Source organism: Sebastes umbrosus, chromosome 7, assembly GCF_015220745.1.
Source record: "Sebastes umbrosus isolate fSebUmb1 chromosome 7, fSebUmb1.pri, whole genome shotgun sequence".
Classification (NCBI taxonomy): Eukaryota; Metazoa; Chordata; class Actinopteri; order Perciformes; family Sebastidae; genus Sebastes; species Sebastes umbrosus.
Window position 1 is genome coordinate 3,512,458 of NC_051275.1, and position 288,358 is coordinate 3,800,815.

Below are 288,358 nucleotides of genomic sequence, written 5' to 3' on the forward strand. Positions count from 1 at the left end.
TGTATTTCTGTGTAATGTGGCCTACCTTTTGCACAGTATTTTCATTTTGAACAAGCAGTAGGTCTATAAAATCTAGTCCCTGAATGTTTTGAGTCAGAGACCGACTGCTGGTCTACAGAAACTGTCTCAAACTCTCCGAAACTAACAGCAGGAGTCACACCACCACTGTTTTTAGGATAGGTAGCCGAAAAAAAAGGAGAAAACCAAAGCGGAAGTGAGGGGCTGAGCGGAGCCGACGAGCGGAGCAGGACAACTTTTTCGGGGGAAGTTGGAGAGTGGAGACGGCTCTATCACACACAGCGGCGCAACGGGATGCAAACTAAACTCAACACTGCTGTATGCACAGTTAAAGTTGAAAGACTACTTTTTGTCGTTGGTAGCTCTAACGTACAATGGACTCCCCACTTTTGGAGTTCAGTGACTCTTTCCTGGACAGTCCGGACTTCCAGAGAGCGTCTCCAAATGCCATGAAATCGAGCTGGAGCGGACGAATAAGTTCATCAAGGAGCTCATCAAGGATGGCAACATGCTGATCACTGCGCTCAAGAGTAAGTAGTCCTCTCCCTCTCCCTCCATGGTCCACACACAGCTCTTTATAACTGTAACTACCTGAAAGCCACAGGCCACTTGTAATTAAGGGATGCTTTCATTACACTTTATTTAAGTCGTCTGTGTTACTGTCTGAATGGTTCTTTGAAGCTATAAGCCACCGGGAGCTGGATACCTCTGTGGTGTCTTCATTGGGAAACATTAATATTGCTGGTGAAAAGGTTTTTAAATATGTATAAAACCACACACACATAATTCATATTAGGAGGCTGTTGTAATTCCAGGACATCTGTTTGCCCCTTTTGTCTGCCTTACATGCCTGCACAGGTAAATAGCAGAGTTCACAGCTCTCTCTATGGTGAGAATCCTCTGCTCTGATAGCTAATCACAAGGCCACAGACAGACAGTGGAGATCATTAGTGCTGAAGGTGGAATTTGCTTCTGTCCATTAATGAAAGATGCTTTCACCCCTCAGAGGCTTTCCAGTCACCTGTGGGAAGTGAGTGACTGTGTGACTGAGAGCTGGTATGACTGTCTGGATGAGGATGTAAGCACTTTGTCATCATGGGGGTCATTGTCCTCTCAAATTCCACCACGCTGATAAAGGTGGACTTCCTGTTCTGCTGTATCCCCGAGGGGATGGGAGTTTTGGTCTGTTCACGTCACTAAGTGCGTCTGTGAAATGGGGAAAGATTAGAAATATAGGCCTAATAAATATGGAAAATAGCTGGGCTTGGAGGAGGATGGGAAGGCCACAGCAGTGTGTTGTAGTGCACTCACTCACCCCAATCACATCAGCGCAATAATAACTTCTGTTTTTTTTTCACGGTTCCACCTAGAATGGTCCTGTCAACCTTTACTGTGAGAAAGCATCATCCTTTTAATGCTTTCATCACCATTCCTACACAGTACGTATGTGCTGAACATGTTTTGGCTTTTTGCTGCTCTTGTGGACAACAGAGTCACTCAGCCATTGATGCTAAAATACCACCTAGGAGTGGACATACTGACAGGGGTTAAAGCTGCAATAGCTACCTTTTTTCACATTAAAGGAACAGTGTGTTGCATCTCAGGGAATCTGTAAGCAGAAATGGAATATAATATTCATAACTATGTTTTCACTTGTGTATATTCACCTGAAACTAAGAATCGTGCTTTTGTTAGCTTACAATGAGCCCTTCATATCTACATAGGGAGCGGGTCCTCTTCACAACACTCGCCTCTTCTCGCCGTGTTTCTGCAGTAGCCTATAACAGACAAACCAAACACTGGCTCTAGAGAGAGCCTTTCGTGTTTTTAAGTTACCTGAAGGCCACCGTAGTTCTCCGACACGCTTGTGAAACTGCGGTAACGTGAATCCACCCTCAAGTTCCCATCCAGGTTAAGGCTGTTATCTCTGTCAGCATCACTGCCATCGTTTCCACTGTCAGCGTTGTTAGCACCGTTAGCTACGAGCCGCCTGCTCAGCTGTCGCTATTTGGAGAGCCGTGCGGAGGCAATAGATATGCTCCCAATCTCACATTTAGCAGCTTTAAGAATGGGACAATGATGTGCAAAAATATAGCTAATACATATTATTTTACTTCTAAAGCACGATGAAGAGACGGATGGTCAAATGAACTCAGAGACAACTAGAGCGTAAAGCAGTTCCTTTACTTTTCTTTACCCACATTGGTTAACCAAAGTGACATTTAAGATGGCGATAGCTTGTTTTAGTGAGGTACTGGGTTTTGTTCACACTGTGTCAGTTCCATGTCTCTATGGGTCCATTAGATGTCAACAAAAACAGTGAGGAGGAGCACTTGGATCATCGTGCCTTACCGCTATAACAATCGACTATTTCTAAAGGCAGCTGAAAGCCAAACCCATTTCATACTTTTTCTGCAGGAAAGCTGTTCTGTAAGTGGGCAGGGCACCACAGGTGGACAGGAATGCCCTGCTGAATGGTTTATTCATAGCAGATACTCAGTAGCAGGATGTCAAAGGACCAATACTAAATAAGCCCTTAACGCTCCAGGTTGTACGATGCATATATGATGGTGGGAAGTGAATTGAGACTTTGATTGCTTATGATTGGTTTATTGATGCTGAAAACTGTATAGTTAAGGCCCTATTGGATCCCACCATATATGTCCCAGCTCTCCGGTCTCTTGAAAAATGAAAAGTAAAAATAGAGGAATGTAAATCAACTGGGGATGAACCTCAATGTGTAAACTATTACAGTAAATTACCCCAAAACTTGGCATTAGTTCAACCAGTTAAAGGAAGGAATTTGGGGTCATATTTGTCTTGTGTCTAGTGATGAGTGGAACAGTCCTTTAAACTGGAAAGCCCAGTTTCAGTCGGGGGCGAAGTGAGAGCGCAGGAAGCGAGCAGACGGAAGTAAATTATTGATGGTCTTAAACTTAGGACGCCACAGAGGTTTATGACCCTTTATGACCTGCCATCAGTGGTGACATTACCGGAAGACCTTTAATGGACCCTTTTTTTAATAGTAATCATCTCATGTTTCAAAATTGAATAGTATACCATAATTCATCCATCTCCACATGTGCTGTCTGTGTGAATGAGGCCCGTTGAGCCAAGGTTGACTTTCATGTTAATACATTACCTGTAAAATGTTTCTACACATTACTGAGACTGCTTTTACTGTTGTAGTTTCTAATACGTGTGTTAACTACAGTACTTTGTGTGTGTGAAGCAGGCCTATACATTCAGGATGTATTGGATGTGCATGGGAAGTCAGTCATATGTTTAAAGACAATTTGGTATGGATAGAAATGGTGCTTTGTCTTTTAGTTACTTCTTTGTAGGATTAAACAGTTAAACCAGTAGTAATGACAAAGGTAATGAAATAATGAAGTAGTAAAGAAGCATCACAGGTAGCATCAAGTCAATTGGCATCAATCATCTTGACATGTCCTTTTCTTAATCGAAATTAGCGCTGTCAATCGATTTAAAATATTGAATTGATTGTCCATAGTTAATCACATTTAATCACAAATTAATCACGCACACATTTTTTATCTGTTCAAAATGTACCTTTAAGGTAGATTTGTCAAGTATTTACTGTAATATTGTTATCAACATGGGAGTGGGCAAATATGCTGCTTTATGCAAATGTGTGTATATATATATTTTTTATTGGAAATCAATCAACACAAATCAATGACAAACATTGTCCAGAAACCCTCACAGTACTGCATTTAGCATAAAAAATATGCTCAAATCATAACATGGCAAACTGCAGCCCAACAGGCAACAACAGCTGTCAGTGTGTCAGTGTGCTGACTTGACTATGACTTGCCCCAAACTGCATGTGATTATCATAAAGTGGGCATGTCTGTAAAGAGGAGACTCGTGGGTACCCATAGAACCTATTTACATTCACATATCTTGAGGTCAGATGTCAACGGATTCCTTTGAAAATGGCCATGCCCGTTTTTTCCTCGCCAAAATTTAGCGCAAGTTTGGAGCGTTATTTAGCCTCCATCCCGACACACTAGTATGACATAGTTGGTACCGATGGATTCATTACGTTCACTCTAGCTTTAAAACTGAGCTGGCTACAACCTTCAAAAGATCGGTGGCCCGTCAGATTTTTAAGATGTTAATTTAAAATTGTAAGTTGCGTTAATGCGTTCAAGAAAATATTGGCATTAAAACAAATTTTGCGTTAACTCGTTATTATGGCGTCAACTTTGACAGCCCTAATTTAAATATATACAATTCACAGATATTTCTTACATTTCTGCCTCCTCTATATGTAAACATACTGATAGAAAACATTGCAGACTTAGTCATATCTCTGTTATAATGAATGTATTAATGCTCATGATGAGGACTGTGGTCTAAACATTCCCAAATCCCACATTACATTTAGAATGTAATTATTTGTTGGTGTGGATTATCTGTTCCAGGTGCGAATAACATCCATCTGCAGATGCTGTAAATAGCTTTACCACTATCTGTTGCTGGCACTGACTCTTCACACCTGGTGTAAATAACAACTGCTGACTTTTATTAATCCCACTGCTTGACTGCAGTAATTGAATACACTAAAGGTGCTAATTATCCCTCAGTGAGTGGGGTGGGAGAAACCACACATATGAGGCACATAATGATACATTTTAGATGTGAAAGCTAAGTTTGTCTTTACAAAGCACTTGGGCAGGTAGCCAGACATCCTTGGAGGCTAATGTTTGTATACTTGAAATCTATCAGGTAACATTGAAATGGTGAGAGCATGTGGGTAACATGGGATGCCCAAAATGTCAGTTGACACACCTGTGTTTAATTAACTGACCTGTGTGCACTCTGATTTGCAGTTTTGGGTAAAAACTAACCATAATGTCAAGTTTAGTGTAGTTTTTTTTCAAGAGTTAGATGTAGAAGATCGGTACTAGAGATGCACCGATTGCAATTTTCTCGGCTGATTTCGATTTTTATAAAAGTCTGACCTGCCGGTTCCGATTTTTTTCTGATTTTCTTTCTTTCGAAGAATTGACAGCATTTCTGTAACTTTTCTTTCATTGAAATTCAATTGTACGTTCATATTAAATCAGTTAATGTTTTCACGGTTGTTCCTCCACGGCTTATTTTGGACTTTTATGTGTTACATGTTGAGAGCTTTATGTCTTCTTCACTCACACTGAAGAACTTCCACACCGTCAGTGATGTGCGTGTTTCTAGCTGTACTGTACTGCGTGCCACAGCAGCCGCCGTGTGAGCGAGACGTAAAACCATCACGTGGCACACGTGTGTGTAAATTTGACCGGCAAAAAATATATACGAGACTAATCGGCAGATTATCTGACAACCGGCTGGATTCGACCGGTCAGTGCATCTCTAATCGATACCATTCTCGTGTCAATACGATCAATATGAAGCTACAGCCAGCAACTGGTTAAATGATATTCACGGTTCGTGCGAGCGAATAATTGCATACATAACCATGGAATAAACTGAAAAGGACAATTTGAACAAACAAGATTTATATATACAAAATAATGGACATGGCAGAGGAATCGTTTTCCCTCTGCACCTCATCCATCATGGTATATCAGAACACCTCATCATGTTTATCACTCACATCAAACACACGCAGAGCACCACGGGCATCCCATTTACAGTCTTCGTTCTCACCACCTGTCATGTGCTGTAAATCCAATATTCATTAGCATTTTAAACGTGGATCGACTGGCCAGCTCCCAAGAAAAATATTTGAGACTGTTTAGCTCGCTAGATTTCTTTTTTTTTCAACAACCACTTGTTTACTTGGCTTTTGTCATTTCACACTGAGCCTGCAGCATACAGTTAGCTGGCTTGTGTATGAGCTCGGGTCCCGACTGAGAGCGGCTGCTGTACAGCAGGCCAATTGATTTAGAGGACAAGCTTTACAACATCCTTTCAGAGGGATACGGGTGATGTCACAGTAGCTCCATCCATATTTTCTACAGACTGGTTTAAACTGAGTTGCTGGCAAAAAAGATTGAGCTGTTCCAAGTGGCACTGCCAAGCCACACGCTATTATTGTGTGGCATATTACATTATAGCTATAGAACATATGCAGTATGGATCACATTTTAATGTCATTGATAAATGTGTATGCAAAACACCTTGCACTAAAGGCCCGCAGCTGGTCCCAGTGCAGTGATGGAGTCCTCAGAGACCCCCTCAGACTCGGGCAGCCTTTGGGGGGCGATGGCTTGTGTCCTTCACACATAATTTGTACAATTTGTAAAATAACCAGCCAACTGCTTGTTCCTCGCTCATAGCGGTAGCAGGTAGGGCATGTACTTTGTGCATCACTGCCCTTCCTCCAGATATCCGCTGTTTAGGCCCGCAGCTTACATTTTCTGCAAAACTGAAATAATCGTCAAATTTAAAGTGTATTGCACATTTAAAGGGACTCTCTGTAAGCTGAGCTCTGCTCGCGCTCGCAATACCGACACACAAGACTGAACGTGATTGACAGGCGTCATGTTGATTGACGTTAAAGACTATAGCCAGCTAAAACCACAATATATTGCACATGCTTTGCAGTAATGTTAGCTTACCAAACGAAGGTCCCTCCATTAATCAAAGGCCCGGCCGATGTTGATTCTAGTGTTAACTTCTCCTGCTTCAGCCTCCCGACCGCGGTCGGAAGGCACAGGGGAGACACCGTAGTTTTGGTCTCCTGAGCCGGAGTCGATAACGTTACTTGCTCTGGAGTTAACCCCCGTCACTTCTCTCAGCAGTTGGGAAACAAGACACAGGAAACGTCTGTTGGTCTTGAGGAGCTGCAGCATTTATTTCTGCACAAACGGCAACTTCCACTGTACGTTCACTTGATATTCTCAAAGCTAAACTAACTCTCTTTTGCTCCGCTGCTCACTCGTTTTCTCACACACTCGCCGCCGCTTTCTCTCTCTTGCTTCATCACTCACTTCCCACGTACACACACAGTCTTCGCACTGGCTGTACTATTCTCCCACAACACTAGTTTTCGCCCGACGTCTGTCACATTCCTGTTTTGCGAAACGGGCTTCTCTACATATAACTTAGAGCTTCTGTGGAGTTTGTGTTGGAGTCTGAGCTGTGGTGGGGGGGCTGGTTGTTTGTTGGCGTCAGTGGACTCCATTTCGAACCGAACGTTAGCTACGGCTAAGGCGCTTGCGAGCGCGCATGACGTAACATCCGTTGGATTTTCCCGGAAATATAACAGGCCCGAGTTCTACACATTAAAAGCGGGCTGATAGAGAAAACCCAGAAAGTCACGGAAGGTCTCATATTTTAGGTTACAACCTGTTCACACATTGGCAATAAAAATTGATTTATACGTGTAAAAAGTGATATACAGTCCCTTTTAAAAGTTGTTCTTTTTCTCTTCACAGTTATTATTAAAAGCTTTTTTTAAATGAAGGTTTGTTCTTTAAGAAGATTCATGAAATCCAAGCAAGCATTTAATTTCCACGAGCTTTTAAAGAACGCAGCCAGATTAGCTCAGTCTAAACTAGAAGACAGCCCATTATTATGTTTGCTGTCTGTGAGTCTCTGCCACAAACCCATGCCCACGCCTGTTCACCAGCGAGAGTGATGCTTCCTCCCTGGGATACATGCAGTAATGAATGGCTGACACGCATGGGTGTCATTACAAAAAAGAACACTGCACTATTTAGCAAGTCTGTAAACAGCATCTTTACGTGTTCCAACTGTGCCTGCATAATCTTGAGGTATTTAATGTAACTTAGCTATAATTGGTGACTGTTCTTTTTATTAAATGAAGACATGACGTGTAGGCTTTAGTGATTTCACAATAGCTTTCAGCTTTGGGAACTCTGAGTGTTTGTTTGTCTGAGGACAGATGATGCTCCCAAGGCTCAGCCACAGGAAGTGTCCTGTAAACATGCTTGTATAACCATCCCCCATCCTCCCTCAGATAGCATTTGGCCGGACATCATTCTGCTTCGGTGTGTGTGTGTGTGTGTGTTTTCTGTGTGTGTCAGTCAGACTGTGACTGCAAAGCAGGCTGCGCGTCGCAGGATTATACAATTTATAATGTATTGCTGCCGCTTTGACTACTTTGATGAATTTGAACTCATGTAATGGAAATGAAATACAGGAGTACATTATGTGACTTGTTTAGCAATAAAGCTGAGCGAAGCGGTAAGCAGCAGCAGCGCCGGCTCACGCAGCACTGCGAGGGAACTCGGGTGTTTTTGTGGACAGATTTTGATAAAAGGATTAGACGTTGTATTCCTAAAAGCTGCTTCCCCTCAGACTGTGCAGGGAAATGTGTTAGACTCCAGATTTGAGGTCTGTTCTGAAGTGCTCTGTTGTTACTCTGTCAGTCAAAGTGATTGTCACACCGAGCACGCCATTCTCCTGCTCGCAGTAGCCTGGCATTGAAACGCTGGTGCTTTTTTTGTTGCTTCTTCACACTGAAAAAAGGATAAGGTGATGCATTTCTGTTTCTCCTCCACAGCATTCATTTTTCACTATTAAGAAGTGTTCCTTTCATTTGAGCTTAAGTGCTGTGTTTTCCCAAAAATGCAGTGTTAGTATATTAAGATGAAATATAGTCACATTGTCTTGCAGTAATTTTGCTTTGGTAAATAACACATGATTTGTGTAGGCTACCTGCTAAAAAACAACTCTTGCCGACTTGGCTGGGAAACAGCATGAGTGTGCTATACATTCTCAGATTGTGTGGTAAAAGATGGTGAATTTGCATGTAGCCTACGCAGATGCTAAACTCAGACTTTGGATGGCACCTTAGAAAGTCTCCAGTGCCTGGCCCCATGGGTTGCCAAGTTTTATCAGGAAGTGTTGGACAGTGGGGGTGGGGGGAGTTTAAATTAGTTTTGCACACCTCTTTTTTGTTTTTAATTGTCTCACTTCGAAGCGTGTTCTCTGCTAATTATACCTGATAGGAGCTGTCAGAATGTTTTGTAAAATTGTATTTGTGAAAAGCCCAATGCCAACCACTACAAATGTGAAATTCTGCTTATTTCTTTCTGAGTGCTTTTTCTTTTCAGAGGCAAGTTCATCTCTGTCAGATGTGTTGTCTGTGTGTCCTCTGAAAGAAAATCTTTCAACTCAGTCTAAAGGCTGTAGACTTGGTGATGAATGGTGGAGGCTGGCCTGGCCGGCTTTTTTTTTTCATTTCAGCTGAATCGCAGGGCTAATAACTCTGATCTTTTTCTTTGGAGCTTAAGAATAGGCTGTAGCATTGCATCAGCATCATATCAAAGACCCGGTGTCAGGTTCTTCCATTTCTTTCAGTAGTTTTAAACATAGATGAAAACAATGCAGAAGTGTATTCTGCCCAACACATTCTCACTCCCAACTTGTCAAATACCACGGCTTGGTCAGTGCCCCTCGGCATCGGAGACCGACGCACGGGGTACCCCTCCTGCGTTACTTTTGGACGGACCAAGGGCGGTACGTGAATATACGCTTGTGTGTCCTTTCAAAATAAACTTCAGTTTTCACAGGAAGTTTTGTTTAGGCAACACAACCATTTAGGTAGGGTTAGGTTGACGTTAACTTTACTGACTAACGACTCACGTCACTCACAGAACTGACGATACTAACGACTCACTTGACTAGCGACTGGCGTTACTCACAGGACTGACGATACTAACGACTCACGTGACTCACAGGACTGACGATACTAACGACTCACGTGACTCACAGGACTGACGATACTAACGACTCACGTGACTAGCAACTTGTGTGACTCACGGTACTGGCGATACTAACAACTCACTTGACTCACTTGACTCACATGACTGACGATACTAATGACTCACTTGACTCAGAGGACTGACGATACTAACGACTCACGTGACTCACAGGACTGACGATACTAACGACTAACGTGACTAGCGACTCGTGTGACTCACAGGACTGACGATACTAATGCCTCACGGGACTGTTGATACTAACGACTCATGTGACTCACAGGACTGACGATACTAACGCCTCACCGGACTGTTGATACTAACGACTCATGGGACTCATGGGACTGACGATACTAACGACTCATGTGACTCACGGGACGACGATACTAAACGACTCACGTTGCTCAGAGGACTGATGATACTAACGACTCACGTTGCTCACAGGACTGATGATACTAACAACTCACATGAAAAGCGACTCACTGAGCTGACGATACTAACGACTCATGTGAATCAGGGTACTGACGATACTAACGATTCACGGGACTAATGACGAACGTCACAAAATAAGTTAATGTTACTTTTAGTTTCACACGGAACATGAACAACGGTCTCCTGGTTGAAAGTGTTGTGTTTGTTTGATTGATTTAAGTTTCCAATAGTCAACACATACACATGAGATTGCTGTTAACAAGTCATTATAGTTTATTCCATCAAAATACCAGAGATAAAGTTGTTTGATTTACTCAGTCTTAATCCCAAACATGTCATTACATCACCCCAAACTTCCTGTCTTGATATTTCAATGGCATCACCAACAGACTTTTTAATAGTAACATATATTCCAAATTTCGTTGTACCATGTACAATGACAATAAAGCTTTCTATACTGTATATATAGGCTGTATCACTGCTCTCCAGAGACTATGTTCTCTAATCTCTGCCTTTCATGTTTTATTCAGCCATTAAGAGCTTCCTGTCACTTAAGAATTAGTTCGCTAGTTGACCAACTGCTGCTAAAAGTTACTGCCTGCTTCTACAGCAGTGAGTGTGCAGTTATTAGATAAGGCTTTGTTTCAGGCAACGGTTGGTGGTGGGAAACATTGGGTATGCTGCGGGAGTGCCAGGGAACCGTCTGGTTGGTCCTCCTCACACAGCTATCCACCCTCTCCTGCTGGGCAACTGACAGGCGAATGTAAGAGTAAGCAGGTGGAAGAGCCCTTACCTGAAGGGCCGCTCCCCCGTCACAATCCCTCCGAATGGAATCAAAGCGGCACAATGCACCCTACTGTTGCATCAAAGAGATCGCTGCGTCTCTCATTAAGCCGGGCGCATAGAGGCGTTCCCCTTTGAAGACCTTCTCATCTGAAATCAGCAGCGTCTCACTGACAAGATAAAGTGTCTCTCAACACCATGTTGATGTACAGTGAGCTGTCTGTACAAAAGAAGTGCATTGTTACAGCTATGCCTTTGTGTTGGTTTGTTTGACTCAATAAAATACAAATATGTATAGTTAAGTCTGGGCACGTGCCCTGTTAATATTAAACAGAAAAAAACCTTGAGTACATTCTTAGTGTAAATGCGTATCTATTTAGCGGAAGCCGAAGATGACTTGTTTATTGTGCAGAATGTTGCTTTTTAACGGAACACATTTATGCCAGGGACATGAGGTTTTAAAAGCTTTACTGCTCTAATTTGTGTTTAAGCACTTCATTAAAACCCCAAAGAATATTCGTAGGTGGGAAAACACAACAGGGATGCTGCTCCGTAATTAGTGTTGTGATGGAGTGTGTCAGTCACATAACACAGAGTGTTGGAAGTGCAATACACTGATGTCCTAGCATGCCTCAACATGTGCCAGTCAACAGGACATTTTTGAAATACTCTATATTTTAAATACTTGCAGCCAAAGTGTCTGTCTGTAGTCTAAATTACATGAGAACTTTGTGAAAAAGAAGTTGGAGTTACTTGTCATGTTTCCATGCACATTTTTATGCACATTTTGAAGCATTAGAAAAGCTGTATAGAAACTAGGTCTGCGCAATATGGCTTATAAATAATCTCAATATTTTTAGGTCATATCGCGATATATATGTTTTTTTATTTTCTCTAAAATGACATAACTGTTTGATTTAACCTTTTGATGCATGTGATCATACCAGAGTGATTGGAAACACGATAACTGTTTCTGCATTTTGTCATATCACTATTGGTTTATTTCAAGCTTTTTGCCTGCTCTTTCTTAGCGCAGTTTGTCTCTGTTTGGTGGTGTGATTTTTGAGACTATTTATATTAGTTGTTTAGCTGTTTTTATAAGCAATGCCCTTGCAATTTAGGTCCAAATGCTTTGGTGTCCTTGGAGGCATTTTCTCACTGAATCATGATGCAATTAAAAGACAAATGCTGCTAATTGGACCAGCTTTGCGTTTTTGAGATTTCATTTCGGAGATATTGAAGTTTCTAAGAATAATACCACACAAACATAAAGTAAAATACCGCATTATGGGGTTAAGGAAGTTTCGGGTTAGGCAGTGTTCTGTGATGCCACTGATGTTTTTGCAAAACCATTGCATTTTTATATGAAATACCAAATTTTAATAATTTAGATGTATTAATTTGTTACAGGATTATACATTGAGGCAAGAGTAAAGACATTGTGTAGTAAAGCAGTAGTTTATTTTTAGCTAAAATAGCCAAATATCTAAAAAAAAAAGAAGAAAAATCTTAACATTTTGCCTGTAATACACAGATACTTATACTATACAAATGTTATACAAATTACATAAAATCTCAGAACTGCACAGACATGGTTTGTGGAAGTCAAACTGTGAAAATCTAAATTTAAAAGAATTTATGCATGTCCTGAAATCATGATTATTGTCCTAATAGATGAAAGCATGCACATCAGCTGTTAGAGAGAAAACTGCAGACTTTCCTGCAGTGTTGTCTGTGTTTTGTCGGGGGTTGTCAGCAGATGGAATTTGGTAGTATGTGGTTGCCCTGGAGACGAGATAAAGGGTGCACCCAGGGGGCTCTGCTGTGTGGTGACTGACAGCCATAGTCCTCTCTCCCATCACACACACACTGGGCACTAACTGGAATAGCCGCTCTATCCAGTCATGTGACGTTTTGGCTGGGTGGTCAGCACTCTACTCTTTGATTAAAACCTGCATAGGAGGACGGTACACCACAACTATTGTTCTCTCTGGTACCCCTTTGTGCATGCCCGCTGTGTGAAGCACCATTAGCGCAGGTCAAATATGTGTTTTGTTGAAAATTGCATGCAGGGTAAGATAAAATGTTTGCTAAGCCTGAGTGTAATAAAATTAGAAGGCACTATTTTAAGGGGGTGGTATAAATAATATTTCTAAAATAGGTCGTTTTTCTTTTCTTTCTTTTACCTCAGTGACTCGTGCTGCAGTAGCTCTTTCTTCTATTATTTCAGAGTTACACTTCATGTGGCAAATAACATCTTCAGATTCAGACCTCATCAAAGTTGCACTTCTTTCCTTTTATTACTCAGCTCCACAGAAGAGCTCTTTTTCACCACACAAGCTCAAAGTGGAATGCACCAAATTCCTGCTTCTGTCAGAAGAGATGAAATATCTGTGAAGTCTCTACTTCCTGCACACCCAATGAAGGTGCCTCTTTTTTTTCTGTCTTTTATTCCTTATTTTCTTCACGAATGAAACCTTATCTGGTCTGCTGCTGTAAGTCCCTGTGTTGCATCATATATATCAGCTGTGAGGTGTTATTTACTCTAATCATTGCAATATGGCCAGTAATGGCATGACAAGCCTGCACAGAGCATGAGGGACATGGAAATTGGAGTACTTCATGGAGTATTTGAGTATTTAATGCACTTTCCTTGTCATTTAGTTTTACTATAATTTGATTTGCTCAGTTAAAAAGCTGATGAACAAAAACTTAATTCATCAGTACACTTGGATGCAGAATACCAGCAGTTAGCATCGACATTTAAACTGATAAAACAGCCTGAGAGCAGAGGATCTTTGCCTGCATTGTTTCCACAACCCCCACAGCATGTCACACTGATCATTCCTTTACTGCTTGCCTAAGGTTAAAAAAAATTAAGCTGTTCATTTATCTTCCTTTATACTGATCCCTTTTCCATTTATCTTTGCTATCGGTGTTGTGATCACTTCAAGTGAGTTGCTTTCTTTATAACTGCATGAGCAATATTTTCTGCAGTCGGCTACCCACTAATGAGCAGAGGGCCAAAATCAGTTGTGCTGGTTCCCAAACTTCGTAAATAATGCATAAAAAAAAAAAAAAAACAACTAGTAAATTGTTGTGCCAGGTCTTTTTTGAGCATTGCCCTAATTAAGATATGGCAAATATTTATTCAGGCATATGTTCATCTTGAGGTATAGCGCCAACAGAGTCTCCTTAAGCTCTGCTAATGTTTGCTGTGTCTGATATCATACATTGTGCTTAGACTAGTGAGGTGCATTACTTAAGAGTGGAGATGCAAAACTAAATCAACATTTGGATACTTATAAAGGTATTAAGCTGTTACCGTAGGAAACAGAACTTTTAACCTATTACTGTATTTATTCAAGAGGCACAACTTATCCAAAATGTTGTTTATTACATGCCCATATTTTTGCTCTTAAAGTTGTTTTCTCTCTTTTCCTACAAAAAAACACAATTTAAAGCCAGCAAAAGCAAGCAGCACGCATGCATAGTTGCATGCACAGGACACAGCTGCAAAGAATGAGCAGCGAGTTAGACTGCAGGTGATGATAATGTTTATTATTTTAGATGGCGTTAACTGATCGTCATCAGTTCCATTGCTACTCCGAGCGAGGTGAGTGAGTAACTAGCAAACGGTTGTGGGTAGTGTAGTATTTTGTTACACAGGAATAGAGAACCAGCGTACTACTGTCCCACTTCTGGGCTAGCTTCTGCTCCAGCAGCTGTCTCAACCATATCTCCCATGAGCCCTTGATGCATAAGTGCTGTCAAAGCCCAATGGGAGCTGTAGCTGTGAAATGCTAATGAATGATGAATCTAAAATAATGATCATTTTTCCTTTGTTAAAATGATATGGTGCTCAGAATGTACCACCAAGTACAGTAGCAGATACCATATGACTGTTTTTCTGCAATAAAATGTTTTTCATTTAACAAAAGGAGCAACCATACAAGAACATTGCCTAAATTACAATTTTTAAGTTATTTTTATTAATTTATTATTTTACTACGAGAAACTTTCATTTTGTATTGATTTTGGCCAATAAACAGGGACCTGTGGACAAAAGCGGTAGTGTTTCTGAGCACCACAGTCCCTTTAGAAAATCTCTCATTTTACTGCAGCAGGGCCCGACAATCTTCCCCGCTTAGTCCTGGTTCTGGTTCTCCTGTGCCTCCCTTCAGCGGGCCCAGCAATACGGCCTGGTCCTCCGTCAGCGTGGTGTCGGTGTTGGCTTCCAGCAGGCAGCGAGCCACTGCTGCCAGGCGCACAGCTCTCCACCTCCTGCCGCTGAAGAGCTCTGTGGTCGAAGGCGGCAGCGAAGCCAGATCGGGGTCTATCCGCGATGGGCTGTTCGCTGCCGGAGGCCAAGCTGGAGTCTGAGCTAGGGGAGTTTTTTGGTGAACCTGCGTGCCGTAAATCGTTTCGTCTGATTTTGCGGGGAATCGGACCCGATGACAGGCATTAGGAATAACTATATAGAAATAGCCAATATTCTCACTGATGGACTTATCTAGGTCATATAGAGGCATCAGTATTAAATCAAGCCTGTTGCATAACAAGTTAAATGTTCCTTGTAGTAACTTTAAATCAGGAACTATTTGATTAAAGTAAGTAAGATTAAAGTAAACATGACTAATCTGACCTCTACATATGAGGGCTGGGCAATATGATGATATATATATTCTGTCAAAACAATATGAAAATGTCTATCGTATACATTTTTCTATATTTATTCTATGGCGATATCAGCTAAGCTTATTATTATTTCATTTTTCTCTATAATTTCACTTGTATTCATTTCATATAGACTATTTATTTGTTGAATTACCAAAAAACATGCTATATCGTGATATATATCTTTACCGAGATATGAAATGACTTACATCGTGATAGAAGATTTTGGCCATATCGGCCAGCCCTGCTACATATGATCTTCTGGTAATCAACACTTTGAGAAACTCCTTTACTCATGTCCTTAGTTTTGGCGGCTGTAAAGAATTCAGTTGACGGTAACAAAAGCTTTGTTTTTTTTTTGAGGTTGGGGCCTGAGCGTCAGAGCTAAAAGATCATCCATTATTGATGGCCCTGTGAGCATATCCAGACAACTGCAGCAAGCTATTGATTTCAAATCAGCAGCTTTTGAGTCAAAGCAGGAATGATAGGACCACACCACTGGCACAATACATCTTGTGGAAAAGTTCCACTCAGTGGCACTCAGGGCAGACTCAGCAACATTTACAAGTGGTCAGACATACTCATTCAATAGAGTGTAGACGTCTTTAAGAGCCTTTCAATCTGCGGTCTCATTGAGTAAAAGTCTTGTTATGTTATTGTGTTCCAACCAATAACTAAAATACACTGAAATACAATATAACAGTGCTTGCTCTTAGGTAAAGAAAAAAGATACTCATTGACAATTCTCTCATGATTCTTTTTTATCAGGCTTTCCAAGCAATTTATGTTCCTGTGGAGATGAGAGCATTGATTTTTGTGGGCTTTTAAGGCTGGTTTGTACTTTGGGATGCCTGTTAGATAAACCATTGTTGTCACAGTAGGAGCCGTATGGGTTTCAACACAATATCCATTATGGACTTTCAAACATTACCTCAAACAGACAGGTTGTAGAAAACTCTGAAGGTTAGTCATTTTATTGCTTTTAACTTTCAGTCGTCACTTTTATAGTTGATAAAGATAATCAATTAAAATATCAATTCAATCATAGTTTTTATTCATTAGAAGGTGTTATGTTTGGTTGGGTATACTGCCAATAACATTACTGCTTTTATTTTGACAGAATGTTTTACTTCATACTTTTCTTTGTGCTGTTGCTGTAGTAAATATGGTTATGTATGGGATTCTTAAACCTGCTGTAGGCGGAATGTTTTTGGCATCATTGGACAAGAAAATCCATAATAGCCCTTCAGCATATTGTAATTCAAGTGTTCTGAGAGATAACTAAACTTCTGCAACTCCTCATGGCTCTGTTTTCAGACTTTAAAAAATCTAGCCCGTGACGGGAGACTTTGGCCAGTCACAGGTCGTTTCAGAGAGATCCTATTGGCTGTGCTCCGGCTGGTGGGCGGTGCTTTGTATTTCTTCAACTGATCTCAACCTGGCTGCCGGGTCACAAACTTTCTCATTTCACAGCCAAACAGTGCACGACAAGATCATTCTGAAAACATTTGAGGAGATATTGGCATTACAGTAACAGAATATTGATTCATATTTGATCAGTGCCGCCTAGTTTGACCGTTTGGTCGGAGTTTGCTAGTGATTGACAGCTGCTCAGAGACGGCAAGGCTCCCGCTCGGCTCTGATTGGTTGTTTTACTCCGGTCTGTGAAATCTTGCAGATACCATTAGGAGCACCGGAGGACACTGAGGAACATGATTTTTTTTCAGATTACCTGTCTCATGCTTTACTGTCAGGATATAGTGACTGTTCAATAAAAAAAAAAACTTTTGCTTTAAGGAACTCAAGCATAGGGGGAGATACCTTAGGTGAATAGGGTAAAAAATGTAACCGATAGATATCACCATGAAACTTCCCCATTTGATTACTTCCATTAAACCAATTATTTTTTTGGATTACAAGTTTTCTGAAAATGTATATTATTTAAATGTGCAAATTAGTCATTATCTTATCAAATATGTGCATACATTTTCAGAACAGAAATCTGAACATTGGATAAAGCCAGGTTAAAAATGATCGTTTCATTTTGTTGACATATTAGAGTCAAAGGTTTTTACAGAGGGAATTTTGGAATTATTTTTATCAATTGCCATAAAAATTACATTTTCGCCATGTTTTTAGGAATAAAAGGATATATAAATCAGGCTATAAATGATATATGAACAAACCCTTCAGTAAAAACCTTCAAAATATCGATAGGAATGAAACTGGAAAGTTTGGTGGATGTAAGTGAAGTGGAGAGTTCTGCCTCGGGAGTCTGAGAAAAACCTGATTTTAAGAAAACAGCCTTTAAAGATTTGTATTGTAAAATTCCATATATTTAATAAGACATTGCAGATGAATAGGGTAAAACACTTGCATTAGGACAATTATGTTTCGAATTATACATTTTCTGAAATGTTACATTTAAATATGAAAATGAGGCATTATCTAATGCTAACTTCTTGTGGATTTAAGAGAAATCTACAGCCGCAAATAGACAAAATGTCGTAAAATAGACACCTAAATGTGTATTTTGGATTTTTTCTTTCCACTATTCTGAAAGAAGACATGTTATGGAAGCAAAATAGCCCAAAATGCATGGAAAAACAATGCTTTAAATGTATCATACCAAGATATGAAGCACATACAGAGTATGAAAGCATAACTGTACATATCCATACAGTAATTAACGTTCCAAACCCTGTGAAGCTTTAAAACTGAGTTACTGTAGTACAATTTATAACAACCTCAACCTCCTTTTTTCAGTATATCACAAGTCTTCTATCACATGAACACATAAGTTTGAGTGTCTCCGGTATGCAGTGTATATTACTCTGTGGATTTTCTTACTTTCCAGGCAAGATTCTTTTAAGTTCACAGTTCTTTGAAGTGAAGACATGACTGTCGGTGAGAGAAGAAAGAAGGAGAGAAGCAATTAGTGAGTCATTGGATATGAGAAAAGTGTGTACATTTCAAACTGTGTGGGCTGACGACTAAAATGTCAGAGTATTTTAGAATCTCCATCTTTGCCTTTAATTATAAATTCAGCTGAATTATGAAATGTTAAAAGCCTCTATTATACGCTGAAGCTTCATCCCACTCTTTAAAGTACTTGTAAACATAGGTTACCTTCACCTGCAGCAAGAATATACTCTATGCTAACACAGCAGACCCACACACTAACCTTTATGTAACTGAGGTATGAAACAAATTGAAATCGGTTGCCTGATAAAAAAATCAAATCAGAAGTGATTCATGCACTCGGTCAGCGCTGCAGTTACTCTGCCTCTTCTGTTAAAAAGCAGCTTAAATGCTTCGATTTCCTCCCAACATCTTTGAGTTTCTTGTAAATCCAACAGAAATCCGATTCTCTCACCACACATGCCTGATTTCTAGCATGCAGATCATTGGATACTTTTATAAAAGGGATGCTAATTTTGAAACAAAAAATGAACCGATAACCGACCCTCGTTAACCGATTATTAACCGTTAATTGACAAGATTTGTGCCTCGCACGGTGCGCCAGCTGCAGTGTATGAGCACAACAGACAACTGAGTCCCCAGTTCAGCCGTCCGGGAGAGTTACTGTAGCAGCCATGATGCTGCGTGTAGTGTCGCGGACACATGCAGCCACTTTCCCGGTAACTATCCACCGCACATTTAGTTTAGTTTAGCAGGTTGTCAGCTGTGTGTCTGCCCGGCGTAACGATAGCGAGTGTCCGACAAACAGTGTGTGTGTTTGTGCTACATTAGCAGCTCTAGCGTTGCCGGTGGCTCCGTGCCCGCTGTAGCCACACACATACGTTCTGTCAGCGCGGCGTAACTTTAGCGAGTTTCCGACAGACCGTGTGTGTGTGTGTGTGTGGCGGCGGTGAGTGTGGGGCTGTTGGTGGAGTTATAGCTGTGAACGTAGGTGTAGCAGTGTGTGCACAGTTTATTTGTCGTGATTAAATGCTACGAGGCTAAAACCCCTCAAGACCGGAGCCAACTTTCTGTATCTGCAACTCCGGCTCAGACTCTCTTAAGGTGGACCACCTTAAAGTGACGAGCCGCTCCTCTGAGTTTTGCTCAGCTTTTTAATGAATTATTAATATTTCTTTTAACCGTTTAACCGATAGTGTTAATCGGTTAAAATTCTTGATGTCGGTTAAGGGTTAAACGGTTAAACCGTTAATTATTAACAACCTTATTTTATAGGTCTATGTTTTCACTCATTTATGAGTCATATTTTAAGTTGCAATCCATATTTTATTTTTCTCTAACAGCAGTGTTTATTCTCGTCTCGTCTTGTATAGTAGTTGTTAAAACTTATTTCCCCGTTATAACTCAAAATTCATGCCATTATACAAACGTGTTCAATAATTTACAAAGACAATCAGCTCCTCTGAGGTTTTTGTTGAACATGCTGTTATTTCAGAGAGGAGAACTCCTAAACCCTAAAAAGCAGTTGTCAAGCAGTTCAGCAGTTATGCCTTTTTAGTGGCTAATTGGGGAGTTGAAGTTTTCGATAACACATAAACTTTTGAAAAATGTTCAGAGTCTGAGATAATTAGGGCTCCAACTCTGCAATATAAAAAACAGTTATCACAATAACTAAAATGTTTAAGCTGAGAGATGAGGTAAATACTGGTAAATACAGGTCATGTGAGGTACCTGACATTTATTTGTCCATTTTGTTGTTGATTGTTTTTCTTTAGTCCCTGAGTAATAGAGAAGTGAAGTGGGAGGTTTTATGTTGGGTGGGCAGAGTTCAGGAAATGAAAACCTAGTCATTAGTTTTAGTTTTTTTCAGTATTAGCTGAGAGGCTGTGGAAGCTTCTCTAACTCTTGAATGAACTTGTAACACTCTGGTTGACTCATCACTACAAACACAACAAATATTCTTGGTAATTTCTGACTCATTGCTAATTAGTCAGACTGTGTACATATAAACTTTACAGTAGAAGCCGACTACAACTCCCAAAGACCTAGAGTGACAGCAGAATACAAGCAGAGGTTGAAGTTTGTATAAAACTTGTTATCAACAGGTTAAATTAATTCTCTTTCTGATGTTGGATCGTATTTGGATCAATTCAACAACTACGGTGCGGTGATTTGTTCCAGTTGGCCTCATGGTGCTACAGGAATGAGTCCTAAAACCCGGAAATGATTTAGCATTTTAGCACTTCTGGTTCCTTCGTCTGGAAGTCAATGGGTTTTTGAATGTTTTTTTAGTTGGATGCCTGAAATAAGGTCTGTGGTTAACACAAGCTTAAGAGATTTTAACGTTTTGTTCTACGATATAAAATGTCAGTCAATATTGTGAATATTGAAGCTTTTACGTGTCTTGAAAAAGGCGGTTGCTAGCAAGTGGCTTAATGAGACTACTAAACATCATCACACTGACTTGTCCACCTTTACGGCCTTGTCGTGTATATTCACGCTCATGCGACCGTGGCGTAGTTCGTTTATAGCCTAACGTTAGCTTTTTGCTTCTGGCGCTTGCATTTACGCTTCAAAAATCATAAAAGTGGTGTTCATTTGTGGAGATTATCTTGCTGAACAAAACGTATAAGTATCATAAACGTGTTTTAGCCACAGAGCTTATTTTCTGCAATATCCAAAATCCAATGGAAAAATCCCATTGAATTTTTGTCGAGGTAACCCAGAGCGATGCTAACTTCTTGGTTGGCCTACAAAAATACTTCATCCCTGCAGCTCTCTATTGAAGCTTTGTGAATCTGCTTGGACTGATTTACACCTTTAGTTGGCTTCTTCTCCACAACAATGATTGCTAAGACTCATGGGTTTCTTTATTTTAGGATATTTGGAGTCGTTCAACATACCAAACTAATGGACCAAAAATAAAATCTCCCGAAAGTAGGAATGCACCAATCGGACTTTTTCAGTCCCAACAGTGATTTCGACACCGGCTTTGAGTATCAGCTGATACCGAGTACCGATCCAATACCAGTGTTTGATTAATAAGCTCTATGCCTCACTGTGTGGAAGTGACTGGGATCATTCTTTTATGTGTAAGGCAACATCAGGTTTGACTTTAACATTGCTTTCCTAACATTATAAAACAAATTGTCTCAAATAAATACATAGATATAAATTTGCTGAATTGTTATTTGTTATTAAAATAATAAATCGTACACCAGCAACTTGATAAAAAATCTTCAGAATTAACAGGAATTACAATTCAAGTGTAAACTTTTTTAATGCAGCAAATTAGTCAAAACTTAGACAGCAATCAAATTCAAGTATATAGTATATATAAAAATGTAAAATATAAATAGAATTGAATTGAATAGATCACCCCCATTGTCACAATACCCGATTCAACTATTTGAGTCAGTATCGGCCCGATATCGGAATTGGTATATTCCTAGTTGAAATTCCTGTACTATTTTTGAAGTAGCTCTAATGTTATTTAAAGTCATTGAACGTTAACTGTCAAATGCAAATTTACAATTGGAGAAATACTGAGACCATAAAGATACAGATGTTTCCACTGACATCACCAGGGAATGTTTGAATAAAAGGCAGCTGGAAAGCTGGAAAACAAAAAGTCAAATGTCACTGAAAAAAAATAGGACAGCACTTTATCACAACTAAACTCCTGGAATTCAATAAACATCATAAATTCATATCTAGCAGTGAGAGTAGCCAAAGGTGGGATTTTTTTAAAGATTTTAACTCTCTGTACTATATCATTTTTGACACAAAGGTTAGGCAGCTCAGCTGGCCTTAATTTTTCTGGACAGATCTCGGTATTATGATCAATGGACAAGCGGTAAAGTAAATTTAACAGATATTGCAGTCACTCACAGAACTGCTATTGTATGAATGTCAGTGGGCATGGAATTGGGCAGTCAGCAGATCATGCAAGTGCATTATTTCGCTCTGCTGCTCCCTGAAGTTGTCAAGCAATAGTCTTCATAAGTTCCACTATTTTGTTGCTGTAGTTGTAATATTGAGCTTTTTATTTTCTCTTTCTCATCACCCTGCTGCCAATTTTGATAATTGTGTTCAATGATTTGTTTATGCAATGTTTTATTCTGATGTTAAGACATTCTGATTTTCCAGATCTTTCTGCTGCCGTCCAGAAGTTCTCCCAGTCCCTGCAGGAGTTCCAGTTTGAATGCATTGGTGATGCAGAGACTGATGACGAGGTGAACATTGGTAAGTTCAGTTTGGCCATTAAATTCTCACTCCCAACTCGTCAAATACCGCCGCTTGGTCAGTGCCCCTCGGCATCGGAGACCGATGCACGGAGTACCCCTCTTGCGTTACTTTTGGACGGGCAGGGGACGGCGTGTTAATACTGTATATGCTCATTACATGCATAGTGTCCTTTCAAAATAAACTTCTGTTTTCACAGGAAGTTAGGATTAGGCGACACAACCACTTAGGTAGGGTTAGGAAACGGTTGTGGTTGACGTTAACATCACTGACTCTACTCACGTGACTCACGGGATTGACGATAACAACTCACGTGACTAACGACATACGTGACCAAAAAAAAGTCAATGTTCCTTATAGTTTCACATGGACATTATCACCGGTCTCCGGGTTGAAAGTCTTGTGTTTGTTTGACCCATCCATCAACCCTCCCGCCCGCCCTGAGCCAACTTTGACACTGTTAATACATCGTCACTTGCTCCGAACGTCGAATAACGCCACGGGTGGGTTTCCATTGGAGTTAGCTGAAAGCCTAAGTTGGTTTCCGATATCAAGGGGCACTGCTATCTTCTTTCCTCCTTGCTCTTCCCAATTAGTCAAATTGTCACCTCAATCAGAAGCTTGACTTACATTTCCGTTCGGATTCTCTTGAGAGATACTAAAACCCTTGGCTTAGGGATGTGACGGTGAGGAAATTTTCCCACCGGTTAATAAACTTGTGAAAACACCGGTGTTACCGATTACACCGGACATTTTACAAGAAAAGATGGTCAATATGTGTAGCGCTCTTACTTTGATCTTTACTGTTGGGTAGCTGTGTGTCTGGCCTCTCCGGTCGAGCTTTTTGCTGCGGAGCCGCAGGGGTCTAACTGGTGCCACTGGGCCACGCACACTGGCTGTTACCTCTCCGTCCTCCTCGCGGAGATTGCTTCATTAATATTTTGGATCTGTGATAGCATTGGGTTTAAATCTGAAATATTGCCAAATAGGCCCGTTTGCTTTTCGCTTCGACACCGAATCCTCTGCCATCTCTCTGTCTGTCAACTCTCTTTCTTCCAGTCTGTGTGAAATCGGACACCTGCTACTCTGAGCTGAGACTCCGGATGGAGCATTCACTGTCAGTTTGTAGTGTCCGTCGTCCGACTATCGATTGATAACACGCCGCTGATACGCCAAAATGAACTAAATGGGTTTTATTTTTGTTAAAAAAGCAAAACAACAGTGCGGGCGTAATGTAATCGGTGTTTGCCCGACCACCGTGTAACACCGGTAACACCGACTACCGCGACAAGCCTACATTGGCTGTAGTGCAGACACGTATCATATGAGCTATTGTCCTCTTGTAAGGACCAAGTGCTCAAAACATGATGTTATTATATCGGAACCATTTTACTCCAGTGAAAAAGAATAGAAAAAGGGAAAGCTTTATCAGAGTCATTGGGAGCTGTTTCCAGACAATATTAAGCATACTCTGCAACTTCTTGGAATGGGATTTGGCTTTGAGTATAGATCTGAAAGTTGTCTGTGGTGCATGTATAATTAATGCTATTGATTTGCTTATGATGCTTCCCCTGTATCTTTTCAAGCCTATAAAAGATCAAAGAGACTAATTGTGATCAGTGTCAGAGATTAATGGAGGTGCGAACCTCCTAGCCTCCAACAGGAATATGAAAGCAGCTGTGCAGAGGGCCTCTGTGGCTCTAATGGGCAGGACTCCCAGTCTGGCCTCTACTCCCTTTCTCTTTTTTTTGTACTGCTCATTATCCCCAGCTTGAGTCCTTCGCTCGTGGCGCTGGAGAATGCTGAATTACTGTCCATCTGTGAGGGCTAGACGGGATATCGACCTCCTCTCCATGAGGCTGTAATGTCCATCTGAATGCGTAATGAATAGTCCTGCTTTCCTTTTTCTCCCAAAGCTGGAGAGGCTGTATGATAGGCAGTGGTGCAGCAGCAGACCAATTATACTTATTGGAAAAATCCACAGCCAAATCCGAGCCTCATTAGAATCAAGCACACTTTAATTTGAGACAATGTACCCCCTTCCCTGGCCTTCTATCAAGAACACTGTTGATCCCAGTTTGAACAATGGATATTTTAGCTGCCCACCTGTTACGGAGCTGGACCTACTCAGTATTAACAGTGTAAACCACTGACACAATAGAAGCCAGTAGTTTGGCCGTGCCTGTGGCTCAGATGACAGAGCCATGGGCATCTGTTTGGAAGCATTTTATTGACTGTGTAATGCAGACAAGAGTAAATTCACTTGGGAGGACTTAAATAAAGACCACTGTGGAGGCAACATTGGCACAAATAACATTGAAATAACATGACATTAAACAATGAAATTGAAATAACCGTAGATATAAAACAGTAGATATGACGTGTTCTAATGACTCACCATTCCAGGATAGAAACATGTGGCGGCCATCTTAGCTGGGTCCAGTATTAAACTTGCTGTAATTGGAACCTATGGTGAAAGAGGCTTGTGTTGTCCTTATAATCCTTATATTTTTCGACCAATACACCAATACTGTTTTTATTCTGAGTGTAAGACAACTGTTTGTCTAAAATGAACCGAAAAAACTAAGATTTTGGTAGAATTTTGATTATTATAGCTCCAAGAGAACAAATCATGCTTTCAGTCATGAAGATAATCTCGTAATTGTGCATTTATATTGCAGAAAATTATTTAATTTTTTCAATTTTGCCTGAACTTAATATGTAAGAACTGTCTTTGGTAATCTGAATGACTAATATACTACATTAAGCAATATTTTTTTATGTAGAAATCCTAAATAGATTCAGTATTATGGCCTATAGGCAGGCAATTACAATCAGTCACTATAATATATATTGACTGATTGCGGGATTCAAGACGGCTAATTTTGGGTTAGATGTAGCTCGCTGGATTTGACATGAAATATTATGAAATGGGTAACATGTTTTTTACATTCAACATGTTTTTTACACGCGGTTAAATGTTAGGATAATATTAATAATTTTGTTATAACGTTAACGTTACTAAACATTACCTTTGAGCTAAGTTAGCATAGCTAACATTAAAACAACATCTGTTTGGCTAAAAGATCAATGTTCATCATGTTGAGCCAGCAATCAGTAATAACTTTGACTTAGAACTCAGCTGGTTCGTTGCTTGGAAGCTAACAATAAAGTTAGCTAGTTCACTAACTTTTTGTAGTTTTAGTTGACCCATAAATAAAAAAATAAAAAAATCTCTCATCTACTCTATACTGACGTGTGGAAAGTGTTACCAGCCTCCCTGGTCTCTTTGGTCCTTTTGGTAAAGCAGTTCTGTGCTGAACAACTGATGATCAGTTGCTGCCCATCGGTGGCAATTGATACCCAGGTAAGATGGTGGACACTTGTCCAATTAGTTATGATGTAATGTCGCATCTACTGTTTTATATCTATGGCAATAACACTAAACACCATGTAATAATCTGCAAAATGTAAAATTCCTTGCATCCACAAACTCAAATTGCTTACATGCAAATAAACACACTTAGATAAATTATGGGGCAAAAGCTTAAGTGTTGAATATCTTCTTAAATAGAACTGATTTCCTCATACTCTATACCACCGTGTTCACTCACCATCTCAGAGAGAAAAGACCACGATTACTATTTGAGGAAAAAAAATGAAACCGCCTGTTGAAATCAATCTAGTCATCAATGAAACTGAGCTTCCTGACTGACACAGCTGAACCCTCGCCTGAATGCCAGCCGTGATCTTGATGCAGTATTGGTATAGTTCACTTTGATGCTCCCAACTTCCCCACATAGCATCGAGATCCTGTATGTGCTGCCAGACGTGTTCACCATGACCTTTTATTGATTTCTCTCTATGACTTCCTGCAGTGACATTCACATTCCACGCCAGTTATCCAGGAATCAATGGGGCCAAAAGATTGATGTAGCTATAGAAATTTAGATTTTTAGAAAAGTTACATGCCCTTCTCTCAGAAGGTCAATCCTTTCCCTTCTCCAAGAGCTCCTTCGACGAGAACCTTCGGGGGTGGAACAAGTCAGAAAAGATATAGATCTAGGTCTAGAAAGTTAAATATCGAGCAGAAAGGCGCAATTTAAACCCATCAAATTATAAGAAAATCTTCTTATAATGTGCAGAAAACACTGTACATGTGCAGTAAATGTCTCTTTATTTTCATATAAGCTTCCTTATCCGTCCACTCTTGAGGAAGTAAATTTGATTTCATTCAGTGATTCATCAGGTCTATTGCCTTTCCTCCATTTACCAGTGAATGATATGCAAGCTGTAACCCCACTTTGACTCCCATTTCCTTTCTTTCGGAGTCTAATCTTGTCCCATCAACGGCTCCAGCTGTGCCCTTTACCCCCTGAGAGGTTTGTGCCGTTGATAAAGGAGCTGGTGGCGTTAATAGGAGGCCAGCCCGCCTGCAGGATCACTGGCACAAAATCATTGCTCCCTGGTCTTTAAAAGCTTTGGTGTGTAAATGGACCAAAATGTCTAAGATGATGCATGGCTCCCTGTGCCAGGCCGTCGCGGCTGATAATGATGTTACTGTGTTGGCAAGCAGCGCAGCTCGACCGCTGCTAAATGGCTGGACCCAGGCGGGGTGACACAGGGGCTGACCAACAGAGGCCACGCTGTATCAGGCCCTCTATTTAATGAAGGTGTGAAGCCATCAAGGCACAATTCACTGGCAGATAAGATTCGATGTATTGTATGCTGAATTCATCTCGCCCCGCAGAATGTAATATAAGCTACCGAGGTATAGCCCAGATGGCGTGAACATATCTCGACCACATCAGTCACTGCATTACATTGTGACAGTATATTGCGGGAGAACAAAATAAAGGGAAGCAATCAGTGGGGTTCCATTCAATTGAAGTATTGTTTTTTACTGCAAGTCTTGGTTTTAAATTGGACAGCTGCATGATTTTATTAGGTTCTAAAAATGTGCTGCACCGAAAGCTCCGAAGCTGCAGCGCAAATAAACATTTTAGCACCGCGCTACAGTGCTTGTGGGGTGCCAGGAACATCTGATGCTTTAACAACTGAGCCACTGTGTTAGAATATATATTTTTTATCATCTGAATACAACAACACAGTGCATCACTGTGTACTTGGTCGACGGTGAACATATTGTGCAAGATGTGTTATACGTGCTGATGCATTTATCGACCAAACATGCAGTATTTCTCTTTTAATACGCTATTGTAGGAATGACGTTTCTTTGTATTTCAGCCCAGTCATTCAAAGAGTTCTCCCAGCTGCTGACCACTGTTGAAGAGGAAAGAAGACGCTTGGTAAGAATGCAATCTTTTTTTTTTTATTATTTTGTGGATGATTTTGTAAATGTATAAAACAAAAGAGAGGAAGAACACATGCCTGTCTTGCTTTAACACTGAGGATTAACACTTTGACAGAAATTGTTTTTTAGCTGTCATATTTGTATTAATGTGGACTGGTGTGAAGTAGAGACATCTGGTGAAAAGAATAGATTCTGCAGATTTCCTACCTACTGTTTTCCCCCTAAACTGAATTAGGACCCGTGGATTCTTCCACTTTCTCTGTACACAAGTCTGTCACTGGTGAATTTGTGGCTACATTTTTATACAAATAGTCAGTGGTCATGTCTATAATTTTGAATCCAGCGGTACATGTCCACCAGGTCCGGTGAGGACACTATGGGACGTGCTGCTCCACTCAACTGGCCGTTCAAGCGGTAACATACCATATCGTGGAATGCACCTGATTGGTCCCTGGTTTATCTGCTTACCATTTCAATCAGGAAACAACATGGCGGCCTGCTCGTAAAACTTCTGTTATTCCGTCTAAATAAATCCACCAAAACCTGCTTCTGAAAAACTTTTTAGGTGAGAAATATGCTAAGCTACCGGCTGAGTCTCGTTTCATTTTAGAACTAGATAGCCAAGTTTGACAGCGTGGTCCAAGTTTCGTGACCCGGACGCTTCGCCCTGGACGGGCTCATTTGTATAAAGGACTGTTCCCCGCCTTTTCATTTTGAAAGAGCAACGGCAAATGAGGACACTCCAACACTCGGCCGACCAATCGTGTAACTTCATCACTCAGTCAGTCAGTCAGTGACAGACTTTTGCGTTTTTAGGGCTTGACCTCTGCGGTCCAGTCAAAAACTATATGCGTGGTTACACTGAGAGTTTCCACCGCGTTTTGGGATCATTTACGGACGCGCTGCTTCTGTCTCCTGCTCTCTGTGTCGGAGTTTGACACACACGCACCTTGTGCCTAACGTTAGCAAATGTGCAGTGTATCAAGTTAGGAGTAACGTTATAGCTGTGAATGTAGCAGTGCAATGTGTGAACAGTTTATAGGTGAATTAATGCTACAACTCTTAAAGACTCAAGCCAAGTTCCCATGTCTTGCTTGTCTGCTGATTTAAAGTGAAGGGGGTTAGCCCAGAAGCTAGCAACAACAACGGCCCAGGCTCACTTAAGGTGGTCTGACCTTTAAGGTGGACCAGCTATTCTTATTTTAGTGATGAGCCGCTCCTCTGAGTTTTGCTCAGCTTTTCTTTTTTTTTCTTCTTTTTTTTTTACACAAATACCGTCATATACCTATAGTAGCCTATCTATATGGTGAAATGTCAGAAAGGTGTTTAAAAAATAGATATGCTTGAATTGTTCGTTGACCAATATATTTACATTATTTTCCTTAAAATTTTGCTCTGGTCTCTTCTCTAAGTTTGTATTTAACATAATAAACCTATTATTCCATTGAAATGTACTGAAACAAATGTATATATGAAACAAAAAGGCAATTTATTATTTTGGCTGGTAAAAAATAATAATAAATAATAATAAAATGTACCAGTCCCCTTGGCCAGTGAGTCAAAGAGTTAATATTGGACACTGGTCGCAGTGGTAGGAACTGAAAGGAAAAACAGGAACAGAATATTCACAGTACAGCAGAGCATGGAATGCCTTGTACTTTGTTGATATGTTTGCACGTTGTGATAAATTACGTATTCATTTCCCTATGTTTACTTCTTTCGGTGTAATTTTGGCTTACCAGCTTTCGAGTTCACTGCACGACTTTCTCAGCTTTATCACTGTGTTGCTCTACTTGTGCATAGAAAAACCCTGGGCCTGCACTTAGCATTTATTTTGTAAAAGTAGACATTTCAGAGGGTGGTACTGAGCGGTGCCTCAAGGCAGGAATTACCTTAGTCCACACATACTTCAGCTGTGCATCAGATTTGCCAAGTCTGATATGCAAATGAGATCAGCTGCAGGTTTGCAGTCGTAGGTTTTATAACTACCCAAGACATTTTCATTAGGACTCGGTTCTCCGTGAAGGAGCAGACTTTTAACAGCCTCTCTTTTTCAGTCTGAGGGGGTGAGTGTTTGATACTGAAAAGTTTGGAATAACACTTTAAATGGGGATAACAGATGGGGCTTTTTTAGGACAAACACTCTAAAGTTTAAGGTAATTCTAAAAAAATATGAGAAACTACTAAAGCTCTCACACTGTGCATCATTTCCATATGGATGCACGGATATACTGTACCTCTGCCTGACTGTGCAATGTATAGGTTTCATAGTAGTAGCTGCTAAAATACAGGCTCATCCCATAGATGTTAATATAAAGACTCAAATCTATGTGACTAAATGTGAACATTTTCCTCCTGACATTCAAAGTGCAGCTACATTTTATGATGGACAGAGTTGCCCTTTGAAGATGTGGGTCACCTCTGTGCAGGCCATGTAGCTTTATGGAATATCGTGTCATCCTAATCAATTTGACAAGCGTAAAAGACACCGTTCATAAATTCGTATGACCTTTTTTTTTTCTCGAAAGTGTGATTTAATTGCTGTAAATGATGCATAGCCCGTGTCACCCGTGTTAGTCTGAACTAGTAATATCTGGCTAATTTAGCAATTATGCAGAGCTTGAAAATATTTTCTCCAGAAATGAGGAAAAAACAGGAAGTGACATACTCAACAAATTCAGTGTGACACAGGGCTGGTTGGCTCTCACATGGTGCCTCAAACTAGGCTCTGATATACGGCTGTGACTCTGTCTTTCTGGCGTAGCGGTGGTCATTTGATGGCTGTCGAGGATGATCAGGGCAGATATGGGCACAACGAGTTGCGTTGTTATTTAAAACGGCCTCTGTTATTTGAGCGCATGTCACAAAGGCAAAGGTATATATTTTGGGGTCAGAAATCTATATGGTACAAAGAGGAAACACTGCTTTACAGCTTGATGTGTTTACGGCATTTGTATGCACAAGTTATAGATGGAAGTTTTTAGGGTTGGGGGAAAAAATCGATTCAACTATGTATCACAATTTTTAAATAGATTTTTTTAATGCCAGAATCGATATATTTGCTTCATTAGAGTCTATGCGGAGGTAGAAGGAAGTTACCGCTTTTATTGTTGTCATCTGAGTAACGTGACGTCATATCCGTTCCGTATCCTTCAACCAAAACAAACGGCAATCGACCACAGCAAGTCGATACAAGAAAGTAGAAAATGGCAGAGGGTCTGCATGGATACGATCAGCACCCTCACATTTTAAAATCCAAAGTGGTAAACGCTACACATCCAGTAAAGTACAGAAACACTTTGGGTTTCACACATTGCCAGGAATAGTAGAGCTAGCCATCACGGCTAAAGCTACATGCTAACTCTGTCACAGACAGGAAACGTTATCGTATCGCGGTAAGTGCGGTCAAGCCGGCTGTCACTCTCATCTCCGTGGTCAAATGGGCCGACGCTACAACTGTAGAGCACCCATATACTGACATTTATGTTCTCTGCATTCAAACGACCCTGGTGGAGCTGACCATGGATGGATAAAGAGAACGGAGCTGACGGGAGAGCTAGCGATGGACTTGGAGAAGTTAGAGGAAGTATACACGTGTGACTACGTCCGGTTTTCAAAATAAGGTGTTAAAAAAGGAAACTGTATACACAAAATACAAATGTGGAAATAAGATTAATTGGATTACATTCACCAGAAGTATAAAACGTTATGTCCCTTATAAATTAAAAAGAAAATACAACTAATTTGTGAGTGGTCTTTATTCTTTGATTTTTGGGTTGCTGGATAATAAATAATTCCTTACAATGACTGATATATTGACTTCAGGACATCTCTGACTACATACATGCTGAAAATCAAGCATTTTCACTGTATTAATTTAGATATTTTCCATAATAAAAGTCCTAGGAAGTGTATGATTCAACTTTCTCCCATGGTCAAGTGTTAAAAAAGTTTACAAGAATCGCAATAAGTCGAAATATCGAATCACAATACTTGTAGAATCGCAATACATATCGAATTGGCACCCGAGTATCGTGATAGTATCGAATCCGGAGATGAGAGGTGTATCGTCCCAGCCCTAATAGTTTGCAGGTTTTTTTTTTTTTTTAAAGCAACTAATTTCAAAGGGTGCAAAGAAACAATCAAGATGACAAGCAGAGATACAGCTTAACCGATAAACGAAACGACACTACAGCTGAGGAAGATGCATGATTATAAAGTAATGGAAATAAGTTATTAATCAGAGCAGCTATGACTAGTCAGAGAGGCTGTGGGATGCAGCACTTCATTCAGCTGTGATAGATTTAATGAGTAAAAACCTATTCATAGCACACACACCCTCTCCCTCGTATACTGTATCCCTCTCTACTTGCTTGAAAGGCACCCTCTTTGCATCATCTCCTCTTCACCTAGCAGTCTTCTGTCCCATCAGATCACAGGAATACGTAAGAAACACGGCTCTGATCCCTGCACTTTGAGCCGCTGGTTGATTGTAACGTTGGTGATGCAGGAAGTAAAGCTTATTCTCCACTTGCAAGTGGTTTAAATCTCTGGGGATACAAGTGTCAGCAATGTAACTAAAGTCATATGTAAACATAGTATTTTTAAAATCCCTGTGATATGAAATAACAACTTTTTGATATAGTTTTCCAAGATTTATACTGAAGTGGTGCATGCTTTGAAGTGAAAGCAACCTTTTTTTTTTCTTTGCTGCTCGTGCGTATGAACTATAAAGTGCTAATGACTCACCTCAATTGGTGGTGTAAAACTGTGATAGACACCACAGTCTTAGATACTGTGCTCATTTTCCAGCTCATTTGTTATAGAAACGTTGTTACAGGCAAGTTTCCAGGACCATGACTTACATCAGCATGTTTTCTGTCTCATTCCATTCACAGTTTTCACAACTGGTGTCAACCTTGGCGTAAATTGAGATCCATCATAAATAATTAAAAAACGTTCATTTATGTAGTCTAGCTCAAATAAGATAGACTCAGCACTGAAACTGCATTAACTGTCCTTATACCCCTACATAGCGTTAAACTTCCATCAAACTGGCACCAGAAACCAGATGCCCAGCTCTATCCTGCTGTCGTGAATCAAGATGAAAGTTAGACGACTTAGAAATTGGACAAACCGTTATCATTCACAGATTCACCAGTGAAAAAACAAAGATGAAATCATTTTCCAGAAGTGTGCATGTGGTCCCATGTGCTACAGCTGATTTAGCTAAGGTATCTAGACTAGCTAAAAAGCGTTCCTAACCTCCTTTTGTCCTGTGGTCTTCTTTCCATTATGAAGTTTGTTTCCCAGGTCTGATAGTATTCCTTTTGAATTTCTCACCCCATGTATGACGTTAGCTGTAATGAGAATAAGCTCAGTTAATGGTTTTGAAATACTGTAATAGCTTCTTGGAATTTTATTAGGTAATATAGTTGTAATATTTGAAACACAGCTCCTCATATGACTCCAGATTGATCCACATTTTGAGCATTTACTTAAAGTTTCTCTGTACAGTATCTAGAGCATTAATATAGCAGCAACAACTATTTGCTATGTAAAGATATAGAGGAGTAATATCTACCTGAGCAGAGACTGAAGTCACTCTCCCGCTGTGTATGTTGTAATCCAAGCTTTTCTGTGCTTTGTTGACATAGCGGGCCGGCCGTGTGTGTATTTAGTGCAAGGTTAATGCATGCGAGCGTGCGCCCAGTAGCTAGCTCACACGGCCGCCTCTCTGCACTGCTTTGTTTTTACTGTTGGCACCGTTAGCTAAGAGCTTCCGGCTCAGCTGTCACCATGTTGAGAGCCGTGCAGAGGCAATCGCAATGCTCCCAATCTCATCATTTAGCACTTTTAACAGGAACATTGCTAAAGTAAGAATTCCAATATGTTGTTTCCATGGCCTAGGAAAGTTCATCAATAATCTGTGAACATGAGCTACTCTCTCTCAAAGCAGAAACCAAAGAAAGAAGTCGCAAACTTGTGATGTCATCAGGTAAAAGTCCTGGAGCTGGTCCATAGATAATGAATCGAAAGTGAATGTTTGTTGTCTTTTTTATACCCAAATGAGCTTTATTCTATTGTAGTGTTGTCAGTTGTGAAACAGAAAATGAACCCGTACACTCAGACATTCCCCTGGGTGCTCTCAGTGTCATCTGGAACATCTTTCACAATTCATTGTCTATGGCAGCGGTTTCCACACTTTATAGCCTTATGACATCACAAATTTAGTTTTAACACACAGTTTTGGATTTGGGAGAGAGTTGTTCATGTTAACTAATATTTTTGGCCTGTCTTAGACCATAGGATAACATGTATGAATTTTGGAAAATGGGTGTAGTTCCCCTTTAATTCATATTCTATACTTACATGTTGCCTATTGCGGTTTCACTATGTGCCGTTAGATTACAAATACATCACTGAGCTCTGCAAACACTCATCAAACTCCCTAACTACAGTCTACTATACCCTATAATTTCCAGATATGCAAGAACTATGATAAACAGCATGTATAAGCATGTTTATTGAGTTGCGATCCAGTATGTCAGGTCTTCAAAATATTTTTTCTTTTTCTCTATGCAAAATATCCATGAATCCATCATAAAGCTGAAATGGCCCAGTTGGTGCGATCAGCTGCAATTCAGGAGAGATGCAGATGTTCCGATAAAGTAATACTCTCAGATTTGTCTTTTAAATCGTGCCCTTTTGTAGAATAAATGCAAAGGGAATGCGTAGTTCTCATTAAGTGTCATGAGCATATTTTATTCTGCTCCCCTGTCATTAATTGCTGTTGCACCAAACAAAATTCACTTCATTTAAAAGTGTACATGGCCAGATAATAGCCCACCAAATATATAACTGATGTGTTGTTGTACGCTGTTAAATAATTCATTGTTATACTATAAATACATGTGTACATGAGGAATAAAAGAATATAGAGCAGTCCTTTGGGAGCAACTTTCCCTTTCATACTTGCATTCACAAGCACGAGTCATGGCCACGACAATATTCATTACATTTGATAGCAAATTCAGTTAAGCTCAACAAAGGTCACAACAGAGAAGTTACAAAGGAACATTTATGAAACACTTGTGATATTCATATTTGTACCTGCTTTGTATGCTGGTCTCTGACAGCTGTATCAGTGGCATATTGTGGCATTTCCAAACAGCAGATTGTATATCTACATATTGAGCTACAAAGATACAAAATCAGGGATGACAGCATACAAACTACAATGTAGAGATGGAGGTGTGTGTGATTGTCATGGAGAGAGGTGCCAAGCACCTATATTCAGCTGTCTGTCAGTGGCTCAAGTGCAAGTTATGGAAGACGAAAAGCTTATTTGTCTGACACAGAACACCTTTATTTTATGATAAACTGTTCACTGTGACATGAGAAAGCACACTAGGAAATTCCTTAAATGTTTTCCAGATCAGCGCTGTCATAGTGTGTGCAGTATGGTTTTGGTGAGAGAGGCAGGATGACCAGAAGGTTTCATTCTGGTCTTTATGTATCATGAAAGCAGTTGGTATCTGCAGAACTCAATTAGCGCATCTCAAACTAACACATGTTTCCCCAAATGTATGAAATCTATCTCAACAAGGGAAGTATAGTATATACTGAAAACGTGAAATATTGTGAATTATACTAGATGGGGACTTCACTTTCTGCTATACTTAAACTGTGATGGCTCCCAGATGGAGCTCCTATTTGTAAGGTTTGTAACTGCTAATAGATCATGGCAGACAGATGTGGCAGTTGATAAAAAAAGAAACTTGTCAACACTCACACCAGAGTGGGTGTAAACTTTCAGCAGCAGATCCTGGATAAAACCAGATTCCGCCCCATCCCCCTTACTTCCTTTGACATCTGGACTGCATCTATGAACTAAAAATAGAAGGACACAGACTGATAAGAGTCACTGAAAACATTTCAAAGTAGATGTAGAGGAAACCTGTATGTCCTTTGTGGCATGTTAACTAGCATACTGTAGGTGCCTCTGCTAGCTGCTGCACGGGATAGAGTCCTACCAGTAGCCCAATTTCTGTTGGCCTTGTCAAGCAATAAAGCGTTTATTGTCTGTTGGTTTGGCGGGTGGCCAGGCCTGAAATCTTTTCGCTTGTGCACTTTGCGATTGGCTTACCAACTACACAAGTGTGTTATTCCACAGGAAGACTTCCCAAAGTCTATCTGTTTTAAAAAGATTTCTGCTATAATTCCCCTGCTGATAAGCCTTTCAGCAGCAAAAAAAAGACTGAAAGTGGTTCAAGTTCTGCATGGCTTGAGAAGGTTCAGCACTGCTGAGCTCGGATGGCATTTAGAAGTGGAAGGGCAGTGCCCTGATGTTGTGGCCTTTGGAGTGATGATCATATCCCCCTGGGAGGGAGCCTTTTATGGCTGATGTGGAAAACAGAGAGTGTTTTTCCTGTTGTTGTTTCATTAAAGGGAGGGGGGGAGGGATCAGGTGTAGCTTTTTTTTATATCACAACTCATATAGGCTAATACATATACTGTTATGTAAATCCTTACTTGTGAGTAATTACATTAAATAGTATTTCTTTAAAGCTGAAGTAGGCGAGATTGGAGCAAATATGATTTAAAAAAAAGTTGCTTTTATAGAACAGTCGCTATATGGTGACAGTAGTACATGAAACAGGTAACCTGAAAAATCGTGTTCCTCTGTGTCTTTCTGTGTCCTCCGGTGCTCCTAACGGCATCTGCAAGATTTCACAGTCCGGACGAAAACAACCAGTCAGAGCTGATCTGAGGTCTGCTGTCCAGCTGCCGTCTATGAGAGCCGGCTGTCAATCACTTGCAAACTCCGACCAAGCGGTCAAACTAGGCAGCGCTGATCAAATATGAATCAATATTCTGTTACTGTAATGCCTATTTCTCTCCTCAGATGTTTTCAGAATCATCTTGTAGTGCACGGTTTAGCTGTAAAATTAGAAAGTTTGTGACGCCGCCGCCATTGTAAAATCTGTTGAAGGAACACCAAGTTCTGGTCACATGACTGGAGCACAGCCAATAGGAGCGCTCTCTCTGAAATTACCTGTGATTGGTCAAAGTCTCCCGTCACGGGCTAGATTTTCTAAACATTCCTAAAAATGAACAAGACTTGCTGAATTGCTGGTCATGTATGACAACCTGCTCTTTAATGAATCTGATAAATATGAATGACATGAAGTCACTATTTAGAGTCTAATTTTTCATCATTTAAGTTTTGAATTAGAAAGAAAAGCATGACAAACTCTCTGTTATTTAGAGCTGCTGTATCTCTCACATCTTAGACAATATTCAACAAGCCGCAGCATCTTCATTTTTCTCAGCAATATGTGCAAGAAGATACATCTTGTAATTATGTTCCCCTTTTCCTGCTCTTCTACGAGATAAACAACAAAACCCCTCGCGGTCCCTTAAGTGCTGATTTGCTGCACTGCGTTGCATTTATTTCCCATGTTGAGAGTTTTCCTTTGGTTTACATTTCTTCGACAGCCTTTAAAACACGTTCAATTATACGTAATTTGTCTGAGCCGCAGAACTGAAACCATACTGGTATAAATTGTGTCTCTGCCACTGTTTTCTCAGGATTTAACAGCACAGTAACTCCGCTCTGTGGGTAGCTGGTGTGCTGGTCTGTGAACTGAGGAATGTCCTGTTGACCCTGAGACAACAGTTTGAAAGAAAGGGCTCTCATTGTTCTTAGCAACATCCATGGCGGCTGGTTTAATGAAAGTCTGAAAAGTATTTGGAACGGACAGTATCAAACCTTTGTGCTATCCACCGCACAGCTAAAATCAGCCTCAGTTAGCATGAGCCAAGATATCACTGTGTATATCATTATTCACCTCAAGCACATATACGTATACTGAAAGTCAAAATATTAAAACTTAACCACAATCAGTTTTTTTTTTTTACTTCAACATGTACAGATACAGTATACTGTATATAAACTGTGATTACAGAGAGAAGAAATCTTGGCTGGCATGCGAGATTTAAACTGAAATTCAATCTTACTATACATAAATAAATATAACCTTTATGCTGTTTTACAAACAGAACAGATGTTTTCTTTACATGCCATTCAAGAAATGACGTTGCGCTTTGTTATGCCAATTAGGCCCTGGGTTTCTATTTAACAGCAGCTTAGTGAAGAGTAGAGGAAACTGTTTTATCTATTTATCCTATCTCAGTCTAATTCATGTGTAATTCTCACTTTATTTCAATGTGATGAAAATGACAAGCACCTCAGACAAAGAACAAAACACCTTCTATCAGTGCTTGAAGTGGAAAGTGCCGGTACCCCCGCCCCCCCGCTTATTCACATGTTGGCGTGTATATTGGCAGGCATCAGCAATCACTATTACATTCTGAATATCTACAGTGAATAAAATATATTAGGATGTATTGGGTTTGGAGGTTTTTGACTTAAACTTATGCAATTTCACATTTATTTTGCTCGGACCATTATGGTTACTATAGGAAACGCCCAAAAAAGCCACAATGTGAAATGGCTACTATTGGGACTAACACCATTACACATGAATACAATTGGACTCATTGGATCCACCACAGTCTCAGCTTTACAGTCATACCCAATTTATGCAATTCTAAGACTGTTTAGGGACCCCATTATGCAGAAATATGAAAATACACCGTGTTGCTCACACCCTCCAGCTGGCTGTTAACGAGGGTCTTTTGGCACAGAGAAGTACTCGTATCGGTACTCGGTATCGGCGAGTACCCAAATGTAAGTACTTGTACTTGTACTCGGTCTGGAAAAAGTGTCGGTATCGGTGCATCCGTGGTTTTCTAGTTCCATGCAATGCCAGTACCTTCACTCAAGATTTAAAACTGAGCCCCCTACAACCTACGAAAGACAGAATAGCGGCCGGTTGGATTTTTAAGAGGGTAATTAAAAATCAATACAGCCTTTTAGAGAATCGATACAGTATCGCAAAACATAATATCGCGGTATTCATGTGTATCAATATTTTCTTACACCCCTAAAATGGAAGAGGACAGTAAAGAGCACCGGCAGCTTGTGAGAAGTGCCAGTGCGCAAGAAATAGTCACGGTAGGCCATATGAGTAAGTGCTGGTACTGCGTACCAGTGAGTACCGGCCCACTTCAAGCACTGCCTTCCATCCTACAGATTTTCAGGGCAAACCGAGTTGGTTCAACCAAACGAGCCATATTGACTCGGTGCGTTTCCAGGTGTATCTCCAGATGACATGTTGCAAAACAGGAGAAGAAACCTGACAGGGAGATGATCACTGTTTTAATGCCCGTTCATGCTGCACTGCAGTGATTCCAGTTCCTCTCACTGCTCTCGATGGCTTCATGCTTTCTACCTGTTATGTGTCTCTTCAGTATAGCAGGGTCACAGATTTCTCCGATGGAAAGCCTTTTCTCTTCTGATGTAAACAGTCAGTGTGGAGACAACTGTTTCTTGGAAAGTGTGGAGAGCCAAGAAACCATTTAGACAGTCACTAGAAGAGCTGTTTGCTGACATAATGTATTTCCCCGCCGCTTGTCCCTGCTAAGAGAGAGACTGGATCCCACATAGCCAGGAGCGCTGAAATACCTCTCCTAGGTGATCATTTTTATGTTCCGATACATCAACCTGAAGGTTCACCAGGCATACATTAATTAATACCTGAAATATGGAGCTTAAATATCTACAGTATGTTACTTCGGCAGACAAATTATCTCGCTCGCTCAGGGTTCTCAGTAAACTCCCCCTGCCAGCTTTACTAACTTACTGACAGCTAGCTACATTTTTTAGGATCCAATTGAATTTTTTATGACGACAGTTGGGTTGGTGTTGTAAATGTTTAGTTTCAGTGCACTGGGACTGCAGTGTGGGACAGCTGTACTTTTGCAATGGCTCTCTCTCCACATAATCTGGCCAACTCACACAGCAGCTGACTGACAGCAAGCTTCCTGTTTTTGACACACAGGTATCATGAGTAAATAATAATGCTATTTTTAAGTTGCTGCAATTTCCCCCTGCTGAGTTTGTATTTATGTGTTTCAAGCTTATCTGTTCAGTAGCTACAACAACGTTTCCTTAGTGGATAACAACAATGTATGTTTTTGTACTGTTTTTTTTTGTTGCCAATGTACACATACCGGATGTCACAAGCCTGTGAAATTCCACGATTCCAATACCCAAATCTATACCACAATAAATAACATAAGTAAAACAATAAATCCCATGTACTGCAACATACACTCCTTTATTACCGTTTACTGTGAAAACATCTCGTTCAAACAATTGGATGTTTTCAAGTTTCTCGCCAAAAACTACATTTTACAAGATTCCATTTGAAAACATTCATGATAACGGATTTACCTTCGCCCAATACTCAATTTTACGTAATAGAGCCTGAACGCATCATATTTAGGGCTCTCAAAGTTACGTGATAATAACGCGTTAACGCAAATGCGTTTTAGCGCCACTAATTTCTTTAAAGCAACATGATTTTTCGGTTGTAGCGGGCTACAGATAGTACCATATGAAACTATAAAACCTAAGGAATCCATCGGTACCAACAATGTCATACTGGCTTGTCGCGAAGGAGCTTAAATAACACCCCAAACTTAAGATAATTTTGGTGAGGAAAAAACTGGTATGGCCATTTTCAAAGGGTCCCTTGACCTCTGACCTCCAGATATGTGAATGAAATTGGGTTCTATGGGTACCCACGAGTCTCCCCTTTACAGACATGCCCACTTAATAATAATAATAATAATAATAATAATCACATGTAGTTTGGGGGCAAGTCATAGTCAAGTCAGCACACTGACACACTGACAGCTGTTGTTGCCTGTTGGGCTGCAGTTTGCCCATGTTATGATTGATTTGATATTTTTTATGCTAAATGCAGTACCTGTGAGGGTTTCTGAACAATATCTGTCTTTGTTTTTGTTGTTAATTGATTTCCAATAATAAATATATACATATATTTGCATAAAGCAACATATTTACCCACTCCCATGATGATAAGAGAATTATAATACTTGACAAATCTCCCTTAAAATAGCCTACATTTTGAAAAGAAAAACATGTGCGATTAATCGCGATAAACTATAAACAATAATGCGAGTAAACGTGACTAAATATTTTAATTGATTGACAGCCCTAATTATAATATAAATCAATGACACCACTCGTGTCGTAACGTTAACTAGCTCTCATCCTGCCGATTTCAACACGGATTTGTTGTTCACAATGTAGCATTATCAGAGAAAAAAATAAGATGCATCCTCCTGGACGCGTGGATAGTGAGTTTACTTGCGTCCCAAACACATTCTCTATTGTCGACTGGACGCCGTTGGTCTGGAGCCCTGACGGGACCGTACGGTACCTGAGGTAGTGTAAGAAAAACGCGTATCTTCACTTTGTCAGAATTTTGGCATCATCTTGGTACCGAAGTATCGGTTCTCATGACATCCCTAACATATACACAGGATTACAAACACTGTAGTTAGGATATTCAAAAATGGGTTTTACAAGTGCTATATAAGTGTGGTATTTTGTGATCTAAAGGTTATCAAGGGTCACCCATCACCGAAACCTAAAAAACAGAGGATTGTACTGTAAATGTACCTCTGAAGTAGCTCAGTCCGTGTGGGACTTGGCTTGGACTAAGTACAGTGTGTGGACAGGTAGCCGAGGTGCCCTTGAGCAAGGCGCTGGACCCCCAAACTGCTGCTTGGGCATCTGTAATAGTAGCTGGCCACGTGCTCCTAATGCTAGGATGGGTTAAAAGTGAAGAGGCTAAATTTCACTGTGTGTGCTGTGCTGCTGTTACATGTGTGACAATAAAAAAAAAACTAAAAAAACAACAGTGGATTTAAATCTGTGTTGCAAAAAAAAACTAGCGATTGGTTCTGTGAGTACCACGGTCCTTCATTTGGAGAAAGCAGTTTAATACATGAGGATAAACGCACACAGACAGCTACTCTACAGCAGCCTCAAACTCTGCTATCAGAAAGCATTACAATAACATCACAGGCAACCAAACTGTACTTAAAACAAACAACGTAAAATCCTCACGGGACACACAAAACCAGCTACTGTCTGCATTTCAGGCGGCTGCTTCATATCCTTGCTTAACAGCTCACTCTCCGATGAAATGTGTAGGGCAAACGTGTCACGTCTACACTCCCACTGTTCTGCGACTGTCTGCAAAAGGTTTGTTTTCATTTCATACCTCATAAAAGTTAGGGGAGGAGGACTTTTTTCAGCTGCTGCAGGTGCCGTGCTGTACCAGATAAAGATTTAGCTCTGCAATGAGATTGTCACCCCCTACCACACACAACAACACACACATACACCTCCCTCCCAAACAATCTGCAGGACAGAAAGTGGAGTGAAACCACACAGCTCTTAGCCACTCACCTCTTTCGATAAAGGTCACACACCGTCAGCATGAAATGGGATGTTTTTATTCTATCATGATGGATGAGGGCAATAATGTTTTATTATGCATTTTAACACATTAATTAGGTTGTGGGGGCTTGCTCACACCTACTTTAATGAGATTAGGCTAATTCCTTTTGGTCGCCGCATGCTGTCATTGTGATCATTGTGTGCGAGTTGCTTCTCCATAATTTTATTCGATGCTGCGGGCTATTCCATTAGCTGTAATACAAACTCAAGACAAAGAAGTGCAGATGTCCGGCACTCGTTTTCACGGAAGGAAGGAAAACACAGCCGTGTTATTCCACTCTTAAGCTCTACCAGCAGCACCTATTAACATTCCTCGGCTAAACTCTTACACTTAATAAATTGACACAATTGTACATTCAGAGCAGCTGCATTTCAGTGTCAAAGGCTTTAGTCGATCATTCACACGTGACAGCTAAACTTAGGTGGGGACCTAATGGGGGAAATGTAATCACTTCCAAGAACGAAGGCCACTTTCAGTATGCATAATTAAATCAATAAATAAATATTTATCACCTGGAGATGTCTTCATGGTCTCTCAATATCCTTGATTAATTATAAACAGAGGGACAGAATAACATGACTGGCACTTTTACCCCTAAAGTAAACTTCCGGTATATTTTACTTGTGGTTTTTCTACTGTTACGCGATCAATAGCTTGTTGAACATCTACCGACTTAAGCGGCAGTAGGCAGAATGTTTTTGGCATCATTGGGCAAAAAAATCCATAATAACCTTTCAGCATATTGTAATTCAAGTGTTCTGAGAGACTTTCTGCACCTCCTATGGCTCTGTTTTCAGGCTTTAAAAATATAACCCTGACGGGAGACTTTGACCAATCACAGGTCATTTCAGAGAGAGAGCGTTCCTATTGGCTGTTCATTCAACGAAGGCAGCTGTCAATCACTCGCGAACTCCGATCAAACGGTCAAACTAGGCGGCGCTGATCAACTATTAATCAATATTCTGTTACTGTAATGCCTATTTCCCACGTAAAAATGTTTTCAGAAACATCTTGTATTGTACTGTTTCGCTGTAAAATGAGAAAGCTCCGGCTGGTGGGCGGTGCTTGGTATTTCCTCAACTGATCTCAACATGGCTGCCGGGTCACAAACTTTCTCATTTTACAGCAAAACAGTACAAACATGGCACTGCCCACATTCAACATGAATATCACCTTGGCAGACGATGGTCACTCGCCTGCATTCGCCATGTGTGACCGTGCCTTTATACTAAATATTGGTGTTTTGTCACTCTCTTGGCTCCCTATCACTTCATTTGCTCAGTCTACTTTTACAGACTAACAGACAGTGAAACAAATCAATACACTGCTGTTGATATGGTTATTTCTATTAATGTATGGTTAAACATGGCTGTGCTTAGTAAATAATGGGATATATTGTAAATCAACAGCGTTGGTCCATATCACAGTAAGGTGATTTCTTGATATTTTTCTCTTCTTTTTGACCTGTTTCTGTCAGAGGCTGCTATAAATTGTCACAGTTGGCAGATTTTTAACTGGAAACCGATAAAACACCTCTTGTTCAAAGCACCAGATGCCCTTTTCCAGAACTCTCTTCCTCTGCCTGGATCCACGGTGTGCTTGGATATTGTATGTGAGAAGGGGAAATTGCTGATCAACAATAAAAAAAAAAAGTTGCTTTTTCATTTGAATGCAGCATGGTGACCGAGCAAGCTTTTTATGACGCCTCTTCAACCAGCAAAAAAAAATAGCAGGGCTGGTGTGGTATGTATGTGTGGCGTGGTTCACACACAAAGAGATTCAGTTGATTTGCAGTGAAGCAGCAGGGCTTTAGGTGCAATTAAGCTGGCTTTTCATTGTGAGGACATTGTCAAAACAGAACGGGCAAAAAGCCTATAAAAGTTATTTACTACCCAGTTTACAGACTTACATACTGTAGCCAGTGAGGCAGAGCAATTCACAGTTAAATGCTACGATGATTATAACCTATAGGCGTATAAGAACCGAATTTACACAAACAGATACCCAGAAATGAATGTGACATATACAACCTACAGTGTATGCACTGAAAGCCATTTCAATAGATCTGAAACACAATATACTTTATAATGAGAACAAATAACATGTTTTTGGCTGGACACAGAGTGCCAGCCCTACAAAACACAAAACTCTGTCACTTAGTGACTGACTGAGTGATGAAGTTAAACGATTAGTCGGCCGAGTGGTTGGAGTTTCTGCATGCAAATGAGCCGGAATAACAGAAAGTTTACGAGCAGGCCGCCATGGTTGTTTCCTATTTGAAACGGCAAGTAGAAAACCAGGGACCAATCAGGTTCATTAGATAGGGTACGTCACCGCTTGAACGGCCAGTTGAGTGCCCAAGTGTTCCTTGCCGGACCTGGTGGACATGTACCGCTGGATTTAACATTATAGCAAAGAGTATAGAAGCAAAGAGACAAAACTTATTTTTTTTTGACAACTGCTGCTGCCGCCATTTTGGACTGAAAAGGTTATTATATTCATAACATTTTATTGTTCAGCCAAGGTCATTTCGGTAGAATATGAAAATACAATAGAAAATCATTTTGTTGTTTATTTTTGTACGGCTCTTTTTAAGCGGGACGTTTTTCTGGCATCCGGTAGTCGCTTTCAGTCCAAAATGGCGGAAGCATAGCTCTGCTGCTGGGCGCTGGCATTGCAATGGAACGAACAATTGGACTTTCACTTCTTGGCAATATCCCGTTCTTTCATACAAATTATTTGTATAACAAATTCACACAGTGACTATTAGGGCTGCACAGTTGATCGAATATAAATCATAATCACCATTTTGGCTTCCCACAATTAAATGAATACGATCGCCTGCGGGTATGGAAGTGAAAACTCAGTTTTAATGTGAAAGTGCAATAAAAATATGTTGTTGTTAAAATCAATGAATAATCGTGATAAATAATTGTGATATCAATATTGATCAAAATAATTTCATTTTGGCCGTAATCGTTCAGGCCCTACTGACCATACACGGTCCAGCCATATACTCGGTTTTGACCAAGTCTTGTTTTTCCAAAATGTGTTGTAGCACTGATGAGAGCTATACTCACAAGAGCTGACCTGGGCGATGGTTATCTGTGGGCTTCTCTGTGAGTCATGCTTGTATGCACACTGCGAAGAGAAATTGTTGACAGAATATTCTGTATGTGTTCGGAAAGCTGTGAAAAAAAGGTGTTATATACATTAGGGCATTTTTCTTCTTAGTAGATGGATGAAAGAGGCAGAGAAGACTCGTTGTGTTTCCAAACTATTCATAGTAGATATTCACATTCAAACTAATTATAAAGATATTAAAGGCAAATTTCAATCGGTACACTTTTCACTATTCAATTTGGTCCAGCCTTGGTGGCATTTTGATCTGTCTCTGCAAATTAACCTCGGAGAGCGACACATTTGATCCACTTGATATTTGGACTGGTAAAAGCAGGAAGCAAGGGAAATATAGCACATTGACATTCCTCCCCCTATCTGGTATTGAAATTGCTTAGCGCTATTGCATCCTTTCAAGCATCACACTGTGCTCGCTCATATGGATTAAATCCTGTTTTAGAGAGGCTGTTGCCGAGGGCATTCGGCATAATGCCAGTTTGAAATGATCCATTGAGTCTTAAATAAGTTGGCCTCTTTCAAGTATAAATATCCAAATCGGCTTATCGGAAATTGATAATCAAAAGCGATCTGAAATCTTGAGCGTTTCAAATCTCGACGTGCTGATCTTTTGTCTGCATTGAATACAATTGTGCGTTAATTTACCACTACTAGCACTGTTAATTATTTTGAAATTAACAATTGATAATAGATTCCATGTCAAAGTGTAAATGTAAGCCTGACTGTGGTCCAAAAAAATCCAAATGTTGTACATGCAGGTTTCAGGTTCCGGTAACTCAAACCTGCATGTACAACATTTGGATGAAATAATTTAACTAACTTTCTTTCATTCAATTCTCAATATTAGACCATAATCTCAAAAGCTTATAGTGCTGTATATTTAATTGTCCTGTCTATTTAACTGAAAATGAAAAAAGTATGTATTAGAAATGTACATGTAAAGCATGGTAATACTGCAGGCTCAATTAGACTGAAAGCATGGGAGATAAGTCAGAGGAAATTACATTATCGCACTGGCAGAGCAGTATAATTCTCGCTGTTGACACAGTAGATAACATGATGACTTCGATATGACGGGGGGGATTATAACAGCTAGATTTGATGACCGTCAAATGCCCTCCACGCTCCTAATGGAGTGTCACTTGTAACCAAATTGCCTTGGTTTATCTTACAGAAGCACTCTCTTACTTATACTTTTTCAATGCTTTTAAATTCCATCTAGTAACGGCCCATAGTACAGGTTTGATTGGTTGTGTTGTATGTGAAGTCATTTCTGCAAACATTCCCATTTATAACAAAAAACTGATTGTAAATAAAGGTTAAATATGCTGCCCCTGCGTTGGTACACTTGGTAGCTTCCCTTAAACATAACCCCTAATTATTTCAAATCTATTTCTTCATGATCTTTTGGAAATTCATTCTTCGCATGTAAAATTGTAATTATATAGTGTGAGTGAGTGTGTCAACCTAAATGTCATCGAAGTCACACAGTCTGCAGATTTGAGTTCTAATTAACACTCACCGTAGGGCTGTAACTAACGGTTCCTTATTATCTCCACCAGACGTAAGCCTGTGGGGAGCTCATGCGCTTGGCAGTGTGTGCGTGTGTCCGTCTGTCCACAGCTATTCTTGCATACTACTGGACCCATCAGCCTAATATTTTCTGTGCTCATTTATGACTATATGCTCAAGGACCTCTTGTGGTTGGGGTGATTCACAGTTTTTGAAAAAAATTGGTCTCATTTTGAACCGAAGCATCAGCCGTTTAATTCCATACCCGATATGTTATGATCCACTAAAGTTAGGAAGGATACGAGATTAATAAATCCCAGTTTTTGTTATCTCTGCCACCATCTTGCCTGTAAGGGAGCCGGGAGGGACAATTGAGTGAGATTCAACTCCTTTTTTGTTTGTGAAGAGAGAGAGAGACACACCTGGTGGAGATCTGCACTCTGCTGACGGCGAACTCCGACCAAACGGTCAAACTAGGCAGCGCTGATCAAATATGAATCAATATTATGTCACGTTAATACCTATTTCTCTCCTCAAAATATTTTCAGAATCATCTTGTAGTGCACGGTTTAGCTGTAAAATGAGAAGTTTGTGACGCCGCCATCATTGTGAAATCTGGTGAAGGAACGCCAAGTTCCGGTCACATGACCGGAGCACAGCCAATAGGAACGCTTGTCTCAATGAAATGGGCCTGCGATTCGTCAAAGTCTCCCGTCACAGGCTAGATGTTCTAAAGCCTGAAAACAGAGCCATGATGAGGTGCAGAAGTCTAGTTTTCTCTCAGAACACTTGAATTACAATATGATGAAAGGTTATTATGGAATTTTTGCCCAATGATGCCAAAAATATACTGCTTACTGCCACTTTAACATGATAACAACGCGTTAACGCAAATGTGTTTTTTTTTTCTTTAACGCATTAATGCAATTAATCTGTCAGAGGTTGAAGCAGGTTCAGTTTTAAAGCTAGACTAAAGATACTGGTAGCATATGAAAGTAGAAAACCTAAACCTAATCCATTGGTACCAGCCATGTAATAGCTAGCTTGTCGAGAAGTAAATAGTAACGCTCCAAACCTGTGATAGATTTTGGAGTGACATGGGTTCTATGGGTACCCACGAGTCTCTCCTTTACAGACACCCCCTCTTTATGATAATCACATGCAGTCTAGGGCAAGTCATAGTCAAGTCAGCACACTGACACACTGACAGCTGTTGTTGCCTGTTGGGCTGCAGTTTGCCATGTTATGATTTGAGACTATTTTTTATGCTAAATGCAGTACCTGTGAGGGTTTCTGGACATTGTTTTGTGTTGTTAATTGATTTTCAATAATAAATATATACATACATTTGTATACAATAAGCATATTTGTCCACCCCCATGTTGATAAGAGTGATTAATTTGCAATTAATTGTGATTAATCATGGACAATCATGCGATTAATCGCGATTAAATATTTTAAGGATATATATCTATATCTGTCTATATTTGAAGGACCGCAAATATCACGGTGTAATTAAAGTACATTATTACAACAAAGATACAAGCTTACACTACAAGCTTATATATAAAAGGAGATGGCATCGTTGCAGGCTCAGAGAGATTGCAGCTTCCTTTTGAAGTCACTCGTTCTGGTTGGCTGATGGAGCTGACAGGGTTATTTTGGGACAATGAAAATGCGCCGTGATTAATGGTTCAAAACAAAAACTCTATCCCGAGACGGTGTGTGTTCAGAGGACTGTAGCTCGGGAGCTGATAGTCCATCTGAGGCAACACCTCTAAATTAGTGCTGGTATCATAGATGTATTATAGAGCTCAGCCCCTTAGTTTATCACATACACTCACCACACAGAATAACACCTTAAATCAACCCAAGAGCCAGTGTCATTTGTGACAGCGCCTCCCGTAGAGCAGCCCCACCGGTCTGATGTCATCTGATCTCAGTGGATGAAAGCCCATCTTCGGGAAAATTCAGAAGCACCTTAATGGCACCTTTCCGAAACAGTCATTCGCAAGGATTGGGCGTAGACTGTAATTGGCACAATATATCTTGCCTCAATCTGTTTCTGTCTGGAATGAGAAGGTAGAGGCTCCAGGAGAGACCTTTTTGCTCCAGTCATGACGCAGGAGAGGTCACCAATATGTGGAGACATACCTCAAACATTTAAATGCATTGAAGGGCTGCAGTTGTAAAGCTCCCTCATCTGCCGTTGCTGTGTCATAATTCAGCGAGGTTTGACAATGCTGGTGCTTCACAGCTCACATAAAAAGGCTCCATTTTCTTCTATCGAGCAGAACCATTGTTGAGCACTCTATCTCTCATCTCTGCTGTGCTCATTCCGGGTACCTCACAGGAGCACATTGTTCATTGTCACAGGCTTAAGAGATATTAATGAATGTGATTGCTCTATCCTCCACTTGTGTTTGGACTCAATGCATGCGTATTTGACTTGGGCTGGATAATTCTCGCGGCTATAATTTCCTGTGTGTCGTACACTTTTTCGGCGCATTGACAAAGCAAGACTATTGTAATAAAACTGAATGACTAGTAGATTAAAAGTTTAGTAGTCGTTTTGAATTATTCAGAAGGTTACAGTGAGTCAGATCTTCTCGTTCAGTCTGACATCCGTCTATCTTTTTCTTTTATTTTTCATTTCAGATTCAGAATGCAGATGATGTGTTGATTACCCCCTTGGAAAAATTCCGGAAGGAGCAAATCGGTGCTGCGAAGGTAAGAGACCGCCTACACGGCACGCGCAATTAGCAGCTGAACAGCGGAGGATTTTTCATATGTTCTTGACACCCTCGCCTCTCATCCTCCCCCCCCCTTCATCTCCCCCTAAAGTGTGTAAATCGTTAATTAAAAGTAAAACATGACACTGCCAAGAGAAGTGGCTTAATCAGACTGATGGGGAGTATAAACGAAGCCGTCAGTTCGCGAATGTGATATTGAATGATATTAATTCATTATTTTAAGGTCGCTAGTTATAGTTTAAGGTGGCATCTTGAAATGAACAGTTATCTGACATTGCAGACAGGGTTCACAAAAAGAGCTGTGGGTGTTCTTTTCAAAAAAAGAATTAAACACAAATCATTAGGGTTGTCAATCAATTAAAATATTTAATTGCAATTAATCGCAAATTCTTTTTTTTTATCTGTTCAAAATGTAACTTAAAGGGAGATTTGTCAAGTATTTAATTCTCTTATTAACATGGGAGTGGGCAAATATGCTTGCTTTATGCAAATGTATGTATATAGGTATTATTGGAAATCAATTAACAACACAAAACAATGACAAATATTGTCCAGAAACCCTCACAGGTACTGCATTTAGCATAAAACAATATGCTCAAATCATAACATGGCAAACTGCAGCCCAACAGGCAACAACAGCTGTCAGTGTGTCAGTGTGCTGACTTGACTATGACCTGCCCCCAAACTGCATGTGATTATCATAAAGTGGGCATGTCTGTAAAGGGGAGACTCGTGGGTACCCAGAGAACCCATTTTCATTCACATATCTGAAGGTCAGAGGTCAAGGGATTCCTTTGAAAATGGCCATGCCAGTTTTTCCTCACCAAAATTTAGTGTAAGATTAGAGCGTTATTTAATTTCCTTGCCGACAAGCTAGTATGACATGTTGGTACCAATGGATTCCTGAGGTTTTTTCTAGTTTTATATGATACCAGTATTTTCACTCTGTAGCTGAGCTCTCTGCAAAAATCGCAAGTTGCGTTAATTCGTTAAAGAAATTAGTTATTATTTATTAGTTTATTTATATTTATTAGTTATTGTCGCGTTAATTTTGACAGTCCTATCATATTAATGAGCTGATTACTGCATTCCACACAGTATTTCATTCCATGTATTTCTATGCAAAAGTAAACATGAAGAGTCTTCAGTGCTGTTATCCCTTCAAAGATACTTCTGTATGATCTACTTTATAATATGATTACTCTAAACTTTCAGTATCTATCTAATATATTGCTTTCACCTTTTTTTGTAATCAGATTACTGTAATCCTGTTACATGCAATGCACTCCTCCCTAACCTATTGGACATAGAGGATTGATATCAGTAGGGGTCCTGCAGTGCAGAGTGTTGCTCCAAGGCATCCCGGTTCCACAGTGGCTATGCTGTTGAAGCCGGGGTTGACTGCAGAGAACAGTGTGGGCTTGTTGCTACAAGCCATGCTTTCATTCCTGGCCAACGCAAAGGCATAAAATGAAAGTGCAGCAGCTTGTTTGTGGTCTTTTTTCCCTTGATGAGATCACACATGAAGAAGCTGGCAGAACTCAAGCCCATACACAGATCTCCCACTGAGGTTTCTGAGTCCTCTGCTAACTCCACACTGGCCTCTGTGAATCATTAACACATCTTTACATAACCCTAACCCCTGTGAGGGACATTCCAGCCTCAAAGTCACACTCTCGCCCATCTTCATTTATTTTACATGACTTGACAGCCAGCGCTCTGCAGAAGTAGTCATTTTTTACTGCACCACTTCATCTCAGCCTTCGCGAGCCAAGTTGCAATGTAAAGGAACCATTTCTCTTCTCGGTGCTGAGGTGTGAACATCAATCACTCTTCTTTTTCATCGCCCAGACTAAATAACCATTGTCGCTTCAACCATCCCATGTATCTACCGTAATAAAAAAGGACATTTCGCCGCCATCTCTTCCTCTCACTGTCCCCCCCCCCCCCATCACAGTGCTCAGTGTTATTGCACCGACTCTCTATGTTTATAAAATGGTTTCTTAAAAGCCACAGCCCCCGTCACTCCCACTACCTCTTATTTCCTCCGACCACTTCCTCCTAATGGCTCTCTCCTCCTACGGCCCATCCCCCGCTAAACATTAGCCCAACTAGAGTGAGATAAAAGGCAGGCATCACGAGTGGCTGAGCAACTTTCCACTGTTCCGAGAATCTGGAGAGATCTGCAGGCTGTCTGACCCTTCCAGTTACTGCGCTTCATGTCTGAGAACGTCAGACGGACAAACGAGGAGCTCTTGCCTTATTTGGGCATACTGCGCCGAGTAATCCCGCTGAGGTTACGTACCAGTGTATCGGCTTCAACACTAGCAAGCACAACACTTCCACGGCCATAACACACCAGCAGATTGACTGCAGCACTACAGGACATATTAGGCACAGTCTGCTTCACACAAGGCTGAAACAAATGTTTTGGAATGAAACTTTTGCAACAAATAACACAGAAAGAAAGCCACAAGAATTCAAACAATCATGTATTTTCACTGGAACATGGATTTACTATACTGCCAAACCGGGATGTGGAACTGCAAATGTTTGTAACAAGTTTTTTTTAGTTTCAGATCCATTTTTGTGAGCTGAAAGGTGTTAAATTCCCAGCCAAAGAACAATACTCTGAGAACTGAAATAAGGAAGGGAAATCTGTCCTGGTTTCACATCTGCTGTTTGCAGTCACTGCCTCAACACAGTCTGCTCCTCTGTTCATCCACTAAGGCCCTGTTCACACCTGGCATTAACCTGAATGACCCGATCACAAGTGGACAGCTCTAAATACGTCCGTTCACACCCGGCATTAGAATGCGTCTCCACATGCGTCTCCAGTGACCACTTGTGATCGGCTCTCACTTCCCCGCTCTATATGCAAATAAACACGTAGTAAACACACGGCTAATACGGCAGACGTTGTGAAGTAATATTACATGAATGTCAGTAGTGATATCCTACATATTCGTGAATTAGGGTACATTTTATTAGCATCAAAATATAAGGTTACATCTGTGCCGCTGACACCGCTGCCTTTGCCAGGTGACAGCAGGGTACAGAGTTAACAGAGAACCGGGAATGAGAGAGAGCGAGCGGGCGGTCGGGTGTAGGCTCCGCTCAAAGCACCGGAACGAAAACACCGACACATCTCCGATTGTATGATGATAATGCACTTCCAGTGTCTAGTCTGATATCTGTAGATATGTAGTCTATAGATACGATATATTTTAATAAAATACAGTTGTACCGACAGAATACAGTAGAGCACAGAGGCTGTTTCCAAGCGCTCGTGTCTGCCTGTCTGTTCACCTGGAGAGCGCAGTGAGACCCAACGGATCCAAGCGGGACGTCAGATGAGTAGGCGGTCTTTAATGTGGCCCTGGACACATTCGCGCACACACTGCTAAAACAATGTGGCCATATGTGGCCCAGACCACTTCTGAATGTGCTCTGAAAGATCCGGTCTCAATGCGTCCTCAATGCGTCTTAAGTGCGTTCACACCTATAGTTAGAGCTGGCCTTCTGTGATCCGATCACTCAGGACACATGTTAATACCAGGTCTGAACGGGGACTATATTGCGAACTGATCTCCTACAAGTTAGACCTCAACCTCAGGCCTGAGCTCTTACGTAGTCCTGTTGTTATTGTGTCGATTTTCTTTCGACAAACTCAGAACCATTGGAGGGAAACTGCCTAAAGGTGATTCACACTATTTGTGTGTGTGAGAGAGTTTATTGGTTGTCAGATTCTTTAAGACCTTAAAATTTTAAAAAAGACCCCGGGGACACGTTCTCAAGAAAACACCAGGGTGTCCAACTGGTGGGTGGCATTCCCGCTTTCAGACATTTTGACAATATTATATTCCCTTCAAGGGTGTTCAGCATTAGGGACACCATAGGGGTCCATCACTAGCAGAGTGTGATTAGTGCAAACAGACCCAGATGGGAGTCAGATGGCCATGATAATTTGAGCTGTCCTCATCCTACAAAAGGTGCACTGACATGAGATGATTCTTGGCTCATTATGTTCTCCAGAGGCGTAAATGACATTTGCAGTCATGCTATGAAATCCCAAAATATGCCAACCAAGACGCTGCGGAGTAAAGGGATCGATTTAAGTAGTTTGGAGATATGCTCGCCTGCTGTGGGCTACGCTAAAACTTTTCAATCATACAAATATACACGGTAGATTTTTATACTTCGATTACCCTTGGGATGTTGTGGTAAGACAGTAGAGTTAGGTAAGTACCTATTTTCCTAGTACCTATCTTCAAATACTTCATATCCCTAAAGTCTGTACAAACCTAAGCTGAAAGGGTATGTCCATCAATAAACTATGATAATTGATAAAAGTATTGAAATTGCGTCATTAATAAAAAAATTTAAAAAATACAAAAATGTGTTTTTTTTCATAAAATGTTACAAAAGAAACAGTCAAAATATATTTATTCAAAAGATTTCTAAATGTAGAAACTAGGGCTTTCGCTCGATTAAAATACTTAATTGCGATTAATCACATGATTGTCCATAGTTAATTGAGATTAATCTCAAATGAATCGCACATTTTTTTAGCGGTTCAAAATATACCTTAAAGGGAGATTTGTCAAGTATTTAATACTCTTATCAACATGGGAGTGGACAAATATGCTGCTTTATGCAAATGTGTGTATATATTTATTATTGGAAATCAATTAATAACACAAAACAATGACAAATATTGTCCAGGATCCAGGTACTGCATTTAGCATAAATAAATATGTTCATCATATGTCATAACTCTCCATAAGTTTTCTGGTTTTTGAGAGCTAATTATTACGAGATTGAGTGCAAAAGCGTTTTGATAGTTTTGTTACGTTCATAATGTAACGTTATGACATCATCACGAGCGTACAACATGATGACACAAAAGACAGGAGCCTTAGCTTTCCACAGCAAAAAAAAATGATGATTGGTGATCTAGCTATTTTGTTCTATTATTTGTAGTTGTTGTTGTTGTTGTTTTAGATGAATTTAAAGAGGATCATGCAAACAACAATCTACCGCAGCCGCCTGCGGAAGGTCCATTTTTAAAGGGTTCAATAAATTTCCAGTGGAACTGAATTGTGCTGGTTGTATTGTTTCATCGTTTTACAAAACTCTTGGATATTAATTGCGACAGAATTTGTGGTGATAACACCATCAAAGTAACAAAACCTTAAAATCTTACACATAGTGACTTAAATTAATTATCAAAATTGTCGTTGATTCATGAATCAATAGTTTGAGCACTAAACTGTTCACACTGTTAATGTATCATAAGGTGTAAGCACCATTGCCACTGCACAACACAGCACAGTTAGCCCACCCAAGATCGAAGATGGAATTAATGTCCTGGAGGTGTGCAGAATCATGTAGCATAATAAACTTTGTCAAGATTGTCAGTTAATATATTATTGATTAAGCAAAGAAATGTGCACTGCGATAAGACAAGAAAACTGCACTAGGCTTTGAAAACCCTTCAGTGAGGGAAAAAAATAAATGAAGGTGACAGCACTGCAGACGACTCAAACTTTATGCTGCAAAAACAGCAACATGCATGAATAAACATATTTCTTTCCATTATTCTCATGTCTGTCCCGTCATTTCCCACTGTGCCCTATCCAATAAAGCAGAAACACCATTAAAACAACCTTTCAGAAAGTAATTACTTTTTTTTCCTGATCACTAGGAGGCAAGGCAGTCAAACCTTGAGAGGTCGGTCTTTACCTGTTTGAAGGCAGCAGCCATCCACTGTAATATATCAGCTTCTTGCCTTTTGCAAAAGCAATATGTATTAAATTAGTTTATATACAAACAGCAACATCATACAGCATTGAATTAAATGTAAAGGGCCTGAAAGTATAGTAAGTCAGGAGTATTATGCTTTATTGATATAATGTGTTATTTTGAAATAATTAATGTACAACAAAATCTTATTCTTGTATTCATGGTTATTTTTTATGCTGAGAATTCATGGATTTCTGTTGTTACATACATTTTTTCTAAGGACAGTTTTAATCTAATAACCCTTTAACTAATGGACAGTATCTGCTATGCACTGCCATTGAACAATGACTTCATGGAATCACTTTGATTGATGACATAATTGTTTGTAGACTTATTGTATTTTCTCCCAGTGTATTCACTGTTCTCTGGCGCCAAAAGTGACACTAAACACAGCACTGAGTGCTTGTGTTTCATGTCAATCCCTTTTTGTGGTGAGCCTTTCCTGTCACTCTTCGCTGTCTTTGGGTTTAATAATAAAGCAGAATTGCTGTGAAATTGAGACTCCTGGGACAGTCAGCAGTTAAGGTTCACTAACTAATGTAATCTGTGTTCTTCAAAGATGAACACAGCAACTATTCGTATGGACACTGAAGAGAAATGCATACTGTAACAGAACAACAACAAAAATCTTAATTGACCCTTATTATAGATATCTGGATCTAATAGACCAGTGGTTCCCAAACTTTTTTTCTGGGGATCCACTTTTAACCCTAACCCATAAGTGAATTTATCTATAAATAGGGAGAAGAGCAAATTTGTATGTAAATGAACGTTTCTGACCATTTTAGCTGCTATTTCTGCATCACCTTATAGTATCATGGATATAGGTAAACCAGCCATTTCAAAGATATATACGTTTGATAAATCACAACTTTGCTTTATGCATGTGTTATTAAAAAACATATACACATGTTAAATACTTTATAAATGAGACCAAATAGATGCATTTAGGCGGAGTTAACGGGCCCTCTTTTTTTCCTCTCAGTAAAACAAACATAAAGTACGTTAGCCTTCCATATTAGATTCAATGTTATAAGTAGGCTACAAATATCACAGGCTTGTCTCATACACTGTTCGTAGCTATACCTACCAAAAGTAATACACTGTACTTCGTGTATATCCCACAAAATCTATTCCTGTGTCATTGACATAATCGTGAAACAGGACATATAAATAGCTATAATACCAGACTTTTGCCCAGGAGACTGCCGTCCGTGCCCTGCGTGAAACTAGAAGTCAGCGTTGATTTATTTGTCACGTAAGTTACGTACTAAAATAAAGCCACTTCCGGCGTTATTTTAAGCCAAACCATGATCTTTTCCGAAACCTAACCAAGTCGATCTTTCCCTAAGCCTAGCTAAGTAGTTTTGTTGCCTAATCCTAACCAAATCGATCTGTTCCTAAACCTAACCAAGTAGTTTTGTTGCCTAATCTTAACCAAATCGATCTTGTCCTAAACCTAACTAAGTAGTTTTGTTCCCTAATCCTAACCAAGTCGATCTGTTCCTATGCCTAACTAAGTAGTTTTGTTGCGTAATCCTAAACAAGTCGATCTGTTCCTTAGCCTAACTAAGTAGTTTTCTTGCCTAAACCTAACCAAGTTGATCTGTTCCTAAGCCTAACTAAGTTGTTTTGTTGCATAATCCTAACCAAGTCGATCTGTTCCTAAACCTTACTAAGTAGTTTTGTTGCCTGATCCTAACCAAGTCAGTCGATCTTTTCCAAAGCCTAAGTAGCTTTCTTGTTAAAACTAAGGAAGTTGTTTCCTGTGGAGACGGAAGTTTATTTTGAAAAGACTATGCATGTAACAAGTGGAAATGGACGTGTGTTGCTGGACATGAGTAGGAAAACTAACAAAAAAGGAGTAATAACTTTTTCATAAGATATCTTACAAACCTTTACATGAGAATATGTTGATTATCAGCTCAATACGAACATTCAGGCTCCCTCATGTGGCTCAAAAATGTACTGCAGATACAAATGTTAAATAAAATACAATAGAAGAAATTCTGCGAATTTATTTGACGACCCTAATAAAATCTCCTACGAATGACTATATTAGAAGATAGCTGACATTAAATAGCTTCCTGTTACCTGGAACATAATTAGGGTATAGTGTGAGGGAGCTCCTTAGTCATCACCAACCAGTGATGTAGTCTTAAAGAAGATACTAGCATTTTCCTCCCTGCAGCTTTGCTCAGACTCTGAGTTAGTCTCAGATCAGATAAAAAGGGAATATCTTTGTTCACTGTTCACCAGCAACGTGTGCATAGTATATGCAGCTTTTGTACTTTTATTTTTATTCCTTTATATTTCTTACATCATGTGTCAGAGAGAGCAGAGGGACTGATAAATGTTCATTTTTTTAGACCAAAGCTTTGCAGTTTGCCTCACACACATACACATTCACTAAATCTGGTTATTTTTAGAAGTCTTGGTATTTGTTTTTCAACTCTTCAGAAGCAGATGTTTGTAATTATTCCATGTTAATTGGCCAACTTCTCGCTGCCTGTGATGTCTCCTCGCAAAGTGGGATTTCAGGTGAGGAGGGAGACATTTTTTGGCTTTGCAGCAAAGTAACTGAACTCGAGCCGGAGCCTTGTGTTCTCTCTGCCTCCCCCGTGGAAGCGAGACCAGCTCATGTGTGGTGGAGCATCAAAATAACCCGGCTATTGCTATTTAATCGCCATCCTGGACCCCTGCTCCAATTAGCTTTCTCTAATGAGCTCACAGAGATAGGTTGTGGAGTTCTCCCTTTCATGTCACCGCTCAGAGAATCCATTTCAAATGAAAGTGGCGAAACGCGCCGCACGTGATGCCTCGCTATAGCCATTGATGTTTGTATTATTCCATGGTGTTGGACGGAAGTGCGATGGTGTGTGATATCTGAGGTTCTTTTCTCACACACACACACGGACACATTCAACCCTCCCTTGCTGCTTACATCTGTTACCATGGTGACGAGAGGCTCGGAAATGATGGCCCTGAGGCTCGTTAGGGCCAGTGTCAAAACTGGCGATGTACGGCTAGCGTCCAAATATTCCTCCCGCCTTCTCCGTGTCTGCTCTCAGCAGCCTGCCTGTGGCAAGCTTAGGACACCTGATGACCAGAAGAAAAGCCGCCTGCAGTTTTCTCTTCTTCTTTCTTCATATTAGCAATTAGCAAACTCACCCGTACTACAGCTGGCATCAAAGCGCTCTTAACAGCAACAATTCCACTACAGAGGAATCTGCATCAGAATATTCTTCTTCCTGCATCTGATTTATTCATGAGGGCGAACAAAGCAATCAGATGAGGAAATCTCCCAAGTGGTAGGTTGATGTGTGTTTTGTGCACCACAGACTGTTGGGAAGTGCTTCGGCTTCATCCGTTGCCAGCCACCTGATTACACTGGGGGCGCTGGCATTAGTTTGTGTCAGAAACTCCCTCCTCGTGATCTTCAGGGTATATATCCATCCACATCTGTGTCCTCTGCCGCCACGTGTCGGGGCTTCAAAGCCTCCGCCTGCTCTGCCTCCCTCCTTCTCTAGGAGAGAATTTAAATCGCTCATATTCCACTCTGATTGCACAAGCATATCCGGGGGGTTGGGGGTGGCGGGGGGTGCGTGCACCACATGGACAAACCAACAAACACCTGGTGTTCTGCTGGGGTATCATTAGGGTAGCGCCAGTTTATACACGTCCTGACTGGATCAAAACAAAGCAGGACACTTTGGGTGACTTAATCAGGCTGGCTCTGCCTCACAGATTCACTGCTGCAGCTCTAAGTCACTCCCCTCCTCTTTGGAAGTGTGAAAGAGTTAGTCCAGACGTACGGAGGAGGGTTTGTTTGGTTTTTTTCCGCGAGGAGTTTTCTGACACGCTCCCACTGGTCAGCAGTGCTGGGAGATTCCTGCTGTGACTGCGGGGCTCAGCTAAACCTAAAGCTCTTAATTTAATGTGATCCCCAGTGTGTGTATGTGTGTGTGTGTGTGTGTATGTGTGTGTGTGTGTGTGTGCGTGTGCGTGTGCGTGTGCGTGTGCGTGTGCGTGTGTGTGTGTGTGTGTGTGTGTGTGTGTGTGTGTGCGTGCAGTGCTCATGAGCGTGTTGGTATTTTCCCCAGGGCTTCGGTTGTATGCGTGCTCACAAAATAAAGTCACGTCAACAGCAGTCACAATGCCAGACAGTCAGCTCCCTTTTGTTCTCTAATAACAAACACTCGATCCTTAAGGGAAATTTATTTCCTGTCAGCGTGATATCCTATTTAATCATATGTTTATTTTACTATCCACCTGTTTATTTTCTCTTTGTTTCTGAATAGCGGGTAGAATTGATTTTTTTTTTTTCCCCCACTCCTGGAAAGATCATTCCTGGGCCAGACATGACAAGAAAGATGGAAATAAGATGCTACTACATGAAATTATATATAGATTTTTTCCTGTGCTGTATTGTAATAGTTATGTAGGAGGGTTACAGTGGTGAATTCCTCCAGTGTGTTTAACTGCTCTGGGGGGTTGCTGAGGCAGAACACTGTTCTAGGTCATATCAGTAGCTAGTAGATTAGACTTGCTAAATTTCAGGGCCATGGGAATGAAAACAAACAAGCAGGATCTGGTTACACTGGCCGCGTCCTCACCCCCGCCAGCCCCTTGTTCTGTCTCTCCACCAGCCCCCTCTGTGAATGTTTGCATAGCGAGATGGGCATTAAGTGGGCAAAGCTTGGTTTAGAGGTCAGACATGCAGATGAGACACTTGAATGCCCTCACACAGACAGGTTCTCTCTGCTTGGGCAGAGTTTGATTAAGGCCTGTGAAGTGGATCTTTTTTTTAGGGGGGTGAAATCTCTTAGTCCATATGCTTTTATAGATTGGCATCTGGCATGAAAAGTCCATTTCCTGTCCGTTCCTCAGAGCCTCCTGGGACACCCTGTCTGAATCCTGGGACTATAGAGCTTGACTTGTCTTTGCAGGTGGAGCATTAAAAGGAAGGAAACCGCATCCAGCCAGTCCTGTGTGTGACAGTGCCAAATGCATTAATGCTATTGATGACATACACCGTTATGTATTTTGTCTGTGAACTCATGTCCCCAGCTGAGGCACTGTGCGCGTATATTGCCCTATTGATAATGAATAGTCCTTATTGACCATGCCGACATTGCCCACTCGTCATTACCCAGTCATATGCCCCTTTTATGACCTGTAATAATCCGTTGACAGGAATTTTAAATGACATGTGAGACATGTGCAAACGTAGTTAGACCCCCACCTAGTGGCAGCTCAAACACCCACACCCCACATCAGGAATACATGACACATTTTTTTTCTTTGGTAATGTTTAAGCTTTTTCTTGTGGACCTTTTTAGGAGGGGAAGAAGAAATTCGATAAGGAAACAGAGAAATACTACTCCACGCTTGAGAGACACCTCAACTTATCATCCAAAAAGAAGGAAGCATATCTGCAGGAGGTAAAAACCAAAACACATTTTCTGATCTTACCAACGTGTCTTTGAATAATGCTGTTTGATTGTCTCCTAAAAAGTAAAGCCGTTGTTCGTGCGCTATTCTTTGCACACACCGTTTCCAGGTGGTGACGTATAGGCATCACCTCTCTGTCCACACACACAGGGCTCTCCCAGTTTGACCCCTGTCTTTGTTACGGCACTAACCCCGGTTTGTTTGCTCATTCCCAGGCTGACACGCAGATTGATAAGGAGAGACAACTCTTCTATGATGCGTCCCTTGAGTATGTTTTCAAAATACAAGAAGTGCAAGAAAAGAAGAAATTTGAGTTTGTTGAGCCGGTAAGAGAAGTATCAGTTTTACATATTTATGTGCTGAATGCATATTGGAGATGCAGTAACTGCTTTGCCTTTTTTTTTTTTTTTTTTACTAAATATGTAGTTAAAAGATTAGTTTAATTGAAATAGTTGGGATGTAAAAAGATATCAAAAAAAAAATCAAATACAGCAATGATGTTTTGTGATACTATCGATTCTCAAAAACACTGTATTAATGTTTAATTAATAGTTTACATAAAAAGATTAACCCAGTCAGTACTTTATTTAATTTGCAAAGAGATGCGCCTCTCATGTATGTGCCCTCTCAAAGTAGTGCTATGATGTTGGATGTTACAGGGACTACAATAAATGCAAATGCAGATCCCACTGATCTGATTGCTTAAAAAAAGACAACTTTTTTTACTCAGATTTTATGAATATGGTGGTTTGTTCTTTATACTGACAGTTTTACTAAAATTTGATTTTAAAAAATCGCAATATATCGCCAATATCGCAATATATTGAATCGTTACCCCTGTATCATGATACAGGGGTAACGATTCAATATATTGTATATTGAATATAGATACGTATATTATCGCCAGATTCTTGCCAATACACAGCCCTATGAAATAGCACAGACTCTTTGTACTTACTACTGATGGAAGTGGATTTTTAAATGTCTGGCACAATCATCCATCTCTCACAGGTATATATATCTACGCCTGTATATTCCACACATTTGTCATCTTCATTACAAATTCTCTGTAATATAGTCGATCCATTTGGGGAAGGTAGTGGGTAAAATTAGATAAAGTAGTTGTTTGTCAAATCAAAAACAAGACGAAGTGCAAATGAAAGCCCCCCACCTTACAGATATGTGGAGTCATTCCTAACTTCTTTAGCAGAGAAGTTACCAGGAAACATTAACTTCTCTAGGTGTTAAATGTCTGGAAATGTGAGATGGGAGCAAAGTGAATGTTTAAAAAAACCTCTCCTATTTGTTTACACCCACTGGCAGCTCAGCCACAATCCAGGCCAGAAATGTAAATCTCCAGGCCCCAGGTAGTGGTGGGAAAAATGACAAGGCTCAACCTTGCCAGTGATGAATCTGGGCACAGATAAGATGGTTCATCCTTGAACATTTGATATACCAAGCCTCATACCTCATCCCAGATATAAAATCAGTGGTTGTGTCTGAGGAATTGACTGAGAGCAGCTCTATGTTTGTGGAATCCTCCATGTTAGAGATGGGATCAGCTTTTTTCCTCCAACAATACTGCCGGTGATTTTTTTTCCCACAATGGTCAAAGATGTTTGTGTGTTATACAGAAAACAAGATCAATATCTGTCAGCCACAAAGAACTACAACTTTCTGAAACTTTCTCTTTTTGCCTGCCTCTTATGTGAAATATTCAGTGCATCAAGATGAACATAGTTCATTTTGTCAGATTTGCAAATTTTTCTACAAAGTACAATCCTGTATAAAGGTCCAGTGTGTAGGATTTAATGGCATCTAGTGGTGTGGTTGCAGATTGCAACCAACTGAGCACCCCTCAGCTCACTCCTCCCTTTTGCAAAGCTATGGTAACGCCGTTAGCCTCTCTCAGAGGCCATCCTTGTCATAATAACACTACTTTAGGAGCAACAGAAGGCAGACGGCGGCTGGCGGTACCACGGTTTTGCACTCTGCGGCTCACGTTACCGCAGTTTCACAAGTGTGTTGGAGAACTACGGTGGCCTTCAGGTAACATCAAAACGCGAAACTACTAGAACTAGAGCCAGTGTTTGGTAGGGATGTCCCGGGGAGGGCATTTTCCCACCAGTTAATAAACTCATGACAACACCGGTGTTACTGATGGCACCGGACATTTTGCAGGAAAAGATGACGCTCAATATAATGTAGAGTGCTTACTTTGATCTGTAACATTGGATGGCTGTGTCTCTGGCCTCTCTGGTAGAGCTTTCCAGCCGATTAGACTGTAGTCAGGCTTTTAAATAGGCATTATCAGTCGTTATAAGCCCCATAGATGTTGGTCAATAGGGGCCTACTACACCCACTAGTAGGTTTTATCATCTATTCACATGGTAGATCACGGAAAGAAGGTATAAAAGAACACAATAGTGACCTCTAGCGACCGTGGTAATTATGACAGGAGCAGAAGCGGAAGTCAGGCGCTGTAGTTTTCACCCAGGAAACCGGAGTTTGCATCCCGTGTGAAACCAACAGTGTGTAGTTGTCTTTGTGTTCGTAGCTGTTTTATCCCCGTGTTTTTCCCTAAACTTAGTATTTTATTTTTTTTTGCCTAAACCTAAAGAAGCTGTAGTTTTGTCGCCCAAACCTAAATGTTTTTATAACATGTTAGAACATGTTGCTCGTAAGTTTCCTTTCACTTTTTCAATGTAGTGTAGTAGGCCCCTATTGACCCACATCTATGGTGCTTATATCGATTGATAACGCCTTAATGGCCTGATAACAGTCGTATCGGGTGCAGCTTTCACTGTGGGGCCGCAGGTTTCCAACCTGTGCTACGCAAACCGTATGTGACCGCTCCATCCTCCGTACGCCTCATATTGCCTCATTAACATCGTGATTCCCTTGTAGGATTGAGTTTAAATCCAAAATATTGCTAAATAGGTGCTTTTGCTTTTTTGCTTTGACACCATGTCTGTCTCTCGTCCTGTGTGTGTGAAATCTGACTCCTGCTACTCTGTGTACAGATCGGACACTTTCAAATTGAGTTTGTAGCGTCCGTCGTCCAACTTTGTATCGATAACACGGCGCTGATATGCGAAAATTAACTAAATGGGTTTTATTTCTAAAAGAAAAGTAACCAACTACCGCAGCAAGCCCAGTAGAAACATGGTGGTGCAACATGGCAGATTCCGTGAAGAGGACCCGATTCATTAGTTTCTTAGGTGATTATGCACTAATGAAAACATAGTTATGAATATTATATTCCATTTCTGCTAATAGATTCCCCGAAATGTTACACACTGGCCCTTTAATAAGAAGTTAATCAGTTTTTAACTGAAAATGTAATATGTACATTATAATTAGAGTTAAAGTGGTTGAGTGTGACATTTACTCTTACAAACTGGTTGATAGCACAGAATTAAAGCAAATTGTGTACTTTTCAAGCAACAGTGTTATAATTAAATCCATGGTGGAAAGATAAAAATCACTACAGACTGGATTCCCCATGTTTTAGAGACACTGAATGCTAATTGTGTGATTACGGTCGTGATTATCGTTCTGGGTGTTCAAAATGGAACCTTTTATGTTGCATTGTACCTTTTTAAAATGTGCTCTCTCATGTGAATTAGTAATCAAGCTCCATATTAACTCAGTAAATCACCGTTAAATATTGTTCCTCTCCAGCTCCTGGCCTTTCTGCAGGGCCTGTTTACATTCTACCATGAAGGATACGAGCTGGCTCACGAGTTCGAGCCGTACAAACAGCAGCTCCAGTTCAACCTACAGAACGTAAGTCTCAACACCTCGGGGGCTGTACACAAAGGCAACCAGCCACGTAATCAGATTCTGCAGCTTATCATACCCCGATATAACAAGCAAGAGTTTTCACAAATGGATAGCTGTGTGATTAAATGAGATTCTTTGCTGCACAGAGGATCAATATTTCCAGAGCGCTGTATTGCAGGCAGTTACTGCAGGCCATTTAATGGTAGTGTCAAAAAAAAAGAAAGTTAGAATTGGGAGTAAAAGTACAGCTGCTGCCATGCCCTCTCCTTCCATCACCATGACCTCACCACTTGCAGCTTGAGGGCTCAAATTTCTCTCTGACCCAAAATGTCAGCGCCATTGCCCCGACAATTTCCACTCCGTAACCCTCTCTCCATGTCCTCAGATGCAGAGGGCTCTAATAGGAGCTGGACAAGGTGAAGCTGTCTCAGCATCTCTCTCTAGTCGGGGGATGTGAAACCGCCTCATACTGACCTTTTTGAATCCAAAAAAAGGATTCTGGGGAGCATTAACAATTGAGTCTCTGTCCCAATTTTGGATCATCTCAAGTGTATTCTTTCCAATATAAATGTGGTAAATTTGAATTAGATGCTGCGTCTGTATTTTCCCAAACAGTTTGCCAACGTGTTCTTTCCCCCAGGTGTTCACACGCCGTTGCACAAATGCGAGGCATTTGTCAGACGTTTGACGTTTTTCCTTTATTTGTTTCAGTGTGCTCCTTGATGCATAGGCAATATAACGGTACTTGAGATGAGAAATTGCAGAGAAAAATGCAGTTACACTAGACTTCCTCTGTTAATGCAATTATAATCCAATCCTGCATTTTCTGCGCAGACGCGAAACAACTTTGTGAGCACTAAGCAGGAAGTGGAGAAGCTGATGAAGAGGATAAGGTCTGCAGATCAGGACTATAAACCCCCAGGCCAGTGGACGATGGAAGGCTTCCTGTACGTCCAGGAGAAACGTGAGTCTTTCTAGCCGGGGCTCCCAGCCAAACACCCCCCCCACTCTCTCCCCACCACCACCACCACCACCTCACTTATAAGTGCATGGTTTTACATCCATCACCATAAACATGTCTTGAGTTTTCCCAGGCCTCTGAAGAGGAGATCCTCTCACACAGAGCTCATAATTCATCCTGTTTACCGATTCACTTTGATGTGCTCTCAAACACAAGGGGGGGGGAGATACGCAAATGGTAGATTTCTATCAGCAGTGATAAACAACATTTGATTCATCACGCTTTAATTGCAAATTGATTTTCAGAAGTCTTTCCAGAAGGCTGTGTTTCAGATATGAAATATTTTGTCCAGAGCACTCTTTTCTTCATTTTCCGTCCCAGGTCCCCTGGGATGCACTTGGACGCGTCACTACTGCACATATGAGAAAGGCAGCAAGACCTTCAGCATGAGCAACACTGAAAACAAATCGGCCGGGAAACAGGTAATTTTAGTTCAGTTTAGTAGCACATACAAAATGATACAAAGCTGAGAAAAGACTAAGCAAATATAATCTGTGTGGGTGAAACAAAGAACTCCCTTGAGGCTTATAAGAATGTCTCGACCCAGAGGGGAAAAAAGAAAAAAAAAAAAGATGACAGGACTGCGATTTGGGAACAGAAAACGAAAGACTTGTTAACTCAAGGCGGACAAAAACGGTTCAAAGATAACAAAATCTACAAATAACAAGAAAGGAATGAACTAGGGAATGAAAATAACCTTTTAACAGAGAAAGTTTGGGTGTTTTTGTAGACGATCAACTGAACGGATTTGCTTCATTTGCACTTACAAATGAGTGAAAAACTTCATGAGACCAAATAGTCCAAGTTATGATGATGTCATACTTTGTGTGTTAGATCAACAAGCCACCACCATCATATAAGTATTTTGCATTTACTAATAGGATGATTGTATTAATGTTTTTAGACTTGTATAAACAAAGTTAACGTGATAATAACGGCACTAATTTCTTTAACGCATCAACGCAACTTGCGTTTTTTAGGTTGTAGCAGGCAGTTTTATAGATTAAGTGAAGATACTGGCATCACATGAAACTAGAAAAACCTCAGGAATCCATTGGTACCAACAATGTCATACTGGCTTGTTGAGAAGGAGGCTAAATAACGCTCTAAACTTATGCTAAATTTTAGCGAGGAAAAACTGTCATGGCCATTTTCAAAGGGGTCCCTTGACATCTGACCTCAAGATATGTGAATGTAAATGGGTTCTATGGGTACCCACGAGTCTCCCCTTTACAGACATGCCCACTTTATGATAATCACATGCAGTTTGGGGCAAGTCATAGTCAAGTCAGCACACTGACACACTGACAGCTGTTGTTGCCTGTTGGGCTGCAGTTTGCCATGTTATGATTTGAGCAATTTTCAAAAATATGTACATATACTGAATTTTCATAAAGCAAGCATATTTGCCCACTCCAATGTTGATACGAGTATTAAATACTTGACAAATTTCCCTTTAAGGTACATTTTGAAAAAATAACAAATGTGTGATTAACTTGCGATTAATGGTGATTAAATATTTGAATCGACTGACATCCCTAGTATAAACCTGTGCAAGGGAAGAATTGAAGAGGAAGGCTTCACGCATGCATTCAAATTTATGTCATTTTTTCATTTCAATTTATATTTATTAATGTACAGTATGTTTATTTTTAGAATGGTCTCGTCCTGAACCAGCCGGAGATGTTCAAGCTCAAGTCCTGCATTCGGAGGAAAACGGACTCCATCGACAAGCGTTTCTGCTTCGATATCGAAGTGGTGGAGAGGTCTGTGATTGTCTGAATCATCTACATGTTCCCAAAAATGTCTTACCACTTACATGGACTGAAAACATACTCAAAACATGATAATTATTAACACCATTACCAACGCCTCTAGCATGTTGACATTTGTTTTCCATCACTAATTAGAACTTGTATTATTGGAAATGAGTTAGCTTTTTAGCACTTCTCGTTCCCTCGTCTGGAAGTTAATGGATTTTTAGTTAGATGCCTGAAAGAAGGTCTGTGGTTAACACAAGCTGAAGAGATTTCAGCATTCTACAATATAAAATGCATCAGTAAATATCCCATTCGTGAATTTGAAGTATCATAAACGTTTGTTTGAGTTTATTTTCTGCAATAATCCAAAATCCAATGGAATAATCCCATTGGCTTTTTGTCGAGGGAACCAGGGCGATGTTAAATTCCTGGTTGGCCTACAAAAATACGTCATCCCTAACTCTATATAGCCTACTATATAATGTACTGCCTTCTGGTAAAATGGTGTAAATAATAATAGTTGCTTTATTAATTATACATCTTAAAGTTAACAGTAAGTGGAATTTTAGGCTGAACAGGTTTTTTGCATATTAGTGGCATATTAAATAAAAATATTAAAGCAAAAGTCTCCCCCATAGAAACAGTAATTAATTCATGTAAGACTCACAAATAGTTTTTAAAACTAACCTGTTTAAAGATTTAGGAAGCGCATGTGGGATTTTTTTGTTCTCATGCATTCAGTGTTCTATTGAACCCAATTGATACTGGCAATTAACCTAGATTATCATGGGAGTACTCAGCATCGCAAGAGCCGCTCAGGTTTGATTAACATCTTCAAAGACTCCCCGTGTACCAGATGTTTTCAGCTCTGTTTGTCTCCTGCATGTTCCTCAAGTCCTCTCCCCTCCCCCAGCTCTTTGTTTGTTGTATGTCCACAACATCGATATTTTTCTCTATTGTTTTGAACCCATTCCGTCTCTTCTCTGTGTTCATGTCGATGTAGAAATGACATCTGTCGTGGAACTCTTTTCAGACCGCTTCAGTTTTTCTGTAAAGTCCGGTATGTGAACTGACCAGTGCTGCCCTCTCAGAGCAGAGTTGCATGTGCTGCATGTGTGCTGCTAATTGTTTCATTCACTCCAATTTTCAAAACTTTCTAATGAGATACTGTTTCCTTCTTAGCACTTCACAAAATCACTAGGTCAATACGGGCTTAAGGACGCAGACATATTCTTAAATGATTTCTACTTGTCTGCAATTACTCAAATAACACATTGATTTACGTCACTCGGAGAATCAATTGATAATTTTCTCTCTCTTTATAAATCTTTGAGCTGTATGGGAACATTCATAAGTGATTCGTTTTTAATGTGGTGCTGGGGAATAGGATAGGAGATTGGCCAAAGATCAAACACCTTCACGTCGGCTGCCCGCTGATGAACAGCGGCTGAATTGATGAAGTCAGACGTTACGAGAGCTTGATATGAGCTCATTATCGTAATGTGTACCTCGGAACATAGCGCTAGCTCATCACTGTGCGTTATTGTTGCACAGCACCAGCAGGGCCAGCACACACTGCTCACCCTTGGCGATTGTTGCTGAGCACGGACAATAACTGCAGTTTATTTGCAGGACAACTCATTTATCATAAACGGCGATGCCCCCAAGGTGCTTGTTCCAACCACAAGGACAATGTGGGCCAAGCTCCAGTCGGCTTCAAGCTCATCCATTCATCCTCATTATAATAAACATGCTGTTACACCTATAGCCCCGCCAGACTCAGGCCAACCATCTCAGAACCTCCTTTTTACAGCGTTGGTTCACATAAATTACTTCAGGGGTATTCAGCCATGCAAATAGTTTTATTTTATATACCCAGTTGTACCTAATGAATAGAAGTTAATTTATGGTGCTCATAGCAATGAAAAAATGTTATTAAATAAATTCACCCGCAACGTGTCTTTCTCAAAAGAGTATCCCCACCGTCAACAGTTTTCATAACAGAAAGTTCTTCCAAAGAAAACTGATAACACAGGGTCACTGTTTCAGGAAGGGTGTTGCTGTTGAATCTTTTAAAGGGGACATATCATGAAAAACTCATATTTCCAGAGCTTGAGCTCATACATATGAGTAAGTGGAGTGTCTACCAACCCATAAACTGTGAAACAAGACAACCTGGTCAGATTTTTGTGGGCTGTCTAGATCAGAAAACATGTGATTCAACAGCCATTAGGATTTGACTCCCCCTTCCTATGTCACATGCAGCCTCATTAGAATATATCGCCCACAGCTTGAGAACTACCTTTTGTAAAGGTGCACCATGTTTTTCTCGCAACCCAATCAGAGCAGACTGGGCTTTTTCGGAGAGAGACAGGCGCTAAAACAGAGCGTTTCAGACAGAGGGTGAATACAGGGTATATGTCTGGACCGTGTACGCTCAGTCTGTGAATTTGTGGCTAAATTATTAGACAAATAGTCAGTGGTCATGTTTATAATGTTAAATCCAGCGGTACATGTCCACCAGGTCTGGAGAGGACACTAGGGGACGCGCTGCTCCACTCAACTGGCTGTTCAAGCGGTGACGTACCCTCTCGTGGAATGCACCTGATTGGTTCCTGGTTTTCTGCTCGCCGTTTCAAACAGATTTACCGTTTCAAACATGGCGGCCTGCTCGTAAACTTTCTGTTATTCCGACTAAACAGTCCACCAAAATCTACTTCTGAGAAACATTTTAAAGAGAGAAATGGGCAATGCCACTGCTGAATCTAGTTTCATTTTCGATGATCGGTGAAATCGGTGTAACTTCATCACTCAGTCAGTCAGTCAGTGACTTTACATTAAAGCATGTAAATGTGTTCTAGTAGAAACCCAAAATAAGTAGTATGAGCCTGGAAGTGAGCATGATATGTCCCCTTTAAATGCTGTGTGTTGTGAGCATCACAAATGAAATTCCTTCCAAATATCCACTGTATTGGAGGCATTGATATCAAAACTTCCTCAAATTAATCCAAAAACCATCTGCATGGCGAGAGACCACTAGAGGTAACATTAAAAATGACTAATTACCCGTTAATCGCAACACATGCAACTTGACATGGCTCCATGCTAGTACTAACTATCACTACTGGGTGGGGTATGTTTTTGTTTGCCAGTATCATCAGATCATGTTAGCAGTGCTGTGTATCAACTGCACACAATGCTGAGCAGTTTTTAAGCTATGTAGCACACAGTAAGGCGATACACGAGAGCTGCTGTGCCATATAGAACACATATGATGTGAAGGTGTGTGCATGTTGGGTGCAAAAAACCAAACAAACAAATCACTCTAATATCAAGCACATGTAGCATTTAATTGGGAGCGGAATGTGAAGCACCGAGCCAACCGAGGGGCACAGTTTGAAGTCAAGCATTTGCACATGAGCTATTTTAGTCGCACTAGTCCTTTTATAGTGGTCTCAGCCAATGTAAACAAGGTCTGTCCAGGGGCCCCAAGGCAATGAGATCAGACTGAGAGCAGCTTTTTCTCTGAAACCTTTCCAGGCATGGCGTTATGACACTGCAGGCACTGTCAGAGCCCAACAGAAGATTGTGGCTGGAGGCCATGGATGGCAAGGAGCCGGTAAGGAACTCTGTGCCTGTTTGACTTTGAAATATTCATATTTTTTTTTAGGCTGGCTGCTGTTTTGGCCAGAATGTTTTTTTAAGTTGATTGTTTGACAAGAAAACTGAATTATGTGTCACTGGCACCCTCTTCTGGTGGGTTCAGGTTAACTCTTTTTAAGAAACCATGACCTCACCGTCCACTTGTGCTAATAATAGGACAGTCCACTTGGAAAACTGTGTGACATAATTCTCTTCTTCTGGGATTTTGAGCAATTTTATCCAGAGCGTTCCTTAACTTATTGATGACTTTTGTAATACTTCCTTTAGATATACAACCTGCCAGCCATATTAAGCAAAAAGGAAGAGAGTAAGTGTGATTTTTTTTTTTATCTTTCCAACTTCCCTTTCATCATCGAAATGCATAAATTTAGCTTTAAAGAAACCTTGGAATAAAATCACACACACATATATCAAACACATGCATTGTTATCTATAGCCATCTCTGTTCATTAACACAATTACTTGACATACACCCACGCAGCTGACATCTTATATCTTATCTTATATAACATCTTAGTTCTTATTAGTAAGACACAAGCATAGGGGGGAGAGCTTGTTATTCCTGCGTGATGCGCGGTTAACCCAAGCGGTAATTGATGTGTCAACTCTATTCTCGGGTTGTTTTACAGCATTTCTTAATGAGGCGGGCTTTAACTTCGTAAGGAAATGCATTGACCTGGTGGAGATTAGAGGTGAGCCGTTTAAATCTCTCAGCTTTCATCTGTCCAATGACTCGAGTGCAGCCTGGTTGTTGTGATTATGAATAACAATGCGCTTCATTCATTATGTGGACATGACAACACGTCGCATTTGCACGAGTCTTAACTAAACAGAAAAAATCTTTGTTCCTTCTTTCTTAATTTTCTTTTTCATTACCACACAGGCATAAATACAATGGGACTGTACAGAATTGGAGGGGTGAACTCCAAAGTACAGAAGCTGATGACCACAGTCTTTTGTAAGTAGCCTTAAAATCTGAAAAAAAAAATATATTTTCTCACTCACAACTCAGTAGATAGAAACTAAAATGTTCAAAGGAACTGGAGCCAGAATTTAAAGTATTATCATCAAGCTTTGAATAATGTTTTTTCTGTTTAGAGTAGTTCTTTGTACTGTATATCCAGTATTAAATGACATTTGTATATGCCATGTAGCAAAACTAACACAAATAGATACTTGTGGCATTTCTAAATGCCTGATTTCTCTTTCTATAGCATTTAAAGCTCTAGTACAGTGATTCTCAAAGTGGGGTCCGGAGGGCCCCCGGGGGGTCCGTGGCAATCTGTCAGGGGGCCCACAAAATAATTAGCTATAAATTATAAACTTATGCTGTATCATTAAAAAGTGTATATCTACATACCGGGACCATTTGCACCAATAAAACAAGCATACTGTGTCCATTATTTCCACCCACGTTAGCTTTAGGCCAATAGAAACTCTGATATGATTGTGACACACAGCAATAAGTTCACTATTTTTAAGTTGAAGCACTTACTGAAAGTCTGCTTTAGACTGGTAAGTTTAAATGTCTGGATGTATTAGGACTGTGCCAGTCCTGCTACTGTTCATTTTCTGAACGTTTTTAAGATGAATTACTTGAAATATAGGTTATAAATGCTGTCAAGTTGAGTCCAAATGCAATTTGAATAAAACAACCCACTGTTTAAAAGGTATAAGTGGTATTAACATGATTCAAATTGAAATGTGTTTCTGTTTATCACTATCAATAGGCTGAAAAGCTTTAGAATACAAATAGTTCCAATGACATCTCAGAGTACAAATGGTAGTAAGCATTATGCTTAATCTGTGTTACAATTATGATGGGGGTCTTTGGAAAATTGTCTCTCCTGTAAGGATAACCCCTGCTCTAGTGTATGAACAGCTCATTTTTGACATTCACCTCAAGTTGAATCTAAAGCTTTAGCAAACCCAATGTGAGCCTGCAGAGTGAGGAAAGAGGTCCTCCTTGTGGTGTGACAGTGTAACAGCCATCTGGTCCCATATTACATTGTCATTACCTTTATTAGATGACCCCGAGGTAATCCTGTTTGCATGTATTTCATACATTTGAACAGGAAATGTCTAAATTAAATTCTCGATCTCCATCCGTGAAACACCTCACTTGTATACATTTATTTCCGGTTCTCCTCTTGAGTCTCTCTGAACAAGAAGTCAGACCGTATTTATAATGCTCATTTAAGCAGCCTGTCGCTGTGGTGCTATAAAAAATTTAAAATGTGTTTCCAATAGCATCCAAGGCATCTGTGGATATGGACCTGGATCCGGAGACGTGGGACAACAAAACCATCACCAGCGGCCTGAAGAATTACCTCAGGTCAGCTCGCCCCGCCGGCTGCCTGTCCTGATCTTTCAGGAGCCATCATTATCTCCATAATGCCTCTTTCAAACCTCCCTGGTGTTAGTCATGCATTCTGCACTGCCAGCCACTCACAAAGGAAGGTGGCAGCATTCAAAGGACCCATGTCACTCAGGAAATAAATGCCAACTGTTCTCTTTACTCACCAGGTGCCTCTCTGAGCCGCTAATGACCTTCAAGCTCCACAAAGATTTTATCATGGCTGTCAGTAAGTTCTGAAAAGTTACTATAATAGCTGTAGTTAGTTATTATATAACATATATTTGACCATTTATCATTTTATTATTATACATGAAAGAGAGATTCTTGGTCAGATTGAATACATTCACCACTAATGAAGCATGCACATCTGTTTACTGTAGAAAATTCTGATTTTAACGGGGACCTATTATGCTTATTTTCAGGTTCATATTTGTATTTTTGGTTTCTACTAAATCATGTTTACGAGCTTTAATGTTCAAACCCCCACCCCAGCTGGCCCACTGTTATGATTGGTCAACCAAGCCAAACTTTTCGGACTCCGCTACTGCTCCGCTTGAATTAGCTTTGTTTGAGGGTGTGCTTAACTAGCCACTAGTGTTACTTGGTGACATCCCCACGTTACGGAAGAAGAGGCAGGACTTCAATCAAGGTCTTTCAGGCAGTTCAGGAGCAGCGTTTCTGCGGGGGGAGAGGAACTCCCTTTGGTGTGGACTTTGGGCTTTGTAACTTTGCAGATCTTTTACATGCACAAAAAATATATAACACACTAAAGGAAAGGGGAAAAGCACAAAAGCATAATAGGTACCCTTTAATCAAGGATGGGTTAATTGTATTTGTGCCAGAAGATTTTGAGCAGATTGAATTTGTCTCACATCACTGTCAATTTGCATTTAACCTTTTAAAGGGGAACTGAGTTTGAACTGAGCTGCATGTCAAATTTATTCATTTAAATAATGAGATAGCTTTGTGGGCACTATACACCCAGACCCAAACAGCGGGAAAATCAAATAAGCAAAGACTGAACCAATTAAACAGTTTCCATCTCTGAAAATGGCTACATGCCATGTGCATCACACAGCTCTCGTGTCATTTTAAATTAGTTTAATCGCAACTCAATAGCTTTTTTTTCTATACCTCTGGATATATTGTCTAAAGTTGAATGTGAAGAACTGATTTTCAAGGAGAGGTCAACATGCACGTTCTCCCTCCAACGTGTACTTATCCAAATAAAAAAATGACTTGCTCCCGCACACACTTTTCTCTGCTTTATTAGTCAACGTTTCGGTCACCAAAAACCTTCATCGGGACATTAAGACGATGAAATGGTGGTGTGTGTTCTTTTAAAAACCACCAAAACGATGTGATTGGATGATTGGAAGTGTCTGCCATCCCTATTGGTTGAGGAAATGACATCATCACATATCCATTGCACCATGAAAAATATAGGAAGAGGAGAAAAGAGCTATACATGTCAGACAAAGAACATCAAACATGCATCGCTATTAGTCACCACAATTTTAAGTATAATTTTTCTATTTATATACATGAAACGCAAGTTCAATTTGATATATCTAATGTTAAAAGTTGAGATATATATATATATATATATATATATATATATATATGCATTAACATTGTAACATTGGCCAGACATTACCATGTCCATAGAGAGCTGCAGGGATGACATATTTTTGTTTTTCCAATCAGGAAGTTAGCATCGCCGTGGTTCCCTCGACAAAAAGCCAATGGGATTTTTCCATTGGATTTTGGATTATTGCAGAAAATAAGATCTGCTGCAAAGTGTTTATGATACTTAGATGTTCTGTTCAGCAAGATAATCGCCACAAATGAACACCACTTTTACGATTTTTGAAGCATAAAGGCAATCGTCAGAAGTTAAAATCTAAAGTTAGGCTATAAATGAACACCACACCACGGTTGCATGACTTCTCGTCGCCACCACTAAGCTAAAGGCGGACTAGTGTTTGGCGTGATGACGTTTAGTAGTCTCGTTTAGCCACTTTTTAAGACATATAAAAGCTTCAAAATTCACAAGTTGGATATTTACTGACACATTTCATGTCCTAGATCAAAACGTTAAAATCTCTTCAGGTTGTGTTAACCACACACATTATTTCTAACTAACAACCCGTTGATTTCCACACGAGGGAACCTGCTATAACGCTAACTCATTTCCGGGTTTCAGGACTCATCCCTGCACCACTCTATATAGTAATTACAATAGAATAATCTGTTACTCTGATCACACTCTGATCCAATACTTATTGGACAGATTTAAAATATTATCATTCTTAAAGTCAATAATTGTCACATAATTGACATTTTTCTGTGTTAGTTTATGAGCCTCTTGATCATTTTCTATCCATTTGCCTTTCCTCAGAGTCAGACGACCAGAACTACAGGGTGTGTGCTGTCCACGCTTTGGTTCACAAGCTGCCCGAGAGGAACAAGGAAATGCTAGAGCTACTAATAAAACACCTCGTCACGTACGTATTCCTGTAATGAATCAGTTACACTGCAGCCTTGGAAAAAAAAAGAACAGCACCTATGAGAGAAGATAACAATTGCTGAGATTGATTTAAATTGTCTTCACAGTTCTGGGACACGTTAACGCATTTGTAGGTGTTTTTCTTACACTGTCAGTAGCTGTTAGAGAACAAAACTATCAGTTTTGTTCTCTAACAGCTAGAACAGCATCTTCTCTATACCTGCAGAGTTTCCACACAAAGCCAGCACAACCTGATGACAGTGTCCAACCTGGGTGTCATCTTCGGGCCCACCCTGATGCGCTCACAAGAGGAAACTGTGGCCGCCATGATGAACATCAAGTTTCAGAACATTGTGATGGAAATCCTTATCGAGAACTTCAACAAGGTGAGTCATTGTTTGGCTTTGAGCGTACAGTATGCTTGTAGATTTACCTGCACCATTTAACCAATTCTTTGTACATTGAATTTGTACTTTATAGGTATTGTATTACAAAGTTCACACTACCATTGCTCCTACACAAGCTGTGCCATATTCCTGAGAACCAATTTATGGGCTGATGATGTGCAATTTTTTAAATGTTTGACAAAAAGCATGACACTGCATACAGGTGAGCAATATGGATACAAGTAGCTTTTATTATGCAATTTGATATTGCATTATTGATATACCGTATGTCTTGATATTTTACATTGTCTGGAAATTAAATAGAGAAATGGTTTATAGTTCAAATAATCCAGTTTGAGTGTAGATACATGCATAGTTGTATTATACCTCTCAGCCAGGTGGCCACCACCAGGTCTGAGAAGTGAAGCCAATGCTGAAGTGCCTTAAACTTGCATTCTCGCTAACAGCCAGCAGGGGGCGACTCCTCTGGTTGCAAAAAGAAGTCTGATTGTATAGAAGTCTATGAGAAAATGAGTCTACTTCTCACTTGATTTATTACCTCAGTAAACATGAGTTTATGGTCTCAATCACTAGTTTCAAGTCTTCTTCAATACAGCATGATGTTCATTTAGTAAATTATGGTCCCATTTAGAGTCAAATAGACCATAAAGCAGGGGATGCTTTAGGGCGTGGCTACCTTGTGATTGACAGGTCGCTACCACGGCGTCGTCTGGTCTGGGAGTTGTCCGTGTTTTCATCTTAGAACTTTAACCCTTTCACAGTGTGTTTTCACTTCATGAGAGTTAGTTGTAATATTTTGGCCCCCTAAAAATGTCTTATTTAGTGTTCGGTTGCACTTAGCTCCACCCTCTCGTGTCACTTCTGGTTCCAAAAAAAACAAAAAACAATTGGGCTGTGTATTGGCAAGAATCTGGTGATACGATACGAATAACGACATAGGGGTAATGATTCAATATATTTCGATATATTGTGATACCGTGAGCAAGGTGATATATTGCGATATTTTAAATTTAATTTTAGGAAAACTGTCATAGTATAAAGGAGACACCAGATATAAACCATTTTAGAATAGGCAAAAATAACACATTTATACTGCATGCAAAAAACTGCATTGTTTTTGCCCCAAACTGGATGTGATTTGCATAAAGTGGGCACGTCTGTAAAGGGGAGACCTGTGGGTACCCAAATAATCCATTTTCATTCACATATATTGAGGTCAGAGGTCAAGGGACCCCTTTGAAAATGCTATGCCAGTTTTTCCTCGCCATGATTTTGCGTAATTTTGGAGCGTCATTTAACCTTTTTCGCGACAAGTAGTTAGTATGACATGGTTGGTACCAATGGATTCCTTAGTTTTTTTTTGTTTTATATGATGCCATTATCTTCACTCTAGCTTTAAAACTGCCTCCAAACCTCCAAAAGAACGAATAGCGGCCGAGCCCGACAGCGCTCAGACAGATTTTTAAGAGGTTAATTAAAAATCGATAGTGTTTTGGAGAATCAATACAGTATCGCACAACATAATATCGCAATACTGAAAAAATTCTTGTCTCAAGGTTTGGATCCTCATTTTCATCCAACTCTACACTAGATAGTGAGAATCTTCATCTAAACTTTTTTTAACAAAAACAATTGAAATAGCAGTCTGTATCGGTGAGGAATAACACAGATAGTGTAGTAATCAGTGCTCCTCTCTGGACCTCCAGATCTTCCATCAGCCTCCGGACCCCAATGTGCCCCTGCCCCAACCGCAGAGCCGGCCTGGCTCTCGCAGGAGCAGGGCCATCTGTCTGTCCACAGGGCCCAGGAAGCCCCGCAGCCTCTACACCCCTACACTGTGCCTGGCAGATGCAGAAAGTGAGTACCACAGCAGTGATTCCTGCCACAGGTCATCATAACACAATTGGTGGCCTTTAATATCTCTGAATATTTCGGAAAGATTCACCTCATATTAGCTGTTTTTTCAAATATTTTTAAATGGAAAGCCAGTATAGCTTCCAGATGAATGTTATTTCTTGAGAGAAAAATCATTTTCTGTAAGCCATAAAGTAAGCACTGACTCAGCAGGTTTTAATGAGGGCCTTGTATGCCTCTCCTCTGGTCCCTGCATAGGTGACACTTTCAGCAGCAGTCCAAGCAGCACCCCCATGGGCAGCATGGAGTCTTTGTCCTCCCACTCTTCTGAGCAGAACAGCTCCTCCAAAATTGCTTCCTCCGCTCAGGTCAAGGACAAGTCGCTCCTGGACCTCCGCCGAACGCCATCGCAGCTCTCGAATGGCCCCAGGAGCGCCGTGTGTGTCAGCAGCCCAGAGTCCAGCTCCAGGGAGGACGCAGCGCGTACAGACGGAGAGTCAGAGGACGCCCTCAGCCTGTCCTCGGTCAGCACCGCACCCAGGCTATCTCCTGCCCCCAAAAAAGCCCCGCACTGCCGCATTGACCTCAGGCCAGCACCGCTGAACCGCTCAGCTGGTCCCTCTCTGAAATCACTGCATATATCTGAAGGTAGGATCATCGTCAAGTAGTGCCAGTTTAAGCTCGTCTGATATTGATTTTGTTTCCGTTGCAGTAATGAAGTGAAAAGGAACCACATGTCATTTTCAGGACAGAATTCATAAACTAGGTAGTTATATTGTCATAAGTTATTCCTCCAGGACTTAATACTTCCAAAGACACACAGAACTATCTTGACTTAAGCACAATTTAAACAGCAGTGGTAAAATATCATTTACACGACTCATTCCAGTTACTTGGTGCAGTGTGTGAGCTTTCAGTGTCAAACTTTAATGCCTTTGTGTCATTTACGAGGACACATATTATTTGTACGTCTCCCTCAAGGCCACAGGAGCTGCTCTGGATCTGTCCAAAGTCTGTCAACACTGGAGCCCAATGAGAGTTTAAAGCCTACAGCGCAGCCAGACCTTCCTCCAAAACAAGTGATCCGCTACAGGATGGACACCTCAGTCAGCAACGGCTACCAAAGACCCGGCTCAGTGTAATGGGTTTTTAAAAAGCTAATCATTTTTGCTCATTATAGCCTTCCACCTACTAATGATACTAATGCTGATGATATCAGCTGCAGTGTAATGCCATCTATGACATCTTATCTTGTGAACATTGTATTCATTATTACTCATCTAAAAAAAAAAAAACAGCACTGAAACTGCTCCATTGTCTTGTGAGACAGAAGGAAACGGATGAGTAGTTATCTGTTAAAGGTCCAGTGTGTAGGATCTGGTGGTATCTAGCGGTGAGGTGAGGTGAGGAGATTGCAGCCAACTGAAGCTTCTCCCGTGTGCCAAGCGTGTTGGAGAGCTACGGCGGCCGACATGAATGTCCTTCTCTTGAGCCAGTTGTTGGAAGAGTATAGTGTAGAACATGTGTGTACGTGTAAAGTGAGTGGTGAAGCAAGAGAGAGAGAGCGGCGGCGACGGGAGCGAGTAACGTTATCGACTCCGGCCCAAGCAGGAGAAGTTAACAGTGTTTGGTTTGTCCGTTCTGGGCTACCGTAGAAAAATGGCGGTGCAACATTGCGGACTCCGTGGAGAGGACCCGCTCCCTATGTAGATATAGACGGCTCATTCTAAGGTAACAAAAACACAATGATTCTTATTATCAGGTGATTATACACTAAAGAAAACATACTTATTAATATTATATTCCATTTCTGCCAATAGATCCCCCTGATTGTTTCACACTGGTCTTTTAAAGCTGCAGTCAGGAACTTTGAGCAAATATGATGAAAAAAATATATTTTCATAAAACTGTCACTATATCTTGACAGAAGGAAACGCATGAGACAGATAATCTGTGAAAAAAAACATGTTCCTCTGTGTCCTCCTAGTGCTCTTAATGGTATATGCATGTTTTCACCGCGGCCAAACCAAAACAACCAATGAGAGCCGAGGATTCTCTACTATTCTATGAGAAAGGTTGTGACCCTACCGCCATGTTGAAAACAATCAAGCCAAAACCAAGCACCACGTACCGGCCGGAGCAAACTTTCTCATTTTACAGCTGAACGGTACACTACATGATGTTTCTGAAAACATTTGAGAAGAGAAATAGGCATTAGAGTAACAGAATATTGATTCATGTTTGATCAGCGCTGCCTAGTTTGACCGTTTGATCGGATCTCCACGGCTCTGATTGGTTGTTTTCCTTTGGCGCTCTGAAATCTTGCAAATGCATTAGGAGCACTAGGAAGACAAAGAGGAACTTGATTTTTTTTTTCACAGATTATCTGTTCATGTATTATTGACAGGATAAAGTGACAGTTTTATTTATCATATTTGCTCAGTTACCCACTTCAGCTAAAGCAAAAACACCAAATCAATGGTGCCCAGCTCTCAAATGTGAGGATTTGCTGCGTTTTATATCGTTATAAATCTAATTCATATATTGGGTTTTGAACTGTTGGTCTGAAAAAACAAGTGATTTAAAGCTGTTATCGTGGCTTTAGGAAAACATTTTCACTATTTTCTGATATTTTGTAGGCAAAATGATTAAATGATTATTCAAAAACAACCACAGACAAATCAATTAATAATGAAAATAACCATTGTTTGTTGTCCTCTGGTACCTCTGATGGTTTTGCAGATATACAGTATATATAAGGGCAATTATGTGCATGTCTGCCCCTACAAAATAACTGCAAGTAAATAAGGCTGGAGGACAGTAGTCGAGCAGCCTTTCTGTCTGTCCTCTTCCCTGTCTCTGTCTCTCCCCTCTGAGTCGTCAGCCTCCTCCTCCGTCTGTTTATGAGCGTTGAGCATTGCGAGGTCTCTGAGATCAGATGAGTATGTGTTGGTAGATTTATGTCTTCTCCTCTCTGGTGGGAGAGCTGCCTTTAATTACGCTCTGCCTGCTCCGGGGTTGATGTGACCCAGCAGCAGTCTGCACTCCTTCTCCAGGGACAAATAGGTTGTTCGACTTGTCATGTCTGAGAAGCGAGTCGCACACACGGTCTCTCAAGTAGTTTCCTTGTATAGCACCCACACCAGCTTGCTCTATGGCTCTCCTGTCCCCCTTGACTCTGAGGTTGGTGCGCAGCAGGGTCAAGTGCAGCCTTGTTATATAGTTAAACTCAATTCAGTACCGCGCTGGAGCCGGGTCCGCCCGGAGGAAGGAAACCTCCCGTATTGTGTCGTTACGCTTTTGACCTCATTCTAAACAATGAAGAACGCGGGCAAGAGCCAAGAGAAAGTGGAAAGACTTGTTTTTGTTTAGGTTTCACTCTGAGGCAGCATTGCTGATTGATAGACATATCCAAATAGTATTTTACTTTATTATGTAATCACAGGACATAATTTGTCTTTGGATGACATCATTTACCAAACACATCAGCTGTTTAGTTTATCCTCTATATACAAGTGGACTGAACACTATTGTTTTTTTCATATTGTTTCAGGGTCGCTGCCAGAGCGCTGCTTTTTGAAAATGCCTCTTCCTCACAGTCGGTTCCAGTCGGAAGGTGCTGCACACGACATCATCTGCAACAGTTTTAATTATTCCCACTCCCATCTCTTCACATCTGCCGTGACATTGCCTGTTTTTTTTGTTTGTCTTTATAGAGATGCCAAGGCGATGTATTCCTGCGAGGCAGAGCACAGCCACGAGCTTAGCTTCCCCCAGGGGGCGCACTTCTCAAACGGTAAGCAGTGCCAATGCAAAGCAAACACTATATGCTTCAGTTACTTTGCTGCAGAAGTGCCCCCAACCATAGACACATATATACATAGAAGTCCGTTGCTGCGATAATAAACACGGGCGCCATATTGGACAGGGCAAGACTGGCCTGTAACCCTATACAAGTGAATGGGGGTGCTGCCGTTTTTCTGCTTAAAAAACACTGCAATGTCTACATTTCTCAACCGATTTCAATGAGTCCTTTTTTCATTCAAATGTTTATGATCTATGTGGAGTAGAAAAATAAAGTTCTGTCTCCAGTTACTTAGAATCTCGATAGTTAAGCTATAATCGCTGCTGGACACTCAGGTGATGAGTGTGTACCGTAGGCTTAACATTACATGAATTGAATTACTTACGTGATAGCTTTTTTTACCTGTTTAAGGTTAATACTTGTAAAGATTGTATAATATAAAAACTGTTTAATGTGATATAATATAATATAATGTACAATGAAATGTCTTCCTCCGTTTTAGTGATCTTGCTTGCTTACTGCTTGAGCAAACATCTCTATGAAGTGTAATGGTAGCAAATCATCTGATGTCAAAATCATGTCGGAGAAGAGATGAGGAGTTTTGTTTTGAAACAAAATGTTGATGTTTCAGAATGAAACGGATCACTTTTCAATTCCATTAACCCTAACAATTCTACTGCAACTACTATTATGTACTTTCTAATAAGAGCAATCAGAATAGCAGGCAAATAATAGTACATAAATAAATAATGGTAACAATAACTATTAGTATAATATTAGTTATGATCTGAAGTTATTCAAATAATGGTGATAATACAGCAATTATAAAAAAAATCCTCTAATAGCGTAATTGTTAACCAAGACATGCCATCAGTTTTATTGTTTGCAGTATCAGACACATATCAATTTTAATACATATCGTACATTTCATGTTTTAGACACGATATCATGTTAGACATGAACATCAATAAGCTAACATTACCTCACGTTAACAGTTGATAATGTGAAAAATGCTTAAAGGAAAATGTGATATGATAGTACTAGTTTATAATAATTACCTAATAATTGTTTGAATCCCACCATATTGAATGACAGACCGGTGCTCCATGAACTGGCAGCAGTAACGTATTTAACTTTTTTTCAACAAAATCTTTGGGAAAAGAAAAAACTTAACGTCACTCCTCGTAGATCATAAATGTTTGAATATCAAACGGCTCGTTGAAATCAGTTGAGAAATGTAAACGTTATAGTGCTTTTTATCCAGAAAAATGGCAGCTCCCCCGTTCACTTGTATGTGTTTACGGGTCAGTCTTGCCCTGTCCAATATGGCGCCCACATTGATGTACGATCCAGGAGTCAATGCGGCGTCTCTGTATATATGTCTATGCTCCCGGCAGCACACATGCAGCCTTGTGTAGGCTGATTGGACATTTGGACAGTGTACACCCACACAGTCTGCTGTGTACTGGCAACACACGGCGAGCACTTGGCTAATTCCCCGGCATCAAATCTTTTTTTTTTCTTAGCTTGACACCCCCATGTGCATTGCTAAAGCATAAACAGCCCCAGGATTTTTTATTGCCTCTTGCCTTTTCCATGAGGAAATGACTTGGCCAGCAGCCGGTGCAGGCAGGTCACTGTAACCTAGTGATGGAAGGCACTAGTGCCTGTTCCCTGTTAACACAGGCAGCAGCAGAGCCAGCAGCCAAACGCAAAAACGTCAACAAAAGCTCCCCACCACTTACCGGCAGCACTTTTATTGCTCTCAACGTTAACGGGCCAGTTTTCTCTCTGCATCCATATTCAACATGTCTCTGCTAGATCGTTTTAGCAAATGATCTTTAAAGCTGTTGCTCTTTATTTCGGTGCATCTGAGCGATGATTAAGCTTGATGTTTTCATGGCTTCTACTGTATGCATGTGATTAAGCAAAGGCAATCTTGCTTTTCAATCCTGCTTAAATACCCCGTAGGGACTGAATTCAAAGAGCAGTCTGACCCAGAGTCTTCCCAATCTGCTGGAAATGTTTATTTTTCCGCCTAATAGCATCTATTTTTCTCTAACTCTGGGAAATAGTGTAACCAAATACAGGCTCAGTGATTCTAATCAGGTTATACTAGATCAAGAGTCTGCTTCGCTTCCATTTTAGTATTTTCTCTCTTTTTGTCCTGTAGTCTACGCCTCTGTTGAACCCGGCTGGCTCCAAGCAACATACGAGGGAAGAACAGGTCTAATCCCCGAGAATTATGTCGTCTTCCTCTAACAAGCTGGTAAACATTGCATCTTTTTCATGGTATCCATGGAGAAAAAAAAGCAATACACAATGTTGCTGATTGTTGTAATGTTCCTATTATTGCTGGTAACTGATATTTCTGCATTTTGTGCCTTGTGTCTTAGGAGATATCAAGCATGGCAGTAATGCTTTAACAGTGCTAGAAGTCCAAAATATGTCCCTCATTTTCTGTAATGACTTCGTTGTGAAATGTTTGGGGAATCTGCAGAGATTCACAAGTTAAGAAGTAATAGAGTGCTCCAGGGTTATTTTTACAGGCCAACCAGGAAGTTAGCATCGCCCCGCCCCGGTTCCCTCGACTTGGATTACTGGAGAAAAATAGGCTTGTTTATGTTAATCTTAAAATAATCTCCACAGATCAACACCGCTTTTATCATTTTTGAAGCTTAAATGCAATCACCAGGATTAAAAAAGCTAACGTTAAGGTATAAACAAACTACACCACGGTCACGTAGCACGAGTATACACAACAACGCTGTAACGAAGGACAAATCGGCGTGATGACGTTTAGTAGTCTCATTTAGCAACCGCCTTTTTAAAGATACATAAAGGTTTCAAATACACAAGTGGGGTATTTATTGATATATTTTATATCGTAAAATAAAACGTTAAAATCTCTTAAGCTTGCGTTAACCGCAGATCTTATTTCAGGCTTCTAACTACAAAACGTAGCTATAGGGACGGTCCACATTTCCCATCATGCCTGCCTAGTCCCAAGTGCTGGACTGGGTAGTTTACGTTTGCTGTTTTATGTTCCAAAATGCAAAAGTTACTTTTGTTAGTGTTTGTAATGTAATGTGTCTGTTCAGAACATGGTGGTTCATGTGATTTTTTGGATTATTGTGATTTTTATTCTGGTTTATTTTTTAATTTTTTTGTTCAAACCATGAGTGAGGTGGCTGTTACATTTCTTGAGTGCAGCTGGATTTCCCTTCAAATGTACGTGTGGGCAGAATCGGAGAAAAAAAAAAATCGTCAATCCTGCTTTTGATTTTGATGGTCGAGCTCGAAAGCCAATTTCGATAGATTTCCGAATTAGAATTGTAATTATGACACCCCAACTGAAAACTAGTGATGGGAGTTCCGGCTCTTTTTAGTGAGCCAGATCATTTGGCTCAGCTCACCAGAAGAGCCAACTCTTTCGGCTCCCAAACGGCTCTTCTTTTTACCACTTCTGCCTTTTATAAGTCAGCCAAATGTATCACTGTTTTGACCTATGATTATTATGTGTGCACATATATCACTTAAATTATTCAAAATAATTATACTAAACCTTATAATTTCCAGAATACCATAATTTTACATACTGCTTCGTTTCCGACTCACTCATCTTGTCTGCTATTCGCACACCGCACTCCTCTCTCTCTTTCTCTCCTCCTCTCCCTCCTGCTCTGTACCTGTAGACCGTTAGCGGAGAAGATCATCCTATCATTCTGCCTTGAATTAATAAAAAAAAAATTAAAAAAATTAAAAAAAAATTTAAAAAAAACGTCTCTCGGGCGGGAGCTGGCTCCCATCGTTCACTTAAAAGAGCCGGCTCGTTCACGACCGACACATCACAACTAAAAACCCATTGACTTCCAGACGAGGGAACCGGAAGTGTTAAAATGCTAACTCATTGCCAGGTTGTAGAACTCCTTCCTGTAGCACTCTATAGGTATGACATTATTGTTGGATGTAAATATATTACCCATCAACTGCACTGATGTTTTTAGTCCCAGTATTAACCTCCAGAATCACAAAATATTCACACCCAATTTCACAAGTTTTATTCTCAGAAATATATTATCTTTTAACTTTCCCATTATATCAACATAACAATTTCCTTTCATCAAGCCGTTAGTTTCTTAAACATTCTCTATTCGCTGTAATCGAACAAACTGTGATTTATAATAATGATACTAATCTAATCTATTAGAGTCTAATAGAAAAAAGCATAATGGGTTTTGCACCTTAACTTTCATGTTTATGGCCTGTGATCATTGTTCATCCACTGAACCTGCTCACTGCTGCAGTGCACTTTCTGGTTAGCTACACGGTACTGTACTGTACATTAACGCTCATGAGTCCTTCTGTAGTTGCTAATCAAAAATATTTACCTTGTGTAACTGTTTATTACTTTAAATTATCACATCAAATATATGGCGTATATGTAAAAATGTGTTTTTGTACAATGTCATGAATGCTATGTTCATGAAGTGAACCTTTTTTAATGCCTCTTGTGGTACTTTACTCACTAGTACACTGGTGTACTAGTAATGACAACTAGACATGTATCAGATTATATTATGTTAAAGATACCATTTAATATTTAATTTTTCTATTACTGTCACAACATTTCCAAAGTCCATAATTATCTAAAAAGTTAACTTCAGTGATACTATTTCAGAAAAAAAAAGATAAAAGAAAGAAAATAATCAGCAACACTTTCACTCTTCAGTTATTACAAACTGACTCTAAAGTAAAAAACACTTTCTCCGGTGGCCAAAAAATGGATTCGGAAAGGTATTTGAGATCTCGCCAAGATCAGGATGTTCTTTTCCATTTACATCTTAAAAAATGCGAGGTGGCCTTGAACCCTTCATGCCTGAATAATACTCCCTCACAGTCTGGATTTGCAAGGGGGAAATGATATTCATATCCTGAATATGTATTGTATCATTTGGCATCCTTTTTCTACGGCAAGCTTGTTTCCTTGCAATCATCTACTGTGTCTTGACGGTACATAAACATGTCTATAAATAAACAGCGTGATTTATTAAACCTGTGGTCCAAAGTTTTTGTCACAGTTGGTGAGTTTAGCTTGTGCCCACTGCGGCAAGAAACTCTATATTCAACATGTAAAACAGGTTGAACAGATAGAATGTATTGTAAGTGTATTAAAATACAGTTTTTTCTTTGTGTCCCTACTTTTAGACGGTTGTGTTTTTCATAGGGCTGTCAAAGCTAACTCAATAGTAATGCGTTAATGCAAATTTGTTAACGCATTAACCTGGTATCATCTGAAACTAGAAAACCTCAGGAATCCATTGGTACCAACCATGTCATATTAGCTTGTCGCAAAGGAGGCAATGTGCGATCAATTAATCATGTTTAACTATGGACCATCATGCAATTAATCACGATTAAATATTTGAATCGATTGACAGCCCTAGTTCTATTATAAAAAATCACACATTTCAGGTATCATGCAGCCATGGTGGAGGTGTGCTCTGACTGAAGTATTTCTGGCTCACTGAAGATCACAGTAAGTATTTATTTTTAATCAAATGTTTTACAGATGGTTATCTTGCCAGTTTCTCCTCCCTGAAGTAGGTGCAGTAGATCACTCTGCTACCCTAAAAGAATTTCATTAGTTTAAGTAGTAGCATGTTTCAGTGGCTCCTGCATGTCTGCTGTTATTAAGAATGAAATGTTCATGAGAATGCTGATTATTCAAACTTTTTTTTTTTTCTTTTTTGTAAAAATATCAGTATCTCTAGTGGTTCTCAAAACCTCCTGTACATCGCCTAGTAAGAACCATCTACACACAAGCTTTAAGATGGGGAAGGTTGGATACACCAGAATGATGCAGAGGAGCTTTATTGATTGATGCCTCTGAATTTATAGATAGTCCTGTACTAATAAAACATCTTTTTAGGGAACAAGTTCATTCTGTTTCAACATTAGAGACAGTTAGAGGCTATTTGGAAAAGTGTAGATGACTGACTACAATAGTGAAGGCTATAAAGAATCCAGTAATCGTGGGGTGAATAATCCAGTCACCAGATGTCTCCGCAGATCTGTGGCGTCTATATGCTGGCTTCATCACTTGGTGTGGAATATGAGGGGCCTCACCATGCCTGCCAGGACCTTGGGAAGCTGGGAGGCAATGACCTCCGTCATCATCTCTGGAAACTCCACTTTCATGGCGTCTGCCTGGATGAAGGTGCTCAGACAGAACAGGTTGACCTTTTTCACTATCTGTCGGAAAGAAATAAAAGAGACTTTCAAGTTTGTCTTTTTTACTCATTAAAGTAGCAGTTAGATTAAAGCGATAGTTTCGGTGTTTTGAAGTGGGGTTGTATGAGGTACTTATCTATAGTCAGTGTTACTACCTACAGTAGATCAAGGTCGGCACACGCCCAGTTTGGAGAAACAGACAGGAGTTACCGTATGGAAGCAATTACTGCTGTGGACGGGGGCAGCAGCAACAACGTATTATCACCTAAAGGAAAGGCTCACCTAAAAAAATTGATGTTCGTTAAGTGTATATTTCTAATATTTTTACTGCTTTATTTTACCATCACACAGCCCCTTCCAACAGGGAACTGAACTGAAAGGGAAACTTGTCTATACTCTCTTCAAAGTCACCAGACTCCGTTAACAAAAACAGTATATATCACTTTCAGTTCAGTTCCCCATCGGAAAATAGACTAAATATATTGTACACTTAAAGCAGCAGTGGGTAGAATTGGAGCAAATATGATTTTAAAAAGTTATTTTTATAAAACTATAAATCACTATATCCTGACAGCAGTGCATGAGCAGGTAATCTGAAAAAAACATCATGTGCCTCTGTGTCCTCCGGTGCTCCTTATGACATCAGCAAGATTTCACAGACCGGAGGAAAACAACCAATCAGAGCCGAGCTGGAGCCTTGCAGTCTCTGAGCAGCTGTCAATCACTCGCGAACTCCGATCAAATGGTCAATAGGAGGCGCTGATCAATTATGAATCAATATTCTGTTACTGTAATGCCTATTCCTTGCATAAAATGTTTTCAGAAACATCTTGTAGTGTACTGTTTAGCTGTAAAATGAGAAAGTTTGTGACCCGGCAGCCATGTTGAGATCAGTTGAGGAAATACCAAGCACCGCCCACCAGCCGGAAAAAACTTTCTCATTTTACAGCTAAACAGTACACTACAAGATGTTTCTGAAAACATTTGAGACTAGAAATAGACATTACAGTAACAGAATATTGATTCATATTTGATCAGCGCTGCCCAGTTTGACTGTTTGATCAGAGTTCGCGAGTGATTGACAGCTGCCTCCGTTGAATGAACAGCCAATAGGAACGCTCTCTCTCTCTCTGAAATGACCTGTGATTGGCCAAAGTCTCCTGTCACAGGCTAGATTTTTTAAAGCCTGAGAACAGAGCCATGAGGAGGAGCAGAAGTCTAGTTTTCTCTCGGAACACTTGAATTACAATATGCTGAAAGGTTATTATGCGATTTTTGCCCAATGATGCCAAAAACATTGTGCCTACTGCCGCTTACAAGTGGTATTGACTTCTATTTAGGTGAGCCTTTCTTTTACATGGCTAAAATATGTTTTGCTGCCGGCCCCGTCCACAGCAGTACGCTGCTTTGCTCCTGTCTGCTTCTCCAAACTGGGGCCGAGACGTCCGTCATCTACTGTAGGTTATACACCGACTATGGATACTGTAAGTACCTCACACAACCCCAATTAAAAACACCCAAACCGTCCCTTTAAGATGAAAATCAATGTTGTTGTACTCAGATCTAAAAGGTGAGCGTACATCATGCATGGCGTCCATCAGTTTGGTGAGGTGGTAGAACCGCTGTGAGCTGGACACCAAGCCCTTCTCCCTCATGTGGATCGCCTTGGTCAGCTCCCGGATGTAGTTTTGTCTCATGTCTTCAAATGCTGCCTGACTTTTGAGTCCCTCAAGAGGCACTGAGAACAGACAGGACACTTAGAGATTAAAATGTCTCTAAACAACATTCCGCACTTCCAGATGTAGAACAGTGATTCATTAGACAGTTTTAAAAGCTAAACAAACACTAAGGAAATGTAACAGAAATCCCACGCAACAATGATCGTAAAACTAGAACTTGATAGCATCTGCTACATAAATCTTTAAAAGGTCAAGTTAGCATGTACAACACTCCCTTTACCGCTCTACAGTAGAGGATCATCAGAGCTTCACATCTCTATTTGCAACACTGTAACCACTGAGTGTGGTTCATTCAAACAGGAAGGTTAACAAGAGGTGAAAAGTGTGTCATTTTGATTCAGGAAGTATTGTGGCTTTTTTACCTGTGTTGAGTAATATTATGGCTTTCATGCAGAGAAACTCCTCGCGGCTAACTTGGAGATTGGCAAACTCCTGAGGGATGAACTGTATCGCCAGACACAGGTCATAAATCGGAGATCTCCTCATTTGCTCCCTGAAAGACAAAAACATAAAAATGGTTAATGTTTCGGAACAACCGAGAGCCTCTTTTTCATCCAAAATAAACAAATAAAGTTATGACTCTTAATCATCAGGAAGGAAAAGCCACCTCTGTGATGATGGTTACTTACTGACTAAGAACCAGATCAGGTGCAAAGTATAAATATTCACTGGTGACGTTCTGAAAGGAGCGCCACCCAAGAGAGAACACCATCAGGTTCATCCACGAGTACTGGATGAGGGTCATCTGATCGGAGATCTGAAGGTTACGAAATCCTTAGAAAGAAAACAAAATCCTGTATTTAGTTGGGGTTTTTTTTCATATAGATGCAATCTGTCATAACATCTGTGCACTAATATTAGGGATGCACCAATACCAGATCAGATATCGGGCTGATAACTGACTCAAATAGCTGGATCGGATATCGGTGACAATGGAGCTGATCTATTAAAATTCAATTCTATGTTTATATACATGATATACTGGAATTTTATTTAAGTTTTGAACAATTTGTTTCTGCATTAAAAAGGTTAAATTGTAATTTCTTTTAATTTTGAAGAGTCGAGTTTTGCCAAGTTGTTGGTGTACAATTTATTATTAATTTAATAATAAAGAACAATTCAGTAAATTTATATCTATGTATTTAATTGTTACATTTTGTTTTACAAAGTTAGGAAAGTGATGTTTAAGTCAAGCCTGATGTTGTCTTGCACATAAAAGAATGATCCCAGTCACTTCCACACAGTGAGGCATACAGCTAATTAATTAAACACTGGTATTGGATTGGTACCCAAAGCCCAGGTATCGCTATCAGGACTGAAAAAGTCGGATCGGTGCATCCCTAACTAATATATCATCATACTCAGCACATTGGTTTTCCAGTGCTATATTTCTCAGCTTACAGCTTGATTTCTAAATATTTCAGAAAATGTTAACATTTCCTGTGATAAACTAATTATTATTATTATTTATTTGATACCACTTAGAATCACTTCTCTCATAACTAATATTCATGGCCTTCTATCTCAGTCAGTGTTTAAGGCCGAGACCTTCGGCGAGACCGGCCGGCAGATCCCCATGGCGACAACTATGGTGACCCTGAGCTGCAGAGCGCCGTTACCTGGCAGGGACTTGGACCACTTGACGATCCACAGCAGCTGTTTCTCACACAGCCTGTTGAGGCTGTTGAGCAGAATATGCGGCCCTTCGAGCTGGGTGCTGTCGTAACCGGAGTACACCATCTCCGGTTCGATGTTTTCCAGGATATTGATGATCTGTTGGGAGAGTTGCACCTCACGGATGCCTGGTATGCAAGACATGGAGGTCAAGGCCTGATTGTCGCTGGACATGGCCAAGTGGGACTGGAACATCAGGGACGGGGCCATGCCCAAGGCTTTCAAGGCCCCGAAACGCTTCAGCTTCCTGCCTGTGACACAAGCGCAAGGCCGGGTTAGATATGATGATAACACATCGCTGAGCTGTTTCCATCTATGCCAAGAAAATTCACAATTTTGCAAAAGGATCTTGTTTAATTTGTCTTTTTTGATCTGAGCCCTTTTAACATTCTCTTCGATGCTGATCATGAAGGCTTAGTGCTACATAAACAACCAGTTTTATTTCTGTCATATGGGTGCATTAGCTCCGTGTTAGCGTGCAAAAAAGAAAATTGTACCTCCGAGCATCATTCCCGCTTGATAGCACTTTCGGAGGCGACACGCAGGGCAATTTTTCCGCCGAATTTTGTCCACAATGCAATCATTTCGCCCGGCGCAGAGGTAGCTGTGATGGCCTGTTGAGCAAAAGGGGAACAGACAAAGCAGGCAATTTTAACAAGCACTTGATTTTCAAACATGTAAGGAGGAGGAGAGGCACGTAATGAGGGGGGAAAAGTGTTGAAGGGGCTCTTGACTATTAACATGGCTACTCCATCTGCACCGAGGCGGTGTTCTCAGGAGAGATCTAAAGGAGAAAATTAGATAGAGGCAAGGCTGTGAGGACAGAGTGACATGGCCATGGTGAGACATAGTGGCTCTTATATATCTCACGTTGAAAGATAACAAGGAAAAACAAGTCCGAGACGAAGAACACAGTGAACACTGGTCAATGTGATACTGTTGGTAATGACCTCTAACGACTACCATAGAAGGTCAGTCAAATTTGATGCGTTAACTCCTTTTCAATGCGATACAGCGTTCACTGTACACTTGTAATAGCTGACATAATATTTAATCACAGCCTGTAACATCTCCTTTAATGTTTTTTATTTAATTTTTCTCATCTTTTAGTTTATTTGGTGGGAACACTGATTAACAGAAAGAACTTAATAGGTTGGCACCGGAGACATATTTTTCATTTTCATTTACAGGCACCCTAAAAAATCAAGTTTGTACATTATACAGCATGTTTAATGTAATAAAGTAACAACAGCAGGCATGAAACTACACATGCACCAACAGAACACAGGCAATGGAAAAAGGTTTATCATAGATTGGAGTGGGGAAATGAAAACCAAAGGAGGAGCGCAATTAAAACAGTCATGCACGTTTGATCAGCTGTCACTGGCCAAATGTTTAAAAGCATCTTGAAATAGAATACAATCTGGGAAATAAAGCAGTTAAACTGTCTTCTGTAGCTGATGGCTTTATTCCCTACAGCATATGTGGGAGGCTTGGACAATATTTGACTGAAAGCGTATACAAAAATAAAAGAAAAGGAAACTTTGTGTAAAGAACGCAACATTTCCAGAGGCAGATAACAGTTTGTCTTTGCTCACCTTCGACTGCTCTTTTAAAAAAGACTTTGCAGCTCCCGCAGGTTAAGACTCCGTAGTGGCAACCAGACGCCTCATCCCCACAGATCACACACAGTCTCTGAGGTGGCATACTGGAAAAAGAAAAGAAAAAAAACATACATTGGTGAGCTCATCAAAGAAGCTGAATTCATGAAAAAACTTCAGACAGGTCCGTGCCATCTTAAGCAGAACACCTTGATTTTAAAACGTTTTACAAGTAGGTGAAATGTACAATAGATCAGTGTTTCTCAAAGTGAGGTCCAGGGACACCCAGGGACACGTGGCAATCTCAAGGGGGTCCGCAGAATAATTAGCTATAAATTATTAAATGATGCTGTATCATTTAAAAGTGCATATCTAACAGATGGGGACCATTTGCGCCAATTAAAACAAACATATTGTGTCCATTACTCCCACCCATGTTAACTCAGAAACTCTGTTATGATTTTTAATTTTTAAGTTAATTTTTTAAAATGTTAAGCATTTACTGAAAGTCAGCATTAGACTGGTAAGTTTACATGTTTGGATTTATTAGGACTTTTCCAGTATTACTACTGTTCATTTTCTGAAAGATCACTTGTCTGAAATGTGGGCTGTAAATGCTGTCAAGTTGAGTCCAAATGCAATTAGAATAAAATTGCCCTCTGTTTAATGGTAGGCTATATTAATATTGAATAACATAACATTACATTATAACAATAACATTTCAAATTTCCCCGCTGTGGGACTAATGTAGGATTATTTCATCTTATCTTAACATGATTCAAATTGAAATGTGTTTTCTGTTTATCACTATGAAACATGTCTGAAGTATTTAGGTTGAATTGTTTTAGAATATAAATAGTTCCATCTAAGAGTACAAATGGTAATAAGCAAGACTTAATCGGTGTTACGATTAAGACAATTTTGGAAAATGTTCTCCCCTGTGAGGGGTCCCTAAAAAGTTTGAGAACCTCTGCAGTAGATCAACTGAGTTTGATCCTTGAGAACTAAATGTTGCTTTAATTAAGTCTAAACTCTGATTGGCTTGTTTAACCCTTGAGTGAATTTAAAGCTTATTAAAGATGCCCTTGTGTTTGCAAGGTAAGACTGAGGGACAATTGAGGACCCAGAGTTTAGAGGGAGTAGAGCAAGAGATGGTTACAACTTGTTTTAGGGTCCAAAAGTGACCAAACTGAAAACAGAACAAATGTGATCAGATCTTCTCTCAGCCTTTTGAACTTGTGTTCAATACAAATGAACTTGATTCATAACGTTTCCAAGAGAGACATATGTCAGTTTAGATATAGAGACATGACTCCTTGTCAGATAACAGTTTGTTTTTTCCATTTGCTCTGACTCAGAAATGACCAGACTGACTTACAATAATTACTATCTGATCATCAATGTATGTAGCCTATAGAGGCCTAAGATCTGGCACAACTGTACTGAACTCCAACTGTCACACAGTCATGTAGCATAAACTTACATTCAAAGTTCATGGGTGACCCAGTTTTGATTATTCATATTTCCATCACGGTGAAGGTGTGTAGTAATGAACTAATTACCCGGGGAACATGGAGAAAGGTGATGAGTTCCTCTGAGCCAGGCCTTGGTTCTGGTTCTGGATCCCATCATAGCCGCTGTGAGCGTACGGGTCCTCGGTCCCCCCTGCTGAGGGGCACCAGTACTGGGGCTCAGCCGGAGACGTCTGCATCTGCCAGCGGGGAACCTCGCTCTTGTACATGGACACATGCTGCTGATGATGCTGCTGATGCTGGTTCACCTGCTGATGCTTATGCTGATGCTGGGCTGGGGACAAGCCAGACCTGGAGTCAGTCCTCACCTGGCTGAGAGCCCGTACCTGCTCCGACTGGTTCAGCTCGATCATACAGTTTTGAGATCCGTCCAGGACCGGTCGAGGAGCCGCAGCAGCAGCCGAGGTGAAACTGCTCGACTCCCCGTCACTGAGCTTCGTGTCGCTGTCACAGCAGCTGTCCAGAGCGGCTATCTCCGCTGATGGGTCGAAGCTGGAGCAGGACTGGTCCATAATCACAGAAGGCTCCTTCTCATCTTTGATGAACTTACACGCTCCGGATGTCGGGGACGGGTTCAAACTCGCGCGTGAATGCAAACTTTCGGCTGTGGCCACATTGGTCCTCTGCAATTTGACAAAGTTGCCCCAAGACACCCCGTCACACTTGAGATATTCACCGCTGCGGTCATAAAAGTGTTTGCCATCTAGCATGGTACAGTCTTTCAACACGGCGCTGTCGCTGTTTGTATTTGACCCGTGGAACAGATAGCCGGCGGTGCCGAAATGACGCACGGAGGACGACATGCAGGTTTGGGACGGTGACTCGGTAGAGAATCTGGTATTAATGTACTCGGCTTCAATCAAGTCACTTACTCTTGAGTCGGTGGAATCAGCGATGGAAGTACTGATGGTGCTCATCCTCCCGGTTACTTTACTGTCCATGTTGTGAGCGCGCAGCACACAGTAGACGGGAGTGCGCTCCGAGGTTGGACGGTGTGTGAGGAGTTGGACGCTGTGTGAGGAGTTGGACGCTGTGTGAGGAGTTGGACGCTGTGTGAGGAGTTGCTGCTGCTGCAGAGTCTGTCCACTTATCCTCCTCCCAGTCGACACAAGGCTGTGACTACGTCTTTCTTTCACATACGAGTCTATTCCCTGCAAGTTAACTGCTGTTCAGAACAAAGAGAAACAACTTTTAGCCTGTTGATGGTGAGGGATTAAGGTGCGTAATTATGAGCTCTTTCACAAAATCAAGCCGGCCTGTTTAAGTAGATTCAAGTATGTTCTGGTTGGAGGTGTCATGTTTCACAGAGTTCCAATAGCTTTCCTCATTCAGACCAAACAGCCAATCGTCCAAAGGATGCCAGAGGAAGAATCAATGCAGAGAGCCTGATGGAGAGATGTATGGAGCTACAGCACACCTACAGGAAATGAGCCAGCCATTAGTCTCCACCCTACTGGTCATGAATGAGGGACAACATGACGACATGTTTGGCCAAATTAGAAAATATTGGTGCCTTTTGAAGATGAGACAATGAACTACAATGCTTTCTCTAAGTTACTTACGCTAAATTTTGGCGAGGAAAAACTGGCATGGCCATTTTCAAAGGGGTCCCTTGACCTTTGACCTCAGGATATGAGAATGAAAATAGGTTCCATGGGTACCCACGAGTCTCCCCTTTACAGACATGCCCACTCTATGATAATCACATGCAGTTTGGGGCAAGTCATAGTCAAGTCAGCACACTGACACACTGACAGCTGTTGTTGCCTGTTGGGCTGCAGTTTGCCATGTTATGATTTGAGCATATTTCTTTATGCTAAATGCAGTACCTGTGAGGGTTTCTGGACAATATTTGTCATTGTTTTGTGTTGTTGATTGATTTCCAATAATAAATATATGCATGAAGCAGCATATTTGTCCACTCCCATGTTGATAAGAGTATTAAATACTTGACAAATCTCCCTTTAAGGTACATTTTGAACAGATGAAAATGTGTGATTAATTTGCTATCAATCGCAATTAACTATGGACAATCATGTGATTAATCACAATTAAATATTTGAATCGATTGACAGCCCTTTCTTTGTTATGAGTGAGTTGTATCTCGTGTAGCTATGAGAATAGGGTTTGTTTGTAATGAAGAAGCAGGTTGGAGAATCAGAGGACCAAATTATGTCCGTCCCATTTGTGCTTTGTTTTAATTTTACATCATCCAATCGAAGTGACTGTGAGCTGTTCAAGTAAGTTAACAGAGGGTTATGTAAGGTCTGTAATAATGTCAACGCAATTCATTTCTGTTTAATTTTCAGATGTTTTCCATTTTGCACATTTCAAATTCTCAATTCAAACATTTTTGTTGTTTATTTGACCAAACGCAACAGCCATTGTGATAAAGTCAAGAATATTTACCATGCGTCTTCTGTATGGTGGTCCTCTGTGGCACCCTAACCTCCTTTCTACTTGTCTCATTTCTGTAATCTTGGTGAGATAACAGATAGCGTTTCACTATTCAAGTTAATCAGCTTGTTGATGCATGTGCTTATGATGCACACGTAGTCCTTGGCCCTATCTCAGACCTACGTCATTTTGTCTGACAATATCAGAGGGGGATTCTCATTCTGTGGCCTACATAATACTTGGATAACTGTTTCACATTCAAATCTACATGATGTGTTCGAATGCTGTAATGGCCTACTTTTCAGACAAGGCTTTAATCTGTAAATGTGACGCTCATGGTAAAACAGCCAGTCTTCATTTCTTCTCCAACCCCCTATCTTCTGGTACTTTTAGATAAAATGTCTACTATTGCAGACACTTGCAGACTGATGTTCATCTTATAGGAAATAATAGTGTGGTTATTTTATCAGTGTTACTGTTGTAATGAGTGCCATGTCCGTCCCTTAGATTTCCTTGGTAGAAATGCTTCCCAGTAGCTCTGTTCACGGACTTGACAGCTTTACTTTTCTGGCCTGACTGCAGATGGAGGTGAGCTGTTTGTCTACCTGACAGGTCAGACTGTTCTCAGACATTAGCCTTGCTTCAGAGCCAGCGTGGGAGAGCACAGCAGCCTGTGCTTCGAAAAAAACATAAACCCCCTCTACTCCATGAGGTGAAGATAATCAACACATTTTAATTGTGTGAATTAAATATTATGCTTCATGTTGATCGCTTGATAAAACGCAACATTCAAAAATCTAAAAGTTAATGTCCTGTAAGAAAATTAAAAAAACCTGTTGATTGATTTGAAGTTACCTCGTATAACTTGATATTCACAGAGGTAGTAATTATCAACAAGCTTCATTTATATTTATGTTACGTCTGACTTATGAAGCTGCCACTGACAAATCCAAACATACGCTTCTTTTTTTTTTATCTGAACTGCTTTTTTTCTCCAGATGGAAAAATCACCTCTAAATCAAATCATAGAAACAGCTGGTAGCAGGCAGCACCATCATATGTTAGCAGTCAGTAGTGCATATTAGTGGAGCAGAGCCTGTGCAACAAGAAAAAAGTTCCATTAGAGCCACCATGTGATTAACTGTACAGATACATATGGACGAGATAAATTTACACCGAGGGGGGGGGAATCAAGGATGTTAAAGGGGACATATCATGCTCATTCCCAAGTTCATACTTGTATTTTGGGTTTCTACTAGAACATGTTTACATGCTTTAATGTTCAAAAAACACATTATTTTTCTCATACTGTCAGTCTGCATATACTTGTATTCACCCTCTGTCTGAAACGCCTCGTTTTAGCGCCTGTCTCTTTAAGACTTCCTCCCGAAAAAGGTCTCTGATTGGCTTGTGAGAAAAATATGGTACCTTTGCAAAGGTAGTTCTCATGCTGTTGGTGGAGATACTCAGATGGGGGGCGGGGGGCCGGTATGGACAAACCCGGCTTTCAGCCGAAAGCGTCCATGGTTGCTCGTAGTAACTTAGTTAAATGGTCAGAGTAGATAATAAACACAGATGAGTATGTATTTTAAATGGATTAAAGTCAAATTGAAGGCTTTTATGAGGACAGCTACACGTTCTGTTCCTGTTTTCAGCTGCGGTCACTACGAGCAACCACGACACATTTGGCTGAAAGTCAGTTAACACGGTTAGCAGACACTTTCTACATGTTCTGTTTGTGATGCCGACCAATAAATGATGTTCACTTTGTAAAAGAAAGGGGGAAAAGAGAGAAAAAAGACAAAATTGCCCTTTTCCACCCTGACCTGGAAAAGACGGTGGGGAAGGTGAGGAGATAAATGAGACACACCTGTGAGATGGGTGGAGAGGTAATCAACTAAGAAAAGCAGCATGGAGGAGGACAGAGAGAGGAGTGAGAGTAGAGTTGAAGGAGGAGATAATTTAGGTTGAATTCAGTTTCTAGACATCTTTGTACCTAAAAGAACACAGTGACATATATATATATATATATATATAAAGATATATATATATAATATATTATATATATATATTATATATATATATCTTTATATATATATATATATATATATATAATATATATTATATATTATATATATATCTTTATATATATATAATATATATATATATATATATATATATATTATATATATTATATATACATATATAAAAGTAAACTGAGCAGTAAAGGAGCCAAGAACTGGCTGGATTCAATAAACGCTTGGACAACAAGGCACTGCTGAAGGTGTGCTGATCCCTGGAGCAGGTGGATAACTGGATTCCTGTTCAGCTTGGACCTGTTTGGACTACGGTGGTCTCCTTGTGGCCTTTGTTAGGCCATCAAGATTAGTCTTTTTTTCTGACACTCTCCAGATTTCTCCCTCTCTTTTGTTAAATGACTGACCTTTATCTGTCTATCTATTTATGATTGATGATGATTTGAAGGATATTTGTTTTTCTTATTTGGACTCAGGATTTGAGTTTTGTTTTTCTTGATTTAATGAGCATTTTGTGTGTAAAATTGTTTTGAATGTGAACCGTACTTTTTTGACTTGATTACACTATTTGGGCTAAATAAAGCCAGATTTAACTTGATAAAAAATAATTGATGTTTTGTTTATCTTGTGCCTTTTGTAGCGAGGCTAACAGGCTGTCCGGGCTAGCTCTCAATGATTTCCAGTATTTTTGTTTTTTAAATGACAGGGTAGAAGTAGTGATTATTCTCCTTTCTGGCACCCAACTCTTATTTTGGATATCTTAAGGTTAGAACCTACACTACAACTTTATGGTCATTAGGTTGACCTAGTTAGAGCAACTAATGTTATATTTCACAATAACACCAGAGTTAGTTGATTGAGATAATTTCTTCTGTCGGACCACCGCAGCCCCTAGACAGTGCCTTTAGCCCATTAACATTAGCTACGCTAGCTAAGCAGTGTTAACTTAGCTGATATTACTTGTTTCACCATGTCAGGCTAACGTTAGGCAGCTGAGAACTGCTATATCTTCACGATCTCCTAGACATCGGTGTCAAAAGTAACGTTACATAGAAAGTAGGGCTGTCAAACAATTCAAATATTGAATTGCGATTAAATGCATGATTGTCCATAGTTAATCGGGATTGATTGCAAATTAATCGCACATTTTTTATCTCTTCAAAATGTACCCTAAAGGGTCAAGTATTTAACACTCTTATCAACATGGTAGAGAGCGAATAATGCTTGCTTTATGCACATGTATGTATATATATTTATTATTGGAAATCAATTAACAACACAAACCAATGACAAATATTGTCCAGAAACCCTCACAGGTACTGCATTTAGCATAAAACAATATGCTCAAATCATAACATGGCAAACTGCAGCCCAAAAGGCTACAACAGCTGTCAGTGTGTCAGTGTGCTGACTGCATGTGATTATCATAAAGTGGGCATGTCTGTAAAAAGGAGATATCACATTTCTCAGGTCATATCTCTTCACATATCTTGAGGTCAGAGGTCAAGGGACCCCCTTGAAAATGGCAATGGCAGTTTTTCCTCACCAAAATTTAGCGTAAGTTTGGAGCGTTATTTTACCTCCATTGTGAAAAGCTAGTATGACATTGGTTGGTACCAATGGATTCCTTAAGTTTTCTAGTTTCATATGATGACCAATATCTTCACTCTAGCTTTAAAACTGAGCCCGCTACAACCTAAAAATCGCAAGATGCATTAAATAAATTAGTGTCGTTAAAATGAATTTGCGTTAACGTGCTAACTTTGGCAGCCCCAATAGAAAGTAAAGGTAAAAGCAGACAATTGTACACTTCTTAGTACAGCTTGCATTCAAATGTGTGCATATTGTCAGGAGACGCCACCGCAGTAATGGCGTTTTGGTTACTTCCGGTGTTTCCCTGGATTCATCTATATTCTAATGAGCTTGCATGTGACATAGGAAGGGGAGCAAAATCTGAATGGCTTGTTGAATCACATGTTTTCTGATCTAGACAGCCCACAAAAAACTGACTGGGTTGTCTTATTTCAGTTTGTGGGTTGGTAGGTACTCCAGACACCCAAATGCACAAGCACTGAAAAATAGTTTTTCATGATATGTCCCCTTTAGCTATTTTCATATTTAATATACAGAATATCCATTTTCATCAGTTGTTTGTGTCCATAAATGTGTCTGTGCCTATAAGGACCCTTATTCCTCAATCTTTACATGTTTTAAGACCGTACAGCTCATTCCTCTGCTCTTCTTTCTGCTGAACATGCATGACTTCTCGCAGTTGGCTGATGAGCTTTGCCAGTGTCTCCATGTCGTGGTCGGCCCTTTCAAGCAGCTCAAAGCGGAGACTGGAGATGTCCTGTTTGATCTCCTTCAGTTCACCTGTGGGACAGTAAGAGCGACGGCGTCAAATAGTGTTTCATAATTCGGTGATTTGGACAAGAAAAGCACTGAAAACCTGCTGAACTCACCTTCATTTATTTCATCGTCTTTATCTCTCTGTGCTTTTAAGATGTATCTTTTGATGAGGCGATTCATTGTATCCTGTAATAAATTAGAGGACTTCAGTTTGAAACTGATGAGCTAATTGTTTCTAAACAAGTAGAGTTTGTTAAGGAAAAAAAGAAAGCCAGCTGCGAACTTGTTTAGTGAGCATGTTTGATTATACAGTTTTGACTGACATATACAGTAGGCTATACACCAAGTCTCCTTAATGTGTCCTCTAGATATGAGATACTACAATTTACTAATATTGCATTATCCATGTTCACGTCTATGTGTAAAACTCAACAGCTCAGTTATTAACAGGTTGATCAGCATTAGGAAGTGGAAACTGCTTTACTTGGTGACGGGTTGGACAAGGCGACGCTTCCACACTCAGATCTTCCTGTTGCCTCAACTAAGATTAGAAACAACAACAAAAAAGAGAAGATAATAATAATAAGTTAATCCTCCTTTTAAATAATGGGTTCAAGGGACACTTGTAAAAAACCTGCAACTTATAAATGAGACACAAGAGGGCCCTGTAGACCTGTATCATAGAATATAGGTCAACATTACCAGAAGAATTGCAACTAATTTACATTCACCAAAAACTGAATTTCCTTGCTTGAAATATCCTTTGTGTCAGCAGCTGATGCCTCACCTTGTTAAGCTCCATCTCATCATTTGCATTTTCTTGGTTTTTGCCTTTAGGTACATCCCAGAGGAATTCCCTTATCCCCAGCAAGAGGGAAACGACAGACTTGGGGCTGGGTACAAGGTTGAAGGGCACGGGCAGCGTGCCACCGTGCTCAAAGTACGAGAACCACAGCTTAGACCTGGCAAACTTCCACTCAACATCAGAATCATCCTGCACCAACAGAGAGGACACGGTAAGACGGGGTGAGAGCCGGGGGAAACATTTGATGAGCAACAAGGAAGTTAATCAATTAGCATTTCTAATGTGAAACTTCCATCTACTTATCAACATTTGTTCATTAAAGGTCCAGTGTGTAGGATCTGGCAGTATCTAGCTCGTTGGCGCACAGCCACTGCTGAGTAGAGTGTGTGTGTACGGTTTGTCCGTTCCGGGCTACTGTAGAAACATGGCGGACTCCCTGGAGAGGGGACCCGCTCCCTATGTATATATAAACGGCTCATTCTAAGGTAACGAAAACACAATTCTTATTATCAGGTGAAATACACTAAAGAAAATTAATATTATAATATATATTAATTATATTAATATTATATTCCATTTCTGCCAATAGATCCCCCATCTAATTGTGGAAACCAAATATACAGCACGTATGACAACTTAACAACTTAAATCAGCCATAAACCATAACATCTATTGACATTTTTGACAAATAAAATTATCATTATTATGGTCTTACAACAAAATGGTCATTATCATCACTGATAGTATACGAGACACACAAATTAATACTAATTTATGGATGGTTCACACGTACCTCAATTTCTTGGAAGGAGCTGTTGAACATGGCGATGAGCATATTGAGCAAGACGATCACCATGATGATGTTGTACACCCCGTACAGAACATAGCCAATATTCTCTATGAACTTATGGTCGATGTTAATGACCACTGATTTCACCTCTGATAAGCCAAAGATAGCCCAGAATAACGTTTTAAAAACTCTCTTCAAGCCTGGAGGAATAGAGAAATGGAATTGAATAAGTGCAGTGCAACCAGTGTGTTAGTACATCATATTAATTCAACGCAGATTGTATCCAAAGGCACAATTGGAAAACATTAAGAACATTTTTCAAAGCTTTTTCAGGCAGTCTATCGTCGACACTCACGTTGTGAAGGCGTCATTGTGCTTGGCTCCGAGGTAGTACGAGTACAGATTGAACATTCCCACCATGAAAGCCACAAAAACTGTTATGAAGATCACCATGAACTTAAAGATGTCTTTCACTGTTCTCCCCAGAGAGATCTGCAAAGGCCCGAAGCTCTCATTGGCAGGCAGGATGTATGCAATGCGAGAGAAACTCAGCACAACTGCAATTGCATAGAGGCCTTCAGAAATAAGCTGCGGGTCTGAGGGCATCCAGTTGATTCGAGCTGAAAAACAAAACAAATGCTGAACATGGCAGTTTTCATGACGTAAACTCTCATTGCATTAGATCAATACCTGTGCATAGAACTCATTCAGGGAACTAAATTTGGCCTTGGTATTTAGATAAATATGTAACCAGAAAATCAAGGCTGTGGTGATACTTTGGAAAAATGACTCCATTATTTTTATGGATTTCCTGTTCTGGGTCTCAAAATTATGGAGGAGAAAAGCAATAATCTTTAAATAGCTGCCTATCAGATCAATACTTTTTCAAAATCAATATCTAGTTTCACACTGATGTAACCTAAAATTTACAGCAGAATAGACTATTGTCAGGCTATTAAATAGGCGACCCATAGATGTGGGTCAATAGGGGTCTACTACACCCACTAGTAAGTTTTATCATCTATTCACATGTTAGATCACCAAAAGAAGGTATAAAAGAAGACTACAGCGACCTCTAGCGACTGCAGTAATTATGACAGGAGCAGAAGCGGAAGTCAGGTGCTGTAGTATAGGCAAGGCAAGGCAAGGCATTTTAACAACAGGGCAATTCAAAGTGCTTTACATAAACATTCAAGAACATTGTGACAAAGTGCAAAAGAACATTAAGACATAATTAAAACAGTTATAAAAACATAAAACATTAAAGATTAGAAAATAAAAACAAGCTAAAAATAAAAGCTAGGATAGAAGCTAAAAATAGAGTATAACACACAAGAGTAAAAGCTCTAGTGCAGTATAAGATCATTATCTGGTTTAATTAAAGGCAGCGGCAAACAGGAAAGTTTTAAGCTTTGTTTTAAAAGAAGTCAGAGTTGTAGCGGTCCTGCAGTTTTCTGGGAGCTTGTTCCAGATATTTGGTGCATTAAAACTGAACGCTGCTTCTGCATGTTTAGTTCTGACGCTGTATAGACAGCGTGAAACTCCATAAGGGTTTTCACCCAGGATGTTATCCATCTCGCGCACACGCAGGTCGAGTATTTAATATCAACAAAGTCACATGTGACCTGGGATGACATAGCGTATATAAGCCCAAAAAAAAGACAAGCCGTTGACTTTTCGCTGTGAGCCCTGCAACCGCATGGTTGGAGCTATGGTTTCGTCCTCCAAGGGCTGCGATTTGTCAATCACGGCTACACTCAAACACTTCGCTGTTAGACCGGTGTTTTCGCCGGTTAAATTTCAGCTAGGCTAACAACAGGTGAGCTAGGATAGCAAGGTGAGTATCCTCCCGTTTTTAGGGTTTAAGTAACGTTTGTTGATTGGAGTCTGTTTTCGGTCTCCTTATTGTTAATTGTTTGCGCTTATAGTATCGGCAAGCCTCCGTCAGACAACGAACTTCGTTGGGCTGTTGTCAGCTAATTAATTTCCTTTTACAGTGTGTATTGCTCAGCAGCGAGTGCTTTTGCTCATTAAAGCATGCATCTCCTTTGGTTGATGGATAGAGCGACTGCTCCCCAGTAAGTGATTTTGCTTGTGGGTTAACTTATTTTGTGGCTGCTGTAACGTCAAAGGGCTTCGTTGCCATACTTTAAAGGGGAAGTTATACCTTCCCTGTCTTTTGTGTTAATTTTTACGTTAACAGTCCTAGTTCAAAGCTAGTGTCTAGTTACTGAGACAGTTTGCTGTTAAGCAAATTGATGTGATTTTTTTTCTCTCTGTTACTAGAGTGCTTCCACTCCAGAGTAACCAGTTATTTTGCATAACTAAGTAAGCAAACACATTATATAAGTAAGATAAATATATTCATTAATTAATCTAATATAAGAGTATAAAATTAATTCTAAGAATTATTATTCATATCACAGCACCATGTTAGGAGAGCATGTTGCCTGCATGGCTCCACTGCTAGCTACCGATGGCCATGATGAATGCCCCACATGCCTCGGTGTTGTACACCTGAGGGAGAGGCTGTCCGGGAGTCAGTGCACGGGAGCTGAAGCTAGCTCGATTGGCTGAGATAGAAGAGCAGCTCGAGGTCCAGTTGCCCCTATCGGGTGTCCCTTCAAACGCACGGAGTGGGCGGAGACGCTCCCCACCTGAGGGGGCCCCACCTACAAAAAAGGCAAGGAAAGTGGACTGTTTGGCAACTAAGGTCGACACGCTAACATCAGAGATGGCTGAGATTAAAGCGCTGCTCCTTAACCTTCAGCCAGGCAGGGTGACTGCAACCCAGAGAGACAGCCCGCAGGCTAGGACACCTACCCCACCAGGATGGGATGAGGATTCCCTGTCTACGAGGGCTTCCTGTAGCCAGTTCTGTGAGGACCGGCCTGGACAGGGAGAGCTAGTAGCCTCCTCCCACGCTTCCGACACCTGTTCCCAGCAGTCAGGAAGTGGGTCCAGGGCAGGCTCGGAGTCTGCCCCAGCGACAGTTAAGCCAGTGGTCTGTATGGCTCTGGCACGCTTAGGCTTGGATGAGGCCCCGACTGCGGGCACCTCATCTATTGCATTTTTTAGGTGGGCCATGCCCCTGGAAGGTTTCTAGCTGTTCCGCCCTCCTAGCCATACATTGAGGAGCTCCACAAATGCTGGCCAGACCCGAAATCACTTTCCCACCACACCACTGACGGCAGGGCCTTAGCATCCATGCAGAACGCTATCACTTACGGACTGGGTAAGATGCCAGCCGTGGAGCCATCTATTGCGCCCTTATTGTGTCTCCCAATGAGGTCTTGAGAACTGATGCTCGCTGTCCCAGGCCCCAATGTCGCATCACAGATGACTTTCTAGTCATACTGGACTTACTGGACTCGTATACTGGACTTTCGAGGGCTGAACACATTTCTGAAGGTGTTGCCCTTCCACATGTTGATTACAGCAGATGTGCTCCAAACAGTGACACGGCACAGTTAGTTCACATTCATCGATTTGCAGGACGCATACTTTCACGTCCCAATAGCACTATCTCACAGGCAGTACCTGCGCTTCGCATTTGAAGGCAAGGCCTTCCAGTTCAAGGTGCTCCCATTTGGTCTCTCCCTTGCCCCATGGGTCTTCACAAGGTGCATGCGGGTGGCACTCGCCCCAATGCAAATCAGGGGTATGCTTATCCTCCCATACCTGGACGATTGGCTGATTTGTGCTCTGACCAGGGAACAAGCAGAGTGGGACACTGCGGCCCTTCTGCATCATGTGACGAGGATGGGCCTTACCGTCAACCACACCAAGAGTTGTCTCATACCCAGCCAAAGAATAGTGTTCATTGGTTTAACTCTGGACTCCCGCCGTATGCTGGCCTTCCCAACACCACGACGAGTAAAAGCCATACTCAAGCTTCTCTTCTGGTTCCGGAAGAACAGGAGGTTTAGGTACAGCCTGTTTCTCAGGCTGTTAGGTATGTTGACGTCAGTAACATCAGTAGTGCCATTCGTGAGTAGATTCCCTCACGTCGCCAGGTGGCGGTGACCGATGCTTCACCCTCCAGCTGGGGGGCAGTATGGCAGCACAGAGCGATAAGGAGGCTCTGGACAGCACAGGGAGTGTCGGAGCACATAAATGTGCTCGAGCTCCGTGCTATATATTTGGCACTTCGCAAATTCCTACCACATTTGAGGGGCAGGCATGTTGTTGTACAGTCCGACAACAGGTCAGCTGTCTACCATGTAAACCGGCAAGGGGACACCAGATCGACCCGGTTGCTGCAGGTGGCACGGAGACTCCTTGTATGGGCTTTCCCTTGTTTTTCCAGCCTCAGGGCCATGTATCTGCCAGGGCCACAGAATGTGGTGGCAGACTTTCTCTACCGCCAGAAACCTCCCGCGGGCGAGTGGAGGCTCCACCCAGAGGTGGTAGAGGAGATATGGCGTAAATATGGCACAGCAGAGGTGGACCTGTTTGCCTCAGAAGCCTCAACGCACTGCCTTCTTTGGTTCTCCCTGACGGAGACAGCGAGCCCGTTGGGGCAGGATGCCCTGGCGCGCCCATGGCCAGATTGCCTCCTCTATGCCTTCCCACCATTCCCACTTATAGCAGTAACGCTACACAGAATGCAGCACGGCAACCACAGACTCCTGTTGGTTGCCCCAAACTGTCCGGGGAGACCCTGGTATCCGGGGATGCACAGGCTTTTGGACGGAGTTCCATGGTGCCTGCCCAAGAGGCAAGACCTGCTCTCACAGCTGGGGGGCCGCATCCGGTATCCGAACCCGGATCGCCTACAGCTATTGGTATGGCCCCTGAGGAGCCGGACCCACTCCTAAGGCTATGTGACCAGGCTGCAATCCAAATCATTTCTGACTCAAGAGCACCCTCCACCAGGGCACTGTATGCCAACAGGTGGAAAATAGTCTCAGAGTGGTGTAGAGTTCATGAGGAGGTACCTCAGAGTGCCTCTGTGCCAATAATACTGAGATTTTTGCAGTCTTTGCTGGAGAAGAAACTATCTCCTTCTACCTTAAGGGTCTATGTAGCAGCAATTTCAGCCAGGCATGTTAGAGTGGATAACCAGACCGTGGGGTCTCACACTCTGGTGACCCGGTTTCGTAAAGGAGCCCAGTGGCGGAACCCCCCGCAGGCTGTCAAGATTCCCTCAGGGGAACTGTCTCTGGTGCTGGATGCCCTTCGTCTCCCCCCCTTCGAGCCTCTGGAGCAGTCAGGGCTGGAGTGGTCTTCAGTAAAGGTTGCTTTCCTTTTGGCAATGCAATGCAATGCACGCTTCACTCACTTGTCAGTGAGTGAAGCGTGCATTTGCTGGAACTCGGATGACACAGTGGTGGCACTTTGGCCTAATCCATCATTTTCCCTGAAGAGGTTGACTCCGGCCCACTCTAATCTGGTCATTGAGCTGGCAGCTTATGACCCTTCATGCCTACAGGATGAAGATGCCAAGTCAGCAGAACTGCTCTGCCCAGTGAGGGCATTAAGGCATTATATACAGGCGACTGCAAGCTTTCGTCGTTCTGATAGCCTGTTTGTCTGCTATGGGGCCCATAGGAAAGGGCACGCTCTGTCCAAGCAGAGGCTTTCCAGGTGGACTGTTCAGGCCATTGAGCAGGCATACAGGTCAAAAGGCCTGCCTTTACCTCTTAATATCAGAGGCCACTCCACCAGGAGTATCTCCACTTCCTGGGACGCGCTACGGGGGATCCCTCAAAGTGAGATTTGCGCTGCGGCCAGCTGGGCTACTCCATGCACCTTTGCCCATTTTTGCAAGGTCAATGTTGCTGCTCCCTACGCAGTAGCATCGGTGTTCTTTCAGGAATCCACGGGCCGTTCCCGGTGAAGTGGGTTTTCCTTGTGATTACGTTGGTAGTCGTCATCCAGTGTTAAGCACTGTCTCTGGCGGTCAGGAAGAACGAAATAGAACGAGAGTTACGTATGTAATTATGGTTCTATGACTTCTGGATGACTAAAAAAGTTGTAGTTCTGTTGCCTAAACCTAAAGAACTTATAGTTTTGTTGCCTGAACCTGAAGAAGTTGTAGTTGTGTTGCCTAAACCTAAAGAAGTTGTAGTTTTATTGCCTAAACCTAAAGAAGCCCTTTTGTTTGTGTTCAAGAGGCGACGTTTCATTCAGTTTTACATGTTAGAATGTGTTGCTTTTAAGTTTCACTTTCACTTCAACAACGTAATAGGTGCAGTAGGCCCCTAATGACCCACATCTATGGTGCTTATAGCCAGCAATAACGCCTATTTAATGGCCTGATAACAGACGAATTGGGTGAAATTTAAATCTGAACAAGGAGATCCTCTATAATGAAAAATATTTAAGGTTAGTTTTATACGTATAGAAAAGCAATTTATTGAATCACTATTTATAATATTCAAATTCTTTGGTCAACACTTACCCAGCTGGAAATACTGTATCTCAAAGGGCAAGGTCATGTTGGACAGGTCAGTGTAATGCTTGTCAACATAACACTGGGCGGAATATGCATGCCAGAAAGCCATTAATCTGGCAATGAAAGAGGTCATAAAAATGGCCAATATACTAAAGTCAAGAAGGTTCCAGGGCTCTGAGATGTATTCCCGGATGTCCTGCGACCAAATATCTTTACATTCTTCCCAGATCTTCCCTGCAGGGAAAAAAAAAATATCACACATTTGGTTGACATTCACACTTCTTTTCTCTCAAATTAAATAATGGCTGATATGATTTGAATATATGTAAACATGATCAAAATGAATCAATGGTCAAATCACATAGGATTTACTGACGCTGCATTCTGGCAAAGCGTGTGTGATATATGGCTCCAAAGTCTCGCCCGTGGAGCTAAGTGAAAGTGTCACCTTGCCTTTGAGAAGTCATTACCAATCTGATTTATTATGGCGCGCGTGGTAAGAATACATAATTATCTATGTGGGCCATTTCCTAGCATGATAGATGTTTGGGGATTTACAACCCTTCAATGGCATGTCATATCCTTGACCCTGCACGCACAGCAGAGTGGTGTAATTGTAAAAGTGTGGGAGTGTCAGAAAGATGGGAGAGGAATAAATTAGCATAACAAAAAGATTATACTAACATCGCAGAAAAAGTGATGCTAGTTACAATGTGGAAGGGATAGGGTGGTTGGGTGTGGGACAGTGTGTTTACACTCATGACCTATGACCCAGGATATGATGAGAATCTCCATCCAGGTGAAGGGGGTGGTCTTCATACGAAACAGTTGCGAAGGGTGATCGTGGGCGGTCATGTTCGGCAGCAGCGATGTTCCCCCAAAACGGTCTGCCGCGTTCAGGACCAGCAGGCAAAGAAATATCATGAAGGAGGCTGCGTGGGCCACAAACTTCAGGAAAGGTCCACACATGAGTTTCCCTAACTGACACAAATGGCAAACAGAGCAAACTTGTATGGTACAGCCTCTGACAAAATATCATCTTTGCACACAGTAAGAGTTAATTTAAACTTAAGACCAAAATTTGAAACTGCCTTCTATAAAGCAGAAGAAAGCAGCATAACCAACAGTAACTGAACTAGTCATTCAATGATGAAGTCTGTTAAAGCTGCATTAATCTTGCAGCTCAACAACAAGCTGACAAACCCAGAGACAGTCCTGACATATTATTGCTTCTAAAGTTTCTGTGGCTAATGTGCTAGCAACATTGTCCAGCAGGCATGGAGCAACAACATTAAAGTCACTTCAAAGTCCAACGTTCACTCTCCTTTTAGCTCTGTTAAAAGTGTTTAGAATGTTCCCGAAAAGACAATGAATGCAGAATCTAACTTTTAAAGGGAAAATAATGCACCTTTTATGTGGATGTCCAATCATTTATTTGTGCACAAACTGCAAACTCTACTGTACATTCACTGGATATCTTCGCCACTAAACTCAAACTATCCTCTGCTCCTGTCTCTATCTTGTCCATTCACACAGTATTCGCAACACGTTCTCATCCCAATTCGTCATATACTTACGCTTTGTCAGACCCCTCGGCGTCACTTTACGGTCACAGTAATCACGTGCTTAATGTTGTGAATTAAACAAAAACACTGTCTTAGAATTAGGCAACAAAACCACTTAGTTAGGTTTAGGACAAAACAACATGGTTGGGCTTAAAATTACCATTTTTACAGTGCAAATGTGACTTGACGTTGTGAAAACGGCACACGAACAAAGAGATGATTTTAAAGTGAAAGTGAAACGTGACGCAGGGAACACGAACAGCGGTCTCCTGGATGAAAGTCTTGTGTTTGTTGGACCCATCCACCTCCCTATGTGCAGTGGTAAACTATGTCACCACAGACCCTATGCGAAGAACAGATTTTGCAGCTGCAAACTCAGCTTTCTGGGTCAATATAGCACACACTGAGTAATTTAATACTTCAGTTGACTACATTTACCTTCAAAAAACTGATTGGACATCCACATAAAAGGTGCCAAATTTTCTCTTTAAGTTAAAACAATGTATGACTCTTTTTGGAACTAACCTTACTCGATGGTGCTATCCAGTACATAAATGACAGAACAGGCAACCCGACAGCTACGCCGAGGACAAGAAGGGTTTTAACTGCTGTGGTTTGCTGACGTAGTCCAGACAAGTTCTCATACCAGATGGAGAGGAGTTGCTGTTGGCAGTTTGGATGTGCCACAAACTACCCCGATGGTGGTGAGTGTGAGTGTGAGTGAGTGAGAGATACAGAGAGAGAGAGAGAGAGAGAGAGAGAAATTATTTGGGGACACAAAAAAACACAATATGTAAACAAATACATTAATTCTAATCTTTAAAAAATGAAAGTACTTTTCTCACATGCTTACCTTTTTAACTTCATATTTTATTGCAAGTTTTAACCTGATAAGGTTTTGTCTGCCTAAGGTCTCAGAGCGTTGGCATGATTCAGTGTCCCCATTTAAGACGGCCTTCACTTCCTCTGTGTTTCGGCACAAATCCAGGAGTCCCACCACAAAGTCTTTACACTGCATGGACAGTTTCTTGTAATCATTCTATAACAGACAAAGGCAAAATCTATAGCACTTTATTGTTATATTTTTATGAATCAATAATAGCACAAAAACAAACTGTCAAAACCTCAAATACTATCATAAGTGCAGCCTGCAATCTTTTAAAGTTGAAGTAGGCAAGTTGGAGCAAATATTATTATGAAAAGCTATCTTTATAAAACGGTCACTATATTCTGACAGTAGTGCCTGAGACAGGTAATCTGAAAAAAAAAAAAATCATGTCTGTGTCCTCCGGTGCTCCTAACGGCATCTGCAAGATTTCAGAGACCGGAGGAAAACAACCAATCGGAGCCAAGCTGGTGCCTTGCCGTCTCTGAGCAGCTGTTAATCACTCGCAGACTCCGATCAAACGGTCAAAATAGGCAGCGCTGATCAAATATGAATTCATATTATGTTACTGTAATGCCTATTTCTTGCCTCAAATGTTTTCAGAAACATCTTGTAGTGTACAGTTTAACTGTAAAATGAGAACATTTGCTTCGGCTGGTGGGCGGTGCTTGGTATTTCCTCAACTGATCTCAAAACAGTACACTACAAGATGTTTCTGAAAACATTTTATGCGAGAAATAGGCATTACAGTAACAGAATATTGATTCATGTTTGATCAGCGCTGCCTAGTTTGACCGTTTGATCGGAGTTCGTGAGTGATTGAGAGCTGCCTCCGTTAAATGAACAGCCAATAGGGATGCTCTCTCTCTGAAATGACCTGTGATTGGTCAAAGTCTCCCATCACAGGCTAGATTTTCTAAAGCCTGAAAACAGAGCCATGATGAGGTGCAGAAGTCTAGTTTTCTCTCAGAACACTTGAATTACAATATGCTGAAAGGTTATTATGCAATTTTTTTCCCAATCATGCCAAAAATATTCTGTCTACTGCCGCTTTAATCAACATGATCGTCTCTGAAAGTTTTAGTAAAAAGAATCAGGTACATGTAACATACTGTACCTTGAACTCCTTCTCAATGTTGGCCAGAACTGCGAGCTCGTTGCTCAGCTCCAGAGCTGCCATCACTGGGTCTTCATTGGAGAGGGACAGATACGCTGGACTGGCCAGACATTTATATGCATTGATGCGGGATTGTGAATGGCTAAATGAGTCGTTCCTCTGCTTCTCGCTGCAGGTCCTGCACTGGCAGAAGTAGTCATGGGGCCGCTCCACACGGGCCCCTTTCATGAGAAGTATATGCACGATTTCATACTCATTGCACTGGGAGGCCAGGATGATGGGAGTGATGTCGTGGGAGAAACGTGTGCCATCCTCGTCATAGGCAAAGAAGTCATCACACATGTCTGCCTGGCTGGGACTGTTCGTCAGCCTCTGACCGTCTGCAAAGGCCTGGTGGCCCAGTATGGCCTCCACTATACGGATGTAGCCTTTACTGATGGCTAACAGCAAGGCATCTCCTATTCTAGAGAGGTCTTCCTTCTCAAGCAGGAGTTGAGTCACCTCTAAATGCTCATTGGCAACTGCCAGCTGCAGTGCATTCTGGCCCATGTAGTTCACACAGTTGACGTTGAGGTCCGGCAGCTCCTCTAGCATCCGCCTCACTTCGGGAATGTTGCCATATTCTGCAGCATCCAAGAAAAGTTCCTCTGTCACGGAAAGGCAGGAGGAGGGTTGAGCCTGATACAGGTAGCCAGCTCCCCGAAAAACTTGTCTCCGGGGTTTGGCCGTGACTTGTTGCAGCATCATGGCTCTCCCCTCATTGCTCCACCTAAACACAGGTCAACATATGGATGAAGATCTTATCTGTGGATTCATGGATGCCCAAATGCTAAAATTTCACTCTCAAATAACACAAATTTCCAGATAAGAATGAGTTACTATTAACTTCTTAAGCAGAGACATTACTTTAATTGGTCTACTGGTTTAAATTAACATCAGCTCCATCTATATTTCAGAAAAAGACCTTGGGAATGAGACAGCAATGACCTAAGTAATGAATGGTCAATAGTGTGCAACGGACAGCTGGTCTCGGCTGAATTATAACTCGCACTACATGTGTGACACCACCCACAGACTCATCAGCTGCTCTGCTTGATTTCATGGCCTGGAACTGTCCATCCACTCTGCCCCTGCATGAGAGCTGACCAAATCTATTTTATATTAATGTCATCAAGTGTTTTGTAGTTTGATCCAGTAGAAAACTTTTATTTGCTGATTCAACTGTGATGTTAACTCCATTCATTGGACGATGACCATACAGTGACCGTCTCTAATGCCTACCAATTCTAATTTGTGTCATTGTACTTTCTGTCCAGTAAATACATTTGAATAACATGGTTATCTCGGGAGCTAATTGCTTCAGCCCAGCTGATGATAGATGATGACAATGTCCCTTCATTCAATCATAATTAGTGTTAATAAGATTTTAAAGAACTGAGCAATCTGATGAGCACACACAGCATGTACAGAATCTGTTCTACTAGAGACAAATTATTCATCTTTGTCTGTATCAGCTGAGGTAAGATAAAATAAAAATAGTTCCCTGCTGTTCAGCAAGGGAAGGTGTGAAAATCACAACTGAAATGGATGAATATGAAATCAAAAACAAAATTTGCCCTAACCTAATTAACCCTAACCCTTTTAAAATTGTACAGTTAGCTGCTCCATGTGGATTTACCTGCCTGGATTTCTGAGAATGCCTTGTTGTTTTTGTTCTGCTGCTCCTCTTCATCATGACAGGCAACTGGTAACACTGGGAGTTGAAAAAAGCAAAAGCAGAACAATTTAAAACAAAATAAATCTGTTATAGAGTGCAACATTGGCAGTAACATCCTGATACACTGTGTGGTAGTTAAGATTCTTCTGCAGTTAACATCGTTAGGTGAGCTTTTTGCATTTGCATGTGATATTAACACTTAACATTTGTAGTAACTGAAAAAACTGTTCTGTCACGTCTGCTTCCTCATGCAGAGAAGAAGACATCAGTGTGTACATATTATGCACAATAGGAGATTTGAAAAATGGGACACTGCAGGATGAGATCACAGAGTATTAGTCCCATACTGTTGGTCCTTTTAAGAATATCATGGGCCTGAAGCTTTCTCTTAGAAGCCTTAACAAACACCAACTCTCTAGATTTTTGGAAATAAGACATGGCATTTCATTATCTTCAATATGCATCTAATATGTGTCAAATATAGGCTATTAGAAAGTCAAACAGAATGGTCCACTCACCTCACAGAAGACTGCTGCGCCAAATTACTTCACTTTCAGTTCATTAAGTCGTTACGACCCGAAACTACGTCCCAAAGCGAGCAGCTGCAGCTCCTGCGTACCGGACTCCTGTCAGCCTCCTGGCCACCTGTCTGACTCTGACTGACTGCCTCTCGCCCTGCGTCCTGCGTCTCACCTTGGCTCTGGACTCTGGATGCTGACGGTGCTGCCTCTGCGCGCCCACTGGGGGGTTTTCTAGCAGCTTTCTAGTTGTGTATTATAACATAGGATAATAGCATTTGTGGAATACATTTGGGTCCTGTTTCGGTGATTATATCACTGTTAATATTCAGTTTAATTTTCTTGATTTTCCATAAATGTGACCAGTAAGCCCAAAAACCAAGATATTAAAGCACTTTGTCAAACTAATAGAGGATTTAAGTAGAGCAGAAATGCGCTGACCTTACTGGTTGCACCACAAATTGAGGCAGAAGACTAAGATGTTGTTTTATTACGAGCTATGTGTTATTGTCAGTGTGCAGGCTGCAGACAATAGCACCACTAATACTCTATATGGAGTGTGACACACTGAACATAGATGATTAGATGCAGTGGCCCCTGCCCCGTCCATAGGACAGCATAAACAATCTGGAAAAAAAGCTTTTTTCTAAATCCTCTTAACTCCCGTGCCATAACAGGTAATAAAACAGGCACTTTCATGAGAGGCACCATGCATCCCCGAGCAGATATACACTCTTATGAGTTGGCCTATATACAGTCATCCAAATATATTTTTATATTTTAAATGTCATTAATACGCATGTAGGTCATGGATGGAAATAGCCTATATGTTTAAGCTGTACATCTTTCAGATTTGATTTATATAGGCCTATATCATTTGACGCATAGGTTTATTTGACATATTAGCGGCCTATCTTTATTTTACAGTTGGCTATATGATGTATTTATATGCCGATTTACATGTAAGAGGGTGAACTGTTTTAATAGCAACAAAACTCACGTTCGTCATTGGTCAATAAACATTTTGTTCAAAATAAATCATACAATCATTCATGGTTTCGGCCTATTCCACTGAAAACAGCTGCTCGGATATTACAAGTTCAAAGATAGCCTACTTTCACACACGCAGCCTTTTCCTCATATTTACCTTAGCTGTAAAATTTAAACTATATGATACATCGTCTCAACCTAATAGCATCACTCTTTGGATCCATCCTCTTAGTTCTTTCACTTAACCCATTTATTTTGTTTTGTTTTATTTATTCTTTTGTTGACATGTATATCTTACGACACTTCCAGGTGTACTTGAAGGCGACATGCCCGTATGTTGATCCCGGCCCTCTGCTGGATGTGGCGGGAACAACCAGTACAACCAACCGGCCCCCCACCGGCCCCGTTGTCAAGGAACTGCGTCCCCGGTTGCTATCATGGAGGAAGACTGTACACAGACAGACTGAGGTGAAGCAGCTGGAGAAGTCCACACTTAGCCCAGTTATTTCTGACTTTCTTTTAACCGACAAGAGAGGCGGTCATTCTTCAGGAGAAGTTGCTGCGATGTGGATCCGAGCATGTTTCTCTTCTTCGTCCTGAAGATGGTTGAAGGAGTTTGACCGGAGAACCGCTGACGTTAGAATCGCTGACGTTAGAACCGCTGACGTTAACGTTAGCAGCTAAAGCAGGACCCAACCAGCCGAGTTAGCAACCAGCTAGCAGCTCTGCAGCTCTGCAGGGAGCTGTAACTGGATGTCTGCCCGCTGTCAACAAGGACCTGCAGCCTCGGAGGATGCAAGTTGTTCAAGGCAACTTCTTCTTCCACTCGTATCCTACACACGTTGAGTTATTGATGCTGTAGAGTTCTTGTGTTACACGTCTAACTTCAGACTGAGCTACTTCCACCTGTGTTCATATAGGCGAGTCAAAGTAACACTACTACAGTAGGCTGATGGAGAAATACTCCATAGGACTTTTACCTGCAACAGAGTATTTCTATATCATATTCTGAATCTGTAAAATTATTAAATCAATGTAGTGGAGTAAAAAGTACTATATTTGCCTCTGAGATGGAGTGGAGTAGAAGTATCAGAACATGGAAATACTCAAGTAAAGTACAAGTACCTCAAAATTGTACTTAAGTACAGTACTTGAGTAAATGTACTTAGTTACTTTCCACCACTGAGTACATGTTATACTGTTGTGTTTTTCTAAGCATTCTTTACTGCTCCTGTTGGAATAAAATCATTGTTTATTATTTTAATAATTAATAACTATAATAATTATTTAACTGAAAAGTAGTAATGTGTTTTTGATATCTTCACTTTTGCATTAAATCATACCGGGATGTTTGCTGAAATTGATTGGATGGATGTGGCACATCCCTACCTAGAAAAATTTCCACCAGCTGCCACTGGTCCTACATTCAAAATGTTACTGAAGTAAAAGTACAAAAGTTAGCATTAAAATATAATGGAATTAGCCTGCCAATACTCAGTATGCAGACTGGTCCATTTCACAATAATTTGTATTGTATTATTGAATTAGAATAATTGATGCATTAGTGGGTACATCACTTTAATGTTGCAGCTGGTAAAGGTGGGATCAATAAAGTTTTATCTTTATCCATAATAATATATTTATCATTTATTTGTTGTATTAATATCTGAATCTGCAAAGTAAATAGTTACTAAATGTATCAAATACATATAGGGGGAGTAAAAAGTACAATATTTCCCTTTGAAATGTAGTGGAGTAGAAGGAAAAAATGGAAATACTCAAGTAAAGTACAAGTACCTCAAATGTACTTAACTACAATACTTGAATAAATGTACAACCAGCCTGTATAATTCTTGATAACTTAATGTTCAATCACTCAGGTCAAAGGTTACATTTAGGTGACCCATATCTACATTTAAAACTGCTCTCCTTAGCTGCTGACTTCCAGGAATTCGAGGCTGGGAGCTGATGGAGGCCTCGAAGCTGAGAGACAACTTTTGGTTGAAGAGCAGAAGTCATGCAGGTCCCGAGCTCGCAAGTTCTCCCTGGAGACCAACCGACGCAGGAAGTCAGTTTTAGTGTCTAATAATTATGCATTGTTGTTTTTATTTTAGCACTAATAGGATGTGTCATCTCAGTCTGCAGCCCAAACCTTCCCAGAGAGACACTTCTTTGTAAATTAAAAGGGGCATCTGCCATTTCTTCCTGGAAGCACATGCTGCTTTGTTGGTGCAGAGCAGGCACCTCCTGGACAGCAGCTTATGGTTCTGTCCTGGGCTTAACACCTTTGAGGGATGGATGGTGTTGATAGGATTTTGGAGTCTAGACCTGGAAATAGATCGGTTGGCCCAGAGGGTAACTGTGGGCCAGAGCAGTGACTGAAGCGTCACCTCTCTGACAACTAAAGCTGCTAAGTTCAGCACCGTGTGATGCTAAAATCCCTTACAGATATTAATAGCTTCTAAATTAGTGTTTCAATAGCTATCAGCGGAGGCTAAAAGTGAGTGTTGCTGTTTTTAAACTAAGAGCTTGAAAGAGTAGGTTAATGCAAGGATAGCTGTAGGTGGAGGTCCCATTTGTTGTGTAATATCAGAGACATATTTTGGTTTTCCAGAGGCAGGTGATAATTTAAATATAATGTAGGTTACAGTTATGTCAAGGACATGTACAAGAAAAGAAACCTACAGGTTATGTGTGTTATTTTAAAGGAGGGGACATATTAAAGGGGGTGGATAAGCTATCCCTTTAACATTACATGAAATGGAACTTGTTTTTGTTTCACCCTAGAAATGTGTCATGAACGAAAACTTTATGCACTGATCAAACTTTTAAAGACTAGTTTTACAGTTTATAAATCAATATTGAATGCAATATATCATATTTCTACATCAGCACACTGGTGCTGGTAACCAAAATACTGCTTGAGCACATTATTGCTTGTATGCATTTTTTATCATTGTTTTATATATATTTTTTTAATAGTATCAGATAAGCAGAAAAGAAACATATTTTAAAATTAAATTAAAGATGAATTATTGCAGCACACCAACAAAAAATATTTGATTGTAAAGCAGTAACAGTATTTGGTTGCTTCCTTTCATGCCAGTGTAAACAAGGAGTGATTATGTACAAGTTATGTACATATTATTCCAAACTCTGCAGCTCCAATAAGATGCATTTATAAATACATATTTTAGATAATATACTGTATATACTGTTTATATATATGAGATAATAAAGATTCTATTTATTTTTAATAGAACAGAGCCTATTCTGGTTTAAAAATGTACACTTCTTATTGACAGTGACTACAATTTTTGCCTATTTGAAAATAGCATTAATGCTGAACTTGATTGACCCTGTTGATGTTATTATTGGCTTCCTCTGTGAACCCAGTAGTGAGCTTTAATTTATTAATGACTGTGCTGAAAACATATCTCGATGAACAGACTCAAGTTTCTGTATCTAAAACATGGCCAGTCTACATTTAATCAATTAAAACGTGCCTCGGCGTCACGCTCTGCTCTCTCTCGTGGCTCAGGGCTCTGGAGGAGAGACGGAAGCAGTGGGACGTGCAGGAGCAACGGCTGATAGAGAACATCCTTAAGCAACGCAGACATCGAGTACAGGATGCGACGGAGCGCTTCCAAAGAGCCCATTTACCTCCTTCTCAGAGACGCAGACAATGTTAGTGATGTATCTTACGTATGCCTCTTACAACTGAGAAATAACACACAACAGTCTTAACACATTTCTGTTTATGCTTTCCTTTGTGGTGTTTTAGCTTTTAGAAGAAATGTCCCAAACATTGAAGATGCGCTCAATCAAATTCAAGGCTCCTTGAGTTTATACACCCGGCAGTCCTCCTTCTTGTCCAGCAACTCTAACGTTAGCAGGTAAATTAATTATTCTATCATTCTCATGTGTCCATATAGCCCAGTCACTGCTGTTGTATTAATACTAGGGCTGTCAATCGATTAACATATTTAATCGAGACTAATTGCATGATTGTCCGTAGTTAATCGTGATTAATTGAAAAATTAATCACACATTTTTTTATCTGTTCAAAATGTACCTTAAAGGGAGATTTGTCAAGTATTTAATACTCTTATCAACATGGGTGCTTTATGCAAATGTATGTATATATTTATTATTGGAAATCATTTAACAACACAAAACAATGACAAATATTGTCCAGAAACCCTCACAGGTACTGCATTTAGCATACAAAATATGCTCAAATCATAACATGGCAAACTGCAGCCCAACAGGCAACAACAGCTGTCAGTGTGTCAGTGTGCTGACTTGACTATGACTTGCCCCAAACTGCATGTGATCATCATAAAGTGGGCATGTCTGTAAAGGGGAGACTCGTGGGTACCCATAGAACCTATTTTCATTCACATATCTAGAGGTCAGAGGTCAAGGGACCCCTTTGAAAATGGCCATGCCAGTTTTTCCTCGCCAAAATTGAGCGTAAGTTTGGAGCGTTATTTAACCTCCTTCCTGACAAGCAATGGATTCCTGAGGTTTTCTAGTTTCATGCCAGTATCTTCACTTTAACTTTAAAACTGAGCCTGCTACAACCTAAAAATCGCATGGCGCATTAATGCGTTACAGAAATTAGTTAAACAAATTTGCGTTGACGAGTTATTATTGCGCTAACTTTGACAGGCCTAATTAAAACCTCATACTGTTACTCAAATTCTGGTGATATTTATGTTCATAACTTTTGATTTGTAATATATTTGTTGTGTAGCCTTTGAGAAATCACACATTGTTTTCATATTTTTCTGTTTTCTCCTAAAGAAGCTGCACTCCCTCTCCCAAGCCTCCCACAGTTTCTAAATCCTCCCACCGTCAAGCCCTCTCTGCTGTGGAGGCCTACACGAAACTGCTCCAGGAGCAGAGCATGACTTGCTTCAAGAGCAGTCAACAAACTGAAAAGACACAAGAGAAGCAGACAAAAGATCACAGTCCTCAGGTATGGTGGTTGTTTCATTTGAATGTGCAGGAAACAAAACATTTTGCTGGCAGTCTCACAATAAGGTGTTATTTCACCCCTGATTCATGTTTGTTTTTTTAGTAAGTATTAGAATTGTTATTCTAAAAAAAGTTATTTATGTCATTTTATTGTTGTATAGGGGTTCCTTATGTTGTAAGATGCTGCATTGTCTCTCAAACACATATACACCGAGCCCACTAATACTGTGCGTCAATGGAGTGACCATTGTCTGCTGCTAAAAGAAAGAGTCTCTGTGCTATAACCAGACTGCAATTTATCAAGTCTTTATTATTATATATTTTTTAATAATGCTATTGCATTAAATTCATGAATCAGTACACCCACAAAATGTCCAATATATTTGCATGTATTTGCAACTATTATTATTATATTTGTATTTTTTGTACCCCCAGTGATTAAAACAGAAAAAGAGATCAAGAAAGAAAAGAGAAAAAATAAACACCATATTCATCCATATACAGTATACACATGCATACATACATATACACACATGTATGAACACAAATACTGTATGTATATGTGTATATATAGATTCATGCATGCATCCACAAATTGACTAAAAGGGGTGTTAATTTTGCTAACTAAAGACAACCAGACACACTATAAATAAATAAAACAATAAAATAAAGTAGAATAATATAAATAATAATAATAATAAAAGTTAAAATAAAAAATACAAAAAAATACAAAAGGGGGGGGGATACGTGTCTATTCCTCCTCTAAAATATGTAGTTATTTATTTATTTTAAGAAGTCTTTATTATTGATGATGTTAAACACTTGCTTGGCTACCATCTTGGGCAATTCAAATGCCTTTTTTTTGTATCTCACCCTACACAAGTAGACCCCTAGGGGGCAGCAGTGTGACATAATCGCTTTCCTGCACCAGAAACGGCCTTTTCGGCTGCCACTCTGCTGCCGCTGGCCTCAGCACTCAGCACCCACCCTGTGTTGAACTGTGTGTGTGTGTGAATAGTTGTGTAAAAAGTTTTATTTGTATCAGATTCTTGAGTTGCTTTTGTAGAAAAAATTCCTGCCTCCGTGCTTGTTAGCGTGGGACTTGAATTGATATGTTTGAACGACTCTCTATTTTCTCTCAAAAGAAATGCTGATATCTGCATGACACATCAAATTTCTTATTGGAATATAGGTATAATGCTCCCCTCACACCTGACCTGTGCATATGACACGCATACTGATCCACTACCATTCCAAAGAGGAGGACATTTACACCAAACTTGTTCACAGATATGTCCGGTTTATGCAACTTTACTTCCTTATTTATCATTCACTGTGGGCTGTTTCGCAGATATGTTTACATGCCATGTTCAACATGGCGAATAAGGTATCTCTTCAAACATTTTACAGTGAAGCCTACTCTCTTGTCACTGCTGTAATATCTCAGCTCTGTTAACAAACTGGCATAAAGTGCACCTTTTATAACAGACACCTGATTCGTAATGACCCAAGAAAGTGAAGCAGGATCTCATATCCCTGCTGTTGACCAGAGTGGTTTTACAGGTCTGTTTACCCAGGTTGACCCTTTCTCAACAGCAATATATTTACATATGAACTACAGCCGAGCTAATGTAAAAAAAAAAACACATACATAATCTTTTCTTTTTTTAATCACTTTTGTGTTTCAGACAATTGAATTTCTATCATGATCTTAACTGGTGTTGCACAGTTTAGGTGTGCTTACTATGAATGAAAATCACATTCAACCTGTCTTTAAATCTCAACGAATCATTGAGGGCATGCCCTAATTTTCATTGATGTTGAGAGTACAATAATACAGAATAAATACACACAAGAACATAATATATAATAATTAGTTAACAATAAGCAAACAACCAGACAACAATAGAACACTGTTAAAAACAGTTACATTCAAAAATGTAAAATCACCTATAGGTACAATTGTGTTAAGTGTTAATGTGTTTAATGTGTAAGTTTTCCAAGTTTTTGCAGCAGAAACACTAAAATCCGTTTCCCCAAATTTAGTGTTTGCACGCAAGACTTCAAGCGTTATCCAATCACTTGAACGAGTCGAATAATGACTATAGGACCAGTTTAATAAGGATGTGATGTATGATGGCAAGTTGCCATTAAGGGCTTTATAAATAAATAAAAAACAATGCCTATCACGTCTTACTGTTAGAGATGCCCACCCAACCTTTTCATACAAGATGTAATGATGAGTAGAATAACTGTCACCGGTAATAAATCGTAGGGCGGAGAGATAAACTGAACGGTTTGAGAGTGGAGGCAGAGGCGTGTCTATAGATAACGTCACCATAATCCAAGACAGAATATAGGATAATTAGTTCTGTTTATGTACAAATATCCAATTTTTTGTTGTAGCTTGCTGACAAGTGTGTCAATGTGAAATTTAAACGTAAGTTTTGGGTCCAGCCAAATACCAAGGTATTTATACTAGGGCTGTGCATTGGCATGAATCTGGCAATATAATACGTATCATAATACAGGGGTTACAATTCAATATATTGCGATTTATAACAATACTGTAAGCAAGGCGATATATTGTGATTTTTTTTTTTTTTTAGGAAAACTCATAGTATAAAGAACACACCATCATATGCATAAAATCTGAGTAAAACAAAGTTGACTTATTTATGCAATCAGAACAGTGGGATCTGCATTTGCATTTATCACAGTCCATGTAACATCCAGCATCATAGCACTACTACTGAGAGGGCACATATCTCTGCAAATCAAATACAATATTGACTGAGTTAATCTTAGGAGGCTTAGAAAACATATAATATATAAATATTAAATATTAAAGATAATTATTCATATCAATAACATTTATTTTAATAAATTATCAATAATAATGGGGCACCAAATTATGTTGGTACATAAGCTCAAAAGACATTAAAATGGCCATCAAAGGTAGTTAAGAATTATCAAAATAATTATTAATTATGTTAAATAATATGATTTAATCTATATTAAATCACTTTAGGGCACCACTCTTTGAAACAAAAAGCAAATGGTCAATTAATGCAGTCTCATAAATAAGTCTCATAAAGTATACTATACTATCAATTTGGAACTCTGATTAATAATTAAATTAATAACTATAACCAAAAATCAACATATCAAAAGCTAGTATCAGTTCATAGTGCTTTTCATAGCAGCGGTTGGTATTATTCACTCTTGATTTAATATGGATTAAATCATATTATTAAACATAATTAAATAATTATTTTTGATCATAATAGATCTTAATTACTTTTGATAACCGCTTTAATGTCTTGTGAGCTTATGTAACAACATCATTTGGTGCCCCGTTAGTATTAATATATATTGATCATTTATTAATATACATTTTATTGATATTAATAATTATCTTTAAAATGTTCTGATAACTAGATTAGCTCCTATCTGCGTCCCCAACACTAGCCCTCAACGTCTCTTTTCCACTCTCTCCCTCTCAAACACAAACAACTTTTATTTTAGATCTGTGTTATACTGTATATGGAAAATGTAAATCCTATTATTATATTTTACTCATCCCCTCTCTTTTGCTTCTATATTTCAGGACAGTCAACTGTCTGATTGCTGTAATTCTGAAAGCCTTTCAAGTAAGGACAGTTTGGAGAATGAGGAGCCCAACCACAGCACAAAAAATCTACAGTATCCCTATTCATCGTTCTGGTTTGACTCAAAGAAGCCCCATCCAGACCTGACGAAGCAAAATGATTTGTGTCCCACATCAGACATGACTTCTTTCTCTGCAATGATGCTTCTTGGTGATAACTTACCCCAATCAAGAAAACTGCAAGAACATAAACAGAAAAGACAAGAGGACTGTGAGGGGCCTAACAATGAGATGCACATTTCTAAAGCTTCTTGGTTCACATCTGTTGAGCAAACACCTAAAACAGAGAGCCAGCCTGCTCTGCACAACGGCAACTTATTAACTCTTTGTGAAATGATTAGTGAACACCCAGAGCACTTTGAGGTAAACTCCTCACAAAACAGTCCCAGTGACAACATCGCCGCTACAAATAGCAACAAAGCACTCCAGTCTTTGTGTCCTAAACAAAAGGCTCTGTTGGATCTCGGGCAGAAGGGTGTCCATGATGACAGACAATTAAAACATCCATCAGCTACAGAAATTCTTTTGCCTGCCAAAAATGGCAATAGCAAAGACATTTTATTTGGGGCTCCCCCAAAGCCCAATATTTTCTTGAACGATAGCACGACAGATAATGCCTCACAAGAAGGAACTCTTCAGCAAACAGGAAAAGAGAACCACAATCTGTCATCCCAGAGAGAGCCTAGTGCTTCCATAAACAACCTCAATAAGGTTTCAAATCCAGAGCCCAAAACTGAGAAGCCTGTTAATGCAGCATCGCTGCAAAACACATGCCTTTCAAACATTCAATCAGACACTCTTAAGTGCCTTAAGTGTCCTGAGGGGGCAGTGCAAAATATGCCTGTTTCAGTGAGGACACCTCATTCAGTGTGTGGAGTCAGATTCATTAAAGGAATCCTTAAAAAGCAGTCCAAATATATGCCAGGAGATACCGCGTGTGTGTACGGCGCAGGACATTTGACCTTTGCAAAACAAGTAGCTTTAGCGATCAGAGACAGTGTCGAATTGACTCGGACAAAAACTAAGGATGTGGAGGGCAACAGCACCGTCAAAAAGAAGCTACGCTGGTTCGATGAGGTCCATGTGGAACAAGAGGACAAAGAACAGAACATAATGAAACAGATGAAAGGCAAATCTTTCAATCTCTCTCACTCAAATGACAACTCAGAGGACCACCGGCTAAGTCTCACCACAGTCTCAGGGGCTTCCAAGTCTGGACCCGGCGTGACCCCTCCAGCCTCCACTGGTTATCACTTTACAAAGCAAGCGTGGGCAGATGTTGGGGTTCAAGTCAGCTTGCCCCAAGAACGAGCGGACGAGGTCAAGGTGCCGCGGAGCAGTACCAGGACCAGTGGCCCCAAGGTCCCTCGGAGGGAGCGCTCTGCCAGAGCCGGAGCGGGTCCAGTTTCCTCGCGGACTAGAAAGGGCACCGTCATACGACCTCAATCTGCCACCGAGGTGAGTCAGATTGCCAAAACCCAAGGGAAGATCATGGTACCCCGCCCACCTCCTAGGATGGAATCGGAAAAGACGGCAAACACTAAGACTCCATATGGCGTGGATCATGCTGGTGTCAAATGTAAACAAGCTCTGGCTGAGCAGGCCCTGCACAAGGACAACTCAGAAGGCTTTTTCTCACCTTACACACATAATGTCATTACAGCAGATAGTGCTGTTATGCACACGGCCCTGCCTCCCTCGTATACCTACACAATCTCAAAGGGCACGCCCAGCTCCGGTCATCAGGACACTCAGGGCTGCAGCAGAAGAAGAGGGGTGGTGTACAATGAAAAAGGCCTCTGTTTAGACTGCACTCCCACAGATGAGGAGATCTCACAGCTCTGGCACGGTGTCCGCAGTGCCTTAGCCACCAAGGACGGTAATGTATATTTTGGCTGACAGCCCCCTCACACAGCTTAGGCTTGGTCTGTGTGTCTGCAGAGATGTGTCAGTTAGATTTACACGCAGTTTCTCTCAAGCTTCTTTGTTTCTAACCATCAGCTAAAATAACAATCCCAGTGATCCTTTGAATCCATCTTTTTATCTGTAACTGTCCTCTTAATCATATTGAAAGAAAACTGCACTGAATGAGCTGTATGATGTTGGTGTGACTGCCAATTTGCAAAGTTGTTTAAGATTCCCAAGAGACCCCTTTTCAGTGGAAAGCTATTTTTCATAATTTGCATCAATATGCCACGTCTTCTTTTCTGTGTTTACCGCTGTTTACCAATTTATTCAAATTGATCCGTCAGTGAAGCTGAAGTCTTGCTTACGTGTCTTGAGAAAAACAAGCCAGTAATATCTGGAAAAGTGGACTTAGTTGACCCTGAAATCTTCCTGCCTCACAATGGCTCGTTGTGTGCCTTGCCTCAAGCCAGTGCCAATCTGTCCCATGTTACCATTAGACATAATAGTCTCATCAGAAGTGAGTGGCTTCTTTCTTACCTCTTCTACTGGTGAGATTAAACGTTGGAGCTAAGCCACATTTTCCCAATGCATCAACAAATAATATATAAAGCAGCAGTGGGTAGAATTGGAGTAAATATGATTTTTAAAAAAGTGCTATATCTTGACAGTAGTACATGACACAGGTGATCTGAAAAAAACTGTGTGCCTGTGTCCTCCGGTGCTCCTAACGGCATCTGCAAGATTTCAGACCGGAGAAAACAACCAATCAGAGCCGAGCTGGAGCCTTGCTGTCTCTGAGCAGCGGTCTGATCAAACGGTCAAACTGGGCGACGCTGATCAAATATGAATCAATATTCTGTTACTCTAATGCCTATTTCTCGCCTCAAACAAGAAACATCTTGTAGTGTACTGTTTAGCTGTAAAATGAGAAAGTTTATGACCCGGCCGCCATGTTGAGATCAGTTGAGGAAATACCATGCACCGCCCACCAGCTGTAGCACAGCCAATAAGTACTCTCTCTCTTTCTCTGAAATGACCTGTGATTGGCCAAAGTCTCCCGTCACAGGCTAGATTTTTTAAAGCCTGAAAACATAGCCATGAGGAGGTGCAGAAGTCTAGTTTTCTCTCAGAACTCTTGAATTACAATATGCTGAAAGTTTTTTTTTCCCAATGATGCCAAAAACATTCTGCCTATTGCAGGTTTAATTTGAGCATCTTCATATATTCACACACACACTATTGTTTAAATATCACACCAGAACAGAGCTGAGCTGCAAAATTTAGACAACATATTCAATTTAGCTTGCAATATCAATTTTGGCAGTACAAACGGAAAGCTAGTAGTAGTGGAAGTAACAAATATTAAAGCTTAAGAGCAAATACGATTTAAAAAAAGTTATTTTTATAAAACGGTCGCTATATCGGGACAGTAGTTAATGGAACAGGTAACCTGAAAAAAATCATGTGTCTCTTTGTCCTCCGGTGCTCCTAATGGCATCTGCAAGATTTCACAGACCGGAGGAAAACAAGCAGTAAGAGCTGATCTGAGGTCTGCTGTCCAGCTGCTGTCTATGAGAGCCGGCTGCCAATCACTCGCGAACTCCGACCAAACGGTCCAACTAGGCAGCGCTGATCAAATATGAATCAATATTATGTTACGTTAATGTCTATTTCTCTCCTCAGATGTTTTCAGAATCATCTTGTAGTGCACGGTTTAGCTGTAAAATGAGAAAGTTTGTGACGCCGCCATCATTGTGAAATCTGGTGAAGGAACGCCAAGTTCCAGTCACATGACCGTAGCACAGCCAATAGGAACGCCCTCTTTCTGAAATGACATGTGATTGGTCAAAGTCTCCCGTCACGGGCTAGATGTTCTAAAGCCTGAAAACAGAGCCATGAGGAGGTGCAGAAGTCTAGTTCTCTCTCAGAACACTTGAATTACAATATGCTGAAAGGTTATTATGGAATTTTTGCCCAATGATGCCAAAAATATACTGCCTACTGAAGCTTTAAATCATAAAAATGGAGTTGATGAAAATGCATGTGAAATGAAAAATGGTGGTCATCAAGTGATTTGATTAATTTAAAGCCAGTCTGACTAAAACAGTCGTGATATGATTAAAGCAGAGCCATGTTTCATAATTTTCCCCCATCTTTCTTTCTTCGTTCACAACAAAAAATTGCCATTTATCATTTAAGGAAAGTGGCCTCAAGGGTTGAAGAAACCAAAAAGTATTTGAAGAAAAGGGAAGTGATGAAAATGTATGTGAAATGAAAAATAGAGAGATAAATTCTCAATTGATTTGATAAACTTGATTGACATTTTATTTGAAACAGCGTTGCTCTGATAATCAACTGTCGACCATTCATCATTTACAAACACCCAGCTGACGTTTACAGCATGCAGTTTTTGTTACTTCTGCCATATCAAAAAAGAAAAAGAACACACCCACTCAGCGAACCGCTCTACTCTCGACTTCTTCTGGCAGTGGGCGTAGTTTTTGATTGACATTTAGGACGGAGGTGACAAAAATTGGGTGTTGTCAACGATAAATGTCAGTTGGGTGTTATGAATGATGAATGGTCGACAGCATTTTTATCAATTAATTTTTGTTACTTCCACCCCTCATAGAAAGCCCTAACAAAACTGGGAACAACTGTTATAGTGAACTGTTATAAAGTGGTATCTTTTCTTGCATATTAAGGAAAAAATATGCAGTTCTTATTCACAAGCTTAACATTATGTATTGTGATTTTCAGTCATCTCTATTGCAGGCGTTAAGAGAGAAACAATTTAGCTTTGTATCCTCTTTAGAGGATCACAGAGAGGGCTCACCACATACTAATTAACATTATCATTCATGTTGATGTAGTTATGTCATCTTCTTTCAGCAAAAGCCATGCTGGGAAGACAGGCCGTGGACGGTGGGCGAGTTGTGAGGAAACCCTGCGTGGAGCAGAGCAGACAGCCTCCCGGCTCAGGGAGCAGAAGGCTTCCTCAGGTACACGCATGCAGTCGCCCTGTGGGGAGGAAGAGTGAGAATAATTGCTAAAGATCAGTAAATGGGTGTGTTTGAACTCGTTGAATCAGTTTCGCCGTCCCTTTCATGCCGTCCTCAGTGTTTCTAAAACTGACTAGACGACACGTTTTATGCTTCTCAAGACGAGACTTACCGGATGGACTTGAGCTGTCGGGGTTTTACAAAAAAAGATAAGCGTTGATGCATAATGTTTTTGTTTACAACTTGCTCTACCTGTTCTTGTGCTTTATGCCTATCACCTAGATTTTCTTTGCAGCGTACTATAAATATAAATTCATCTAACACTTACACATGTTCATTTTGTTTTGTGTAGCCAACAAAACCGACCACAGAGCCAGTAAGACTGTTTTCCAGTACTTACAACATGGCCTTTGCAGATGAAGGTATTGTGTTCACACTGTGTGCCTGTGTTTATGTTACTATAGTTCAAACTAACTTTTAATTTCCATAACTGCCAGCATTACAAAAATGTCTGTCTTCTGTTGAGTTCAACATTTCATAGGACTTCTCTACTGCATGTATTTTATTTAAAGGACCAGTGTGTAACAATTTAGGGGGATTTATTGGCAGAAATGGAATACAATATCAAATTCCTTTAGTGTAACATCACCTGAAAATAAGAAATGTTGTGTTTTTGTTATCTTAGAATGAGCCGTTTATATCTACATAGGGAGCGGGCAAGGCCTATGAAAAGGAGGCTGGGTCACGGGCGGACATGGGTCTTGGGGTATGGGTTATTACACATGCGCAGTGTAACAGAAGCTGCGGTCGCGCGTTGCGATTGGCTCAATTTCGGCGAGTGCAGGCGAGATTTTACTGCGCATGCGTTATACCCCCGGAGATATGACGCGTGACCCAGCCCCCTTTATATAGGCTTTGGGAGCGGGTCCCCTCGCCATGGAGTCCGCCATGTTGCACCGCCATGTTTCTACAGTAGCCCAGAACGGACAAACCAAACAATGTTAACTTTTCCTGCTTGGGCCGGAGTTGATAATGTTACTCGCTCCCATCGCCGCCGCTCTCTCTCTTGCTTCACCACTCACTTCCCACGTATACACACACACACACACACACACACACACTAATCACTCTACTCCTACAACAACTGGCTCTAGAGAGGGCCATTCACGTTTTTGCATCGGCGATCGTAGCAATTGTACAAGCTTGGCACACGGGAGAATTTGTAATCTGCAACCTCACTGTTAGATACCGCCAGATCCTACACACTGTTCCTTTAATGTATAACCGAAAAGAACCCAAAGCACCCAAAAGATTTTTAGGCATAATGTGAAAATAAAATGAATAGTCTGAGCCAATATCGTTCTCAATCATTTTTGTAGTACAACAGGGACACCAGAAATGTACAAAGACAACAGCACAGCTGTATTTTACACATAAATGTATACAAAATAACAACAAAAGTAGAGAGCAAACAGGTGAGAATGCATGCGTTTTGATGTGACTTTGACTGTGCTCTCAGGGTTGGTGAGTGCAGCCCAGTTACACCTGGCTGAAGTACATGCTGGAGGCCAACTGGAAGAAGCGGATATTGTGGCTGCCGTGGAAACAGCCCAAACACAGAGGCCTGGCACAGTGAAGCAGCGCAGCCCACAGCAGGGACTCACTGCCATTTCCATGGAAGAGCATAAAATCCTCCTGTCTCTGGACAGACTCAACCACCAGCTGCACTGTGAGTGATCACTTTGTAAAGGCTGTTTGTAATAGACCAGAACGGATCGACCAGATTGTTGTGATCTGCAGAAAATGTGTTGTCATTTCAATGCAGAATAACCACTCCTGCCTGTTTCTGTTTGTAGGTGTGCGGGAACACGTGGGGGGTAATACTGGCACGTGTGGTTTCGTACTTATTGATGCGCCCTCTGTAAGTATGAGTTTCTAAGGGATTCGTTGCTTGCATCAACACATAAAAATTACTTTGTTGAACATGTTTCATTACTGACCTTCTTCCACTGTTTTCAGACGAGGGAAGTGAAAGTCACAAACCATCACAAGCATCGTGCATCCTCAGCTCCCAACCGCTCTCGGTACCAGAAGAAATACTGACTTACAGCGTGTGTGGTCCACAGTGGTCTTCTCTCCCATCAGTGCATTATACCTGTCCTGTCACACTGTATAACCAACCACTTTATTGCCTCGTAAAATGAAGTTTAGTCATATGCACGCTTGTGTATCTTCAAGATCTAAGAGATCAGCAGCAATGGACTGTAAAGGCAATAAAACATATCAGCAAAATTAGACTTTTTAAGTTGGTGAGTTGAAATTAGTTTTGTATTTTTGCCATCTGCTTGGACAAAAACACATTACTAAAAGACATTTTAGCTTTTGTTAAGCAATCAAATTCAAAGTGCCTTTAAAAAATGATCAATTTGTTTTTTTAATTCACAAATGAAAAAAAAGACACGTGACCAGAATTACCTGCAAAAATATACACTGTAGATTTATATAAGATTTATTTTCAAAGCTGTCTCATTCTGTATTTATTTTATATAGTAAAACTATTATCTAATGGAAACTATTTTGGGACCAGTGTTGACAGTGAACTAAATAAAGCTTGTTGTCAAGTACTGATAAACTGTCTGGGTGCGGTGTGTTTAGCAGCATTAGTATTTCCTCAATGATGCATGGAGCAGCAGTCAATAAATGGACTGGGGGAGCGGAAATGGGTTGTAGAGAGAAGTGTCGCAACGTTGAAGGTGTGTTTCTTTGATGGCTGCAGGAAGGACGATTATATCTTGTGCAGTAGACTCAACCTACTGGCTCAACAAGGTGAGCCATTGCCAGAGGCCTCCCAGCCTTCTGTTGCAATTGCATCTACCCTGAACTTTACTCTTGCTTTAGGTCCTATTCCATTTAATTGTGTCCTTAAATTAGAGCAGCAACATCAGTAGACTAAATGGTTATTAATTAAATGTTTCTCCATCTCCCTTGCCCAAAAATAGGCGTAAAAAAAAAAACCTGCAAGGATTATTGATGTGAGTTCAGTTGCCCCTCCTCCACTAGCATGTCTGGCTTTGCCCCTTAGTCAACCTGCTAGGACTTGCTCCAAGAGGTTGGAGGAAGCCCGAGCTCATTTGAAGAGTCGGGCTTCCATCGGTGATGACATTTTTGTTGGGTTTAACTGCAGGTTTCTGGTTCTATGCATGCATACATTCTTGAGCGTTTCAACAAGGAGCTGTAAACAATGATGTGAATGTGGTGTCTCTCTGCCGTGTAGAGTCATGCATCATGTCCTTGTTATCTTACATGAAAACTGAGAAGAGACGCAAAGAGAGGAAATATGCTCAGCTTTGGTGTATGATGAATGCCTGCAGCAGCAGAGGCCCGTTGAGGAGTCGTGTGTGTGCAAAACAATTCTCTAGTAAAACGGACAAAAGATGTCCACTGTGGTTATTTGAGGAGGGACATCAATGTCACTTGTAAACTAATGGGCATAAGGTGAGAGAGGAACACACCGACACTTTATCTGGATAGGTCAATGCTGATATTTAAAGGTGCTATTGATAACATTCAGCCACTAGATGTGGCATTCTCCCTCCCCCGTTCAATTGCATTCACTTCACAACAAGTCGTTGCCAGGTACTTATACCATCAATCTCAGCCATGTATCCGTTTTTTCCGCACTAACTGACGTCCCAGAGATACCACGTGATACCAATGTTGTTTTACTATTGGCTCACAAGCCTTGTTAGAAGGGAGAACCAAACGTCAGATATCTTCCACAGAGATAAACAAAACATTCATTTTGGACCCGCCAAAATTTTAATTTTTTTTTTTTTTCAGGAAAAGCTGTTCTTTTATTTGGCACCTTTCAGAAAGCTCTGTGGATGTATTATTATTTTTATTTTTTTTCAATATTTGTGTACATAAGCACATGCACAGATCAAGAAAACAGTAAAATGATGTACAGTAAGAGTTCATCTGTGCAAACTATCTCCAAACTTTTACTCTGAATACTCTTCTGCAGGGTTTCTCTGAAATCTGTTCCCTTTCGCCCCTTTCGCCTACAACCAGAGTCATTATGCTGTACAATGGTGAGCTTAATGACATTTAAGCCTTTAACCAGCACAACACCCAGAAACTCAACAAGAAAGGGCAAGAGTGCTGAAAATAAAGAAAAGACTTTTCCACAGATGCAAGTTCGAGCTTGTGCTTTGGTCCATTGTGGAGCTTAATCTTGTGTTTTTTTACAGTCCATTTAACATGCAGTGAATGAGTGTCTGGTCTGGCTCGGTGTCTGTTAAACTCAATACTTAGTTGGATGCATGTAAAGAGATAAAACTGACTTGATAGTAGGTTACAACAGGTTATTTTTGACAATATTGCGTATGAAGACAAAATCCTGAAATGAATGTGGTAGCAACTAGTTGGTTTCAGTTTTACTTCGTCATAAAACAACATGCACAGGTTTGACCGAGTTGAGTTATAAAATGGAGGAAAGGAAATCAAGATTGTATGCAGAAAACTGAAAATGTATATATGATAAAAACAATAGTAATTATATATGATACAAACAAAAGCTGTCTCTATGCCCCCCATGGAAATAAGTTACTGAAAGTTACTGAAAGTAACTTATTGGGGGTCCTCACTATATATTGTACTTATGATGATGATAATAATAATAATAATAATGATAACTTTACTTATATAACACCTTTCAAAACAAGGTTACAAAGTGCTTTACAATAAAAGCAATTAACATGCAGAACTTAAGATCTAAACAAGATAAAATCATATAAATAGTTACAACAATGCATGTCTCATATTCCCACAAAGGTCCCATATTGTAAAAAGGGAGATTTGTATGTCTTTTATATTATAAAGCAGGTTTAAGTGATATATAAATACTGTGAAAGTATCAAAACACTCAAATCCATGGAGAAATACACATAGTCCGTATTCAGGAACTGTGCGTTTGAAACATGCCGTTAGGATTTCTGTCCATTTGTGATGTCACAAATATACAATATTTAGACAGATTTCACAGTTTTAAACGTAAACATTCTAAATGTGTCCCAGTTTATTCCCTGTTGCAGTGTATGTGAATGACATCAGCTGACAGGATGTAAACATGGACCCAAGCTGTTTCCTAGCAACGCAATTCCATTAAATGGCACTAAAACGGAGTGTTTCAGACAGAGAGTAAATACAGGTATATTCAGACAGACAGTATGAGAAAAATAATGTGTTTTTTGAACATTAAAGCCTGTAAACATGTTCTAGTAGAAACACAAAATACAAGCATGAACCTGAAAGTGAGCATGAGGGGACCTTTAATAAGAGATTTAAAGGAAGACACTGAGTTTGGAGTTCCACAGCTGAGGAGCTCTGTCAGGAAAAGCCCAGTCATCATTGTTGACAACTTGATTCATTCATTTTTAAGGGAAGGCAGACAGAAATATGTGGCACTATTGTCTTCGTTACATTAATGCCAGTAAAGCACGTTGAATTGAATTGCATTTGATTTGATTTAATTTAATTGAGAGAGAGAGAGAGAGAGAGAGAGAGGGAGAAGGAGAGTCAAACGTCTGCCTGTTTATTATGATCTACTCCCATAGACTGTACCCATCACAGACTGTAGGGGGCACTCAAGCTCCCATCTGCCCAGCTGTCTGTAGCAACACCGTGCGTCACTATATCCGATAATAACACCAGACCAAAGCGCTTTAACCAGGGAGGACTTTTATAGCCGCTGTGTGCCTTTTAGGACCTCACATCCATTCAGAGAAATAGAACCCAGTTTCTGCTGATATCCTGCAGCATCCAACCAAACAAACCCGAGAGAGACGGAGTCTCTTCAGAGGGGTGAAGACATGTTGACCAACAGAGACCAAACTGTGCTAAGTGGGTGGTCCCCCCGCTCCCCTCCCCTGCAGTCCATCTCTTTAATGTGTCTGAGTGCGTTACAATGATGTGAAAATGACCACTTTCACCCAAACAATGGACATCTCTTGACTGGCAGCATGTGTGCACAGAATGTATCATTCATGCATCAAAATATGTGGGGCTTCTGGCACACTCATTAAGTATTGCACAGACTCAAAAAGTGTGGTGTGAATCATATAATCCTTTAATGGAGAAAAATAACATAAATCAAAATATAAATTCCTATTAAATTATTATTATATAATTAATTCCTATAAATTCCTAATATAGTGATACAGGACTGGAATAATTACAGTGAAGCATGGTGAAAGTCCACGATGAATGCCATAATATTGAACCTGTTGCTATTTTAAGCCATTTTATTTTGCTCATATTATATGGTTCAAAGTTACCAAATTTTCGAAATCAAATTAAAAAAAATAACTTCAATAAATAACAGTATATGGACAAATTAAACTTGAGAGGTGCATCTGTTCAGAAACATGAGCATGTGTATTCCTATATGTGACTGGCAGAGCGAAGCTCTTTAATCTGTTCATCGAGGCTTTACAGTGTCTGCGGGTATTTAATAGGGCTTCATAATCATTCATTCAGTGGATGTATGGGAAAAAGAGTTGAAACAGAGCCTCTGTATCCAAAGAGAGTGGATCTTGACAAAATGATTTCTCAATGGAAGAGGGGCCTCATTAGCATAACAATTGTGGGAACTGCATGGATCTACTTTCATGAGCACTGTAAAAAAAAAAAAAAAAAAAATAGTACCATTATATATAGACTGATGAGAGTAAGAGTGGGTTTGAGTTATTGTTAAAATCATTGACTTGTGAAAATAATCATCCATAGTCAAAATATATAATATTTTATAGATTAACACTAAAATATAGCTATCTTTTAAATAAAAGAACACATTTAAAAAGTAAGTAGTAAAAATGCAGTTAATTATGTAAGAATTTTTAAGTAACCCCTAAAAAGACTTATAAACTTATAGTAAACAAACAAAACAAAAACACTTGTTTTGTCAGAATTTTGTGTTGACATTTTCCTGTTGCTTCCACACACAAAGTTCCCATTTCGGAGCTCTAAAAGTGAGGTTAGCATAGCGGAACAAATTATGAAACTTGCATGTTTATTGTATTTTGTTATATTTAATTTACTGGCCCAGTCATAATTCAATGTTTTCCCAAGTGGACTCCAGTTGGCATCAGCAGGGGTCCTTGTTGCATTCAAGGGGTTGCCAACAAAATAAGGAACACTTTAATTCAGCAATTGTTGCCCACATTATCTAATTAATGTGTAAGAATGAATGTTCAGTTGCCCCATGGATTATTTAATAAACAAAATAACAAAAGTCACCGCGTCATATGGAGACTGTCAAAATCCTGGAGGTTTGAAGGTGAGGGGATTTTCACATTAAAAAGTTGTGATTTATATTTCATAACATTTTTGGTGTATATAAAATGGAAGTTCCTGTTTTTAAAGGTGTAAAACTTTGTCCCAGATTAGTGTGGAGGCCCTGGGCCCCTGAGGCTGCACCGACTGTACCTTTAAAGACTCTCGTCCCAATTAAAGCCAGGCTCCGCCTCTGGAGCAGACATCCCATGAGTCATAAAGTTTGATGTCCTGCCCAAAGTTTAGACCCGACTGGAGCAAAAGTTTTTTCTAGAAAGTGAGCTGCGGAGATTTGTTCTACGAACTATGAATCTGTTAAGTAAGAACATTCTCTAACAGCTTCAACTGGGCCGGAACACAGGAGAGAGGTCGGACTCCTCCAGCTTGTTGGGTTTGTTCGTGTTTTGTGGCGTCTGCTGCTTTTTTCCTTTTTTTTTTGTTGGAAAAGTTTGGGCCGGACGACAACAGCTTCCAGAGTGGAGGAGTTATGCGCTTTGTTACATTCACAAGTATGCCAGCAAGAACCACCAGGAAAGCGCTGTCTTTCACTGCAGACTTCGACAGCTAACACACTTTGGAAGAAACTAAAGTTAGTCGAGTGTTCAACTTTAGAATGACTCGGGAGAACTTCTACTGAGTGTTGTCGAGGTTTCCTGCTGTGTGTGTGTGTCTGTGTGTATGTGTGTGTGTGTGTGTGTGTGAGAAGAAAAAAAAAGTTTGGGATTGTGCTCAAACTTTTCTTTTTTGTGAGTTCCTGAACGCGACATTTTCGGACCCATCAAAGTTTGCAGCCTGCTTTGGGACGATGGATCCGAGCCAGCACAACCCTCCTGCCGGACACCAGATCGTCCATGTCCGGGGCGACTCAGAGACCGACCTGGAGGCTCTGTTTAACGCCGTGATGAACCCGAAGAACACTATCATGCCTCCTTCTGTACCCATGAGGATGAGGAAACTACCAGACTCCTTCTTCAAACCCCCTGAACCAAAGTCCCATTCCAGACAAGTAAGCCCGCCCTGTCCTGTCTCTCCTCGGCCCCTTCCCAGAAACCTCCATTACAGCGAGGAAGGCCCATCCTGTGGGGGGGGATCAGGCTCACAGACCTGACTGCTAGACTGTACACTCACTTAGAACTTCACACTTACTTTAATCTACTTTGTGGTCGTTTGTAGCCTTCAGCATATCACCACTGTGCATTCAGAGACTATTTGTAATCACTTCCTAAAGTCTAGGATAAATAAGCTCTTTTTATTTAGGGTTATTTGCACTACACTTTTTTTTTTGTTTTTTTACATATATTATTACAGTACACTTGCTTTGAACTTTCCAACAAGTTGTAATTGGATTGGTAAAATCAGTGCAAGGAAAATGCCCGCTGGCTCTGTGCGTAAAAGTGAACCAGAATCTCCTCAGAGCAGTTTGTTTGTGTCCTTAGCGGTTGGCTGGTTGGTGTTATTGGTGAAAGAAATGGATCCACAGATGATATGAGAATATTATTAGACTTAAAGTGAGTTGTCAGATTGGCTGAACCTACACAGTGTTTAACTTTCACATTATGTGTAAATGTTTTGGTTTGATTCATGACTGTATAGTTATAGAAGGGGAACAAATCATGTGTTAATAATAATCAAAGAAGGGAGACTTTTATTTTGTAATCAAGATGAATTGCAATCAAGAAATCACCCGATGGTTGAATTCCTACTATTTACCCCCTTTCCGCCCCGTCCTCCCTGCCGTCCCCCACACACAACTGTTGCTTGTGGGCTCTGTGGAGTTTTGTCGTCAGTGCGCATGCGTTGTTGTGCAGCGAGTCTGCGCTCCCACTCAGGCCTTCGACCCTCCCCTCACCCCCCCCATCCCATCCTTAAACAACTCTCAAACTTGCCTACACATGCACATGTGAAAATAACTTCCTAACATACATGTGTAGTGATTATGAGAAGTGACTGAAATGTTAATTCATGTAGACTTTATGTCCACAAAACGACTGCTCCTTCATGGTGTTTGTCCTGTAGTTCTATGAATCCTTACTATCATCTGTGACTGGCCTTAAATACATTATACAATACTTTCTATTCAATATAAAGCTATGTATTTAATATATTTGTTTATAAATACTTTTTTCTTTTATCGTGACTTTTGTACACGGTCTTCAAATCAAACATTTATTTACTATATTGCTGTTTAACTATAACTTTTTGAACTAGAGATATTCAAACCAACTTTGTTTTGCTTCATAACAATATAAGATGGTAAAAATTGAGAAAGTCCCTATTACGGAAATCACATCATTCCAAAAACTGTATTCTTATTGCTTCTCTTCCAACCCCCCTTCAACAGGCCAGCACTGACGCTGGGAGCGGCGGAGTCCTCACACCCCACCACGTCCGTGCACACTCGTCCCCGGCCTCCCTCCAGTTGGGAGGTGTTACCGGCGGCTCCCTGTCCATGCCCCCGCCAGGTGCTTCCCCTCAGCATCTCCGTCAGTCTTCGTATGAGATTCCTGATGATGTGCCCCTGCCCCCGGGGTGGGAGATGGCCAAGACCAACTCTGGCCAGAGATACTTCCTCAAGTAAGTATGCCGGCAACAAGTGTCAACAACTGTTTTCTTGCATTATACAGTCCTTGAAAAACCTGGAAAGTTTGTAACTTAAAAGAATGTGTGTTTTGAAAATGAATGGATGGCTTTGAAAGTAGATGAAGAGTTTTATTGACGTATAGACATCGAGTTAGGGCTGGGCGATATGGACAAAATCTTCTATCCCAATATAGGTAATTTCATAGCTCCATTACAATATATATATCATGATACGGCATGTTTTCTGGTCATTTCATATATAAATAGTCTATATGAAATAACCACATGGTAAAGTACTGAGTATTTTCTCATTTTAAGAACTTGAGTGCAAAATGAAGATAACAGTTTTAAGTAAAATTATAGAGAATAAATAAATCTAGGCCTAGCCTATATCGTGATATAGACAATATAGAAAAATATATACAATAGACATTTTTATATCATTTTGACGATATCTATCGTCATATTGCCCAGCCCTAGAGTCATCAATATACCTCAGCCCTCAAGACCTCTGTATGTCCTACTGTCACCACTTTGCATCCTGATAAATAAATAGATAGATAGATAGATAGATAGATGGATAGATAGATAGATAGATAGATAGATAGATATAGATATATATAGATAGATAGATGTACTTTATTGATCCAAAATTGGGAAATTGTGTTGTGTGATGAAGGCACATGAATGTAATGGATTTTTTTTTTGTTTTAAGAGAAACAAAACAAACAATAAATAGGAATCTGTGTCCTCTAATGTTAACCACCCAACTCCCAAATCTCATCCCTATCATTGAAAATATGTGTCCCTTAATTTGACCAAACAAGACCAAGTTAGTCATTAGAAAGTTTCTTGACTTTCACGCGAGTGTGGGAAACCTGGTGTGTTTTTATCACATCTCAGAATGCAAAAGAGTCACTGCAATATGTCCAGTCAGTAAAATGGTTGTATTCAAAGGGTCAACACTTAAGACAAACAACAACCAAATTGGTCATTTACACACAGTGTCTACATTAAAAACAATACTTGAGTATCTTCTTAAGGTTCAACAGCATTACAAGCAGGATTTTTAGAGAAGAAGTGAACATTTTCTCTTGCGTTACTGGCCAAGACGAGTCCTAGTTACCAGAGCAGAGGTCTTGAGATGGGACTCTCATAGTGCAGCTCTGTTCGGTGTACATTATGCTGACAATAAATTTGCAAATCTGCTACAGCGCACAATGGCGGCCAGTGTGCTCAAAAAGAGACAATTGCAACAGTTGAATTGTAGGTTATTAAATTTGGAAACAAGAGAGACGTCTTTTGAGGGCCTGCTGCTGTATGTAGTGTTCCTTTTCTTGGGCTCAGGTTTCAGTAGAAACAATGGATCACTGTAGCTGCCCCAGACAGCAAAGGACAGACATCTCCGCAGAACTCATCTGCTAACCAGCAGATCTCCTCCACATTAATGATCCAAAGAAAACCTTTTAAAATAGTAGGTACTGGTTGTTCTACCGGGGCCCTTCAGGCCTGTCTCACAGTTTAGCAGTAACATTTCGGGTTATGTGAGGGTTTTATTTTGACTCTTTATTACTTCTTCTTTTGTATTTGACTTCATTCTCTGTAGTTCTGTGAAAAGATGGATTGAATTATTCATAAAAGTGATAATAATTTGTGTTAAGATAATCTGCTCATCGTGAGATGTTCCAAAGTTTATGGAATGCTCAGCAGCTCGTGTTTAGAGATTGAAAGTCTTACTCCGATCAAAGGCAAACTGTTATCTGTTCTAGGAACTATTACTCTCTGACACGGGGTCTGAACAAACATGATAGCCTCAAATTTACTCTGATCCAAAAAGAGCTTTCAGTACCAGATGGTTTAAGGTCTCGCATCTGGAGAACATCTGGGCCGTTTTTTGAGGAGGCTCTTCTAAAATTGTACAAAAGGACTGGTGGGGGTAAGAGAGAGTGAAACCACTATTCTCATCGACTCTCCCAGGATCACTGCAGTTGTTTAGAAACTGACTGATCCAATGTGCCTCCAGACAATGAAGCAATATTGTCAACTAAATGAAAGTTTAGTTTGGAAAAACACAATCTTGTACAAGTTATAGTTCAAACGTTTGTTGCACTATAAAGTTGTGTTTCTGTTTGAAGGAATATGTCAATTATTATTTATTTATTTTTTTGCGGTTGATTGATTGATCATGGAGTGCTACAGGAATGAGTCCTTAAAACCCGGGAATGAGTTAGCATTTTACCACTTCCGGTTCCCTCGTCTGGAAGTCAATGGGTTTTTAGTTGGATGCCTGAAATAAGGTCTGTGGTTAACACAAGCTTAAGATTTTAACGTTTTGTTCTATAATATGTAATAGGTCAGTAAATATTAGGGATGTGTATTGCCAAAAAAACCCGGCGATACGATACGTATCATGATACAGTGTTGCGGTTCAATATATTGCGATATATTATGATACTGTAAGCAAGGCGATATATTGCGATTAAAAAAAAAAAAAAGTATAAAGAACACACCACCATATGCATAAGATCTGAATAAAAATGTTTTTATGCAATCAAAATAGTGGGATCTAACATCCAACATCATAGCACTACTTTGAGAGGGCACATACAGTAAACTGAGAGGGAGCATCTCTTTGCAAATGAAATAAAGTATAGACTGAGTCAATATTTACATGTAAACTGTTAATTAAAAATCAATACATCATTGCACGTAAAAAAATTAGTGTTTTTGAGAATCAATATGGTATCACAAAACATAAAATCGCGATACTCAATATTTTCGATATTTTCTTACACCCCTAGAAAATATCCCACTCGTGGATTTTGGAAGCCTTTATGTGTGTTTTTAAAAAGGCGATTGCTAACAAGCGGCTAAATGAGACTACTAAACGTCATCACGTCGACTCGTCCGCCTTTGTGTATACTCGCGACCGTGGTGTAGTTCGTTTATAGCCCAACGTTAGCTATTTACGATTGCATTCACACTTCACAAATCATAAAAGTGCTGATTTGTGAAGATTATCTTGCTGAACAAAACGTGCAAGTATCGTGAACGTTTGTTTGCCACAGAGCTTATTTTCTGCAATAATCCAAAACCAAATGGAAAATCCCATTTGGCTTTTAGTCAAGGGAACCCAGGCTGACGCTTACTTCCTGTTTGGCCTACACAAATACGTCATCCCTGGAGCGCCCTATAGAAACATACCATCTTTTCACAATTTAAGTTTGTGCCATAGGTCAACGGACCATCTTTCTTTATACTAAAAAGAGCAATTTACTCTAAATGCTGAATATTAAACGCTATTCTGTTGTTAAAAACTGTAATGGTAAAATATTCATAGAAAATACAGATCTTTCATATTAGTCTCCACTCATATGTGTTTACCAGTCTATTCCAAACCCGGAGCATCCTCGGCTTGGATATAGCTTTGGAAAAAATAGTTGTGTTGTCGCTCTGTTAAGAGCTGTGTTTCAACTGGCATGTTATTCAACTAGAGTAAGTGTAGTACACACAGTGTTTGTGTTCAAGCAAAGGAAAACTCCAGGAGACATCTTCTATCCGCGGTACATCAAAGTGCAGATATTTGATCTGGAATACAGGCGGCCTCAGCAGAGCTGCTGGAAAAGACACTCCCCTATTTATAAACAGGGGTTGTCTGACCGAGACGTGTTGCAGAAGGAGTGAAGCAGCAGAGCGAGAGAGAGAGTGGGTGGGTGGATGGACGGGTGGGGGTGGGGAGTCTGTCACCAGCTAGCAGAGCCGAGCAGAGAGCGGGGGCTCACATTTCACTCAGGTGACCGCTGTTGTCCTTAGAGATAAATCAACTCAGGGGGAAAGTTTTTTTTTTTTTTTTTATATAAATAATGTGTTTCTCCACCTCTGTTGTTTACTAGTCCACTATAGACTCATACAGGGTGATTGGCCTCTGTGAGTCACAGCAGCTCTGCGGATGCCGATGTCCCACTCCCCTTTTAAAAGCCAGGCTCCGTTTTGGTATGAATGGAGCCGTGGCGCTGTGATGGTGCCTCTTTTGTGTCAATGGAGTTAAATGGCAGCCATGTGGAGATGACTAGAAGAGGGGCCAAGAGAAACTCCGGCCCTCCCTTTGTCCCAGCAGTGAAACAGTGATCTTTATTCAGACCACAGGGCCTGTTGAGACTCATGTGAGCCTTCCCAAAATAGACAAATGGTCGACATGAAGTTTAAAGATGGCGGCGAGAAAGAGAGAGAGAGAGAGAGAGAGAGAGGGCAGCGGCTTTCTGAAGAGTTTTAACCACGTTCTTCAAATTGTAAATGTTCTGCTGTTGTCAGGCTAGGAGCTGATAAGTGATTGACCTACTGTAGTGCGAGTGAAAAAGTGCTGACAGCTTCACTTTGGCCTGAGATTTTTTTATTCCTTTTGAATAGTGAAACAATTAGTAGATCATTTGATTAGTCAGTCCTCTGGAAATTAATTGGCAACGCATTTGATAATAATGTCAGTCATTTATAAAGAAACAAATGCTGACCTATATTTGTTTCAAGCTTCTCAATTGTGATGCATTTCTGCTGTTTTCTATCATTGTAAAAATTGGGATTTCAAACCGTTAAAGACTCTCACCTTAGACTGATTGTGATAAATCAGTAATATAAAAAAACAAAACAATCAACAGTTAAATAATTTAAATAATTAGTAGTAACCCTGATTGAAATAGGAGTCAGATATGAGCAATCTCCTGCAAAAATCTCTATTTTGGTCTCGACTGTTACATAAATAACAAAAAGCTTAAGCTGGGAGAAGACTGGGAGAATGTCAACAAAGTCTGTTGACCTTTCCTCCTCTTTCTTCCAGCAGTTTGCTGTGGCCTTTGATTTATGACAGCAGGGGCAGGGAGGTTGGGTCACCTTGCTTGGTGCTGGGATGGGGGGTAGGGTCAGTCTCCAGGGCTGGGTCATAAACTAATGAAGGTTTCTAATTTAGACACACCGGTAAACTAGGAGGGGTAATCACTGTTTCCGGGCGCTTATTAAATGCAGCTTTGAATGAGCTTTTAGTCCGTGGGAAGTCAGCCCTTAAGCGGAGGAAAGCTTTGGGGGAGCAGCTATTGTCTGCCCTCAGGGGCAGGTAGAGCCATGTGTTGATGGACACTTTTGTCTTTTCTCAATTGGATTTTAAACTGTTTTGATGAGCCTGCTTTCCCACAACCAGAATGGCTCGCTGACTTTCCAAATTTAACTTAACAGTGATTGTAAATGATGAAATTATTCACTGCCACCAGATTTGCTAGTTTCACACTGGGTTATAGGCTTAATTAGTTTACTGTGTTTTCTTTACACTGTAAAGCTGCACACTCTCCTGTTTAACCAGGAGAACTGAACAGACTGAGAACTAGTGGAGCTTCAGCGTCTATATGGGGTTTCCTGAACATCTGTTGCACTAAATATGAGTCAAAGAGACCCCCTCTTAAAGCAGGAAAGAGCCAAGTGTTTATTTGGACCTTTTGCTCTCATTGTATGTCGTTGATATCTGTGTAGTGCTGATTTGGACTATGAGGACTATGTTGGGATTTCCAGCAGACAAATCTACCCCATATTCATATTTAGCTTGTTTTAAAAATCTCCAATGTTTGCTATTGAGTAAAGAAAAACGTTTTCAGTCCCGATACAGATACTTGGGTTTTGAGTATCGGCCGATACCGAGTACCGATCCGATACCAGTGATAATTAAGTGACAGAAATGACTGGGATCATTCTTGTATGTGTAAGGCAACATCAGGCTTGACATAAAAAAATGCTTTTCTAGCTTTGTAAAAGAAATGTAACAAATAGAAACATAGATATGCATTAAAAAAAATGTACTAAAGTATTAAATTGTGCACCAGCAACTTGGTTAAAATCTTCAAAATTAACAGGAATTACCAATCAAGTGTAAACCTTTTTAATGCAGCAACAAATTGGTCAAAACTTAAACAGGAATAAAAATTCTAGCATAATATAGTCTATAAACATAAAATTTAATTGAACAGATCGGCACCATTGTCACCAATATCCAATCCAGCTAATTGAGTCAGTATCGGCCCGATATCTTTTATTTCAGTCCTTCTCCCCTATGTTGTGAAATGAAAATTACTTCATTTCATGCAAAACTATACACCCAAAGTGTATTTGAATACTACATTACCCGCAGTCCATTAAGACACACACACACACACCCATGCACGCAAACACACCTGTTGTGGTTATGTAAAATGTAGCTGTCTGTCACCTGGCCCGTTGTTTTATTTGCACCACATTTGTTGTTGACATCTCGTATCACAGCGGAGATGACCGTCTGTTCATTGTCTAAAAATGGATTTTAGTTTTATTGCTTGGCTAACACTATTATCACACTCAGCATCTTATGTAAACATAATACCGAAGTATTTTCAGTATCAACTGTTACGTCATTTACTCCCACTCTGCTTGAAGCTTGATGTGATAAGTAGGCAAATTGGATTTCAATCTAAGCCGTTATGAACCGAGGCCACTCGGTCAGTCCCAAATGGTGCTGGGAAGACTGGGGCCGTAAGCCGGCGCGGAGTCCTCATTTGGAGCAACTTTGTGTTTGACAAACTTTTGGTTTATTGACCACACACAGACAAGGCCCTTCCTGTTCAACTGGGGGCCTGTCAGCTCAGTACACAAATGGGACTGTGAGAAAGTCAGGCTAGTGTTTACCAAAGTCTTGATGTAACACCTCTGTTCCAGACATCAATGCCTCCACTGTCACTGAGGGCATCTCCACAGAGATGTAGTATCTGAGAAGTGGACCCTCTCAGGTGGGGTTTAGAGTTCCCAAAACTACTCCAACCAGAGCACCTTATCGCAACAGAATAGGGCTAAAAAGGTAAACAAAACAAAAAAGAAACGTTTGTGTATATGTTGTCAGTGGCAGCATGCATCAGGGGTGGAACGGTACGTGTATTTGACCCGAACCGTTCGGTACAGGTCGTTCGGTTCGGTACAGGTCGTTCGGTTCGGTTCGCCGTTACCCAAACAGCTGTTTATGTCTACTACTCGCACGCGCGGATCAGAAACTCTGGAGTGTGAGTTTTACCCCGAAAAGTTGTGGCAGCGCACCAGGAATGGTAGCAGCGCTGCAGCGGCGCAGTAGCTCATGATAGTCAAGCTAAACTGACAATGATTTGTGTCAAACTGTACGCCAACACTGTTCAACTGAAGTCGGGTTTATATGTGGACACTTGAAACATTTCATTACGACGGCATCACCCGAATGTGTCAATTAGCGGCGCGAAACAAAAGCAGACTGGACGGAGAGTCCGTTGCCCCAAAGCATTCAGAACTATACAGAATTAATAATATCTAATGCTAAAAGAGTGTTTATCCCTGCTTATACGACCACACTCCATCGTAAGCAATACAGAATTAAAGCATATGGTCAAAGTGTGTGAACCTTCACGTGTGAACTTTAGTCTGTTGTGCCTGCCCTGTAGAAACTAGCATAAGCAGCAGTTGGGGATTATAGTTGGAACATTACATTTACATTACAGACATTTGTGATTTTATTTTTTTAATTCATTTTTTCTTATTGACAATATGTCAGTATTTGAGTACCTTAACTGTTATAGTCAGAATTATGACCAATGAGCCACTGTTGAATGAGTGGGAGATAAAAAGCTCTGTTTTTTAGCATAGCTCTGGATGAGCTTATGCTTCAATGTATGGCCTTAGTTTATAATTACATCATATTTTAAAAGAAAATAACAAAGCAGCATTTTTTTGTTGTTGCACTAATGACTGTAGAAGACCTATTCTTTCCATTAAGATTTGTCAATGAAGAAGTGTTTATGTTGTTTATGTAAGCCATACTTTTGTTAAGGCAAACATTTGTTAACTTATTTTTGCCAAATAAATGAAAAGCATGTTGAAATCAGAACATGACCTCCTCGCTGTTACATAAATGAACCGAAAACCGTGACCCCAAAACCGTGATATGACCCGAAATCGTGAATTTTGTGAACCGTTCCACCCCTAGCATGCATACATCTTAACTCGTTTTACTTTTAAAATGTATGTATGACAAGTGTGATATTGCAAGGGAGTCTACTAATTAATAGGGTCTGGACGATCCACCCATCTCCTAATTCAATACTATCACGATACTTGGGTGTCGGTTCGATATGTATTACAATTATTAAGTATTAAGATTCTACAAGTATTGTGATTCAATATTACGATTAATTGCATTTTTACTTTTTTAACACCTTTTTTTAACTTTTTTACCGCGTACGATAACGTTGCCTGTCTGTGACAGAGTTAGCGTGCAGCTTTAGCTGTGATGTCTAACTCTACTTTTCCCGACAATGTGTGAAACCCAAAGTGTTTCCATCCTTTACTGTATGTGTAGTGTTTACCACGCTGGATTTAAAGTATGTGAGGGTGCAGGTCGTATCCACGCAGACCCTCCGCCATTTTCTGCTTTGTTGTTTTGGCTTGCTGCGGTTTGTTTTGGTTGACGGATACGGAACGGATATGACGTTTCGTTACTCGGACTACAACAATAAAAGCGGTAACTTCCTTCTACCTCCGCATAGACTCAAATGAAGCAAATACCCCATATTGATTTTGGCATTAAAAAATTCAAATTTCAAAATCATACAAAAATAATTACGATACATAGGTGAATCGATTTATTTTTTCCCACCCCTACTAATTTATTAAATTCAGTGCTTATGAAGTGCAACATAATTATCCATTTTTTTCTAAAAAAAAAAGTGGAACCTTTTGAGGTCTGCCTGATTAATCTCACATGGCTCTCTGTGAAATGACACTTAAATAAATACATTTAGTCATTTGAATTACTCTGTACTCTGAAAATAGTCAGCAGTCAAACTGAACCCCTCCAAGCTCCACTCAGTCCTGGTACTTTGTGAATTAGTTGCTTCGTTAGGAAGTAGTATGATCCAAACCCTCCTTCAAAGGGAATCTTAAAGCCACAATAGGGTCACAGAGGTTGCCCCAATAATCTCTCTTGATGATGTCCTGCTGATAGAGAGGCAGCCAGGCATCCCCAGTCAACCAGAGTGGAGGTGGTCATCCTCATCTTAGAGGCCTGATTACATCTTGCCTCCCTCGGTGCAACTCTTTAGTCATTGGCTTCAACCACCTTCCAAGCATATACTCCCTGGGTGGAGCCGCTGTGGCCTGAGGATCCCATTTTAAACATTTGACAACTCAGCTGTGGGGTGTGTTTCATCATTGCTGCACTCCCCAGAGCTTCACTCCTCGTTTCGCACTAGCTTTTCGACATCTGGCTTTTGGAGTGAGACAATTTCAGTGGAATAAACAGTCGATCTGGCCTCAAATCTAGCTTTGATCTGCTGTTTTGGCAGGTAGCGGAGCTTATTCGGAGACCTTTAAACTACGGAGCAGACTTATTTTTGGATGGAACATTCTCCTCAAAGCCAGATGTAAACGCCACAGTTTTCACAGATGTAAACAGGCGATCTCTGTGTTAGGAAGTTTGTCATACCGCTGTAATCAGATGAGGTCTGTGAAACAAGTGCAACATTCAGACTTCTTCACTTGGATCTCTTTAAGGATGTTGAACCTCTGCTAAGTTATTCTTTGAAGCTGAATCCAGTACAATCTTTGGATTCAGTCGCAGTCTTTTGAATATATATTTAACTACGAATAAAGAGAAAGTCTATCTTGAATGATCTTAGTATAAAAAAAAACTGCAAGTCGACCTGCAAGTCTTCCATGTGAATGGCACCGAACAGAAAAGTTAAATGCCAAATCGTTTAAGCAAAGTCAAGTTTAGCCTTTATGCGAAAGGTCCCCCTCCCTCCTCCTCAGCAAGACACATTATAAATAACGCTGGCACAATAAACGCCACCTTGATAATTGGGCCATCAGTCAAGGAGATGTCAAGTGCCTGGGTGGATCAAGAGTCCTACTCTGTGCTCCGCTAAGCCACAGTCAACCATGATGATAGCTTGAGCAAAAAATGAGCAAGTAAAGCACCACACTACAAGCAAACCCACTTGATAACGGGTCATATTTGAACCACTTTGCTGCAGTACCTGGCCATTTACAGTCAGTTTCCCATGAAGAAGCTAATGACGGGTTATGTTTTGTCTTTGGCGATTCACAAACAGAATACCGAACACAATAAAGCAGATGCATTGATTTTGAACCCGTCATCCACAATAGGATTGCATGCTGGAACAGCAAAAAACATGTTCTTCATTTGAAAACATGTTGAAAGTGGTTGATTATGGAAAGAAAATGGAGCACTCCATTTATCAAACAGTGGTTTGAAATTCGTGGAAACCACTTGACAGAAATTGTATAAAGCTGCCGTCTCATCTGTCGAGGCTTGAATGATGGCTGTAATAGAGTGTAGTTTGCTCCTTCATTAAGATAAGCAGCACCGGCGAGTTTGATTACAAATCAGTTACAATGGATTCTGATAGAGTGCTACAGGAATGAGTCCCAGAACCCGGAAATGAGTTAGCATTATAGCACTTCTGGTTTCCTCGTCTGGAAGTCAATGGGTGTTTTGAATGGGTTTTTAGTTAGATGCCTGAAATAAGGTCTGTGGTTAACCCCATACCAGTGTTCGTATCGGCCCGATATCCTATCCGGTATTGGTGCGTCCCTAAAATACATCAATAAATATCCCACTTGTGAATTTTGAAGCCTTTATGTGTCTTAAAAAGATCTTGTTGAGCAAAACGTGTCAGTATCATAAATGTGTGTTTGCCACAGAGCTTATTTTCTCTAATAATCCAAAACCCAATGGAACAATCCCGTTGGCTTTTTGTCGAGGGAACCCAGGGCGACGCTAACTTCCTGGTTGGCCTACAAAAATATGTCATCCCTGCAGCACTCTATGGCGCTAAGTTTTAATGGCAGGAGTACCACAACCATAACCACTGCTGGAGTATAATGCACTTCTCCGCTCTCCATCCATATGACATAAAAAAAACAGTAGTGTGGTCGATAAACCTTGAACATGTGAACATTTGTTTTCATGTGTAACTGCGTTAGTGTGGACGAGGCCTGACCCACAGCCAGTTTGCTCCCTGTCCACTGCCCTGCCCTGGGGATGGATGTAGGGAGGGCGGGGGGGAGGGTGTGGCGGGCCGCCCTGCTGAGCTCGCCGCGGTGTCAGAGACATGTAAAGACAACACCGAGCAGTTGTGACTGCGGAGGTTGCAGATCATCAGCAATTCCTAACAGCAACTGGTGGCCTCCAGCCGTCCCAACAGTTGCCATGACATTGTTTTGTTTTATGTTTGGTCCGACAGGAAGCGGTGTATAGCCCCGGCCATGTAGGGTTGGGGTCAGGTTGAGTGAATGGATTATCTTTTAGTTTTGAAATCTGGTGTTCAGAGTTCTCGGAGGCTTTGAGGCTGTATATTTCCATCCCTGTTTTCCACTTGTAGCGTCTCTGTTCGGCATTTGTGTACCAGGATGTGCAGACCTCTCATTTACGATAAGCCCTCCCTTCCCTTATCCCAGTGCTCCTCTCCGAGTCTCCTCCCATGTTCTCCCCTCCCCTCTATAATAAATGTCATAGTTTCCAGAGTGGGAAGGAGGCAGCTAAGGGGGGGGGGGGGGGGGGCAGGGCGGGCGTTCCAAAGAGTGTAACAGGACCACAGCAACTCATGCAGCCAATGGCATTCAGAGGGATTGCTTCCGTAGATGTTTTTTTTTTTTTCCCTTCTTTCACTTTTTTTTTTTTTCTTTTCTGTAGTTGTCTCACCCCGCTCCCTGTGACCCCTCTTTCTCAAGGGGCCCCTCCAATCTGAGCAGTTCCAGCTATTTTGCTTGGTTTGTGGTGTTTGTGTGTGTGTGTGTGTGTGTGTGTGTGTGTGTGTGTGAGGGCTGGGGGAGGGTTTGGTGGGGGATTTGGCAGCTCCTTTGATCAGTAAAGCATAAACAAGAGGGGGCTTCAAAATGGGTTGCATTGTGTGGGGGGGAGGAGTGCTGAGTCAGGCCCTCTCGCTCTCTGGCCTGGGATAGAGAGCAGACAGGCAGGCTGGGATTACCGCAGAGGCCAAGAGAAACTCTGAATCTCTCACTTCACCCAGCTGTTCCACAATCCGGGGCTGATGGCGCTTCGGGATCAAATTAACGGCGAGTCGTAAAGAAGTCCCAGCGGGCGGAAGAACACGATTATTGCAGGGTGAAATATATCGATTGCTGAGGTTAATATTTAATTCCATGATGAACATTTATTTTTGTCATGTGTATTGAAATAATTCAGCCACTGCTCACAATGTAAATACAAGAGTCGAGGTGTGCATAAACAAGTTACTGGAGTTCGGTGTTTGAGGTGAGGGGGGAAGGGGGGTGGTCTTTTTAAATGGGATGTTTCAAAAAACAAAACAAAAAGAACAAGTGAATAGTGGGGTTTTAGGTCGTAGCTCAGTCTGTGCCTTTGTCAAGCAGGTGAAAGCTTTGTAAATGTGGCGCCAGATTGTTAAAGCCCCTGACACTCCACAGTGTCCGAGCCACTTCCAGGAAAAAAGGACCCCCTGCGTTGAGCCCTGGGACTGACCCTCCCTCAATAGAGAGGGTCCCGCTCGGGAGAGGAGGGCTTCCTGTATTAGCTTTCCATCTTAATCAAGCAACAAGTACCAACAAAGCACTAATTATCAATGCCTTCACAGAACGCAACACAATGCCCCCCCTCGCTCCCCCGCTCCTGTCCCGGCAAAGACGAGCCGTAAAATAGATGGAGCAACATTGTTTGACATCACAATAGTTGTTTTGAAACCAATCATAGCCTCTTAGACACTTTGAGAACAAGTGTTCAGCTGACCTACAGTCACAGATGATTTATTTGTTAGTCACCTACTGTTGTTGTCTACTGCTTGGTTTTGTCTTGATTATTTATAAATAGGGCTGTCAGTTGATTAAAATATTTAATCACGATTAATCGCATCATATAATTGCAAATTAATCACACTTTTTTTTTATCTGTTCAAAAATGTCCCATAAAGGGAGATTTGTCAAGTATTTAATACTCTTATCAACATGGGAGTGGGCAAATATGCTGCTCTATGCAAATGTATGTACAAATTTGTTATTGGAAATCAATTAACAACACAAAACAATGACAGATATTGTCCAGAAACCCTCACAGGTACTGCATTTAGCATAAAAAATATGCTCAAATCATAACATGGCAAACTGCAGCCCAACAGGCAGCAACAGCTGTCAGTGTGTCAGTGTGCTGACTTGACTATGACTTGCCCCAAACTGCATGTGATTATCATAAAGTGGGCATGTCTGTAAAGGGGACACTCGTGGGTACCCGTAGAACCCATTTTCATTCACATATCTTGAGGTCAGAGGTCAAGGGACCCCTTTGAAAATGGCAATGATAGTTTTTCCTTGTCAAAGTTTAGCCTAAGTTTGGAGCGTTATTTAACCTCCTTCACGACAAGCTAGTGTGAGATTGTTGGTTTGGTTTTCTAGTTTGATATGATGATGAATTTGCGTTAATGTGTAAAAGAAATTAGTGGCTTTAAAACCAATTTACGTTAATTGTTGCGTTAACTTTGACAGCTCTATTTATAACTTTATTATAATTCAAAACAAGTTGCAGTTTCTCCCTTCTGACTCATGGCGTACAACTTTTAAGTGAATTACAGGGGAAAAAAAAATATCCCAGTCCTATATTGAATTGTGGGTTCAGACCGAGTCCAAACAGACACACAGCTGAGCGTGGCTTCCTGTAACAGTCATCGTTTACAGAAAGCAGGGGTTAGATTCAGTGTTTTCATCAAAGAGCTTGTTGAAACTGCTCTGAGTCATCAGTTCCTGCATGTGACCTGCTGCTTTCGCATTGATATGGCCTCTGGTTTGAACTTACTACTGATTAGAAACACATTGATGGCAATTTGTAGGTCTCATTTATTTTGGCTTTATCTTGTCTCCTCACAGCCACATTGATCAGACCACGACTTGGCAGGATCCTCGCAAGGCCCTCCTCCAGATGAACCAGGCGGTTCCCCCGGCCAGTTCTGTGCCAGTCCAGCAACAGAACATTATGAACCCAGCCAGTGGTATGTATACATTTATACCTTTTGTTCAATTTAGTTTCACCGGAGAAGCAGCGCATGTATTGCAGATCATTTTTTAGGGGTTTTTCTCAGCATTAAACTCAGAATTCCTTTAACTTGAGGTTATTTCTTACTTTCCTGCCACATACAGTAGAAGTCAGGAGCAGTCTAGTCTAGTTCTTACATGTCACTAAGACTCTGTGTACCTCAGCTCTGGCCATGCAGTTGGAATTTGCCCTAGGTGAGGTAAGACGGAGGTAGAACGTGACAGGTCCTGTCTGACATGTTTGGGAGCTCCGTGACTCACAGACTGCAGAGTTTACTGATGAAGTCTCTCTGTATTCTCAAAGCATTGCTGGCAACCTGTTTCTTTTTGTCCAAGCATGATATATAGATAGGTAGGTAGATAGGTAGATAGATAGAAAGGTAGATAGATATTATTTCGTACATGTAACATATAATAAGAAAACGAAACAAGAATCACCACTAAAATGAACAGTAAACCTACACGGCAAACTCTAAATAAATATTATATGTTCGAAAAGGAGTAGCCAGAGATCAACACTTCTAAAGTCCTACCCCATTAACTTAAATAATGAACTTAATGTTTGTCACATATACACATGAAAAAATCACCTCAATATATAAAACAAAATAAAAAAACAACATCAAAAACAAGCGTCACAGTCCCGAGAGAGAGACAAGGCCCCCTCCTGAAATAGATTTTTAACCATTCTATAAATTCACTGCACAAATTGAAATACACATGCTCATCCTAGTGGCACCAACACAATTGTTTGTTTGTTTTTTATTCAGTTTTCCTCTTTGGTCATAACCCCCCCTCTGTGTCTGAGTAAATTTTTTGTTAGGGATGCACTGATCCAACTTTTTCAGTCCTGATACCGATAGTGATACCTGGGCTTTGGGTATCGGCCGACACCGAGTACCGATCCGATACCAGTGTTTGATTAATAAGCTCTATGCCTCACTGTGTGGAAGTCACTGGGATCATTCATTTATGTGTAAGGTAACATCAGGCTTGACTTAAACATCACTCTCTTAACTTTGTAAAACAAAGTGTTACAAATAAATACATAGATATAAATTTGGTGAATTGTTTTTTATTATTAAAATAATAAATGGTACACCAGCAACCTGGTAAAAAAATCTTCAAAATTAACAGGAGTAACAATTCATGTGTAAACCTTTTTAATACAGCAACAAATTGGGTCACAACTTGGGATGCTAATTTTGAAAAATTGTGTGTTTGTGCTACATTAGCAGCTGCTAGCGTTGCCGGTGGCTTCGTGCCCGCTGTAGCCACAAACACATACGCTCTGTCAGCGCAGCGAAACTCCAGCGAGTTTCCGACCGACTATGTTTACGGCGTTCTAGCTGTGAACGTAGGAGTAGCAGACAGTGTGTGTACAGTTTATTTGTCGGTGAATAAATGCTACGAGGCTACAACTCCTCTGCTCAAGCGAACCAGAGACGGAAATCAACTTCCTGTATCTGTAACGGCAGCTCAGACTGTCTTAAGGTGGACCAGCTTTTCTCCTTAAAGAGACAAGTTTTTCTCAGCTTTTTAATTAATTATTAACATTTCTTTTAACCAATGGCGTTAACCGGTTAAAATGCTTAATATCGGTTAACGGTTAAACGGTTAGTTATTAACATCTCTAGTCACAACTTAAACATGAATTCAAATTAGAGTTTATAATGTATATAGTATATAAACATAGAATTGAATTTAATAGATCGGCTCCATTGTCAACATATCCATTCCGTCTATTTGAGTCAGTATCGACCCGATATCTGATCCGGTATCGGTATCAGTGCATCCCTAGTTTTTGTATGTTGCCAGGAAGTCAATTCTCTCTTACTTTGTACATAATTTGTGCGGTCTTAAATTCTACCAGATCAATAAACTTCCCATTAGCATATATACAGTATATATGATATCACTGCTTCTCTAACTACAGTATGCTATAATTATGCCCAATAGGCTATACATTATAGTTAAGTACCGTTGCTACATGTTACACAATTATATCAATAAAGAAAAAATCACCAACATCTCTCCCAACATAATTTTTTGCCTGTCTTCCCTCAGGTCCTCTCCCTGAGGGCTGGGAACAAGCTATAACATCAGAGGGAGAAATTTACTACATCAACCACAAGAACAAGACCACATCCTGGCTTGACCCACGACTTGACCAGCGTTTTGGTGAGTTTGCTATAGACAGGATTTTTTTTATTTTTTTTTTATTTAGTTCTTGATTTATGTAAAATACCATACATGTTCTATTTCTTAAAGGTCACATATTGTAAAAAGTGACATTTTCACGCTTAATCCACAGAGAAATACACACAGCCCGTATTCAGAAACTGAGCTTTTGAAACAAGCCGTCAGGATCTCTGTCCATTTGTGATGTCACAAATCTACAATATTTAGACCATTTCAAAGTTTTAAATGTAAACATTCTAAATGGGTCCCAGTTTATTTCCTGTTGCATCGAATGTGAAGGACATCAGCTGACGGGATGTAATCATGGACCCAAGCTGTTTCCTAGCAACGCAATTCCGTTGAAATGTACTAAAACGGAGCGTTTCAGACAGAGGGTAAATACAGGTATATTCAAGCAGACAGCATGAGGAAAATAAAAGTTTTTTCAAACATTAAAGTAGGTAAACATGTTCTAGTAGAAACCCCAAATACAAGTAAGAACCTGAATATGAGCATGATATGGGACCTTTAAATTAAGGAACTTTGTTATAAGGAACCCAAAAGTGATTTTAGCTACTTAAAGTTATAATAATATTTATATTTGACATTAAATTGAACAAGGGAGTCATACCAGGAACTGCCTCTAGAGTAAAGACTTTCTTAAACATGTGTTTTTTGTGATGGCAATTTACTTTCCCCGGTCGAAAGCTCTGGCTTATCCATAAAAGATGCATCACCACAATTGTAATAGTTCAGTTCTGTATGACTCATTGTTCATTTCACCCCCACTGCATTGTTTCGGAGTGACAAACCAGATTTCACCAAACCCCCACCCTCAAAATCTGCACCTAACCTTTTGTCAGCCATTTTAGTGTTGGAGCAACAGCTGAGTTGGCCATTAATCCCCCCGGGTCGAGCTTAAGTTTGACAGTTAGCTTTCAGTGTGTGGTGGTGGCCAGGGTTAGGTGAATTAGTGACAGTGGCCCGGTACATGTGTTGAGATTTCTCTGTGGGCCATGGGACGGAGCTAATCCTCCTGCGCAAGGAAGACTTCCAGAGATGAAGGTTCCTTGCTTATGTCACTCTGACTCATTTACGCTTCAGGTGCCATCCCTTCATTACAGCAGCATTCCCCAGGGAGGCTCAACCCCTGGTTCACAAAGGCAACATGTGTGAATCAGCACGCAGCCTGTTATCCTGTTTTAATTTTAGCTGTACTTTTTTTATCGAGCCTGGGCACTTTTAAAGGGCAGTTTTTTGTTTTTTTTCTGTAAAGCAATTGTGAGTCCCGTTATAAAAGCAAGGCAGGAGAGTTCAAAACAAAGTTGTAAGGGGAGTGGGGCAGCTGGGGAGAGATGGCGGCTCCGATCGGCGAAGCTCTTTGAAGATTTATAAGTCTTGAACACACAAGGCTGCTGAGCCCCTGAAAGCGAGCGAGAGGGAGAAAGAGATCATGTTAACTCATTATGTGCCATCAAACATCATTTTGTTCCACATTAGATCAAATCTTTTTCTGTGCTTAATAATTCTCACATTTATACCTCTATACCTCTCATGTTGCTCATCTGCTGTTTGTACTTTTTGATCTTTTTAGATTTTTAGAAAGATTGCAAAGTGATATGCACTTCAAACTACCTGCTATGTCATAGTGTGGCTCAGTGCTTGAAGGAAAACCTAATTGTATTCTTTGTAGTTATTCTTCACTCATATTTTTCTGTGCATAGTAATGGGCTCCTCGGCTTCAGGAACATGTACTCTGCTGCTATGTAGGTCTCCAATCATAAGCCAGCTGCTTTGATAATGGAGGCTAATTTGAGCTCTGAGAAGAAAAGCAGCGGAGCGCCTTTAACTGAGGGGTTGTTACCGGCTGGCTTTCCCCTGCGTGAGGCCCAGCGCAGGCACAGCCCCATTCTGCTCCAGCTCCAGACAGACTTGAATCTCTGCCAGGCCTCTTTATTCTGTGGTCCAACTCTTAATCTGTTCCAGACCTTTTCAGTCAAAGAACTCCAATGTGTAGAGGGGAGGTGGGGGCAGGGAGAGGCAAGGCGAAAGGGGAAGAAAGAAAAACAGAGGAACAGAGGGAAAATGCCGACGGGATAAGCATGCATCCTCTTTAAGATCCAAGGAGGTGGCGAACAGCGAACAAGCCATGAGTGCACTGTGGCCGAGTTCGAAAGGGGGGGGGGGGGGGGGGGGCTGGCCTATGTGGATGTGTTGTTTTCAGTACGTACTACTCCGGAGGAACAGCGGGGCGAAGCACACTAGGAGGATACTGGAGTGCACAAATAGACAGATTTCCTCTGCGAGTTTAATGGTTGGCTTTGAAGCCTTAATGTACAGCTGTTAGTTAAACACGTTGCTACATTATCATGTCATGTGATGTTTTTCTGCCTCCGCCGTCGAGAGGACTTCACAGCTCACAGCAACAGTTGGCGTAGTGTGATGAGGCAGCAGAGAGTCAGTTTAAAGGGTCAGTTCATATTTTTTCACGTAGTCTGAGAGGTATCTATTTATTGATTTTTATCAGCAGATTTTTATTTTTTTTTTTAGATTTGAACATCTGATGTTTCTGCACCTACTCCAGTACCATGGGGTGAATTTTTTTTTGTGGTGCAAAAAGCATTGAAAAATGACATTTAGAAAACCTTAACACAACTCATTATTTCAAAAACGATGTCCCGTCTTCCTTTTGATAAACCCCCGACCATGCTTTGAGCAGTTTTCATTGGAGGCACTTCCTTCTTGAGAAGAACCCTTTAACAGGGATACCGTCCACGGGATTCTCACAGAAGTTGGAGAAATAAAAAATAGAGATGTTCCGATACCATTTCAGTTCTTCTTCGCTGCTCTAAATTAGTAGTTGCCAGCGGCAGCCATGATACATCCAGGGCGACAGCACAGTGAAGGCTGCTGTTTTGGAGCGGCGAAGAAGAATTGATTTCCGGTTAAACAAGTTGATTTTTTTTCTGGGTTAATAAATTATGGTATTGGATTGGTGCATAGACTGGAGTGCTCGTGATACACAATACCAAATTTTGAGCAGTATCGAACGTATTTCCGATACTGGTATCGGTATTGAAACAACTCTAATAAAAAAACAAACATTGTATTGATATATTTTATCATTAAGTTTTTTATTTTATTAATAACATGACGGTGGTTTAATCAGACAGGTGAAACCAACACAGCTTCCAACTTGAACCTGTGTAGTAAAATAGTTCCCATAAAGCCTGGCCCAGGCCTACACTGTTGATATGACTCCGTTTTTTTCCATCTCCTTGCCGTGCAGCGCCAGGTCAACACAGGCTGGCTTCACTCAGACCTTTCTGTTGTACAACATGATAAAACAGCGTTTGTATCACATCCAGACTGTTTCTCCACTTTGCTTATCTCGACGCTAGAAACACAACACCTTCCCAAGGGGCCTTCTTTTAAACTTGTTAAATTGACAGCAGACAAATATTTACCACGCCTTCAAAAGGTGCTGTGCCCTGGTCACATAGAGAACTTCCCACAGCTGGCACACCCTCAACCCCTGCCTGCCCCAGGTGATGTTGTGGTGTAATACGCCCGGCAGCGTGATCGGCCGATAAGGGCTCGTGTTGCTGGCTCGTTGTGTTGCAGGCGTGCGTGAAGAAGACAAAAGGCAGACAGCATTAACTTGTCTCTTATCTGCCTGGCCCACCAGCTATCACCGCCCATTATGTGCTGCTGACTTCAGCCTGCCCCTCCAAAACCACACACACACACACACACACACACACACACACACACATACACTCACACACTCTCACACTCTCCTCTCAGCTGGGACTGGCCTCCTTTTTTTATGCTATCACTCTGGCCCTGAACTGAACCTGTCCTTCGCTCCTATCTCACCCACAGATGTAATTCCCTGCTTCGATATGCTCCATTGTTTGTGCATAGTTCCTCCAGTTGGTTACTGTTAGCTGTTTGGTCTGTGAGGGAGTCCTTGACTTGGTGGTTCAGTAGAAACTCAGCTGTCAGACTGCTTTTGGCAACATACCGTTTTGCATGTCATATTCCCTACGCACTTTTTATGCAAGTGAAAATTTCAACTTTGTATTATTTAGCTAGTTTTGGCCAGGTTAACATTGTAGCATTGGGCTATGATAACATTGTACTCACCGTAGTGATTGAGTACATCTGGGAACATGGTGGTATCAATACAATAAAGTCAGCGGGGGCAAGAAACACGATTAGGCAGACAATCAGACAGTTGTAAACAAGCCAACATTGTATGGAAAGTTTGATAGGTCAAAGTTGAACCTGCAGTTTATAAACTTTGCAGCAAGTTTTCACTTTCTCTTCCAAATAGGTTTAGCTGTCTGATCATGGTTTCACACCCTGTCACCACTTCTTATTAGCGACATTACATGAGTGCAATATTATTATCATCGATAGAAGTGATGGTCAAACTACAAAAATAAAGAGCCAGGTTGTTTGAAACTGTCATTTTTCCTTGAAAAAATCTTCTTTCTCCGTATGCCTCTGCTTCAAAACTCACACCTTTTTAAAGGAAAATTCCAGTTAATTTCAACTTGGTTTTATTTTAGTTTTGGCCGTGTTAACACTGTGGTATTCGGCTAAGGTAACATTAGACTCACCATAGTGATTGCGTACATCTGGTGGTATCAGTACAATAAAGTCAGCTGGGGCAAGAAACACAAGCCGGCAGACGATCAGACAGTTGTAAACAAGTCTGATAGGTCAAAGTTGATCCTGCAGTCTTTAAACCTTGATGGAAGTTTGCAATAGACAGTCACTTCTGCAGCAAGTTTTCACTTTCTCCTCCAAATAAGTTTAGCTGTCTGATCGTGGTTTCACACCCTGTCAGACTTCCTATTAGCGACATTACATGAGTAATTTAAAGTAATGTAAAGTAAAACCCAGGTTGTTTGAAACTGTAATTTTCCCTTTTTAATGTGTGGCCTTGTGTATCGGTGAGTCTTTTTCCATATGCCTCTGCTTCCAAGCTCAGACCTTAACAGATCTGCAGCTGCTGACACGGCCCATGTGCAGCACCTCTACCTTGAGAACAGCTAATGGTGCCCTGATGGTGGAGCGATCCAGCCACAAAAGGCCTCAGTATCTGCCAAAGATAAGAAGCGGAGAGAAGTAACACACTCTCCCATGGCTTCGGTTGATGTGTGTGTGTGGGAGAGAGGAGGAGGCGGCTCCATGGCTCTGTGTGTGTGTGTGTGTGTGTGTGTGTGTCTGTGCTGGGGTGGGGTTGTTGGGGGAGGCAGCGTGGACGTAGAGGGAGGGGAGGAGGGGGGGGTGATGGCTGGCAGGCAGGCAGGCAGGCGGGGCGGGGCCTCCAGAGCTTCCCAGGGAGAGCCCTGAGCCGCGCTTCATTCAGCTCCTGAGATAGTGTAAACAGACAGTGATTGAATGGTGATGAGAAAGGTGCCGGGGCGGGCAGGACAGCACAGAGAGGCAGCCCCCCCCCTGTCAAAGGCTTTGTTTTGGTTGGTCCTCCAAGCGCATAAGCAAACAGCTCTCCCCATTGGTTCCATTACTGTTACACCCCTCGTGGTGGAGCACATTTGCTTCTCTTTCTCTACTATAGTGATAAAAAATGTGTGACCTACTTTGCATGCATAGATTGCTGCATTGCTTTACGCATGTTTAGTAGACCCGCCCTCGCTAGAGTAAAGACTAACAAAGATCTCACTGGGGAACAGCTGTGTTTTCAATACACACACATTTTGTTCTGATAGTGTAAACATGCAGTTAGCTTGTCAGTTGCACAATGCAATTACATTTAGGGTGAAAGAACTTTGGAAGTTGATAGTGGTAGAGTGTTTACAGAACCCTGATGTAGGCCAGGGGAAGGAGGCAGAGGGATAATCTGTTTAGAAGGAAACGGAACGCACAATGAAAGGATAAGTCATAACTGAAGCAATGTACAAAAGAAACTAACAGAGCCTGTCTTAGTCAGTGAGTGGGAGGGGATCAGGTCTTACAGGAATAGTGGTTGCATCAGTCTCTAGGTGAAAAACTCGTGTTGGGACTTCCCTTGTCCTACACAACCTGCTGCACTGGCTCCGCTCTTTTAAGTAGTTCACCTTGTAGACAAAAACGCTCAAGCTGTCAGTCTTGTTATGCAGCCAGGTGTTAATAGGTGTAGTTGCGGAGACGGAAGTGTATTTATAGTCTGCTGGAGATCCCGTGTATATGTCATTTATACAACAGATATTGAAAATTGTCATTGTTAAAGCTGCTTTTAGCCTAAACACAGAATGGGGATGCAACGACAAAGTTGTCTTATCCCACTTAAAGCTTCAGTAGGCAGAATATTTTTGGTATCATTGGGCAAAAATTCCATAATAACCTTTCAGCATATTGTAATTCAAGTGTTCTGAGAGATAACTAGACTTCTGCTCCTCCTCATGGCTCTGTTTTCAGGCTTTAAAACATCTAGCCTGTGACGGGAGACTTAAACCAATCACAGGTCATTTCAGAGAGAGAGCGTTCCTATTGGCTGTTCATTCAACGGAGGCAGCTGTCAATCACTCGCGAACTCCAATCAAACAATCAAACTAGGCAGCGCTGATCAAATATGAATCAATATTCTGTTTCTGTAATGCTGTGTTCCGACTGGTGGGCGGTGTTTTTATTTTTTTCCTCAGATGATCTCAACATGGCTGCCGGGTCACAAACTTTCTCATTTTACAGCTAAACGGTACACTAAAATATGTTTCTGAAAACATTTGCAGTAACAGAATATTGATTCATATTTGATCAGCGCTGCCTAGTTTGACCGTTTGATCGGAGTTTGCTCGGTGACGGCAAGGCTCCAGCTCGGCTCTGATTGTTTGTTTTCCTCCGGTCTATGAAATCTTGCAGATGCTGTGAGGAGCACCGGAGGACACCAGAGGACACATGCTTTGTTTTCAGATTACCTGTCTCATGCACTACTGTCAGGATATAGTGACCATTTTATAAAAATAACTTTTTTTAATCATATTTGCTCCAATCTGTCTACTGCCCAGAAGATTTCCCCCTGTTTGTCCCAAAGACATTTTTACTGTTGGGTTTGGACATTTCCCTACAGAAGGAAGCTGGAATCACCAGTTGCAGTTGCAGTAGTAACATATTTGAACTCATTTCTGTTTCTTCTGCAGCCCTGAACCAGCAGAGGATCTCCCAGAGCGCTCCAGGGAAGCTCCCTCCTGGCATCATGGGAAACAACAACCAGATGAGACTGCAGCAGATTGAGAAGGAAAGGCTGAGACTGAAGCAACAGGAGCTGCTTCGGCAGAGACCACAGGTCAGGAATCGGAGTTGAATCAATTTAATAAATATTCAAAGGCTTTTTGGGAAGTACCGTGGCCTCAAGGAGGAACCACTGACTTGGATCAAAAAGGTCACAAGGTCAATACTTTGAGTATGTGAAAGTCCCTCAGTGAAGTAGCAAGACACTGGATGCCTAACTGCTCACTAGCCGAATGAGGACATCAGCAAAATGTTTATGGTGTGAAACCTAATGTGCTATCTTGAATAGGCCTTTAAATATGAGTCATCATTCATAGGTATAGCGGTGGATCTTAAGCTCCCTTAATCACTCTTTTATTGTTGCACCACCCTGCAATGAAGTCCCGTGAGTCACATGTGGTAATTTTATCACTTCCTAACTGTGATGTGTCACAGGGTGGCGCAGCCAAGTCCAGTAGTTTACTCAAGGCTGTGTCATACCAGCAGAAACACAGCTTTATTATTATGAATGAGGGTGCTGGTGACTTGTTTACCATGCCATTCCCATGGGTTGTTTAAAGTTCACCGTGTAGGAAGTGACCTGAGTGTGTACTGGCTCCAGGCTGTAGAGGGAAAAAAAGATGATTTGGACTGTCACTTACTGAAAGTGACTCAGAGCACATGCACTGTAAGCTTGGGTGACCTAGTTATTGTGGACTTTCTGAAAAGTCACGCGAAGGAGAAATCTGGTTTACATAATGGGGTTAAGAGAAATCTGGTTAGAACAGATAGGTTTCTGCTAGAGAATCCTGATTTATTAGCCATGTCAAAGCCTTAAACTGCTCTCCAATAGAGATGCACCGATCCCACTTTTTCAGTCCCGATACCGAGTACCGATCCAATACCAGTGTTTAATTAATAAGCTGTATGCCTCACTGTGTGGAAGTGACTGTTCTTTTATGTGTAAGGCAACATCAGACTTGACTTTAACATTGCTTTTTTAACTTTGTAAAACAAATTGTAACAAATACATAAAACATTTTTATTTAATTTATCCAAATTAAATTTAGATTTTTTTTATTAAAATTAATAAATCGTACACAAGCAACTTGGTAAAAAAAAAATCTTCAAAAGTAACAGACTTTTTATTTATTATTAAAATAAAAAAAATCTTACAACAACAACTTAGGGGGGGAAAAAAAATCCAAATTAACAGGAATTACAATTCAAGTGTAAACCTTTTTAATGCAGCAAAAACAATCTAAACAGGACTTAAAATTGTAGTATATAATGTATCTAAACATAGAATAGAATTGAATAGATTGGATCTTTGAGTCAGTAATCGGCCTGATATCTGATCCGGTATTGGTGCATCCCTAGTCTCCAACTTAGTTTTTAACACATCTTTATGCATGTAAACAAAGGTTTTAGTGTAACCAGGTTATTTCAGTGCATGCATTTTCTATTTCCTGCCTTCCTACTAGATTTCTCCTGGTTTGTGTGCCATGTATAGTGTATAGTGATAGATACAGGATTCATTGATTATGCAAGGAAAACATTGGTTATAAAGATGACACATGAGCAGCTCAGTTATCCAAACCTCAGGCATCCTCACTTGCCAGTTAAACAAAGCGCTTAATGGAAAATAAAATGAGATTGGGATTGCAGACCAGACTGTATAAGAGCTCCTCTATCAGACTACTGACTAGATTCCAGTAAACTCCAAATTTCTGTAACTTTAGAGGCCATATTGTTTTTACAAATTCAGGAGAGCGTGATTATAGTAGAAAATGGTGCAGTTGTGCAGGCTATGCTCGTGTGGAAAGTTCAACTTTGGGGCAACACTTGCCACACCCAAATGGATTCCACATGGCAGAAGTATGATGGAGAACGGGTGGCGATGTATGCAACCTGCTGGTGGCAGTCCAGCGCTGACGCTGCTCAGTGGTGCAACAAAAAGCGAGCGAGTAAAACCATAAAGGTTGTTTACAGTACACAGCCCTCATAATCCCTCTTAATCAAAACCAGATTGTTTACATGCGTGCACGGGGATAAATGTAGAGAAGGAAACACCTTCAAGCACCGCTGCGAGTACACCTGAAATAAAAACACCTTGTTACTTTATTCAAGGCTAATTAAGGCTTGTTATTCATCTTTTTTTTGCCTCAGAGAACATTGTGTCCATTTTTCCTCAACCGTGACCAATAAAAGCTTCTACTAAGCACTTAAGGTGTCTAGCGGCAATTTTACATCCTTACTAAACATCACATCCCATTTGGCCGCCTCTCTGTTGTCGTCCACAACCCCGTAAACGTTTAATGAGATCTCAAACGGTGACACTGGTCAAGTCACTTCACCCTCTCCTTCAAGGACTTCCAGAGGAAGGAGGTGAAAAAGAACAACATGACTTCATATCCGTAGTCCTTATCTGATCAGAGCATGATCTGAGCATGTGTAGAAAACAATTGTCACCAACTGTTGTCGGCCCCCTCGTGTAATCTGACACTCTGTATGGGGAGGGAATGGAGAGCACAATGTTCTGCACTGACAGCAGAGCAGCAGGGGTGAAAGGCAGTTGTGACGTGTTTTTTATGAAGCTGTAGCTGTGTATAATTAGCTTCTGGTGTTAGGTGTGGGCTTGTGTTGCTCATGGGTTTTTTGTGCTTTATCGTCCACAGGAGCTCGCAATAAGGAATCAGCTGCCTACCAGTATGGATCAAGATGGCGGCACGAACCCCGTGTCCTCCCCTATGGCCCAGGATGCCCGGACCATGACCGCCAACAGCTCTGACCCATTCCTCAACAGGTTGGTTTCATACAGAACCCAGGAGTTCCCCCCCACCCTAGTACTACAATCACAGCTGAGGTGCACTGATTGACTGTCAGTGCACTTGGCGAAGGCGGGCTTCCATTCTGGTTCAGCTCGCCAGACTTAATGTACGTCCGAGGGCGTCTTTGCGCTCGGCTGTTTGAGCTCTGGTGAGAGCTCCCCGAGTTACACAAGTAGTACAAACAGAAGGCCAGTCTCTGGGCTTAACCCTCCTCACATGGTAATGTCTCACTCAGACCAGCAGCTTTGTGTTGGCGTTCATTGCACAATGACGACCTCTGGTGTACAACTGCTGCAATAAAAGGCAATCAGAACCTAAATAGTGGTGTGGAAGAAATGATGAAACCACACTTTATTCAAAGTGGAGATGGACAACTTCCACAGATTGAGTAGTAATGTCACAAAACCCCGATGGGAGATCTGAAAACAGCTGCACTTAGTTGGAAAAAAACCTCCTGTCCCTGTTCCTATCTGTGAACGCTGCTCCATGGCATTCTGGGAAAATTGTTCCTAGCAGTTCAAGCTCTACTTCTTCTGTGAGCGGATGAAGTGAGAAAAAGAGCTGAATAGCAAGCAGGCCATGAGAACATGTGGTCCAGTCAGTAGACAGGCCAACCTAATCTCCCCTCCTCCCCCTGTTGCCTCCACTCCCCTGCTCTCACAATGGCCTCATTCATCCTGCCTCTGCCATACTCTGCCTACATATTTTTCCCTCTGCTAATTAGTATAGGCTTGTCAAATGTCTTCCCTCTGCCTCTTTGTCTCTCTGTTGCCCCCATTCACCGTTGCTCTTTTTGCTATATTCTGCCACAGAGGGCAAAAAAAAGTGAAGCTCTGTGTCAGTGTGGATTAGTTGCCATCGTCGTTCAAACAGATAGAACTGTTGAGACGTGGACGTACGCAGAAGGTCCCTGAAGGGAATTGAGGCCACACTGTTACTTTTCAGCCTGTGTGCTTTTAATAACCGAGCATGTTTGCTTTGCTGGATCAGTTAATTAGATTCACGCAGTTCTGTTTCCAAGTGAAGGTCATTGAGGTCATCTGCAAACTCTGCTGCTGAGACAAAAAGCTTTTTATGGCCCTCAGTTTGATGGAAATCATGTTGATGTTTATTAGAGATTGTACAGAGTTTATGACCCAGATTTCTTTGTTTTGGTATTTTCAGCGGGACCTACCACTCCAGGGATGAGAGCACAGACAGCGGCTTGAGTATGAGCAGCTACAGCGTCCCTCGCACTCCAGATGACTTCCTCAACAGCGTGGACGAGATGGACACAGGTAAGGCCGATTACTTATCAGACACTTTGGTCTGTATTCGGACATCTCTTTGCTTGGATAAGCTGTTGATGAACTTTCTGTAGTTGGTGCTCTCTTTTTTTCTTTCTCCCAGTTTAGTTTGTGTTTAACGCCACAATGTATTCATGTCGGCTGAACAGGAAGACAGAATGATCCTAATAACAACATGGGATCATTAGTCAAACAGTGTTACCTGAATCCCCTTGTAGTCACTCGACTGTAGGTAATAGTACAGTTTATTTCAGATGAACTTCATAGCCACGTTGGGTTGTTGATATTTCACAATTATTTCAAGTCGAGTCAATTTTATTTGAATAACCCAAAATCAAAAATTTTGCCTCAAGGGGCTTTACAATCTGTTCAGGATACAACCCTCAACACCCCTTCCTACTATGTAAATATGAGCAACTTTGACATCACCCACAGTCTGTACAAAAAGATAGGAATGAGGTTCAATTATCTTTTACTGTAATGCAGCAAGCTGACAAGATCTTCCAAACATTCTCTAGCTTGCTTAGTCAAATCATTTAAAGGAGACATAACAGGCTAATTTTAGGGAGGGAGAGAGGCACAACAGCTATAAGTTATAATACAAATAGGACTGATAACAATAATCAACAGCAGTGGATATAATAGAGTGATAATAGAAATATCAGTAATAGTAGTAGCAGTAGTAATAATAGAAATGCTGATCAAACTTCTAAAGTTGTTCCAGTATTGAGGGGGAACGCTGTAACCGGCAGCCACGAAACGATCTGCGTCAATGTAACGTTACGTCCACTAAAAGTGTTTGTTTTTGCCACTGACAGCCTCAGATTGTTATAAGAAGTGTCTGACAACTTTATGAAAAGGGGCCTAGGGAGAAATAAAACATATTTCTAACCTTTCTCTTGATCCGGTCTGTTTGTTATTGTGTCCAAGTCCCCGCTCAACGTCTCGCTGTGAAATCTGAATATCCGTATACTCTGGCTCAAATAAATACGGGCGGTCATCGAATCATCAGACCTCATCCACATTGTTGAAATCATTTAAATATTCAGCCGTGACATTGAAAATATTTTAGTTAACACCAAGCTACGCTTTCTGTACTCCAACACAACAAACTCTGCCCGGCCGGCACTCGCGTTTCCACCGCAGCACGTCACCTCGCAAGATTTCAGAACGAGATTTCTCCTTGAATGGTACTTGGACACAATAACAAACAGATCGGATCAAGCTAAAATGTAAGAAAAAGGGAGTTATGTTGTCAGACACTTCTTATAACAATCAGAGCCTGTCAGAGCAAAAAGGAGCACTTTTAGTGAACGTAATTGACGGTGCTAGCTTGCCCAGATAGGATTACACTGCAGCCTGTGAGCAGCTGCTGTCTGCAGAGCTCTGCCTCCATACTGGACTAGTTTCAGAAATTGTTGTCCCCATTAGTCACTTGGATACAAACACATGGGAAAATACGGTCCAGGTTCCAAATACCGAAGTTACCCTTTAATGCTTTCTAGTCTAGTGGCTGTGGTGAAAAAAGTTAATCTGGAGCCTTGTATACCAGCTGCTATAACAGAACAACGATCCGTATCGGCCGATATGGCTCATCGGCAATAAAATACTTGATCGGGGCATCTGTAGTTTTCCATATGTCCTCTTTAAAAATGTTGTTCCTTTTCATCAGGCGACCCTCTTCCACCCTCCATGGGAACACAGCCCAGTCGTTTCCCCGACTACCTGGACGCCATCCCGGGAACAGACGTGGACCTGGGCACCCTGGAGAGTGAGAGCATGGCGGTGGAGGGCGAGGAGCTGATGCCCAGTCTCCAGGAGGCCCTGAGCTCTGACATCCTCAATGACATGGAGACAGTGCTGGCAGCTACCAAGATTGACAAGGAGAGCTTCCTCACGTGGTTATAGAAGATCCGAGCGGGGCGCTCCTTTTACTCCTCACTCCTACACTCTGAACTGCTGCCTGCTCTGCTGATCTGTGAAGGAGTCATAGATGCTTTTTACAAGACATTTCAGCGAGCCTCTCTGGACTTCTGTTGTCTGTCTCGGCGTGTAAGGCCAACCTCTTTTGAGGCAGTATTGTTTTCTTTCTTTTCACTGGTGTGTTATCTCTTTTATTTTGTCTGTGTCTTCAAGGCTGGCCCATGAACAGACAATTAAGCAAGGGTCCCCAAATCTTTCACAGATCTGAATGAACGAGTGAATCTCTCTCTTCTCCTGGCCTCCCCTCAGAGCTGAGCTGGGCGGGTGCATGTACTCTTCTGCAAGGACTGCCATCATCAACTGGAGTCTCTGGTGCCTCTTTTTTCTTGCAATATATATATATATATATATATATATATATATATATATATATATATATATATATATATATATATATATATATAGCGTGAAGCCGCACTACTTAACTGCATTTGGGACTATTTCATCTAGCTTAAGTAGCTTTATATTTGGCCTTGTACGTTTTTATTCTTTTTTGTTTGTTTTCAACGAGCCTGAGAAACCAAAAATGATGTATTTGAAGCATAAAGAACAATACTGATTTGGAGTAAAGGTAATGTGAGGCCCAGTTTGGACATGTTGGCTTTGCTTCGGGAGGGTTATGGGGGGGGGGGGGGGGGGGGGGGGGGGGGGGGGGGGGGGTTCGGGGGGGGGTCTGTGAGGGTTATAGCCTGGGGACCGTCTACATTGCTGCTTGGCTGTGCCAGCAAGTCTAAGTTAAACCTTTGATAGATCAAGTGCCTTCAGTTGTATTTTTTGAGACGCGAGCAACACGAACAATTACTAAGTTTCTGTAATGCAGCAATACCCATTAGGCTGTGTTCATTTACATCAGCCACGCTTTCCTCTAGCTAATGTTCAATAATCAAAATTGTATTTTTGTTTTATAAACACATTATAAGGGGATTTAGGGATTTCTGTTTTTTTTAAAACCCTAGCTTCTAAGTATCTCAGTCTTATCCAAGCCTAATTCATGATTCAGTCTTTGTTTTATCTTTTTAGTATCCTTTTATTTTTAGGTTACTACATATGTATGATAGCTTAGATCAAATGGCATTTTTGCTTCTTGTTTTTAATTTCTTTCATAGATGAATTAATACATTTTTAACAGGGTCGACTGTTATAGCACACCACTTCACCGAGATGAAGTCTGCCAAGACGGAATGATTCAGTTTTGGCTTCTTTTTTTTTAACCATTTAGCTGATTCTCTTCTCGTCTCTGATTTACTATATACATATTAGTGTTATTGTCTATTTGTTGATCACATGCAGCTTTTACTATCTTTCCTAAACAATTAACCAAAAAGGCAGATCTCTTGGCTAAACAGAAACTACAACGCTTTGATCAAGTAAACTTTGTGACAATGTACATTATACAAGAGTTACAACGTTTGAAAGCAGTTCCTAAGGAGGGAGCGGAACCCCTCTGTGCGATGCTGTGTGTTGAAATGAGGGGTTTATTATAGACTACAGCTAGGACAAGTTTAAGCAGGTTTAAGGAGTGATGTGGAGGGGCAGTGTAGAAGGCCAGGGTTTGACTGACGGCAGTGAGTTACGCGGATTGTTGGATTTTTTTTTTTTGTGAAATAATTAAGAAACAATCAGTTATTATCTCAGTCAGGAATTGTTGTGGCGGATTCCAAAGATGTTTTTGTAATGACGCTAACACTTATTTTTGCTTCCATTTTCACAGAGTCCAGAAACCGGTATGATTTGTAAATCAGCCTCTGTATGAACACACTGTATAAGCTAATGAGAAAATGATGTAGGTTTAAAGTGTTAATGGACATGTCTGAATAGGTCTAGCTGAGAGATTCTTTTTTATTTTTTAGACGAGATGGTTGTTTTGAGTGACTAACCCTGAGATTTTAAAGGATGAGGTTTCAGAACAGAGAAGCAAGTGATTCTTCTATAAGCGCTCTCACATGTTTACATTATCTCTGAGTATAAAAACTGCTATCGTTGCAGTGGAGACAACACACTGACAAATCTCTCATAATCATATTATTTTGATGTTTACACCATGACTACATATTTGCATGACTGCAGTAACCTGAATAATCAGCCTGCCGTGCATGCCCTTGGTTGACGCCCTGCAGGGCGTCACACTGATTCAGTTGCCAACCGATACTTAATCGGTAGCATTAACTTGATGGAACAATATTGTTTTTATTTTTAAGATCAGAGATCATGAACAATTTTTTTTATTCTGTGTGAGAAACCTCTTTTTAGTTTTGATTTTATTGATCAATAAATCATGTGTTGATGATGGATTTATAAGATGGATAAACAGTGTTGGTGAGAACAATGCAACTAAAATGAGTGGTACACTACAGTGCTTGTATTGCACGGCTACAGAGTTTTCATTTTGATGCAATGACGCATTTTGTCACAAACCTGATTTTATGCTTACTTAGTGTGTAATTGTCAGAGCATATTAGCTGTTGACTGTCATTGTAGCAGTAGAACTAATCACACAATTTAAAGGATTTTGTATTTAGAGTTTTTCTAAATGCACATGAAATGAATTTATATTCAGTAATGATCTCTTCATTTTTTTTTTTGATAGATATGTGCATGTGTTTTAGAACAATAAATTCTGTTACATTATATCTTGCTTCATATGATACTTTGAAATTGGCCTGAAATAAAGTATATACTTTGTGGTAATATTTTCCTTGTGCAGCATTGTATTTCATTGTTTGTATTTTCAAAAATTGATTCTAAATGTACACCGATCGGCCAAAACATTGATTATCTCGTTACAATGGCACCTGGCAGTGGGTGGGATATATTAGGCAGCAAGTGAACATTTTGTCCTTGAAGTCTATACGATGATTTTTTTTTCTTTTAATTTTCGACATACTATAGCTTTTTTAATTTTTTTCGACACACTGTACTATGACTTTTTTCAAATAGTATATTTTTATTTTTTTGACGTACTATACTATGACCTTTACGACATACTATACTATGACTTTAAAAATTGTTAGACAAACTATACTAGGACTTATTTTTTCGACATACTATACTATGACCTTTTTTATTTTCTTGACATACTATACAATGACTTTTTTTCGACAGTATGTAAATGTTATGACTTATTTTTTCAACATAATATATGACTTTTTAAATTGTTAGACATACTATAACTTTTTTAAATTTTTCGACATACTATACTATGATTTTTTGTTTCGATATACTATACTATGACTTATTTTTTTTCGATTTACTATACTATGACTTTTTTATTTTTTGACATACTATACTATGACCTTTTTTCAACACTATACTATGATTTTTTTGACGTACTATACTATGAACTTTTTTCAAAACACTATTCTATGACTTATTTTTTTTGATATACTACTCAATGATTTTTTATTTTTTCAGTAAAACTATAACCGTTTTTATATTTTGGATAAACTGTACTATGACTTTTTATCGACATACTATACTATGACTTTTTATTTTTTCAACATAGTATAGTATGACTTTTTTTATATTCTAGCGCCGCCTAGTTTGACCATTTTGTCGGAGTTCACAAGTGATTGACAGCCGGTTCTCATAGACGACAGTTGGTCAGCAGACTTCAGATCAGCTCTTACTGCTTGTTTATCAGCTGTCTAAAATCTTGCAGTTGCCATTAGGAACACCAGAGGACACTGGAGGACACAGAGACACATTATTTTTTTCATATTACTTGTGTCATGCACTACTGTCAGGATTTAGCGATCATCTAATAAAATTAACTTCTTTTAATAATTTTTGCTCCAATCTCGCCTACTGCTGCTTTAACCTATGAGATGTCTGTTCATCATGGTTGTGCCATTTTTTAAGGATTATTTTGTTTGTTTAACAAAAGTTACTTTCATAAAGCGGTCGCTATATCCTGACAATAGTACATGAAACAGGTGACCTGAAAAAAATCATATGCCTGTGTCCTCCTGTGTTCTCCGGTGCTCCTAACGAACTCCGACCAAACTGTCAAACTAGGCAGCGCTGATCAAATATGAATCAATATTATGTTACGTTAATGTCTATTTCTTTCCTCAAATGTTTTCAGAATCATCTTGTAGTGCACAGTTTAGCTGTAAAATTAGAAAGTTTGTGATGCGGGCACCAATGTAAAATCTGTTGAAGGAACTCCAAGTTCAGGTCACATGACCGAAGCACAGCCAATAGGAACGCTCTCTCTCTGAAATGACCTGTGATTGGTCAAAATCTCCCATCACGGGCTAGAGTTTTTCTAAAGCCTGAAAACAGAGCCATGAGGAAGAGCAGAAGTCTAGTTATCTCTCAGAACACTTGAATTACAATATGCTGAAAGGTTATTATGGAATTTTTGCCCAATGATGCTAAAAATATACTGACTACTGCGGCTTTAAAAGCTAAAAGACAAAATAAAATGCTAGCCAGCTGAACAAAGCAAAGACATGACCTGTGTATTTAAAATCACAAGTGTTCACTGACCTCTAGTGGTCACTGTGAAGAGCTGCAATATCAAATTCGTCAAGGTAGCATCAACACTTCTGAGCAAATGCACACCGTCTTAGCACATTACATGATGCAGGGCTTCATATTTATTTTATAACAAAGTATACATTAGAAGTACAGATACTATTATTAACATATAAATGTCTCATTGATACTTCAAAAGAATATAATCACTATTGATAACTGTATTATTCCTACTAATTGCTAAGTCTGCAACAGTAGTTTAACAAATGCTATGAGGCAGTTCCTACATGTGACCACTGGAGGGCATTACAACTTGTGATTTTAAATACACAGGTCAAGTTAGCAACAGGTTTACATTTTCATTTACCAGTTGTTTAATAATGAATAATGTTCATTATATATTTTTTAAGCATTATCATTCCTGAGTCGACCTCTATGTTGATGCTAGGAGATGTTGACCTGTGTATTTAAAATCAGGTGTGTTTGCTGCCCTCTAGTGGCGACAGCGAGGAACTGCGACATTGAATTAGTCAATTAACGTCAATGCAGGTATTGTAGCATACTCACACTTCCGGTAAATCATTTCAAAATAAAACTTTCCAGCGTCCCTGACTGAAATTTTTTATGGCATACTACACTTTGACTCTTTTTATGACATACTATCCTTTTTTTATGACATACAATAGCTACTATGACTTTTTTATAATTTTATGACATACTATACTATGATTTTTTTATGGCATACAATAGCTATTAAGAATTTTATATTTTAATGGCATACTTTACTATGATACTTTTTGACATGTTGTGATACATACAATAATATGTCAGTTTTTATGGCATGTAGTGTATGCTCATGAATGTTTTCATCTTAACCATCAACTCCATCAAGTGTAGTGAATAGATGGCAGTGTACAGTATATAGTATATTTTTGTTCTTATACCATATTATTTATTCATCTATCCGTTGATCTGTTTTCTTAGTTTCGGTTATAGGGATGCAATGCTTACTGTATGTTGGTGTTGGTTAACAAAAACTGAACACTAAATAAAACTCAACATAGACAGATGAAGTTACCACACCTGACTGCTGGACTCTAGACAACACTACGAGCATCAAGGCAACAACAAATAGCATAGCAATACTTCCATGGAAAACCTTCAAAATAAACTTAACAACAAAATAATTACTTAAATTATCACTTAAATTAACAGATAGGTAACAGAGGGACGTGCTGTCTGGTAGTGGGCACGTGATGTGGTTGATTTGAGGCAATCAATCAATGTCTTAGTCATGCAAGTGTCAATTACTCACCTGGCTGAGCAGGTAGGTGCTGGAAGGACAATCACTAGTGGATATAATATGTCCACTTTCTTGAATCTGCACAAATATTAAATATTAAACAAGTTTTTGGGTCACGTGTGGCAAACAGAACACAGGACACTTTGGTGTAGAAACCTTCCTGTAATCAGCCCGAATGCAAAACATCTGTGTTTCCCTGACACAACATCTCAAGGGTATTGTAGTCTTTTAGTAGACATGGCCTACACAAATGGAGGGCAAAGATACAATATATGAGACAGAGGAAATGCATTTATAAATACAAACAAGTGTGATATTTCCTTCACAGTGACGCTGAGAAAACAGTGTTCCTTTAACTCCAAAGCTGGAAGAGCCTCCAGATCATTTATCTCTAACCAAAGGTTTCCTCTAGATCTCCTTGTTGGTGTAGTTCTCTGTTCCACTGTGTCAGAAGGAGCATGGAAACAAATAAATAACACCTTATTTCATACGGAGCAGGTCCAAACTCTATAACTCCGTACTCTATAGTTAAAGCTGAAGTAGGCGAGATTGGAGCAAATATGATTAAAAAAAGTTATTTTCATAAAAACGGTTGCTATATCGTGACAGTAGTCACATGAAACAGGTAACCTGAAAAAAATCATGTTCCTCTGGGTCCTCCAGTGTCCTCCGGTACTCCTAACGGCATCTGCAAAATTTCACGGACCAGGGGAAAACAAGCAGTAAGAGCTGATCTGAGATCTGCTGTCCAGCTACTGTCTATGAGAGCCAGCTGTCAATCACTCGCGAACTCCGACCAAACGGTCAAACTAGGCCGCGCTGATCAAATTGGAATCTATATCATGTTACGTTAATGCCTATTTCTCACCTCAAATATTTTCACAATCATCTTGTAGTGCACGGTTTAGCTGTAAAATAAGAAAGTTGTGAAATCTGGTGATGGAACGCCAAGTTCCGGTCACATGACCGGAGCACAGCCAATAGGAACGCTCTCTCAATGAAATGACCTGTGATTACTCAAAGTTTCCCGTCACAGGCTAGATTTTCTAAAGCCTGAAAACAGAGCCATGAGGAGGTGCAGAAGTCTAGTTATCTCTCAGAACACTTGAATTGCAATATGCTGAAAGGTTATTATGGAATTTTTGCCCAGTGATGCCAGAAATATACTGCCTACTGCCACTTTAAGAGACCCAACAAGAGATCCCTCATGAGCATGCATTCTTATGTGATAGTGGCAAGAAAACACTCCCCTTTATCGGGTAGAAAGCTTGGGCAGAACCAAGGAGGGTGAAAAGAGGAGAGGTCAAGCGTCATATCTTTGGGTAACAACACATGTATGCGCAGCAAGAGCTGGTGTGCACCGAAATTAAGCCAATAGCAACGCACGACCGCAGCTTCAGTTACACGGAGCATGGCATGTATTATACCCCAAACCCCAAGACCCGTGTCCCAGCCTCTTTCCATATAGACCTTGGGCAGAACCCGGCTCTGGGTGGGCAGCAAACTGCCTCGAAATATGACTTCTACTAATAACAAGAGGCTGATAATAATGATAGTTGTAGCGGGTGTCACACCTGGATTGACACAACGACAATCCAGGTGTAACCCGGATCCATGGATACCTGTGAGACAAGAAAGCCCTAAGACTACGAGGAGGAAATCAAGTTAGTAACATGCATACAAGCACCCCGTAATACAACATCTTTTACCTGTTCCTGGATGTGAAAGAGAATGGGTTTTTATTGCATGTTTGGGGTGAAGTGATCGCACACTTGGCAGTAAAGTACTTTATATCTCATCTGAAGATATTTTACAGGAAAACAGAAAGAGATATATTCATACATTTTGGAGTTATTCAGTGCACTTCTCAGATATTTCTGCATGAAATGGAGCATTTTTTGATTTGTAGCACAGTGTGCTGTTACTCAACCAAACTTCAACACATTTCCAGATATGCTGTTTATTTGTCATCCTTTGAGAGAGCCATTGGACTACAGATATCAGCCGTATCATTTCTAGTTGTTTTCCATGCTGATGTCAGAGAGGTCGGCAGCACCAAACATTTTGTTTTAGAAGCTGCTGATGCACATTGAGAGTTAATAATTAACATTACAGCTGTTTGAAAAAACGCATTGCATAATCACATTTGATACAATAAATATATTAGTATAATCCTCAGAGAAGTGGCAAAATGAAGCCTAAGAAGAAAACAAAAACAGCACTTTTTATTTATTCATTTATTCAAATCAATTTCATTAATTACATGTATTATAATGTCTCATTACTATCCCAATAATTATTAAATATCACATAGAAAAAAAAAGAATGGTTACATTACTTAAATTGCATCAAAAACTACCACAGATGAAAAAGCTTGAACAATAAGTAAGAAAACATTTGTTGTGGCGAGATTCTCTGTGTGTATGGTAGCAAAACGTCTGAAGGTAAATACCGTATCATGCTAAATAGTGGATGCAGATCTAGAAACTTAACTTGGAATATCAAGATGACCTTGAAAGCAACACAGCAATGTTTTCTTTTCACAGTGTGAATTTGGTAATTTATCCTATACGACAGCACTACAGCATGAGTATGACAAACAAATGACAAAAACAGTGACTACGAAGAAAAAGTAGTTTCTTGGCCGATATACCAGGAGTAAAATATGCAGAGTACTAAGGACAGAACACAAATTCCTTTCACAGTAAATACAATACAAAACAATACAGTATACTTGGATAACAAATAATATGAGTTTATAAAATTCCATTTTAACATTATTTACAAATGTTACCCCTTACATCCATAACCTCTATACTTTGAGCAGCGGGTTGATTTTTAGCAATCTGTGACCCAAATTCAAGAGTGACTGCCCAGAATCTCATCCAAATTTATATCTTTCATCCAATCGTCGTTCCCAGAGCCAGACTTGAGCAGAGAGTCTATGAAGTCTGAGTCCGTGTTGATCCCTGGAACTGTGTTGTCTCCCTCGGGGAGGAAGTCAAAGGTCAGTCGGTTGGCCCGGTTATTCTGGTAGCTGCTAGGGCTGGGACTGGGCTCTGCAAAGTTGCCTGCTGGTACCCTCTGTTCAGGAGAGGCCTGGTTCAGGTTCCCCACCGCTGACGGAGATCCCATCATCGGCTGGCTTGGTCTGGGGCCTGTGTCTCTTATCGAGGGGTTATGAGGGAGCATCCCAATGTCTGGTGCTACCTGGTTGGGAGGGCCGATGTGCCTCTGTTGGTACGGGTGGTTTGGCATGTCCAGCTGCGCACCCGCAGACTGTAGTGGATTGGGTATCCGCCTAACACCGAGTCCAGTTGTCACTTGCTTGTTGGCTGAGCCCCAGCCCATGTTGACTTGATGATTTTTCATCAAGCCTCCGAGACCCTGTCCCGGTACCCCCGAGGAATGCAGGTCAGCTGTCGTTCTCGGGTGTTGTACACCTGCTACATTGTTCATCCCGAAAGAATTTCCATGTGCGTTAGGCCCCAGGAACCGAGCTTTATTTTGATTTAGTCCAATTCGATTCTGATTGTTAGGATGCTGGAACTGACCGATGCAAGGACTCGGACGACAATCGGTCCCGATGCCAAATCTGCGGTCTGACGGTGAAGGACTCATCTTTGGACCAGACCCACTCGGGAGGTGACACGACATGGACTGTAGGTCATTCTCAGGGCCGTTGCTGGAAGACTGGGAGGAGTTTTGACCTAAAGAGTTATCAAGAAAAAACTGATTACAATGGTCACTATCAGCATTTAAAGCATTTCTGACTCATCAGAACTGAACTGAACAGTACCTGTGAAGATGTTTCCTTGCTGAACTCCCACCATACTTCTAGACTGCTTGTAGTCAGGCGGCGGTCTCGTGAGATGACGATTGAACTGATCCTGAGCACTTTCTTTGTCCTTGATAGGAAAGACAAATAATCAATTATATCAAATTCTCACAGCTGCTTATTAATTGGCGAAAACTGTATGATGTAAGATGTAGCTTACTGGATTGCCAATGGTGTGCTGTTGTTGATTAAGCGCTCTCTGCATGGCCTGAGTTTTGACCGGGCCCTTCTGCTGGTTGTTGGGTGCTGGGAGTCGTGGCTGCGACTGGGCCGACAGGACTCCTAAGCCTCCATTGGTGGGCAGCCTCGGGCCAGGAGGAACACCCTTAGAAGAAGAGACAAATGAGGGTTTAATATTAGTGTCAGTGGGCTTTTTCCATTCTCAAATTTGCCTCTTCTCTGCTAAATACCTGGAGATGTGTGTCAAAGTGCTATGAAAGCTGTTGTGGAAAAACACAAAACCAAAACAGTGCAATAATATGAGTTGACCACTAGAGGGCAAAACTCTACAAGACATCATAGATCTGTGTCAAAGATGCTATTCAACCTCCAGAATGTGGTCAAGGCTACTCCCTCTGCAGATGAAAAAGGGAGACTTGGAGAGAGGCTTTTTTTGGAAGGGGGGAGCGCGAGCCCTCCTCAAGGCCTGCTTCTCCCTTGATAATTGTGTCTAAAGAGAGTGGAAAGAATCCCTGAGACAGCAGGAAATGTGTGCCAATGGGGAGTTAAGCGCCAGCACCATGACTACCTCCATTTAATAAGCTCTCCTTTACTGATCACTGTGTTGTGTTTGGCACGGAGGCATTCCATCCACTAGAAACCCATTTGGCTCCTGACACTATCACACTGATTAAAATGTTGTAGTCGGCGGCACTCAAATGAAATTGAGATAGCCAAACTGGCTTTTTGTTTGAAGTCTCGTGCCGAACGTATGCTTTTTCGCAGATAAGCTCTCACCATCGTGGTGTTTGAGATGTTAAACGTCCTTGTAATGCATATTTTTCTTAGCTTTTTTTAAGGCAGCTGTGCAGACCATCCGAGCGCTCCAAGTAAAACCTCTCTTTCTTGTGGACACAAGGACACTCTCGCTATGCTCGAGCTTCAACCAAGTGCAAGCATTTGTCATGAAGGAGGTTAATGTGCACCGAATCCAAGTCAACACACGCTGTGTATACAATGTCAGTCATTGTGTTGACTTAAAATGTTTCCCAGGGTGAAATGGATTACAAATCCAACAGTGCATTTAGCAGAAGCTATTACTTAGAGGACAGATTCTTTGCAGAGGAGGAATCTCTACAGGGTGGTGACTTTGTGGTCCCGGAGAGAAAAACAGAAAAAGAGAGGGAAGTAAGTGTACATGTGTGTGTGTGTGTGTGTGTGATAATGAATGGGGCTGAAATTTGGAGAACTAACGAGACAGGATTAGAGAACGAGGGAAGTTGAAACTCATCAGGAGTCACAAGCCATTTCACATGAGCTAATATTCGCCTTCTTGCCGAGTTCAACCCACACAGCAAACCAAGCATGGCAATGAGGTTACACAGGGACTAAAACATCAAAACAGTGGTTTCTCCTGTTACTCTAGAAAGCAGTCACTGGCTTTGATTCACTGTATCCAGTTATCGAGACTGTGAGAAATTGTGACCATCACAGACATTTTCCCCCGCAGAGGTACACCGGAGAGGGCTTATTCCATCTTTGTTGTAAGAAAAACCCAATGAGGGGTGTTTTAGCATGTACAACTGAGTAATCCTCTCTGTCATCCCGATGTGTCATAAAGCTGTTTTCCATGTTTTTTTTCCCCCCGCTCATTCTTCACAAGCTTGTTGTTAATGAATACCACATGTGGCTCAGGCCTCAGAGAAGGAGCGGAGTGATTTAGTCTTCCATCCTGCGGCAGTGCAGGCAGCTGACAGTGATCCAGGCCCAGCCTTGCCGGCTCTCACACTGCACTTCCTCCAAGTCTGGACTCGGGACGCTGTCCCTGGGGAGCGCCTCGGCATCTGGACTTGGCCATGGCTCCCTTTCCCAGGAAACAAGTACTCCCTTCACAGCACTGCCGGAGTGACCCGGTAGGCTCAACCCCCGTGGCCCCACTCTTATCCTTTACTGAGGGATGTGGTGCCACAAGATCATCAACAAAAGCTGAGGAGTCATTATTTAGTGCGAGCAAACCCTAATCTTTAAGGGATACTTTACCCACAAAAGGACCATTTGTATATCAATTACTCACGCCAAGTCTTGATGAATTGAAGTAAATTGGAGGCCACGTTTAACGACAGCAAAACTATATTGAAACATCCGTTTACAAATTGTCACACAACTCGTGCGGTATAATCCATGTCTCATGTATCCGCTCGTATGCTCACTACTTCCCAAACACATGCAGTTTTGCTAAAACCTCACCATTTAAAACACTTCGGCCATAGCGCTCCTGTGAATGCATGAGACTGTTTATGCAGAAGTGCTTTAAATAGTAAGGTTTTAGCCAAGATGCATGTGTTTGGGAAGTAGTGAACATAAGAGCGGATAAATGAGACTTGGATTATACTCAGTGGGCCACCTCCGGGTCACAAATATGAAGCCAATGCTGAAGTGCCTTAAACTTGCATTCTTTCTAACAGCCAGCAGGGGGCGACTCCTCAAAAAGAAGTCTGATTGTATAGAAGTCTATGAGAAAATGAGTCTACTTCTCACTTGATTTATTATCTCAGTAAACATTGTAAACATGAGTTTATGGTCTCAATCGCTAGTTTCAAGTCTTCTTCAATACAGCATGATGTTCATTTAGTAAATGATGGTCCCATTTAGAGTCAAATAGACCATAAAGCAGGGGATGCTTTAGGGCGGGGTTACCTTGTGATTGGCAGGTTGCTACCACGGCGTTGTCCGGTCTGAGAGTTGTCTGTGTTTTCGTCTTTCGGTCTGTTTTCAGTTCATAAAAGTTCATTTGAACATTTTGGTCACCGAAAAATATTTTATTCAGCGCTCGGTTGTATTTAGCTCCACCCTCTCGTGTCACTTCTGGTGGCAAAAAACCAAGATGGCGACGGCCAAAATTCTAAACTCAAGACTTCATAAGTCCACAAACCAATGGAAGTTGTCACGTTGATTACGTCCACTTCTTATATACAGTCTATGATTGTACTGTACGAGTTGTGAAAGAGTTTGTAAATGGCTGTTTTCATTTAGTTTTGCTGTTGTTAAACGCGGCCCCCCATTTACTTCAATTCATCAAGACTTTTCTCTGTATTTTTGATTCTCCATTCACCGTGGAGGCATGCGAGAAAAGCAAAGTTTTCTTCATACGGTCAAGGTAACACGGGGCGAGTAACTGATACACAAATGGTCATTTTGTGGGTGAAGTATTCCTTTAAGTTACAGTTGTAATTTAGGGTTCTGCATTTTCAGTAAGGAGAGCACTCTATTCTGCAGAAAGCAAAGTACCAGCTCTTGTAGTATTCAAATGGAAATCTGTATTAGCTGAAGCTAATCACTGGGATGATGAAATTGCTGCCAAATGTCTGTCTTCACTAGATCTAACTGCCATCTTATGCTGAGCAGAAGTATAAGACACTCTGGATAAGACCGTCTGCCAAATGTTGTAAATGTAAATGGGAATGTAAATGTTTATATAGTTAAAAATACAAGCAGACGAGTGTACGTCTATAAAGGGATTGAAAGTCAAATATACAAAAAGTAAAACTCTTTTCATGAATCGACTTGATCAGATGCTTATAATTCTAGAAGTAAATAGCTAAAACAAAATGTATACATATATGAAAATGAAAAATGAAATGAAGAGATGGGTGAATAGCTCAAACAAACCCCAGTTTGTGCTACAAAATGCATTTAGTTCAGCTATTCCCTTAAAATAATCCTTTCTGCACCTGTATGGACGGCTGTATTGCATTTAGTTACCAGGAAATTCTATAGAGGAAACCAATATGCTTTCTGCAGTGGCAAAAATTACATTTTATTTCAGACATAATAAATAACAGAGACCTGTAATAATTGTTACTACACCAGGATTCTCTTTCCAGGTTTTCTCTTTTGCTCTTTACACTGTCATGGAACCTCTTTAGCTTAAATACACAACAGCTACAATACTGATGTGACTAGCTAAATGTTGTCCTTGAAACAGCATTGCCAACCAAACCACAGTAACTCAGGTTTCATAATGCATTAGTGTCCTCTACTGTAAGCTGCCAGAGAATGTATTCAGACCTTTTTTTGTGTGTGTGTGACCTCATAGCTAGAGAGTTGCAGAGTGGTGGATCTGAAATTTGACATGTTTGACTCAGCAACCGATTATTAAACTGGAAGAAGCTTCAAACAAGCACCGAAGCTCACATCTCTGTCTGTTTTAGAAAAAGGTCCTCAGCTTCTCTCAGTGGGAGGAGGCCCACTGCTAGTTGCTAGTGTTACGCAGGGGGATCAGGGCACTCTTTCAGGACCTTTATTTCTCTGGCATTACTAATTCAATTCACTGTGGGAAGAGACTCCACTCTTTTTTTTCCTCCTCTGTGTGAGCTGTCCCTTCCTCATTAGCTAGACTTTTAACCCCGTCCATGCTGGCTGCAAAAGACAAACAGCCTTTTTAGGTCTAAAATTATAAGGTGGCTCTTGTTTCTTCTTCACAATTCTTACACCATCATATCCCTAGCTTCGTGTTATGTGCATATATTATTTGTTCAAACAAACTGCACATTAAGACACAGCGTCCTTGGGAAAGTTGTCTCACCGAGCCTTTCCTCACCCCTTATGCACTCGAGCACAGCCACATGTCCTCAGCATTTTAAACCAGAGGTGACTGGGCTTTTACTTTCAGGAGCTCCGGGCTTTGGAAAAGTTTGCTTTTTTTTAATAATTTATCAAAATCCATTTAAGGCTTTTTCATTATTTGATATCCAGCCTCTTCTTCCTCTTTCTCACAACTGTCATTTTTAATTATGTACTGTTTTTTTTTTTTACTGTTTAGAATTTATGTTTTAAACATGCATTAGCATTAAGTTTAGAACCACATCACTAAAGCTAACATTAATACTAATTCGGACATTACCAGTACTTTTACAGTTTTAATTAATGTATGGTGTATGAAGAAAATAGTCCTAAACAAAATGTTTGTCGGCTTATTAAGATGATTTTGTATATTTCTGCCTCAAACATTCATAGAAAGCTTCTGATAACGCAAATATTTTAGAAAGGGACTTGAAGGGAGTTTTCAGACAGTTCATGAACATGCACAGCCATGTGAGTGTAAATGGCTCTCTGTTACAGTATAGTGGTAAAACTGGTTCTGTTTTACCCATGTGTGATGATGTATTTAGTCATCCTACCTTGTTTACTTGCATGTCTGAATAACTCCCACCCTCTCTCCCTCCCTCCTCCCACCCTCTCCCAGTCACTCAAGCACTTCCCTTGATCTGTAGAGGTTATGAGAGCTCTCTTGTGTGGCTCGCATTATCATTTCACACAAAGACAGCCACAGATACTGTTGGAGCCAAAATGAAAAAGAGGGGACGGTCTAAATCTCCCCAATCATAACAAATCAGTGATTCAACCTCCGGCACCAGGCTAAGCAGATTACTGTCATTTTCCACCACTTGTCCCTTGTAGCTAACAACCTCCAATTAGCAAATCCCGCTGTGCATATCTGTGCCCTGACGGGGAGCCACCATGACAAGCAGAGAAATTAGAAGTCCTGCATGTTAATCTACCATGCTCTGGCAATCTGTGTCATCGTCAAAACACTTTCAGGGGAAATACATATTCAAGGGAGTCACAACAGCAGAGGCACAGCCGAGCAGCTAGAACAATGAAAATAAAGTCCCAAAACAAACAGCACCGCATTGTTGCCGTTTCAGACAGCAGGTTGGCTGCTGCGAGCGAACGGAGGAAACCGACTGATGAGGAAGTCTAAGGAGAGAGAGTTTGAGTGCAGTGCATCGTATTACTATACCTTCAGTAGAAAAATATAGAGAGTGTAAGCAAATACCCAAGCAAGACATTCAACATCTGCTGAATAAGTAAAATCATACAAGAAATGTGACTATTCTGATCGGAGGTTTCACTTTCTTCACGGTTATCTCCGCAACTGTAGTTGACAACTGTATAATCTGGTCTGAATCATATCTAACAACCAAAATCTTTTCAGAAGGAGGTCTCTGAAAGCGAAATCTTAATGTTTATCAATTTAGGGGTCCTTGACGTGAAAAAGGTTTAGAACCACTGCTATGGATTATGGTTATTGCCATTAACTAAACGTACACCTCATAACTTTATTGCACTGGCTATGTTGTAATTTTGCTGTCACATATAGTATACTGTAGGCACATGTTGCGTGAAAACCTTGTAACTCCAATGGCAATGCGCTGATTCATAGGGCTGCAACTAACTACAATGACTATTATTTTCATTGTCGATTAATGTGTTGATTATTTTCATGATCAATTGGTTCGTTTTTTGGTCTATAAAATGTCAGAAAATGGTGAAAAATATCAATCAGTGTTTCCCAAAAGCCCAAGATGACATCCTGAAATGTCTTGTTTTGTCTACAACTCAAAGATATTCAGTTTACTGTCACAGAGGAGTAAAGAAACCAGAAAATATTCACATTTAAGAAGCTGCAATCAGAGAATTTTTACAATTTATTTAAATTACACAAACCGAATAATCAATTATCAAAATAGTTATTGATTAATTTAATAGTTGACAACTAATCAATTAATTGTTGTAGCTGTATATATCATAATCACATACATGAAGGTAGAGATATTGGTGATTTTAATGTTTACAGTATAGTGGTTTCCATGCTCCTCTGTAGCTGTAGAAAAGATTTTGGATATGGTCAAACTTCTCAGTCATCAACCTACTGTAAGCACAAGGCCATCTTGTTCCCAAACATTTAGAGATGCAACGTTTTCACCTAAGAGCAATCCTGTGTGAAGTAATTTGTCAGAGTCCTTACCTGTCGCTGTTGTGACAGTTTGAACGGCAGCCCTGCGGGAAGTGACTTGGGCTGCAGGCAAAGAGCCCCCGGCGTGGAGATCTGTTGGTTCTGGAAGTGGAGAGCTGGATGTGGCTGATTCTGGCCAGTCGATGGCGACTGTTGCTGTTGTTGCTGCTGGGCTGAAGTCTTGTTCACTGAGCTTGTCATGATAGGCATCGGCTGGCTGGGTGCTTTGGGGCTGAAGTGCAATGTGGGCTTGGTGCTGAGAACCTTCATGTCCAAATGATGGGAGCCGTTGTGGCCGTTTGACTTGAAGAGGCAGTTGTTGATCCCTTTACTCTGAGTGCCAATCCTCTGCTGGCTAAGCGGGGCCGGGCTGGGGACCTTGTCCTGGGGGAAGGCGCTGGTGGAGGAGTGGGTGCTCATGGCGGGAGCCCAGTTGGTCAATCCTGCAGGTGGTGTTTGGTGGTGGTGATGGAGCAGAGAGCTCGGCTGCTGCTGGTTCGCTGCCATCTGCTTCAGCTGCTCTGCGTGGGATATCTCCGGCCAGCAGGGCAGGCCTCTGGGAGCGTTAGCTTTCTGCGACGTGGTAGTAGAAGAGGTGCTGGTCAACGTGAAAGAGGGTCCCGCCGAGGCCGGTCGAAGCTGTGGCGAGCAACAGTGAACCTGGCCAAAATCTGGGGAGTGCTCCAACTTTATGGGCTTATCCAGTAGGGGACACAGACTGGCAGCTGCTCCAGCTGAGCTGGGCCGGCCCATATCCAAACCAAACGCATCATCCTGCTTCAGCATCTTCTCAAACTCCAGGTCATTCAGCGTCGGCACTGTCTTTGTCAGCTCATCAAAAAGATCCTGGAGGTCTGGGTCAATCTGACCACCACCTTCATCTTTGAAGTCAAAAATCATGTCTGCATTTGACTGGCCACAGGACTGGACCTCAATGGGCTCTTTTTTCATTTCTTTCAGGGTCATGTTGAATATGTCTGACCCCACTCCATGGGGCATCATGTAATTCTTCCTCTGCATGCCCATGGTTGAGGACCCTTGCAGAGACTGGTTTATGTTATGATTGCAGGGCCCCTGTCCCAGACTACCGGTATCCACACGGACCCGCTTAAAGTCTGATCCAGAGAAACCACACGAGAGCCCATTCTGCTTCGGTGCATGTCCTGGTGCATGTCCCTCAATCTTCCTTCGCAAAGATCCTTGAAGCTGCAAAACAAAAACAGAATGCAGTTTAAAAAACACTGAAGAAAATACTTGGTACCTTCACCTCACCTTAATTTCACCCTTTTATTATCTACAGGGTAAGTGTTTTACAAAAAAGACCCACAAGAAAACATTTTCATAACCAGACTTTAATTATTACACTTGATTCAAAAGCCGTCTTGAGAGCCAATTTAAATCACGGCGATAGTTCGGAGTGTATTAAATTGTACATCCAGCTCAAAGTATCACCATGTCAATTAATTAAATTTCACAATTTGCTCCAAGGCCTGCAGATGCTGCACACTTGACCAGCTTGTGAAATTTAGGAAGATTACTTTTATTAATAGACAAGTGTTTTCATTCAGTAGAATAACTTTTGGGATTTTACAACAGCGATGACATCTCAAAGGCTTTATTCTGACCTAAATCACCCAGTCACATCGCCTTGTGAAATCAAGCACATAAATTCAACGCATACATTTCATATATAGATTTATTTAAACACTTGCAATGCATCGATGAGGCGAAAATGTGTTGATATAATGTGGTTGGGGCGCAGTGGATGGGCTGAGAAGATAGCTAGGAATCTGATACAGTCGACAGACCGCAGAGAGAAGAATAGGGTCTTTGTTTCCCTCATTTGCATATATTATATTTTCTTCCTTTGTGCTTCGTTAGATAGAGTTTCTCCTTTGTGGCTGAGATTCTGCTTAACATGCTGGTGCAGATATCCAACTTCCTTTTGTCCTATCCCCATGTCTTCATATAAGGTAATGCATGACTCACAACTCTAACCACTCAGTAACATCTCCATAAAACTGATGCATTAAAAAGCCTAACAAAATGTGCATGTTATCATAGTAAAAAACTAGATTATGTATGTTTTCAGAAGCAGATATCCCTGTCATGTCAACAAAACGATGAAGTTTCTTGCTTGATGTGAGCCTCCGAGTCATTAACTGCAATTCACTGAGAAAAAAATGTCTATCCGGTGGCACTGTTGTATACACATAAAAATGACTGATTATCCGACCATCTTTTAAATGTGGTGCCTGCATGGAAACAAAATGGCTTGGATTGTACACCAACCTGAGCACAGTAGAGGAGTATCAGTGTGTTGCATATTTCACTGTGGGAACAAATTTGAGTCATTTCCACCTGCTGGCACACATTACATTAAGATGATTCATAGCCTGAGGGTTGTGAGCGAATCCTGCAGTTCACTACATTTCTGCTCTGTTCGTGTCTGTGTTACCTCTGCTAATGCTCTCAACAATTGTTCATGTTCGAGATACATCTTCACATTTTAATCAAGGAACAAATACATCTGTGACTCGCCTAGCCTCATTTATTTAAGCTAATAAGTGTGTCAACATATTGACTGGATGTGGATGGATGATTATGTTGATGGTGGTGGTGTGTGCAGAGGGGGGGAGGGACGCTGAAATGATCGATTCTATTCAGGGGATCATACACACTGGCTTTGCATTTAGCTTAGTAAGTAGAAACTGTAATGCTTCTGAAAATGTTCTGCACTCATGTTAAGTATGATTGCAAATAGATTGGTTACAGTACCCATTCGGTTTCTTTTAGTACAGTAGGAAAATCAACTTGTACACACTTGAAACTTGCTTGAGTACCATGACAACAACCAGTGTGACGGCAGAAGAAAAGACAAAGACAAAAAGAGAGCTGGGGAGCATGTGACTAATGTCAAAGTCAAGCAAGAGTGACCAATTTGTTTCTTCATTTTTTCGGCAACTATATGTTGTCACTGTAGTACCGCAGCTGGAGGCAGAACAGTTTCAAAACCCTTGTTGTTGATGGTGCATTTACAGACCCAATGCCATCGGAATATGTACAACTATCTGTGTTGTCAGAAAATCAAACACAGTAGACAAACAATAATCAAATATGTATGTTGTGAAAAGATTCACATTTATTTGGTCATTTCTTGCATTAAAGGTCCAGTGTGTAGGATCTGGCGGTATCTAGCAGTGAGGTGAGGCGATTGCAACCAACTGAAGCCTCTCCCCGTGTGCCAAGCGTGTTGGAGAGCTACGGTGGCCGATGCGAAAACGCGAATGACCCTCTCTACAGTCATTTGGAGCAGAGCCATTGCTGAGAGTGTGTGTGTACGTGGGAAGTGAGTGGTGAAGCAAGAGAGAGAGCGGCGGCAATGGGAGCGAGTAACGTTATCGACTTCGGCCAAAGCAGGAAAAGTTAACAGAGTTTGGAACATGGCGGACTCTGTGGAGAGGACCCGCTCCCTATGTAGATAAAAATGGCTCATTCTAAGCTAACGAAAACACAATGATTCTTATTATCAGGCGATTATACACTACAGAAAACATACTTATTAATATTATAATCCATTTCTGCCAATAGATCCCCCTGATTGTTACACACTAGTCCTTTAAAATGTTCTTGTTTGACACACAAAATAGTCCATATTTGCAACTGTATCATAACATGGCAACAATTGAATTTTAATAAACGAAACAAAAGGTAAGAAATAGTTTAATGTTACTCAAGGTTTTGAGCTCATACTGACATGAATGGAAATAATCGAGGGAAAGAAATTATGATAAAACTATTAATAGATTTACATTAATACTTAATCAATTAATATGTGTTTTTAATGGACCAATAGAAATTTAAAACACGTAGTATGGTCCTGTAAGTGTACTGTAATTCAGTCTTTGCCTAATAGTACATTATTATGTATTTTTAAATAATATATTAGCTCAGTTAGCCTTTCGTATATCAAAATTTAAGTAGAAAATGCAATGCTTGCGAAAGAAAAGCAACCACTATTTTGAAGTTAAATATGCTTTGCCACAAAAGTAAAACCTCAGTGGAGAGGTTCTGAACAGAGACTAGAGAGAAAGAAATCTTGTCAGATGATGCAATGACTGGCTGGGTGATGCCAACTTAATACAGAGAATTACAGTGACGTGCAGAATTTTAACTTGAAGAGACGTTCCATAAGTCCATCTACAGTAGGTCTCTTTGCCATCCTCCCTGAGATCCAGCCTATTAAACATTGTGCCTCCCTATAGACTAACTGGACATCTGTTTTTCTCCAAATGCAGATGAAAACAGGCCCTCTAGTGTGTGCGGCTCATCTCGTTCCAGAGGGCTCTTTCTGGAGAAGAAGACAGACAGGAGTACTCCTCATGGTTCAAGGCACTGTCTGAGAAAACACATCATGAATAATGGAAAGGACAGTGGATGCGTTGCAAAAAGCCATTGTGAGACAGCCTGGGTTGCCTCTGTGCCATTTAAAAATGGACTCCAGTCAAGAGCAGCTTTTAGTTCAAATTCAAAAGTGAAGCTTCTGAAGAAGTGCAGCAGAGATTTTGTCAAGGTTAGAGCACCATCCTTCATTTGGGTAGCAAAAAGAAGCAATATATCTGAGCTCCAACACTTTCCAACAAATACAAGGACCATCCTGCTCACTCCTGAAGCAGTGGCCTCCTCGCTGGCCTGAAATCCTCATGACAGATCTCCATGTGATCTGAAAATAGATTTTTTGATTAACATTTAATGAGCTTAGAAGCTCTGAATCACTTTGAAAGTGACTCCTGCTGCATGAGAGGCTCAAACGTATGTATTATATACTGAACATCTTAGAGATGAAAGAATCGCTGCTTGCATTCGTTTTCTGTCGGCAAAATGTAATTTGCCCACTGTCAACGTCTAGATTAGTAGTAAGAAGAATGTTCATTCAAGGATTTTGATTATTACAAAACCAAGGCCAACAAAAATGTTTTGCTAGAAGTTAGATGATCTTTCATCTAAACTTCTCACAGCTACAATAAACAGAAAAGAATAAATACAATACAGTATATGTATATTAAACATTTTTACGAGGTGTAACTTTTTGTGGAACTCATCCAAACTATGCTCTTTATTTGAACTAATGGTGGACACACAGTTTCCCACAATATTTTTTTAATGGATCTAGAATGGATTTCATCTCTGAGCATAACCTTTTGGATGCTCCTTATTGATGCCCTTTGACTGAGGCAGTGAGGAACCTGACCTTGGCCATGTCAACACAGGCTATCTATTCCTGGGAGCTGGAGGGCAGGCAGCCCGTGTGTCAAGCTGAGCAGCGTAGTGACGCTGAGCACTGTGGATGGGGCTCCGGGTGAGCCGTCGCAGGGATGCAACACCAGGCCTCCTGGTACCATCTGTCAGTCCAGTGGCACAGCCCCTCAGAGCCATGCATGCTTGAAGGGTATAGGTTTGCGAGTGTTCGAAGGTTTTTGTGTTGGAGCATGAGAGCGTGGCTCAACAAAAGATCGAGCTCGCCAGCCTTTAATCTATTCACCAGAGCCCTGAAACATGTTGCAATCCGCTCCTGTGAGAGAGAGCCTTCCTCTCGGCATTTGACATGGAAAAAACAGTCCCAAAATAAAGGAATAAATACGACTATTGTGTTCCTAGGGAGACATAATATTTATGCGGTTCTGCAGGTTGCATACTGTTGCAAGAGGGGATTTCAGCTCGTTTTTTTTTGCCAGATAAGAAACAAGAGCCCTCAGACCAGTGCCAATGTCGTACAAAATTCAGCTATCTGCTTGCAGTATGCTGAGAAAGTGTGGAGGGCTCAGTTTAATTATAGGGTTTGCTAGCTGTCTAAAGCTGTAAGCCATTATGCTATATCCAGAGAAATTGAATAAAACATCCTGGATAACTTGAAAAGTTTAATTATTTAAAGGGAGGTAAGGAAACTGAGGCTGCTGCGATACAGTATGTACATTCACAAGGAAAGTTATAGTTTCAGTCAAATCAGGTCAGGTCAGGTTCTGCTCTGTCTTTCCTGTAACCTGTTTTCTTTTTTTAATCCTTGTTTGTTACCAAGTCAAGGCTTGTTTTTATTCAGCACATTTCAGGTAACAGCAAGGTAAGCACTCCTGTAACAAAAAATGTTACAGGATACATGATAAGATGCTACCAACATGAGAAAATACTGACACAATACTCACAATTTAGCATTTTTAGTTTGAGTTTAAGCTAAGCTAATTTTTTTTGGATTTAAGCATCACATAGATTTAATTTAAAAGGACCAGTGTGTAACATTTAGGGGGATCTATTGGCAGAAATGTAATATAATATTAATAAGTATGCTTTCTTAGGGTATAATCACCGAATCAAAGAATCGTTGTGTATTCGTTACCCTAGAATGAGCCCTTTATATCTACATAGGGAGCGGGTCCTCTCCATTGAGTCCGCCATGTTGCACAGCCATGTTTCTACAGTAGCCCAGAACGGACAAACCAAACTCTGCTAACTTTTTTTCGTTACTTGTTATCTCGCCACCACTCTCTCTCTCTCTCTCTCTCTCTCTCCCTTCACCACTTACTTCCCACATACACACACAGTACACACACAGTCTACACACCGGCTCTGCTACAAATGACCTACGCTACTCTTACAACTCTTGTCTAGAGAGGGACATTCGTGTTTTCGCGTCGGCCACCGTAGCTCTCTAACACACTTGGCGCATAGTAGAGGCTTCAGTTGGCTGCAATCTCCTCACCTCACCACTAGATACCGCCAGATCCTACACACTGGACCTTTAAAGATTTGCAGCACTAACAATAAAGGAAATTATATAACTTTGAGGTTATACTCTAAGGCAGCAACAAGCATTTATAACTGAACTTTTATCTAAACTAGAAGGGCACTCAGAGAGCGCAGACCTCCGCTAAGGCCATGCCCTATCCATTCCCTATCAGGAATGAGTCCAAAAAACCCAGAAATGAGTTAGCATTTTAACACTTACGGTTCCTTCGTCTGGAAGTCAATGGGTTTTTTGAACGGGTTTTTAGTTGGATGCCTGAAATAAGGTCTGTGGTTAACACAAGCTGAAGAGATTTTAACGTTTTGTTCCACGACATTAAATACATCAATTAATACCCCCATTCATGAATTTTGAAGCTTTTAGGTTTCTTAAAAAAGGCAGTTGCTAACAAGTGGCTAAATGAGACTACTAAACGTCATCACGCTGACTCGTCCTCCTTTACAACCTCATTGTTTATACTCGCACTCATACGACCGTGGTGTAGTTGGTTTATAACCCAACGCTAGCTTTTAACTTCTGCCGATTGAATTACACTCCAAAAAAAACCTCCAAAGTGGTGTTCATTTGTGGAGATTATCTTGCTGAACAAAACATGTAAGTATTATAAACATGGGTTTGCCACAGAGCTTATTTTCACATGACCGGAGCACAGCCAATAGGAACGCTCTCTCTCTGAAATGACCTGTAATTGGTCAAAGTCTCCCGTCACAGGCTAGATTTTCGAAAGCCTGAAAACAGAGCCATGAGGAGGTGCAGAAGTCTAGTTTTCTCTCAGAACAATTGAATTACAATATGCCGAAAGGTTATTATGGAATTTTTGCCCAATGATGTCAAAAATATACTGCTTACTGCCACTTTAATGGCTGACAATATGATAACATTGATTGGCTTGATCTTTTTTTTTTACACATAGTTAATTATGAAATCAAGGTTTTTTATTTTTTTTTCTAAAAACAGGGAGAATGTTATGATTTCTATTCCAAGTGTTCTAACAAAAGAAACACATTTAATCTGTTTCTATAGGGCTCGTGCCATAAGGTTGCACAGGGATGTGAGTCTAGGTTCATGGTGTGCTTCCCTAATCAGGCTGGCGCGTGTTGGGACGAAGCAGCACACTGCAGAGGTGGGCTACTTTTGGCTCATCAGCACTTTGCATCCCCACACTTCCTGACACAGTTGTATTAGATTGAGGCTGCCCTCCAGAGAGCAGGCAGGAGAGAAGGATGAGCAGCAGCGGCAGCAGGAAAAAAAAAAAAAAGAGCTTTGTGGCAGCCTCTGGGAAATGGGAAGAGATGATAAGAGCTCCTTTGAAGAGAAATCATCCATTATGTTTACTGAAGGCAGATTTTTTTTTTAACAGTTAATGTAGCTCAGCTCCAACATTCCATGGAGAAACTTGCTATTTTAATAAAAGGCAGCTTGCACACAAAAAAATCCTGTTGGAGACACTTCCCATTCAAATATCAGCTCTCCATTATCCAAATGCAGAGATTAAAGCCAGCATTCCAATCAGTTCTTGCTTTGGCGTGTCTTTTGTTCTGAATCAAGCAGATGAGTTTAATGTGCTATCCCTGGGGCTAAAGGAGGCAGGAGGAAGCAGCTCCGAAAATATGCACGGACCCCACAAGAAAATATGTGGGGCCCCTTAAAAAAAAGTAACAAGCAATGCCGGTATCTCTGCAGTCACCGGTCACTGCACACCCATTACAGTGATGAGAATCCAGTGAGTGTACAAGGTATGTAAAGCTGCTCTTGGAATAGTTTGAGTCATTAGTCGAGCTGATTTCTAATACAAATGTATTCCATCCAATTATTCTTGACCTGGTCAGGTAGTTTGAATGGCCAATTAATTGTACATAACATACGTTGAGTATATTCTTCTGTCAGGGAGAGTTCAAGAGCTGTGGCTCCTGGTCCTCAGATTCCCAGGATGGCAGGATAGCAGTGAAGTGATCCTGGGAACAAATATAGGGTGTGTGTGAGTGTGTGTTGGAGGGGGGTAGGCAGACTCTGTCAAGGCATCACCGCAGCACCAGCTAGGCCACGCCACTGCAGACGTACCACAGGTCACCAACATCGCAGTGACAAGCCGTCACATCACATCACCCATGGCCATGTGGCTCACAGAGCTCCTGACACTGCTGTCGCCTCTCATCTACATGTCATCCTTAACCACGGAGACATTTACTGAGGAGGAGGACTGAGGGCTCCCCGGACTCGGGAGCAATCCCATGCAGCACGCAGCACTGTAGCTCCCAGAGTAAAAGGGATCCCTTCAATAAATGATTTAAAGTGGGAAACTACGGGATGTGTTCAAATTCACATGGCCATATAACACATTGAGCAAAATCAACTGCCACATCCTGATCTTTGGCCACAGAATAATTTGTTCCTATTAAAGATGACTACCACCTTTGTCTTCACTTAGTCATTGTGACTAAAGGTGAAGGACAGGAAGACGTCCCACCATTCAACAAGCCCAGAGCTATAGTCATGGATAACCACACATCTTTTGCCTTCCAACTGCATATAGGCTAAGCTGCTATTGTAGCGCAAAGGGTTTAATTTAGTGGTAACACAGGCTTAAACACCCTATGAGCTGGAAACACCCTCTATCAGCTCTTACGATGCCAATCCACATCTAAGTGCTGAATGCATGCGCACCAAAAATGAAAGGACAAGATGCATCTACCATGATGACACGTTTCTTTAAACTGGTATACTGTATGTGCATTTTGTCTACTTAAATGTGAGAGGCAGGAGGTAAACTATTTTCAGGCTGGGAAACTGGAGGGTGTGGGAAGGTTAACATAAATCAGAACATTAAAGGATTCTTAACGGCAAAGACTTAAAGCAGCAGTAGGCAAGATTGAAGCAAATATGATTAAAAAAATGTTGTTTTTATAAAACGGTCACTATATCCTGAGAGTACTGCATGATACAGTTAATCTGAAAAAAATCATGTGCTTCTGTGTCCTCCGGTGCCCCTAACTGCATCTGCAAGATTTCACAGATCAGAGGAAGACAACCAATCAGAGCTGGAGCCTTGCTGTCTCTGAGCAGCTGTCAATCACTCGCAAACTCCGATCAAACGGTAAAACCAGGCAGCGCTGATCAAATATGAATCAATATTCTCTTACTGTAATGCCTATTTCTCGAATAAATGCTTTCAGAAACATATTTAAGTGAACTGTTTAGCTGTAAAATGAGTAATTTGTGACCCGACCGCCATGTTGAGATCAGTTGAGGAAACACCAAGCACCGCCCACCAGCCGGAGAAATCTTTCTCATTACAAGATGCTCCTGAAAACATTTTATGTGAGAAATAGCCATTACAGTAACAGAATATTAATTCAAATTTGATCAGTGCTGCCTAGTTTTATCAGTTTGATCAGAGTTCGCGAGTGATTGTCAGCTGCCTCCGTTGAATGAACAGCCAATAGGAACGCTCTCACTCTGAAATGACCTGTGATTGGCCAAAGTCTCCCGTCACAGGCTAGATTTTCTAAACCTGAAAACAGAGCCATGAGGAGGTGAAGAAGTCTAGTTTTCTCTCAGAACACTTGAATTACAATATGCTGAAAGGTTATTATGGGACTTTTTGCCCAATGATGCGGAAATCATTCTGCCTACTGCCGCTTTAAAAATAAGAAATGATCAATCCTTGCAGGCACCAGAGGTCACTGTCAGCATGAAAAAAAAATGGGAAAAAAATGCTCAAGTTAACAATTCTGGATGTTAGGATTCGTTGTTTATTACATTAGCGAAAGGCAAACTAGGATAATAACAGCACTGACTTGGCAGCCTGGAGCTATATGACATTGGTTAACATATTAGACTCCATAGATTTGTTTAGTCTATTATCACAAAAATGGAACAACTAGAGGTGAAACTAACATGTGGAAATGAGGCCACATAAGATAGAAGAACATCTGATGATTTCAGCTTCTCTGAAAACAAAGCCCCTTGTTAAACAGGTCTAAAGCTCTCCGGGAATCTTTGTACCCTTAAAAGGCCATTGCCATACAACCACAAGTACCTTTTTCCCAGCAACCGTCAAACACAAGGCCTGCCTCCGGTCATGCCACAGGAAAAGGCCCATAAGCAGGGAACAAGTTCCCTTCCTGTTTTCAAAGACGATTCCTATGGCATGCAGAGCCGTTTCCTGCTCGCTAGGCTCATTTCACCATCTCAAACATCTGGCTGCTCTTCAGCATGCAGCTGCAGCACGGTGAGAGCCAACAGTGCCACTGCTGAGTTGAGCAACACAGTCCTGAACCATTCCAGTCACATCTCTGGCCACTAGAAAGAAAACCATCATCTTAACTTCATTAGCTAATGCGAGGATTCCCACTAATGTGCATTATTTAGGATCTGAAGCAACTATCGATGTGATCATCTTTAAAATTGTACCATATTTAGTACTTATGAGCTGTTTATGTCTCATCACTCAGCTCTTTTTGAATTATGAATTCCTTGATACTCCCTTTCAAGCACAGTGACTGCAGTTCCAAATCAGGAAACAATATGCGTCAATATCTGATGTGATTGCAGCAAAGTGCTCTTTAGCAGCATTGCTGTGGCGATTTCCCAGTGAAACAAGGATCCATTTTATATCCCGTGGGAAACCTGGGCTGAGTGGTTAATGCTGTGCTAATGCTGCTTCACTCAGCCAGGTCTTGATAAGCCTCGTGCTTTTAGAGAGGGGAAACACATTTAGTGTTTTAAACCGCTCCAATGGAGAAAGCTTGGAAAAATCCACTAGTTGAAAAGGGTATACTTGTTGAGTTTTGTCATCTCTCTCAGCTTTCAGTTAAATTACACACACATGCATTAGACAGGCGAGCAATCACACTAATCTGCACTCGTGCTCTGAAACAATCCTCTGCTAGTTCGGTTGGAAAAAGGGACTGCTGCAGCTAGAAAGTAAGAAGAAAAAATAAATGAGTGGGAAGCTTTGTTTGACTCCCACTCCTATCAGTTCTGACATTCCAAATAAGGTCTGTGTAGACCGGTGCTGGCAGAGACGGACACAGAAAACACTGCAGAGCTCTCACGGACTCCGACCAAGGAAAAAGTGTGTGTGGTGGGGGGAGCATTGGGGATCATGGTGCAGAAAATATGTGACCTCTAAAAATGTATCATCAGCCTGACGTTTCCCAGAAGGACAAAAACAAAAACATCACATGATACTGATGTATCTTAGATATTAGTTAGATACCATCATCCATGAAAAACTATTTGCCTTGATTCCTGATAGCTGTGAAAACCAGTTGTTTTTTAGGCCACATTCTTGACACTGTGAAAAGTCTTTGGATCAAATTTGACTGCCACAGAAAAATGAAACATTAATCATGAGATGGAGCAGTAAATTAATAGCTGCACGAGATAACTTTGCACACTGCTGTTATGAGGTAACGGTCTGATTTGAACCTAAATACCAGGCGGTAACCTCGGGTCTGAAAAGTGAAGCCGATGCAGAAGTGCCTTAAACGTGCATTCTTTCTAACAGCCAGCAGGGGGCGACTCCTCTGGTTGCAAAGAGAAGTCTGATTGTATAGACGTCTATGAGAAAATGAGCCTACTTCTCACTTGATTTATTACCTCAGTAAACATTGTAAACATGAGTTTATGGTCTCAATCGCTAGTTTCAAGTCTTCTTCAATACAGCATGATGTTCATTTAGTAAATGATGGTCCCATTTAGAGTCAAATAGACCATAAAGCAGGGGATGCTTTAGGGCGTGGCTACCTTGTGATTGACATGTCGCTGCCAGGGCGGCCTGGGTGTTGTCAGTGTTTTCGTCTCAGAACTTTAACCCTTTCACGCTGTGTTTTCAGTTCATGAAATTTAACTGTAACATTTTGGTTGCCTAAAAACGTCTTATTCAGCATACAATTGTACTTAGCTCCACCCTCTCGTGTCACTTCTGGTTGCAAAAGACCAAAATAGCGACAGCCAAAAAGCCGAACTCGATGCTTCTAAACTGTAGTCCCCGAACCAATGGGTGACGTCACGGTGACTATATCCACTTGTTATAGAGTCTATGCTAAAAATATCATGAAACATATGCCATGTTTCCATTGCATGGTACAGCTCTGCTCGACTCAACTCACTTTTAGTACCGGGTGCTTTTCTCCATTTGTCTTCCACTGCCGATAGTACCCCCTCGGCGCAGTGTAGTCGGGATTCTCAGCTGATTGTGAAACTGCTGTGATATCATCTTCAACGTGACACTGGCAGAGACTGTATAGACTGTATATAAGAAGTGGACGTAGTCACCGTCACCCATTGGTTTGTGGAATGCCATTTTGAAGCCTCAAGTTGGGCATTTTAGCAGTCGCCATCTTGGTATTTGGCCATTGCCATGTAGGCCTTTTGCAACCAGAAGTGACACAAGTGGGTGGAGCTAAGTACAACCGAACTCTGAATAAGACGTTTTCAGGCGACCAGAAAGGTTATAATTAACTTTCATGAACTGAAAACACGCTGTGAAAGGGTTGAAGTTCTAAGACGAAAACACGGACAACTCCCAGACCATACAACGCCGTGGTAGCGACCGATCAATCACAAGGTAGCCACGCCCTAAAGCTTCCCCTGCTGTATGGTTTATTTGACTCTAAATGGGACCATAATTTACTAAATGAATATCATGCTGTATGAAGAAGACTTGAAACTAGCAATTGAGACCATAAACTCATGTTTACAATGTTTACTGAGGTAATAAATCAAGTGAGAAGTAGGCTCATTTTCTCATAGACTACTATACATTCTGACTTCTTTTTGCAACCAGAGGAGTCGCCCCCTGCTGGCTGTTAGAAAGAATGCAAGTTTAAAATACTTCCACATTGGCTTCACTTCTCAGACGTGGAGATTGCCCACTGTCGGCAACCAAACGGAGGAACGTCTGCACTTTGTCAATTGTACGGTGTAGTTTTGCTGTCTGCCATTTAAAAAATAAAAAATCTGGGTCGAGTGAATAAAAAAAAAATTGAGGTGCAATTGAGGAAGTTTTCAAATAAGCAATCTGTTACAAGAACATCACAGTGAAATGCAAATTGTGCCTGGGGGATAAGCGTCTGTCAGCTGTAAAGAACTCCTTCTTGAAATTTGAAGCAGCACCTGCATACGCACATCAGCTCAACACCACAGGTGGGTGGCGAGGCGCATCGAGGAGGAGAATGATGGCGGTGATACAGCTCCAAATCAGCAACGGCTTTCGGCTGTCACTCCGAAAGAAATTAACAATATAGAGGTTGCAGCTGGCTACGTGGTGGAGGAGATGTTACCAATATCAACTGTAGAGTCTGCATCTTCCCGTAAGATCATTAATAAAACCCTTATGATTCGTAACATAGAGGGAACAGTGCCTGGCAGAAAAAAAACATTTGCTGCTACCTCGATATGCGCATGGAATCGCAAAGGGGGTTTCATTTTGGTAACGCAAAAGAAGCCTACTGTAGTTGTTTTTCTCAATAGGTAACGTTGTAATCTAAAAAGTTACTTTTTAATGGCAATGTAATAAGTTACTTTTAAAAGTAATGTTGCCCAACACTTTGCCAGTTCTTGCCCTAGTGGTCAAAAATGTATTAACACAGCAGCATTCTAGCATTTGATTTAAGGGTAACATGACACTCTTTTATTGCTGCCCCACTTTGAAATTTAGGCTAACGAGGGCAGCTTTCATGTAAAAAGTTAGAATGTGTATTCTCCTGCACATGTAGAATAAAACATAATTTTATTCCAAGGGTTGCCTAAATTGCCTTCCCATAGAGCCCTGCAGGTACTGAGCTCACCACTATCTGGGCAAGCGGGTGGCTCTCACAGTGGCAGGGAGAGTTCAAGGTTGCAGCAGAGTCTGTGTCTCTGAGCAAGTTTCTGCACGCAGCCAGCTCTTGTGTGTGTCTAAGTGGGCCTCGTGAATCAAGGCTTTAGGTCTTTTTACATGTCGCAGCTGGTGAGAGAGAGAGAGAGACAGTGTGCTCTCAGGTAATCTCTCCAAGTGGAAAAAAACAACTTTCCCATGATGTGATCACCACCATTCATTCAACGTTAAGGGAAACACTAAGCAACCGTTGATGTGATTTCAACCTGATTAAGAGGATTTGTGCTGATAAAGGCACTTATGGAAAGGAATGATCTCCTGTAAGCATCCTATCTCATCCAAAAATAGTCTTTAGCAATGAAAAGCAGCTCCTCTGTACCTACATCTGGTCAGGTAAACATTTAGTTGGTTGCTTAGAAATAGACAAACTGTTCTTGATAGGGAACATTTTGTCAGTGGCTTAAAGGCCAAGTCCCAATCCTACCACTGTAAAACATATAGCTACTACTGCCACTGACTTACCTAAATTCTTTATACCTGATTAAATATATTAATACAAAATTCAAAAAAGGACATGTATGAAAAATACAATTCTGCTGCTACCACTTCAACTGAGTTCCACTAAGAACAATTAAACCTGCAGTAGGCAGAATGTTTTTGGCATCATTGGGCAAAAATTCCATAATAACATTTCAGCATGTTGTAATTCAAGTGTTCTGAGAGAGACTTCTGCACCTCCTCATGGCTCTGTTTTCAGGCTTTAGAAAATCTAGCCCTTGACGGGAGACCTTGGCCAATCACAGGTCATTTCAGAGAGAGAGAGAGAGCGTTCCTATTGGCTGTGCTCCGGCTGATGGGTGGTGCTTGGTATTTCCTCAACTAATCTCAACATGGTTCCCAGGTCAAAACATTTAGACTCACTGCTGCTTTAAATAAACTGGTAATAACTGTTTAAGTAGCTTGTATTACTGAATGCTCGGTTTAATGGGCAGTGAACCCCCAAAATGAAGCTAAGAAAACTGCTCAGAGGAGGGACTAACAGCCATGTGGCTATCGTCACAGCATCTGCTAAAGGAGGAAGCACAGAATCTGGCCATGCTCCCTCTGCCCAGTCTGTAGCAATGGGCTGTAAGAACAACAATAACCTCACCGGACAGAGGCTGTCATATGGCAGATAAACTGCAGTGATGGCACAGGTTGGAGAAATTGGATTGGGAAGTGGAAATACAAGTTAATCAATCTCACTTACAAGTTTCCCTGCTAGCTATAACGTCTTTACTGCAACATCTGGACATTTTGTACATTAACAAGTAAATGTTTAATGTTTAAAATGCAGCATTGTATGAGGTTACTTTTATATACTGTTGGTAGAAATGCCATTCCAACAAAAAAACATCATCTACCTTCCGTGCCAATGTGAATGTTTTGGGATATCACATTATACATTATGCTGCTGTCACATCAAATTACACCCTGTTAGGTCAAGGTTGGGTACATGGAACTATCTGCATTTCCATCACAGGATATGATGATATTTGGTCTAGGTGGAAGAGATTATCCTGCTTGCTTGTGTGGATTTCACAGCTCAACTGGCAAGGCGTCCCTTCACTGACTAGACAGCTGTTTTTTTCCCCTCGCTTTGACTACTTCAGGCAAAACAGATGAGCTCGGTGATTCAAACTCAGCCAAGGCAGCATAATAGAGGGGAAAATTCCCTCTCACCAAGGGAATTAATTCACTGGGAATGACAATGAGGACAAACGCTGAGAAACATAGGTGTCGGTGTTTCAGTCAGTGCTTTGAAAAGTTGTTCTGGCATAATGTTCTAGCTGTTGAGAAGAGCATTAGGCTAAAATATTTAAATAATGTATATTCTGGTCAGTGGTCCATTTAAGTGACTATTTAAATTTGTAAAAAAGAAAAAAAAAAAAAGAAAAGAATGAAAAATCTACGGTGAACAAATACTGGATCGCAGGTAATTTTCCTGTCACAAGGACAAACATTGTCAGTGATGTAAAGCACAAGGTTATCATCATCAATCAGTTTCAGACCAGCAGATCTGGCTCAGCAGTTTGAGTCAAACCAGCGGCACCGATCTGCGAGAGAGAAAAAAAACTGCAGCGCTAACACTCACCTCTAGGTGGTGCATCATGTGTTAAAATTGCAACAACATTGCTTGCCTGTAGGAGGCAACATCATGAATGAGAGCTGGATAAGGCGCTTCCACTCAGCCTTGTCGCCTATTTGTGCCACAAAAATCCCCTGTGGCCCCAAAATATATTTCCCCATATACCGCAATTAAAACTGTTTTGTAAAACTGTTGACAAGACACCTTGAACTACAACACAAGGTCAATTATTATGAGGTTTTATATTTGCACAACTTTGTGTAAATTGCTTCTGCCATTGCTATCCCTTTCCTGCAGCCTGCAGAATTTGCAGCCTGCTAAATGGGAGTTTGTTTGTGAGTTACAAGCCAGTTCCATGAGGTGTTTACTAGCGGCAACATCCTGTGCTGAGAAATGAAGGCAATGCGGAAGTGCCAAAAACTGCATTTTTTTTCAAATGGCCACTTGAGGCTGGCTCCAAAAGTGAGTCAATCACCATAGACCCCCCCATGTTCAAATGTCTATAAACATGTTTACAGCCTGCGACAACAACTGACAACTGTACATTTTTATATATGGCAGGTGGGTGCCGTACCAGGTCGCTAGCTGCTAGCGGTCTGCTCTGCTGCGTCACCCGGGCCCACCTCAGCTCCACCGACGATCCACCTCTTTTCCCATTTTTGGATTAGTTTAGGTTAGTGTCGTCACTGCCAAGATGGTGACAGCCAGAGCCACCCAGTTTAAGCTTCACAACCACTCTTCAGAAACCTATGGATGACGTCCATGCATGAATAAAGAAAACTGGATACAGTGTCGGAGGTGGGCTATCGTTTGTTCTTATGAAAGTTGCACAGTGGCGCATGAAGCCAAAATGGCTAGACTGCCGAGTGATAAAATACCCGGATCTTCCGCACCATTGAGCCCATAGATGAAGCGCACTAGCGTCTCCTTTAAATCCACCTCCCAGCCCTCAGTCTGGGTCTCATTCACATGAACGGAGGAAGGGAAATAACTCTGGATTTGGCCATTAGTGCAACAACTTTTAGGACCTAATGATGGAAATAAGGAATATTCAAGTGTTCGTGGAAGTTGATTTACCTCAAAAAAAAATAATTATCCGCCGAGTTACAGACGTCTCTTTCCCAATGTAAGTCTATGGGGAAAAAGTCTTTTTGGGCTAAACGGCATCACGTGACGGACACGGAAGTTGTTGTACCACTGTTTGGCCACTACAAAAAAATTGCTTCAAAGCCTGCGTTCTACCTGGTGGCTTGGTGATGTCACTGAGACTACATCCATATTTTATACAGTCTTTTGGTGTTTAACATTTAAAAGTGGAATTAAAGAATAAAAACTTTGATCCAGTTGGCATATTATGTCCAGACCTCAAGCAACAGCACCAGCTCCTATCAGAACTTATGTACACATTTAGATTTTTTTAAACAAAATAATAAAATTACAAGATTTCAAGATACTCTGATCTTGTTAAATTCCTGTGAGAACTAATCTAAATCATGTACATTCACATCAAACTAAGGGGTCTGCAGTCTTAAATTCCTATTTAATACGAAAGGCTGAAGCTCAAGATATTGACAACCAATATATATCTCAGTATTAGGAAGTATTTTTCATTGTTACAGGGCACTGTTTACAGAAAATATTTCACAGTACACGATAGAAACTCTTCAAGGACACACCCCACCACACTAGACTACCTAAGCAATCTGTCAAGTGAAGTGAACAAGGACGAGAAGCTATGGGAAAGAGTGGGCTACAATTAATCTATCACATTTGACCATGCTTGTGTGTAGCTGAACCACAGAACACCATAGGTTATTATGGCATAAAAAGGCTGGCTTTGTTGCCGGATGTGGGAAAAAACATCCAATAGACTCTAAAAAAAGCACAGGAAGGAAACTGGGGGTGGGGTGGCAGTGAGTAGCAATGGGGGTGTGGTGGTGGAGAGTGGGAGTGAGAAAGGAATGTTCTCTTCACTCGCTTTCTCCCTCTTGTTATCAAGCATACGCGCACATAATAACCCCACTTTCTCACTAACAGCTATGAAAAGAATGCAGCATCACAGTTTTTCCTCTGCGAGCAGAAAGGCAGGAGAATGAGCCTTTACTTGCTTAATGATCGTTTGCCCTCAAATCAAAAGAGCAAGTCAGCCCAAATAAATTTAAAGGGGCCCTATTAGGCTACAGGAACCATTCCCTTTGGCTATGTACTCGCAGCGTGCGATTAAGTGTTTTTTTAGGTATCTCAAATATGGAGAACAGAAAAAATATTTCAAACAATAATCGATCATATTCTTTCATTTTACTCACCTTACAGAATTCTAGTATGACCGTATGTGCTGCATGCAGTAATACTACTAATAGCCTACTGAGACAGTGGAAAATTGATGGAGAAGAGTTGAATAATTCATTGATTAATGATCATTGGGAGGCACCACTTCACCTAACACACACCTCCCCTCCTTGTGCCAGATATAGTCTGATATGGTGCAAGATGTTTTAAAAGGGTCCACTTAGCGAGCATACGTTTAGACTAGGGCTGTCAAAGTTAACGCGATAACGCAAATTCATTTTAACGCCACTAATTTCTCTAACGCATTAACGCAACTTGCGATTTTTTAGGTTGTAGCGGGCTCAGTTTTAAAGCTGTGAAGTGAAGATATGTCATATGTCACACTAGCTTGTCGTGAAGGAGGCTAAATAACGCTCCAAACTCACGCTAAATTTTGGCGATGGAAAATTGTCATGGCCAATTTTCAAAGGGGTCCCTTGACCTCTAACCTCAAGATATGTGAATGAAAATAAGTTATTACAGACATGCCCACTTTATGATAATCACACGCAGTTTGGGGCAAGTCATAGTCAAGTCAGCACACTGTTAAGAGTATTAAATGCTTGACAACTCTCCCTTTAAGGTACATTTTGAACAGATAAAAAAATGTGTGATTCATTTGCGATTAATCACGATTAACTATTTTAATCGATTGACAGTCCTAGTTTAGACCACTCATGCCCTGGGTTAAAGGCCAACCAGCAGACTACACATTATAATCTGGTCTTTCCCTAACGTTACTATATTTTGGTGTGATACTCTAAATGCTTACTCAGGGATATTGTGTCCTATTTGGATTTACTTCACAAGCCGCTCCCATGTAGTTATAGGATTCAGCTCCTTAATTGCTTAAAGACTCATTCTCATCTTCTGGAGGAAACATTCACCACCTGGCTTTACCAGATGGATTAACATACTTTGTACTTTGAGAGTGGAGAAAATGAGATTTAAAAAAAAAAAAAAAGGTAAAGGGGGCAAAAACAACAGTTTAGCAGAATTAGGAACCTTTTCTATAATACAGTGAGAGTCTGCAGAGGCCTTTCAAGGAGAGGAAGAAGGTGAGAATGAAAGCCCTATGCGGAGATAGTAGGAAGCCCCTCCCTGAACTTCCCTTTATTAATATGGCTTTCTTTTCTCTTTAAGCTTAAAATGCACTTAATAACCATAGAAACCCATCCATGCATCTATCTAATGCTTAAACTTCAGGATAACAGTCTCCTAGCTGCCATAAATATTAGGCAAATCACACAACATGAAGTCGATAGCTACAGTTATGTTTACACAACTTAAACAATTTGGCTGACATTAAGGAAAAAGTTAAACTTAGAAGGCAAATATGTCCTCTCATTCATCATTCAGGCGAGACTCTGTTACTGTCTCTCAGTGCGAGACTCCACGTTTCTGCTCATTACCCCTTCATGTAATCCTTTCACGGTAGGAAAACAGATTTCTCTCACTTGTCATGTAAAGCGCACGTAGCGTTTACATTGTAAAACATTATGCACGTTTCATTCAATCTTCCAATCAGCTGTTAGCCTCATTTGAACTCTGCACCGATACCATTACCCGATTGGATATCGGGCTGATACTGACTCAAATAGCTGGATCAGGTATCAGTGACAATGGGGCTGATTTATTCAATTCAGTTCTATGTTTATATACTATATATACATTATAGAGTGGAATTTTAATTCTGGTTTAAGTTGTTACCAATTTGTTGCTGCATTAACAAGGTTTACCACTTGAATGGTAATAATTTTGAAGATTGTTTTACCAAGTTGTTGGTGTGTGATTTATTATTTCAATAATAAATAACAATTCAGTAAATGTATGTCTATTATTATATTTGTTACATTTTGTTTTACAAAGTTAGGAAAGCAATGTTTATATCAAGCCTGATGTTGCCTTACACATAAAATAATGATCCCAGTCTTCCATACTGGTATCGGATCGGTACTCGGTATCGGCCGATACCCAAAGCCCAGCTATTGCTATCGGTGTCGGGACTGAAAAAGTCAGATTGGTGCTTCCCTAATTTGAACTTGAGAGACTGCTGCCAGTCAAATATCACATATGCAGGTAAAAATTAATTCAAAAACAGCCTTTAACTATAACATTTTCTGATATCAGAAGAAAGGAGCACTACGTTTAACTGGAGCCATGGTGTCATTTAAATCAAAATCATTACAATCAAAACAGAATCAATAAATCAGTACCAGATAGCTTTTCCAATATATGCCATAATAAATACAGGCTGAGATGCAGCCCCTCTGTTGCAGTCGGCCAGTTTCCTGTAAAAACCAGACTGTAGATGATTCGACAGGGCAGATAAAGACCAGAGATCGTCCCCTGGTTTCACCTCCCGTGTGCCGTAGATTCAACAGCGGTGTCTGTGTGGCTCTAGGTAAGGTGGAGAGAGAGCAGGCGCCAGAGCATAGCTCAGCACCGTGACACCTCACCACAGCAGAGCACTAACACAAACATTCCAGCTGCCACTTCCCAGCCTTATTGGCAGAGCCGAGGCAAGAAACAAGACCATCTATGTTCCTCCTCTAGACCCGGATCTGATGCTCTAGACAGGCTGGTCTAGCAGTCTGAAACATTTGAATTAGGATTCGACAGCTGTGGGATTTTGAAGGCTGATATAGCACCAATACCTATATATTTTTTTTTAAGCAGTTGATTGCCAGAATAATGTGATTTAGTTACTTCATATCTGACAATGTTAATGCCCAAAAATGACAAGGATTCAGTTCCTTGACCGTTCTACTGTACAGTCAGAAGGGTGGCGAAGCCTCTGAAATTGCTACCATCAAGAGAAAACCCCAGTTTATTACAAATTGGTTATAAGTATACTTATCTGGGATCACCAGAGCATCGCTACAACAAAGTTCTATGGGGTAAAAAAAATGAGCGGTCAAATGATCAGAGAGTTAACAGTTGAGCCAGATTATCTGACACTTTATTTGGAGGTAAAGCCAAAAGTGAACGCACCTCTAATGTTGTTAATATTCCCTTATTGCAACAACAATTGGAAAACTAAGGCAAGTACGGTAGGTCAAAGTTAACTTGTGATGGATGTTGACAGTCTGGGTAACAAAGGTTTCCTTTGTTTTTCTCCTCCAAATAAATTGGCTAACCCGGGAGTTCGTTTTAAACTGTCTGATGGTCTGAACACTTCTATTTCTTGCCCAGTCTGACTCCTTTTTAGCAATGTCGTCACCTTCCCAGATATCAGCAATTATCTTGGTGATTACAATATTATCAAAACGATAGAAGCTATGGCCAAAACTATGAAAATAAAATCCAAGATCTTTTAAATTCTCCACTGAAGTCCAAACTAATTATGTTGTTTAAATGGGCTGGCAGCTCCATAAGGCAGGGTGAGGCAGTAGTGTCATTCATGACGCTCCTAGATAAAATCCCAACACACTGCACCGCTGTGATTTAACTAGGCAGCTGTCTAAAAAAGAAAAATAACAGTTAAACCATATATACAGTATTTGCTGAGGTCAGGCCTGAATATCTGTCAAGCTGCAGCATTACTGGAATAATCTGATATTTAATAAAACACCAACATAAGCTCTGTATGTTTATTTAACTCCAATTAAATGCTCATGTTAGACGATAGGACAGTAGTAGGGCTGTGTATTGGCAAGAATCTGGCGATACGATACGTATCGCGATACAGGGGTTACGATTAAATATATTGCGATATATTGCGATACTGTAAGCAAGGCGATATATTGCGATTTTAAAAAAATCGAATTTTACGAAAACTGTCATATTATAAAGAACACAACCACCATATGTATAAAATCTGAGTAAAACAGTTATTTTTTTTATGCAATCAGAACAGTGGGATCTGCATTTGCATTTATCACAGTCGCTGTAACATCCAACATCATAGCACTAATTTGAAAGGGCGCATCTCTTTGCAAGTTAAATAAAGTATGAAATTAAATTAAAAATTGATCCAGTGTTTTTGAGAATCGATACAGTATCACAAAACATGATATCGCAATATTCAATTTTTTCAATATGTTTTTACACCCCTAGGTAGTACACCTAGGCAGTATTCAACTTGTGTGTTTTGCCACATATTGTTATTGTCACTGCTGAGACTGAGAATGGAGGTATGCATATTAAACACAGAGGAAAAAGAAGATGAAGAAAAGGAGATGTCAAGGACTAGACACTAAAAACAGTAACAATGTACACTTGAGCTGAATTTGCTATTAGTTCCTGACATTCATTTCTAAAACAATGTCAGCAACATCATTTCAGACGTGCAAACATTGTACCAATACGTCAACTGCGTTTGTGACTTTCACCTCTCATATATTTCTATAATATTCCCCCAAGGACAACTGTAGCAAAGAACAGAACATTACCACTATGCAAATGGGGTTGAACTATGACTTGGACCCCAGAGCACAGGAGCGGGAGGGAGAGGAGGGAAGAAAAAGTGAATGCTTGTGCCTCTTTTCAGCACTCCGCAACTCTGGAGCCTGGGAACTTCAGCAGCTTGGCCGGGCTCTGAGAAATATCCTGAGCTGTAATGTAAACATGTCTGAACTCTGATCTAGCATGGCCCTCCCCTCCCCTCCCCCCCCTCCCCGTTTAACCCACAATTCTGTGCAAGGGGTTTTGCCAGTGACATCAGGAGCCCACTTTCTCATTTCCTGAGCGGGGTAATGACCCTGGGGAGAATAGGCTGTTTGAAGTCCTGCAAAGAAAGCTGCTTTGCTCTGAACCCGATTGTTCCCCCAGCAGAGAAGCGAGTTGGCCGATTACATTATAGGTTCCGAATGGTTTTGTCTGATAAATAAATCTTGTTGTGAAACTATAAAGCCAGGCTGGAGTAAAGGATTTGAGCAAGGTGAAGACATTATGTTAACACATAAGTGCGACAGCCACACCCAGTTCTCCTGTGGCAACGGTAAGATAATCAGATCTGTTTACAACGGCGGCTACAACGAGTCCGGGAAACTCTGACAATATCAGGTAACCGATTTCAGATAAGTGTGAGAACAGTTATAGATAAGCTCCTGTTTATCCAAACATCACACAGCTGTCAGCTCTAAAACAAAACCGTCATAGCTGGTGCACAATATATGCCAAAATCGAACAGAAACCATTAATACAGGGTTAAACTGGAGTCTATTTTCTAGGCCTTGTTGTAAACAAGTACTGCTCGTGTTTCATTTTGCGTGCAATTTGTCCCCTCAATTCACCCTCCATGCACTGCACATAAAATACACCTGAACATGCTTGTTCCCACAGGGTTCCAGTTTCAGCACTGGGTAGCAAAGCACTTGTGGAAAGACACTCCAAGGCACTACCCTTCACCCCCCCTCCCCTCCCTTTTCCTTTTTTTTCCCCCTCACACACACAATCCTGCCCTCTCTTCAATTAAGTCAAGCAGGAAAAACCTGACAAACCTCAAAGAGCTCTCTCAGCAGAAGAAATCGCATCAGGCATGAACGGCTACCTCGACAAGGCCCCTCTGAAGATATAGATGTACATAAACACAGGCCCTTTCTTGCTGAGCGACTGCCCCGAGCTTCACATAATATATTTTTGTGTCTAAATTCCAGATGATGAAAAGCCATGAAAACCTATGTTTCCTAAGTCAAATGGATTTAATGGCTACGATGGTGCGCTAATATATTAGTCCTCCGAAAATTCCCCACTGACTTCCGTGGCGCAGATGAGATTTTTTTTTTTGTGTCTTGAGGTCCACATAACGCTCGAAATTCAAACAAAGTGCTGGCAACAACGGGGAAGCATGCTGAAAGCACAAATCAACAACAAAGGGATACAGTGGGGACTCTCTAATCCAAAGCCCTTGGGGATGGAGGTATTTCAACCCAGTGAAATGTTCACTTGGATGAAACACTGAATTGTGGGGTAATTCATATTCAAAACATGAAACAAGTATCCACGCATATTCACAAGAGTCTATTGCACGGTCTAATTTGCAGTTGGAGGATCAGCGAGGAAATTTAAACAATTGTGCAGCATCTTTGGAACTCATTTTCATATTAGGTGAATTTATCAAATTGCAGGTTAGAGTATTAGATACATATCATATTGACACGTTTTTTTCTTATTGACTAATCTGTAGATTTTGTTTACAATTAAAAGGGCCAGTGTGTAGCATTCCAGGGGGTCTATTAGCAGAAATGTAATATAATATTCATAACTATGTTTTCATTAGTGTAAAATCAAGAGAAACTAAGAATCGTTGTGTATTTGTTAGCTTAGAATGAGCCCTACATAGGGAGCGGGTCCTCGCCATGGAGTCCGCCATGTTGCTCCGCCATGTTTCTACAGTAGCCCAGAACGGACAAACCAAACAGCGGCTCTAGAGAGTGTTTCACTTGTTATGTTACCTGAAGGCCACCGTAGTTCTCCGACACGCTTGTGAAATTGCGGTAACGTGAGCCGCAGAGTGCAAAACCACGATACCGCCAGCCGCCATCTGACTTCCGCTGCTCCTAAAGTAGTGTTATTATGGTATAAGGATGGTCTCCGAGCGAGATGAACAGCGTTACCACGGTTTTGCACTCGGCGGCTCACGTTACCGCAGTCTTGGAAAGGGAGGAGAGTGAAGGGGTCCTCAGTTGGTTGCAATCTGCAACCGCACCACTAGATGCCGCCAAATCCGACACACTGCTCCTTTAAATGATTAATCGATCAGGTACAAAATATCAGATAGTACTTAAAAAGGCCCATCACAGTTTCCAAGAGACTGCGTCTTCAAATTGTTGTTATGACCAACGGTCCAGAACCACACAATATTCCAAAACATCAAACTGAGAATAGCAGCAAATTCTCCCATTTGAGAAGATGAAACCAACAAATGTTTGATACTTTTGCTTGATAAATGACTTAAACAATTATCAAAATTGTTGTAGATTAATTTTCTATTGATCAACTATATGATAAATCAATTGTTTCAGCACTAAACACATCCCATTATACTTATTTATTACTTAAACTTTTTTAATCATGTGAGAATAAACAATGCCAAACACATGACCTGTTATTCATTACTGCACTGGGTGTAAATTAGCAGAGTGGACACAAAAAACAACACAACCTGCACCACCGGGGAGGGGAGGTTGCAAGGTTGATGCTGATCATGTATTTTCTACAATGTTAACGCTGTGTCTGAAGGTAAAGCTGTTACCTTGCAAGCTCCGCTAGAGGCCAAGGACCACAGCCAAGGACTGCAACCTGATGTCTATGGAGGAAAGGCTTTTAACCCGTGGACGGGCAGCACTTCCAGTACAACTACAGGCTAAATTTACCCTAAAGGCCAGGCTGTTATATACCTCATACAGCAGCAGGGCCGACCTGGCCCACCTGGACTGTCAGAGGACCTGTGTTCCTCTGAGCATGTACCCACTTATATTGTATCAGCCCTTGAAGACTGAGGATGAGATGGGTCTACTACATGATTTCGGCAGCCCTCTTCAAAGACAGATACAGCCTTCCCATAGGCTGCTGAATAAAACATGAGGCGTGTGCGGCAGGGTGGGTTGTGTGTGTGTGTGTGTGTGTGTGTGTGTGTGATGGTGGGTGTGAGGGTGGTTGAGTGGGGGGAGTGGGAAGCGGGAAGGAGGAAGAGGTTTTTTTTTTTTAAGACACCACTACTAGACATACTGTATAACAGATGATCCATGAATGCCTTTGATTTGACACACATCCTCACTGCCCTGCTGGATGTCTGGAAGCTTTTGTCTTCCCTGATTCATATGTTCTTCTTTGTTTTCTTCTCTTTTTTTTGTTGTTGTTTGTTGTTTTTCCTATGCCTGTTTTTTGGTAGCATGGAACTTGTTAACAAAATCTAAATGAGTCCAGAAAAGAATGAAAGTGTGCTCGTTCCAGGAGGAGAAGGCAATGCAAATGTTGCCAGGTACAGAGATGTCCCAGATTCACAGAGCACTATTTCTAACACGTTGCTGCTGCTGCTGCTTCTGCATGACACCACATTTGCTGAGCCTAGTCTGTACAAGACTAATTATACTGAATTTTTCTACAGAGATAACATTAAATGTATCATCCAATCAGAATACATCGATACTAGGGCTGTCAATCGATTCAAATATTTTATCGTGATTAATCGCATTATTTTCCATAGTTAATTGTGATTAATCGGAAATTAATCACACATTTTTTATCTGTTCAAAATGTACCTTGAAGGGAGATTTGTCAAGTATTTAATACTCTTATCAACATGGGAGTGGGCAAATATACTTGCTTCATGCAAATGTATGCATATATTTATTAGGGATGCCCTGATACCGGATCGGATATCAGGCCGATACTGACTCAAATAGCTGGATCGGATATAGGTGACATAGGGGTCAATCTATTTAATTCAATTCTATGTTTATATTATTATACACATTATATACTGGAATTTTAATTCCTTTTTAAGTTTTGACCTATTTGTTGCGGCATTAAAAATATTTACACCTTAACTGTAAAATTTGGCAGATTTTTTTTGCCAAATGTGCAATTTATTATTTTAATCCTAAATAACACTTCACTAAATGTATATCTATGTATTTATTTGTTACATTTTGTTTTACAAAGTTAGAAAAGCAATGTTTAGGTCAAGCATGGTGTTGCCTCACACATAAAAGAATGATTCCAGTCACTTCCACACAGTGAGGCATACAGCTTATTAATTGGTATCGGATCGGTACTCAGTATCGGCCGATACCCAAAGCCCAGGTATCGCTATCGGGACTAGAAAGTTGGATCGGTGCATCCCTCATATTTATTATTGGAAATCAATTAACAACACAAAACAATGACAGATATTGTCCAGAAACCCTCACAGGTACTGCATTTAGCATAAAACAATATGCTCAAATCATAACATGGCAAACTGCAGCCCAACAGGCATCAACAGCTGTCAGTGTGTCAGTGTGCTGACTTGACTATGACTTGCCCCCAAACTGCATGTGATTATCATAAAGTGGAGATTCATGGGTTTCCTCGCCAAAATTTAGCGCAAGTTTGGAGCGTTATTTAGCCTCCTTTGTGATAAGTTAGTGTGACATGATTGGATGCCTTAGGTTTTCTAGTTTCATATGATGCCAGTATCTTCACCAGTTGTTTTTTTCTAGCTTTAAAACTGAGCCCGCTACAACCTAAAAATTGCAAGTTGCATTAATGCGTTAAAGAAATTAGTGGCGTTAAAACAAATTTGTTAACTTTGACAGCCCTAACTAATACACATTTGATTTCTTTTATCAGAATGGTCACCATGTAGTGTGGTTCACACAACTGCGAGTAGGATAAGGCCCCCAATAATTACTAAAACTGCATACTCTACTAATAAAAGCTCATCTCTAATCCCACTTAGTCCGCTTTGCTCACCTTGTGTCACATGTATGCATTTTTTATAATTTTTATTTTAATGCCTTCAAGTTATCCAACATTTTATTGTTCTCCATCATTCACTGATATAACTTACACTCAGCTCATGAAAGCTTTTACTGTACATAATGTCTCATAGGGCTTTTCTGGGAAAAAATCCACTGGTGCAAAGGAAGTAATACATGTTTTCTGGCATTAACAACATTGTTCGGAACTGGGTAGTCAGCAACAGGCTGGACAGACGAGGAAAACAGAGCCACAACTACTTTTTTAGCACTAAAGATGTCCTCATAAATAAAACAAAAATCTGTCGGACAACCACTTAAAATTTCATTTGACATATTCGGACATCATCATACTAGAACTAATGACTTGTTGAAGGTCCTGATTTATGCCATTGGATAATACTAAAAGCTGCAGTTTATGAGATTGAAAATTCCGTCTCTACAATATCTTTCGTAAATGTAATCATTAACTCAAAGGGATTGAAAAATAAAGCTCCTCTGAGAAATGTCAGTCATCATTGAACTTTGTTTTGTGCCACTTAAAAATCTGGTGTCTGGGTTTTGCTACCAAAAGAGAAGCTTGTTGCAGCCTGTACCCAGCTCTCCCTCGAGGACATAGCAATCATGATCACAGAATTTATGTGAAGCTAAGTTGTTTAGAACACATGTATGCTGATGTTATCATAAAACCATGTTTACTGGGGAATAGAGACATTCATTTCATGCACAATTTAGCCAGAAGATGATACTGTAGATATTAACCAAGTCAGAATCAACACACTGTCCAAACAAATGTCATCCAGAGGCAGTCATTTCCTGGAAACTGACAAGCCACAGCATCAGCTTTGTGTGCGATATTAACCTACTATACTTCCCCCTTCCTTAAGGACAAGCTGTGCTTGCGGAGATCTGGCTGGTGCTAAAAATTTATGAACTGCCCTCGGATATGACTGTGGAATGTCCAGAACATAATGTTACACAGTCCGTACTTTTACACAAGTCAGTAAATCTGTCTGATGTGTATCAGTTAAAAAGCCGCCGTCATGTTCCTCTGAACAAAATGTAGAATGATGATCCCTTCAGTTCATGTGGAGTCACTCAGAAGACACAACACAGAACTTTATGGATGGAGAAGTCATAATAATATCCATCTATTAAAAATGTTTGCCTGAAATTAATCTGGAAATATTTGGGAGTATAAAAATAACTATTTAATAAGCAAATGTCATCAAATGAACTTCAATCACATTCCATAGCGTATAACTCTCATCCCAATTGGTATAATTTTGTTAAAAGAAATCTATGGTGGACCGTGAATGAGGGTTAATGCATTCATATCTACCCATTGTCTGCAATTACTCAATTTTTTTCAATCCGACAAGTTTGTAGCATTTGTACAAAGAATATTATATTCTCAACCAGTTGGGGTCCAGTATTGTGAACTGTCAATAAACACCGTCTTGGCTAAACTACTTCTTTTTTAAACTATCATAATATTAGAGTTGTTCCGATACAGATACCAATATCGGAAATGCTTCTCTGATATAGCCCAGAATGCTGGATCGGGTATCGGCGAGTAACTGCACCGATCCGATATCACGTTATCATAATTTATCAGCTCATTTACACTACACAGAAACAACAACATGCCACTGTGTCACCTGTCACTCGCAACCTGATCCGTACATCCTGCCTGATCAGTTACTGCACATGTGCACCACTCAACAGAGATGAGAGAGCAGCGAGATGGCTCACTTGTTATAGCTACTTCCATCATCAGCACCGGAAAAAAAATGGTCGCTGCTTCCAAAATTGACAATGGAAGTAGCTAACGAGTGAGACATCTCTGCTTCTTTGTCATCTCTGTTGAGAGTTGCCCATGTGCAGTACCGATCGGGCAGGTGCTAGCGGAGAACGTTGTAACGTGTATCGTTAGCCAGAGCAAGCACAATGACAGCAATCTGGCAATATTTTACACTAGAAAATCGGTCAAACTAGATAATAAAAGAAAGTTCTATGGCATTCATTCTCTGTATGTATTTATAATAATAATATATTTTAGCTTTTAACGCACTGGTATCGGACGATACACAAGTTCAGGTATATCGGAATCTGTATCAGAAAGGAAAAAAAGGTATCGGAACATCTCTACATAATATATATATAGTATATTGTTGACCTGTTTTTATTCTGCCTATGTCTGTAAAGCACTTTGGTCAGCTCATGTTGTTTTAAATGTGCTATAGAAATAAATTTGACTGGACTTGACTATATCTGAAAACATCATGAGTATTGTGACATTTATTACATTCTAAAATCAGGTGTTTTTTGTTACAAGAAAACTCACATTTAAATAATAGGACATTTTAAAACACATATTCCACACCCAAAAATGCACTGTGCATAAGTAGAATTGGATTGTGGCTGTTTAAACTAGATCTTGGAATGAGCACTAATCCCAAATAGAAGGAGGAGATTAACAGATGGCTTTACTACAGTATATGGAGGCCTATCTTAATGTCTTTTAATCAGAGCACTATGAGCTGCTCGACTCATCTCACAGCTACAGTCTATACAATGAGACCAGCTTAATCACATCAGGCTTACAGTAGTCGTTGCTGTCAATAAACAGCACCCGCAGCGATTTCAGTCCTCACTAAAGGGGACTTAAAGTAATTCAGCATTCAGACCAACTGACAGCCAGCTACTCCTGAAAGAAAAGAAACTTTAGCCCTCCCATGACTACATGGAAGTGATCTGTGGGATGAACATGGATCCTTACTGTGTCCACAGGGCTGGGTAAAGCTGTGGGCTTCACTGTGGGTGGCCCCCATGGACCTGGGCTAATTGTTTCACATCACAGCCGAGCCAGGCTGAGATCAGACCACCGGCAGCTCTGATTCAGGCAGTTCAACAGCCAAACAGGGTATGCCAGGAAGCACTTACGGTGCACACCCCACCCCACACTCACACACACTCTTCATCCATCATACATGACTACAAGAGAGTACAAGGAATTTATTTTTCTCCACGCTATTTGAGTAAGCTGTCAATCCACTGGCCTGATCCACTGAATTAAGAGGTGCGATTGTTTTTTGTTTCATTGTCAAGTTGGCTGACTAAAATGTACTTGAAATGTAAATACAAAAATGATTGTCCGAACAGGAAGTGATGCATTTTTGATGCATTTAAAAAAAAAAAAAAAAATCATTAATGTTATAACAAAAATTGTCATTCTGCACATTAGTCTTGATTGGCCATAATCTGCAGGACACCACTGCATGGTGGTTTCCCCTTCAAATGAAGCGATGTCAAACTGCGACCCCTGATCACCGCTCCATAGTCTAACTGTTCATCTGATTCATGCAAAGAGTTATTTTCTTTCTTTGTTTAATTTGAATCATTTCTAAAGTCTGGAAGATGGAAATATCAAGAACAAAGGGGAAAGAAAGGCCAAATTAGATTAATGTCTGAAAAAGTCAACTTAATTTAGTTGTTTTTTCTGCTTTCCTACCCTGTTAATAATATTACAACCCATCACATTTATCTTGCGACCCTTTAGTGGAGGTCCTGAAATCCCAAGTTAAGTTTGGCCCACACAGATTTGTCAAATCTTAACAGATTTTGAAAACACACATAACGACATGTTATGTTAAATTTTAAGGTTCTGTTCCTGTAGTGTGTGGGGAGCATCGATTTGGCTAAAACAGCACACCACACACTAACAGATTCCATTCATGAACAACGGGCAGGAAGAATTAGCGATGCTAGTTTTTGCACTTCTTTGTACTGAACAACTCATGTTGTTCCCACGGCCCAAAAATCGGCTTGATTCTCGTGTAGTGCGTACCCGGCATTAGGAACATCACATCGGTCAATTTAAGTACAACCGAGTTGCCAATTTTGACCTTTTGTACAAGGTGCTGCAATTGTGCCAAACACATAAAGTGTATTTTGGCGTTGTGCCTTTATAGGGCAGCTCACAGTAGATAGTGACAGGAAACATAGCGGGGAGAGAGTGGAGGAGGAGGACAAAAACAAAGTTCTTTTGGCAAGATTTGAACTGGGGACGTTGCGGTTTATGTGGTTTCTGTTTTAGACCACAAGCTGACCAGGAGGCCTCACACTCCGGCTTTTAAAAAAAGAGCTGCTGCCGTGTGGTAAACACTGAGTTGCAAGTGGGCAAACAAAACAAGGCAAACACATCAGCATACAAAGCACTTTCTCTACGAGCGCACGCTGCTCTAGGCCTATAGTTCCCAGATCTGTCACTAGAACAAGACTGGGAAATAACAAAAATCCTCCCAGTGCACACAGGACTGTTAATCACCAGGCATCCCTCGCCTACTGCTTTTTCAAGGCCTGTTTGACTTTAAGTAAACACGTGCAGGAAATGTATTCAGTGGCTCTAAACATTTATATGGGGGCCTTGTGCTTCAAACAGTTTCATGGCCAGCACATCTTTCAAGAAGGTGCTTAGTGGGCCATTTGTTAAAGGCATGATAATAGGGCACGACAATGCATGGCATGCTACATGCGGCGAGGCAGTATCACTGTTTGTTAAGCCTTTATTTTGTGTACTCGTTGAAAGACAATGTAAGATGGTTACTGAATACTGATCTGATGAAACTAAATGTCTGTACATTGTAATACAGGGCTAATGTTTTGTAAGCTCTACCCTGACCCATTTGTGCCGAATGTGTTTACTGATACAGGTATAAAGGGAAAGACTGGTTGTGAAAAAGCATAATCTATGAATCTATGAATATCCCAAAAGCTTTCGATGCAAGCATTATGGAAAATCATTTTCTGAGTCGTCGGAATAAGTAAGCTCCCGTCTCTTCTTCTTCCCCCATTTCTCCAATTTCATCTAAAAGAATATCCTTTTGTTAATCTGCTCTCAATGAGCACCGTTGTTAAGTGCTGCTCACTCCGCGCTCCCAGCCAGTCATAATCCATTGTGTTGTTTGCCCCTCACTTGGGTGTACATTTCCATCGCAAATTCCAATGTGAACAGTCAATAACATGCACAGATGTGGCCATTGTAGAAGCCCTTACTTTTTTTAATTCAGAAGAATGCGGTGAACTACTACTGCACCCCAGGAAATATCTGAAACACAAGTTGTACTCTCTTTATAGCCAGAGATTATAAAAAATAAATCATTGCAAGTTATTCTACACTTTAATACATTCAAGAAAAGAAACTCTCTGCACTATTAATGCTGGATAGATGCTGTAAAAAAAAAAGGGGATTTCTGCAATGGCTGCTGTTCTGCTTCAACCAATCATCATGACTTGTGAAAAACATATTAACCTCAGGGTTGATATAAACATGTACGCCAGGACTTCATTTCCTCCTCACCATCTTGCTGCACTCATCAGTTTTATGTAGAACACGCTACTCCAGAGTCAACATCAGTAAAAATGAAACAGTACATGATAATGATGTTCCCTGACCTCTTTTAGACAGTCAACATAATCCATGTTGTTGTGTCTTGCCTCCGATCATGTTCCTGCGGCTGTAACAGCATGAAAACTAAATATGTGGAAAGCTAAACTGCACTTTATATTAGCACTATAAATCATGGAAAATCGACTTTTCTTGTATATGTGAAAGTCTCGATCGAGGCTTAAAGTAAATCGTAGCAGAGGCTATCCCCGTGCTCAGTTCCAGTGATGACAATAAACGAACTGACGGGACAATCATCGTTGCCCTTTTATGGCTTTACTGGAAAAAAAAATATTACATTGTTTATTTTTCCATCCAGCATCTCAAGCAGATCTAGAGAGCAGGAACATCTGCAAGCTTTCACCCTTTTGACATCATATTGAAACGCTGCTTGGGAAATAATTCATGGTGTAGAGATGCTGAACTCCCTCATGCCCAATGAAAGAAAACAACTAAATAAATCTCACATCTTGCTGGCTGTGTCCTTAACAGTTGCCATACAGGAAGTCGGTCCTATCAGCACTAGCAGGCACAGAGAAAGCCCTGCTGTGTCTCACAGTCACGTTCCCCCCTACCCATATGTCCTTTACAAGGCTCTGTTGTTGAGGAAGAAGATATGCAAACTATACTGTCCTTTATTCTCAGTATCGTTTTCTCTGAAGATTCTCAAAACTGCTCAAAAACGAGGTCATCCCGCTCTTTACTTGATACAGGATCCCTCAGAAACAAACAAATAAACCCTCTTGTTAAGAAACACTTTGTGAAACCCTGTTCAATGACAGGTAGCATCCTCTTGAGAATTTGGTAATTCGTGCGACAACCAAAGGAAACCGACTTATCTGTACTGCAAAATGAGATAATGGTGCATATTAAAATGGGTTAAACAAGCCACAGAATGCATCTGCATCCCTCTGTTTGGATCAGCTGCACAGTAGAGATGCTGACATGGTTTGCAGTAAATGCAAAAACATCCCCATGGCCCAATGACCCTGAAACAATTTCCTCTGAATGGATTGCTTTGCAAACCGGTTTCATGATCCCGTATCATCATCCCGTCTATACTTCAAGGGCCCCTTTAATCAGCAAAACCAGCAACCTAGAGTTTATAAAACACTGCCTGTGTTGTGCCATTTAGTCTGGATCTGGTTGTTCTGTAAGGTTGGACAGAGCCTTAACTGTTTGTAGTCGAAGTAGAGCATTTTGAGTAGTTTGTGGAGAAACATTACTTAAAGGAACAGTGTGTGTAACATTGGGTTTTTGTTAGCTTAGAATGAGCCGTTTATATCTATCAGGGTTTCTGTATATTTTCCCTTACTTATTACACTTGAATACTCTATACTACTACGGTCTGTTATTTCATTATAGCAGACCGTTGCGATGTGCAGTATAACAGAGCATTGCTATGGGCGCAGTTCTGATGTCGGACTCTGATGGACCATTTTTGTGTCAAATTATTGATTTCTTAAGTAAGTAGCCGGGTGATAAGCGGGATCATGTACAGCTAGCGTGTCATTGTTGTGAAAGACTGTTGAAAACATAGCGGTGCAACATGACGGACTCCGGTCATTGTTGTGAAATAAACCCCTTCAGGGCTTCGCATTGGGGTCCACCAGCATCACCCTGTCGGGGTGCGGCATCGCCCTGTCGGGGTTTATTTCACAACAATGACGCTTGCTCGCTGTATATTATCCCTTACCTAGTGAGTGGGTCCCTCTCCACGGAGTCCGCCATGTTTCTACAGTAGCCCAGAACGGACAAACCAAACTCTGTTAACTTTTCCTGCTCGGGCGGAGTCGATAACGTTACTCGCTCCCGTCGCCTCTCTCTCTTACTTCACCACTCACTTCCCACGTACACACACACACACACACTACGCACTGGCTCTGCTCCAACTGGCTCCAGATAGGGCCATTTGCATTTTTTAGCGCTCTCCAACACAGTTGGCACATGGGAGAGGCTTCAGTTGGTTACAATCTCCTCACCTCACTGCTAGATAGCGCCAGATCCTACACACTGGACCTTTAATACATTATCCCTGCAGCATAAACTACAGCGTTCAGCTGACCAGCATATTGACACTTTGCTTTAACAGCATGCAGGAAAAAAATGCTTGTAACATCTCATGGTCTGAGTTTTGCTGTCCTGTATGACCTGTATGTTTGCAGCCATAACACCACCAAAATCACCATAATAATCATATTAACCATGGTGTCATCCTTGATACCAGCTTTATCATCATCATAATCATAGTCATCATCATCATCATTATTATTATTATTGGTGGCAATGATGATCATTGTCACCATCATCACCACCAACTCCCCAAAACTCACCGCTATGCGCGTGTTGATCTTCTGCTCGCCCTCTGCGCCCTTCTGCTCTCCGTTGGCCCTGCTGTACTCTGGAGGTTGCTGGTTCGATCCCCGGCTGCCCTTTGCCTTTCGGTTCCCAGGCCCTTGGTGGACTATGTTGAGCAGGTGAAGCGTGCTCTCGTGCTCCCGGTCCGAGGTCTCGGCCTGCCCCCTCTGGTAGCGGTTCTCGCAGGTGGAGTGGTGCCTCCTGCACAGCTCGATGCGGGCGCGCAGACGCTCAACTATGGCATTGTGCAGCTGTGGCACCGCGGAGCCTCTGGAGGTGTTGACCACCGGCCCGGTACCGACCCCCCCGCCGGGCAGAGCCCCTAAACCCACACCCAACATGGGTCCGAATGCCCCTGCAGCAGACTGAGCAGGGGTCGCCTCTCCCATGCCCGCAGGTCCCAGACTAGTTGGTAGAGACTGAGGTCCACTGAGCTGCTAATGGACCACAGTGTTTAGGCATGGAAGGAAACTAGACTTTGGGACTCAGCTAGGATCCCATGTGGAAAGAAAAACAGACCACTGCACGCACCAAGTCACTTCAGAGAATTAGGATGCAGCCTTATGAGATTTGTTGAAAGATAAGTTGCACAATTATCTCCTCAAACTGATAGGAATGTTAAAGTGATGTGAAAGATTGAAAGTCACTAGCCTCTAAAGTAAGATAACTCACACTAGGTTCCACAGAGGCGTTCAAAAGTCCCAGCGTTGCAGATCTGTATTAGTGCTCGCTTCCTCTGGGGTGTTACTATGTCAGCTTCTAATTAAAAACTGAAATGATTTACCAACAGTTGAGGATCCACAGCTGGGATGAATCCACTCTTGCTTAACGACTCGACCTCTGCTCACAGATCTAAATGAGATTCAATGTGAATCCCTCGGATGATTCTAAACCATAGCACGCACAACTTCAGTTCCACCGACGGCTAGATCCCTGGCACGATGTCATATCTCACTTTATCTCAGAATGTGCCACACTTAGTCCGGTACAGAGTAACACTGGACACTAGAAATACAAAGTGAGCGATCGGTCGGTAAAACAGGAGAATGTACCGACACACAAAAGCCACTAAACTTCAAGACTCACGGCATTTTTGTTTCGCTTTGAGTCCTTTCTCTGTGTCTCTCTCTTCTCTTTCCATCCGGAGAAAAAGGATCTGGTTGCAAATTAGAAGAGAAAAAGCAGGCAGGCGAGACGCGGGGATCCGCTGCGTAAACCGGTTGAGATCAGTCTCCAGTAGTCCATTGACAAGCGTTTGTCCGTGTGGTGCACCGAGGCTACAGCGGAACTACAATACACAGAGCCTCATTGTATGAACATTCCTCCTCTGACATGAGACACTCTCATGGAGGTGGAGGGGTCCAAACGCGCACTCTAGTGGAGGGAAGAGTGAACTAGTCCTGTAGGACCTGCATGGGCCTGCATTAGCCTACTTAGGTTTGATAAACATGACACTACTTATTTATTGTAGGAAGTATGATTTGCAATTTCATTTTTTTCTGATTATGATCGTCAGGAGCCTGTCTTGTCCCAGTCTGTGTTTCAGTCTTGTGCTGTTTATTCTGTAATATTATGTTAGGTTATTCTGTGTTTGTGTTTATTATTGTTTATTCTGTAATATTATGTTAGATTATTCTGTGTTTGTGTTTATTATTGTTTATTCTGTAATATTATGTTAGATTATTTTGTGTGTGTGTGTTTAGTATTGTTTATTCTGTTATATTATGTTAGATTATTCTGTGTTTGTGTTTAGTCTTGTTTATTCTGTAATATTATGTTAGATTATTCTGTGTCTGTGTGGGTTTTTGTCTTGTCCCGTTTATTCTTGCACTGTCACATTAAGTGTGTTTGTGGACCCCAGGAAGAATTAGCTGCTGCACTGCTGTAGCTACAGTATCTTAATAAACTAAACTAAACTAAAGTTGCATGATAAGTAGCTGATGAAGCAGTGGCAGCACTAGTAAGATATTTATGGTTTAAAATATCTTACTGTGGTTGTGTTTGAGGCTACAGTAGAGGGCTCTTCAAAGGTTTCTAGAAATATTACAATAATTAGACCTAATTAGAATAAAACACGCAACACAAAATCAAGTCCTACAAAACTTTGGCCATAGGTTATCAATACAATAGTTCATCAGATAGACTCTTATTAATCCCAAAAGGGAATAAAGTTGACAGCAAACTATGAAAGCGAACTATTTGTAGTAAAGTACTGTCAAATTCGAACACTAAGTTAACCTCTTTCTGGCAGTCTGTGAACTAGTCTGACTAGTCAGCATGCAAGTCAAGTTCCACATGAAAACCGAGCAACACATGTGAAGCATTGGCTACTCACATATCAACTGAAGCAACTAACGTCCTAGAAAAGACGAGTTGTATCCCAAATCTCGAGCTCTGTGGATGTGAACACACTAAACGAGTCAAATGTACCAATGTACCACTTCGAACAGCTGATTGGTTCTCCACATGCTCGTAAACAAACAGGCTCCTTCATTCTCCGGAAGCTGGGGGGGCTCTGTGCCTGAAATCTGTGTTAACATCAAACCTTCTGAACACTTATTGTCTACTACAGCAGCTGACTGCTGACTTCATGTGTTCATCAACACCTGAAAGGTGGACACATTTAGGCCTATAGCACCTCTCGAATTAAAATATGGATAAAGTGAATTCAGTTGGTCCATTATTGTCTCGCATTATAACATACATTCACTCATAGTTGGCTGCATTTTACCCACCACACTGATCAAAATATTCCCATTCTGACATTTGAAAATATAAGTTTGGTCTCCAAAATTCCAAAACACAGTTTGGGAATAATAAATTAATTATTTTGGCAAATTATTTCATACATAAATCTCGTTTCTGAAAAAATATTCCTATATTTGCTACATCTAAACAAGATAATACTAAATAAAAAATATGTAAAATGTGAATTTCAAAAAGCCCTATATCTTCATGAATATCTATGTACATTAATTCCTAATTGACCATCTGTGTTGTCTTTTCTGTGGTGGTTGTTTTTTTTTTTCCTTCTTTCTTTCTTTCTTTCTTTCATTAGAGGCTATTTATTTTTGTCTTGTTATTCTCTATTTGCTTGCTGTTGTTACCGCTCACTCGGTTGTTATATTATTGTAAACTGTATTTTCTTGAATTTGAAATGTGCCTTTTTGATAGTGCAATTAAAAAAAACAACTTACCTATTTCACTGTAGATGGAGACTTATACAGCACACGAAGGGTTACAGGCAATCCCACTGACATTCACAGAGACAGGATGCATGTTTTTGTAAAGCAGAAGGAAACTGAAGCACCCAGAGAAAAAAACACACATACACAGACAGAGCCAAAGAGGAAAGCAAACCTGTGGAACATGGACTTACCTTGCTGCCCTTAAAAAAAGTAAAAAGTCTAATAATATAATAATAATATTAATGGAGTAGTTTAAGCATCCTGCCCCAGGCTGCTTTGACAGGGGAAGAAAGATTATCTATTGTGGTCACCAACCTGTTGACTCTGCAATTACGGAAAAATCTCTGACCTCACTCAGACCATCCTGCTGACCTGGAAGTGGGACTCAGACCCAGAATCATTAGACTGGTCCTCGTGGTTACTGAGGCAACATGGTACTAACTACAGCTCAGGTTTTAATTTAATCATATTACAATGATCCTAAACACATGGGGATGACATAGAAGTCGACAGCCTGCAGCAATACTTAAGAACACTTTAAATTCACTTACAGCTATACTACAGAACACTGCTGGTAAAAAAAAAAAAAGAGTAACAGTTTTAAAATTGTAGCAAGGAACGATAGTTCAAGATATTACTAACTTCAAAAATATAAGATCTCTGGAATGTAGTAATACTGTTGCACATAAATGTATAATTCTGAAGAATTTTAACATACCCAGTGGGTCTTATGCTGCATTGTCATACAAAATAGTCGAACAAAGATCTAACTAGAAAACAGGGTAAAATCCAGAGAAACTCCTATCATGAAACACTTGCAAAGATTTTCAAACCCGCTACTTCACAAAAACACAGATTCCTTAAGGACCCATACAAATCAATTTTGGAAGGATGAGAAAAAATCCATAAATATATATGCTGTATATATATTGCTGCCCATAGCGAAGCAGACCAATACATAGTGGGTCAATAGTGACCTTTAAGCAGACATTGCCAGTATCAGTATCACAGACATTCATAAAGAAAGGAGTAGAAATATGCTTTTCATTGCACATTTTATTTTTTTGCTGCCCCTCTTAGTCATCTGTCATTGGGGTCTCGGTTGACGAAGACATTTTTAGCCGATTAGTCATTTTTATTTTGTTCATGGGGGAATGAAATATTAGTCACTGGTCATTACTGGAAAATTAAAGTCATATCATGAAGCACAATAGTACACAGATCCTGGGGGAACACATTCTTATTTCTTGCAATATTTATTTAGAAATAATAACACATTAAATGTATCATTTTCCAATTTAAATCAAAATGCTTTCCTGCTGTGTGCTAAAAATTAATTTTTTTTTTTTTTTGTAGGATTTTTTTTCAATATACAGGCATAAATACTGACTGAGACCGCTGGTATGTGTATCAGCTTCCAAAAACTCCTATCTATCCAGTACTTTATCAATACCAATGGATGCAGCTGCTGTCCGACACAACAGGGGGCAGCAGACGCTCAACTTCTGTGCATTACAGCACCGATTGAGAATGTGTGGGTGAGAGATGAGTAAAGGCATCGTGGCCGCCAGAAAAACAGTGTTTTGGTATATATTTAAAGAGGAACCTTAACGCCAAACTTTCACTTCTTGATTTATTCTATGTCCACAGTTTAAGTCTACCATAATACAGGAATAACAACGTCTTGTATTCTTGCGTATCCCAAATGAACTGTACCACATTACCATCACACTGGCATCGTCTGTCATATTGCTTCACAAAATCAAGACAGTTTGCATACATCAATGTTAGTAGAGAGAAGGTTTCCTTGTTTGGTTGTTGTTGGGTTTTTTTTTCTTCTTTTTTTTTTTACAATTATTAACTGCAAAATGCACAATAAATTAATAAATTAACACACAAGCAATCTGCAAATGCTTTACAGTAGTAGCAATAACAGTGGTTAAAAAAAAAGATCTCTACTAGTACAGTACGTCAACCCAGTGACAGTCTGACAGTAGATCTGAGCAGTGTTTTCAATCTCGCCCAGTCAGGCTGTCATTAAACATACTACAACTCACAATCTACCACAACACATACACGGCTCTTCTGCTTACGACGGGCATCTCTAGATAATAAATTACACATCCATTTCACTTCAGAGACTGACAGGGAGACAGGCTTTTCTTCAGTCTTTTCTTTCCTCTCTTGCTCTCGCGCTTTGTGAATCACAGTTCACCCGGGAAGGGCTTTGCCAGTGCAACTCAAACTGCCAGCCTCCCCATTTCATGTATAGATCATACAAATTCAACTTGGGAATTAAAAAAAAAAATTAAAATAAAATACACGCTGTAACAAACTTAGCTTAATTTAGCCTGACCCCATCCTTTTTGAATATCACTTGCTTACATGTATCAGTAAAAAATAATGATAAAAAGAATACAAAACGCAGTAAAAATGGTAGAAAAAACATTAAGACGTAAATCTTAATGAAATAATCAATAATACCACCTAGCACTGCATGGCCACGCTATTCATAGAAAGATCAAATCACCCTTCAGTGGTTCCAGCCCACAATGAAATACTGGACTTAAGTTGAACTAGAAACTGATCATTCAGTTGTCCTAAATACAATATGGCTCTCACTTGAATAATATTGTGAATCATTAAAATTCTCCAAGGCAAAATTTACACTCAAAACTGAAATGAAAAATATAAGGCAAACTAAAACAAATAAAAGAGTTTAGGAAATTAAGAAAACATTCTTCCCTAAACTGTTTTTAAGTGACTATGATCACTGGCAAATCTTCATTGTGGCAGGCTGCCTTTGCAAGAAACAGCACAATGTTACATTACTGCAGTGCACCTTTTTGTCTCAGACAAGTGCATCAAACAGTCAACAAGATGTGCTGCAAATATGTCATTCTATTAATAATTTACATACAGGAAACAATTACTCTTCAGAGACATAGCTGTAGTGTGTGGCGTATCAAAGACCCGAAGACATACATCAGTGAATGGTTGGATTCTGGAAAACATAAATATGCGATTCTCCTTCTACTTAGCTTGTATTTATGGTCTCTGGAGAGAGATAGAGAGGGGGTATCTGAACTCCTTAGAAAGTACACCTCCTGCTTCATTTTTACTGCCTCCATCTCAATAATTCTCTTGGTCAGTGCACATTTACAATGAAATGTATTAGAATATTACCTGAAGTGAAATGACCACCAAAGTCAAACCGTACAAAGACACAAGCTGCTTCTTCTTCTTCTTCTTCTCATCCGTCTTGCTCCCTTCATTCTGTACATTTGGACGTTACTGACTTTGTACCTGCATTGAAATAATTGGCCTGCCATCCTGCCTGACAGCTTTTTAAATATGGTTCGGGCTCATACTTAATTGAAACCGAGGCAACAGCCATGTGCAGTCATCATTAAGGCTTCTGACACGGGCCTTTACGTATTTGTAAAGCTGTATTCCCCCCCACCCCCCTCCCTTCCTCTTCTTTACCAGACATGCACTGCTAAGCTGAAATGATTGCCCGCAGTGAAAATAATCTCTTCACTGCTTCTGCAAGACTCAGCACAAATGATAGATTGAAGTGAAAAGAGAGAGTCTGCCTGCATGCCAAAATTGGAGTGCATCTTGGCATTCCTGAGACCAGTAAGCATACTCTTACAGTATATTAATATGGTTATCGATCAGTTAGCCTCTGCTACTCTTTTAAATGGCAGCAATTGGGTAAATTACCTGCTAGATGTTTGACAGAGGGGGGTGGGTGGGGACAGCTTTGATGAAACACTTAATTTATAAAGGATGGGTTGATGAGTAGGGATGATATTTTCATACACATGAGTCCGTAGACCGTTATAACAGTCTGCATGAAGAGCTTTGGCAGGGCGCTTCACCTGTATGGCCTGATATCCTGCATGTTAGCAGTGCATTGCAGTAAAAATCATCACAGAGAACAGGCATTGGATAGGTTATGGCTTTTTGTCCAAGTATTTCAGTCTTAAACAAGCCCAACCAGTATTCATAGTAATGATAGAAACATGATACTAGAGATGCTTGACTTAAGGTTGGAATTTTGTTGTGTTTTCTGTCATTGTTTTGTACGGGTCAGTGTCAGGACTTGACCCCCTTGGCAGGTTCAGTAGACTGCCGCACATCGGTCCACTCCTGCATGGTGCTTTGCAGTGCCTGGGTCTTCTCCTTGTCGACTTGCACGTAGTCCACCTTCTCATCAGAGGTCACAGAGGATGTAGAGGGCTGCGGAGTCATAAATAAGGCATGAGTGAGATTCTGGCCTGAGGGCGGACTACACTGTGGTAGAAATAAGAGCGCATGCTGCTACAAATTAAGCCTACAAAATGTTTACTTTTCTGTGCGGGCTGGGTGACCCAGGCTGGAAGTCCAGCGCTAGGTAGTCCACGTTGCCACACTTCCTAGGGGCCGGGCTGCTGGTGCCGCTCACGGCCGGGGAGGTAGACGCCGGGTTCTGCTAATGGGGGACAAGAGGGAGGATTAACTCACACGGGATGTAGGGAGATTGAGGAAGCATAGCACGCAAACAAGTGGATCATTAAAACAAAGAACACAATGTGCTCCCCTGATCTCCCCTCCAGCTATTGGGACTTACCATAGCCACATAATTCTCCTCACTGTCTGCGGAGTCTGTGCTGGTGATGCTTTGTGTCGAGATGGGTCGACAGTGCTGGGAGGACATGGAGTTCATAGCGGGCCTGAAGCAAAGCAGACAGGACTGTGAGTGCTTCTACCTTCTGACCTCGGGCAGAAACGTAATACAGCACCAATCTGTACCATCAAACTGTGTGCGTGCGTGCGTGCGTGCGTGTGTGTGTGTGTGTGCGTGTGTGTGTGTGTGTGTGTGTGTGTGTGTGTGGTCTTGGGTAACCTAGCTTGAATGACTGATATGAGACTCACATGGGCCGTGTCCAGGACATGGTGACTGGGCTCTTAAATGGCAGCTCATCAATGATCCCACTGTTCTTCAAATCAAGAGGTGTTGGCTTCGCTGTGGTAAACAAGAGCAGACACTGTCAACAAAAATCATTGTTTTTGTGAGAAACAAACCGATTTTAGAGCTGATTTGAAAAGCCAAAAATGGCAGATAAAGAACAAGAAAACCCAGGCTTTTAGATCAGTGACGACTTTGCTGTCAAAAACTCACATTTCCTGTTAGGTTTGAGGTTGCGGTTGATGGGTGGCGGTGTGACATCACTGAGGCGGCTGGGCCGGTGACACAGGGAGGCACTGCTCCCCTTACGGGCAGGTAACGTTGCGGAGAATCCTGGGAAATCAAAGTGATGTGGCCCAGGGCTCATAGGGATGTAGATATTTTTAGGACTGTCAGCCTGGGCAGCGCTGAGTGGCGAGGAGCCAGGATTCATGGGCACATAGTTGTCATCTGAGTTGCCGCTGTCTGAGCGAGTCAGAGGCGCTCTGGTTCGCTGGTGTCAAAAAAAGACAGAGGGCACACGACTCTCTTAAACTCTCCAGGCTCAATATGGCAGGAAAACTGCAACACTCAATTGGAGTAAATACAGCGCAAATGCATTTTCTATCGGTGCAGTTTATGATTTTACACTAACAGCATCTGTCTGAGGAGGGAGTGCAGTTACGGCGAAGGAGTGACTCACCAGGTAAGAGCTGAACCCATCATTGACAGACTCCACAGACTGGCCTGAGTTGTTGAAATGGATGGGACGGTGATGGCTGTTAGTTTCAAAGGAGGAGCCTGTGGAGAGAGGCGAGGAGAGAAATCAATATTTACCACTGCCATAAACTCTAAAAGGAAAAAAAAAGTGCTCCTCAAGTGAAATAGTGCAATGCAAAAATAGGCCGATGTAGACAAAAACGCCTGACATTTCAAGGAGAAAACTCATGTTTCTAATGAAACAAACAGAACACAGGTGACATTTTCATTAGATGCTTCACTGAGTTATAATTAGTCTTTGCAGCACAGGTGTGTGAACAGCCTGTATTCTCACTAACAAGGGTCGCAGGTCAATTCTTGTCTCTGGCTGTGCGAGGCCTGAGCACGGGCTTGGCGAAGCACAGAACACGGCATAATAAGAGGCCGCGCATTGTGTCTGCGAGTGTTTTTTTTTTTCATTGCTTATCAGCCTGGAACGAGGCATTCTGGAGCAGGCTGTATGGCTTGAATTTCATTAGCGTCTCAACAGAACAGTGTCTGCTAGACTGGCCCGTTTGTTTGTGCTCAGCTGCTGTCGTTAAATCAGTGAAATGAGAGACAGAGGAAGAGGGAAAGAGTGAGAGACAGAGAGACAGAGAGGGGGAGGAAGAGGAAGCGCAAAGTCACTGCAATACCACAAGAGAACGGACTGATCAAGTCAGACTTGCGTTTGAAAAACAGGAAACAGGTTAAATGTGCAATTTCAAAAGATCTGTATGAGTCAACTCAGATTGTGTTCGAAGAAACGAGCAGCATTCAGGAGAAACGTATTAGGGAAGCAGTTAAAGCACTCAGTGTACCTCTGTGCAGCCTGATGTTCTCGACAGCAGGGAGAGTATTCCTGCGTGGGATAACCGACACTGCCGGCGTCACCTCTCCGTTCTGGCTCCCTGCTGACTGGGGGCTCCCCCACTGCCCCTCTGACCCCTGGCTAGGTTTAGGGGGCCTGGGAGGAGGAGCACAGGACGACTCAGAGCTGGAGGGCGTCAAGTTATTATGATTCTTATCAAACGTCCGGGGGATCTGGTAGAAGGAGCCAGGCGTCGTAGGAAGGTCGTAATTGTCGGTTGGACGCTCGTTGTTGTGCATGGTGGCGAGGGTGTTGCAGGGCGTTTTGAAGGTGTACACCTCTTCGTTCTCCAGATCGGGATCACCTAGACCGCTGTGAGAAGCCGACTCAGAGCTGTAACCTCGCGGGAGCACGTAGCAGGCTTCCTGCGAAGAGTCATCAGTCCCCGGCAACTGGTGTTTCCCTGGCTTGGGCAGGCTGTAGAAGCCGTGCAACTGAGCGCCCATGCCATTCAGACAGTGGGAAAAGCCATGGGAGAGTTTCTGCACCGCAGAGTCGCTCCCTACAAACAGATTGCTTCGTGTGGCCTGGGAGAAGCTGGCACTCCTGCAACATGGACAAAGACATACACACACATTACACACATTAAGTCTTTATTGTCCCCACTTCCCACAGTGCCTAAATGCTCCCTCGAAAACAGACATCTGTCTCATACTCCAATGCCAGCCTATCTCAAACAATGGCAACAACCATCTCTTTTACAGTAGCATTTAATGCAATTCTAATGTAATCACCCACAGAGCCACTAGATGGCACTGTAGCACTTCAGGTCTCAGCACTGTTTAAAACAACACACCTCTGCCACCAGTGCCTGAGCACATTTTTGCAACTATGGCACACATATCAAATTTTAGTATTGTTAATATTTCCTTGGAAAGCTGATTTGTTGACATGTTTTCTGCATGTTGACAGGGAGAGGGCGTCCATATTAAGAGGGAGAATGCTATGACTTTCCCACAGTTCCTCAGCCTTAGTTAGACCCCCTAGGGACATGCCTCATTTATTCCGGCTCCTTTGTAGGGCTTGACCTTGAGTGCCAACTAGAGCAACCCTACAGCTTAGACATTTCTAGCCAGTTAGCTGAGCAATGGTCCGACTTAGTTGGCCAATGCAAAGATAAAGATATCCCCAATGAGTCGTTTCTTTATGTCTGTACTAATCTCTCTCGAGATCTCATACATATGTGTTAGCCACACTGCAGTTTCCTAATGGTTCCGTTCAATCTTGATTATAAATGTAACAATTTTAAATGAATAATGCATCAAAGGAATACAATTAATATTGACATAACATTTTGCTCTCTCTGACTCCATTCCTTTCTCATGTCAGATGGCACGCTGCTGTGTTTCATCAATTTTTCTTCTGTCTCCTCAGGATTTCAATCATCAATCAATAATTTCACCCTGCCCTCCATCACTGTGGCTGCACGGGGGCTTTTTACATAGATTAATTCATACCACTGGTCATTAGACCAGTGAAAGAGTTTCGTTCCGACGTAAATCATACCCCCGCCACCAGATGCCTGTCTTAATTAGCAGACCCGCGGAGCAGAAGCTCGTGAGGGAGTGACAGAAATATCTGCATAAAGCTGATGAGATGGATTGTGAGGTTTGATTTCCCGGGTTTCACAGAGGCCCAACACTGCAGATTTATGTGCAAATCGTGTGGCTGAGAGGGCAGTTCTACCCTGTGAGAGTCTAAACCTATAGGAGTGATGAATTGCCGCCTCAACCTCATTGATCATCTACAGTGCCGGCTATCCGCTGAATGGCATCATTATTAAAGCTGCCTTTTGATTCTTGGAAGCGGGTATGGCGGCGGCAGGAGGTGAGGTGAATGTTAATGGAAAACTCAGGAGTGCATTTAACATAAACACTTGGTCCTTTTTGTTCTCCCGCTCAGCATATAGCCCACATAGGCATGCGTGTTCTGATACATACAGTTACTCAACAAGTATTCAGTCTGTTGTATGTTGCATATTTTGTTCCTTCAATGTTTAAATGATCGACTAATTGTTTAAACACTTGTCTGCTTTATAGCAATATTGGATTTACAGGATTTTTGCGAGGAAATACCTTTATTTTTCTGGTATTTCATACAGTTAATTAACCAAAATCAGACATTATTTTATCTTCAAACAATTATCAATATTATATTGCTCTGTGTTAGAAAATGTATCCATATTGCCTATCCCCATCTATCCCTGTAGTATTTTATCATTTTATATTAGGGCTGTCAAAGTAACGCGATCATAACGCACCAGCGCAAATTAGTTTTAACTCCAACAATTTCTTTAAGGCAATAATGCAACTTGCGTTTTTTAGGTTGTTTAGGGCCTAAGGAATCCATCGGGAACAACCATGTCATACTAGGTTGTCTTGAAGGAGGCTAAATAACGCTCCAAACTCGCTCTCAATTTTGGTGAGGAAAAACTGGCATAGCCATTTTCAAAGGGGTCCCTTGACCTCTGACCTCAAGATATGTGAATGAAAATGTGTTCTATGGGTACCCACGAGTATTTCTGATTGTTTTGTGTTGTTAACTGATGTCCAATAATAAAAATACACATACATTTGCATAAAGCAGCATATTTGTCCACTCCCATGTTGATAATAGTATTAAATACCTGACAAATCTCCCTTTAAGGTACATTATAAATCGATAAAAATGTGCGATTAATTACCCTCGACTATGGACAATCATCTGATTTATCGTGATTAAATATTTTAATCGATTGATAGCCCTTTTTTATATCAAATCAAATTTTAGTAAATAACAAAAACCTTGTTTGTTTAAAGATTTTCTCAGGCCTATGGATTCAGATTGTCTATTTCTCATTTCAGTTTTGAATATTTACTTCAATTTAACATCATTTTTTAAAAATGCCAAAAACAATAAAATAAATCAGAGCACTTGTAAAATGCCTTATAATATTTCCACAATGCTTTGTGCACACTCACACATACGCGCACAAAGCAGTTGGCTAATCCCCCCCCGTAACAGTAGTTGTAACCCTTAGGGGCTGCTGAACTGAGGAAGCATCGTAAACCTGTACGTTGACCTGCATTAACGGATAACAGGAAACTGACACAGGACGCCTGAGGGTCATGACCTTTACCGTGCACTCTCTGTCTTCCTGCTCATGCACTGGTGGAGGAGGAGGTAGTCCTGGGGTGCACTGTTGGACAGGGAGCCATGGTGTGTGTGGCGCACAGGCACATCAAAGGTGAAGAGGACCGGCTGGCTGGAGTGGATCGGGGCAGAGGACTTGCGTTCCCCGGTCAGCGGAGCCATCGAGCCGGTGACATCTGCTCCAACAGAACGAGGCATATGCTGCAACCTGCCATCTGCAGACAGGAGAAACTGGAGTTATTGATTGTTTAATTTAAAAGCTTTTTTTTTTGCAGATTGGACAGGCTGTAACAGAAAGTAACAATCAGCCAAAAAATCATCCCTTCAACATTTTCCTTTTGTTGTCACAATTCTTGAAGTCAAAGGTTCAGCGTGTAATTTATTTGAGGGTTTTAAGCCTTTACATGACCTTGCCTTGCATGGAGTCTGGATTTCAGTAGCTTTCAGTCTGCAATCTGATCAATAGAGACGAGGGATCTGTCTCCAGGGAGGAGAGAAAACAGTATCCTTCTGCTTTTTTTTGGGGGGGGGGGGCTGCAGGTTTTGAGTGATCCAAGTTATCCTTTTTGACCAGTCAATGTGCTTTGTTTGATTTTATCAAGCTGCATTGTTTGGCACAGCCGGACTGTGTAAACAACATGGTCATACCGTCTTATTGTTTATGTGTGACATCCCTGATATCTGCATTGAAAGGCTACAAAGAGAAGACGAATCTGAGAAGGGGATGCTGCAAATAGACTAGGCAGGAGGCCAAAGTGAGGAGGCGCACACTGAGCTGTAGGAGTAGAGAGTGGGCGGCCCACTGATCCATCGACCCGTGGTGCTGTGTGCAACACTAGCTGATGGGAGAGAGGGAAAAAAAAAACTCCACCAATCATCTATTGCTGATGCTAATCTCTCTCTTTCACTGCACAGTAAATGGCTACAAGAACAATGAGATTTCAAATTGGGAATAATGATTATTTGAATTACTGATTAATTTAAACAATTTTTTTTGATTAATCAAATAATTGTTTCATCTATGTAATATCACACACAATTTCCACAAGACTACGGTGATGTCTTATATTGTATGTTTTGTCTGACAAACAGCCTGGAACCCAAAGATATTCAATTTACAAGAATATTAACAGAGAAAAACAATAAATCTTCTCATATCAGAAGCTGGAATCTGTGTATGTTTTTGCATTTTTGTTGAATAAATGACTTGTCAATCAACTATTCTACCGATCAACTACTGTACTTCAGCTCTAATTTAAATCATATCCGAAAAGTCACTTCCCACATTTCACTTCTTTGTAACAGACGCACATGCGTTTTGCTCATCCTCCACCATTCTCCTCCTCCTTTATCAGACCTTTACAAAGCATGTTATGGGTCAAACTGCCCTTTAAGAAGAGGGCAACGTCCTGTGTGATTCATAATGTGAGCCGACCATACAGAGGGGACCGCAGCCACTGTGAAAAACAGACACAAATGTGGTGCGTGAGCAGCATTGTGTGTATGCATGTGTGGTGGTGGTTGGAGGGCGGGGCGGGCGGGTATTCTGAAGCCCCAGCTAGCTGAATGAGGTCACATCCATGCCTGAGGGGGAAAAGGGCCTCTGCTGTGGGGTCTCCAGGCCAGTGGACATCAGTGAGATGGCCAGGCCCACAGGCCCACAGCCACACAGGCAGGGACTCCCCCCAATCATCCTCAATTACACCATTGTTCTGAGCGACTCCACTCTCCCTAGGCTGGTTAGGCATCATCTCCACAAAAAGCTTTGTAAAAGCTTTCATCCAGTGCGGTGAGTACTAGGGCCCACTAACATGGGTAGATATATTGATTTGTTGTAGGAAGACAACCCCCCCGCCAGAGTGGAGAGCTGCATGGAAAAACACATGCAGGCTTAATGACTGTAATACTGAGGACACAACAAAACTTCAAATGTATTGTATATGTATTTTTATTATTATTATTATTTTGTTATTATTATTATTATTATATTATTTTTGTATTATTATTATTATTATTATATTATAATATTATATATATAATTATTATTTAATATGGGGATTATCTTATTATACTTGATTTTGTTTGTCTGTTTCCTTAACAAAAAGAGATGAAAAATGTTTTTTTTTCCCTGTACTTTTGTATACAAATTGTTTTTGTTTTTTTTAATGTGAAAACTATTAAACAAAGTGTGTGTGTGTGTGTGTGTGGGGTGGGGGGGGGGGGGGATATTAATTTTCATGGAGTGCGTGTGCACAAGTGTGTTTCTGTACGTGCCCTAAATGATTTGTGATTAATTGCCACACATGACATGTCAGAATCAGGAGGAGAAGAAAGACGACGGGTCCAGTCTGCTGATGGAATAGCCTACATGGCTCATCACTGACACTAATGGGTCTGATGATGTATGGTACCACAGGGAACAAAATTCCATCAAGTCAGTCCACAACACAGAAATAGAGAAAAGAGCAGAAAATAATATAAATGCTGAAACTTCCCCCCTAGGTGCTTCTGGTAATATTTCCTCCGCTAGATAATGTACTGTGGCAGTCAATAGAAAGTGGTAAAATGTTTATTAACCAAAGTTAGAAGTCATTTATTTTACTACATCTTACAAAGAAAGGTAATAAAACTGGGAGGGACTGGCACAAGTAAAAAATAAAGGCTAATTATAGTTTTTTTGAGTTACGAGCTTGATGTCATTACCAGAGACTGTTGTTGCTGAAACCTCAACATGAAACAAGGCAGTTAAAAGAGACAAAGAGCTCTCCCATGCCATTCCTCAGCCTGAAACAAACATCAGACTATCAACAGCGATGCATTAAAAGACCCTTTTTGGTTGGTGAACGACATACGGCTACTTTGGGTCAAAGAGCTCCTAAGTTCATGAGCAATTTTCCAATTATGCTCTATAATACATCACCTATGTCTCATCTGCTCTGTGGCCGTAATCTAATAGAAGCCGGCTGCTGGTCTCGGGGGGCCAAAATTAGAACCCTGCTGCATCACTAAGGACAAGAGCGTCTTTGTAGGGCGCTCATTTCCTCTCAGTCCGGCCAGATTTAGAACGAGGACATATGATAATCTAATCTGAAATGAGATATAAAAATAGAAAATGCCACTGACCTATTGAATTGAAAGGGTGTCTGGTGGAAACATGGAGGAAGAGGAAGCATTTGAATGTTCTCAATACAGCAGTTGTCATCAGGATTACTATCATTGCTTCAATATTCCATAGAAGATAATCATCGAAAGTACACCTTGCCTTCAAATAGAGTACAAAACGCAATTTCCTTAATGGTTTCATATGAGATTGCACTTAAATATATAGTCTCAGGGCTAAAACACCTACAATGAGTGTGGCAAATTAACCTCAGATATGGCTCTGCAGGGTGGCTGGTGGTGGGGGACGACATCTCGTGACACAAAGGTCAGGCAATAGGTTTGATCCCCCCACGGGGTCCTGTCAAAGTGCCCTTGAAAAAGGCCTCTACCTGCTCACTCACTTTAAGTCTAGGGTTGTATATTGGCAAGAATCTGGCAATAAGATACGTATCATGATACGGGGGTTACGATTCAATATACTGTGACATATTGCGATAGGCGGTATAGAGGCAGTATATTGCAATTATTTAATCAAATTTTAGGAAAATTTAGGATATTCATAGTATAAAAAACACACTACCATATGCATAAAATCTGAGTAAAAAAAAGTTTTTTATGCAATCAGATCAGTGGGATCTGCATTCGCATTTATCACAGTCCCTGTAGCATCCAACAGCATAGCACTACTTTGAGAGGGCACACCCACTGAGAGGGTGCTTCTCTTTGCAAATGAAATAAAGTATTAACAAAGTTAATCTTTGCATGTAAACTATGAATTAAAAATCGATACAGTATCACAAAACATAATATTGTGATATTACATTTTTCAATATTTTCTTACACCCCTATTTAAGTCAAGCTGGAAAAGAGCACCAGCTAAATGACTCGAGGGTTAAACTGTTTTCTTTTCACTGCTGATTCCAAGTATATTCAGTACATTGTTTGTTGTCCTGCATGGATCAGTGGCTCTTTAAAGCAACACCATGTCCCTGGAGGCCTCATAGTGGGGTCCATTTGCATGTGTGGTTAGTAGGGTTGGGGGGGGGTTGGGAGCTTTCTGTGAGTCTGACATAACTGGATAAGGGAGATGCTAGCTGCAGCAGAGATGGGGTAGGTAGACACTGCGGAGAGTTGTTAGCGCTGAGGGAGTGCAAACAGGAAGAGGGGAAAATGGCGTCTTCGCTCTGCTACTTCTAGTCTGAAGTGAACAAAGTGACATGGCTGTTTCATCCTCCCTCGGAAGAGTATCAAGCAGAGCAGACAGACAGGAGCATCCCCTGATCACATTACTCCCCTGTGCCTGCCCGCCCCCACAGCATCATGTGAGCACCGCCCATCGACTACACTGCGACATCAATTCGCCTCAAAACTACCGGACTGATCAATCACCTAGAGGCTCAGGCTTGTCGGGGGCCAATGAATTGCAGAGTTTGGTTAAAACAGCAGCTCATTTTCAACGCTCTGACCTCATTTCTGTAAGGCGATGGGTGGAGAAATACTGTAGCTGTGCAACGGTAGGGCGGATGAAGCGCTGAGACGGTTTGTGGTGGAGGTTGAGTGTTGGTTTTCATTGTCTCATTGGAAAAAATGAAAGACTTACCTGGAAAGGGGCCGTGCCGCTGAATGCAGCCGACTAAGCCAAAAAAACGAAAAGGATGATTTGCTCTGACAATATAGTGCATTACAGAATAGGAACATGCTTGGTGTGGAAACTCAGGAGTCATGATGAATGGAAAATGCGATACTTGTGTACACTCTCAACTACAATACACACTGTAGTAATTTCGTCAGGATGCTTTATACAATCAGTCCAATAAACTTAAGTGCATTTTTAAGGATGAATACTTTGGATTCTGGGCTGAATCAATTCCGTTTGATTGTGTTTATATGCAGCCTGGTGGCCTGTTAACAGTGTGGGCAAAGCAACAGGTCAGTAAGAACGCAGGTTACCTTTTTGGGAAGAAAAAATAAATACAATTTTGTGTAGTTTGCAGGGCTGTCGAAGTTAACGCGATTTTAAAGCGGTATGTACATTTGTTTTAACGTCACTAATTTCTTTAACACATTAACGCAACTTGCAAATTGTAGGTTGTAGCAGACTCAGTTTTAAAGTTATTGAAGATACTGATATCATACGAAACTAGAAAAAAACTAAGAATCCATTGGTACCAACCATGTCATACTAGCTTGTTTGAGTTCCTTGACCTCTGACCTCAAGATATGTGAATGAAAATGGGTTCTATGGGTACCCACGAGTCTCCCCTTTACAGATATGCCCACTTTATGATAATCACATGCAGTTTGGGGCAAGTCATAGTCAAGCCAGCACACTGACACACTGACAGCTGTTGTTGCCTGTTGGGCTGCAGTTTGCCATGTTATGATTTGAGCATATTTTGTATGCTAAATGCAGTACCTGTGAGGGTTTGTCATTATATTTGTCATTGTTTTGTGTTGTTAATTGATTTCCAATAATAAATATATACGTACATTTGCATAAAGCAAACATATTTTTCCACTCCCAAGTTGATAAGAGTATTAAATACTTGAAAAATCTCCCTTTAAGGTACATTTTGAACAGATAAATAATGTGCAATTAATTTCCGATTAAGCGATTGACAGCCCTAGTAGTCTAATAAAAGTAATGGTGAAAATTTGAAACATTACAGTAATTTTGTGTACTCCATGGCATACCGTTTAGGCAGATTGGAGTAAAAAAAAAGACAAAATTTCAGCAAAAATATTTAAGGCTGACCCCTAGAGTATAAAAGAAGCAGCAGTGACCTTTTCATTGATAAAACGCAGAATGTCCTCCACTTTGCAAATACTGTAGACATGCAGACTGTAAACCTGTAAACAGCTGCCCACATGCACGTCTTTGCATCTAAACAGTTACATAATATATCTGCACACTCCTGAGCACAGGAGGCAGCTCTGTAATTACACCTTTATCTGCACTAACACTACCAGCCTACCAATTACGGTGAACGTATTATAGTGTGACAGAAGAGAGAGAGAGAGGCCTATCTGCATAACAGAAGCCAGATTGTACTCCAAATTGCTGATTACGAGATGAATAAAGGTATAAACATCTACCTACATCAGCTGAAGGATATATAAACAGTCGGCCAAAGAAAATATCCCATTCCAAAATAGTCCACTTGCAGTTTTCATGTGACTGTAAGCTGGGGGAGCAGCCACCAATTAGAGTGATTGGCTCTGCCTCAGGCCGGTACTAAACCTGTCATTTGAGCTGATGCCAACTTAAAGATGAAAAATGGACTATACCCACAACCAGAATCTGTGCACATAAATCCACAAAGATTATGTAGATAGTGGACACCAGATATTCTAGGATGAACAAGGATTGAGGGGAAATGAAAATGGAGAGAAATGGTGGTCCAAGTACGAGCAGCTATAAAATCATATAAGACAGAGACTGAATTAGGGATGCACCGAGCTGACTTTTTTTAGTCCCGATATCGATAGCAATATCTGGGCTTTGGGTATCGGCTGATACCGAGTACCGATCTGATACCAGTGTTTGATTAATAAGCTGTATGCCTCACTGTGTGGAAGTGACTGGGATTATTATTTTATGTGTAAGGCAACATCAGGCTGGACTTACTTTCCTAACTTTGTAAAACAAAATGTAACAAATACATACATAGATATATATTTACTGTATTGTTATTTATCATTAAAATAATAAATCACACACCAACAACTAGGTAAAAAATCTTCAAAATTAACAGGAATTACAATTCAGGTGTAAACCTTGTTAATGCAGCAAAAAAATGGTCAAACAGGAATTAAAATTCCACTATATAATGTATATAAACATAGAATTTAATTAAATAGATTGGCGCCATTGTCACCGATCGGCCCGATATCTGATCTGGTATCGGTATCGGTGCTTCCCTAGACATAAACTGTATTTTTGAGCATACTTTTATTCATAACGATTTCACAACACTACATAACTGCTTGGATGCTTTTTGGTTTGTTACAAGACAGGAGTTTACTGAAATCCCTGTCTTGTCAAGGGGGGGTTTATGTGTTGCCAACACTAGTCACAGTTTAACTGACATTTCTCAGGCACAGCCACTGTTGAGGAGAAAAGTAAACAATGAGCACAACTTCACTATCTTTCAAGTAAGTTCCTCTTTAATCATTGTTAGTAAGTCTAGATTTCACATTAAGCACAAATCTCTGACTTATGCAAGAATGAGCAAATGGGGAAGTTTTGAGCAGATTACAATATTTCCTCAACAGCGGCATTTATTATTTTGGAAACTGGCAACCTCTGTGAGATGGCAAGGTCACAATGAAGCTGATTAATTTCACCGAGTCATACTGAGATGTACATCTGCAGCCAACAAATCATCAATCTGGCTCCACACAGGGGGTTTAATATAACCCCCCCTTTGAGTAAATCTAATCTCTTTTCAATGCCTATTTGACAAAAAACTGCTGAGGCTGCTGTTGGAAATGCTGATTTAGTAGTTATTCTTTTTTTCCATTTCTCACCATCTTAAGGGCAACCGTTTAACTGAAAAACAATACTGACTTTTTTATTTTTTTTTTCCTAGGGACAGCCAGGGGAACAGACAAAATGAAGAGGAGGAAAACAAAACAGAGTGGGAGCAAAAGAGGGAACAAAAAAAAAAGAGGACTGCTGACAAGTAAAAACCTCATCCCTTAGTTGAGATTATCCTCGTCTCGGAGTTCAAACAGCTGGGGGAGAGCAGAACAAAGCCCGTGATTGACGAGATGATGTTCCATTCATTAGATTGTGCTCGGGGGTGGGTCTCCCTGTGTGCAGACACACGCCACACACCCAGCCATCAGTATCTGATAACAACAGCGCCAACACCCATCAACAGATCGTGAAGATTAGGAAAACATGTAACTCTGTGCTTATGTGTCTGTAAAGAGGTGCTATAACAGCCGGTTACTGCCAAATTGCTTTTGAAAACTCTTGCTTTTGGTTGTCAGCATTGAAAATTAAATGAATAACACAAATATACTTGAGTTGTTGAATTAAAACTATTTTGTTATATTGCATTTCTATTCAAAATGTATCACTAATCCTAATTAACACATCTACATTCTAGGATTTCTTTATTTTTACAGACTTTGATGATTTTGACGATGGGTGTGCAGCACAATTGGTTTCCAGCAAAACCTCAGATGCTGCCAGTGGTACTGTGCGATGCACAGCAGTGGCAGCAACAGCGAACCAACCTCAGACAGCTCCGTGGCAGCAGAAACCTGACCTTCCAGTGCCATGGAGTCTCATTATTTCAACAAAAAATCAATATACGAAGGGCACTTTGGGAGGCGAAAAAGGCAGGAGGGCATGTGTAGAGAGTGAGAAGCCAAAGGAGAGGGAATGTATATGTTTGTATGTACTGTATGTGTATGTAAATATGTATAAAATGTGTTTTTTTTTGTTTGTTTCTTGAATCAATAAAATAAGACTTTTGGAATTTCAGTTCACTCAAATTTCAAGACATGTTCTTGGCCCTTGTATGAAGCATTCAGGTAGTTTTTATTGGATTGGCCCAGAATTTGAGATGCCTTTCTCTCAGACTTCTGTCAGCACAGTGCAGGGGGTGAATGGAATTTGTGCTGCTCAAAGCACTGAAAAAAATGATTTCAAAAACTCTAAAAAACTACTAAATCATTTTTATTCTTTCCAGAAAAAACTACCTGGTCACTTTGGATAATCCACAGACCTCAATGTGAGCAGTTTTCACAGGAACTACTTGCTACCTAAGGAATTGCCCATATGCAGACAGAACTTCTTCAAAGACACAGCACAAACATGAAACCAAAACTATTTCCATGGCCACCACCAGGATTAATTCATTAATTCATTTTTGTTTTATTTATTTTAAAGGTACAGTGTGTAGGATTTGGCGGTATCTAATGGGGTGGTTGCAGATTGCAACCAACTGAACACCCCTCCGCTCACTCCTCCCTTTCAGGACTGTGGTATCGTGAGCCGCTGACTGCAAAACCGTTGTAACGCCGTTCACCTCGCTTGGAGGCCATTCATATACCATAATAACACTAATGTTAGGAAGTCAGATGGCAGCTAGCAGTACCACAATTTTGCATTCTGCGGCTCGCGTTACCGCAGTTTCACAAATGTGTCAGAGAACTACGGTGGCCTTCAGGTAACGTAAAAATTAAAAATGCTCCCGCTTGTTTCACTTGTTGTGTCTGGTTTGTCCATTCTGGGCTACAGTAGAAACATGGTGGTGCGACATGACGGTGCAACATGGCGATGCAACATGGCGGACTCCGTGAAGAGGACCCGCTCCCTATGTAGAGAGATGAAGGGCTCATTCTAAGCTAACGAAAACACGATAAACGATTCCTAGTTTCAGGTGATTATACACTAATGAAAACAATATTCCTTTCCATTACTGCTAATAGATTACGACCCCGAAAAGTTACACACTGTTCCTTTAAGAAATAAAACAATTGCAAAACGAAAATTCACAGTAAAATTTCAAAGTAGCATTTAAGAATCTAGAATGGCAAACACCAAAACCATTAGCACAGATATCTAACAATGTAAATCTAGGAAATGGCCACAAAATCAAAGTGTCAAATCTTCACTGACTGTGCGTACATGTGTGTGTGTGTGTGTGTGTGTGTGTGTGTGTATGACAATGTGTGGGCAATGTGAGTGAAAGAGAAACAAAACGAGACATAACGAATGAAAGTTGTGTAACAATGAGCTGCTGTCATGTGCTGCCCTTGGCCAACCTTCCTCCGGTCCCTAGAGGAAACTCACTGCTGGCAGCAGAGGACAACTCTGACTGACTAAAAGGTGAGTTCAGATCAAGGTGCTGATAGAACTGACACAGCCAAAGTCTCAACAAAATCCTCTGAGAAACACACACACTGCTTCTACGCTCCTTAACACTATTTTGTCTAGCTAAGCCTGGTTGAAGCTCTTTCACAATAGTTTCAGACCTCCCACTGGCACCACAGCTGTATTAGAACAACAAATATGACATTGTGTACAGTACTGTATGTAACAGTATGGCAGCAGAATGCAATCAATATAAATCTCAGACAAACACCCAATGCTGACGTGGTCCGGTTAACACCTTCTGTCTGACTCTGTAGGAAAACAAACACGCTATCTGTATAACTTAGCAATTGTGCTTTCTTCTGTTTGTCTCTGTGAGCGTGTTTACTTTCCATAAGAGGAACTAACTTCCCAGTTTTTTTTTCCCAACATGGTTTGTTTTCTTTCAGAGAGGGAATTCCCAGTCTGTTAGGTGACACACTGGCTCAGATCAGCAGCTGTCTGCCAGGAGGAAAACCCACAAAATACCTGCACTGCTAAAAGATGCTTGTGAACGGTTATCCTCTGTTAGCTCCAATTACCATCCGTATATCTGAGTCACTTCATCAAACGATAATTACAAAACCCACAAGTACATGTTTCTGCATCGATTGATAAAAGCTCAGCGTGTTAAACAACAGATAATGTGTTGCTGGTGTGAAAGCGTGGCTCAGCTCCACGAGCACAATGTGTTCACAGGCTCAAAGATCAAGATCAGAGATGTTGCAGGAGGAATACTGATGCCCTCCTCTCACATACTCTATTGTTTCTAACACGCTCACACACACGCTCGATGACATCAACTTCAGCATCAATGCACCTTTTTTATCGACAGGTAGTTTCTGCCGGTCGGATTGGGCAAAAGTATTTTCCAAATGTGCGTAGAAATTTCCACACGGCAAGACTGTGTTGTCGAATTTGTTGCCATGTGACTACGGTAACCAGGAAGCTTCCGTTGTTTTTTTCCACAAATGTACACTGCTTTGATAAATTACTTTCGGGCAACACACTCACAAGTTGTGCTGAAATGGTCAGTCGGTTACTTGATAAGTTGATCCTTAGAAAACCGACAACAATTTTGGTAAGTTATTCAGTAATTATTTTTACAACTGTTCTGTACAATCCAGATTACCTACATCTTTTCTTAACTATAATTAATGGTAAATTACTTCTGTTGGTACCTGAGGAGCTGCAGTATGTATTTGCTTCCTTATCCAAATCAAGGACCTAGATAGAGGGTGTCATATGTTGTATAGATTGTAAAACCCTTGGAGGCATATTAGAGATTTTGGGCTACATACATAAATCAGACTTGATGAGGACTGTAAATAGCTCTTGTAATAATCAAAATATATTTTTGCATTATTTTTAGGGCTGTCAATCGATTAAAATATTTAATCGTAATTAATCACATGATTGTCCATAGTTGATCGCAAATTAATTGCACATTATTTATTTGTTCAAAATGTAACTTAAAGGGAGATTTTTCAAGTATTTAATACTCTGATCAACATGGGAGTGGGCGAATAATGCTTGCTTTATGCAAATGTATGTATATATTTATTATTGGAAATCAATTAACAACACAAAACAATGACAAATATTGTCCAGAAACCCTCACAGGTACTGCGTTTAGCATAAACAAATATGCTCAAATCATAACATGGCAAACTGCAGCCCAACAGGCAACAACAGCTGTCAGTGTGCTGACTTGACTATGACTTGCCCCAAATGGCTACTATGGGGACTAACATCATCACACATGAATACAGTTGGGCTCACTGGATCCACAAGAGTCTCAGCTTTACAGTGATACCAAAATGATGTAATTCCAAGACTGTTTAGGGACCCCCGTATGCAGAAATATTCAAACAGATCATTTTAGAATAGGCGAAAATAACACATTTATACTGCATGAAAAAAACTGCATGATTTTTGCCCCAAACTGCATGAGATTATCATAAAGTGGGCATGTCTGTAAAGGGGAGACTCGTGGGTACCCATAGAACCCATTTTCATTCACATATCTTGAGGTCAGAGGTCAAGGAACCCCATTTGAAAATGGCCATGCCAGTTTTTCCTTGCCAAAATTCAGCATAAGATTGGAGCGTTATTTAGCTTTCTTCGCAACAAGCTAGTTTGAGCATGATTGGTACCAATGGATTCCTTTGGGTTTTCTAGTTTCATATGATACCAGTATCTTTGTAGCTTTAAAATTGCTACAACCAAGTTGCGTTAATGCGTTAAAGAAATTAGTGGCGTTAAAACACATTTGCGTTAACGCCTCATTATCGCGTTAACTTTGACAGCCCTAATTATTATACAACAGGTAGTTTCAACCAAGCAGTCGTATTCGTTTTCTAATTGTGTAAAATAAATACCCATAAAACACTAGCTGGCTCTACACTCGGCCAGTGTTGATGATACAGTTCAGAGGAGCACCGCCACAGTGACAACCATCTGATAACCACACAGACAGGGAGCAGACAGGAGCTGTTCAGAGGAAGAGAGGGATGGCTCTGAATAAAAGTCAACAACTTATTCCTTGGAAGAGAAGGTACGTGTGGACTGATCATAAGATGTGTGTGTGTTTGTGTGTGTCTGTTTAAGATAAATGAAACAGACACCAGGAAGAAGAAGCATATCTTCTTGAGCATCTGTGAACAAACACAATCAGCTGATGGGTCTATAATTTCAGAGCAGAAATGGGTCAGCTCAGAATGGTCTTTTTTAACCACCTCAAGATCCATGGCTGCTTCTCCAAATACATTTATCTGTTTTTCTACACACTGACAGGGATAGTTTGGGTGTTTTGAAGTGGGGTTATATGAGGTACCATAGTCGGTATTACCTACAGTAGATGACGGACTCCATTGAAAAAAAACAGTAATTTCACCTCGCAGAACACAGGGGTTGCTGGTCTAACGCTGCCTCAATGGGTTACTTTGTTTGTGTTATTGTGTGACTTTGGTGAATCCGTTCTGCGAGATAAAATTACTATTTTTATCAATGGAGTCTGGTGGCTTTGGCAAGAACATAGATAACGGCTTCAGTTCCCCATCTGAAACATAGATTGTATTGCTGTCTGAGGGCAAGGTACACCGGTGAAAATATTCTAAATATAGTGTACTTAAACTGATATTGATGTTTTTTAGGTGGGCATTTCTGTTAGGTGGCTAAAATATGTTTTGCTGCTGCTGAAACTCCTGTCTCCAAACTGGGAGTGTGCTGACCATCATTTACTGTAGGTAATACACTGACTATGGATAAGTACCTCATACAACCTCACTTTAAAACATCCAAACTACCCCTTTAAGACAGCGGTAATGACGTGATAGGGATTCTGTGGTAAACTGAGCAGCTATGCCTTTGAGGAACAGATATATGAAAGAATAACATCTATTACCACTTTTTTCTGGGATGTTTACTTTTACAATTTTAGGAAATGGAACATTTTAAACTGCAACTACTAGTAGTAAAGATAATGAGTGGTATAAGAACAGAGGAGGCTTATATCTTATAAGAGTTTTATAAGATTTTCACGGAGGTCTTGAGCATTGAAACACTCGAAGAAGGTGTTAGTTTTGGTTTGTAATGCTTGTCAAAATCAGTCAGGGTTTCTATAAAAATTGCAGCCCTCTGGCACAAATAATGCTGAGAATCTGCAAATGTTTTTTCAGAGAATAGCTAGCACAAAGAGGGGCACTAACAAATTCTAATTTCTAATTTGCCAAATACTGAAATAGAGTATGAAAAATGCATTTGGATGAACAAACAGTTTCTCAGAAACAGGAACTATGCATTTCAGTGAAAACAGAGTTACATGACCCAAAAAAGCCCGATGTGATGTTTACACTAAAGGGAGTGCAATCACTACTGCAGCTGTCATGACATAAACCCTCTCACTCCCCCGACCCAGTCTCCCAGCCACACCCCGCTGCTGGCTACAGTTGATACACTTTCAGATTCATAACAGGACCTGGCTAATTACTGAACTTGGACCAGGGGGATCCCCTCCTGATGTGAGCATTATTACACAGCTGTTTTTTATTCCACACCTGGACATATTGCATGTTACAGATGATCAGCCATGTGCACAAAGATTAACGTCCACCAGCTGCCAGATGGCGGGAAAAACAACATCATGAGCGCAATCTGGATTGGTAGGAAGAAGAATATGAGAGGAGTGTATGCTCTCATGAAACACACGCTATACTGAATATTATGTGGTCAATTTCTCATGTATGGCAGAGAGATGCATCGATGCTACAACCACTCAAACCTCAGCATACGTGAGCTAAAATAACAGTAACTGCACAACACATCCCTGCTGCTGAGAAGGAGAAGAGTTAAGAGGCGTTTGTATCACTATCTTTCATTTTGAGTCATCACCTCGTACATTTAGTAGATCTGTTTTTTTTAATGGCAAGAGATCATAGCAGAGTGTAATTCAGGCAAATCTAAGGATCTAAGAATCGCTCTTCTCTGTCCCAGACAGAAGCCTTTTTACATAAGAACATTACTGCATAAAAATGTTATCATTTGCATGTCTTGTCTGATAGGCGCTTTAAAGCAGCAGTAGGTGAGATTGGAGCAAATATGATTTAAAAAAGTTATTTTTATAAAACGGTCGCTATATCGTGACAGTAGAACATGAAACAGGCAATCTGAAAAAAATCATGTTCCTCTGTTTCCTCCGGTGCTCCTATCGGCATCTGCAAGATTTCACAGACCGGAGGAAAACAAGCAGTAAGAGCTGATCTGAGGTCTGCTGTCCATCTGCCGTCTATGAGAGCCGGCTGTCAATCACTCGCAAACTCCGACCAAACGGTCAAACTAGGCAGCGCTGATCAAATATGAATCAATATCATGTTACGTTAATGCCTATTTCTCTCCTCAAATGTTTTCAGAATCATCTTGTAGTGCACGGTTTAGCTGTAAAATGAGAATGTTTGTGACGCCGCCGCCATTGTGAAATCTGGTGAAGGAACGCCAAGTACCAGTCACATGAGCGGAGCACAGCCAATAGGAACGCTCTCTCTATGAAATGACCTGTGATTGGTCAAAGTCTCCCGTCACAGGCTAGATTTTCTAAAGCCTGAAAACAGAGCCATAATGAGGTGCAGAAGTCTAGTTATCTCTCAGGACACTTGAATTACAATATGCTGAAAGGTTATTATGGAATTTTTGCCCAATGATGCCAAAAATATACTGCCTACTGCTGCTTTAATCCAACAAACTTCATGATACCACTAGTGGATTCATTTTTTGTCACTGGTAGCCCCAAAAGACAAAAGATGTAAAACAGAAGTTGCGCGCTTGTAAATTAGATTAGATCATGGTGCAGATTAATGTAGGAAGATATTTGATTTGTGTTTCTTTTTGTATTGTATTTGTATTTTATTAAGATTTTGTGTGTACCCCGCCTTCGCCCAATGTCAGCTGGGATCAGCTCCAGACCCTGAATAGGATAAGCGGTTACAGATAATGGATGGACGGATGGATGGATTATTATTTTGCATATAGGACTTATTTGATTTGTTGAATGTAAAAAATCATGTAAAAAAACCCCCAATAAAATACAAATTACAATAAAACAGAAGCTGTGGCAAAAACACAAACCTGAGCCTCTGTATCTGCTATTAGCTTTTAAAAATGGCCCACATGAAGAATAAGAATTTCCATCATCCTGAATACAACAGGCAGAGATCAGACCCTTGCTTTAACAAAACAAATGAAGAGAAAAATCAATAACACTCTCAGACACTGTGTCCATTTATTTGGCAGGGATGTTCCTATTCCACTCTCTCAGATAACAAAGATGGAACAAACACAATTGCCAATGATATCATGTGGCTGGACCTCTGCTGCTGATTCTTTGTGAAAACTAAGATGCAATCTGTTCCAAATAACACGAGAAAGCACAGCGGGAGACGAGAATGAGAGGGGGGAGTTATTGTATTTTGTTTGCTTATATGCCTTAAACACCAAAACACATTCTATTCATTCAGTAAAGATACAGTAGGGCTGGGCGATATGAAGAAAATCAAATATCACTATATTTTTTCGATATAAATATTGAGACGATATTGTAGGGTTGACTATTGGTGGAGATTTTTGATAAATAATCATCAGTAATGTGGACATAATGACTAAGTGGGTAAAGGCAAATAATGGAACAACCTGGTAAGTTAAGAAAATGACATCACTTTACTGTAATGCAACATTTAAAACAATATTTGTGCCATGTTACGATATGATGATATCCAAAATCTATGACGATATCTGATCTCATATCACGATTTTGATATAATATCGATATATTACCCAGCCCTAAGATACAGCACCCAAATTATACTATATTTATTGTACTGTATATTTAGTCTACATTATTTCCCGAAGCGTAATGTGATGTGTTGATATTGCTTGTTTTCTCCGACAAACAGTCCCGAATCTATAGGTATTCAACTTAAAATGATATACAACACAGAAAAGCACATAATCATTCATAATGGAGAAGCAAAGTCAGCATGTGTTTTGCAAATTTTGCTTGTTAAACGAAATTAATGATTCTCAAATTTGTTGCTTATTTTCTGCTGATCGACAAATCCATTAATTGACTAAATGTTTCAGTACGTATTATCATACTGGACGCATGGTTTTCTACTGTACCCGACTAATTGTTTGAAAATTGAAGATTGAAATAGTAGCGACAGCAGACCAAAAGCAGATTTCTTAGCTATCCTGAAAAAAAGGATGGATAGAAATAAAAAACATCTTATTGAATCGACTGGTGAGGTCACTTTAGCCCATTTGAGTTGAGTTTGTAATCAGTTCATTTGAAACTTTCCTGTGATAAAAGCTAAAAAGTTCCTCTCAGCTTTACCCTAGGGTTTTTAATTACTATAATTTTATAGTAATTTTAGTAACTTTTACGTTGTCCCAAGAAAAATGTTGTCTATAATTGTATTCATCCTCTGTTGACGCTTTTAAATCACATCTTTTTTTGTGTAAATTGTCTTGACATCGTATTGTGATGTTTCACCCTTTGTGTGGAGAACCTTGAGATTACGCTGTATTTTAAAGTGTGCTATATAAATTAAATCCATTATTATTATTATTAACTTTGACCTAATTATTAACAAATAACAAAACTACTAACCTTGGTAATGATAAAAAGAGAGATGGTGGAGAGATAAACGGAAACAGTGGCAGAGGGATAGAACAGCAAAGGACGGGTCAGTGTTTCCTACCTTGGTTGTCGTCTGACTGGTTGAACCCGCACAGCTGGCAGATGGAGCGGACCCACTTGTTCATCTCCTCCTCGGTCTCGGCTACGAGATAAAAAGTGCGGTCCGAGGTCTTGATGTCAAACACAAAGCTGTCCTGGAACTCCTTCCTCTTAAAGGTCAGGCCGGCGTCCACCTGCTCGCAGCAGTGCAGGTCGATGACCCGGATGGGTTTCTTCGAGTGGTCGTTCTTGTAGTACTCAAGAACGTCGGGGTCACCACTCATGCGGCCGCTGCGAAGTATGAACCAGCGTTTCTTCCATGCCTGGGAATGAGAGTGATAAAGGTAAGACAGAGCACTTCTCCTGTGAGCCAGTATCATAGAGGTGTGTTGATGGCGAATTTTAAGTTTAAAACACTTAACAATTACAGTTTGATTTCTTGCTGAGTGATGCAAAATGTTGCCATGGCAACACACTCAACAGCTGGACTTCAGTTGTGATGTTGACTGTTGATCAAACAGACTGCAGAGAAACTAAAGTCTGCTTACTTGAGCAGGTTACTGAGCTTTAGCACGCATGTGGTTGTGTGGTTTGTGTGCATGTCAGGAGGCAGCAGCAGGTGTTTACTCCCTTCCAACGAATTTCCTGTGCCCTCTGTGAGCTACGAGAGAAGCACAACTCCTCCTTGACAACTTCATTAGAAGACTGCGGGCTCCTCCCACACGAAAGAGCTGGTGAATGACACCGCTTTGCTCCAATCAAACTCAGCCTACATCTGCGTATGATCGTGTCAGTGGAGCTGCAGTGTAAATAAACAGAACCTCGTCATAACCACATGAAAGGCAGCAGAAGAACGCGCTCCAGTTATGATGCAAGAGCAAGAAAAAGCTACGATGTGACATGTTGATTTCACACCAATAACACCACTGTTGTGTTTGTCAACTGGCAAAGCATAAAGGAAGAACAGTGGGCCTCCATATGTTTTCCCAGTGGCTGTCTTAAAAGGGCCTCTGTGTTCTCTGTGCTCAGAAACAAAAGAGGAAGATAGACCAGGAAGGGAAAGGGGGAGTACGGGGGGGTAAAGGGGGGGTTGAGGGGGGGGGTTTGGACATCTGCCAGTGATGCACTTCCGCCAGGCAATGTCTCTCACATGCAGGCTGCTGACACACAGGATCCTGCAGGCCCCCTCTCTCTCCATCAACACAGACACTGCTGCAAGGCTAACTGCCCCCACAACCCCCCCGAAAACCACACTGACACCATACAAACACACACAGGGCACAGAGATGGATCGCATTGCATCTCTTCTTTGCTTTGCTTTTCATAGAGATATTCTATTACTAATCTTCTCTGGAGATATGCATGCAACATTATTATAAATGCTATTTTAATGTTGTCAAAAATATCAAAGTATTGATACATATCAATACTGTATATTTGAAATTCCACAGTATCGATACACAGGTACCAGCTGCACTCTCTGCTTCTTATTCTCTCCGTCAGTGAGTTCACACACACACACCGCTATTTGTCTTTTAATAAAAATCTAAAATTTGATGGCCTCAATGTAAATTTTCCCTGTGGTATCGAAAATGATTTCAAATATCGAGATTTTTCAAGGTATTGTATCGAAGTTAGAAATTCCAGTATTGTGACAACACTAATGGGGTAATTTCAGGGGTAAAATTAATGTTGGCTGAATTAGCCGCTTCGGTTTCAGCGTCCTTGTATTGTGCAAACTGACTGTCTGTCACACTGTCTGGGACACTGGGACACACACTGGGACACACACTGGGACACAGAGCCATCGTTATTGTTGGGGCTGTCCTGAATACCATTTTTGGGGCTTCGAAGCTTCGATTCTGTCTGTCTCCATCTCCCCCGTTTCAGTGTCTGGGACAATGTCCCTGCCGCACTACTGTACACACTAGGTTTTACTATACAATTACTATGATTTTATAGTATGTTTTAGTTGCTTTTAACTTACGTCAGGAAGTGTATAATTTTATTCGTCCTATTTTGACGCTTTTAATCGTATGTTTCTTGTGTAAAATGTCTTATTGCCCTTGTTGTGAAGCACCTTGTGATTTCGCTGTATTTTAAAGTGTGCTATATAAATTAAATTCATTATTATTATTATTATCTCACACACACGGGACAAGAGAGAGTTGACAGATGAGATGACGGCGGAGGATGTAGTGTCAAAGTGAAAAGCAAAAGCACCTATTTGGCAATATTTCAGATTTAAACCCAACGCTACAAAGGAACCATAATGTTAATGAGGCAGGTCACAGCCGGTGTGCACTGTGGAGCAGTGCTGGGTGGAAAACTGTGGCCCCGCAGTGAGAGCTGGACTGGAGAGGCCACCTGATGTTTAAGATCAATGTAAGCGCGCTACAAATATTGAGCGTCATCTTTTCTTGTAAAATGTCCGGTGTAATCGGTAACCCCGGTGTTCTCACAAGTTTATTAACCGGTGGGAAAATGTCCTCACTGTCACATCCCTAGTACACACATGCACCTCTACACACAACAAAACAGCGATATCCATCTGAGAATAACTAATAATTAGGGATACCAGTATCGGGTATCGGGTCCGATACTGTGCTCATGTCCTCGTACTCGCAAAACGGCTCCGATACAACGGCACCGATACCACTTTACTTTCACTCCACCTCCCCGACGGTGTGGGCCGGTGGTGCGCCCGACCCCGCTGGGCCGGTTGCTTGCACACTCTGACTCGCGCGTGCGTTAGACTCCTTGGTCCGTGTTTCAAGACGGGACGGGTGGGTTGCCGACAACGCCACAGACTCCTGGCGCCTTTTACGTGGGCCGAGCCCCGCCCTGGCGGCATGATGCGGTCAACAGTCGCACGGGGAGCAGGGGGCCCCGTCCCCGGCGGAGAAAGAGGGCGCAGCGAGCTCTTTGTCCACGGTGCGGCGAGGTCCGGGCGGGAAGCGCTTTAAAGCTGCGGCCGCGAGCCACCTTCGCCCCGAGCCTTTCCAAGCAACCTAGAGCCGGTCGCGGCGCACCACCTCGTATGTGGGACTCCCCAGCCTGCCGTGTGTCACTCACACCCTCCAGCTGGCTGATAATGAGGGTCTTTAGGCACAGAGAAGTACTCGTATAGGTACTCGGTATCGGCGAGTACCAAAATGTAAGTACTAGTACTCGTACTTCGTCTGAAAAAAAGTGGTATCGGTGCATCCCTACTAATAATAATTAATGTTGAATATGAATAATGCTGTGGGATTATTCCTTATTTCATGGGTTATTTTGGGATTTATACATTATTATTACATGCTTATATATAAAAATAAAACAAAGAATTCCAATACTGATTTGTAGTTCAATTACCATGGCAACAGTTGAGGCTTCGAACGGGTCAGCCTGTTATACCTGCCTGTGCTTTTATATAAAGCTATAATCTGCATTCAGCTCAGTGGTCATTGTCATGGTGTTGTAAAATGACACTCTTCCTCTTTACTATCACTGCTAAATGCTAACTACAGGGATTCTTCTCAATTCCTGCCTCTTAAATTGTGTTTAAATCTACTCCCTCAATAAGTTGGTTAGTGGTAATAACGCTGCTGCCCAACCATTTGTCTCTACTTCTTCTCACTTTGTAAAAAAGATGGAGCTGCAAAGAATGAATGAAATGTCAAGGTGATGGTCCAACCAATAGTACAAAAACAAAGATAGTCAATTTACAATCATACAGTTTTCATTCCAATGTTGCTTTAAGTATCTTACAGACAACACTATGTTGAAGAAAATCTTAATAAATTGTAAGGAAGTGGTGGTTAACTGTGTGTTAGAACGCAATGACTCGCACGCTATATTTTGAGACGAGATCCATCATTCCTCATACGAAAGTGTTATTTTGACATGTTAGCAGTTCCGTTAGCAGCGACACGTTCTCTCTCTCTTTTTTTCTCCAGGAAGTGCAGATTGTGATCTTATCTTCGGTGTGTAGCTGAAGCACTCCTGAGGTATTGGGGTATAAGACTTTTTCATTTTATTTTCTGTCAGACGGATGCGCTGATAAAAGCTGGCGGCAGTACGACCTTAATGGTGTTGATAGTAGAGCTGCTGTGTGCATCTCACCACTATAGGCCCCAGTTTCAAGAAGTTTAATCAGCACCATCTGATGAGTCGTGCGGTTGTATTAGGTCATTTCTCACTATGGGAGCTTGTTGTGAATGTTCACTAGTGCATATTATATTGGTAAAGGGTGTGGGGGTAATAGATTCCAAAGAAGTCAACAGTGTTACTCCTTTCTTTCTAAATGACGTGACTGTACCGTATTTCATAAAAATACGGTACAGTCATCACACTCCTCCGAAGGAACAAACACACGGCCCTGCATACATTTCTTTCCCAGGTCCACACAGCTCTTTGGTTCTGTGCCATTACACCATTCACAGAGAAATCGCCATAACTCTTTGCAAACCCCATTTAAATATTATTGCCTTTTCTGGACAGAGAGAGCATCACTTAATTGAGACCTGGAGCGCTGCCCAGTTTCAAGAGGTCAGTGCGACCCAGCTGGGTTATTCCTGGCATCCTTCAGCTGCGGCCAACATATTAACCCAGGACAGCCACGGCTCTCAACCATGGAGGGAAGACAACTCATTTAGGAGGCCTTATCACGCTAAAAATAGAATGAGTATTTTCCACCGGAAGAGTTGCTGCCTAATTCGAGAACAAATTAATTTACAGCTCGGTCTGAATGAGAGGGTTGCAGAATGTTTCCCTTTGTCACACGTTCTGCTAAGCTCCTCGCAGAGATTGTGCATGGAAAAATGAAAGAAAGTGTCTCAAGTGCGTTCAGTTTCGAATCAGCCTTTTCAACAACACAACAGGCAGTGCAGCTTTTCCCCTCTCTCTTTCGCTCTCTCACGCACTCTCGCTCTCTCACGCACTCTTTCAAATTTGAGCAAACTAACCCTGGCAAAGTAAATCATGGGGGAGGAGAACACAACTAAATGAGCTAACCCACCCACCGCCTGTCCTACAGAGCATGTCTAAGCCCATCGATCACTGTCTAAGCGCTGGGAAGAGAGGGCTGAAGCTGTAAAACTAGGCTGAACTCTCCCGGCTCTCCAACTTTCCCCTCCCCCTCGTAGCTTTAGTTTAAGCTGCATCACTGTTAGGAGGGAAAAAGGGGCTCAGTCGAGACCCACTGCCCTTGTTAACAACTGGACTGGACGGTCCACTGGACCACTGAGAGAACTGTGAGCCACTAATCACACCCTACATGATGTCATACATTATTGTTTGAGCAATATACTACGAACAACACAGAACATGTTGTAACTCCCACAGACTGGCATTTGTTCATCATGTTCTGCTGCTCTTTCTGCAGATCAAAGTCAAATAAAGGTCAAATCTGAGCAGAAAAAAAGAACAACACAACCTCATGAAGCACAAATTTCTACTTCTAATGAGAAAACAGTAAAGACAGAACTTTGTGAAACTTCCTAAGAATTAAGTTATAAAACCCCTGCTATTTGGAGTATAAGGATCTCAACTCTAGACTGTAAAAAAAAAAAATTGCCTGCCAGCGCCTGAAGCTCTCCAGGAAGAAGAGCGACCATCCGTATCTATGAACGCACAGCGTTTAGTCCCTTCAGTCTTATCCAATCACCCCCATAAAGACTTGATCTTACCTTGTTCCAACACAGTCTCATTTGTCCCGGGCTGCTGGCAGCCAGCTACAGATACAGAGAGACAGCAGCGGAGTACAAAGGATAACACGTCTCCATCTATTTTAGATGACTGGGAAGGAAAACCTCTAATAACAAAAACCACACAAAACAATCTTTTGAGCAAGTTTACTTCTAAAAATAGGATCAAAACTGGTTTGTCTAGCCAATTCCTTTTGTTTCTTTGCATGTTGATAAGTAAACATGTTTTGTTCTATTTTTGGCAGACGGCAAAACAATGATACTGTGGGAAAACAAACACATCCAGACAAAGGGGACACAATTGTCTGGTATGTGTTGATAGTTCTCCAAGGCTTTGCACCACATTTTAGGAGATAAATACACAGCAACGGCTGATAAGTCACAGCAAATCATTTACTGTATTTGCACATATCTAATCCAACATTGTAAAAAAAAAACAAGCCCAGTCTCGTGTCTTTGCACCCAACTCGTCCCTCTGCTGTCCTGGTTACACCGACTAGAATGAACCTGGAGATGGTTGTGGCCTAAACAATTATCCAAGGTGTGCCTTTTACAGCAATACAGTGTGTGTAGTAGTAGGCTGTGTCAACAAGCTGGCTGATAAGCGTCAGTCCACATGTTTTTAAATGTGCATGAGCAAACATGCAAACTAAATACGTATGTTATTCATGTTAAAAGGATAGAATAGTCTTGTTTACCTGTCGGAGGTGGAGACAGCAGGTAGCTGTTTTTGACTCGGCCTCCTCGGCTTTACCTGCCGCTGCAGTACACACACCACGCAGCTGCACAAACACCGGCACTGTGGAGCTGCAGAGCCTCGCTTGTGTACATCTTCTCATCTATTACCAGCTTTTGTAAAGGTCATATGTGTTGTGGCAGGGCGATTTACCCTCTTGTGACACCGAATGCTCGGCTACAGTCGGACCGGAGGCCTCAGGCCTCGACGTGTCCACCGTTTGATCTGAGCGACGGCATATCAGCGCTCGCCCTGCTCACACAAACACACACTAACAACACCTAAATGAGACTGCATGAAAATGCACTGGTGCTGGGCCATTACTGCTTAACCATAGTAAAAGGTGAAGTGGTAGGGATCCCATCAGTGCTCTCAGAGGTCCCACTGGTGGGCTTCTAAGGGATGGGACAGAGCATGGAGACAATTAAGAGGGGGGAGGAAAAGTGGTCGGGGGGGATCTTTAGTATCTAATTGCAGCCAATAAGGAGTCCCAGCAGCCGTTGGGAAGCTGGTGTATTAATTTATGTTCATTTATTTATTTTTATTTATTAATATTTATCTATTTATGATTTTTTATTTTACATTTTCAATGTATTATATATATATATTTCATTTATTTATTTTTATTTTATCCTATTATTATCATTATTATTATTATTATTTATTACCATTTTTTTCTCCTCCCCTGTTGAATACTTTGTTATTAAATTTACAGTTACTATCTGTTATTATATGTACATATTTCATTCGTTGTGGTTTAGGTTGTGGTAGTCATTTTTTAAAGGAATCAATAAAAAGCTTGATTAAAAAAGCTCTATAAATATTCTTTGATCTTATGATTTTGGTTTTTAATTTGGTAAAGTTATTTTATAGCTGGTTGTGTTTATTGGCAATATTGAACATTTGACAATAATAAGTATGGCTTCTTTTGTAAAACTAAAAAGGGTTTTGTTAATATCCCTCAAGCAATACATAGTTTTGTTATCAATACCAAAACTCAGGTACCAAATTGGCACTTTTAATGAAAGTTTTGAAATGAAAACCTATCTTAACTAGTAATATTTTGATCTCGACTTCCCCTTCCACATTGTAACCTTGTTTTAAATGGTTATATATTAAACATTATGATGAATGATTCTGGTTGAGAACCAACTGCTCTTAGCATCTTTTCACTTATCCTGAATGATTACAGGTTCTAAATAAGGACATCAGACATACTGCAGCCCTCCTACAAGAATCCCCTGTAATGCATTCATCCCACATCCATTCTATGTGGGTGCTGTTTCCGAGCTCCTCAAAGTTGGAGAAGAACAAAAGAGGAATATTTAGCACATCAGTGACTTCATTTCTTGGTCCCTTCTGGTGCCTGAATTTCATCTTTCCAGAAAACACCTCTCAACAAAAGAACAGCAGCGAGGAGCACTTTGCAATGCATGAATTATAAGGTGGGACTCTGCTATAATGGCCACGATTGTATGAGTGGATGCCTAAACACTTGTGATTCTGGTTAATGTGGTGAGAGGGGACAAAGCTGCAGCAGACAATGACGACAGAGCCCTGATTATGTAGTCCCAATCAATAGCGGGTCACACGTCAGCCCACATTCCAGGAACAGATGGGAGTTTCAGCAAGTAAGGGAATGCAACCCAGTTACATTTGAAGAATACCGCCTGGCCATTCACACAGAACAAAAAACACCTTTCAGATTTGCATGTAATGCTTTCCCTAAAAAATCCTGAAAAGCACAACATGATGATGCGCTGTTATTTAAGCCCTCATGTAAGAGACACTATGTTTGCCGTATTTTCTGTGCTTGACAGGTGTCATGTATCTGTATTTACCTATGTGACATGAGTTTATGCAACAGTGAGCTTAAATAAACCACAAATGGACATGAGAGAGCATGGGGAAGTTCCCTGAACGTCTTACAGTTTACACAGGGCTCCCCAACTCGACTCGGAGCGAGATGCTAAGCAGACAGCTGTCCCAGACAAAGTTTATAACACATGTTTCTGGAGCATTTCCAATAAACTCACTCCACAAACAAAACAGGAGTCCAACAGTGTGCCAACAATGTGTGGCCATTTTGCACATTCAGCAGCTCCAGCCCATTATCTGTCTCGAGTGAAGGTGAAGATATCCAGATGTTCCTGGGTCGGACGCGACTCCATCCCCATCCGTGTACCCGGAGAAGTAAACACGAAGAGATGTTAAACAGAATTGCAGAGAGTATAAAACCCCAGGCGTTTAAGTCTAACGGATGCACTATGCACTGTTGCAATTTAAATCAAACCGCTCAGGTTTCCCAATAGTCAAAACACTGACCCTGGAAGGCCAGCAGCTGCAAGACATAACACATACAGATAAGACCCAAACCGACCCGTAAATTCTTGTGTGTTAATAAAGAAGGTGGGAGGTTAGCGGGCTAAGATAGACAGAGTAGGAAAACTTAACTCTGAAGTCACAGTGCTAATTACTGCACCACTGTGCCGACCTTATTTATTCATATTTCTTTATTATTATTTGATTTTTATTTAAAGAAAATTCTTTTATTATATATATATATAAAAAATCTATATACATACATTTTTATAAAATATATACATATGTTTTTATATGTTATATATATTTATATTTTTTATTTATTTATTATTTTATTATTATCATTATTATTGAAAAAAATTCTCCTCCCTCGTTCTTGAATTCTCTGTTTTTCCAATTTATAGCTACTACATATTACTTTATTAGCGGGCTAAGACAGACAAGGTAGGAACACAACTCTGAAGCCGCAGTGCTAACCACTTCACCACCATGCCGACCTTATTTATTCATATTTCTTTATTAATATTTGCTTTTTATTTAAAGAAAATTATTTTATTATATATAATATATATATATATATAATTATGTATTATTTGATTTTTAGTTACATTTTTATTTTTTTTATTTATGTATATTAAATTCTATATAAAAGTCTACATACAGTATACGGATTTTTTTAAATAATGTATATACATACCATTTTATATTTCTTATTCATTTATTTATTTATTTATCTTTTCTTTTATTATTAAGTATTATAATAAAAACAATTCTCCTCCTTTGTTCTTGAATTCTCAGTTTTTTCAATTTACAGATACTACATACTACTTTATTAGCAGGCTAAGACAGACAGGGTAGGAACACTTAACTCCTGATGTTTCCCTCATGTGTAGCATCGCTAAATTCACGTTCTCCTTTTGAGCAAGACATCACCTTTGAAACCCATTTAGTGCATGTAGAGTAGAGCCCGAGGTGGCTCAGCTTTCATGACACTATAGGAAATATGATTCCACATACAATGCCCTCATACGACGATGATGGAAAGCTCCATCCTACAGGTGTGATGATGATAAAGAGGGATGCTGCATTTGGTACCTACAGTGCTCATTCACTCACTTCACGGGAGCAATGATGTGCGAAATCTGCAGCACGTCCTATGAAAAACAACCTCTCAAAAGCTCTCAGTAGATATAATCAGCCTCAATTTGCAGTTGAACACTTCCATCATTAGGAAAATGAGTAATCTCTCGCCATGTCTCCGTATCAGCAAAAGCCTGGGCTGATTTAGCGTGAGCCCGCCCTGACAGTTTGACTAACGGGGAGCATTATCTTTAATCAGAACTCTTTGTGTTACTTCCCCTGCCTCTACCATCTGCTGCGGCTCTTACATGTCTGTATATGGAGGGTGTGCGCCGTGAGCATCTCCTGGTCTCTCTGACTCCTGCTGTACCAAGGTGGCTTCAGATGCACAACGGTGGATAAAACAGCTAAATCAGGAGGGAACTCTCTGAAACAGTCTCTTCAGTACCACAGAGTAGGAACATTTACATTCAGTCCAGCTCAAACATCACAGCGCCTGTATAAAAGCCTCTCTACTCACCCACCTAGTGTGCATCATTAAAGTCTGCCACTGATGTTGCATTCAGGATCTTGCATGCATGGCCAGCAAATACATTGGAAAATATATTGTATAACTGTCTGGAGCACACCAGCACACATAATACAGCAGTTGTCATGTCTACATACACATAATACTGATATATTCATCAGTACAGTATGGAATCTGGAGTGTGCCAACTGATTAATTACAATAATGAATATACACACTTTTTTCAAATATGATATAAAAGTAATTTACAAAAGTATTCATCATTATTTTAGTCATTATTTAAAAAGACATTGATGAAGTACAATCAATAATTGGCACATTTAATAGACATTTTGTTCTTTTTTCTAACACTCAAAACAGCAGTGGGCAGATTGGAGCAAATATGATGTTATTTTTATAAAACAGTCACTATATCCTGACAGAGTGCATGACACAGGTAATCAGAAAAAAAAATCATGTGCCTCTGTCCTCCAGTGTCCTCCGGTGCTCCTAACGGCATCTGCTAGATTTCACAGATCAGTGGAAAACAGCCAATCAGAGCCGGGCTGGAAACTGCCGACTCTGAGCAGCTGTCAATCACTCGCAAACTCCGATCAAACGGTCAAACTAGGCAGCACTGATCAAATATGAATCAATATTCTGTTACTGTAATGCCTATTTCTCACGTAAAGTGTTTTCAGAAACATATTGTAGTGTACTGTTAAGCTGTTCAATGAGAAAAATTGTGACCCGGCCGCCATGTTGAGATCAGTTGAGGAAATACCAAGCACCGCCCACCAGCCGGAGCAAACTTTATCATTTTACAGCTAAACAGTACACTACAAGATGTTTCTGAAAACACTTTATGTGAGAAATAGGCATTACGGTAACGGAATATTGATTCATATTTGATCTGCCTAGTTTGACCAGAGTTTGCCAGTGATTGACAGCTGCCTCCGTTGAATGAACAGCCAATAGGAACGTTCTCTCTCTGAAATGACCTGTGATTGGTCAAAGTCTCCCGTCACGGGCTAGATTTTTTAAAGCATGAAAACAGAGCCATGAGGAGGAGCAGAAGTCTAGTTTTCTCTCAGAACACTTGAATTACAATATGCTGAAAGGCTATTATGGAATTTTTGCCCAATGATGCCAAAAACATTCTGACTACTGAAGCTTTAAACTGATCACTTTGTAAATTATTATTACTAACAATTGTAATAATTCAATTGGCATACTGCAGACTGCATAATTGTTTTAGTCTTGGTAAATCAGCAGCTTAGTTAAGAATCTCCGGACAGCATGGCAAGTGGTAGAAAAAGATTTTTCAGTGACTTGTGAAACCATTTTAATGCTAAACATAGTGAAACATGACATGCACTTTGTTGGTCTGCAATAGGAGTCAATGCTCTCTGTACCGTCATCTTTTCCTATATATCACTTCCCATGACTTCGCTGTCATTTCTGTAAACAAACACACATCACTGCATCCGGAACTTCATGTTTTCTGCAACATGCAGATACCAAATGAATGGAATTTCTGAATGGTACACTAAAATGTCCAGATCAACTAAATTACAGAGGACATATTTAGCTGAGCTGATCATTTATCATGACTGAAACTATCAAATTGATTTGTTACAATGATTATTGGAGGAATGCATTAATGAGAATAAATGTTCAACGCCTCTGTACATATTGTGGGGCTGTGAACCAGTGGGTGCATTATGTCACCTTGGACACACAGGTCAGTGATCTGCATCACTGTCTCTGCTGATCTTATGATATTGTCCTATTTTGTCTCACTGTGTCCCGGTGAAGTTTGCATTTGTACACCGGCTACATTACTCATAGTTTATTCTTAACTGAGCTTCAGTTGTAGGATATTTCAGTTCCTACAACTGAACTGCAATGACTCATCACTGTCTGGATCTTCAGTGAAAGAATAATCCCTAATCTAAACTATGACGAATTGTCAATATTAAATGTACAAAAGAACTTACGCATTAAAGGAGATAACCAAACAATGTTCTAGTTACAGAGATGCAATTCACTTTCATCGGCTTCACTAAATACAGAAAAAAAAAATTCCACTTTATCGCGGTTTCCTAAATATATTTATTTATCACTGCTATACAGAGAAACCTGTGCGTGCTTGTAGCCGTTTTCATTTTGACTAATATCGCCACCATTAATACCACAACCTCAGCCGAGAGGCACTTCGCTTACAAGTTTCCAACTCCCACAAAACAATTGCAGCACGGCATGTGTTACACATGAAACAGAGAGACACATCATTATCACCCTAATGTTAGTATATCACAACTGTTAGTGTTAAAATCATATTTCACGACGCCTCCACAGGTCATACAGTATCCTTGGCTGGTTCAAATAAAGTGACCTTCAACTCCCACTTCACTTAGGAACAAAGTGTCCGAGGGTTATGAGCAAGTTCAAATCGTAGGACCATTTTTAAAGTGCATTAAACACATTTTCAAGGGTTGCACGCTATCAAACATTTGGCTGATATTCATAACTGTAATTTTGGCCAGTGCCATTTCATTGTAATTCTACTATGTGTGTCGTGTTTCCCACGAGGAGTTTACCTTTTAGTATATCACCTGTTAATCATGATTATTATTGTTTTTCTGCAGCAGGTGGGTCCCTAAAAACTAATGTCTCAAGAATTTTTGTAATATATTCAACAGTTTCTCTCGCCCCTTCATCATTTCACAGGACGTTTTCTCCAGATTTTCTATGGAGCACAACGGTCAATCAGCGAGTCACCCGAGAATATTTTTATTTGACAGATGAAGCAATATTTTTATAATGACCTGTACATAAACGGTACTCGGGCGTTTTGCTTTAAAAAAAACATACGACACCTTGCTTATGTGGAATGAATATGATAATTGTTGCACTCATAAACTGCCTGAACTGTTTGCCTTAAGTGTTCATTTCTATGTGTACTATATATTGTGGTTAACACAGCCAGCAGTGAACTGGTTTCCTGTTAACAGAAAGATGAACACACTGGTATATCTGATAGTCTTTGTGTAATTCAATGAGACAGAATTGCATTTCGTCAATATTGCTTCAATATATATATATATATATATATGTATATATATATATACATATATATATATATAATAATGTAATAATATATATGGGGGGTGAACGGTGGTGCAGTGGTTAGCACTGTCGCCTCACAGCAAGAGGTTCCAATCCAGCTTGGGGCCCTTCTGTGTGGAATTTGCATGTTCTCCCTATGTCAGTGTGGGTTTTCTCCGGGTTCCTCCCTCAGTCCAAAGACATGCAGGTTAGGTTCATTATTGACTCTAAATTGCCCGTAGGTGTGAATGTGAGCATGAACGGTTGTCTGTATCTCTGTCAGCCCTGGAAGGGCCATTTTCAAAGGGGTCCCTTGACCTCTGACCTCAAGATATGTGAATGAAAATGGGTTCTATGGGTACCCACGAGTCTCCCCTTTACAGAAATGCCCAATTTATGATAATCATATGCAGTTTGGGACAAATCATAGTCAAGTAAGTATAACATATATAGTAGCTTATAGTTACATACTGTTAAAATAGATTATTTTCACTCCACATATAGTCTACTTCCTTGTTGTGAGTGGCACCTATGGGTTTATCACAACCCCCGATGTGTAACAGACTTCAAAAATATAGTACACCATTTATGACAAAGCAAGACAATTTTCAGGTTTTATCAAAGTCCTTGCTTTACAAACATTAACATGCTGCCAGGAAGAAAATAGCCACCACCACCTAAGGTTCCGCCTGCTAGAACACATGTATAAATATCACCATCTATCTGCTGTGCTGGGGGAATAACACGTTCTCCTTCCTATTTCAAGATATTTCACATCTGATGGTTATTATGGTATTTACATAGGAGTCTACTAGTGTTGTAGTAATCCGCACTGAGTTTCCTGTCCTTCACCGTCTACTATCACGGTGCATCTAAAGCTGAAGCTGCTCAAACAGAGTAGCTCAGGGGGGCGTCTGAAAGGCGTGGTGCAGTGAGCAACTGTTTTGAGTGTAAAGCAGGGCGCCGGTCAAGAAGAGCAAGCGTGCTAAGTCCCTGGGTAAATAAATGATAAAAAAGAAACATAGATGGCTGTCAACTGCCTTTTTTTTGGCCACACAACACAACACCAAAGTAAGCATGTCACACTGAAACCTCAAACGTCAGCACTGGTATTCATATTTCTGAAATGAAAACTGTTTTTGCTTTTACTAAAATTACTTAAAAATGACTTTTGGTACCATTTTCACTCCTACATGTACTGTATGTCTTTGTATGCTGTTGAGGCCAAAAGGCATTTCTACTGACTGACATCACAACTGCAAAGCCCATTTGCTTCAGAAAGCCAATCTAATGACAGTCATATGACATGTAAGCTTCTAGCACATGTACGAGCTGGTAGCAGGATTCCTGTATATGATTTTGTGTTTGGATCTAATCAGCAGTGCAGAAACTAGATTTCTATTGAAGCAGAAAAAAGCTGATAGTGGGACAATCTAATGGTACACTTAGTCGGCGTGTTAGGCTCTTGATAAAGTAGACGCACACAGCAACACTTGGGCGGACATGAAACAAACCCTATCTGTGATCAGTGGCCATTTTATTCTGCTGTTATGATCAGAATAATGATCAAACTACATGTTGCAGATGCCAAATTAGCTATTTGATTATGGTCTGTCTCACTGGTGCAATGCTCTCCTGAGCTGTAATCTTTTATGATCTCTGTATCAGCAGAAGGGGTCGAAAATAAAAAACGGATTAATCCCGGGAGTTGTTTTGGTCAGCTGTTTACGATCCATGTTGTTGTGGTGTGACTCATTGTTTTATTTTAAGCACCATTAAATAAAACCATCCCTCCTGTGGTAGTGTACTTTGTGAGGGTTCAGCAAATAAGTAAAAACATTCTCACTGCTGGTCTGAATCACGAGAGAAAAATCAATGGGAATATATAGTTTCCTTCAGTATTTTAAGCTCAGCTGATTATTGAGGCTTGATGGGACCTCTGCCACAACACTTCCTGTAGGTACCATCCAAAGGAAGTCTGGCATCTGCTAGTGGTGCAATAATTAAGTTTTGGGCAGAAAACACACAGTTCATGGCAAAAGGACAGGATATTATGACAAAGGTTCAAACAAGGCCACCTTGGGATTTTTTACAATGAATGTGAAAACGGATGTACTTGAGGTTGGAGAAGAAAAAGATGAGAAAGTATAATTTTGTCACAAACAACTGTGACTTTTATGTTTCCAGCTTCTTAAATAGAGAGTATGCTGCTTTTTAGGTTTTGGTTGCACAAGACAAGGCCTCCGGGTAATCAGTATTTTCTGATGCGGAATAATCGATTGATCTGATTAAAAAGTGTTTTTTAACCTCAGTAAGGAACTAAATGAAGTTAAAAATAATCAACCGATTATCCAACAGTGAAAATGACTGCAGGTTGCAGCCTTATCTCAATCACAAGGGACCCGTTAGGCGAACATATCCAACAATGATAAACTAATCTGGCTTTTGATACTGCAGCCACATAAAGCCACCCCAGTTTCGTAGCTTCTGGGGGGAAAGGCCCGTTTGAGGGCCCACACAGATAAAGTGGAACAAGGAAAATGTCTGTGTGAGCGCTGGGTGTCTGTCAAAGCAGGAACTGGGAGGCGTTCTCCGTTGACCTCTGAGGGCAAGGACTTCCCAAAGCCCCTCTGCAAAACAACAGCAGGACCAGGCAGCTGACAGTGGGACACAGGCGGCTGCTGCTCTGCTATGCCTGCCTTGAGAACTCACCGACTCCCCCCCACCACCACCACCACCACCTCTCTCTTCCTCTCTCTTGGATGCACCATCCACCAGGGCGAGACGGTAAAGCCCTTCGAAAGTGGCAGCGGGAGAAAGCGGGAGCTATCACCTTGCCGATATGATCTGTCTGGAATGTGGCAATGCTTTACTGTATGTGAACAGACACGTTTGTGATGTCAGATACAACAACGGGCAGATGGGAGGGTTCAGCCAACAGCAGCTTGATCCCGACCTGAGAACAGGAATCAAATTGTTTACACTATGACACGTCGCATGTATGATTCATAATGTGCATGATTCATCCAGGACTTGTTATTATGCATATGTCAACATTGGCCGTCACAAAGAGGTAAGACTTTTCCTTTGTTTATCACAAGTCGAGAACTATTTTCTACATTTATTTTTAACAGTATTGATTTGACAGGTGAGAGGTTATCGCCTCAGCAGCAGCTGCAGATAACAGATAGTTTGGGGGTAAATGTAGCAGACACGACGAAGCATTGTGTCTGACCACTGACTGATGAGTAAAGTAACCTCAACAGAACTCTGTAAGAGGCCCTGAGTAAGTGCTGGATTACTCAGTTGTTTTCATGTTCCTTCTGCTTATTCTGGACATTGTTCAACAAAAGCAACCAGGCCACTCCCACCTGCCCCTTCAAACCCAGCCCACCTCTGGAGCCTGGATCGGCCCCCGAGAGGAGATAAACTCCAACCCGAGTGATTCATTTAGCAGCGCTGCTGCTGACACATTAGGAGCGCGACTGTTTTCCTTGTGGAGATGCAGCGCGTGTGAAAAAGTGACTACACATGTCTGCAGCGCCGCTGTCACATGTCTGAGGGGGGGACACAAGAAAGTTTGTGCTCCTCATCATCATCATGTGTTTGTGCAGCAAGGAGTTGTTGTAGAAAGAGTGAGTCACCGCTGAGGAGTTGATAGCACTTGTAAACAATTAGCAAACATTTAACCAGGACTAGTCATGCTTGTTACGGGGCATAAACATGTTGTCTCCTGTCTTTAACCCTAGCTGCATCCAGGCTTCAACTGCCACAAGTGTTTGGCTCCCTGACTTTGCATATGATTTGCATGCCAATCCTGTGGTGGTAGTACCAGTTTTTACACTCTCCTAACTCTGCACTGGATTCAACATGCTGTGTGCCACATTTTTAAGAAACCACCTGTGTTTAAGTTCACAGGAGACTTTTTTTTTTTTTTTTTTTTTTAAATACAATGAACAATCATTTCAACAACTAACTACTGATTAACAAACACAGGCCTCATCTGGTTTAGGGAGGACTTGGTGGTAGAAATGGGTGGAATATTGACAGGGGGAAGCGTTGTTAAGGATTAAAACACCGTTTCATTGTTGCAAATAATCTCCTAAAAAGAGGTACGAACTATAAGCGTTTAACGTGTCGGTTAGAGCTCCGTCTGAAACAATACATTCCTTACACCTCCTCTGCTCATTCCAATATCATGACCGATCAAACTTGCCACCGTGTTCCTTGAGAAACACAACACACCTTCAGGCTGGAATGTGTGCAACTATGTGAAAGTAGTATCTGAAAATATCCCTCTGCATTAGGACGTCAACTATGTCAGATGACAGCAATACTGGTGAGTAAATGGCTCCGATTGTCCATAGCCTGACTTTAAGTGGAAGGAATTTGAGATGGACAGATTATCGCATTCACAAGTCTGCCTGTTCTGGACACTCCATCTCATGACACTGTTTTCTGGCTCAAACTGTGTGTGTGTGTGTGTGTGTGTGTGTGTGTGTGCAGTTGTTTATAGGTTATTGCTGAGGGTGAGGAGCAGGGTGAGAAGGGCTGCTCTCCTGCCTGAGGAAGGCCATTATTTTAGCTCCATTATGCCTTGTGAGGGGTTCTTCCTCCTTGTTTATACAGCACTGCTATGAACCGAGCAAGTTTTTTCCTCTGTACCGTTGCAGCTGTCGTCCCATACGGACCACGGTGGTCTCTGTGTAAACATTAGCCAGCTTTAAGTGGAAGACAATGAGGAAATGACAGGACAATGGAGGGGGGGTCGCATTTGAAGACATTCAAGGATGGATTTCCAGATGAAACAGAGAGAGATGACATCATGGCAAAGTCAGCTAGTAGGAACATGGAGAGGCCTGGTAATGCAACACCATACATAAACAGTGGACAGCTGTATTTATAGGAGATTGTCTCATGGATCTATCTGCCTCCATAAATCCTATTATCTGATTTGTAGCCATTCGCCTGCCCCAGCACCCCAGCAAGAGACTATAGCAGCTTTGGCTTATAAAGCCTTATCAAGGCACTCAAGTGCTGTGCAGTTATCACTATTGTTGTGTGACATTAGTCGGCCTGGCCAAGATGAAAACTGGCCACATCAATGCTTGATTAGACATTACCTCACCATGATCGGACAAAGCCAAATGGTGTGTCTAAAAAGCTGTTTAGTCCAAATTATAGACAGCTGTCGGGTATTACACAGGCTTACCTCCATGTTGTCATAGGACCCCACAGTAAGGGTGGCAATGTGTCAAACCTGGCAACTGCAGTTTCATATGAAACATTTCTAATGGATTGAGAGTGAATTTCAGAATAACATGTGTAGGTGATTAAACAGAGAGGAGAGGTCCAGGTGGTGAAGGGTGCACCTGCTACACTTTAAATGTCTCACACCACTTATCTGAGATGAACCAAACACAAAGGTCAGCAGTCTGACAGAGAGATGAAACTCCTGCACCAGTCATAATAAACACAGAGGAACTAGAAGCCAAATATCCACTCACATATCTTCTCAGTTTCTTCTCCGGCGGTGACTTCTTCAGCCAGCCCTGGAAGATGATCTCTCCTCCGCTCATGTTTAGTCAGTGTCTGCTGTTTCTTGTTGCTCTCCAACCTCCGTCTGTCACTACTAGTACATGCCGGCTCCTGACGGCTCCTGAAGGCTCGTCCGTTCACAGTGCTGTCGGTGTGTGTCTCTCTCTGGTGCAGTCTGCTCCCTCCATCGGATAAGAAATCAGAGTAGTGCTGGTCGGAGATGTTGTCCCGGTGGTTCAGTGCGCAACAACCAGCGCGTAAAAGCCCAGTTGGGAAGCCCCCCCCCAAAAAAAGGCGCAACTCGACTGTTTGGTGAATTGCGCACGGCCAGCTGACGAGGAGCCGTGGGGAAAGTGAAGTGATGCAGGGTTTACCAGGGTGAGGAAGTATCCGAGGGTGTCTGCAGTTTGTTTTCCCAACTCACACCACGCCCACCGAGCACAGAGAACACAGAGCACAGAGAGCACAGAGAGGGATGGGCTGCTGCTGGATGAAGAACAGGATGAAGGACTGATGACCGCAAAGTAGCTCCAAACATCCACAAAACCAGTTGGAATAATAAGAGGAGCCGATCGATGTGGAACATTAACTATTTATCTACGTTCACACTGAACAGATATTTTAACGTATTTCTGTTTTAATTCAAATACGGAAACGCATCTGATTCCACATTATTATTTATCAAACGTGCGTTGTGCGCCTCAACAAGTGTAGTTAAGTGTGAATCATAGCTGAAAGATGGAGATTTATTTAAAGGTCTTCTGTGCTTTGGAAAACAAAAAAAGGTCAAATTTAAAGTCAATAGCTGACTGAGTAACAGATTGGATGGAATGGGAAAAAGCACCATCTAGTGGAGAGTTGAGATACTGAAAAACTACATTGTTATTAAATATGGTAGTCTGTGCAGGCAAAGTAGATATCATTTGAATAATAATAATAAGTGATGAAAAATAAACAGCGGATGAATTAAATATCTTATTATATAAAGTTGTAGAAAAATCATGCAAAACTGATGAGAGATTAAAATTCAATTCAATTAGTCATCTCAAATAGCCTATTGTTTTCATATTACAGGTGGAGATACATTTGAAAAAGATCTAATAAGCACCAATAAACCAATACAAACTAAAGCTGTGTTGAATATCATGTTTATTTGATGTTTGACAGACAGTATTACAAAATATCTACTGGGCTGGAACTGTGTTTTATAGAAGACAAGAATGGGAAAATCTTGGGAAAGGAATCACGTCTTTTATGTTGTCAACACCCAGAATGCATTGCAAATATCGCTCAAATCCCATTCCAAAACCACCATGAGGGACGGAGCCAAAACGCCTCATATCCAGATACCTGTGAATAAATACAAATGTCATTACAACTCTGTCAGTGTGTCAGGATATTTCTTTGAAAAAATGTTGTTAATGTAAACATGTTTTTTTTTTACCAGCTGTAGGTGTCTTCCAATCCAAGCCTGGAATAGTAGGATAGAGCCTTTGGTCAAAACACAAACTCAAGACCTACGATATATCCTGTCTAGCATCATTTTCATATATTATCAATCCATGTGCAAATAACAAAACTAACTTTCTTTGCAGACTTTCTCTTCTGTGCCTAACTGAGGGTTACAAACTCAGAACAGGGGCTGTACCAATTAGGGCTGGACATAATTAACAATAGATAGATTCACCAGCACGTCGAGCGGATGCTGCCTTTTTTAAAATAGCAGACAGTCTTCCACCACAGATGTGACAAAGGTTTCTTCTTGTTACTGCCAGCAAAACCACATCATCAAACCTACATCTTATTTCCTTTGTACTATATATTGTATTAAAGGGGACATATCATACTCATTTTTCAGGTTCATACTTGTATTTGGGGTTTCTACTAGAACATGTTTACATGCTTTAATGATGAAAAAACTGTATTTTTCTCATCCTGTCTGTCTGAATATACCTGTATTCACCCTCTGTCTGAAACGCTCCATTTTAGCGCTCCTGTCTCTTTAAGCTCCCCTCCTGAAAAAGCCGAGTCTGCTCTTGCGAGAACAATATGGTGCACCTTTGTAAAGGTACTGTGCATTCCAATACTCACACTACCATACTATTTAGTATGCCAGAAAAAGATTTAGTATGTCCCAGTACATAGTGTGTCAAATGCAGTATGCCAAAAATACCACGATGTCCATGTACTGTACATCTGGTCATATTTTGCAGTATGCAAGCCAGCGTGTTTTTCTGGCTATTCTGACCCACAATCCTCTGCATAGCAGATATACTGTATAAGCAAGAGGGTCAAAGTTCAAGGTGCAATGTTGTGATAAAGTAGTATGTCCCAATTGTACGCATACTGCATGCCACAGTACATACTTTGTAAGGTCAGCTGCAGTACGCACTAAAAGTAAAAAGAAAAAGTATGCGATTTTGAACGTAGCCTTAGTTCTCCAGCCGAGGGCGGTATATTCTAATGGGCTTGCATGTGACATTAGGAAGGGCAGCCAAATCTGAATGGCTTGTCCAGCCTGCTAATGTATATGCAACATAAATATCAAATGTATCTTAGTTTTCCTCCTACTCAATATGTGTGAGTCAAGGGGCTTAAAAACCTGCTAACCCTTCTGAAGAAGTTAGTCTGGATTTGAACAGCTGAAATCACTAACTTTCTGCACATAGTCGCCCTGTGAGGGGACCAGAACACCAAAAAAAAATGTCTGAGTTGCTGTGGAAGGTTGTATAGAAAAACTGCTTTTATTTTAAGCAGCCACTGCAGCACTTGTGAAATGTGCCAGCCAGCGCAGAGTGACTCGACTGGGATTATGCTTGATCTTAATTAACTAAAATGTAAACAAATTTTAAAGCAGCTAGGCAGATATTGACAACCGTAGTCTAAATATATTAGCACGGGCCTTTCCACTACCCCTGGAGTATGTGTTCTTACTCTTCCAGCCGAGCCCTCAGCAGATCCATCCTCTCCTCTCTCAGCGAGCCCCCACAGAGCTCTCCAACTCCTGGCACTAGGAGGTCCACTGCAGCTGCCTGCACACAAACAACAGTCGGCGTCAGCGTAGATATGGAAATTGCTGCGATAACCCAACTGACATTACAAGGAAAGGAATCGAGCGGTTAAATCATTGATTCACTCTGCATTTTTTAAACGGTGTAACGACGTCTTACCGTGTGCGCAGGATGATCCTGGTTGTCTCTTGCATAAAAAGGCTTCAGATCGTAAGGATAATCAGTGACAAAGACTGGAACGTTGCCGCAATGTTTCACCAGGTACTTCTCGTGTTCTGTCTGAAGGTCACAACCCCACTGTAGAAAAGAAGAGCTAAGGTCAATGTGGAGCTCTGTGGAGTGATAGTGATAGAGGTGGTTATCAAGTCTGCTACGTCAAGGAGAAAACAAAACATCGGCACTTACGTCTGTTGGGAAGGCAAACTTCTGAGAGCTGCGGTTTAGGATGTCTATAGCTTCACTGTAGGTAATCCTAAAAGTAGATTGAGATAGTTTCATTCATTCATTCATTCAACATTTGACTTTATTCTTTAGCTTTTATAAGCCATGTTTAGACTTACGCAGGGAATCTCTTCTTCAGAATAGCCTCCACAGTGTCCTTAAAGTGTATGGATGCAATAGGAAAACCAATGTGAGTTGAAATAATAATGAAATTAGATGCAGTTGTGTCTGGTTGGTTAAAGGAAGGAACCAGGTTAAAGTTAAATAAGTGTCCTTCAGGACTCACCCTGTGTCCAGGAGTCACATGCTTGTGAAACAAATCCACGTCCTCGGCACAGTGAGCCAAGACATGCTCCGTGGCAGATCTGAACATGTCCTCCATGACCTGAGGAGCGGGGCCCAGTTTAATAATTAAAGCTTTTCTGGCCAACTGTGCATAAGGGCAACTTTAAAAGTCACATAAGGCAAGTGCAAAACAAAATTTGAACTTCAGTACACAGAAATTGATGTGACATCAGTTCACTTCATCCAAGAGCCTCATGTTTAAAGAATCAGTCTGTGATGACTGCGTTTTATCAGACAACTTTAACACTACTCAGTCTCTCCTCTCCTTCTCTGGACAAAGTGATGCCCCCCACGAGTATGTAAAGCAACTTTGAGAGAAAATAAAGATGATAAAACTTTCTGTTCATGTACAGCACATATCAAATCTTTCAAAATCATTTTTATTTTTTAAATAGTATGCTAAAATTAATAGAAATCAATGGCTTTCTGAAAGGTAAGAAATCTATCTATTTTATACACAGAAATGTGTCGAGAGAAAAGCAGTTCAAGCTGCAGTTGGGAACTTTGAAAAAAATAATGTTCCTCTGTGTCCTCCTAATGCTCCTAATGGCATTTGCAAGATTCCACAGCGCCGGAGGAAAACAACCAATCACAGCCGAGTGGTCTCTACAACAGCTGTCAATCACTGCTCGCTAAACTCGCAAACTCAGATCAAACCATCAAACTAGGCAGCGCTGATTAAATATGAATCACGATTCTGTTACTGTACTGCCTATTTCTTTCCTCAGATGTTGTCAGAAACATCTTGTAGTGTACTGTTCAGCTGTAAGATGAGAAAGTTTGCTCCAGCCGGTGTGGGCGGTGCTTGGTTTTGGCTCGAGTGTTTTCAACAAGGCAGCCGGGTCACAAACTTTCTCATTTTTTACAACTAAACAGTACACTAAAATATGTTTCTGAAAACATTTAAGGAGAGAAATAGTCATTACAGTAACAGAATATTGATTCATATTTGATCAGCGCTGCCTAGTTTGACCGTTTGATCTGAGTCTGCGAGTTTCGCAAGCAGTGATTGACAGCTGCTGTAGAGACTCTGCTTGGCTGTGAGTGATAGGGGCAGTGGTGGCCTAAAGGTTAGAGAACCGAGCTTGAGGGTCAGTTCAATACCCCGGACCGGCTGGATAATTCTAAGTGGGGAAAGTGAAAATGCACCTCGACTGAAGGTGTACCTAAACTCAACCGCTCCAGTGGAGCTGCTCAGTGGCCAGCAGATCAGACTGTGGTTGTATTGGGCAGCTTCCAGGTGTAAATGTGTGAATGTGATCAGGGTGTTCCTGAAAAAGAGAGCATATCCTCAGTGAACCTCCCCATGAATAAATAAAGGTAAAAAAAAATTGGTTGTTTTCCTTCGGGGCATGTTGAAATTTTGCAAATGTCATTAGGAGCGCTAGGAGGAGGCAGAGGAACATGATTTTTCTTCACAGATTATCTGTATGTCTTTCTACTGTCAGGATATAGTGACTGTTTTATAAAATAACTTTTTAACAAATTTGCTCAAAGTTACCGACTACAGCTTTAACAGGCTAGAACATGTTAACCAGTGTGCTACTTTGATCGCTATCACAGAACAATATTGTACGTATTTGAGGACAGTGACATAGTGTACCTTAGTGAGATCCTCTAAGGACTGTGTGAAGGAGACCTCGGCCTCCACCATGTAAAACTCAGCCAGGTGGCGTCTGCTTTGGGAGTTCTCTGCACGAAAGGTTGGCCCAAATGAATAGACTCTAGAAAACGCCCTGGAAGAGTGCATGTGACATGGCAAAATTAGAAATGTTCTTCAGTGTATGTCTGTCTTCTTACTTTCTGAGGCCGAACATATAAGTAGGATATGTGAATTTAAACAGAAATGTGTAGATGACTACGAGAAGATAAATTCATATAGTTTATCTTACCCTGACATCACTTCCAAATGAAGCTGACCGGACACAGTCAGGAAGGCAGGAACAGAGAAGAAAAACTTCTCATCTTCTTCATTCCCTGGGAGTGGTGGCTGTGGTAAAAGCAGAGGTTTGGAAGTTTCAAACAATGTCTTTAAAGCTGCAGTCTGGCGCTTTGAGCAAATATTATAAAACAATCACTATATCCTGACAGTAGAGCATGAGACAGATAATCTGTGAAAAGAAATCATGTTTCTCTACCGTGCTCCTAATGGCATCTGCAAGTTTCCACTGAGCAGTCTCTGGAAAGCTGTCAATCACTCGCAAACTCCGATCAAACGTTCAAACTAGGCAGCGCTGATCAAATATCAATCAATATTCTGTTATTGTAATGCCTATTTCTCACCTCAAATGTTTTCAGAAACATCTTGTAGTGTACTGTTTAGCTGTAAAAAAAGTAAGAAAGTTTGTGACCCGGCCGCCATGTTGAGATCAGTTGTGCCAAAACCAAGCACCGCCCACCAGTCGGAGCAAACTTTCTCATTTTAAAGCTGAACAGTACACTACAATATGTTTCTGAAAACATTTGAGGAGAGAAATAGGCATTACAGTAACAGAATATTAATTTATATTTGATCAGCACTGCCTAGTTTTTTTTGTTTGTTTGTTTTTTGCAATTGTGACATATTTATAAACAAATAATGAAACAATAATAACAAAACATAATAGCTTAGTAGGACACAATTAAATAATAATGAAAAACTAATATATAAATACATGAGCACACAAAAAATAAAATAATAATAAATTAGAACATTTTTTACATTAAGTGTAATAGCAAGTGATTGGATACATCCTTACATTCTAGATACATAATATACAAAGTTTCTATTTGATAGGTTTAACATATTAACGTAATAACCCATTTTTTCAAATCTTAGTAAGACCTAATTACTGTACACCCTTTGTTCTGTACTTCTCCCATTTTTCCCATCTTTCCTCAAAAACATGGACTCGATTCCTGATTCCCATAGTTGTTTTTTTCCATTGCGTATATTCATCAACCTTAAACCAATTCCTTGTTATTTGCTTAATTATAGAAACTCTTATCATTATGAAAAGATGCAAATCTCTTTTTTTGAATCTCATCTGGTATTTCCCCCTAGTAATAAAATCACAGAATATTGATTTATATTTGATCAGCGCTGCCTAGTTTGACAGTTTGATCAGAGTTTTGTAAGTTTTACAAGCAGTGACAGACAGCTGCTGTAGAGACTCCTCTGCTCCGATTGGTTGTTTTCTTTGGTGCTGTGAAATCATGCAAATGCAAAGGAGGACACAGAGGAACATGAATTTTTTTTTCAGATTATTTATCTCATGCACTACTGTCAGGATATAGTGAGAGAGTTTTATAAAAATAACTTTTTATCATGTTTGCTCAAAGTTACCGACTTCAGCTTTAATCCTTCTGTTCTCAGACTGAGGTTTTAATTATTGGAGCAAAAGTCCAGAGAGAGAGATGCTTAAAATCTCTGGCGCAAAACGCCAAGCCCCTTACAAAAAAATCTTGGCATGCCTCTAGACACTGATTTGAATTTTGAGTCTCACATCAGTAATCTCACTAAAACTGCCTTTTACCACCTTAGAAATATTGTCAACCGTTTCTCTCCCAGGCAGATACTGAGAGACTTGTGCATGCTTTTATCACTAGCAGGCTCGATTACTGCAATGCTCTACTTTCTTGTCTACCTAACAAAGCTATAAATAAGCTACAGATCGTAGAGGATGCAGCAGCACGTGTACGACTGACCAAGACCAGAAGCAGAGCACACATCTCACCTGTCCTAAAGTCACTTCATTGGTAACCTGTCAGCTTTAGAATAGATTTTAACATCCTTTTTATTGGTGTTCAAATCACTCAATGGACGAGCGCCTGAATCCTTGTCAGACATGCTCTCAATGTCCGCTCCATCTAGATCACTCAGGTCCTCAGACACTGGTCTTTTGGTTGTTCCCTGGGTGAGGACAAAGACCTACGGGGAGGCGGCATTTAGTGTCTATGGTCCTCTGGAATAGCCTGCCAGAAGAGCTGAGGGCAGCACAATCTGTAAATACCTTAAAAAGAAATCTTAACACATATCTTTTTAGTTTAGCAATCTCTTATCCTCTATCTTTAACCAATTTAAAATATATATTTTTTTACTCTTTTTATCTACCTAAACTCAACCCCTTTTATGTTCATTGTGTTGGATTTTCATTGTATTGTATTGTTAGGCACCTTGTATTGCAATTTTGCACAAAAGGCGCTATATAAATAAGTAAAATTTAACCCTCTGAGACCCACAATAGACCTGTTTTTTGTCTTTTTTAGGGCGGTACAGGGCGTCTTTAGGGGGAGATAGCAGGTCAACAGTAGATGTCACATAGAAGTGGTGTACATCATCTGAAAGCTGGAAATCTGAAGATTAATTTGAGATGCTGCTCAGCACTGTGTGACAAGTTGTTCTAGTCATAAATTATAAATAAACATTAATTAATTACTTACTTAATTAATTAATTATTAAGTGTATAAGGGGTTAGAACATTATGATAGAAGTAAGTGATGGCCATTCCCATGCTCTATTATGTTTCATAAGTTTTGGGTTGATACCATTTGTTACACAGATTTGGTGCTAAATTTAATCTTTTTTTTTACACTAGAGAATTGATAAAAAATGATCAACAATCCCTCCAAAAAAACACTTTAAGACACCAAGACCTTGAGGAATACCATAGTAAAAACCATGTTGTGATTTTGGTTTCAAAAACTTTTGACATTTGGAGATTTCTGCAAGAATTGCGTTTTTCGGCGATTGGATGGCGAGCACTTCTGTTCTGTAAACTGCTCAGAAACCCCCTTATTGTCAATCTAGCTAGGAAAGCCATTCATCCCCTGAATGTTCTAGGTCTCTAGTTTGTGTTTGTAACGTTTCATGAGGCTGTTATTATCCTAGAGGTCACATTTATACTGCATGAAAACAACTGCATGGTTTTTGCCCTAAACTGCATGTTATTATCATAAAGTGGGCATGTCTGTAAATGGGAGACTCATTGGTACCCATAGAACCCATTTACATTCAATATCTTGAGGTCAGAGGTCAAGGGACCCCTTTGAAAATGGCCATGCCAGTTTTTCCTTGCTAAAATTTGGCCCAACTTTGGAGCGTTATTTAGCCTCCTTGCCAACATGGTAACATGACATGGTTGGTAGCAATGGATTCCTCAGGTTTTTCTAGTTTCATATGATATGAGAGATGTTCTAGATGACACTGAGAGCACCCAGGGGAATGTTCTGAGTATATGGCTACATTTTCTGTTTCACAAATGAGAACACTGCTGTAGAATAAAGCTCATTTGGGTATAAAAAAAGAAAACAAACATCCTGTGGGTCCACAAAATCAGTATCATCACATAGACTTTATACTTGATGACATCATAAGTTTGAGACTTACTCCTCTGATTTCTGGCTTTGAGATAGAGCAGCTTGCATTTACAAATACTGATTGAACTTTCTGAGGCCATAGAAATAACATACTGGAATTCTTAATTTAGGTGGTATTCCCCTTTAAGTTTAAGTTGACATCAGAGATTTGATTGACAATTAAATGCTGGAGGTGACACCAAATGTGAACCACCTATTTACAGGACTCACAGAAAGCTAAAATACTGTTAACTTTAAGAACATGTCTAAACACATCTGTACTCACCTCAACCTGAAAGAGCTCCCCTGCCCCTTCACAGTCATTTGAGGTGATGACTGGAGTGTGAATCTGCACAAAGCCATTCTCCTGAAAAAAATTAAATAAATAAATACAAAAAGTCTTGCTCTGCATTCTATTATAAACCCCTCCACTGATGTTCTCACCTTGAAATATGAGTGAACTGCTGAAGTGGCCTCACTTCGTATTCTCAGCAGGGAGCTGAAGGCATTTGTTCTGCACCTGAGATGAGGAAACTGGCGAATATACTCGAGGCCGTGTCTCTCTTTGATTTTGAAAGGGAAATCCTGAAACCAAAAGACAAAGCGACAATATTAAATTACATTTCCTGTACAATGACCACATACAAAGTTATAACATGAGGCATAGCTAGCAAGGTGAAGCAGCAAAATGTGTGTCGGATGTTTGAGGAGACTATTTTCTTACCACAGGGTTACATTCTCCAACTACATGGATTTGGTCTGCTTCCAGTTCAACTGGCTGTTTTTGGTGTGGACTTTTCCTAAGAGTACCTGTGACTTCTACAGCACTACCAAATGTGAGCAACCTTAAATTGAGGGAAAAAAGGGAAAGAGTGGAAGACAGTCAGTGTATTTTGAGTATGTGTACCCTTCATACCTAAAACTGATCTGTCAAGGATTATGTACAGGAAATAAAACTGAAGTGCTTACAGATCATTCAGCTCTGAACTGGCGACAACCTGCAATGACTGCAAAGAGCTCCCATCATTCACGTGGAGAAAGAGATTTGCCTTCTGAGGTCTGACAGAGCGAACCCATCCCTACAACAGAAAAACAAATCAAACTGCACTTAGCTGTTCTTTCTGGTAACACAGAAATATCTTCTTTTTGCACACACAAAAATACTTCATAAAATCCAGGTAATGAAGAAATTAAGAAATGTGACAGGAGAGGTCAAGAAGCCACAGGTTTATACAACGGACTTAAAGCTGCAGTGGGTAGAATTGGAACAAATAATGTAGCCATGTTGAGATCAGCTGAGGGAATACCAAGCACCGCCCACCAGCCAGAGCAAACTTTCTCATTTTACAGCTAAACAGTACACTACCAGATGTTTCTGAAAATATCTGAGGAGAGAAATAGGCATTACAGTAACAGAATATTGATTCATATTTGATCAGCGCTGCCTAGTTTGACCGTTTGATCGGAGTTCGCGAGTGCCTCCGTTGAATGAACAGCCAATAGGAACTCTCTCTCTCTTTCTCTCTCTCTCTCTCTGAAATGACCTGTGATTGGCCAAAGTCTCCCGTCACTAGAGGGCTAGATTTGTTCAAAGCCTGAAAACAGAGTCAGAAGTCTAGTTTTCTCTCAGAACACTTGAATTACAATATGCTGAAAGGTTATTATGGGATTTTTGCCCAATGATGCCAAAAACATTCTGCCTACTGCAGGTTTAAGGAGAATAAACAATAACAACAAGGGGAAAAAAATAAGAAAGAAAACTAAGCTTAACATAATTTAGTAAAACAACAAAAAATAAATGATACTGAGAAGCAAACAAAATGGGCAGAAACACTAACCAATCAGTAGACAACAATCTAATAAAAACAAATTAATACATGAAAAACAATATATATATATATATGTGTGTGTGTGTGTGTGTGTGTGTGATGATAATTTCCTTTAAATATTTTCTAAGGATTTGCAAGTAATGTTGATAAATGTTGGTAGTTTAATCATTTCTTTCCTCATTCTTTCTCAATAAAATGTCAACTGAATGCATACTGAACACTGTCACTGTGGGGTATTAACATGCATCATACACTGTCACTGTGGTATTAACATGCATCTGGAAAGCAAAGTGGGAGAACTTAGGCAGGCTCCAGCATTGTCCTGTTTCAGGGTGCATAAGGCTCTAGTAGGGTTACAGAGAACAGACCTTTAGGATTTAGGATTGTTTAGCACATCCCTATGTAAAGTGTATACACGTGCACGGTTTAGTACAGTTGCGTGTATCCATGGTCTAGTAGCAGATGATAGGAAGAACCCAGGCAAATATAAGCTTGTTAATTCGTTTGCAAGAATTATCTTGCGGTAATTTATTCTAAAAAAAACAAATGTAACTAAAGATACTAGACAGCGTTAAGATGTAATATAAGGTAGATAAGTGATTTATTCTCACATGAACATACAGTAAGGTTAGTCCTGATGAGCTGCATGTTACTGGAGGACAGCTGTCAGCACACATGACCACAACATATCAACAGAACATATCAAGTGATAAACGGAGGTGTGAATGTTACCTTTACTTTGACATTTTCTCCCAGTTGAGCAGCTGAAAGTGCTTCAGATACTCGTAGTGTCGCTGGTGTCCTCCTGCAGTAATGTCTAACACTAACTAATACTCCCCGAGATACTGAAGAGGTTGTTGCTGCAACAGAAAGCGTTTTAGCTGCAGCCTGAAACATCGTGACACACGCTGCATTTAGTGACACAAAACCCGCTAAAAGCTCAACATGTCGCGACCAGTTGGAGATACAATAAGCGACATATTCAACGGGATCTTTAACGTTTCGCTTTGAGTTGTATCTTTGCTTGACTTTTGGGTCTGACAGTAACACTTCCTGTTTGGGTCTTTCACCATTCGTCCAATTCAGTCACGTGGATAACGATAACCCAATCAGATGTCGGCATCTTACAGCAGTCTTTTTATTTCTCTAGGGAGTTGTAGTTTCCTTATAAGAGCCTAAATACACATTTAGACTGACATTATTATTTCAATATTTTTATTTCAATTGTTTTATGAATGTTTTATGAGATGTTATGCTATTGTTGATACTATGGATGAATATTTAATAATTTAAAAAAAAAGTGTATTATGGGAATTGTCAAGGGAAGAGCAGTATGCAGAAGATGATGATCACTTTTAAAAAATAGCTTTAAATAATTTAAATCAGATGGAAAGAAGGAGAAAAACATACAATGTTTGTAGTTTTAAAGTAGATTGCTTACTTTTGATTTGACCTTTTGTTTGAATACAACTGGACATGGGGACAACCCACAAAACCTCAGGGGAAAAACACAAAAATGAAAATATTACACATTCCCCCTCTCTGCTCTGTAAGAAGCATTTATATTTTAATGTCTCCCAGTCACTGTCTATCAGCAGTAAAGTGAAAAAGTGAATGCATTTGTTGTGAGGCAAGCAGTGTTTCTTGGTTTGGAATTGTGACAAACTTCCTGATGCATGTTCAAACCACTCTTTAGAACCACTTGCCACAATATGTCATACAAAAGACCATCAACAAAAGTCATTTGTACAGACAGGAAGAAAAGTAACACATATTTTCAACACTAAAGCGTAACACATGTGGATTGATTCAATAATGTAATGGAGCAAGCAGAACATCACAACCACATGGAAATCCTCTTTAATCTTACATGATGTATGTCCCGTCAGTATGAGGTCCATTTGTGCGTAAACCTCGTTAATCCAATACCCACAACGACACTCGGTCTATTCCCACCATTCGCTGCTGGAGTAAATCAGATCATGCCAGCAATGTAATAAGATGCCATAGACAATTACTCACCTGGTCTTGCCTGTCAGCTCTGGAGCCCCTGGTCTGGGCCTGCCAGCAAACACAGAGCTGGGTGTCTCCACCTCCGGCTGCTTATGACACATCATCATTAAAGCCAACATGATGCATTTGAAAAGTCAGCAGGGTCATTGATATTAATTATCTCCAGCATGGATGGAGCAATTAGGCACATGGTCTCATCTTAATGGGGGGAGCAGAACTAATCTATTTTCCGATTCATTGACAGAGAGTGCAAAATATAGTGTAATGGGGAATTTGTTGAGGTCATGATATCTGTATCATATGGGTCTTTAGATCAAAGTTGAAACATGGTGACTATTGAAACTACCAATCAGGAGAAGGTTATCTTTAATTTGCTGCTGTAACGAATATTTGACTAAAAATAAATAAATTAACAAAAAATACCCCTTTTTTAAGAAATCAAAATGAGGTATTTAGCCTATATTATTGGAGTAATATTCTGCTGAAACCTGCTTTCCCTCTCTTCTTCCATCATGTGATATCTTACTTTACCACAAGGTAGTGCTGTAGCTCTATGTCACTTTCCACTCATCCCTCCAAATCCCCACCTACTGCAGATTTATTCATTTACCCCTGAGTTGCCTCCAATATATTATTCATTTGCAGCTCCAAGGTCTACTGAAATGGAAACAAGCTGGCATTGTTATGTTCTCTCTGCGGTTCTATCAAGAATAATGCAAAGGACCTGCTGGCTTTCATCGGCAGCAGATAGCCCAGTGCAACAGTGAATTCAGGTTGCATCCAGGAACTGTTTTCTACGCATCAATAGGAACAGCCAGGTTTAGATACCCCCCAGTGTTTATCTGTAACTTGATTTGGAATTTCCCCCTCTTTTTTTTGCAGGCTTGACACATTCCGTGACAACTTGCACGTGGGAGTGATGCTTGATGGCGTGTCGCATGTATTTATATTTCCACAGACACACATCCTCCCCCACAAACCACAAGGCAATGGAACAAGGTGAAGACAGTATGCTCTGCTGTCTGTAGTTATAAAATAAAAAAACAGCCCAAAGTAAAGTGTTATCCTGTTTACACTCTCTCCATATAATAAATCAAGAAGAGAAGTCAAATGGTACTTCCAGTGGGAGATATAGCTTTCTGTTATTGGAGCCTCCACAGGTAGAGGAGCTGTTTGGCAGTGGCCTGACAACCTTATTTGGGCTTAACAACTTGTTAAAATCAATACACGATTAGTCAGCAAAACAAAGGATTTTGCTGTAAAAGCTTGGATCTCTGGAGGATCACTGAACTTAAAGGGCAAGTGCCTCCTCTGCTCTCAGCAGGCCTGCCTGTCCACCGACGGCAGCAGCGTATCGACAGCATCTCCTGCCCCGTCCTTCCACGAGCCCTCATCAGCTCCTCCAAATATTCTGCATTCTCAAATGGAAGGGTGCATTGATTTTATGTAACATGGCTCGTTAAGTGCTGATTAGACCATTATAGTGATGTGATTCCAGGGAATGGGTCTGGGTGACAGGCGGCCAAACACAAATCAGAAGGAACTAACAACCCTTACTGAGAGAGATTTGGGCTGCTGCACTGCTTCACCTACGACTCTCCAGTTGCTACCAGCATACTGTGTTTGTGTCGGTTCATATCTAATGGACCAGCTTCACAAGTCTGCAGTTTAGAGAAAATATCTATTTACAGTGCTCAAGACGTTCACTGTTTGGAAATGATGATGTTCAGCCATCACCGGGGGATCAGTTTCATACTGTGGGCTATATTTGTAAAATCACATGAGTGTGTTTGTGCTAGTGCTGAAATGATAAACAGATTAGTTAATCAGTCAATCAACAGAGAATTAACAGTCAACACTTTTTATAATCCATCCATCCATTATCTGTAACTGCTTATGCTATTCAGGGTCGCGGGGGGGCTGGAGCCGATCCCAGCTGACATTTGGCGAAGGCGGGGTATACTCTGGACAGGTCTCCAGACTATCACAGGGCTGACGCATACAGACAACCATTCACGCTCACATTCACACCTACAAGTCAACAATTAACCTGCATGTCTTTGGACTGCGGGAGGAAACCGGAGAACCCGGAGAAAACCCACGCTAACACTGTGAGAACATGCAAACTCCACACAGAAGGACCCCAAGCTGGATTCAAACCTGCAACCCTCTTGCTGTGAGACGACAGTGCTAACCACCGCGCAGCCCATACTTTTCATAATTGATTGTTTAAAGGTGCAGTGGGTAGGATCATGCGGCATCTAGTGGTGGAGAAACTTCTCCCGTGTGCCAAGCGTGTAGGAGAGCTATGGTGGCCAACGCAAAAACGTGAAAATGCGAATGGCCTTATCTAGAGCCAGTGTTTGGTTCGACCATTCTGAGCTACTGTAGAAACAAGGTGACTGGTTCCGTGAAGAACACACCCGCTCCGTATTTAGATATAAACGGCTCAATCAAAGGTAACAAAAACAAAGTAATTCATATTTTCAGGTGAAATACACTAAAGAAGAAATACTTATAAATATTATATTCCATTTCTGCCAATAGTTCCCCCTAAATGTTACACACTGTTCCTTTAAGTCATTTATAGAGCAAAAATACCAAATTTGCTGTTTCTCAAATGTGAGCATTTACTGCTTTTCTTGTTCTAAACACACAGCAAACTCAATATATGTGAGTTTTGGAGTGTGGGTGAAACAAAAACAAGCAATTTTCCCATAGAGCCCTGGGATAACTTTCATTATTCTATGTCATTTTAGAGGCTTGGTTCATTGATTAATTGTAAAATTAATTGACAGATAAATCAATAAGTAATATAGTATTTAGTAATATAAATAATTTGTGCAATGAAACTTGCAGAGCACTGCAATCAAAATTGAAAATGGGGGCTGCTTGACATCAGGTTTGATGTTGCCTCTTTTAGACAAGAAGAAATTAAACATACTTATAGGTTCAGCGTGTAGGATCTGGTTTCATCTAGTGGGGTGGTTGCAGATTGCAACCAACTGAATACCTCTCCGCTCACCCCTCCCTTTCCAGGACTGCGGTAACGTGAGCCGCCGAGTGCAACACCATGGTAACACCGTTCACCTCGCTCAGAGGCCATCCTTATCATAATAACACTACTTTAGGAGCAACGAAAGCCAGATGGCGGCTGGCGGCACCACGGTTTTGCACTCTGCGGCTAACGTTACCGCAGTTTCACAAGTGTGTCGGAAAACTACGGTGGTCTTCAGGTAACGTAATAACGCGAAAGGCTCTTGCTAGAGTCAGTGTTTGGTTTGTCCATTCTGGGCTACAGTAGAAACATGGCGGACTCCATGAAGAGGACCTGCCCCCTATGAAGGGCTCACTCTAAGCTAATGAAAACAAGAGTCTTAGTTTTAGGTGATTATACACTAATGAAAAAATAGTTATGAATATTATATTACATTTCTGCTAATAGATCACCCAAAATGTTACACACTGTTCCTTTAAGAAAAGTAACTGGTGTTGACCCCTTCAGGTTGCCCCCTTGGGGTGCAGCCATATATGGCACATACATGCATCATATTTAACCTATGTTCAAGGTGTAGTGTATCATGAGCCACGTCAAGGACAAACATTTCCATAATATATGAAATATGCAAATACCATTTGC

At 40.7% G+C, this 288,358-nt stretch overlaps 8 protein-coding genes across 11 annotated transcripts; 3 read left to right on the top strand and 5 right to left on the bottom strand.

Moving 5' to 3' along the window:
• Positions 1-232: 232 nt before the first annotated feature.
• LOC119491458 (rho GTPase-activating protein 42) lies at positions 233-85,746 on the top strand. The gene is given in 25 exon segments (XM_037775542.1): positions 233-455; positions 458-548; positions 22,683-22,778; positions 28,026-28,087; positions 49,869-49,940; positions 61,111-61,212; positions 61,438-61,548; positions 64,907-65,011; positions 65,843-65,972; positions 66,351-66,451; positions 67,686-67,795; positions 71,330-71,408; positions 71,720-71,759; positions 72,082-72,144; positions 72,336-72,410; positions 73,703-73,787; positions 73,979-74,037; positions 76,213-76,318; positions 76,547-76,706; positions 78,434-78,584; positions 78,840-79,229; positions 79,563-79,719; positions 82,135-82,197; positions 82,298-82,377; positions 84,560-85,746. Coding segments are annotated over 25 exon segments (2,640 nt in total). The 5' UTR covers positions 233-392; the 3' UTR covers positions 84,649-85,746.
• Positions 85,747-86,943: 1,197 nt separating this feature from the next.
• On the bottom strand, positions 86,944-96,523 carry pgr (progesterone receptor). Its single transcript, XM_037776178.1, has 9 exons — positions 96,190-96,523; positions 95,197-96,151; positions 93,632-93,741; positions 92,531-92,647; positions 91,979-92,284; positions 90,989-91,133; positions 90,722-90,852; positions 90,201-90,358; positions 86,944-88,641 (listed from the first exon to the last, which is right to left on the bottom strand). Exons 2-9 carry the CDS (start codon positions 96,105-96,107, stop codon positions 88,486-88,488), a joined length of 2,034 nt encoding a protein of 677 aa, XP_037632106.1. The 5' UTR covers positions 96,108-96,151; positions 96,190-96,523; the 3' UTR covers positions 86,944-88,485.
• A 4,743-nt stretch (positions 96,524-101,266) lies between these two features.
• trpc6b (transient receptor potential cation channel, subfamily C, member 6b) lies at positions 101,267-116,143 on the bottom strand. Its single transcript, XM_037776228.1, has 14 exons — positions 115,747-116,143; positions 115,194-115,264; positions 113,512-114,280; positions 112,362-112,547; positions 112,034-112,198; positions 110,708-110,924; positions 109,950-110,177; positions 103,899-104,163; positions 103,857-103,867; positions 103,547-103,731; positions 102,736-102,942; positions 102,433-102,489; positions 102,062-102,134; positions 101,267-101,972 (listed from the first exon to the last, which is right to left on the bottom strand). The coding sequence occupies exons 2-14, from the start codon at positions 115,244-115,246 to the stop codon at positions 101,794-101,796; spliced, it is 2,595 nt and encodes an 864-aa protein (XP_037632156.1). The 5' UTR covers positions 115,247-115,264; positions 115,747-116,143; the 3' UTR covers positions 101,267-101,793.
• Positions 116,144-117,021: 878 nt separating this feature from the next.
• cep126 (centrosomal protein 126) lies at positions 117,022-132,931 on the top strand. 3 transcript variants are annotated; one of them, XM_037776226.1, is made up of 12 exons: positions 117,029-117,564; positions 118,685-118,804; positions 120,278-120,423; positions 120,521-120,632; positions 121,546-121,720; positions 125,330-126,192; positions 126,244-127,268; positions 130,190-130,299; positions 130,652-130,721; positions 131,819-132,028; positions 132,156-132,220; positions 132,319-132,931. In XM_037776226.1, exons 1-12 carry the CDS (start codon positions 117,530-117,532, stop codon positions 132,400-132,402), a joined length of 3,015 nt encoding a protein of 1,004 aa, XP_037632154.1. In that variant the 5' UTR covers positions 117,029-117,529; the 3' UTR covers positions 132,403-132,931. The 3 variants fall into 3 exon arrangements, with proteins under 3 accessions (XP_037632155.1, XP_037632153.1, XP_037632154.1); XM_037776225.1 differs by having other exon boundaries at positions 117,027-117,564; positions 125,330-127,268; XM_037776227.1 differs by lacking the exons at positions 130,652-130,721; positions 131,819-132,028; positions 132,156-132,220; positions 132,319-132,931 and adding an exon at positions 130,418-130,645 and having other exon boundaries at positions 117,022-117,564.
• A 4,900-nt stretch (positions 132,932-137,831) lies between these two features.
• On the top strand, positions 137,832-170,144 carry yap1 (Yes1 associated transcriptional regulator). The gene is made up of 8 exons (XM_037775208.1): positions 137,832-138,637; positions 139,973-140,205; positions 154,153-154,274; positions 156,385-156,498; positions 163,650-163,795; positions 166,398-166,525; positions 167,715-167,827; positions 169,509-170,144. Exons 1-8 carry the CDS (start codon positions 138,437-138,439, stop codon positions 169,742-169,744), a joined length of 1,293 nt encoding a protein of 430 aa, XP_037631136.1. The 5' UTR covers positions 137,832-138,436; the 3' UTR covers positions 169,745-170,144.
• A 7,697-nt stretch (positions 170,145-177,841) lies between these two features.
• On the bottom strand, positions 177,842-224,056 carry zmp:0000001236 (mastermind-like protein 2). Its single transcript, XM_037774372.1, has 5 exons — positions 222,667-224,056; positions 186,410-187,603; positions 179,600-179,764; positions 179,401-179,509; positions 177,842-179,311 (listed from the first exon to the last, which is right to left on the bottom strand). The coding sequence occupies exons 1-5, from the start codon at positions 223,078-223,080 to the stop codon at positions 178,461-178,463; spliced, it is 2,733 nt and encodes a 910-aa protein (XP_037630300.1). The 5' UTR covers positions 223,081-224,056; the 3' UTR covers positions 177,842-178,460.
• Positions 224,057-227,498: 3,442 nt separating this feature from the next.
• gab2 (GRB2-associated binding protein 2) lies at positions 227,499-272,591 on the bottom strand. Of its 2 annotated transcripts, none has more exons than XM_037774373.1 (10): positions 271,712-272,591; positions 252,780-253,080; positions 235,540-235,768; positions 232,372-232,967; positions 231,516-231,613; positions 231,047-231,326; positions 230,800-230,890; positions 230,495-230,597; positions 230,234-230,356; positions 227,499-230,124 (listed from the first exon to the last, which is right to left on the bottom strand). In XM_037774373.1, exons 1-10 carry the CDS (start codon positions 271,781-271,783, stop codon positions 229,981-229,983), a joined length of 2,037 nt encoding a protein of 678 aa, XP_037630301.1. In that variant the 5' UTR covers positions 271,784-272,591; the 3' UTR covers positions 227,499-229,980. The 2 variants fall into 2 exon arrangements, with proteins under 2 accessions (XP_037630301.1, XP_037630302.1); XM_037774374.1 differs by lacking the exon at positions 271,712-272,591 and adding an exon at positions 253,306-253,488.
• Positions 272,592-272,873: 282 nt separating this feature from the next.
• On the bottom strand, positions 272,874-283,779 carry nars2 (asparaginyl-tRNA synthetase 2, mitochondrial). Its single transcript, XM_037774385.1, has 14 exons — positions 283,438-283,779; positions 281,846-281,955; positions 281,601-281,721; positions 281,321-281,461; positions 281,163-281,243; positions 277,432-277,529; positions 277,143-277,275; positions 275,481-275,579; positions 275,314-275,351; positions 275,159-275,225; positions 274,913-275,050; positions 274,677-274,774; positions 273,187-273,213; positions 272,874-273,092 (listed from the first exon to the last, which is right to left on the bottom strand). Exons 1-14 carry the CDS (start codon positions 283,600-283,602, stop codon positions 272,948-272,950), a joined length of 1,461 nt encoding a protein of 486 aa, XP_037630313.1. The 5' UTR covers positions 283,603-283,779; the 3' UTR covers positions 272,874-272,947.
• Positions 283,780-288,358: the final 4,579 nt, after the last annotated feature.

Excerpts from the sequence above, each read along its gene's own strand:
- pgr (XM_037776178.1), bottom strand. The coding sequence starts at position 96,107 with ATGGACAGTAAAGTAACCGGGAGGATGAGCACCATCAGTACTTCCATC. Across the intron at positions 90,853-90,988 it reads CCTGATCTGGTTCTTAGTCA|GGAGCAAATGAGGAGATCTC; the intron begins GTAAGTAACCAT and ends TTTGTCTTTCAG. Across the intron at positions 88,642-90,200 it reads TGATGGACGCCATGCATGAT|ATAGTGAAAAAGGTCAACCT; the intron begins GTACGCTCACCT and ends TCTTTCCGACAG.
- trpc6b (XM_037776228.1), bottom strand. The coding sequence starts at position 115,246 with ATGATGAAGAGGAGCAGCAGAACAAAAACAACAAGGCATTCTCAGAAA. Across the intron at positions 110,925-112,033 it reads GGATAGCACCATCGAGTAAG|TTAGGGAAACTCATGTGTGG; the intron begins GTTAGTTCCAAA and ends CATTTGTGTCAG. Across the intron at positions 104,164-109,949 it reads GATACAGTATTTCCAGCTGG|CTCGAATCAACTGGATGCCC; the intron begins GTAAGTGTTGAC and ends TTTGTTTTTCAG.
- cep126 (XM_037776225.1), top strand. The coding sequence starts at position 117,530 with ATGCAAGTTGTTCAAGGCAACTTCTTCTTCCACTC. Across the intron at positions 120,424-120,520 it reads TTCTCAGAGACGCAGACAAT|CTTTTAGAAGAAATGTCCCA; the intron begins GTTAGTGATGTA and ends GTGGTGTTTTAG. Across the intron at positions 120,633-121,545 it reads AGCAACTCTAACGTTAGCAG|AAGCTGCACTCCCTCTCCCA; the intron begins GTAAATTAATTA and ends TTTCTCCTAAAG.
- yap1 (XM_037775208.1), top strand. The coding sequence starts at position 138,437 with ATGGATCCGAGCCAGCACAACCCTCCTGCCGGACACCAGATCGTCCAT. Across the intron at positions 138,638-139,972 it reads CAAAGTCCCATTCCAGACAA|GCCAGCACTGACGCTGGGAG; the intron begins GTAAGCCCGCCC and ends CCCCTTCAACAG. Across the intron at positions 163,796-166,397 it reads TGCTTCGGCAGAGACCACAG|GAGCTCGCAATAAGGAATCA; the intron begins GTCAGGAATCGG and ends TATCGTCCACAG.
- zmp:0000001236 (XM_037774372.1), bottom strand. The coding sequence starts at position 223,080 with ATGGGAGAGGCGACCCCTGCTCAGTCTGCTGCAGGGGCATTCGGACCC. Across the intron at positions 187,604-222,666 it reads AGATCAACACGCGCATAGCG|CTTCAAGGATCTTTGCGAAG; the intron begins GTGAGTTTTGGG and ends TTTGTTTTGCAG. Across the intron at positions 179,312-179,400 it reads GCAAGGAAACATCTTCACAG|GTCAAAACTCCTCCCAGTCT; the intron begins GTACTGTTCAGT and ends ATAACTCTTTAG.
- gab2 (XM_037774373.1), bottom strand. The coding sequence starts at position 271,783 with ATGAGCGGAGGAGAGATCATCTTCCAGGGCTGGCTGAAGAAGTCACCG. Across the intron at positions 232,968-235,539 it reads AGGAAGACAGAGAGTGCACG|GAGTGCCAGCTTCTCCCAGG; the intron begins GTAAAGGTCATG and ends TCCATGTTGCAG. Across the intron at positions 230,125-230,233 it reads CACCCAGCCCGCACAGAAAA|CCCTCTACATCCTCTGTGAC; the intron begins GTAAACATTTTG and ends ATGACTCCGCAG.
- nars2 (XM_037774385.1), bottom strand. The coding sequence starts at position 283,602 with ATGTTTCAGGCTGCAGCTAAAACGCTTTCTGTTGCAGCAACAACCTCT. Across the intron at positions 281,244-281,320 it reads CAGTTCACTCATATTTCAAG|GAGAATGGCTTTGTGCAGAT; the intron begins GTGAGAACATCA and ends AATTTTTTTCAG. Across the intron at positions 274,775-274,912 it reads AGGATCATCCTGCGCACACG|GCAGCTGCAGTGGACCTCCT; the intron begins GTAAGACGTCGT and ends GTTTGTGTGCAG.